This window comes from Myotis myotis, unplaced genomic scaffold (assembly GCF_014108235.1).
Source record: "Myotis myotis isolate mMyoMyo1 unplaced genomic scaffold, mMyoMyo1.p scaffold_m19_p_10, whole genome shotgun sequence".
Lineage (NCBI taxonomy): Eukaryota > Metazoa > Chordata > Mammalia > Chiroptera > Vespertilionidae > Myotis > Myotis myotis.
The window spans coordinates 62930843-63219200 of record NW_023416314.1 but is presented as its reverse complement, the minus strand read 5'-3'; the positions used below and the strand labels follow the sequence as shown (position 1 = coordinate 63219200).

Sequence of the window (288358 nt, the reverse complement as noted above, 5' to 3'; positions counted from 1 at the left end):
TTGAATGTTTGGACACTATTTAAAGACAGTGGGGAATCTCCTAAGTCATATCATTAGATTTGAAAGATTGCTGTGACTGAAGTACAGGAAATGGGGTAAAGGGGCAAGAAAGGAATAATGAGATGTTGGAGTAAAGAAGATCAAACTACAGACTTTTGCAATAATCCAAGCAAAAGAATGAACCCCACGTCAACTCAGCTACTGATCTCTTAGCTTTTTTGCTCATTTCTAGCTCTGCACCTCTGCACCTACTCCTCAACATAGTCACAGATTTCATTTTTGACTTCTGTATATTTTGGTTGGTTGGTTGGTTGGTTGGTTGGTTGGTTGAGTGGTCAAGCTAGGTTGGCTTTGAGGAAAGAAGGGTAAAGGGGAGAAGGTTGGAAGGAAGCAGTGAGCATATCCAATTTTAATGACGCATCTATCAGGTTTCTAGACACCATTTTAATTCCACTGAAAAACAGCAGTTTACATTGAAAATAGGGCAAAAGCCCAGTCCAGCAAATGGAGAGCTTACAGAAATTAAAGGAAAGCTGAAATACAGTGAGCATATGGGAACCCATGATGCTCACTTCTGGATATGAATCTTATGGCAGTGAGACTAATTTAAAAAGACATGGATAGATGTGACATCATTTAAAATGGCACAGTAGGGAACACCAAGCACGAATAACTGACAAAAACTGTCAGAATCAACTGTCTCCCAATTCTGGAAAATAATGGAAACTTACAAGAAGGGAATACTTAACCAAGAAAACACAACTGAATCTTGCTAAGCACCTTTTTTAGAATTTTAGCTTACCTTATTCCCATTCTCCATTCCCCAGCTTATCAATGGCCTTGAAAATAGTCTACATTCCTAGTACCAAATGCCATAGGAAGCAGAACAAATCTATCCTCAAAAAAGTTTGGCTATTTCTTTTACCTGTCTGGTGGTTTACTGGAGGATCTGCTCAAAGGACCCACCTTTGTCTCACCTAACTCAGAACTATCCCAGTGCTGGGATATCAAACCAAATCTAGGAATGCATTAAAAGGATTATACACCATGACCAAACAAGATTAATCCCACTAATGCAAAGGTGGCTGGATATATGAAAACCAGTCCATGTAATATACTGTATTAGGATAACGAAGGGGGGGAAACACACGATCATTTAAATTGATATTGATATGCAGAAAATGCATTTGTGAAAATCTAATAAGCCTTAAATGATAAAAATGTTCAACATACCAGGAATAGCAAGGGACTTTCTCAACCTGATAAATGATATGTATGGCAAACCACAACTAACATTATACTTAAAGGTGAGTGACTGAAAGTTTTCTTCCTAAGATCAGGAACAAGACAAGATGTCCACTCTCTTCACTTCTATTTAACATTTACTGGGAGTTCAATAATGCATTTACACAGAAAGTAAGAAGTAAAACTATCTTTAGTAGCATACGACATGATCTTATATAGAGAAAACCCTAAAGAATTCACACACACACACACACACACACACACACACACACACACACACAAGTTAATAAATAAATTCAAAAACTCTCCAGATGTGAGATCAATGCACAATAATCACTTGTATTGATATACACTGGTATTGAACAATCTAAAAACGACATTAAGAAAACAATTACATTTACATTAACAACCAAAAGGACAAAATACTTAGGAATAAATTTATTTAATAAAATTGGTGCAAGACTTGTACACTTAAAAAAGCAAAATTGTTGAAAGAAAGGAAGACTAGCATAAATTAAAACATTTACTGTGTTCAATGGATTGGAAAATTTAATATGGTTAGGATGCACTATTTCCAGATTGATCTACAGATTAAATGTAATCTCTATCAAAATCCCAACTGCTTTTTCTTGCAGAACTTGGCAAGAAAAATAATCCTAAAATTCATATGGATGGCAAGGGAGGCTGATTAACCAAAACAACATACCAAGTGAAGGACTCATACTTCCCAATTTTAAAACATACTACAAAGCTATCAAAATAGTGTAGTACTGCCATAAAGAAAGACATATAAGTCAATAGAACAGAATTGAGAGTTCAAAAATAAGTACAGGAGTCTATGGTCGTTTGATTTTAGATGAATGACAAGCTCATTTAATGAGGCAAAAAAATAGTGCTGAGAAAACTAGATATTCATATGCAAGAGAATTTATTTCAATTCATACTGCACCATTTGGATCAAAGACCTAAAAATGTAAGAGTTAAAAATATGAAATACCTAAAAGAAAACATAGGCATAAATCTTCATGACCTTGAATTAGACATAGGTTTCTTAAATATAACACCAAAAGCACAAGCAACAAAAGAAAAAAGACATATACTGGCCTTCATAAAAACAAAAAACTTGCCTGGCCCATTTGGCTCAGTGGATAGAGTGTTGGCCTGTGGACTCAAGGGTCCCAGGTTTGATTCTAGTCAAGGGCACATGCCTGGATTGCGGGCTTGATCCCCAGTAGTGTGCAGGAGGCAGCCAATCAATGATTCTCTCTCATCATTGATATTTCTATCTCTCACTTCCTCTCCTTTCTTCTCTGAAATCAATAAAAAATGTTAAAAAAAACCCAAAAAACTTTTCCCCAGCATTATTGAGATATAACTGATGAATACAATTATGTTTAAAATGTACAATATAATGATTTTATATAGGTTCACTTTGTGTAATGATTACCGCTATCAAGTAATGATATTTTAAGAACACTTAAGCTCTACTTTCTTAGCAAATTTCAAGTATATAATAGTTTTATTAATTACAATCACCATGCTGTACATTAGATCTAAAAGTGTATTCATCTTATAACTGAAAGTTGTAACTTTTGATGAACATCTATGCATTTCCCCTATCAATACAGCCCCTGGCAACCACCATTTTACATGGTTTCTATGAGTTTGACTTTTAAAAAAATGTGCTACATGTAAGTAATACAATATAACAGGGGTCCTCAAACTTTTTAAACAGGGGGCCAGTTCACTGTCCCTCAGACCGTTGGAGGGCCAGACTATAGTTTAAAAAAAAAACTATGAACAAATTCCTATGCACACTGCACATACCTTATTTTGAAGTAAAAAAACAAAAAGGGAACAAATACAATATTTGTATTTGCATGTGGTCGGCGGGCCGTAGTTTGAGGACCCCTGCCATATAGTATTTGTCTTTTTCTCTCTAGTTTATTTTATTTATCATAATGCACCTCCAGTTTCATCCATGTCACAAATGGCAAGATTTTCTTCTTTTTTATGGCAAGTTTGGGTCTACTCCATGTTCCTTTATTCTGCAATCCATACTAAAATATAGCAATTTTCTGGGAAGTAATATTCTCACAACAGAGGGGAATGAGTACGAAAATTGATAAAAACTTACAATATCTCATAAGGTTTTGGTTCAGACGTGGTATGTGTCATGTTCTCACATTGTATCAGTCAAAGCATGTTAGAAGGCCAAATCCACCCCTGGCCAGTTTTGCTCTGTGGTTAGAGCATCAGCCTACTGATCAAAGGGTCACAGGTTTGATTTCTAGTCAAGGGCAAGTACCTCGGTTGCAAGCTAATTGATCTCTCTCTCTCTCTCTCTCTCTCTCTCTCTCTCTCTCTCTCCACCCCCCCCCCCCCCGTCCCTCCCTCCCTTCCTTCCACTCTCCATAGAAATCAATGGTAAAAAATATCCTCCAGTGAGAATTATACCAGCACGGTAGAGAAATTATCCTTCCATGGAGTGGAAAGGGGACACTGCAAGTCACAAGGCAACATGTGAAGGTGTATAATTTCTAACAGGCAAAGGGGAAAGAATAATTAGGGACAGTAATTCAATTGACCATATCTACTTCCCTGAACCATCGCCTATCAATAAGCCCTTGGAGAAGGCCACTAGCCACAACCTCTGGAAATTTTATGAACTTAAGATGCAAAACACTGCCTTTTGTCCCAGGCTTTAAAACTCAGTCATTATTCTGGAACACTATGAAACCTCTCACTTTACGTACTTCCTCTTACATGAGTTCTAACAAAATAAAGGGGAATTTATTTTAAAGATGCAGTGTGTCTCATAGACAGGCCTAAAAAAGCAACTAGAGTCAGGGAAATGAAAACCACCAGAATTTTTAGGGAGTACTCTCCCCCCACCTCTTTACTCTGGGTGTTCCTCCACTCTTCTTTCCAAAAGGTGGAATGTGGCAATGCTATTACGTCTTGTTCAAGAGACAAGCCCAGATTGGGAATGTATTGTCTTAGTGCTAAATACAATGGGAAATATGATTGGTTCAGTTAATCAGATACCTATGCCTTCTCCAATCAACTATGACTAGATTGAGAGACATTCTTATGAAGATGGCAACCACACATGGCAACCAGGAAATCAAACATGGATGTCCCTGAGGATCTAGGGAAGCAAGTTAATTCCTAGATAAGGAGAAAATAATGGGAGTGGGGTACCTACATCAAAAATTCTCTACTCAATCTCATTTAATGACCATGATGGAAGCATAAAAATCGTGGAAGTAGCTCTTGGGTTTTGACAGGAAGTTAATAGCTATGTAGCAGAGGCTGTAATATTAAGTGCCTTATCTAAAAAATAATTAGTACTGCTTTTCTCTATATTTCTCTACAGAAAAGGAGTCCATTCATTCTTCATATTTTATGTATAATTTCCGAATTAAAATGCCAAGAATATACATCTTAAGAGAGGATGGCAGAGCAATGGGGGTAAGGAACTATGTATTAGTTGGGTTAATAAATGATGAGTGTTGCATCTTCCCAATATAAAAGGGAAGAGGCCACATCTACAAATGAGCTCTTAGGAAGGAAAGTTGATGAAAGTGTTCTGAGGGGATGCCAGTCAGGCTAGAGCAAACTGGACACAAATTATAAATCCACAAACCATAACTGAATAGTTCAGCATCATCACAACCTACCTAAGATTCTAGCAAATACACTCTGGGATTGCTTATGCATGGGAGATCCATTTTCTGCCTTTGTTTGTAAACAGTTTGAAACAAGCTTATAGATCATAAATGAGGTTGTCAGGCAGCGAATGGGCCCAAGACCAGGAGTGGTTGTAGACACAGAGGCTCTGTGGCCAATGGCCATTTGTAACATTGTGTTCTCAACAAGCTCTCCCATTATTTAGCTCAAGGAGATAATATTCAGCATCAGTGTTCTCCCTCTCACTTTTCCTCAACCTTAGAATGCTATCCCCTTTTGTATTAGCCACCACTATGTGTGGGACCTTGGCTCATATTTTTATCTAAACCAGAAAGATTAAAGCTTGTACTAGGAAAGTTCCCAACATTTCAAGTTTATGATTATCACCACTGCCAGAATGCAGGGCATACCTTAATGCAGTAAGGCCTCATATATAGCAAGGACAAGGGACTAGTGGTTTCTCTACCCCATCTCCTATTACCATGGTGTTTTAGGACTGGATTACTTGCTTTTTTAAAAAAATATATATTTTATTGATTTTTTACAGAGAGGAAGGGAGAGGGATAGAGAGTTAGAAACATCGATGAGAGAGAAGCATCAATCAGCTGCCTCCTGCACATCTCCTACTGGGGACGAGCCCACAACCAAGTTACATGCCCTTGACTGGAATCAAACCTGGGACCCTTCAGTCCCCAGGCTGACGCTCTATCCAGTGAGCCAAACCAGCCAGGGCACTTTTTATTTTCTTATCTGGCCTGGAGAGTGGTGATGTCAACGTGTGTAAAAAGGTATAGGCCTGTCCCTGGCCACCCACTGACCCAGTGTTTCTCAACCTTCTGGCCCTTTTCTTTTTTTTTTTTTTTAAATATATTTTATTGATTTTTTAAAGAGAGGAAGGGAGAGAGATAGAGAGTTAGAAACATCGATCAGCTGCCTCCTGCACATCTCCTACTGGGGATATGCCCGCAACCCAGGTACATGCCCTTGACCGGAATCGAACCTGGGACCTTTCAGTCCGCAGGCCGACGCTCCATCCACTGAGCCAAACCGGTTTCGGCATCCTTCTGGCCCTTTAAATACAGTTCCTCTTGTTGTGACCCAACCATAAAATTATTTTCGTTGCTACTTCATAACTGTAATGTTGCTACTGTTATGAATCATAATATAAATATCTGATGTGCAGGATGGTCTTAGGCGAACCCTGTGAAAGGGTCGTTCGACCGCCAAAGGGGTCGCGACCCACAGGTTGAGAACCACTGCATGACCTATCCAGTAAGATCTATCACCTAACAGAGGATGAAGGGTTTAAGGATCTTCTGTTAGTTTCTCCTACTAAAACCTTCCTGAGTCCTTCACTGAACTCAGAGTACGTTAGTGTATTCATGCCCTAAAAAGAAGCTGAAACTGAAGATCGGGCAAGTCCATCCAATCCCATCCCAAATTTTCATCTCCTATGTGCCAGATTGAGGCAGAAGTCACCAATAAATACATGGTTTTGTGCTGCTTCAAGGTCAGGATAATCTTCCAGGGAGAGGCGTAATTACCCAAAAGGCACTTCTTGACTTTCTGTGATGGTTAATTTTACGTCGACTTACCTGGGCCACGAGGTAAATTTGGTTACATTATTTTGGGTGTTTTTGGATGAGATTAGCATTTAAATCACTGAATCACAAGTAAGACAGATTGCCCTCCATAATGTGGAGGCCTGGCTAGAACAAAAGTCTGATCTCTGCCTGCTTCAGTGGTTGCTGGTACCCTTATCACTGGTGTGTTTATATGGCTCCTCTCCACCTGGAGAATGAAGCCCAGCTCCATGCGTAGCCTCTGAGAACACTTCACATGAGAGTTATAGAATGCCAGAGGTTATTGGAGAGCCTTCCTTGATGCTTTTTTTAACAAAACCTACGACTGTCGTCCAGACTGGATACAAAAGTCAGCACAGGGAGTGGGAATGGGCATAGAAAAGAGAACCAAAATCTAAGTGCCAGACGAGAGAGGGAGAGAAAAGGAAGGCAAGGTGAAAAAGTACCTAGTTTGCTTTGGTGGAGGAAATAAGAACTGAGTCACCAATTGGAGTTGGCCTCATAGAAACAACTGCAGGAAAGAGAGGGGTGTCCCGATCCCCAGATCCAGCAGCTCTCTTTTTAGTCATTTGTTCCCCTGAGCCAAACACTCAAATAGGCCTCTGCTTTTTCCTTAACTAGAACCAACTAGAAAATTAAATATGAATTATCTCTGAAGGTTACTGTGAAACAAAAACAAATACTCCCTGTTTAAATAAATGTGGAGACCCTGCCACCCTATTGCAGCCACCCTTTCATTATCCAACTTGGGTCCTCCCTGGCATGCAATTCTTGCATCACTGCTTCAGAAATACCATGGTAAACTGGACATCCCCGTGACCTTTCCATGATCTGTTATAGACTTGACTTGAGTGATAATGATGGTTTTCCCTTCTTACAGGCTGTGCAAATAATTATTGCCCTGATTCACTGTGCCCTGGGGGTTCTCTGGTTTCGTCTGTTTTTTGAAGAGAATATACTAGAAACTGGTTATGTCCCTGTACCTGTTACCCTCATTTACACATTTTCGACAGTGCCATTTGTGAGTAAACTGTGGTATTCTTGATTTCAATTCATTTATTTATTTTTTTCCTAATGTATTAAGTGGATTACTCAAGAGATCAAGCAAAGGCTGAAGACCCAATCTCTGACACTAAGGAACTCATTTTGCTGTGGAATCCACCTTTACAAAAGGAGGGGGTGAGAGGGTGAGAGTGTGTAAGAGATAGCTGTTATTGATCCCCATTTTACAAATGAGGAAACCAAGACTTAGGAAATGTTAGTAACTTTTACAGAGTGACTCAGCAACGAAGTGTCAGAATTTTAAAAAAACAGGCTAAAGTACTTCTGCTTCCATGACAGGATCTCGTTTTCCTGGACCAAAAGATTCTCAGTGTCCTTGAGATGAGTCATCTTTTGTTAGTGCTGTAGGCAGATTGAAGATATAAGATCTGGGGAAAACAATTACATTATTGACATACCAGAGACAACAATCCTTTCAACTGGTGATAACACTTAGGATATGTTGTTTGTGGAAGTCCTCCTGTCACCCTGCAGATCACATACTTTCTGAAACTGTTTTCTATTGATAAATTTCTTTTTCTACAAACGTATGGGGGGAAAGGTTTTGCAAGTGAGAGTCTCCCCACTAGCCACTAGGAATTACTTTCTAATAATTTAGGCCATGAGCTTAACAAATGATAATCAAAACAAGTGAAGTACCTATAGCGTGTTTCTCATAAAATCACTGTGAAATCCCTAAGTCCAATCACCAAAGGTTTCATTAAGGACTGGAGACTTTAACCTTTTTCATCTCCATGACAAAGAAATGGTGACTCCATTTCTTAGAGAGCCTACTAGTGGTTGCCAGAGAACTGAAATCATTAAAACCATTTTCTTCAGAGAATTCACTGATCCTTCAGATCTCAAGAACGCCACTGGCACTAGGAAAAGTACTTGTTTGGGGGACCATCAACAGGAATGGGTGTTTACAAATGCCTGTTTCTATCCACAGTTCATCAACTCGGGATCTACCAGCGTGGAAGCACAGAGGCACCCTACACGAGGTTTGGTATGGTGGACTGTTTGGAGCAATGCCAAAGATAAAAAGATTACTACACACAAACTGAGCAGAAGAAATTATTGCTTCTTAGCTCACTTTTTTTTGGGGGGGAGGGGTGGGGAGGAACTTTTCTAAATGTTGTGGTTGGTTAAAAAAATCATTTAATTTTTATAAGGATGCACTCCAGTGTATTCTTTGTAAATGGGTATTGAGGACGCAGTGTGAGGAATAGATTTTATAAAGTGTCAGATGTGAAGGTTTTGATGGAATAAGTCATTTCAAGCTATCTAAAGGGGTATATATAACTACACAAAAACCTGACCTGGAGTCAAAGCAATGGAAAGGGAATTAGGTAGGGTAAGCGTAGAATATCAGTGTTTAGCTGGGGAAGGGGATAATTCAAAATAATATTTGAAAAGAGAATTGTCTTCAGCACCCAGGTCTAGAGAATATCATTAAAATACAAGTCATATATCATTAAAATACATCCAACAAAGGACAGTCACTTTCTCTTTTAGAACTTCTCCCCTTATGGTTAGGATCACAGCTTTGGGTGTAGATTGCCTGGATTCAAATTCTGACTCCCCAACCTCTGGCTGTGTGAACATGGGCAAATTACTTTACTCCGTGCTTCACTCTTCTCATCTAAAAAAAAAAAAAAAAAAATGTGGTCAATAATAGTATGTACCTCAAGGGTTGTTGGATTAAATGAGTAAACAAGCACAAAGAATCCTCCCTGGCTCACAGTGAGTTCTGCTTAGCAAAACCTACTGAGAGAAACAAGGTACTTTCAGGAACTGGTAAAAGAAGAAACTGGAGAAATTTATTTTAATAATTCAGCAAAAGGTCCACCTTTTTATTTTTTCAAAAGGATGGGATCAAAGAGACACAAAAAGCTATTTCACTCAGCAGCAGCTTGCTGGCTATAATTAAGGGCATTCAGTTTATATATCTTTCTTTTTTTTTTCACTTCTACCATCACCTATGCAGCCACATTGACATCATTTTCTATTCTAGTCCTTTTCCTAAGCTTGTTTCTCCAACATATTTACAAACATAGGGTATATGTAACCCAGCTGCTACCTGGTGTTGCTTTTCCCCCAGAGATATAAATACAGTTGACCTTTAAGGTCATGAAGCCCCATTGTGATTTTGCCAATTTCTGGAACCAACAGTCTCATAGTTTGGTTTCCGTATTTGCACATACTGTCCCAATTTCCCTTCACAACTTCCAAGAAAACAGGTGTGAATAAGCTTGGCCCCTTTTCAAAAAGTGTTTGGTCTTATACTTGAGGAATGGTAGGAGAAGATGACAACTAATTTCCAAGTTCTGGCCGTGATCTTGCTCCACTTGTAATTCTCTCCACAAACTCCAACATCACTCTATTTTCTGCCCTCCTTTTCCCTTTTCTCATACCACCTCAAGAAGGAAAAATAAAGTCCTCTTCTTGTTTCACACAGAGCAATTCTATTTTCTTCTCTAGAAACACTTGACATCTTTCCTCACAGAAACACAGAGACTCATCTGTACCAAGGATGCTTGTCCAGAACATTTCCAAACCAATGTGGCTCAAGTCCACAAAATGAAAGCAATTATAATTATTTACCAAGTCATGAAAAATGCTTAAGAAAAATCATTCTAGTGGCAGCATAATATTCTGTTATACTTAGGTACCCTATTGTATCTGCTGTATCCAATGTACCTAAATTCCAGTAATTTCATTTAAAAAGTATTTTTTGAGTTTGAGGCATGTTCTGGGCACATAGGATACGTCAGTGAGCAAACAAAGATTTATTGCCGCTGTGGAGCATATATTCTAATAGGGGTATTAAGACAAGTAAAGATGATAATAAGGAAATGAAAGTGTGTCAGAAGATGATAGCTTCCATGGGGAAAAAAAGAAAAGAAAAGGGGGCTGCCATTTGTGGGCTATGTGTTGAACTAAAATTATCCAAATCAGTCTTTTTTTTTTTAATTCTTTATTGCTGAAAGTATTACATATGTCTCTTTTTCCCCCCATTCCACTGCCCGCCCACTCCAACCTCCAGCACAGGCCCTCACCCCCCTACTGTCTGTGTCCATTGGTTATGCTTATATGCATACATACAAGTCCTTTTGTTGATCTCTTAACCCCTCCTCCCTCCCTCCCCTAGCCTCCCTAAAGTTTGATGGTCTGTCTTATTGAACAAAGCTTGAGGGAGAAAGATAGCTCTGCAGATATCAGAGGGAACAGCATTCCAAGTAAAGGAATCAGCCATTTAAAAAGCCCTAAAGTGAGAACATGTCTGGCATGTTCTGGCAGGGAGGTCAGTGTGTCCATAGTAGAGTAGCTCAGGGAACAATAGTAGGACATGAAGTCCATGTGCTATGGGGACCAGATCATGTGTGGGCTTTTAGACCAGCTTTTGCTCTAAGGGAAGTAGGAGAATATTTTGAGGAGTGACATGATGAAGTGTGCATTTTAATAGGACCATTCTGACTGAAATTCTCTGATAATTGTAAGGGGGGCAAGGTTAAAAGCAGGGAGGCCAGTTACAGGGCCATTATAGTTAGGTAGGTAAAAGATGATGGTTTGGACCAGGGTAGATGCAGTGGAGGGAGTGATAAATGCTTGGTTTATGGATGTATTTGAAAGTAGTGCCAACAGGGCTTCTTAATGGGTGCAGGTTGTGAAAAAAAGAGGAGTCAGGGATTAAAATAAAGCGTTTGTTTTGAGCAACTGGAAGGACTGAATTGAGAATCTTAGACATGAAGGTGATATTTAAAGCAATGAGATTTGTCAATATCTTCAATGGAGGGGAAATAGGAAAGAAGAAAAGAGAAACAAAAATGAGGGCATACTAACATGCAGAATAGGAAGAAGAGGAGAAAATTATTTTAGTTGAAAAGTTTTTTGGCTTAACATTGTGTTGAGAGTACAGTGTCATTTATATTTTATGAATGTGTCTGTTTTCAAATTGAAGCAGAAAATAAATGTAAGGTGTATGGGATTTTTACACTAAATTAAAAAAAAAAAAACTTAACAATAATAAACATTAGTTGCCCCCTTATTTGGGTCAAAATATTTGAGTTCACCAGGTTTTATTTCCTGAAAACATACCTATTTATTTTCATGTTATACTGGGGAAATCTTTTGCCACCTAGGTAAAAATTTACTACCTTAATTCTGTTTATTTAAGTGTTCGATTCATTAATTTTTAGCATATTCACAGATATGTGCAAATATCACCATAGTTAATTTTAGAATATTTTCAGTAACTCAGGAAGCAACCCTGTACCATTTAGCTATCACACTTCATACTATAACTTCCCATTCTTCCCAGCTCAAGAAAACCACTAATCTATTTTCTATCACCAGAGATTTGCCCTTTCTGGACATTTCATAGAAAAGGAATTATATAATATGTAATTTTTCATAAATGGCTTCTTTTATTTAGCATAATTTTTTCAAGGTCCATCCATATTGTAACATATATCAGTACTCCATCCTTTCTATGGCTAAATAATATTCCATTGTACAGCTATACTGCATTTTGCTTATCCATTCATCAGCTGATGGATATTTGGGTTGATTCCAACTTTGGCTATTATAAATAACTAGTGGCCAAGTGCATGAAATTCATGCAAGGGGCGGGGGGCTTCTCTCAGCTCAGCCTGCACCCTCTCCAATCGGAGACCCCTTGGAGGATCGGGCCTAAACCGGCAGTCAGACATCCCTCTCACAATCTGGACCGCTAGCTCCTAACCACTCACCTGCCTGCCTGATCACCCCTAACTGCCTCTGCCTGCCTGATGGCTCCTAACTGCTCTCCCCTGCCAGCCTAATCTCGCCCCCAACTGCTCTCCCCTGCTGGCCTGATCTCCCCCCAACTGCCTCTGCTTCTCTGATCACCCCTAACTGCCCTCAAATGCCTTCCCCTGCTGGCCTAGTTGCCCCCAACTGCCCTCCCCTGCCGGCCTGATCTTGCCCAGTCTCTGTCTCTTTTTGTTTTTCTCAGCAGTCCTCTAGGCCTCCCTGCCTCCCTGTCTCCCTCTTCCTCTTTCCCAGCTGGGAGGGGGCGGGGCCAGTGGGGGCCAGTCCACCCTCTGCCTGCCCTTCCTTCCATCCAGGCCTCTTCAGGTCCAGTCTGTTTTGTTTACTCATTCTGAGAAAGACTCCGAGAGTGAGCTGGGAGGGAGGAAAAGAAAGGGAGAAAAGGCTGTGAGCTGGTGAGCACTGTGTGTGTCTATGCATGTGTGCAGTTGTGAGTGAGTGTGAGTGCCAGCCCCACCTTCCCTGTCCCCGTCTCTGCTACCACAAGTCCTCACCCACCTGAGCCTGCTGCGCATACAGCCTGGGCATTAGGTCGAGTCTCTGGTCATTGTGGATGTGACAGACCCAGGGTTTTTATATGTTAGGATGCTGCTATAAATATTTGTATACAATTTTTATTTGAATATGTTTTCAATTACTTGGGATATATAACTAGAGTTGAATTGCTGGGGAATGTGGTGACTGTTTAATTGTTAGAGAAAATGACAGACTATTTTTCCAAAGTGACTACAACATTTTATATTCCCACCAGCACTTATATGAGGTTTCCTATTTCTCCATATCCTCACAACATTTGTTATCATCTGAGCTTTGACTTTAGCCATCCTAGGAGGTTTAAAGTGGCATTTTATTGTGGTATGGGTGTGCATATCGCTGATGGCTAGTGATATGCAAGTACCTTTTAATATGCTTATTAGCCATTTCTATATCTTCTTTGGAGAAATGTTGATTCAAGTGCTTTGCCTACTTTTAATGGTTATTTGTTTTTTTATTATTCAGTTTTAAGAGTTTTTACATATTCTAGATACAAGTCTCTCAGATATATGATTTGCAAACATTTTTCTATTCTGTGTATTATATTGTCACTTTCTTTTTTAATTTAATTTTTTTCTTTATTGATTAAGGTATTACATATGTGTCTTTATTGCCCCATTGCTCCCCTCCCCCAATCCTGCCCTCACTCTCACCCCCTGTTGTCTGCATCCATTGCTTATGCTTATATGCATGTATACAAGTCCTTTGGTTGATCTCTCCCTCTTACCTCCACCCTCCCCTACCTTCTATGTGAGGTTTGATCCATGCTTCTCTGTCTCTGGATCTGTTTTGGTTCATCAGTTTATGTTGTTCATTGTATTCCATAAATGAGTGAGATCATATGATATTTATCTTTCTCTGACTGGCTTATTTCACTTAGCATAATGCTCTCCAGTTCCATCCATGCTGTTGCAAATGGTAAGAATTCCTTCTTTTTTACCTCAGCGTAGTATTCCATTGTGTAGATGTACCACAGTTTTTTAATCCACTGCTCTGCTGATGGGCACTTAGACTGATTCGAAATCTTAGCTATGGTGAATTGTGTTGCTATGAACATAGTGGTGCATATATCCTTTCTGATTGGTGTTTCTAGTTTCTTGGCATATATTCCTAGAAGTGGGATCACTGGGTCAAATGGGAGTTCTATTTTTAGTTTTTTGAGGAAACTCCATACTGTTTTCCACAATGGCTGTACCAGTCTGCATTCCCACCAGCAGTGCACAAGGGTTCCTTTTTCTCCGCGTCCTCGCCAGCACTTATCCTTTGTTGATTTGTTGATGATAGCCATTCTGACAGGTGTGAGATGGTACCGCATTGTCGTTTTGATGTGCATCTCTCGGATGATTAGTCACTTTGCACATGTTTTCATATGTCTCTTGGCCTTCCTTATATCTTCTTTCACAAAGTATCTATTTAGGTCCCTTGTCCCCTCTCTTAGCTGCACTCACTGGGATATAGCCTCAGCAACAGGTAGCTGGGAGCAAGATTAGAAATGCTAATTAGACAACCTTCCTCTCCAGGGAAGATAGCACTCTAAGCAGGATCAGAGGGGAAAGGGAGCCTTGTGTTCTTGGCTGCACCAACCTGACCGGCCTTGTTGAATTGACAGGGGGCTGGAGGGTCTACTAGTACATCTTGTTTCAGATACCTCAGACTCCCAACAGATTTTACTGAGTTTTGGTACATTACTTGAATAAATGTTTCTTCATTTCCTGTATACTCTTATGACTGTTTCCAGATATTTTAAATAATTGGGAATTTTTTTTTTTTTTTTTTTTTTGTAATTTGTACAAGTTTGGCTGGGGAGTTGGTCTACAGAGTGCTTATACTCTCATGCTGGAAGGAAAAACTTTCAAAAGTAATAATGTTGTATACAGGATGTCCCAGAAAAAATGTACACATACTCTGAATGATTATAAAGTCAGTGTTTATTAACATACAGTTCATTTTCAAAATTTAAAAGAATCTACAGAAATGAATAATTTTTTTTTTTTTTTTTTTTTTTTTTTTTGTCAATGCTTGTTTTCTAACTGATGACTGCTCTGGTCCACTCACTGCTGATGATTCAAAGCAAACATCAAGGAATCACAAACATCAAGAATCATTTTGTTTGATATTTGTGTGCCCTCAGTTCATCAACTGTTGCTGGTTTTGTACCATAAACTTTATCTTTTATGTATCCCCATAAAAAAAGTCTAATGGCACATTCGGATACATTTTCTTTGTTCAAAGCTTAGTCTGACTTCACCCATTATTTCACCCATTATTTCAAATCAGTTAAACTTGAAAAGAAGTGAAAATTATATAAGTTATCAGCTGTTAGTTAAAATGTGTATAGATTTTTGGGGACACCCTATATTAATTCTTGTTAGGATTTGGGGAAATGTAAATATCTTTATGATCCTGGTTCAAAAGCCTCTCTCACCTCATAAATGGACCTAGGGTAAGTGTGCAGAGGCATTTTATCAGTGTGCATGTTCTGTAACCTACCACAACCTCGCTTTGTATTGAGGAAGAGTCTTTCTAGCTGATGCTCCCAACAGCATAGATCTACATATTCATAAAGATAAAACTGAAATCCTTAGCACAGCATTCTAGATTCTTTATAATTTATCCCCTACCCACTTCTCTAGCCACATTCAATCCAACTCTCCTTCAGTGCTTCACATTTCAGCCCCACCAAATACCAGATATTTTCCTGAAGATGTGCTTTCCCGTGCTTCTGAGATCTTGTATACACTGTTCTCTCTTGAATAGTATACTTTGTCCATTTTGTCCATCATTATGAACTAAATCTGGATGTGTCAAGGATCTATTGGGAAGATGCTAGGCTCATAGTATCTACAAAAGGCGAAGGCCCAGGCTTAGGAAGTAAATAGGATTTGAGGAAATTCCAGCGAGCCAGAAACAGAAAGCAAAGAAGTACAATAGCTATAAGGAGAATATGGCCAGATTGTTACCATCACTAAACATCATAGCTTCCCTCTACCACCCAAGGCTCCCATTGCATAGCATCACAGCTGCCTCTGTTAGGACTAAATTTCACCTTGTTTAAGGTACTTGCTCAAGGTTCACAATCCTTAGAAGGAGAATTGACCTCTTTTACTGACCATGGCCTAGCCCTGGCTCTTAGTGATTCAAGAGAGGAAGGACTTCCCTCCTCTGTATTTATAGTAGAAGCTTGATAAACTTCTGTTATAAAAACTAGACCAGTGACAAGCAAAAATTAACATGTCCACATAAGTCCTTTCCTTTGGTTGACCACTATCAAATCATATCCTTCTTCCCACTACAAAAAAAAAAAATCTTTAAAATGTAACTATCCCCCACACATACATACAAAATACATGCTGCCTCTTCTCAAAGGGGCACAGCCTCCGTGTGCAACTTATGCAAGGCCCTCAGTACTCAGTGAGTACTCAGTGCCATTCAAGACTTTGGATGCTGTTTTCTGGGCAGTTGGAAATTATGGAAAAGTATTAATTAGTAAAGCGACATTACTGGAGTAAGAATGACACAAATCTTAGACTTGAAGCTTATCCATATAATATTTATTAAGTGCTATTAAATTAAATTTGTTATTTTTTCTCACATATTAGATTGCAGGATTCTGAGTAGGATGCTGAGCTTAATTCCTTGCACAATGTTTAGCATGTTGTAGGCACTGTATAATTATTTGTTAAATAAATACTTTATTTTCTAAAATATATTTTTATTTATTTCAGAGAGGAGGGAGAAGGAGAGGGAGACAGAAACACCAATGATGAGAGAGAATCATTGATTGACTGCCTCTTGCATGCCCCACAATGGGGATTGCGCCTACAACCCGGGCAGGTACCCTGATCAATGGTACCTGGTTCATATTTTGAGCTCAACCACTGAGCCATGCCAGCCCGGCAAATAAATAAACAAATACTTTATGTGAAAAAATGTTTTTATCCCATTGGGTGCTAGAGTTCAGGCAACATCCTGATATCAACCACAGTAAGTGTTAGGTGGCTCAGGAGGTGGTGCAGAGAATAAGGAGAACCAAGCTGGTCAGAGAATAGGAAAGGAGAAAGTTTTATTCTGCGTCCCAGGGCGAGACCCACCAGCCCAAAGGTGGGGCCAGTAAATTCCCGCCAACAGGGAGGGGGGCACTCTGTTTTATACTGCGGTTGAGTGAGGGGAGGGACATGAGCTGATTAAGCTCCCGCTGCAGGGGGTTGACAGGGTATTCAGGAAGGAGTCAGTATCTGTGTGGGGGTTGTTGTGGATACCAGGGAGGAGCTGGTATCTGTGTCTGGCAAGCTGATCTGTTAGAAATTCCAGGGAGGGTCCATTATCTCCTCACACATCTGCATGTATCTGATCCTGGGCTCTCTCCAACCTAACAGTAAGATTCTAGAAAATCAAATAAAAAATTTCAACTTGAATGTTCTATTCAACACAACAGACTGATTGCTTCACCAAAACTGTTTATGCTGCCCTGGCTGGTGTTGCTTAGTGGTTAGTGTCAGCCTGAACACCAAAGGGTCACAGGTTCGATTCCCCATCAAGGGCATGTACCTGGGTTGCAGGTTCCATCCCCCAGCCTCAGTTGGGGTGCAGGTATATGCCGTAGGCAACCAATCGATGTTTTTCTCTCACTTTGATGTTTCTCTCCCTCCCTCCCTTCCTCTCTTTTACTCTACCTAAAAATCAATGGAAAAATATCCTCAGGTGAGAATTAAAAAAAGAAAAAAAGTTTATGTTGCTTATGATTCGTTTTTTTTCTTTTTATGTCAATTACAGTTCGTTGCTGCCATTATTATGAACATCATAAGTTTCTGCTTTGCTGCAATTGGCACGGTTATATTAACTATTGCATGTTTAACTTACCAGTCAACAAGTAATGACTATGTTTGGTCACATGTAAGTACCAAGTTTAATAATAACTGGATCAAAAAATTTTAGATATAAATGAAAAAACTATGGTGAATGATGTATGTTGTAGTGAGCAAGATATGGAAAAGGCAACCAAACTTATAAACCATCTTTGGCATAGAAATATAAGAAGAAACTGAATTTCCTCCAAATATTTGCCATGGGGATATTTAAACTCAGTTTGCTTATCCCAAAAAGATATATTGATGTCCTACCCCATGGTGCCTCAAAAGGTGTCATTATTTAGGACTTGGATCTTTGAAGATGTAATTAGTTAAAATTAGGTCATATTGGGTAGGGTAGGCCATTAATCCTGTATAACTGGTGTTCCTATAAGAAGAGGGAAATTTGGACACAGACACAGAAGGAAGATTGCCATGTACACATAGAGGCAGAGATTGGAGTTCTTGCTTCTACAAGCCATAACTACCAGAAGTTGAAAGAGGCAAGGAAGACTTCTCCTCTAAAGGTTTTTGACTTTTACCCTCTAGAACTTTGATACAATAAATTTCAGTTGTGTTAAGTCACCCAGTTGTGACATTTTATTACAGCAGCCTTAGAATAGTATAGGAGGCCAATAACTAGCCATCCACTCTTCTCCCATGTTCAGAACTAACTGAGATAAAATACAAGAATCAAGCAGATGTAGATAAAACTATCTGCTTTATTGTTGATTATTATAGTTGGAGAACAAGTCTTAAATCTTTGGCCAAATGAGCTTGCTGGTACCTCCCCTCATGAATTAATCTCATCCACCTAGTTACAGATAGACCATCGGCCTCCCTATGCTAGGACCAGACAGTTATCAGATGTTAAGGAGAACTTGAGGTCATAAATACAAACCATTCTGGAAAAAAAGAGAACCCACAGGAATGGGTTCCTTCTCTCAAAATCACCAATTAGAAAAATCCCTGCTTCTCATCTGAGGATCTGTAAGTGAAGAGCTTTGGGAAGCACCAAAGCCATTCTTTTCTAAGAGAACAGAAACTCCTACTTTGGGCCATCGTAGAAATGTGCAAAGAGAGAGAGAATGGTTCCATCCATTACGTATAATAATGTTTATAACGCATAAGTTAAAAGAAAATAGAACCTGCAATCATCCTCTGATCAGCGAAAGAGAGAACAGAAAAACAAAACAAAAATAATGAACACTCAGTTCCATATCCTGAAGACTTCCAATAGCCCATGGTATAATAGGTTATTTCGGTACTTTTCAGTCTTGTCATGTGTAACATAGGAATAAAAGTATCCAATTTGTAGGGCGTTGCTAGAATTAAAGTGCTTAACATAATACGTGGTATATATGGAAATATTCAATAAATGTGGTTCTTGTATAATTTTTAAATGGTTAATTAATATGAGGAATATTTCTTTCCTTTTTGATTCAGATGGCTGGTAGTATGCTTTTACAATTTTTACTCTTCAGCGCCATCTCAGAAATGATCATTGCAGGCTTACTTATCAACTGGATTGTGAAAGCATTGCACCATACAGAATATTGTGACGAGAGTGAGTAATTTTGCTTCTGGTTTTAAGATCAGGATAAAACAGTTTCTGTTAAGAACCTTCTCGGAGGGACTAGAGTTTAGCTAGAATTGGGGAACAGAAGTATTACTTCTAAACTAAAATAACCTGAAAATGTATGGAAATGTTTTTTGCTTGATACTGTGTAAAACTGAAGTCAAAAAACCTAGGCAAAACTACAAGAAAGAATTATGTCTTTTAAACTTACATTTCCCAAGAGATTAATAGAGGAAATGTATAGACCAGTGATGGCGAACCTTTTGAGCTCGGCGTGCCAGCATTTTGAAAAACCCTAACTTAACTCTGGTGCTGTGTCACATATAGAAATTTTTTGATATTTGCAACCATAGTAAAACAAAGACTTATATTTTTGATATTTATTTTATATATTTAAATGCCATTTAACAGAGAAAAATCAACCAAAAAAATGAGTTCCCACGTCACCTTTGACATGTGTGTCATAGGTTCGCCATCACTGGTATAGACTGAGGAGTTTCACAGGTCATACCCGTAATATGGGGACAATGAATGCTAATTCAAATTTAGTTATGGAATGTTGGTTTCCAAAGTTTGAGATCTTCAGATGCCGTCAGAAAATAAAAGTTTTGGAGGGCCGTTAGGAGAGTACTCCTGGAATAGAAGAATAGAATCTCTAAAAATCCATTCCCTCATAAAGTAAATGAGGACACTGGCAAAAGTTGTCAAAATCAACTTTTTCAGGACTCTGGAAATTAATCAAAGGCTTGCAACAATCCAATGAGCACTTGAGAAAAAAGAATGGCTGATTCTTGATAAGAACAGTGAGCTTTTTTGTGTTGTAATTTTCTCCACTCCCATTCCCCTTTTCCCTTTAAATCAGTGGTTCTCAACCTTCCTAATGCCGCAACCCTTTAATACAGTTCCTCATGTTGTGGTGACCCCCAATTTCATTGTTACAAATTGAACATAATTAAAGCATAGTGATCAATCACAAAAACAATATGTAATTATATATGTGTTTTCCGATGGTCTTAGGCGACTCTTGTGAAAGGGTCGTTCGACCCCCAAAGGGGTCGCGACCCACAGGTTGAGAACCGCTGCTTTAAATGCATCAACAGTACCTGTGAAAAATACCAACCTAACAATCTCAAGAGGATTGGAAAGGGGATGAAATTGGAGTTGTGCCCCCACACCCCCTCCACTAAAAAAACAAACAAACAACAACAAAAAACTTATTCCAAGAGAATTGGTATTGATTTGTCTGGTAGTTCCCTGGAAATTCTTACTGGCAAGGCTCTTCTTAATTTGACCTCACTCAGAGCTCAGTTATTGTGAACAACTTTTCCCCTGGATGTCCGTAGGGAACTTTGAAACTATGACAATACCTAGAAATAAAAAGGTGATGTGCATATGCAAAGATGTTTGCATGCCCAATAAAAACCTGAGAATGCCCTCATCTGCCAATTCTGGCTGACCTGAGGCTATCTGGAAGCAGGGAGTGATGGCTAAGGCAGAGGTGTAAACTGTCTCCCAGAGCTTTAAAGATTTACCACACACACACAACTTCTCAGCAAAGACTGGGAAGCTTATTGGTTCAAAGCAGTTAAGGAAATTTATGTCCAATTATATAATGACAACCAAGCTAACACAGTAGAGACATCAATGCCCACACATGACAAACGTGAGGATTTTATACAATTAGTTCAGGAAAGCCACTAAACTGTATGACAAAAACAACAACAAAAAACAATCCCTGGGAGGATCTGATTTTCAACAGTGCCACATTATATTCTTTTAAATATGTTTAAATATGTAGTTTTTAACAAAAGAAATTATGAGATATGCAAAGAAACAGAAAATGATGGCCTAAACACAGGGGAAAAGCAACCAATACAATTTGTATCTGAGGAAGTCTAGATGTTGGACTTACTAAGAAAAAGTGATTTTAAATCAACTATTATAAGAGTGCTAAAAGAACTAAAAAAAAAAACCCATGTTTTTCAACATGGTTTTGTTCATCAGAAACTAGGGGACATTATTGAGAGAAATTTTTAAAGAAGATTTAAACAAATGGAAAAACATCCCATGTTTATGGATCAGAAGACTTCATGTCTGGTTGATAATATGCCCCAAAGTAACCTAAAATTCAGGACAAGCTCAACCAAATCTCGGCTGATGTTTTTATAAGCTTATCCTAGTATTTACACAAAAATGGAAAGGACACAAAATAGCCAAATTGGTCTTTAAAAAATAAAATGACTGTCATCCACGATTTGGAAAGGTCAAAATCTGGAACACTGACAACACCAAAAACTGGAGAGGATACAGAACAACAGGCACTCTCATTCACTGCTGGTGGGAACGAAAATGGTACAACCACGTTGGAAGACAATTTGATGGGTTTCTTACAGAACTAACCATACTCTTAACATACAATCTTGCAATTGTGCTCCTTGGTATTTATGCAAAAGAAATGAAAAATTATGTTTACACAAAACCCTGCACATGGATGTTTATAGCAGTTCATTCATAACTGCCAAAAACTTGGAAGCAACAAGATGTCCTTCAGTAGGTGAATGGATAAACAAATTGTGCTCCATCCAGACAATAGACTATTATTCAGTGCTAAAAATAAATCAGCTATCAGGCCATAAAAAGACAAGGAGGAACCTTAAATGCATATTACTAAGTGAAATAAACCAGTTGGAAAAGGACATACAGTATGATTCCGGTTACGTGATATCTGGTAAAGACAAAACTATGGAGATTTTTACTTTTTCTGGAATAAAACAATCAGTGGTTTCCCAGAGGATGGAGATATGAAGAGCCAGAGAACAGAAAAATTTTATGGCACTGAAAATACTCTTCGTGATACTATAATAATGAATATATGTCATTATACATTTGTCCAAACCCATAAAATGTACACCACCAAGAATGAACCCTAAGACTTTAGAGGATTATGATTATAATGGCTGATAATCTTATCTCTTTACCTATACAGTTTGTTTAAAGTATTTTAAAATTATTAATTGCCCCCCCCCCAAAAGGGTGAATATTGGTAAGTCAACTAAAACTAGGCCTGGAGCCAGAAGAATAGTATGTTTGGTGGAATTCCTATAGAATAGTATGTGGAGGAGGGTGATGGAAAATGAAGCTGGAGAAGCAAATTGAGGCCAAATCATACTGAGGCTCAATCACCTTACTAAAGAATTTGTAATTTAGTCTGGAAATGCCAGGAGTGCTGTTGAAGTGTTTTTTACAGCAATGTTGCTTGATCAGACTTTATGGTTATGTAGTTGTTTCCATTAGAATATTTTCTGCAGCAAATTACATAATCAAAATATGCCATCTCTTATAACAGCAAGTCTATAAGCAGGGGGTACTTCTGGCTCAACTGATTCAGAAGGTCACTGATGTTATAAATTCTTTCTGTTTTCCCCTGCTATTTTCAGCTTTATAAAGCTGTCTTACCTGGAGATCATAAAATGGCTAGGACAGCATACATCCTGGTTCACATCCAGCAGGAGAAACTAGCTTCTCTTTCTCAGAAGCCAAAAGAAAGCCTCTCTTTACCTCCCATTGGCCCAGTTGCCTCACACTAGCCCATCTCTGAACTGAATAATGGCAAAGGGGATAGGACTGCCATGAGGATTTAGATAAATGTGGAGTAGAGTAGTTTTGAAAGAGTCAATCATAGTGTCCCCAAGATTCAGCAAAATAGAGATAGAATTGGAGAAAAATAAGGCTAGAGATAGGGATAATTAGGTGTTTGCCCCAACAGGCCACATGACAGCCTAGTGCTGAGTACCTAAAACTTGAACAACAAAAAATAAAGAGAAGAGGATACATTTGAAAGATATTTAGGAAGTTTATTGATGTTTTATATATCAGTTTCACATTCAATGTTGCTAGATAACATAGGTCTTAGTTTCATTAAAATTAGTTTCATAAACTGCATCTCCTTTATTTCTAATCCCTATATTGCTATACATACACAATAACTATTGAGCTTAGGTTTAAATACTGATCTGTATTTCACTTAATTATAAAATTCTTCAAAATGTCTATGCACATTCAGGTTTGTGTGTGTGTGTGTGTGTGTGTGTGTGTGTGTGTGTGTGTGTGTCTGTCTGTCTGTGCTAACGCTCAGCTATGAACTTAAAAACAAAACACGAAAAGAAAAAACACAAGAGTTTTACTCAGGAAAAGAAAATGACACTGTTTCCATTAGCATGCCTTCTGCAATGACGCCCCAAAATCTTAAATGTGAGCCAGGTAGCTCTCCACTCCAATGGTTGTTCAGATATTTCTCCTTCTGACCTAGAACATGAAGTTAGAGAACCCAAGAGGAATTTTGGACTCACGAGAGTCCAGCAAAATGTAAAGTCATTTTATGTAGAGCAATATTTTAATTTAATATGGTTATTTTAATCTATCAAAACCGCTGCTTTCTGATGGGCTATAGATTTGATGGGCCTTTGACTCCCCCAGGACAGAGTAGGTGCGATCTTTTCATTATGGTTTCAACTGGTCACATTCTAAGTTTACATGTTTGTTTAATTGTTTGTTTGCTGCTGTTACTTTATCTTGTTTTGATTCAAAAGCTCAGGTCAAGGCTCTTATTTTCGAGTATAATAATGATCAATTTTCTATCACTTACCTCACTCCAGGTTTCTCACTGTCCGAATGCCACACCTCCACCACTTCATAATTTACAAAGAACCAGTGTGACTCCATTCAAGAACAAAAGATTAATTGTGAATTAGTGAAGAATTGTAATTTTTTTCAAGCTACCTCATGAGAAATGCATTCTAATGAAGTCCTTTCTGGTACTCCTTTTTCCTACTTCTTCAATAAAGAGTGCAATTTGACCACACATTGACTCTTTTATTTCAAAGCTATTCTGAGTTGACATGGATAAATATAGTCAGTTGGAGGAACACAGGACAATCACGTTGAATGCCCACTTTATTTCAAGTGAGAGGAGATTGGCCTGAGTGAAGGGGGTCCATCTGAAAGAAGGAAATACCCTGACTTTGGAAGCAGGCATAATGCCAATGTAGCAATAGCAAGATTATTGCTCTCCCTGTGCTTTTATTTCACCTACAAAACAGAAGTAATAGTCCTTAGCCCACAGAGTGGATGCAAGGATTAAATGACAATATTACATTTAAAGGACTTAGAACAGCACTTAGCTTATGGTAACCCCTTAATAAGTTATTATTATTTATCCCTTATTAACTCTGATCATTATATCTGTAGCATGATGCTATAGGAGGCCTGATGCACTGTTTCCTATTTTCTAAGAATTGCTGACGAGAGTCCACCTTTGAAAGCAGAAGATATGCCCAATATTCTAAGTTCAAAAAAAATCACTTGAGAGCTTTCTGCGGAGTGCTGTTATGGGTAGAACTGGGTCCCCTAAAAACGATATTTTAGAGTCCTATTCCCCAGTACCTCAGAATATGACCTTATTTGGACATGGAGTCTTTATAGAGGTAAAATTAGATCAACAGGTGGGCCTTATTCTAATGTGACTGGTGTCCTAATAAAGGGGAAATTTAGATACAGAGAGGGACATATACAGTGGGAAGATGGAGTAGAGACATGTAGGAAAAACATCACATGAAGATGGAGGACTGGAGTGATACAACTACTAGCCAAGAAATGCCAAAAATTGCGGGCAACTTTACAGAAGCTAGGAAGACAAAAGGAAGGCTTTTTCTCCTATAGATTTTAGAGGGAGCATGACCTCACCAGTATCTTCATTTAGGACTTCCAGCCTCTAGTACAGTGAGACATTGGTGTCTTTATAGGAATTGCATCAAATTTATAGATTGCTTTGGGTAGTATGGACATTTTAATGATGTTAATTCTTTCAATCCATGAACACGATATGTGTTTCCACTTATTTGGATTTTCTTCAATTTATTTCTTTGGTGTCTTATAATATTTTGAGTAGATAACTTTTACATCCTTGGTTAAATTTATTTCTAGGTTTTTATTCTTTTTTAATCAATTATGAATGGGAATGTTTTCTTCATTTCCCTTTCTGTCAGTTCACTATTGGTGTATAAAAATACATCTGATTTCTGTATATTTATTTTATATCCTGCTACTTTACTGAATTCATTTATCAGTTCTAGTAGTTGGATTCCTCAGGGTTCTCTAATAGAGTACTATGTTATCTCAAGTAAGGACAGTTTTACTCCTTCTAATCCAATTTGAATACCTTTTATTTTTTCTTCTTGTCTGATTGGAGAGAGACACATTCCTTAGTTTGTCAGGGAAGGAAAAAGCTGAGTTTCAGAAGCCCAGAAAGGAGAGTTCTTCTTTTGGTTCCAGTGAAAGATGCTTCTAGAACCTTTGGCTTATTTGGAGTCCTGGATCTCACTGGAATAAGACGGTGGTGAGTTCACTGGTTCTGAATTGGCCACTGGGTTTGTCACGTAGACAGTTTGGAAGACCACAGTGCCCTGAAAAAGACAGGCACAGGAGGTGCATTAGTGCAAACTATGTATGCACAAAGGCCTTTAGACATTCTGGGATTCCCTGTGCACCTGCGTGGGAAGGGGTAGCTAGATGACCTCATTAGTTCTCATACTCTTTGGGGCATCTTTCCACCCACTGAGGATCCTAAAAACTCACGTTGTTATGTGAATAGCGGACCAGTTTGCAGCCAAAGTGGGCAGACATGCAGGCAATGCAGAACCCCAGGAGGATAAAGATGAACAGCACGGCAGAAGTAGCTACTCCAGAGACCTGAAACCAGGAGGAACACAGATGTCATGAGGACTGCCCGGGAGTGTGAGGTCTGGCTCAAAGCATGGCTCTGCAATGGACGATGGTTAGGGCTTTAAGGAAGACCTCTAACCTCATCTCAGCCTCATGGAGAAATGATCTCACCAGGTTTTGTGAGGGTCAAGTGTGTCTGTAAAAGAGTTATTTTAACACTTACTGCCTGTGTTGTTCTAAGGAAAAGAATAGTCATTGTTTAGGGAAACGCGTTAATGATTTCTGTCAGGTACAGGGCACAAGAACTAAGGATGGGGTCTGGAGTAAGTAGTAAAAGAGTGAAACTGTTTCGTGTAGGAAGTGAATAGAAATTTGGGAGTATGGCCAGTCCTCAGAAAGAGCAAAGAAAGATGAATAGAGGAGAAAGATGGGACTTAGAAACATGAAGGGAAAGTGGAATCTGCAAAGAAAGGTATCTTATGAGAAATTAACACATTACAAAGCAGGGATGTCTAACCTCCAGGCATCAGTAGTTACCTCCACCATTCCTCTGAACCTTTAGAGAAAGTCAGTTACTAAAACAATCTTCCTGGCTTGTGACTGTGGCATTTTGAGGAGAGAAGCAATTGGGACTGTCTTTAACTTGGGTAAACAGTCAGTAAAAGGATCCTTAAATGGAACTAATTCCGCAGTAGTCAATTTCAGGTGAGCACCAGGAGACATTTAAGCCCTTCCTTTGCTGTTCTCCAACAATGCTCAGGAAAATGGGATCTCCCACTGTATCAGGGGTGAGTTTAGGTAGAATCCACCTTAATCAAGAAAGGAAATGAGATGAATGACCTCAATAACCATTTGGATTCCAACTACAGGAGAGAATAAATATGAAAGTGAGCCCTAACCGGTTTGGCTCAGTGGATAGAGCATAGGCCTGCGGACCAAGGGGTCCCAGGTTCGATTCTGGTCAAGGGTGTGTACCTTGGTTGCGGGCACATGCCCAGTGGGGAGTGTGCAGGAGGCAGCTGATTGATGTTTCTCTCTCATCAATGTGTCTAGCTCTCTATCCCTCTCCCTCCCTCTCTGTGAAAAAATCAATAAAATATATATTTAAAAAACATATATGATAGTGAAAGTGTATGGCACACTGTAGGCACAAAACAAATGTTTGTCAATTATGATTTTTAAAATGGCATTGGTGAGACGGAAGATGGTGGCGATATAGGCAGATGCATCCCAGGTCGTGTCCCGGAGCAAATGGAGTGAGCAGCTGAAACTAGTAACACCCACACCGAATTGGCGAAATTGCTCAGCTGGCGAGACGGTTTGCAGCCGGGAAGAGCAGAACTCCCCTGGAAAGCAGGTCCAAGCAACAGCAACCTCCTGAGCACCACACCCTCTGCTGAGGAACAGCAGCTGTACGTGAAACCTCGCCCCACCAGCCAGAAGAGCCACCACAGCTGTGAACAGCACCCACCAGAGGAGCTGCTGCCAACTGAAGAGCAGCTGCTACCGCAACCGCCCGAAGAGCAACCACAGACCAAGGAGTCACTGCCACCAAGGGAGCAACCACTGAACGACTCAACATCTAGATATGTCAGTGAGATCAAACATGGGTAGACAAAGAAACCCCCAAAGGAAAGAGAAGGAGGACTCTCCAGAAAAGCAGCTAAGTAATACAGAGGCATGCAACATGACAGAAAAAGAATTCAGAATAAGGGTCCTAGAGTGCATAAACCAGATGGAGGAAAAAATCGACAACCTCTGCAAGAAGCAAGAAGAAACAGATGTAAAAAATCGATAACATATGGAAGAAGCTAGAAGAAACAGATGAAAAAATCAACAACTTAAGTAAGACCCAAGAAGAAATGAAGAGTGATATAGCTGCAATGAAAAACTCCATTGAAAGTATCAACAGTAGACTAGGAGAAGCGGAGGACCGAATTAGTGAATTAGAAGACAAGGAAGCAAAACACACCCAAAATGTACTGCAATTGGAGAAAAAAATTAAAAGACAGGAGGAGAGCCTAAGGGAGCTTTGGGAAAACATGAAATGAAACAACATACGAATAATAGGGGTACCAGAACAACAGAAGGATGAACAAGGATTAGAAAACCTATTCGAAGAAATAATATCAGAATACTTCCCTGAGGTGGGGAAGAAAAAAGTCACACAAGCCCAGAGAGTCCCAAACAAGGTGAACCCGAAAAGACCCACACCAAGACACATCATAATTACCATGGCAAATGTTCAGGACAAAGAGAGAATCTTACAGGCTGCAAGAGAGAGACGGAAAGTTACATACAAGGGATCTCCCATTAAATTGTCAAATGATTTCTCAACAGAAACACATCAGGCCAGAAAAGAATGGACTGAAATTTATAAAGTGATGCAAAGCAAAGCACTGAATCCAAGAATACTCTATCCAGCAAGGCTATCATTCAAACTTGAAGGGGAAATAAGAAGCTTCACAGACAAAAAAAGGCTAAGGGAGTTTATCACCACCAAGCCAGCAATGCAAGAAATTCTAAAGGGACTGGTATAAAAATAAGAAATAAAAAGCTCAGAAAGAAAACAGCCACACAAAAAAAGAAATGGCTACAAACAAGTACCATTAAATAATAACTTTAAACGTAAACGGACTAAATGCTCCAAACAAAAGACATCGAGTGGCTGAATGGATAAAAAAACATGACCCACACATCTGCTGTCTACAAGAAACCCACCTCATTAGAAGGGACTCACACAGACTGAAAGTGAAAGGATGGAAAAATATCTTTCAGGCAAATGGAAAGGAAAAGAAAGCTGGGGTAGCAATACTTATATCAGACAAAATAGACCTCAAAGTGAAGGCCATAACAAGAGATAAGGAAGGCCACTTCATAATACTAAAGGGATCAATACAACAAGAAGATATAACCCTGGTAAACATATATGCACCCAATGCAGGAGCACCCAAATTCATAAAAAAACTCCTGGAAGATATCAAAGGAGAGATCGACAACAATACAATCATAGTAGGGGACTTTTATACACCACTGACAACACTGGATAAGCCCTCTAGACAAACAATCAGCAAAGATACAGCAATCCTAAATGACTCACAGGATCAGATGGACTTAATAGACATCTTCAGAACACTTCACCCCAAAGCCAGGGAATATACATTCTACTCAAATGCTCATAAGACATGTTCAAAAATAGACCATATATTGGGTCACAAGCAAAGTATCCCCAAATTCAAGAAGATTGAAATCATAAAAAGCGTCTTCGCAGACCACGATGGCATATTATTAGAAATAAACTACAATAAAAACAACCCAAAATACTCAAACACCTGGAAGCTGAATAGCATGCTATTAAATATTGATTGGGTTACCAATGAAATCAAAGAAGAAATTCGAAACATCCTGGAAACTAATGACAATGAAAACACAACAATCCAAAACCTATGGGGCACAATGAAAGCAGTCCTGAGAGGGAAGTTTATAGCTCTACAGGCCTATCTCAAAAAACAAGAAAAAATGGTAGTAAATCATCTAACTCTACAACTCAAAGAATTAGAAAGAGAGCAACAAGAAAACCCCAAAGTGAGCAGAAGGAAGGAGATAAAGATTAGAGCAGAAATAAATGACATAGAGACCAAAAAAACAATACAGAAAATCAATGAAACCAAGAGCTGGTTCTTTGAAAGGATAAACAAGATTGACAAACCTCTAGCCAGACTCACCAAGAAGCAAAGAGAGAGGACCCAAATAAACAAAATCAGAAATGATAGAGGCGAAATAACAACAGACCCCACAGAAATACAAATGATTGTTAAAAAATACTATGGACAGCTCTACACCAACAAACTAGACAAACTAGACAACCTGGAAGAAATGGACAAATTCCTAGAAAAATACAACATTGCAAAACTCAATCAGGAAGAATCTAAAAATCTCAACAGGCCAATAACTATGGAAGAAATTGAAGCAGTCATCAAAAAGCTTCCATCAAACAAAAGCCCAGGACCAGACGGCTTCACAGGGGAGTTTTACCAAACATTCAAGGAAGAACTAAAACCTATCCTCCTCAGACTACTACAAAAAATTCAAGAGGAAGGAACACTTCCAAGCTCATTCTATGAAGCCAGCATCACCCTAATACCAAAACCAGGTAAAGACAACACAATGAAAGAGAATTACAGGCCAATATCCCTCATGAACATAGATGCCAAAATCCTCAACAAAATCTTAGCAAATCAGATCCAGAAGTACATCAGAAAGATCATACACCATGACCAAGTAGGATTTATCCCAGGGATGCAAGGATGGTACAATATCCGCAAATCAATAAACATGATACATCACATAAACAAATTGAAAGAAAAAAACCACATGGTCATATCAATTGATGCAGAAAAAGCATTTGACAAAATTCAACACCCATTTTTGATAAAAGCTCTCAGCAAGGTGGGAATAGAAGGATCATACCTCAACATAATAAAAGCCATATATGACAGGCTCGCAGCCAACATCATACTCAATGGACAAAAACTAACACCATTTCCCCTAAGAACAGGAACTAGACAGGGATGCCCCCTCTCACCACTCCTGTTCAGCATAGTACTGGAAGTGTTAGTCATTGCAATTCAGCAAGAAGAAGAAATAAAAGGCATCCAAGTTGGAAAAGAGGAAGTAAAACTGTCCTTAGTTGCAGATGACATGATATTATACATACAAAACCCTAGAGACTCCATCAAAAAGCTACTAGACTTAATACATGAATTTGGCAATGTAGCAGGATACAAAATTAACCCCAAGAAATCTGAGGCATTTCTATACACCAATAGTGAACTTTCAGAAAGAGAGATTATAAAAACAATCCCGTTTACCATTGGACCAAAAAAATTAAGCTACCTAGGAATAAACTTAACTAAAGAGGTAAAAGACCTCTACTCAGAAAACTACAGGACGTTGAAAAAAGAGATAGAGGAAGACATAAACAGATGGAAGAACATACCGTGTTCATGGATTGGTAGAATCAACAACATCAAAATGTCCATACTACCCAAAGCAATCTATAAATTCAACGCACTTCCCATTAAAATATCAATGGCATACTTCAGAGATCTAGAACGAACTCTCCAAAAATTCATCTGGAATAAAAAAAGACCCCGAATAGCTGCAGCAATCCTGAAAAGGAACAAAGTAGGTGGGATCTCAATACCAGATATCAAGTTGTATTACAAAGCCACTGTTCTCAAAACTGCCTGGTACTGGCACAAGAATAGGCATATAGATCAATGGAATAGAATAGAGAGCCCAGAAATCGGCCCGAACCAATATGCTCAATTAATATTTGACAAAGGAGGCAAGAACATACAATGGAGCCAAGATAGTCTCTTCAATAAATGGTGTTGGGAAAATTGGACAGATATATGCAAGAAAATGAAACCAGATCACCAACTTACACCATACACAAAAATAAACTCAAAATGGATAAAGGACTTAAATGTAAGATGGGAAACCATAAAAATACTAGAGGAATCCAAAGGCAACAAAATCTCAGACATATGCTGAAGCAATTTCTTCACTGATACAGCTCCTAGGGCACTTGAAACTAAAGAGAAAATGAACAAATGGGACTACATCAAAATAAAAAGCTTCGGCACAGCAAAAGAAACCATCAACAAAACAATGAGAAAACCCACTGTGTGGGAAAACATATTTGCCAATGTCATATCTGATAAGGGCCTAATCTCCAAAATTTATAGGGAACTCATACAACTTAACAAAAGGAAGATAAACAATCCAGTCAAAAAATGGGCAAAGGACCTAAATAGACACCTTTCAAAAGAGGACATTCAGAAAGCCAAGAGACATATGAAAACATGCTCAAAGTCACTAATCATCCAAGAGATGCAAATCAAAACAACAATGAGGTACCATCTCACACCTGTCAGACTGGCTGTCATCAACAAATCAACAAACGACAAGTGCTGGAGAGGATGTGGAGAAAAAGGAACACTTGTGCACTGCTGGTGGGAATGCAGACTGGTGCAGCCACTATGGAAGACAGTATGGAGTTTCCTTAAAAAACTGAAAATGGAACTCCCATTTGACCCTGTGATCCCACTTCTAGGAATATATCCCAAGAAACCAGAAACACCAATCAGAAAGGATATATGCACCCCTATGTTCATAGCAGCACAATTCACCATAGCTAAGATCTGGAAACAGCCTAAGTGCCCATCAGTAGATGAATGGATTAGAAAACTGTGGTACATCTACACGATGGAATACTATGCTGCTCTAAAAAGGAAGGAACTCTTACCATTTGCAACGTCATGGATGGAACTGGAGAGCATTATGCTAAGTGAAATAAGCCAGTCAATAAAGGAAAAATACCACATGATCTCACTCATTCATGGATAATAGAGACCATTATAAACTTTTGAACAATAATAGATACAGAGGCAGAGCTGCCTCAAACAGATTGTCAAACTGCAGCGGGAAGGCCGGGGAGGGTTGGGGGGCAGGAGGTAGGGGGGTAATAGATCAACTAAAGGACTTGTATGCATGCATATAAGCATAACCAATGGACATAAGACACTGGGGGATAGGGGAGGCTAGGGTACTGTCTAGTGCGGGGGGATAAAATGGACACATATGTAATACCCTTTGTAATACTTTAAGCAATAAAAAAAATAAATAAATAAAAACATAAAATGGCATTGGTGATAGCTGCCTGCTCAGAGAATCCTCCCTCGTGGAGAGACCCCTCCTTAGCACTTTCCTTCTCTTCCCTCTCAATTTATCAAGCACTTATTAAACATCTGTTTGCTACGAAAGACTGAGAAAGCATCCCGAGAGGCAAAATCTGGTGAGGGAGGCAGATACAGATGGAGGTAGTCATAATTTAAATCAGACTTAGTAAGAGCTAGAAAAGAGCCAAAATAGTGCCTTGGGGCACGAGGAGACACTGATTCATTCTCAGTAGAAGATTCAATGATGTGGGGTTGGTGTCTAGGCAAAGGGAACGGCAGGATGGTGATGCCTTAGTCAAGGAATCACAGAAGCATGGGGAGGAGGAGCCTTTACAAATGATGCTGGTCCTTTTCAAATCTGTTTTTTAAACAAAAACAGTTTTATAAAGAAAGTTTCTAATAGGAGGAGGGCTGGGGGGATGGGTTAAAATGGTGAAGGTTATTAATAAGCACAAATAGGGAGTTATAAAAATAGTCACAGGGAGGTAAATTAAAGTACAATATATAGTATGTAGTCACCTCATAAGTTATATCTGTCTAATCCTTATGCTGTATACCTGAAACTAATATAGTATTGTATATCAACAGTAATTGAAAAATAAAATAAAAAACACCCTCCCACGAGGAAGAAGGGTTCCTCAAGCAGCTTAGTTACTATTTGGAGAGTATTATTAACGCTTGTTGAGATCTTAGAGCACCCTGTCCCTTGGGTCATCTTTTGCTAAGCTATGTTGAAGTCCAGCCCTCCTTCTTCTGGAGTGAGGCCAAAAGTGTGGGGGTGGCCAGAATGGAAGAGTTCCTATCAGAAATTGGCAGAACTGAGATTAGAAGTCAGGTGGTGGTGGCTCTAGCCCAGGGGTGGGCAAACTTTTTGACTCAAGGGCCACAATGGGTTCTTAAACTGGACCGGAGGGCCGGAACAAAAGCATGGATGGAGTGTTTGTGTGAACTAATATCAATTCAAAGTAAACATCATTACATAAAAGGGTACGGTCTTTTTTTTCAATAGTTTTATTCATTTCAAACGGGCCGGAAACATGGAAAGTGATACTAAGAAAAGTCACATGCTTAGAGTAATAGCAATAAAGCTACAGGTAAGGGACTTGAAACTGTTGTGATTCTGAGAACACCTCTGTTTTCTTTGGTGTTTGGTGAAGAAGCTTGGTGGGGTTTTCCAATGATTTCCAAAGGTGAAGCCCAAAGGAGCATTGGTCAAGAGGGATACTTACCATTTCACTGCAAGGATGGGAGCTGTTGTGGACATATAAGGAGTTGATAACCATATCTGCAATGAAGAGCATGATTCCAAGCACAGAGCAGACTGCACTGGCAATACTCAGGCCCATGCTACCTTTCAGCTGAAGAAGACACAGAGGGACAGTATGAGAGAGGGAAACAATTGCAGCTGAGATGAGCAGAGACTCAACAAGTGCTTCATAATGTGAATTCATAGAACTCTAGATGTGAGGCAAGTAAAGAGATATATTTTTCAAAATGGATTTGATGGAAAATTAACTTTGAAAACACCTGGGTTGAACAAAGTTAAATAGGTCTTTTGTGCAGGACTTCTCAGAGTCTTTAACAAGGATTAAGGATCACCTAGAGAGAAATCCCTCCCAAGTTTATCTAACCATCTTCATGAAGTATCTCATGGGATAAGTATCCCATGAATAATGTTTAGGAAACACTTGACTCATTTATCTCACAGGAAATGGCCTGAAAATTTAGCCCAAGTGTTTTAGGATGTGACAGGTTCTGATGCTCCATGATTCTGGCCCATGTGCAGAGAGGCATGCCCAGAATTGATCTTCCCTGTGGAGATTTTAAAATAGATCTCATCTGGTTTGGGACTGGTTCAGTTTGGGGCTCCTTGCCCCACATAACCTGCTCATAAGAGAAACAAAGGTACTTTTTTGGTCCAGTGCTTGAGGACCACAAAGCCTTGCCCATGTTAATTCACAGAACTTGTTTGGAAGGATTCCTTTGCCTGAGCCTCCCCTGGCTTCCCTGTAGAAATGTTGGAACTGGGCTCCATGTGCTGCAGACAGTCAGTGCCTGCTCTGCTGGAGGGGAGCCCTGCACCCCAGGTAGCTTTTTGCCTCCTCTTGTAAGATCCTCTTAGGAAAGTTATTCTCTCTGTCTCTCCACACCCTGATGCTGCACTTCCTTCCACCGAATCTTCTGGACTCTTTCCCATTTGTGGTTCTGTCCTGGTTCATGTGGTCTTGTAAGTGAGTATGAGTGAGCATGCGTGTCAGTGCCTGTGTCTGGTTATAAGTAGGTGCAAGGATGAAGGAGACATTGTGTGTGAGCTTCTTTCCCCTGCTGTGTGTCTCTCCTAAGAGTCCATGGTTCAGAGAGCCTGTCTCAGGATGTGACTTACCAGGCAAGAAGATCTTGGTAGCTGTTCTGATGCTACTGAGAGGGATCCTGAAATGATGAACTGGCACAGAAGAGAGGGAGTTTAGAAAGTGGTTACAGGTCAGGGCCCCACCTCCAGGCTTCCATGTTTTTGGTCTCACACATATTCTCTCATACATGCTAGGATCCTCTACTGGGACCTCCCACTCAACTTGTGGAAAATAAATCAATTCATTAATAAAGGAAGGAAGCGAAAAAGGAAGGAAAGAAGGGAGGAAGAGCTATTTTGCATCACTAGACAGGGCAGTGAATTGGGATAATATATCTTTTAGAATCCAGTATACCTGGTTTTAAACTCTAACTTGAAACTCATGTGATCTTAGGTAAGTTATTAATTTTTCTTAGTGTATATTTCCTCTTCAAAAAATGGGAGAAACTATATATCTTCCTAAGTGTTATTATCATGAGACTAGAGGCCCGGTGCATGAAAATTCATGCACTCGGGGGGATCTCTCATCCCAGCCTGCACGCTCTCACAATCTGGGACCCCTCAGGTAGGGTCCAGTCCCATCGCAGCATGGCTCTGATTTCCAGGGCCTGCGGGCCAGGGTGGGGAGGGACCAAGATTCCCGGATTGCAGCATGGCTCTGGTTCCCCAGAGCCTACGGGCACCAGAGGCCAGTCTGATGACAGCATGGCTCCATTCCCACAGCTCCCTCCCACCGCCATCCCACAGGCCACCAGGACCCAGGACTGACTCCCGCCACGCCGGCCAGGACCCTAGCCTGGTGTTCGGTTGTCCATCCAGATGTTTAGGTCATGACAGACCCTGGTTCTTTATGTATGAGGATAATTTGTCACTTGCCTCTAACATTTAGATCCTGTACATAGTAGATCCTGTACATCAAGCATGTCAAACTCACTGCCTGCGGGCTGCATTAGGCCCACAACAAATATTTTTGCAGCCCAGCCAATATAATGGTATGTAAGAAACATTTTAATAAAAGTGTTGTTACTTAATTTTTATAATATCCTGTTATACATAATTATTAATAACAAAGTACAATGTTCGATAATGACTGATTATCATAATCGTGTTGCATTCATTTCCCTTACTTGCCTTATGTGCAGGCTCACCATTTCTCTCCACTAATACTAGCAGCGAATATTTTAGCAGCCAATTGCCACGTCATTAGTCTTGGACTGATTTGTTTGGTGTGCACAACAGGAAATACTTCACTTTCGGAGAACAAGAAAATAGGTTTATTTGCGTTACATTTATTAATTTGTGTAGTTATTCAGTTTCTGGTAAGTTAATGTTTAAGAAAAAATATTAATTTTTATTAAAATGTTCTATTATTTTATGTTAATTATTACTCATTTATTTCAGCCCTTTGTATACAGCATGCCCCTATTGAAATAAACCTACATTTCTATGAAAATTGAAGCTTTTGTTTTTTTGCGACCCACATGAACTTAAACCTTGTTTATTTGGCCTGTGTTAGACTTTGAGTTTGACATGCTTGCTGTACATAGTAGATACTCAATACAATTACTTCTTTTATTGCCTTTTATTTTCCCACATGCATATCTTGTTGGCCTCCCAGAAGAAAAATGGCATTCCTCTTAGAAGGTACAGGTGGCTAGAGTAAGTTTTCATTGTGAACACCAATACTCAGGCACGGGGGCTCTGGAGGGAAGAAGGAAGGGGTTCTTGCATTTTCACTGCTTTGAGATACAAGCCCAAGGTCAGTCTTTGCCCATCTACAATTTGGTGAGTACCTTTTAGTCCTTTTAGTTACTCAGAAGAATGCTGCATCTCTATGGTGTGGAACAACTACGAGTGTAACAGGTAGATTGAGTGCATTTATTTCAACATTGGTGTTCTGCAAGCATAGTGGCTAATGGGATTCCCTGATATTAGTGAGGGTCAGGGAGGGCATCAGGTATGGTTTAATAAATGCTTTACTCAGCCCTATGTAAACTGCTGGTCCTTCTGAGGTACCTAAGGAGAGGGCCTTTGGTTTGAAGGAGGACGATATGATCTTTAGGAAATAGATAGTCCTGGAGTCAAAAGGCAACAAAGAGCCTAAGTGTCCTGCAGGAAGAAGGGAGTGTGTTGTCATGAGGGCTGATGAGACCTGAGCAGCCTGGTGGAAGGGGAGATGGCCACTAAGGCCTTTGAGATGCCTAAGAGAATCTAATATTCAATAGGAACTGTTTTGTGGCTGTGGTGTTAGTCTTCTCCATTTCCCCAACTTCACAGAAGTCTGGTATACACACAGGTGTCTGTGGTTGGCTGAGTTCCAAATTTGGGTCTGTGCAAAACAGTGAGAGGCCCTAGGCCTCAGAAGATGAGACACGAATGGGATCAAGAGAGAGCAGGTGCTCAGTTAAAAATACTCCCAAGAATCTAAATCCTACCATTTTGCAGATGCTGTGTGTGTGTGTGTGTGTGTGAGGGTGGTGGACAACTATAGGCTATTTTATTTAAATATCATGGTATATGGTGACTTGACTGATGTCCAGGTTACTCTGGAGTTTTATCATTTGTGAGAAAAGTTGCCTTGGGTTATAGATATGTGAGTTGAGAGAAAAACTTATAGCCGGTAGAAAAAGAGATGGTTGGTGAGAAAAGGATTGGATTGCATGGTGTGTGTGTGTGTGTGTGTGTGTGTGTGTGTGTGTGTGTGTGTGTAGGAGGGAAGACACTAAGGAAAATGGAAAAGAATCATAAAGGCAATATATTGGAGAAGAGAAAGGACCTGTTGTTCTTAACCTTTTAAGGGGTTCTAGATCACCCTGAGAATGTGATAAAAATGGTGGGCTTTTCCAGAAAAAACAAGCAAACAAAAATATCTAATATAACAAATATTTTGCAAAACGGTGGACTCTGAGCCCATCAGTGAACTCCAGATTGAGTCCCTACTGCTTCATGACTGTTCTGTGACTGGACAGACACTCTTAACCCTGGTGGAAATGTTCTTCTCCTGGAGCTCCAGCTGTGGGCCTGATTTGAACAACATGTGTGCACTGGGCTGATGAACTAGGAAAAGGTTTCCTTACCTCTGAGGTGGGCTAATTAGAAAGCTGCTCACTTGCAGGGCTGTCGCTTGTTATTACCTGTATTTTATCTCCTCATAATCCATCTTTTGAAGTCCAAACCCTGAGGACCTCCAAATGTGACTGTAGAGTTGTTTCCAGACTCACTATAGTTGGACTTCTATTTTTTTTTACTTTATAGTGGTGTGAAAACCTTATGCATTCAATACAAACTGTACTTTGGATTTTGAATTTTTATCGTTCCCAGGTGAGCAACATGTGGTAAGATACTCTCTGGTGATGCTGGACAGAAGCAGCCAGCCTGAGCTCCCTGTCAGCCATGAGATCATGATGGTAAACCACTATTCTCTGTAGTGTAGTATTTAATGCACTTTTCTTAAAAAATATTTTTATTACTGATTATAGAGAGGAAGGGAGAGGGAGAGAGAGATAGAAACATCAATGATGAGAGAGAAACATTGATTGGCTGCCTCCTGTGTGCCCCACCTTGGGAATCGAGGCCTCAACGCAGGCGCATGCCCTTGACCGGAATCGAACCCGAGACCTTTCAGTCAGTAGGCCGACACTCTATCCACTGAGCCAAACCAGCTAAGGAAGACTCAGGATATTTTCAATTTACGATGGGTTATTGAAATGTAACTCTATCATAAGTTGAAGAGGATCTAAATTTGAAGATAGGGACTTTAAAGAAGTGATTAAAGTTAAATGAGGTTATATGGGTGGGCCCTAATCCAGTATGACTGATGTTCTTATAAGAAGAGATATGAGGACACAAACACACACAAAGGGTAAACCAGGTGAAGGCACCGGAGGAAGATGACCATCTACATGTCAAGGAGAAAGGCCTTGGAAGAAACAACCCTTCCCACACCTTGGTCTTGGACTTCCAGCATCCGGAACTATGAGATAATAAATATCTGTTGTTTAGCCACCCAGTCTGTGGTTTCCAAGAGGACTAATATTCTTGGTGAACAAGGCCTGAGCTGGTTTCACAGCCCACATGCTCTATTGAGGTGGACTAATTAGAAAGCTATTGGCCGGAAATTTTCTGCAGCAAAATACACCACTTGCTAAGGTGGAACTGAGTATGTTGGCACTTTCTGGAACTCACTTGCAGGGCGACTGACATTACTTACCAAGATGCCTCCCCAGAAGGGATAGCCTCCATAGAATGAGACACTTACGAAGGTCCCAGGCAGCATGGTCCCCAGGATGATGCCCAGGCCAATGTGTATCAGGCCGATCAGGATCTGGATGGCCTGTCAGGGGAGCCAGAAGCTGACACCTTTGTTTTTCAGGCTGGATCTTAACCCTGTTCCCTTGTGCTTCCTTTTAATTTTAATAAATATTTTGTTCTCTTGGTCAATAAAGTCCTATTTAAAATGTATAATTGAAACAATACTTCCCATAATTTCACCCCACTCAAAGAAAACAACCACTTATATTTTGGTGTATAGCCTTCGATTATTTTTTTCAAATATATACACTGATAATACAAAATGACTGCATATTTAACTTAATATTTCATGATCAATATGTTCCCATGGTATTAAGTATTCTCTGAATATATGTTTTTTTAAGGATTGCCCAGATATATTAGGCAGGTATAATATGTTTCCATATTATAAACAACACTGCAATGAACATCATTTTGTAGATAAGTCTTTGTGCTCATCTTTTATTTCTTTGAAATATTGTTTTGGATTTGATTGGGTCTTCTCTCCCTCATATATATGGCTAAGCGACCATCCCACTGTCCAACTGGTAGCTATGACATGCGATGACTATCAGAGGGGCAGACACTCTCTGACTGGTAGCTATGATGCTCACTGACCCCCAGGTTGCAGACACTCAACACAAGAGCTGCTGATCTATGGTGACTTGGCAGCAGCGTTTCTCAGGTGACGCACCCTGGAGCTATAGGAGGGAGCCCAATTCTGGGGTGTGTCACCTGAGAACCACCCTTTTGCAATCCGGAACCCCTTGGGGGATATCAGAGGACCAGTTTTGGCCCAATCCTAGCAGGCCAGGCCGAGGGACCCCACCTGCTGGAGGTACCCTGCTCACTCCACAGACGCCCTTCAAGGTGTAGGACCACCCCAGGTGCAGCCAGCCGGGAAGGGACCATGGGAGGTTGGCTCCAGGGCATGTCCAGCCAGTCTCGCCCAGTCCTGCCCCGCCAGCCACCTTCTAATTAATTTCCTTTCAATGTGTATGAATCCATGCACCAGTGCACTGGCATATATATATATATATATTTAATCTTTTCATGAGGATATTTTTTGCATTGATATTTAAAGAGAGCAGAAGGGAGAGACTGTGGGAGATAGAGTGGCAGAGAGAGAGAAAGAGAGAGAGAGAGAGAGAGAGAGAGAGAGAGAGAGAGAGAGAGAGAGAGAGAGAGAGAGAGAGAGAGAGAGAGAGAGATACTGAAATACTGATGTGCGTGTGAGAGACACATCAATTGGCTGCCTCCCACAGGTATGTGCCCTTGACCAGTAATCAAACCTGTGACCCTTTGGTACACAGTCTGACATTCTAACAACTGAGCAACTCTGACCAGGGCTCAAATTAATATTTTGAAGTTCAAATCTCCAATGCCTCAGAATGGGATCTTATTTAGAAATATGGTTGCTATAAATGTAGTTAGATAATATGAAATATACTATCATAGCATGGTCCCTATATGACTGCTATCTTTTTAAAGGAATTCCATGTGAAGAGAAACGTGCACATAGGAGAATGCCAAATGGGAGTTATGCTGCCACAAGCCAAGGACCTACTGGAAGCTAGGAGACTGGCCTGGAACAGATCCACCCCTAGAACCTTAAGAGGGAGCTTGGCTGCATGGATATTATGATTACAAACTTATGAACTGAGACAGTAAATTCCTTGTGTTCTAAGCTACCCCATTGGTAGTACTTTATGACAGCTGTAGGAAACATATATATTCTTGCCCAAATGATACACACACACACACACACACACACACAAGCACACACACACACATATTTGTACATGTATATATATATTTGTATATGTGTACATAGCACAAACATGACAGAGAATACAAATACTGTATATTATTTCATTAAATTTTCACAAATGGTAGCAAATTATATGAAATGTCTGCCCCCAATCACTTTTCTCAATAATGATATAACTTGGAGGTATGTCCATATAATGACACAAGAAGCCAAGGAGTTTTGTTTTTATCTAAAAAAGATATTTTGTATTTAAAAATATGCTATCATTGATTTTAGAGAGAGAGGAAGAAGAGGGGGAGAGAGAAACATTGTTGAGAAAGAAACATTGATTGGATGTCTCTTGCACAACCCCTACTGGGGATGGCGTCTGCCAGTGGGCATGTGCCTTGGCTGGGAATAGAGCTGGCAACCTCTGAATACATGGTATGATGGTCAAACAACTGAGCCACACCAGCCAAGGCAAAGAGCTTCCTTTGTATAGCGCCATCACATTTCATTCTTTAGACATATAATATATAGGTTTAACTGATATTATATTGATGAATACTTTGGTTGTTTCCATTCTTTTCCTATTTTAACAGGGTATAGGGCAGTGATGGCGAACCTATGACACGAGTGTCAGAGGTGACACGCGAACTCATTTTTTTGGTTGATTTTTCTTTGTTAAATGGCATTTAAATATATAAAATAAATATAAAAAATATAAGTCTTTGTTTTAATATGATTGCAAATATCAAAAAATTTCTATATGTGACACGGCACCAGAGTTAAGTTAGGGTTTTTCAAAATGCTGACACACCGAGCTCAAAAGGTTTGACATCACTAGTATAGGGTATAAAAAACATTACATCTAATTGATTAATCAAAGATTAAAAGTAAGAATATACTAACAAAACTTACAGTCTAAAATATTAATAATTTCATATTTAAGCAGAAGCAATTCCAGTTCCCCTTTTCACTGGCCTCTACCATAAATGTGTAGTAGGTGCCGATGGCTTGCAAGGCCTGTAACATCCTGATGCCAGAAATAAAACCCACAGAGAGAGAGAAAAAAACAGGTGCTGATAGACATGAAAAAGATCATCAAACACCCATGAGAGCTGAAATGTGAAACTAATGTCATCAGAATGCCTTAATACCCTTTTTCCAAAATCCCTCTATAAAAGCCTTTTGTCTATCCTGAGGTGTTAAGATGGTTGCTAAGGCATGAGCCTGCCATCTTCTCAGGTAGTCAGCACCTAAATAAATCACTTTCCTTCCTTCCATCAGCAACGGTGTCGTATATTTGGCTTCACAGCAGCAGGCAAAAGACAATGAGGGTAGTTTGTGCCAGTTTCACTATAACAAACTGAGCTGCAATAAATAACTTCATACATATCATATTTCTTATGTGTACAAGCATGTCTGAAGGACAAGTCTCAGAAATTGAATTATTGTGTATTTTAAAATTTGGTAGATACAGATAGCCCTCCATACAGGTTGTATCCATTGACATTACTATGAGTTGTATATGGGGGTGAAGCTAGGATTTGAACCAAGGCAGTCTGAATCAGAATTCATACTAGCCTTACCCTTGCTGGTATGGCTCAGTTGATAGAGCATTGGCCTGTGGACCAAAGGATCCCGGGTTCCATTCTGGTCAACAGCACGTATCTTGGTTGCAGGCTCCTCCCCTGCCCAGGCCCAGGCCCTGATCCAGGTGCATTCAGGAGGCAACAAATCAATGTGTTTCTCTCACATCAATGTTTCTCTCTGTCTTTCTCTCTCTCTTTCCCTCTCTCTAAAAGACCAATGGATAAATATCCTCAGGTGAGGATTAACAACAACAACAACAACATCAACAACAACAACAGAGAATCCAAGTGTGTTTTCATTCACCCAAGCAATGAAATGGGCTTTCCCTTATCCCACCCAGCACATTGGGTTTAGAATCTTCCTTCTGGTTCACTGGACCCATCTTCTTCCAGAGGCCACATGGGTCAACATGGATACAGGCAACAGGACCAACATTTCAATTTACTGCTTCTTTGTTGCTTTTCTTTCTCTTTACTAAAATACCCAAGATAGATAGTACAAGGTCCCACACGGAGGCCCTGGTGATGCTGTATTGCTGAGCTTCTTAATAGACCTGAGTTTGGCAAGACTGGGTCAGTTCCAGCCCCACTTGCTGGATTTGGAGTTTCTATATTTCCAAATTTCCTCCCATCCCTGACTCCAGCCATGTGGCCAGTGAACACAATATGAAATCTCACTTACCCCTAAAACATTGGCCTCTTTTAAGGATCTCTGGGCAGGTTGCATAGGCACAGGCGGCTCCAAACCAGGTGGGTTCCCTGAAATTTGGTGGACTTGGGGTTGGTTGAGTGGATACACGGGCACCTGAGACATGCTTCCCTTCACAAACACAGGATTGGCTATGGGGCCTTCTGAAGTCATCAGATTCATGCTGTTAAGGTATAAAGGCAATAAAGTCATCCCTCATATGTGCACTAATGTTTACATTGAAAAAGGACTTCTGATGGAATCTTTAGGGTTTTTTATGTACAATATCATGTCATCTGAGAATAAGGACAGTTTTACTTCTTCTTTTCCAATTTGGATGCCTTTTATTTCTTCTTCTTGTCTAATTGCAATGGCTAATACTTCCAGTACTATGTCGAAGAGGAGTGGTGAGAGTGGGCATCCCTGTCTTGTGCCTGTTCTTAGGGGAAATGGTTTTACTTTTGTCCACTAAGTATGATGTTGGCTCTGGGTTTGTCATATATGGCTTTTATTATGTTGAGGTATGATCCTTCTATTCCCACCTTACTGAGAGTTTTTATCAAAAATGGGTGTTGGATTTTGTCAAATGCTTTTTCTGCATCAATTAATATGACTATGTGTTTTTTTCTCTCAATTTGTTAATGTGATGTATCACGTTTAATGATTTGCAGATATTGTACCATCCTTGCATCCCTGAGATAAATCCTACTTGGTCATTGTGTATGATCTTTCTGATGTACTGCTGAATCCGATTTGCTAAGATTTTGTTGAGGATTTTGGCATCTATGTTCATGAGGGATATTGGCCTGTAATTCTCTTTCATTGTGTTGTCTTTATCTGGTTTTGGTATTAGGATGATGCTGGCTTCATAGAATGAGCTTGGAAGTGTTCCTTCCTCTTGAATTTTTTGGAATAGTCTGAGGAGGATAGGTTTTAGTTCTTCCTTGAATGTTTGGTAAAACTCTGTGAAGCGGTCAGGTCCTGGGCTTTTGTTTGCTGGAAGCTTTTTGATGACTGCCTCAATTTCTTCCATAGTTATTTTTAGATTAATAAATGAATTCAGCAATGTAGCAGGATACAAAATTAACACCAAGAAATCTATGGCATTTCTATACACCAATAATGAACTTACAGAGAGATTTAAAAAGCAATCCCATTTACCATAGCACCAAAAAAATTAAGATACCTAGGAATAAACTTAACTAAAGAGGTAAAAGACCTCTACTCAGAAAACTACAGGATGTTGAAAAAAGAGATAGAGGAAGACATAAACAGATGGATGAACATACCATGTTCTTGGATTGGTAGAATCAACATCATTAAAATGTCCATACTACCCAAAGCAATCTATAAATTCAACGCATTTCCATAAAAATACCAATGACATATTTCACAGAACGAGAACGAACTCTCCAAAAATTCATCTGAAATAAAAAAAGACCCCGAATAGCTGCAGTGATCCGGAGAAAGAAGAACAAAGTATGTGGGATCTCAATACCAGGTATCAAACTGTATTACAAAGCCACTGTTCTCAAAACTGCCTGGTACTGGCACAAGAACAGACATATAGATCAATGGAATAGAATAGAGAGCCCAGAAATCGACCCAAATCACTATGCTCAATTAATATTTGACAAAGGAGGCAAGAACATACAATGGAGCCAAGATAGTCTCTTCAATAAATGGTTTTGGGAAAATTGGACAGATACATGCAAGAAAACGAAACCAGACCACCAACTTACACCATACACAAAAATAAACTCAAAATGGATAAAGGACTTAAATGTAAGATGGGAAACCATAAAAATACTAGAGGAATCCAAAGGCAACAAAATCTCAGACATATGCTGAAGCAATTTCTTCACTGATACAGCTCCTAGGGCATTGGAAACTAAAGATAAAATAAACAAGTGGGACTACATCAAAATAAAAAGCTTCTGCACAGCAAAAGAAACCATCAACAAAACAACAAGAAAGCTCACTGCATGGGAGAACATATTTGCCAATAGTATCACCGATAAGGGTTTAATCTCCAACATTTATAGGGATCTCATACAACTTAACAAAAGGAAGATAAACAATACAATCAAAAAATGGGCAAAGGACCTAAATAGACACTTTTCATAAGAGGACATTCAGAAAGCCAAGAGACATATGAAAACATGCTCAAAGTCACTAATCATCTGAGAGATGCAAATCAAAACAACAATGAGATATCATCTCACACCTGTCAGAATGGCTATCCTCAACAAATCAACAAACGACAAGTGCTGGAGAGGATGCGAAGAAAAGGGAATACTCGTGCTCTGCTGGTGGGAATGCTGACTTTTGCAGCCACTATGGAAGACAGTATGGAGTTTCCTCAAAAAGTTAAAAATGGAACTCCCATTTGACCCTGTGATCCCACTTCTAGGAATATATCCCAAGAAACCAGAAACACCAATCAGAAAGGATATATGCATCCTTATGTTCATAGCAGCATAATTCACCATAGCTAAGATCTGGAAACAGCCTAAGTGCCCATCAGCAGATGAATGGATTAGAAAACTGTGGTACATCTACACAATGGAATACTATGCTGCTGTAAAAAAGAAGGAATTCTTACCATTTGCAACAGCATGGATGGAACTGGAGAGCATTATGCTAAGTGAAATAAGCCAGTCATTGAAAGAAAAATACCACAGGATCTTACTCACTTATGGATAATAAAGACCATTAGAAACTGATGAACAAAAATAGATACAGAGGCAGAACAGCATTGAACAGACTGTCAAACTACAGTGGGAAGCCCGGGGAGGATTGGCGTGTGGGGGTGGGTAAGAGATCAACCAAAGGACTTGTATACATGCATATAAGCATAACCAATGGACACAAGACACTGGGCGGTGGGGGGTGGGGGGGGAACACCAGAGGAATGTCAAGGGCGCGGGGAAGGAGACATATGTAATACTCTTTGTACTACTTTAAGCAATAAAACAAAATTTTAAAAAATAAAATAAAATAGAAAAAAGAAAAAGGACTTCTGTTTTCATTAACTTGTTTGTCTAAGCCCCGTATAAGTTTATTGATAGCAGTTAGAAGGCACGTATGCAGTCAGTGCTTTACAAATACATCTCCTTAATTCCTCTCACCTGGCCAGTTTTCCAGGTGAGAAAAAATAAGGCCCAAAGTGGCCGAGAACTACAGAGGGCAGGGCTGTGTCCTTTTCACTTTAGTATCCCCCATTGTGCTTAGCAGGGTGCTTTGCACATAGTGGTACTTCAACATTGCAGGGCTGGCGACTCTCCTGAAGAATAGTGTGTCTAATTCTCTCAATTTCTGAAAAATGACACTGAGGCTGGGAGCATGGAAATGAATTCCCAGTCATATAAATATTCAATAAATAAAGATCTTTATCCTTCAAGGAAGCCCATTGCCAGAACTGATTATATTCACTGGGGGTTTCATGCTGCTCAATATTCTGGGTCACTTGTGAATTCTGGCTTCATTTCTTAAATTTCTTTCTTTCTTTCTTCTTTCTTTTTTAAGAGACACAAAGTAAGTTAAATTTATTTTGCTTATTCCTCTGTGCATTCATTTGAATTCAGAATGCTTATGCTTCATGCAGGAAATTTAGAGAAAAAGTTAAAGTGAATTGCAACAATATATAAGGAAGCAACTTTTAAATAAAACTTAGGTAAAGTTGATGACTCAAAGAATTCCATAAAGGTAGCATAACAAATACATTTGAAGACAAGATGGTACATCCTTAGAAATACTCAAGAAGTTGGCACCTCTGCTGATTGGCCATGTTGGTAGAGCTCTCAGCTACAGAACATTCTAGAATGACTTACCATGCAGACCTGAGTCTCCTTATAATCTATTTTCTTATGCATCAGACACTACTTCCTTTTTCTCCTCAATGCCATAAACTGATATACATATATTTACTTATATATTTTATCGCCATGCATGTCCCTTCTATAAGGTTCTAAATTTCTAAACAACAGGGACAATATTTACTAATCATAACAGCTACCCCTGATTATCTGGTAAGTAACTTGCTATCAGTCACTTTCACTATGGTTTGTTTCTAAGCTGCTCTCACAGATCTTTATACACATGGTCTCTAATTTTTATAACTCTGTGGGGGGAAGTAATATATTACTATTCTTGTTTTATAGAGATGGTAACTAAAGAGAAAAAACTTTCATATTTCCAATTTAAGGGCCAATGACACAGATTTTGAACAATCTCTCTGGCCTCAGTCTTCATGATTTCTTTTAAAGGAAAGCACTTTTTATTAGAAATTATAAATTTAGCAGCTTCAAACAGAATTCACTTATTAGCTCATGTCTGTGAAGGTCAGAAATCTGGCATGGCTGGGGTCCCTGATCAGGCTTTGACAAGGCTGAAAGCAAAGTGTCTAACCCAGCCTTGGGAAAACTACGGCCCGTGGGCCGGATCCGGCCCGTTTGAAATGAATAAAACTATTGAAAATAAAGACCGTACCCTTTTATGTAATGATGTTTACTTTGAATTTATATTAGTTCACACAAACACTCCATCTATGCTTTTGTTCCGGCCCTCCGGTCCAGTTTAAGAACCATGCCTGAGCTATCCATAGAATCCCTTAGATTAAGTATACTCACTTTGTTCTGCCAGTGGCTAAGTCTCCCTTGCTTCTCTTCCCTAGGGCTTGTTGTAGGCAACTTGTTTTTCTGGAAAGAATAAACGCACCAGGTTCAGTTACAAAACATATATAGAAAGATTAAAAACAAAGTTCTTCTCCTAGGGCAGTGGTCGGCAAACTGCGACTCGCGAGGCTCTTGCGGCTCTTTGGCCCCTTGAGTGTGGCTCTTCCACAAAATACCAACCGACCTCTGCGCATGGGCCACGAAGTTTCAATCACACTGTACATGTGCACCCGCACGTGGTATTTTGTGGAAGAGCCACACTCAAGGGGCCAAGAGCCGCAGCAGCTCACGAGCCCCGGTTTGCCAACCACGGTCCTAGGGGCAGGGCAGGTTACCAGCTGCCTAGAGCTCAGTTTCCCCACCCACACATACTTGCTGTAACTGACAAAGAACCAATCAAATGCTATTCAATCGGATAAGTGTTTAATGGTTTCTGTGTGGAGAAGAAAGGGTTGTTGTGCTTCAACTGGGTTCTCAGGGTTACTGCATACAGCTTCATCTAGGACAGAATAACAAATCCCTCAGGGGAGAAACAGGAACTCTCCATCAAGTAGTTTTGATAGTGGGGAAGGCATGTAATAAGAATAGAGCCACAATTGTCTAATAATTATTCACCTTACTTACTAAATAGGAAGTTTCCTTACAGACTCTGGGAAACTGGAGTATGAAACAAGGCTGTAAAAAGATAAGATGCCTCAATGAGTCCATTACTCAGAAAGGAAATAAATTTTGAAAACAGACCAAGGACAGGACACACTTTGATTTGGTTGCTGTGCTGGAACCCTGACCCGCTCAGGGAATTTTTTTTCTGAATACTGACCATTCTCTGGTCCCAGGAACGGGCTGAACTGTTTGTAACATCATAGATTAGCCACCTGGTTATCCAACTTTGAACTCCTGAAGGCCAGACTGCAGACCCTCCCCTCCCCTTTCCATGTTATATTTGCAGCTCACAGCTGCACGTACCTATCTTCTCACTCCTGTATGTATATAATCAGCCAACTGGTGAGGGGGGGTCAGACCAGAATTCCTAGGGTGACTAACTGCAGGCTCTATTGGAATAAATGCTCATTTATGATTCAACCCTGTCTCTGCTTAAATAGGCTCAAGTGCTGACACGCGGCCTCGGACCATTGTGTCCAGTTTCAGTTTTATTGCTGCACCTGCAGTTTCATTGCTGGCGTCCGGGAAAGGGAACAGGATGTTCAGGCAGCATTTCTGCTAGTCACTTGCTCAAATTCTTATAGTCAGGCATATTGCTTATGTGGACACTGTATGTGAGTTTCTTTAGCAGGTTTTTAGTACATTTTATTCTAATTCCAATTCATGCTTAGTCATGTCTGTCATTTCCTAAGGACACTGAATTCTAGAAAACCCACTTGAGGCCTTGGAAACTCAGACTGGCTGATGGGCAGCCAAAGACTCCCTGGTCAGAGAAGATACCGGTGCAGAAAGAGACAGAACTCTGAACATCAAGCCATTGAGAGGAAACTTCTTAGGTAAAGTCACAGCCTAAAAATATTTACAAGAGTAAAAACATGTCTGTACTTAATAATATAAAAAGAGAAAGTCATTGCTAGGCTGTGCAGCAAAGGAAAACTGGATGGCACCTGGATTTAGAGATTATTTCCATAATCTGCTGGCACATAACCTTTAGGGAACCAATTGGCCATCATGGGTAACAATATTTAAATTGAAGGTGTACAAATCTAGAAGTTATAGCTATTTCTCTTTGAATTAGTTCCTATCCTTTGGTAAATAAAAGATATAGCCTCGTAACTTTGTAAAATATCTTAAGACAATATTTGTTCTTGAGTACTATTGCATCGATGGCAACAGCATTTAAAAAGCCTAATAATTTTAGAGGATGAACTCCTTCCAAAGGTCTTCTCAAAATTCTAGTTTATTGCACTAAAACAACTTAGAAACCACACTCTCAAAACTGTGATACTGTGGGGACCCTGTTCAGAGTACGCTGGATGTTCAAGGCCAATCTGAGCGTGGGAACCCTAATCAGGATGTTCAAAGCCAATCTGCGCAAGGACACAGCAATCTTTTTTTTTTTTTTAATTAAATCTTTATTGTTCAGATTATTACATTTGTTCCTCTTTTTTTTCCCCCATAACTCCCCTCCTCCCAGCTCCCGCCCCACCCTCCGCCCTCACTCCCCACCCACTGTCCTCTTCCATAGGTGCACGATTTTTGTCCAGTCTCTTCCCGCATCTCCCACACCCCTTTCCCCCCCAAGAATAGTCAGTCCATTCCCTTTCTATGTCCCTGATTCTATTATGATCACCAGATTATTTATTCACTTGATTTTTAGATTCACTTGTTGATAGATGCATATTTGTTGTTCATAATTTGTATCTTTAGCTTTTTTTTTCTTCTTCCTCTTCTTAAAGGATACCTTTCAGCATTTCATATAATACTGGTTTGGTGGTGATGAACTCCTTTAGCTTTTCCTTATCTGTGAAGCTCTTTATCTGACCTTCCGTTCTGAATGATAGCTTTGCTGGATAAAGTAATCTTGGTTGTAGGTTCTTGGTATTCATCACTTTGAATATTTCTTGCCATTCCCTTCTGGCCTGCAAAGTTTCTGTTGAGAAATCAGCTGACAGTCGTATGGGTATTCCCTTGTAGGTAACTGGGTTTCTTTCTCTTGCTGCTTTTAAGATTCTCTCTTTGTCTTTTGCTCTTGGCATTTTAATTATGATGTGTCTTGGTGTGGTCCTCTTTGGATTCCTTTTGTTTGGGGTTCTCTGCGCTTCCTGGACCTGTAGGTCTATTTCTTTCACCAGGTGGGGGAAGTTTTCTGTCATTATTTCTTTAAATAGGTTTTCAATATCTTGCTCTCTCTCATCCTCTGGCACCCCTATAATTCTGATGTTGGTGCGCTTGAAGCTGTCCCAGAGGCTCCTTACACTATCTTCATATTTTCGGATTCTTTTTTCATTTTGCTTTTCCAGTTGGGTGTTTTTTGCTTCTTCGCATTTCGAATCTTTGACTTGATTCTTGCGCTCCTCTGGTCTGCTGTTGGGTGTCTGTATAATATTCTTTATTTCAGTCAGTGTATGCTTAATTTCTAGTTGGTTCTTTATCACAACATCGAGGGTCTCATTAGATTTCTTGAGGATCTCACTACATTTATCGGCGGTCTCACCAGTCTTTTCGAGGGCCTTACTAAGTTTATCGGCAGCTTCTAGACAGTTCTTAAGAGACCTTAAAAGTGTGGTTCTGAACTCAATATCCTCCATTGACAGTTTTGTCCTGTTTCTTTGTCTCCGCATTTTTTATGCTTTCTTGGTGCACCCCCTAGTGGTCTTTGTCCGCAGTCTTGTTGCCTTTAAGCCTTGATTGATGTCGGCAATACCGGGGTGATTTGACCTCCAGGCTAACTGGCTATGAGAGTCTGCTGTGTCTGTAGTGGGAGGGCTTCTGTGCTGGATCTCTAGGGCGGTGCTAATCTAGCGTTTGCCTGAGGCTATCCGGCAAATGGCGCTGCGCAGGGCTTGGGCGGGGCGGGTCCCCGGGGATCTACAGGGCGGGCGGAACAAGCAGTTATGGTGACTCTCAGTTCCTTCCCCAGGGGCTCTGCCTCTCAGAGCCCCAGCAATGGCTGCAAACCTCAGAGTTCCGACCGAAGCCAGACAGTCCCGTTTCTCCCGTTTGAGTCTCGGTCCCCAGAGACTCGCCCGGATCTGGAGCTCAGAGTCTGAAACTCCCTCCCGATTGAAAACAACAACCGCGCCCTCCGCCGCCAGCCCGCTCCGCGCGCACACTCTGCACCTGAGTATTTCACTTCATCACTGCGCCTCCTCTGAGTCTGGGTATGATATTCTCTTTCCTCCTAGTTGTAGAATTTCCACTCAGCCAGCCTTCCTGTGGTTCTGGGTGATGTCCGTTCTGTCCTTTAGTTATATCTCTGAAGTGGTTGTTTGAGGCAGCGATCTCCGGCGTTAACCTATGCCGCCATCTTGTTTTTTTTTTAGGACACAGCAATCTTACTGTGTACACTTTGCAGGCATGCCTGTATAGCCCAAGTATTGAGGTCACTATTTGGCAAGTAGCCACTTTTGTCTAAGTTAGTATAAAGTTTGTTACTGACCAGCCAGTGAGAGGCTGCCTGGTCAGACTACTTTGTGTGATAGCTCCTATGTTACTAAGGCTACTTTTATGTATGGGGCTACTTGTCTACAAGGGCTGCCTTGTGCGGCTACTTGGTCAGGCTACTTTGTTAGCAATGGCTCCTGTGTTTACTACTCTACTAGCAAGGGCCACTTTGTGTTTACTATTGTTTTAGCAAGAACTACTTTGTGGACAGCCTTGTTGGCAACAGCTACTTAGTCTACAATAAAGACTCTCTTATATGCCTATGATTGCTCATATTGTCTTCTCTGTCTAATACCCAGCACCCATGAAGGTCCAGTTCCTGGCAGGGGAACTGAGACCCCACAGTTAGCATAGTGAAGCAGAACCAAGGAAGAACTTACTCCAGCAATTGGTGCAGCGAGCAGGATTAAGTACTTCCAACAGGTACTTTACACAATGGAATACTATCTATACTAATAATAGCCTAGGTAGTATCATGCCCTCATGTTGTCACAAAATGGCTGCCATAAGATGGCTGCATGCACAGTGGAGAAAGGGCCTGGCAGCAGCTCCACACAATGAGGCCTGTGGGCAGGGCCCAGCGGAGGAGGCGGGTCGCAGCAGGGGAGGGCAGTTAGGGGCAATCAGGCCCTGGCAGGGGAGGGAAGTTGGGGGCAATCAGGCCTTGGCAGGGGAGGGAAGTTAGGAGCCATCAGGCCAGCAGGGGAGGGCAGTTGGGGGCCATCAGGCTGGCAGGGGAGGGTAGTTGTGGGTGATCAGGCCAGCAGAGGAGGGCAATTGGAGGTGATCAGGCCCCAGCAGGGGAGGGCAGTTGGGGGCCATCAGGTCCTCAAGGAAAAAAAGTTGGGGGCCATCAGGTTGGCAGGGGAGGGCCGTTGGGGGCCATCAAGCCAGCAGGGGAGCAGTTAGGCATCAATCAGGCTAGCAGGGGAGCGATTAGGGGGTGATCAGGCTGGCAGGCATAAGCGATTAGGGGCAATCAGACAGGCAGGTGAGCAGTTAGGAGCCAGCGGTCCCAGATTGTGACATCCCCTGAGGGGTGCCAGATTAGAGACGGAGCAGGCTGGGCTGAGGGTCACGCCCTTCTTGCATGAATTTCATTCACTGGGTCTCTAGTGTGGCAATATAAAAGAAAGAACTCTTAACACTTATAACAGCCTGGATAGCCTGGAGAGTATTGGCTAAGCAAAGTAAGCCATTCATAGAAACATAAGTATCACCTGATCTCACACATATGTGGAATCTAATGATCCAAATAAACTGATGAACAAAAATAGATCCAGAGTCATAGAAGCATGTTGAACCTTAGAGGGAAGGCAGGAGAGAGTGGGTGGTAAGAGATCAACCCTGACCTTGTATGCATGTATGCATAACCCATGGACACAGACAATGGGGTGATGAGAGCCTGGGGTGGGGGACAGAAGTGGGCTGAAGGGAGTTAATGGGAGAAAAAGAGGAACATATGCAATACTTTCAACAATAAAGATTTTTTAAAAAACCCAAAAACAACACTCTCTCCTTTGATACCCCCAACAAATGCTGCTTCTTCAACCATGATTGTTCTCTGCTTCACCCATCACTGCCAGAATAAATCATTTTCATCTCTGATCTCTCTCTGTACACACCCCTAAATTCTATCGTGTGTTATAGAAATCTGCTTGCATGTTCTTCTTCTCTTGTGAGGCAGAAGTTCCTTGAAGTCAAAGACTTTGCAAGTTCACCATGTCCACCCTCATCCTGACATTAATAGAGCTTTAAACATATCAAATGCTCAGTGCACTTTTATTCAGTGAGTGAATGATTGGGAGAATGAAGCTGGGGTTGTCTAGACACTTGTTCCATTAGTTCATGAGCTCACACAGGTAAACACATGAATATCTACACTAGACATCCCACAGGTGGATGTCCTAGGGAGGACCTCTTTGCTAAAATTCACTTTAAAGTCCTGTCTCCTTTTAAATGGAGGAACAGCATGATTAACCAAGCTGAAGTGAATGAAGTCCAAGGTGCCAGCAGTTGGAGAGACACATTCCTTAGTTTGTCAAGGAAGGAAAAAGCTGAGTTTCAGAAGCCCAGAAAGCAGAGTTCTTCTTTTGGTTCCAGTGAAAGATGCTTCTAGAACCTTTGGCTTATTTGGAGTCCTGGATCTCACTGGAATAAGACGGTGGAGAGTTCACTGGTTCTGGATTGGCCACTGGGTTTGTCACATAGACAGTTTGAAAGACCACAGTTCTCTGAAAAAGACAGGTACATGGAGGTGCGTTAGTGAGAACCACAATTGCACAAAGGCTGTAGATATTCCGGGACTCCCCATGTGCCTGGAGAGGAAACAAAAGCCTAACAACCTTTCTAGTGCCCACACTCTTTAGGGCATCTTTCCACCCACTAAGGGTCCTACAAACTCACGTTGTTGTGTGAATAGCGGAATAGTTTGCAACCAAAGTGGGCAGATGTGCAGGCAATGCAAAACTCCAAGAGGCTAAAGATGAACAGCACAGCAGAAGTAGTCACTCCAGAGACCTGGAACCAGAAAGATAATGGAGGTCATGAGTGGTGCCCTGGGAGTGTGAGGTCTGGCTCAAAGCATGGCTCTGCAATAGACCATAGCTAGGGCTTTGAGGAAGTCCTCTAACCTCATCTCAGCCTCATGTAGAAAATATCTCCCCAGGTTTTGTGAGGGTCGAATATGTTTGTAAAAGAATTATTTTAACACATATTACCTGTGTTGTTCTAAGGAAAAGAATAGTCATTGTTTAGGAAAACACCTTGATGACTTGTTTTGGGTACAGGGCACGAAACCTAAGGATGGGGTCTGGAGTGAGACAGTGAAACAGTGAAACTGTTCTGTGTAGGAAGCGAAGTGAAATTTGAGAGTTTGGACAGTCCTCAGAGAGAGCAAAGAAAGATGGATAGAGGAGAAAGACGGGACTGAGCAACATGAAGGGATGGTAGAGCCTACAGATAAAAAGGCATCTTGTAAGAAATTAACACATTACAAAGCAGGGATGTCTAACCTCCAGGCATCAGTAGTTACCTCCACCATCCCTCTGAACCTTCAGAGAAAGTCAGCTACTAAAACAATCTTCTTGGCTTCTGACCGTGGCATTTTGTGGAGAGAACTAATTGGGACTGCCTTTAACTTAAGAAAACGGTCAGTAAAAGCATCCCCAAATGGAACTAATTCAGCAGTAGTCAATTTCATGTTAGCACCAGGACACATCTAAGCCCTTTCCTTGCTGTTCTCCAACAATGCTCAGGAAAATGGGATCTCCCACTGTATCTGGGGAGAGAGTTTGGGTAGAATCCACTTTATCATAAAAGGACAAGAGATGAGTGACCCTAATAACATTGGGATTCCAATTACAGGAGAGAATAAATATGAAAATGAAAGTGCGTGGCACATAGTAGGTATCAAACAAATGTTGGTACAGTTATGATTTTTAAAATGGCTTTGGTGATAGCTGGCTGCTCAGAAAATTCTCTCTCCTGGAGAGACCCCTCCTTAGCACTTTCCTTCTCTTCCCTCTTGATTTAGCAAGCATTTATTAAACATCTGTTTGCTATGAAAGACTAGGAAAGCATCCCGAGAAGCACAATCTAGTGAGGGAGGCAGATACAAATGCAGATAGTTATAATTTAAGTCAGACATGGTAAGGGCTATAAAAGTCCCAATAGTAGTGCCTCAGGGCACTGAGGAGAGAAAGTTTCATTCTCAGTAGAAGATTCAGTGATGTGGGTTTGAACATCTGTCCAGGCAAGGGGAACAGTAGTATAATGATGTCTTAAACAAGGAATCACAGAAGATTAGGGAGAAGGGGCCTTTAAAAATGATGCTTGTCCTCTTCAAATATTTTTAACAACAACATTCTTTTATAAAGAAAGCTTTCTAATGGGAGGAGGGCTGGGAAGATGGGTGAAAATGTGAAGGGTATTAAGAAATCCAAATAGGGAGTTGTAAAAACAGTCACAGGCAGGTAAATTAACGTGCAGTATAGGAATGTAGTCATCTCATAAGTTATATGTGTCTAATCATTACACCATATACTTGAAACTAATATAGTATTGTTTGTCAACTGTATTTGAAAAATTAAAACACCCTTCCATGAGGGAGAAGGGTTCCTCCAGCAGTTTAGATAGTTATTATTTGGTGAGTATTAATTCATGCTTGTTGAGACCTTGGGGCACCCCATGCCTTGGTTCATCTTTTGCTAAACTATGTTGAAGTCCAGCCCTCCTTCTTCTGGACTGAAGCCAGAGGTGTGTGGGTGCATGGGATGGAAGAGAGCTTTTTCCAAGATCAGACATTGGCAGAACTGAGATTAGAAGTCAGGGGTGGTGGCTCCAGCCAGTATGGTGACTGAGAAACTGGTGAAAATGGCTGGATTCTGGATGCATTTTAAAGGTGAAATCAACAGGATTCCCTGAGGAGTTGGCCCAGAGGTGTGGGAGACAGAATGGGTCAATCAATGATTTCAACAGAGTTTTTTCTGAGTGACTTGAAGGATGCAGTGCCATCAACCTGGAAAAGGCAACCTGTGAGAAGGTTTGGCAAATAAAAACTGGAGATGAGATTTGGACATGTTAATATCCAAATATAAGATGGAGAGTGGACAACTGGATACTAGACACGAGTTTGTGAGAGATGTTTTGCCAGAACATAGACATTTGGAGTCATTGTCATAGGAAAGTGTTTCAAGTCACCAGACTGGATGGGATTGCTAAGGCAGAGAGTAGAGAGAGAAACAGAAGAAAATTGAGGACTGAGTGTGAGAAATTGGGGGAAAGACAAGAACCATCAAAAGAAAAGAGAGCAACCAATGTAGGTGCAGGAACACCAGCTGCAGGGCCTGAAAGCCAACGGGAAGTCCACCAAAGAGGAGGAATGATTGGGCGCTTGAATAGAGGAGTTTTTTGGAGAACCGAGGCTGAAAGTATGGCTAGCGTGGGTTAAAGAGAGATTATGTGAGGAGAGAATTGGAGACAGTGAGGCAGACAACTCTTTTAAGGAATTTTCTGCAGAGAGAGCCAGAGAAATGGAGTGGTAGCTGAAATAACCAAGAAAAGGTTAGTGTGTTATCGAAGATGAAAGATACAAAGGTGTGTTCAGATGTTGATGGAAAAGCTGTAGCAAATGGCAGATAGTGATATAGAAGAGAGGTGGGGCCAGGGAGAGGGGAGAAGCACGTGGAGTGATATAACTTGAGTGAGCAGAGAGGGCAGGGCTACTGTGTAGAGGGAGACATTGAGTTTACATGGGACTCATCTATAGCTGAATTTTTAAATGTTAGCCAAGTGTCCCCTGAGGTCTTGAGATGTGTTGTAAAGGCAAAATACACACTGGATTTCTAAGATGTGACACCCAAAATGCCAAATATTGATATAATAATTTTTTATACAGGCTATAGATTGAAATGATGTTTTATATTTATGGGGTAAAATAAATGTATTATGGAAATTAATTTCAGTTTTTTTCACTCTATAATATGGAGACTAGAAAATGTAAAGTCACACACGTGGCTTACATTAGATTTCTATTTGATAACATGGGTCTATAACATGGGATAGCTCATTTGCCTATGCATTTCTATGGCTGCTTTCACACTGGATTGAGCACTGCAACAGAGACCAGATGGCCTGCAAAACCTTAAATGTTCACTCTCTGTCCCTTTCTGAACACCTTTGATGATCTCTTTATCTATGAAAATTGGCAGGAAGGTGAACATGTGGGTAGATATACAGGTTGGTGGGTACCGGTGCATTATCTCTATAACTGCATTTAATTCTCCCAACAATGTCAAAAGATAGGTCCTCTTTTATAAAGATAGGAATTAAGACTAAAAAAAGTCACATGCTTGGAGCAGCAGCAATAACCTACAGGTCAGGGACTTGAAACTGTTCTGAGAGCATCTGTTTCCTTTGGTGCTTGGTGAAGCAGCTTGGTGGGACCAGGCCCTTTCCAATGACTTCCTAAAGATAGCTACATTGGAAACCAGAGGAGAATTGGTCAAGAGAGATACTTACCATACCACTGCAGGGATAGGAGCTGAAGGAGCTATGCAGGTTGTTGATAGCCATATCTGTGATGAGGAGCATGATTCCGACCAGAGAGCAGATTGCACTGGCGATACTCAAGCCCATGCTACCCTTCAACTGAAGAAGATACAGAGAGAGGGTCAGTATGAGAAAGGAAAACAATTGTAGCTGAGTTGAGCAGAGACACAACAAGTGCTTCATAATGTGAATTCCTGGAACCCTAGATGTGAGGCAAGTAAAGAGATGTCTTGTGCAAAATAGGTTTGGTGGTAAATTAACTTTGAAAACACCTGGGTTGCACAAAGTTAGATCTTTTGTGCAGGACTTCTCAAAGTCTTTAACATGGATTATGGATCCCCTGTAGAGGAGACTACTAAAAAGAAATCCCTCCCAAGTTATCTAACTATCTTCATAAAGTATATCATGAGACAAGTATCACCAAGAATAATGTTTAGGAATCACTGGACTCATTTATCCCACAGGACATGCGCAGGAGACTCAGCCCACGTGTTCTGGGATGTGACAGGCTCTGATGCTCCATGATTCTGGTCCATGTGAAGGAAGGCATGCCCAGAACTGATCTTCCCTGTGGATTTTTTTTTTATTTCTTTTTTTTTATTTATTTTATTTTTTTTAATATATTTTTATTGATTAAGATATTACATATGTGTCCTTGTCCCCACGTTACCCTCTACCCCACCCCCGCTCATGCCCTCACCCCCCCCCCCCCCCCGTTGTCCGTGTCCATTGGTTAGGACTATATGCCTGCATGTAAGTCCTTTGGTTGATCTTTCCCCCTTACCCCCACCCTCCCCTACCCTCCCTCCAAAGCCCGACAGTCCAATCAATGCCTCTCCGTCTCTGGATCAGTCCTTGTTCATCAGTTTATGTTGTTCATTATATTCCACAAATGAGTGAGATCATGTGGTATTTATCCGCTCTCCAGTTCCATCCATGCTGTGGCAAATGGTAAGAGTTCCTTTTTCTTCTTTTTCCTCTTCTTAAAGAATACCTTTCAGCATTTCATATAATGCTGGTTTGGTGGTGATGAACTCCTTTAGCTTTTTCTTATCCGTGAAGCTCTTTCTCTAACCTTCTATTCTGAATGATAGCTTTGCTGGATAAAGTAATCTTGGTTGCAGGTTCATGCTATTCATCAATTTGAATATTTCTTGCCATTCCCTTCTGGCCTGCATGGTTTCTGTTGAGAAATCAGCTGACAGTCGTATGGGTACTCCCTTGTAGGTAACTGACTGTCTTTCTCTTGTTGCTTTTAAGATTCTCTCTTTGTCTTTTGCTCTTGGCATTTTAATTATGATGTGTCTTGGTGTGGTCCTCTTTGGATTCCTTTTGTTTGGGGTTCTCTGCGCTTCCTGGACTTGGAAGTCTATTTCTTTCACCAGGTGGGGGAAGTTTTCTGTCATTATTTCTTCAAATAGGTTTTCAATATCTTGCCCTCTCTCTTCTTCTGGTACCCCTATAATTCTGATGTTGGTACGCTTGAAGTTGTCCCAGAGGCTCCTTACACTATCTTCATATTTTTGGAATCTCTTTTCTTTTTTCTTTTTCAGTTGGGTATTTTTTGTTTCTTTGTATTTCAAATCTTTGACTTGATTTTTGGGATCCTCTTGTCTGCTGTTGGATCTCCGTAGATTATTCTTTATTTCAGTCAGTGTATGCTTAATTTCTAGTTGGTCCTTTTTCATGTCCTCCATGGTCTCACTATACTTATTGAGGGATTCATTAAATTTATCGGCGGTTTCCATAAAATTCTTGAAAAACCTTATAAACGTGGCCTTGAACTCTATATCCAGTCGTTTGCTTTCCTCCATTTCTGCCATTTGTGACCTGTTTCTTTGTCTCTGCATTTTGGCTGCTTCGCTGTGTTGATAGAGTGGCTTTGTGTGCTAGGTGTCCTGTAGGGCCCAGTGGCTCAGCCTCCCCAGTTACCTGAGGTGGACACTCTTGGTGCACCCCCTCGTGGGCTTTGTGCACAGTCTTGTTGTAGCTATGCCTTGGTTGTTGTAGGATCACTGGGAGGAATTGACCTCCAGGGCAATTGGCAGCGAGAATCAGCTGTGTCTGCAGTGGGAGAACTTCTGTGCTGGAGACACCCTTCTGGGGCAAGACTTGCTTCAGTGGGGCTTTGGTGCTCACTGAGACTGCACCCTGAGTGTGTCCCTTATGGATCTGAGGAGCTGTGATCTGGGTGGTTCCCCTCTGACCACTGGGTAAGTGGCTCTTGGATCTAAGGAGGTGCTAATTTAGCCTCTGCCTGAGGTTACACAGCAGGAACTACGAAGAGAACTGCAGATTCCCCTTCGTTTTTTTTGGAGTTTGGAAGTGCCCTGATGATGCTCAGCTGTGTAGCAATGCAAGCCACTGTGGGGCCTTGGGCCTTCTCTTGGAAGCTCTGGGTCTATCTGGCCCGGCTGCGGTTAGGTAATTACAGGTTGCAAATGGCCGGGGCATTCATATGCAAAAGCTTCTGCCGCAGCCTGGGCGGGGCGGGGTCTCAAGAAATCAAAGGGCGGAGAAAGAAGCTATGGCAGAGCCTCAGCCCCGCCCTAAGGAGTCTCGAGTCCCAGTGTCCCGGCAATGGCTGCAAGCACCTCTGAGGGAAAGCCGCTCTCAAGCTCGCCCGCTGCCAGACAGTCCAGTATCTCCCCGTATGAGTCCTGGGTCCCCAGAGACTTCCCGGAACCGGATTTCAGAGCCATCGGGAGCTTGTGTCTCCCTCCGGATTCAAAAAGACAGCCGCGTCCTCAGGTGCCAGCCCCTTTCCGCGCGCGCGAGCCCCCGTACCTCTGCACTCCACCTCCGCAGCTCCTCCCGCTCGCAGTGTGCTTTTCTTTCCTTCTAGTTGTAGAATTTACACTCAGCCAGCCCTCCTGTAGTTCTGGATGATGTCCACCTTGTGTTTTTGATGCATTTATCGATTGTTTTGGGAAGCAGCAATTTCCCGGTGTTTATCTATGCCGCCATCTTAGTTTCTCCCCCTGTGGATTTTTTAAATAGATCTCATCTGGTGTAGGACCAGGTCATCCTGGGGAAACAAAAGTACTTTCTCAGTCCAATATTTGGGGCCACCAATCCTGGCCCATGTTAATTCACAGAACTAGTTTGGAAGGATTCCTTTTGGAAGCTGCTTCCTGAGCCTCCCCTGGCTTCCCTGTAGAAATGTCTGGCACTGGGCTGTGTGTGCTGCAGGCAGTTGGTGCCTGCTCTGCTGGAGGGCAGCCTAGCACCCCTGGTTGTTTTTTGCCTCCTCTTGTAAGATCCTCTTAGGAAAGTTATTCTCTCTGTCTCTCCACACCCTGAAGCTGCCCTTCCTTCCACCAAATCTTGACTCTTTCCCATTTGTGACTCTGTCCAGGTTCATGTGGTCTTGTAAGTGAGTATGAGTGACCATGTCAATGCCCTGTGTCTGGTTATAAGTAGGTTCAAGGATGAGGGAGGCATTGTGTATGAACTTGTTTCCCTCTATGTGTGTGTCCCTTAAATGTCCACAGCTGGAAGAGCCTGTCTCAGGGTGGGACTTACCAGGCAAGAAGATCTTGGTAGCTGTTCTGATGTCACTGAGAGGGATCCTGAAATGATGAACTGGCACAGAAGAGAGGGAGTTTAGAAAGAGCCCAGAGAACCCTAGCCGGTTTGGCTCAGTGGATAACATGTTGTCCTGCAGACTAAAGGGTCCCAGGTTTGATTCCAGTCAACGGCACATGCCTGGGTTGGTTGATCCCCAATGGGGGGCACGCAGGAGCCAGCCAATCAATGATTCTCTCTCATCACTGATATTTCTATGTCTCTCTCCCTCTCCTTTTCTCTCTGAAATCAATAAAAGTATATTTTTCAAAAAGAAAGAGTCCAGAGGTCAGGGCCCCACTTTCAGGCTTCTGTGTTTCTGATCACACACATGTGCTCTCATACATGCTAGGATCATCTGCTGGGACCTCCTACTCAACTCAAGGGAGGGGGAAAAAGGGAAGGAAAGGGAAGGAAGGAGAAGGGGAAAGGAAAGGGAAAGAAGAGAAGAGAAGAGAGATAAGAGGAAAGGAAAGGAAAGGAAAAAGAAGGAGGGAGGGAGGGAGGGAGGGAGGGAGGGAGGGAGGGAGGGAGGGAGGAAAAAATAAAAAAAGAGCTATTTGTCACCACTAGACAGGGCAATAACTTGGGATAAATATGTATTTTAGAATCCACTACACCTGGTTTTAAACTCTAACTTGAAACGCATGTGATCTTGGGTAAGTTATTAATTTTTCTAAGCGTATATTTCCTCTTCAGAAAAAATGGGGAAAACTATATGTCTTCTTAAGTGTTATTATCATGAGATAATTTGTCCCTTGCATCTAGCATTTGGTATATCTTGCCCATGGTAGATCCTGTACATGGTAGATACTCAATAAAATCACTTCTTTTCTTGTCATTGACTTTCTCACAGGCACTTCTTGTTGGCCTCCCAAAACAATTCACTCAGGCATAGGGGCTCTGGAGGGAAGAAGGAAGGGGACCCCGTATTTTCACTGCTTTGAGATAAAAGCCCAGTATCAGTCATTTCCTGTATACAATTTGGTACCTTTTAGTACCAAATTTCAGAAGAATGTTGCCTCTCTGCAATGATGAACATCAACTATGAGGGCGGCAGGATAGATTGTGTGCATCTATTTCAACACTGATGTTCTGCAGGCATAGTGGCTGATGGGATTCCCTGCTGTCAGTGACAGTCTGAAAGGTCATCAGCTATGGTTTAATGGAAGCTTTGCTCAGCCCTACATGAAGTGCTTTTTAACTTTGCCTTACTTAACTCCATGATGGCCCACCAAGCACCATTATTATTCCCAGTTTAAGGAGGTGTGGACTGAGGCTTAAAAATTTTAAAAGACACACCCAAGACCATCCAGCAAATAGCATATCTGGAAATCAAATCCAGGTAATTGACTCCAGATCTCATGTTCTTAACCCTCATCCTGCACTCATTCCACCTCAGAGTAGATGCCTGTGCCTTGGAATGGAAATGGGTAATCACAATGAAAACTTACTCTAACCACCAATGCCTTGTAAGAGGAATGCCATTTTTCCTATAAATGGGAAAATGAGTCTCAATTTTATGTTTTTACAGACTTTGTAGGAAAGGCAGGAAACAGAAGACTGGAATTCTGGTGTCCCTGCTGATCTTTTTAAGGTTCCTAAGGAAAGGGTCTTTGGTTTGGAGGAGGACCATATGATCTTTAGAAATAGATAGTCCTAAAAAAAAAAAAAAGAAAAAGAAAAAGAAAGAAAATAGATAGTCCTAGAGTCAGTAAGGCAACAAAGAACAAAAGTGCCCTGCAGGAAAAAGGGAGGGTAGTGTCATAAGGGTTGAATGGACCTGAGCAGCCTAATGGGAGGGGAAATGGCCACCAAGGCCTTTGTGATGCCTTAAGAGAATCTAACACTCCATAGGAACTGTCTTGTGGCTGTGGTATTAGTCTTGTCCATTTCCCCAAACTCCACAGAAGTCTGCTATACACACAGGTGTCTGTGGTTGGCTGAGTTCCAAGTCTGGGTCTGTGCTGAACAGAGAGAAGACCTCAGCCTCAGAAAATGAGACTTTTATGGGAACAAGAGAGAGCAGGTGCTCAGACAAAAATGCTCCCAAGAATATAAGTCCTGCAATTTTGCAGATGCTGTGTGTGTGTGTGTGTGTGTGTGTGTGTGTGTGTGTGTGTGTGTGTGGTGGTGGTGGTGGACAACTCCAGGATGTTTTATTTAAATCTCATGGTATATGGTGACTTTGCTGATGTCCACACTACTCTGGAGTTTTGTTATTTTTGAGAAAACTCCCTTGGGTCACAGATATGTGATTTGAGAGAAAAATTGTGTTGTAGTGGGTAGAAAAGGACATTTTTGATAGGAGAGGGATTGGATTGCGTATGTGTGCCTGTGGAGGAGGGAAAACACTAAGGAGAATGGAAAAGAATCATAAAGGCAATATATTGGAGAAAAGAAAGTATCTGTGGTTCTTAACCTTTTGAAGGATTATAGATCACCCTGAAAATGTGATCAATACTATGGGCTCTTCCATAAAAACAAAGACATCTATGTACCAAATATTTTGTAACAAGGTGGACTCTGAGCCCATCAGAGGACTCCAGGTTGAGTACCCACTGCTTAATGACTGTTCTGTGGCTGCGCAGACACACAATTACTGGTGAAATGTTTTCTCCTGGAGCTCCAGTTGTGGGCTTTTGTCCGACAGCACTTGAGCACTGGGGTGATGAACTAGGAAAAGGTTTCCTAACCTCTAAGGTGGACTAATTAGAAAAGGTGACCTAATTGGGGTGATGGTGCCTTATAGGGCTGGGACTTGGTATTATGAGCTGAAGTTTGTCTCCTCATAATCCATTTTTTGAAGTCTAAACCCCCAGGATCTCCAAATGTGACTGTATAGATATTACCATACTCACTATAGTTGGAATTATGGCTTTTTTTTTTTTTGACTTTACAATGGTGTGAAAGCCATACACATTCAGTAGAAACTGTTCTTTGGATTTTGGATTTTGACATTTCCTGGGTGAGTGATATGTGGTAACATACTCTCTGGTGATGCTGGACAGAAGCAGCCAGCCTCAGCTCCCTGTCAGCCATGCAATCACAAGCCTAAACAACCCATTCTCTACAGTGTAGTATTTAATGCATTTTTGACTCAGGATATTTTCAATTTATAATGGGTTTTTGGGGCTGTAGCCCCATCATAAGTTGAAGAGCATCTATATTTGAAGATAGGGCCTTTAACAAAGTGGTTAAGGTTGAATGATGTCATGTGGACGGGCCCTAATCCTATATAATAAAGAGGGAATATGAAATTGACCGTCACACCCTCGCACATGATGGCCATCCCCATGTGGTCACAAGATGGCCACCACAAGATGGCCGGCAGGGGATGGCAGTTGTGGGTGATCAGGCCAGCATGGGAGGGCAGTTAGGGGGTGACAAGGCCGGCAGGAGAGGGCAGTTGGGGCGACCAGGCCAGCAGGGGAGGGATGGCAATTGGGGGGGCCAGGCCTGCAGGGGATGGCAGTTAGGGGCAACCAGCCTGGAAGGGGAGGGCAGTTAGAGTGACCTGGACTGCAGGGGAGGGCAGTTAGGGGTGACCAGGCCAGCAGGGGAGGGCAGTTGGGGGGGACCAGGCCTGCAGGGGAGGGCAGTTGGGGGTTATTGGGCCCTGCAGGGGAACAGTTAGACGTTGATCAGGCTGGCTGGAGAGTGGTTAGGAGCAATCAGGCAGGTAGGCAGGCGAGCAGTTGGGAGCCAGCAGTTCCACAGGGATCGGGCCTAACCCAGCAGTTGGACATCCCCCGAGGGCTCCCAGATTGGAGAGGATGCAGGCTGGGCTGAGGGATACCCTCCCCCAGTGCACAAATTTCGTGCACCAGGCCTCTAGTAAACTATAAGTGGTGTTCTAATTAGAAGAGCTATGAGGACAGAGACACACACAAAGGAAGATCATGTGAAGACACAGGGAAGAAGATAGCCATCCACAAGCCAAGGAGAGAGGTCTCAGGAGAAACAACCCTGGCCATGCCTTGATCTTGGGCTTCATCCAGAACTATCTTATATAATAAAAGCCTAATATGCTAAGTGTCCAGTCAATATGCTAATGATATGCTAAGGCTGCTCAACCACTTGCTATGACATGCACTGACCACCCGGACGCTCAACCGGTAGGTTAGCTTGCTGCTGGGGTCCAGCCGATTGGGACTGAGCCAGATGGGCCGGACATGCCCTGGAGCCCTCTCACGGTCCCTCCTCAGCTGGCCAACCTCCCATATCCCTCCCCAGACCTGATGGTGCACCGGTGGGGTCCCTCGGCCTGGCCTGTGCCCTCTCGCAATCCAGGACCCCTCAGGGGATGTCAGAGAGCTGGTTTTAGCCCAGCAGCGGAACGACTGGTCATTATGACACACACTGATCACCAGGGGGCAGACGCTCAATGCAGGAGCTGCCTCCTGGTGGTCAGTGTGCTCCCACAGGGGCACACTGCTCAGCCAAAGCTGGGCTCATGGCTGGCAAGCAACAGCGGTGGCGGGAGGTTCTCACACCTTTGCAGGAGCACTAAGGATGTCCGACTGCCAGCTTAGGCTTGCTTCCCCCAGGGAGTGGGCCTAAGCCAGCAGTAAGACATCCCCCAAGGGCTCCCAGACTGTGAGAGGGTGCAGGCCTGGCTGAGGGACCTGCACTTGGGGTTGTATTGCCAAGGTGAGCCTGAGTGTGTTGGCACTTTCTGGAACTCACTTTCAGGGCAACTTATGTTACTTACCAAGATGCCTCCCCAGAAGGGATAGCCTCCATAGAATGAGACAGCAGTGTAGTACCAGAGAACGATGGTGCCTATGACACTGCCAAGGCCAATGTGTATCAGGCCGATCAGGATCTGGATGGCCTGTTAGAGGAACCAAAAGCTGAGACCTTTGTCTCTAAGGACGAATCTTAACCCCTGCACCCTTGGGACTCCTTCTTATTTTAAAATATATTTTGTTTCCTTGGTCAATAAAGTCATATTTAAAATGTACTAATGAAATAATACTTCCCATAATTTCCCCCCACTCAAAGAAAATAACCACTTGTATTTTGGTGTATAAACTTCCATTATTTTTTTCAAATATATACACTGATTATACAAAAGGGCTCTGCATATTTAACTTAATATTTCATTATGAAAACATCCCCATGGTCTTAAGTATTCTTTAAATATATGCTTTATAAGGTTGCCCATATCCCATTATGTGGATGATCTGTGGAAGAGTTGGAACAAAGATATTGGGCAGGTGTAATATGTTTCCATATTATAAACAACACTGCAGTGAACATCATTTTGTAGATAAGTCTTTGTGCTCACTTTTTATTTCTTTGGAATATTATTTTGTATTGAATTGTGTCTTCTTTCACTCATCAAATTTATATATCTCTATTTTTTAATCTTCATGTGAGGATTTTTTTATTGATTTTGAGAGAGAATGGAAGAGAGAGATGATAGGAGAGAGAGAGAGAGAGAGAGAGAGAGAGAGAGAGAGAGAGAGAGAGAGAGAGAGAGACTGGCTTTCAAGAGACACATCAATTGGCTGCCTCCTCTCATATGTGACGGGACTGGGGCTGGGTATTGAACCTGCAACCCAGGTACATGTCCTTGACTAGTAATCAAACCTGCCACCCTTCAGTGCACAACAATTGAGCAATTCTGGCCAGGGTTCAAATTAACATTTTGAAGTTCAAACCTCCAGTGACTCAGAATGGAATCTCATTTGTAAATAGGGTTGCTGCAGATGCAATTAGATAATATGAAGTATAATGGAATAGGGTAGCCCCTATATGACTGCTATCCTTTCAAAGGAATGCCATGTGAAGAGAAACATGTGCACCTAGGAGAATGCCAAGATGGGAGTTATGGTGCCACAAGCCAAGGACCTACTGGAAGCTGGGAGACTGGCCTGGAACAGATCCATCCCCAGAGCCTTCAGAGGGAGCATGGCCCCATGGATACTATGATTACAAACTTATGAACTGAGATAATAAGTTTATTGTGTTCTAAGCCACCCAATTGGTAGTACTTTTTTATGGCAACTCTAGGAAACTAATATATATTCATGCTCAAAATATATAGAGAATACAAATATGTTAATCCATTAAACTTGCACAAATGGTAGAAAATTATACAAAATATCTGCCCCAAATTCTTTTTCTCAATGATATAGCTTGGGAGTATGTCCTTATAATTACATAAGGAGCTAAGGAGTTTTATTTTTATTTTAAAAACATTTTGTATTAAAAAAATAAGTTATCATTGACTTTAGAGAGAGGAAGGGAGAAGGGAGAGAGAACTACTGATGAGAAAGAAACATTGATCGGTTGCCTCCTACTGGATATGGAGTCTGCCGTCGGGCATGTGCCCTGACTGGGAATAGAGCTGGTGACCACTGAGTACATGGCATGAAGGTCAACCAACTGAGCCACACTGGCCAGGGCTAAGAGTGTCTTTTTCATAGCTCCATCACATTTCATTCTTTAGACATACTATATTGACTTAACCAGTATTATACTGATGAATATTTTTGTTTTTCCCATTCTTTAGCTATTGTAACAGGGTATAGGGTTTAAAAAAACTTTACATCTAATTAACTAACTAATCAAAGATTAAAAGTAAGAATATACTAATAAAACTTACAGTCTTAAATATTAATAATTTCATATTTAAGCATGTTAAGGCAGAAGCAGTTCCAGTTGCCCTTTTCACTGGCCTCTACCATAAATGTGTAGTAGATACCGATGGCTAGACAGGCCTATAACATCCTGATGCCAGAAATAAAACCCACAGAGAGAGAAAAAATCACCAGGTGCTGACAGACATGAAAGAGGTCATTAAACCCACGTGAGAACCCAAATGTAAAACTAATGTCAGCATTCCTTAATGCCCTTCTTTCCATAATACCTCTATAAAAGTATTTTGCCTACCCTGAGACATTAAGATGGTTGCTAAGTCATGAGTCTACCATCTTCTCAGGTAGTCAGCACCTAAATAAATCACTTTTCTTACATCAGCAATGGTGTCATGAAGTTGGCTTCACAGCAGCAGGCAAAAGACTCTGAGGGTCATTTGGGCCAGTTTCACTATCACACACCATGCTGCAATAAATAACCTCATACATGTCATATTTCTTATGTGTACAAGCATATCTGCAGGACAAGTCTCAGAAATGGAATTATTGTGTATTTTAAAATTTGGCAGATACAGAAAGCCCTTCATACAGGTTGTATCAATTGACTACTATGAGCAGTATATGGGTTGGGGGAGGAGTTAGGATTTGAACCCAGGCAGCCTGAATCAGAATTCATGCGTTGTCTTGTCCTAGCTGGTTTGGCTCAGTGGATAGAGGGTGGTCCTGCAGACTGAAGGGTCCCAGGTTCTATTCTGGTCAAGGGCCCATACCTCAGTTACAGGCTCCTCCCTGTCCCAGGCCAAGGCTCTGATCTGGGCACATTCAGGAGGCAACCAATCAATGTGTTTCTCTCACATCGATGTTTCTCTCTCTCTCCCTCTCTCTCTTCCTCTCTCTAAAAGATCAATGGAGAAATATCCTCAGGTGAAAATTAACAACAACAACAAAAAGAGTCCATGAGTGTCTTCTTTCACCCAAGCAATGAGATGGGCTTTCCCTGGCCCCACCCTGGACAGCCTTTTGGGGGAAATCATCAAAAGTTTATATCTTATTCACATTGGAGAGAGATTCCATTCAAGCACATTGGGTTTAGAATCCACGTTCTGATTCACTGGACCCACCTTCTTCCAGAGGCCACATGGGTCAACATGGATTCTGGCAACAAGACCAACATTCCAATTTACTGCTTCTTTGTTGCTTTTCTTTCTCTTTACTAAAATGCCCAAGATAGATAATACAAGGTCCCACAGGGAGGCCCTGGTAATGCTGTAGAGCTGAGCTTCTTAATGGACCTGAGTTTGGCAAGGCTGGGTCAGCTCCAGCCCCACTTGCTGGCTTTGGAGTTTCTGTATTTCCAAACCTCCTCCCACCCCTGACTCCAGCCATGTGGCCAGTGAACACAGTGTGAAATTTCACTTACCCCTAAAACTTTGGCCTCTTTTAAGGATCTCCCGGTAGGTTCCAAACCAGGTTGGTTCCCAGAAATTTGGTGGACTTGTGGCTGGTTGAGTGGATACAGGGGCACCTGAGACATGCTTCCGGGGTTCATAGGATACCCATTGTGGGATGCCATCACAAACACAGAATTGGCCGTGGGGCCTTCTGAAGTCATCAGATTCATGCTGTTAAGGTATAAATGCAGTAGAGTCATCCCTTGCATGTACACTAATGTTTTCATTGAAACATAACTTTTGGCTTTCATTAAGTCATTTGAGCATCTAAATCTCCTATGAGTTTATTGTTTGAGATATTAGGCAGCAGTTAGAGAGCATAAATGCAGTCAGTGCTTTACAAATACATTTTCTTGATTCCTCACACCTTGCCAGTTTTCCAGGTGAGAAAACCGAGGCCCAAAGTGGATAAGAACTATGGAGGGCAGGGCTGTGTCCTTTTCACTTTTGTATCTCTCGTTGTGCTTAGCAGGACATTTTGCACAAAGTGGTGCTTCAACATTGCAGAGCTGGAGAGTCTCCAGGAGAACAGTGTGTCTAATTCTTTCAATTTCTGAAAAAGGAAACTGAGGCTGGGAGTGTGGACATGGATTCCCCTAGTTCACAGCCGTGTAAATATTCGTTAAATGGAGATCCTTATCCTCCAAGGAAGCCCATTGCCAGGGCTGAGTATATTCACTGGAGGGCTCATGGTATTCAGTGTTCCAGGTCACTTGTGAATTCTGGTTTTGGTTTTTTAAAATGTCTTTCTTTTTTTTAAAGAGATACATAGTAAGTTAAATTTATTTTGCTTCTTCCACTGTGCATTTCATTTGGATACAGAACTCTTATGTTTCATGCAGGAAATTTAGAGAAAAAGTTAAAGTGAATTGTAATAACATCAGGAAGCAACTTTTAAATAAACCTTAGGCAAAGGTAATGACTCACAGAATTCCATATAGGTAGCATAACAAATACATTTGAAAATAAAATGGTACAGTACATCTTCAGAAATACTCAAGAAGTTGGCACCTCTGATGATTGGTAAGTTCTCAGCTCTAGAATATTCTAAAATGACTTAACATGCAGACCTGAATCTCCCATCTGAAAGAGTGAATTCTTTGGAGCATTTTATCAGGTGGGATTTATAATCTATTTTCTTATTCTTCAGACACTACTTGCACTTTCTCCTCAATGCCATAAACCGATATACATATACTAGAGGCCCAGTGCACAAAATTTGTGCATGGGGGGTGGTGTGTCCCTCAGCCCGGCCTGAACCCTCTCCAATCTGGGACCCCTTGGGGGATGTTTGACTGCCGGTTTGGGCCCAATTCCTTTTGGTCCCAAATCGGCAGTTGGACATCCCTCTCACAATCCTGGACTGCTGGCTTCTAACCGCTCACCTTCCTACCTGCCTGATTGCCCCTAACAGATTCTGCCTGCCAGCCTGATTGCCCCCTAACTGTTCCCCTGCCAGCCTGATTGATGCCTTACTGCTCCCCTGCTGGTTTGATCGTCCCCAACTGCTCTCCCCTGCCAGCCTGGTCACCCCATGCAGCCTGTTGTTCAGTCATTTGGTGATCCCTCACTAACCCCCCTGCCGGCCTGGTCGCCCCAAGCAGCCTGCTCTTTGGTCATTACTGTTACTGTGACAGCATTTTGGACAATTTGCATATTCCTCTATTATTAGTATAGATTTACTTCAATACTTTACCCCCATGGATATCTCCTCTATAAAGTCCTAAGTTCCTAAACAACAGTGACAATATTTACTAGTTTTAATTGTAACAGCTACCCCTGAGTATCCGGTAAGTAACTTGCTATCATGTCACTTTCACTATGGTTTGTTTCTAAGCTGCTCTTACAGATCTTTATACACATGGTCTCTAATTTTTATAACTCGGTGAGAAGAAATAATATAATACTACTCTTGTTTTACAGAGACGGTAACTAAAGAGAAAAAGTTTCATTATCTCCAATTTAGGGTCCAATGAAACAGGTTTTGAACAATCTCTCTGGCTACAAAGTCTTCATGATTTTTTTAAAGGAAAGCACTTTTTACTAGAAATTATAAATTTAGCAGCTTCAAACAGAATTCATGTCTGTGAAGGTCAGAAGTCTGGCATGGCTGGGGTCCCTGATCACAGTATGATAAGGCTGAAAGCAAAGTGTCTAACCTGACTGAATTCTTTTCCTTCCTCTTTTTTTGGAGCACATCCTCAAAAGCTAGTACAATAAATCCTGCCATGGGCTCTTCCTCACACCTACAGTTATCATTTGGCAGAAAAACCTTATCAGCATGCCTGAGCTATCTATAAAAACCCTTAGATTAAGTATACTCACTTTGTTCTGCCAGTGGCTAAGTCTCCTTTGCTTCTCTTCCCCAGGGTTGGTTGTAGGCAACTTGTTTTTCCGGAAAGAACCAGGTTCAGTTACAAAATATATTTAGAAAGATTAAAAGCAAAGTCCTTCTGCTAGGGCAGTGATGGCGAAACTATGACACGCGTGTCAGAGGTGACACGTGAACTCATTCTTTTGGTTGATTTTTCTTTGTTAAATGGCACTTAAATATATAAAATAAATATCAAAAATGTAAGTCTTTGTTTTACTATGGTTGCAAATATCAAAAAATTTCTATATGTGACAGAGCACCAGAGTTAAGTTAGGGTTTTTCAAAATGCTGACACGCTGAGCTCAAAAGGTTCTCCTTCACTGTCCTAGGGGCAGGGTAGGTTACCAGCTGCCTAGCGCTCACCCCCCCCCACCCCACATATTCTTCCTGTAATTGAAAAGGAACCAATTAAATGCAGTTCAATTGGATAAGTGTTTAATGGTATCTGTGTGGAAAAGAAAGTGTTGCTTGAACTGGGCGCTGAGGCTACTGCATATAGCTGCCAGTAAGACAGAATGACAAATCCCTCAGGGGAGAAACAGGAAGCCTTCATCACGTAGTTTCATTGCTCCACCTGCAGTTTCACTGCTGGCTTCCCAGAAAAGGAAGAGGATGTTCAGGCAGCATTTCTGCTGGTCATTTGCCCAAATTCTTACAGTCAGGCAGGGAGGAACTGCAACTGCAATTAGCTTATAAGGACACTGTATGTGAGTTCTTTTATCACCTTTTAGTGCATTTTATTCTAATTCTGTTTAATAGTTAGAATAGTAAATTTTTTTTTTATTTTCTGTTACAATATCGGGATTTTTGTACCCCCTGCCCACATTTGTTTTTAGAGACACAAGATAAGTTAATTTTACTTTGCTTATTCCACTGTGCATTTCATTTGAATTCAGAACTCTTCTTTTGGATTCAAAGCCCACATTTTGGAGGAAAATCCTGTATTAAATGGCCCTAAAATTATCCTGTTTTGCAGTCTTACTGATACCATTATAATTTACCCAGTTATTATTTATTTACTTATTTATTTACAGAAAAGGAGTAAAAGAAAGGCCAGATAATATAGGCATGCCATTTGTACAGCTCTGTCAGGAATCTGCCACTTAACATTCTCCAGGTCTATTCCCCGCACACCACTGGGGGAAGGGACTAGATAATAAAAATATGCCCAGTAAGGTCTAAATGAGGTAAGGAAGGTAGTTATCTGTCAGACACCTGGGTTCAGGGCATTGGCCAGAATAGACAGGCCACCACAAGGGCAGATTTGAGATTGATAAGCTCCTGATCAAAGGACTTTTCTCTTGGCCCTCTTGTGCTCCTAGCTCTCCTGTTACAGGGGTGTGTGCTCCCCATGTGACTCACAGCCCTATACAATAGACTGATGGACTGTGACTAGACTGATGCTGTGCCCAACTCAACTCCTTCATGGGATGGAAATTTTGGACACTGGCTTTGCTTCTAGCTCTGCTGAAGCCCCAGCTGCACATTTTCCAGGACTGGTTTAAGAGAAATGGGACTTTGCAACCCCAGGGATATAATTTCACTCGAATAAACCTTTCTACCACATTTCATTCTCCTATGTGAGTCTTAGGAAATTCTTTTTCTCAAGATATCGTAAGAATCCCACTCCCACTAGCAACAGAAAAATTCCACCTGTGCATTTCTCTGATAACATAACAAGTTACCTAACTGCTCTAACAGCAGAAAATGGATCTGGATGGGCAAGTGGGGACTGGTTTGCCTCCTTGGTCTCCCCTAACGTCGGATCTGAGCCCCTCTGCCAGGGACTGGACCTTCTTGGATGCCAGGTATTTGATGGAGAAACCCTGAGAAGTTGTGGGTATATAAGAGAGTTTTTATTGTAGCCCAAATAGCCATTGTGCGACATGAGCTATTAGACAAAGCAGTTCTTCAAAGTACAGTCCCCAGTAGCCGTACACCGGCTAGGTAACAATAAATCTTTCCTACAAAGTAACAGTAGACTCAACATAGGAGCTATACAGGAGCTATCCTTAGAGCTACAGCCTCACTAAGCAGCCACCTCTGAGCCGCTACCTGCTGGTTAGCAACATACTTTAATACTAACTTAGACAAAGAGGCTGCTTTCCAAATAGTGACCTCACTATTTTTGGGTTATAGAAGGGCACCCTTTTGCAGTATGCAGACAGTAAGATAGCTGTGTCCTTGCTTCTTGCACCTGCTTATAGCAACTTAGCCTTGAACACCCTGATTAGGATTCCCATGCTCAGAGTGGCCTTGAACATCCAATGCACTCTCGATAGGGTCCTCACACCCACACTGTCCCAAATGAAGGCAAACATGACATCTATGACTATTTTTATTTAAAGGAAGAACTTGGAATCCTAATCATGCAAGTTAACACAGGGCTCCCAATAAATATATAGCAACTTGTCCTCCCCTGGAGTAGGCCTGGCTCATAGAAAGCTCAGGGCAATGGTGATTTTTTGTTGCTCAGGGCAACGTGATTTCTTTCCTGTTAATTGGACACATTTTTTTCTACTTTCTCTGTGGCTAAAAGGCAGTGCTTATAATCTCCAACTCATCTTATAATTAAAATTTTTTCATTGTTAGAGCAAGTTCTTTTCCCTCTTGTGAAAGTACTTGTGAACTGAGAGCTGATTGTTAAGACTCCATGAGGCTGCTAGGATGTCAGTAGGGACTGTGATCTTTGTGATTCTAAGTATTATATCTGCAGGACCTGCATATTTTGCAAGAAAACATGAAAACAAACCAAGGTGTACAGAGGTAAATCTGTTAATGTCCTAGAATTCTCAAATTTAAAAGCCTAGTTTCTTCTGGCCCAAAATTAATGAAAATGTTTCTAATTCTAATTTCTAAGCTGGATTTATGAAGGATGGAGAAGGAAATGTTTTCTTCAGAAAGTTTCCTTTGAATTGGATAATGAAAAATTGGGTTGATAGTTCATCCTCGGAGGGTGTGAAAGAATAAAGTTTGTAAAGTCTCTCAGAGCAGTGCAGCCCCATTTTGATGGGTTTCAAGAAACTATTTAGCCTTTGTATGGAAATATAACATTAAGGCTTTCCATAACTCCTAAGAAAAAATAAATAAAAATTATATAATAAAATGTCTTCATAATGTTTATATCATAAAATGAAATCATAAACTCTGTAGTCACTGTTTACAAAGACAGCCAAATAGTGAGTTACACTCTGTAATTTGTACAAATATAACAAATAGGTTAAAAAATTGGTTGTCATAATCTTGTAATGATTTTCTACTTGGAAAAAATATGTGCCAAGTGAAAAACTAAATAATAAAGTTGTGATTTAAAAGTGAGGATTACACTTGGAAATTGTAAAATGAAATAATGTGTAAATACTGTATGGAATAAAAGTTTAAACGGGGTGTAGTTTTTATTTTATTTACTTATTTTTAAATACATTTTTATTGATTTCAGAAAGGAAGGTAGAGGGAAACATCAATGATGAGAGAGAATCATTAATGGGCTGCCTCCTGATCAATGCAAGGCCCCCTACTGGGGGTAGAACTTGCAACCCCGGGCATGTGCCCTTGACCGGAATCCAACCTGGGACCTTTCAATCTGCAGGCTGATGTTCTATCCACTGAGACAACCCAGCTAGGGCCAGGGTCTAGTTTTTAAAAGCATAAAACTTTTTATTGCCTAACAATTTTTAAAAACTTTAAATTTTTCTTTGCTTAATCCTCACCTGAGGATATTTTTTCCATTGATTATTAGAGAGAGTGGAAGGCAGTGAGGGAGGGAAGGGGAAAGAGAGAGAGGAAGAAAGAGAGAGACACAGAGAGAGATGGAAAAACATTGATGTGAGAAAGACACGTTGATTGGTTGCCTCCTGCATGTGCCCCCACTGGGGCCAGGGATCAAACTGTAGCTCACACATGAACTGTTGAACAGGAATTGACCTGTGAACCTTCAGTGCATGGGTTGACTATCTACTAAGCGACACTGGCCAAGGCAAAACGATTTCGTTTAATGAAGCAAAAATACAATTTTACATTGTAATGGTTCTAGGAGGTTCTCTGGTTAGTTATAACATAAGAACAAAAGCCTGCAAATTGACACACAAGTTAACAATTAGTAGTTATAAAGATGAGATTTGAAAACATATACAGGTGACTGCAGCATGTTCTTGTTTTTGTTATTGAATGTAATTTTTTACATAAAACTAAATTTCAAATACTGGGTTATATAGATAATTCAATTTTTTATATTCTTGTAAACAAGGGTGGGCTTTCTCTTACCCTGTTACTTCTCAAAGATGTACTCAATTTAGAATGTTTCTTTCCTGTAGATTTAGAATGTTCTTAGTTCATTATATTTCTTCCTTACTTTGTATTTATGCACAGGAAGCTCCTACTGTTAAATGCTCAGTGACTTCAGGAGAATCCAGATGCTCCTGTGGCTTCTAACAACTCAGTCTATATTTATTGAATTCTTTAAAAACATTCATTTTGTGATAGTAGTTGGCATACAATATTATATTAGTTTCAGGGGTACAACATCATGATTAGACATTTATATACTATACTAGAGGCCCAATGCATGAAATTTGTGCAAGGGTAGGCCTGCCCAGTCCCGGCTGCCAGGGCCCTCACAGCCCCTGCTGCCTCAAGGCCCTGCAGGCCCCCCACCCGCACCTTGGTCTGGTGCTGCCCGCGTCTACCACCGCACACCCCCAGTTCCCTGGTTCCCTGGAGCCCCTTCCATTAATTACCCCCCGGCCAGTGGCCTGGGCCTCCCTCTGCGGGGCAATCACTCGTGGAGCCCCCTACCCCATCGATTGCTCCTCAGAGGGTGGCCTGGACTTCCCTCTTTGGGACGATAGCGGAGCCTCCTGATTGATTGCCGCTGGCCGATGGCCTGTGCCTCCCTCTGCAGGGTGATCATGGGGCAATGGCGGGCCTCCGACCGATCACATTGCACCCACCTCGCTGGGCTGGTGCAGTGCGTGTCATAGTGTGGTCTTCCGGAAGGTCGTCTGGACAGTCATTCTGCTGTTCGATCGTTTGGTCAATTTGCATATTATGCTTTTATTATTATAAATGAAGTGACCACCATGATATGTGGAGTACCCAACTGGCTCTAGAAATAGTTATTACAATATTACTGACTATCCCCTATTCTGTATTTTAAATCTTTGTGACTATTTTTTTAAATTTATCTTTATTGTTGAAAGTATTACAGATGTCCCCTTCCCTCCCTCCCCCCACAGTGACCCTTCCATCCCAACTGCTCCCCCATCCCTGCCAGGCCTTCACCACCCTATCGTCTGTGTCCATGGGTTATGCATATATGCATATAAATTAGTTGGTTTATCTCTTCCCGACTCCCCTCCCCACTTCACTCTGAGATTTGTCAGTCTGTTCCATGCTTCTGTGTCTCTGTATCTATTTTGTTCATCAGTTTCTGTGATTACCTTTTACAACTGGCAATCTATGCTTAATCACTTATCCAATTCTTCACAAACTGACATTTCTGGAATGATTCACTCATAACTGGGAAACTGTGTTGACATTATGGAGGGGAAATGTCTGTCTAACTAATGTGAGGAACAGTTCTTCTTTGAAAGTGAAGGATTGCCCATCAGTACTTAGACAAGGACCCAGAAGATAAAGCACTGTACATACAACTTAAAAAAAAAATCATCCCTAAAAAGTCAAAAGAATACCTTGAACTTTGAAAGTAGAGTCCATTATGCATTGTGTGATTTTATGCTAAAATTTTGAGTTATACTGAAGGCCTGGGGAGAGGACAGGAGTGGAGAGGAAGAGGGGGTCAATGGGGAAAAATAGGGGGACATTAATAACGATAATTTAAAAAAAATTTTTTGAGTGATATATTTGGAAGAAAAACCAGAAATCATTTGATCCATGACTCTCACTTTGCACATGATGTACCTGCCATGCGGAGAAGGGCAGTGGCTTTCTTGCCACCTCCAGCTTGTTAGTGGCAGAACAAGGACTGTCCCACTATCTTCCAGCCTAGAGTAATGCCTTCACTGTCAAAAAGTAGTATATAAATACATATACATAATATATAATTAGACATATATTTTATTGTGTAAGATTTCAGGACTAAATAGTGTAGAAGATGTAACAGTTAGATGTCTGTATACATATATAGTAAGTTTGGACTTAAGGGAAGAAAATGAGAAGCCATCTGTGCAAAAAAAAAAAAAAGAGCAGAGGTAATAGTAAGAATTACTATTATCTATATATATAAAAGGTTAAGTGTCCATCTTACTGGTAGCTATGACGTACACTGACCACCAAGGGGCAGGTGCTCAACACAGGAGCTGCCATGATGCACACTGGCCATTTAAAAATAAACGGCACCATGGACCTGGTGCCGACAAACCAACACCCGGCTTCCCCCAAGTGGAACACAGGCCCCGCCACCACCTTAGAGCGACACCCCAACAAATCACAGTCAACACTGCCAAGATCCCATGGCACAAAATGCGGCCCACAGCCTGGCCCATCCAGGAAACAGTAACTGTGGGTGCCAGGTAATGACATCACATAGCAACGCCTGGCTTCCTCTCCCTAGCGACTTTGTCTTCTTGGAGTTCCTTCAGCCCAGGAACCTGGCTTGCTGTATAGCCAGGTGCAAACATTTTACACTTTAACCAAATGTCTGTGAAGCGTTTTCACATGTCTCATCTCATTTGATCCTCACAGAAGTCCTGGAGTAGGTAGATAGGAGACTTGGTAGAATCCTATTTTCTTTTCATGAGGCAGAAAACAGAGATTTAGAAAGTTTAGAAACTTGAGCCAACTGAAAAGAAGAAATGATGAAACTTGAAAATGATTTCAGGTTTTCTCACTGCGCAGAATATAGTAAAACACTGCTACATTTAAATATTTTGCCCTTTGTTCTCCCTGTGTGATCTACAATAATAATATACTTTGTGTTGATATTTACTGCTGTGTTGCTGACAATTGCCTGAAAGAGAAGTTGGGGTACTTCACTGGGCTGGAAAAACCTTAGCTAAATTAGAAAGCAGGTCTAATTAAGCAAGTGTATTCTATATATATAAAAGGCGAAGTTGACTCATGCATGCACGATACATATACTAGTAAAGCTCTCACTGGTGCCAATCACATGCGTGTGTTTTGATCTGTCATTGTTGATTGTTAATTTGGTTAACACTTCTATTATAGAGAAAGGTCAAATAGAGAAATATTAAAATATTTCTTCTAATTAATTTCCTTTCAATATGCACGAATCCATGCACTGGGACACTAGTAAGTAACAAATAACAAAATAAAGTTATAAAGGAGTAGACTTATTAGTGTAATATAAGAGAAAGAAGAATAAAATATTAATCTGTGTAGGCACAGTACAGAAGTGAAGTAGAGAATATGAGTATTTTCATAATTAACCAAGGCAAATATAATATCAATCCCCTTTGTTATGACATAGGAAGGGGAAGTGAAAAATATTCCAGAAAATGTATGCACCAAGAGAGATCCTGCCATAGGTTGAGACATATGTTCACGTGATGATCTTAATATAATTTTGGGTACCATCACCTTCAAAAAGCAATGGGGTATCAGAATGTACTGCAAAAAGAAATGGTCATAAAAGAGGCTTGCTAATCTTGGGAATATTTTTGTCCTCCACGGATGGAAACTGTGCATTTCCATCGATCCATAGGTCTCCAAAGTCTCTTCCACCTTTTATGTGTCATTGATCTGAAGAAAATGGGAGTGAATGGAGGTGTTCAGACAGATGGATTGTGGGACAGTGCAGGGCAAGTACGCAATTTTATTACCTGCTGGAGGCAGTGAGCTGTCACTCCAGGTTGAGGAAGGAACCCTCTGGATGATGGGCCTAGCACACAAAACTAATAGAGTAGGTAGTAGGATAAGAAAGAAACTCTTTTCAAACTAGCCCCATGGTGATTTCAGCAGCACAGGTGGGAGGCATCCCTCTCTGGAGAAGCACCAGGTGTGTTAGAAGATGCTTTCCATGTGAGGTGATGCACATGTAGGAGGTGAGACATATCTGGAGTGTTTATGTTAACTCAGAGGTCAGATAAGTCAGGAAGGAGGTGTTATGCCCAGAGTTCAGGGTCCCCAATAATCCACCACCAGGGAGCCTCCTCCGATGCAAAAGCAACGAGTCTTTAATGATCAATTCTAGAATTGGCTCCCAGCCTCTATCCGGCGCAGCGGTGAGGCGAGAGAGCATGTCCCAGGAGAACAAAGGTTATATAGGGCTAGCTATTTGGGGTGGGCTTTAGGGGTGACGTGAGTTACAGAGATTGGTCAGGGTTTTACAGCATAAGGGTCAGGAAGTGACCATCACATTCTGAAGGTTGGAGCCGTCCTCCACTATAGCCTTATTAGGACCTTAGCTACATTTCTGGAGCTTCATTGGTCCACTCAAGTGGGTGGTTGGGAGAGTCAGGACAATACCAGCATTCTTGTGGTCACTCTCGGGGGAGGGGGGGGGGCCGGCTTGGGCTGAGGGCCCAGCCTTGCAAGACAAGATAGAGGAGAGGGAGAAGAGTATGTCTCTGCTTCGTCCTTGAAGAGGGAGGAGGGTGTATTTCTGCTTAGTTCTTTCAAGTTCCGTTCTGTCCCTTCAGAGGCTCTGAGAAGAGAGTGTAGGATCAACTCGGAGGACTGGAGATCTGTGGAGTGAGAAGATGTCAAATCCGATGGGGCAATGAGAGGCAACAACAAAGAAGAAGGAGAGAGGACCAGACTTACTCTGACCATCCAGCCTTCTAAAACTGGTCCAAACAAGTCAGCCCATGATGGGGAGCTCAGTGTACTAACATTGGGCTCAGCTTACAAAACAAAGAAGTGGAGGGCTGGTCTAAATCAGAATAGAACATGCTCCAACTGACATTTTTTTGTTGTCTGTCATTTCCCAAGATCCGCTAAGTTCTAGAAAACACACTGTAGGCTTTGGAATCTCAGTTATTCCTGACTGGCTGGTGGGCATCCAAAGGTCAGAGAAGATACAGGTGCTGAGACAGAACTCTGAACATCAAGCCATTGAGAGGAAACTTCTTAGGTAAAATTAGAGCCTAAAAATATTTACAAGAGTAAAAACATGTCTGTATTTAATAATAATAATAATAAAAAGTCATTGCCAGGCTGTGCAGCAAAGGAAAACTTGATGGCACCTGGAATTTACAGATTATTTCTATAATCTGCTGGCACATAAACTTTACGGAGCCAAATAGCCATCATGGGTAACAATATTTAAATTGAAAGTGCATACATCTAGAAGTTATAGACAGCTATTTCTCTTTGAATGAGTTTTGATCCTTTGGTAAATAAAGATATAATAGCCTCAAAACTTTGGAAGATATCCTAAGGCAACGTTTGTTCTTGAGTACTATTGCATCGGTGGCAACAGCATATAAAAAGCATAATAATTTCAGTGGATGATTCTCTCTGAGTCTTCTCAAAATAATGGTATAATATTGCACTTAAAAACCAAAATAAAAACCACCTACTCTCCTTTAATGCCCCCAACAAATGCTGCTTCCTCAACCAGGCTTGTTCTCTGCTTTTCCAATCATTGCCAGAATAAATAATTTCCCTCTCTGATCTCTCTCTACACATCCCCACATTCTGCCTTATGTTAGAGAAAACTGCTTGCATGTTGTTCTTCTCTTGTGAAGCAGAAGTTCCTTGAAGTCAAGGGCTTTGCATGTTCCATGTTCACCCTCTTTCTGCCATGAATAGAGTTTTGAACATATCAAATGCTCAGTGCACTTTTATTCAGTGAGTGAATGATTGGGAGAATGAAGCTGGGGTTGTCTAGACATTTGTTTCACTAGCTCATAAGCTCACACAGGTAAGCACATGAATATGTGCACTGGATGTGCCACAGGTGGATGTCCTAGGGAGGACCTCTTGCTCAAATCCACTTTAAAGTCCTGCCTCCTTTTAAATGGCAGAACAGCATGAATAACCAAGCTGAAGTGAATGAAGTACAGGGTGCCAACAGCTGGAAAGACATTTTCCTTAGTTTGTCAGGGGGGAAGAAGCTGAGTTTCAGAAGCCCAGAAAGGGAGTTCTTTTGGTTCCAGTGAAAGATGCTTCTAGAACCTTTGGCTTATTTGGAGTCCTGGATCTCACTGGAATAAGATGGTGGAGCGTTCACTGGTTCTGGATTGGCCACTGGGTTTGTCACATAGAAGGTTTGATAGACCACAGTTCTCTGAAAAAGACAGGTAAATGGAAGTGCGTTAGTCAGAACCACAATTGCGCAAAGGCCTTTAGACATTCTGGGATTCCCCATGTGCCTGGGCAAGAAGGGGAAGCCTGAAAACTTCTCTAGTCCCCACACGCGTTAGAGCATCTTTCCACCAACTGAGGATCATACACACTCACGTTGTTATCTAAATAGCTGAGCAGTTTGCAGTCAAAATGGGAAGATGTGCAGGCAATGCAGAATTCCAGGAGGCTAAAGATGAACATCACGGCAGAAGAAGCTACTCCAGAGGCCTGAAACCAGGAGGAACACAGATGTCATGAGGGCTGCCTGGGAGTGTGAGGTCTGGTTCAGAGAGCATGGCTTTGCAATGGACCATGGCTAGGGCTTTGAGAAAGACCTCTAACCTCATCTCAGCCTCATGGAGAAATGATCTCACCAGGTTTTTTGAGGGTCAAGTGTGTTTGTAAAAGAGTTATTTTAACACTTACTACCTGTTTTGTTCTAAGGAAAAGAGCAGTCATTGTTTAGGGAAACACCTTGATGACTTGTTTTGGGTACAGGGCACGTAACCTAAGGATGGTATTTGGAGTTAAGACAGTGAAACTGTTCTGTGTAGGAAGCAAAGAGAAATTTGGGAGCATGGACAGTCCTCAGAGAGCAAAGAGAGATGGATAGAGGAGAAAGACTGGACTGAGCAACATGAAGGGATGGTAGGGCCTACAGAAAAAAAGGCATCTTGTGAGAAATTAACACATTACAAAGCAGGGATGTCTAACCTCCAGGCATCAGTAGTTACCTCCACCATCCCTCCAAAGCTTTAGAGAAAGTCAGCTACTAAAACAATCTTCCTGGCTTGTGACCATGGTATTTTGTGGAGAGAACTAATTGGGACTGTCTTTAACTTAAGAAAACAGTCAATAAAAGGATCCCCAAATAGAACTAATTCAGCAGTAGTGGATTTCACGTGAGCACCAGGACACATCTAAGCCCTTCCCTTGTTCACCAACAATGCTCAAGAAAATGAGGTCTCTTACTGTATCTGGGGAGACAGTTTGGGTAGAATCCAAGGACAAGAGATGAATGATCCCAATAACATCTGGATTCCAATTACAAGAGGAAATACATATGGAAGTGAATGTGCATGGCACATGGTAGGTATCAAACAAATGTTTGTCAATTATGATTTTAAAATTAGCATTGGTGATAGCTGGCTGCTCAGAGAATCCTCTCTCATGGAGAGACCCCTCTTTAGCACTTTTCTCCTCTTCCCTCTTGATTTAGCAAGCACTTATTAAACATATGTTTGCTATGAAAGGCTAAGAAAGCATCCTGAGAGGCATAATCTAGTGATGGAGGAATATACAGATATAGGTAGTTATAATTTAAATCAGACACGTTAAGAGCTATAAAAGAGCCAATAGTAGTGCCTCAGGGCACTGAGGAGAGACAGTTTCATTCTCAGTAGAAGATCCAGTGATGTGGGTTTGGACATGTGTTCAGGCAGGGGGAACAGCAGGATGGTGATGTCTGAGTAATGGAATCACAGAAGCTTAGGGTGGAGGGGCCTTTACAAATGATGCTGGTCCTTTTCAAATTTTTTTTTAACAACATCCTATATAATAATAGAGTAATATGCTAAGTGTCCAACCAATCGGTTGACCACTCGATGAGTCACTATGACCCTGGTTGGAGCACTGACCACCGGGGGCAGACACTCCAACCAGTAGGTTAGCTTGCTGCTGGGATCCAGCCAGTTGGGACTGGGCGAGAGGGCCAGATACTCCCTGGATCCCTCCCACAGTCCCTCCCCATCCAGCTGGCCCCCATCAACCCCAAACAGGACAGGGTGAAATGGCCCCAATCAGCCCGATCGCTGGCCAGGCCAATGGACCCCACCTGTGCACGAATTCATGCACTGGGGCCTCTAGTTCTTTTATAAAGAAAGCTTTCTAATGGGAGGAGAGTTGGGAGGATTGGTGAAAAAGGTGAAAAGTATTAAGAATAACAAATAGGGAGGTATAAAAACAGTCACAGAGAGGTAAATTAGAGTACAGTATAGGGAATGTAGTTACCTCATCAGATATGTGTCTAATCATTACACTGTATACCTGAAACTAATATGGTATTGTTTTTCAACTGTAATTGAAAAATAAATTTAAAAAAACACCTTTCTATGAGGGAGAAGGGTTCCTCCAGCAGTTTAGATAGTTATCATTTGATGAGTATTAATTCATGCTTGTTGAGACCTTGGAGCACCCCACACCTTGGTTCATCTTTTGCTAAGCTATGTTGAAGTCCAGCCCTCCTTCTTCTGGACTGAAGCCAGAGGTGTGTGGGTGTACGAGATGGAAGAGATCTCTTTCCAAGACCAGGCATTGGCAGAACTGAGATTAGAAGTTAGGGGTATCCGGTTTGGCTCAGTGGATGAAGTGTCAGCCTACGGACTGAAGGGTCTCAGGTTCGATTCCGATCAAGGGCATGTACCTTGGTTGCAGGCACATCCCCAGTTGGGGGTGGGCAGGAGGCAGCTGATCAATGTTTCTCTCTCATCGATGTTTCTAACTCTCTATCCCTCTCCCTTCCTCTCTTTAAAAAAACCAATAAAATATATTAAAAAAAAAAAAAAAAGAAGAAGAAGAAGTCGGGGGTGGTGGCTCCAGCCACTGTGGTGCCCGAGAAACTGGTGAAAATGGCTGGATTCTGGATGCACTTTAAAGGTGAAATCAGCAGGTTTCCCTGTGGAGTTGGCTCAGAGGTGCTGGAGGCAGAGTCAGAGTGAGTTAATGATTTCACTAAGGTTAGTCCTGAGTGACTGGAAGGATGCAGTTGCCATCAACCTGGAAAAGGCAACCTGAGAGAAAGTTTGGGAAGTAAAATATGGATAGGAGATTTGGATATGTTAAAATCCAAATATTAGATGGTGAGCGAACAAATGGATACTAGAGACTGGGGTTTGTGAGAGATGATTTGTGGGAACCTAGGCATTTGGAGTCATTGTCATAGAGAAAGTGTTTCAGGTCACCAGACTGGATGAAACTGCCAAGGCAGGGAGTAGAGAGGGAAACAGAAGAAGATTGAGGACTGAGTGTGAGAAGTTGGGTGAAAGATCAGAACCAGCAAAAGGGACAGAGAAGAGAGCAACCAGTAAGGGTGCAGGCACACCAGCTGCAGTGCCTGGAAGCCAACGGGAAGTCCACCAAAGAGGAGGAATGATTGGGCCCTTGAATAGAGGAAATTTTTGGAGAATTAAGGCTGAAAGTATGGCTAGTGCAGGTTAAAGAGAGATTATGAGAGGAGAGAACTGAAGACTGCAAAGTAAACAATTCTTAAGGAATTTTTTGCAGAGAGAGTCAGAGAAATGGAGTGGTACCTGAAGTAACCAAGAGAAGGTTAGTTTGGGTTTAAAGATGAAAGAAACAAAAGTGTGTTCGATGCTGATGGAAAAGTTGTAGCAAATCAGACAGTGATGTGGAAGAGAGGTGGGAGCCAGAGAGAGGGGAGAAGCACATGGAGTGATAACTTTAATGGGAGGAGAGGACAGGGCTGCTGTGCAGAGAGAGACATTGAGTTTACATGGGGCTCATCTATAGCTGCGCTTTCCCATCTGTTAGCAAAGTGTCCCCTGAGGACTTGAGATGTGTTGTAAATGCAAAATAGACACTAAATACACACTAGATTTCTAAGATGTGGCACCCAAAATGCAAAATATTGAATGAATAATTTTTTACACAGATTAAATATTGAAATTATGTTTTGTATTTTTTGGGTTAACTAAATGTAGTATTGAATTTAATTTTACATTTTTTTCCTCTCTTTAATTTGGAGACTCGAAAATGTAAAATCACTCACATGGCTTACATTAGATTTCTATTTGACAGCATGGGTCTATATATGGGATGGCTCATTCGCCTATGCATTTCTATGGCTGCTTTCACATTGGGTTGAGTACTTGCAACAGAGATCAGATGGCCTGAAAAACCTTAAATGTTCACACTATATCCTTTTTTCTGAACACCTTTGCTGACCCTTTTGTCCACAGTAATGGGCAGGAAGATGAGCAGGTTGGTGGGTACTGATGTATTTTCTGTATAACTGCATTTAATTCTCCCAACAATGGCAAAAGGTAGGTACTGTTTTATAAAGATGGAAACAAGATTAAGAAAAGTCACATGCTTAGAGTAACAGCAATAAAGCTATAGGTCAAGGACTTATAAAAGCCCTAAAGAAAGCTACATTGGAACCCAGAGGAGCATTGATCAAGAGGGATACTTACCACTGCACTGCAATCAGAGGCGCTCGTGCTCCGACATTTGGAGTTGATAACCATATCTGTGATGAGGAGCATGATTCCAACCATAGAGAAGATTGCACTGACGATACTCATGCCCAAGCTACCTTTCAGCTAAAGAAGATACAGAGGGTTAGTATGAGAGAGGAAAACAATTATAGCTGAGATGAGCAGAGATTCAGCAAATGCTTCATAATGTGAATTCCTGGAACCCTAGATGTGAGGCAAGTAAAGAGATATCTTGTGCAAAATAGGTTTGGTGGTAAAGTAACTTTGAAAACACCTGGGTTGCCCTAACCGGTTTGGCTCAGTGGATAGAGCATTGGCCTGCAGACTGAAGGGTCCCAAGTTAGATTCCGGTCAAGGGCATGTACCTTGGTTGCGGGCACATCCCCAGTAGCAGTTGTGCAGGAGGCAGCTAGTCGATGTTTCTCTCTCATTGATGTTTCTAGCTCTCTATCCCTCTCCCTTCCTCTCTGTAAAAAAAAAAAAAATCAATAAAATATATTTAAAAAACAAAAATCACCTGAGTTGCACAAAGTTAGGTCTTTTCTGTTGCAGGACTTCTCACAGCCTTTAACAAGGAATATGGATCCACTGGAGAGTAGACTACTAAATAGAGATCCCTCCCAAGTTATCTAACCATTTCATAAAGTATATTGTGGGACAAGTATCCCCAAGAATAATGTTTAGGAATCACTGGACTCATTTATCCCACAAGACATGGCTTAAAGACTCAACCAAAGTGTTTTGGTATGTGACCAGCTCTGAAGCTCCATGATTTTGGTCCATGTGCAGAATGACATGCCCAGAATTGATCTTTCCTGTGGAGTTTTTAAATAGATTTCATCTGTTGTGGGACCAGGCCATGCTGGGGTCTTTCTCTAGATAACCAGCTTGTGAGAGAAACAAAGGTACTCTCTTGGTCCAATACTGGGGCCAGCAAGCTTTGCCCATGTTAATTGACAGAACTTGTTAGGAAGGATTCCTTTGGGAAGCTGCTTCCTGAGCCTCCCCTGGCTTCCCTGTAGTAATGTCTGGCACTGGGCTGTGTGTGCTGCAGGCAGTCAGTGCCTGCTCTGCTGGAGGGCAGCCTAGCACCCCTGGTTGTTTTTTGCCTCCTCTTGTAAGATCCTCTTAGGAAAGTTATTCTCTCTGTCTCTCCATACCCTGAAGCTTCCCTTCCTTCCACCAACTCTTCTGGACTTTTTCCCCTTTGTGACTCTGTCCAGGTTCATGTGGTCTTGTGAGTATGAGTGAGCATGCATGTCAGTGCCCTGTGTCTGGTTATAAGTAGGTGCAAGGATGAAGGAGACATTGTGTGTGAACTTCTTTCCCCTGTTGTGTGTCTCTCCTAAGGGTCCATGGTTCAGAAAGCCTGTCTCAGAATGGGACTTACCAGGCAAGAAGATCTTGGTTGCTGTTCTGATGCCACTGAGAGGGATCCTGAAATGATGAACTGATGCAGAAGAGAGGGAGTTTAGAAAGAAGTCAGTGGTCAGAGACCCACCTTCAGGCTCCATGCTTCTGGTCACACATATATTCTCTCACACATGCTAGGATCCTCTGCTGGGATCTCCTACTCAACTTGGGGAAAATAAATGAAGGAAGGAAGAAGGGAAGGAAGGAAGGAAGGAAGGAAGGAAGGAAGGAAGGAAGGAAGGAAGGAAGGAAGGAAGGAAGGGAGGGCAGTGACTAGGGATAAATATATATTTTAGAATCCAGTATACCAGTTTTTAAACTCTAACTTGAAACTCATGTGATCTTGTGTAAGTTAATAAATTTTTCTTAGTGTATATTTCCTCTTCAAAAAATGAGGAAGACTATATGTCTTCCTAAGTGTTATTATCATGAGATAATTTGTCCCTTGCTTCTAGCATTTGGCGTATCTTGCCCATGGTAGATTCTGTACATAGTAGATACTCAATACAATTACTTCTTTTCTTGCCTTTTATTTTCCCACAGGCACATATTGTTAGCCTCCTAAAATGATTCACTCAGGCATGGGCACTCTGGAAGGAAGAAGGAAGGGGTTCCCACATTTTCACTGCTTTGAGATATCAACCCAATGTATCTTTTAGTTCAGGGGTCCTCAAACTTTTTAAACAGGGGGCCAGTTCACTGTCCCTCAGACCGTTGGAGGGCCAGACTATAGTTTAAAAAAAAAACTACGAACAAATTCCTATGCACACTGCACATATCTTATTTTGAAGTAAAAAAACAAAACGGGAACAAATACAATATTTGTATTTGCATGTGGCCCATGGGCCGTAGTTTGAGGACCCCTGTTAGTTACTCCAAAGAATGTTGCATCTCTGCAATGTAGTACATCAACTATGAGGGCTACAGGGTGCAAGGATGTTTGTATTTATTTCAACACTGATGTTCTGCAGGCATAGTGGCTGATGGGATTCTCTGCTGTCAGTGAGGGTTTGAGAGGGTATCAGCTATGATTTAATGGAAGCTTTGCTCAGCCCTACATGAAATGCTTTTAACTTTGCATTACTTAACTGCATAATGCCCCATCAAGCACCATTATTATTCCTGTTTTATAGAGGGGTGGACTGAGGCTTAGAGATTTTGAATAACTCGCCCAAGAGCATTCAGCAAATAGTATATCTGGGAATCAAATTCAAGTATTTGACCCCAGATCTCATGTTCTTAACCCTCATCCTGCACTCATTCCACCTCAGGGTAGATGCATGTGGCTTAGAATGGAAATGGATATTCACAATGAAAACTTACTCTAGCCACCTGTGCCTTCTAAGAGGAATGCCATTTTTCCTATAAGTGGGAAAATGAGTCTTAATTTTATGTGCTTCTATTTCTACAGACTTTGTAGGAAAGGAAGGAAACAGAAGACTGGACTTCTGGTGTCCATGCTGGTCCTCTTAAGGTGCCTAAAGAGAGGGCCTTTGGTTTGGAGGAGGACCATACGGTCTTTAGGAAATAGATAGTCCTAGAGTCAGTAAGGCAACACAGAGTAAAAGTGCCCTGCAGGAAGAAGGGAGTGTGGTGTCATGAGGGCTGATGAGACCTGAACAACCTGGTGAAAGGGAAGATGGCCACCGAGGCCTTTGAGATGCCTTAAGAGAATCTAACACTCAACAGGAGAATCTAACACCCAACAGGAACTGTTTTGTGGCTGTGGTGTTAGTCTTCTCCATTTCCCCAAACTCCACAGAAGTCTGTTATACACACAGGTGTCTGTGGTTGGCTGAGTTCCAAGTCTGGGTCTGTGCTGAACAGAGGGAAGACCTCAGCCTCAGAAGATGAGAACAAGACAGAGCAGGTGCTCAGATAAGAATGCTCCCAAGAACCTAAACCCTGCCATTTGTAGGTGTGTGTGTGTGTGTGTGTGAGTGTGTGTGTGTGTGTGTGTGTGTGTGTGGTGGATGACTCTGGGCTATTTTTATTTAAATCTCATGGTGCATGGTGACTTGGCTGATGTCCAGGAGTTTTGCTATTTAGAAAAAAGTTGCCTTGGGTCACAGATATGTGATTTGAGAGAAAAATTGTGTTTTGGCAGGTAGAGACAGACAGGGTTGGTGGGAGAGAGACTGAATTGCGTGTGTGTGCGTGTGTGTGTGTGTGTGTGTGTGTGTGTGTGCGCAGTGCGCCTGTGGAAGAGGGAAGACACTAAGAAGAGTGGAAAACAATCATAAAGGCAATACATTGGAAAGAGAAAGGATTTTTGGTTCTTCACTTTAAAGAGGTTCCAGATCACCCTGAAAATGTAATAAAAACTGTGGACTTTTCCAGAAAAAGGAAAATAAATGACATCTAATATACCAAATATTTTGCAACAAGGTGGACTCTGAGCCCATCAGAGAACTCCAGGTTGAGTTCCCACTGCTTACTGTCTGTTCTGTGGCTAGGCAGCCACTCTTAACCTTTGATGGAAACATTTTTCTCCTGGAGCACCAGCTCTGAGCCTGAGTCCAATAGCATTTGAGAGCTTGGCTAATGAACTAGGAAAAGGTTTCCTAACCTCTGAGGTGGGCTAATTAGGAAGCTGCCTGCTCTGGGGCAATGGCACCTTGCAGGACTGTCACTTGATATATGAACTGAATTTTGTCTCCTCATAATCCATCTTTTGAAGTCCAAACCACTAGCACCTCCAAATGTGACTATATAGACGTTTCCAGACTCACTATACTTTGCTTTATGATTTTTTTGACTTTACAGTGGTGTGAAATGATATGCATTCAATAAAAACTGTTCTTTGGATTTTGAAGGATTTTGAATTTTGATCTTTTACTGGATGAGTGCTATGTGCTAAGATACTCTCTGGTGATGCTGGACAGAAGCAGCCAGCCTCAGCTCCCTGTCAGCCACACAATCACGAGCCTAAACAACCCATTCTCTACAGTGTAGTACTTAATTTATTTTGACTCGGGATATTTTCAATTTATGATGGGCTTTTGGGGATGTAGCCCCATTGTAAGTTAAAGAGCATCTGTATTTGAACATAGGACCTTTAAGAAGGTGATTAGTACTCAGCCATAAGAAAGGATGAAATAGAGTCATTTACAAGAACATGGATGGACCTTGAGAACATTATGCTAAGTAAAATAAGTCAGACATAAAAAGCTAAAAACCATATTATTTCACTCATATGTGGAATATAAAATTGAAACTTATGAACAAAGACAGCAGTGTCATGGTTGCCAGAGGAAGGGGAGTTGGGGGGGAAGGGGGTCTTAATATGAGGTGACAGGAGAAGATTTGCCTTTGGGTGGTGGGCACATGGGGCTATATACAGATTTTATAACTTAGAAATTCACACATGAAACCTATATGTTCATGTTGACCAATGTCACCCCAATAAAATTTCATTTAAAAAAATAAAGAAAGATGATTAAGGTTAAATGAATTCATATGGGTGGGCCCTAAAACAATTTGAGTGGTATTCTAGTAAGTAGAGATATGAACACAGACACACACGGAGGGAAAACCATGTGAAGACACAGGGAAGAAGACGGCCATCTACACTCCAAAGAGAGAGGCCTCAGGAGAAACAACCCTGCCCACACCTTGATCTTGGACTTCCAACATCCAGAGCTATGAGATAATAAATGCCTGTTGTTTAGCCACCGAGTCTGTGGTATTTGTTCTGGTTTTCCACATGAACTAAAGTGCTTGGTGAACAAGGCCTGAGCTGAGTTCACAGCCCGCGTGCTCTCTTGGCTGAAAAACACATGCGGCAAAGTACACAACTGGCCAGTGTGTTAGCGATTTCTGGAACTCACTTGCAGGGCCACTGACATTACTTACCAAGATGCCTCCCCAGAAGGGATAGCCTCCGTAGAATGAGACTGCGATGTAGTACCAGAGAACCATGGGGCCTAAGACACCGCCGAGGCCAATGTGTATCAGGCCGATCAGGATCTGGATGGCCTGTCAGGGGAGCCAAAAGCAGAGGCCTTAGTTTCTGAGGCCAGATCTTAACCCGTGCACTCTTGGGCCTCCTTTTTATTTTAATAAATATTTTGTTCTCTTGGTCAATAAAGTCATATTTAAAATGTACTAATGAAACAATGCTTCCCATAATTGCCCCCCAACTTAAAGAAAACAATCACTTACATTTTGGTGCATAACCTTCCATTATTTTCTTAAATATACACACTGATAATACAAAAAGGCTCTGCATATTTAACTTAATATTTCATTATGAAAATGTCCCTATGGCATTAAGTATTCTTTAAATATATGTTTTTTAAGGGCTGCCCACATTCCATTATGTGGATGATCTGTGGATGATTAAGACCAAAGATATTGGGCAGGTATAATATGTTTTCATATTATAAACAACACTGCAATAAACACCTTTGTAAATAAGTCTTTGTGCTCATCTTTTATTTCTTTGGGATATTGCTTTAGATTGAATTGTGTCTTCTTTCTCTCATCAAATTTATATGTATTTATTAATCTTCATCTGAGGATATTTTTTTCATTGATTTTTAGAGAGAATGAACTGAAGGGATGATGGAAGACAGAGATAAAGAGTAAGAGAGAAACACTGATATGAGAGAGACATCAATTGCCTGCCTCCCATTTGTGACTGACTGGGGCTGGGTACTGAACCTGCAACCCAGGTACCTGACCTTGACTGTGAGACAAACCTGCAACCCTTTGGTGCACATGCCTACACTCTAACCACTGAACAACTCTGGCCAGGGCTCATATTAATATATTGAAGTTCAAACCTCCAGTGACTTTGAATGGGATCTCATTTGGAAATAGGATTGCTGCAGATGCAATTAGATAATATGAGATATACTGGAATAGGGTGGCCCCTATGACTGCTATCTTTTCAAAGGGATGCCATATGAAGAAAAACATGTGCACCCAGGAGAATGCCAAGATGGGAGTTATGCTGCCAGCTAAGGACCTACTGGAAGCTGGGAAACTGGCCTGGAACAGATCCACCCCTAGAGCCTTCAGAAGGAGCATGGCCCCATGGATACCCTGATTACAAATTTATGAACTGAGACAATAAATTTCTTATGTTCTAAGCCCCCTGATTATTAGTACTTTGTTATAGCAGCTCTAGGAAACTATTATAGATTCTTGCCCAAATGATAAATATGTGTATATAGTACGAACATAACGGAAAATACAAGTATATTATTTCATTATATTTGCACAAATGTTAGAAAATAATACAAAATGTCTGCCCCAATTTCTTTTTCTCATTAATGATATAGCTTGGAGGTATGTCCATATCATTACTCAAAGAACTAAAGAGCTTTATTTTTATTAAATTATATATATATATATTGTATTTAAAATATGTTATCATTGATTTCCGAGAGAGAGGAAGGGAGAGGGAGTAATTGAGAGAGAACTACTGATGAGAAAGAAACATTGATCAGTTGCCTCCTACTGGAGATAGAGTCTGCCACAAGGCATGTACCTTGATTGGGCATAGAGCTGGCGACCACTGAGTACATGGCATGATGATCAACCAACGAGCCACACTGGAAGGGTAAAAAGCATCCTTTTTATAGCTCCATTACATTTCATTCTTTAGACATATAACATATTGATTTAACCAGTATTATATAAATAAATATTTTGGTTATCCCCATTCTTTTCCTATTATAACAGGGTATAGGATATTAAAAAAAAAAAACCTCACTTCTAATTGACTAACTAATCAAAGATTAAAAGAATATACTAATAAAACTTATAGTCTAAAATATTAATAATTTCATATTTAAGCATGTCACAGGCAAAAGCAGTTCCACTTCCCCTTTTCACTGGCCTCTACCATATTGTGTAATAGATGCCGATGTCTGGCCAGCCCTGCAATAGCCTGTCCCCAGAAATAAAGCTCAGAGAGAAAAAATACCAGATGCTGACAGACATGAAAGAGAGCATTGAACCCATGTGAGAGCTCAAATGTAAAACTAATGTCATCAGCATTCCTTAATGCCCCTTTTTCCATGATCCCCCTAAAAAAAGCCTTTTGCCTACCCTGAGACATTAAGATGGTTGCTAAGGCATGAGCCTGCCATCTTCTCAGTTAGTCAGCACCTAAATAAATCACTTTCCTTCCTTCAGCAATGGTGTCATTTATTTGGCTTCACAGCAGCAGGCAAAAAGACCCTGAGGGTCATTTGGGCCAGTTTCACTATCACAAACCGTGCTGCAATAAATAACCTCACACTTGTCATATTTCTTTTTTTCTTTTTTTTAATTGATTTTTTACAGAGAGGAAGGGAGAGGGATAGAGTTAGAAACATCGATGAGAGAGAAACATCGATCAGCTGCCTCCTACACACCCCCTCCTGGGGATGTGCCTGCAACCAAGGTACATGCCCTTGACCGGAATCGAACCTGGTACTTTTCAGTCCACAGGCCGACGCTCTATCCACTGAGCCAAACCAGTTAGGGCTCTTGTCATATTTCTTATATGTACAGACATATCAATAAAACAAGTCTCAGAAATGGAATTATTGTGTATTTTATAATTTGGCAGATACAGAAAGCCTTCCATACAGGTAGTATTGATTGACATTGATATGAGCAGTATATGGGGGTAAAGCTAGGATTTGAACCTGGACAGCCTGAATCAGAATGGATGCATGTATTCATTTACCCATGTAATGAAGTAGGCTTTCCCTTGTCCCACCCAGGACAGCCTTTGCGGGGGGAAAATCATTGTGAGCTCTTACTTTGTTCCCATTGGAGAAAGACTCCATTCAAGCACATTGGGTTTAGAATCCACCTTCTAGCTCTCTGGACTTTCTTCCAGAGGCCACATGAGTCAAGATGGATTCTGGCAACAGGACCAACATTCCAATTTACTGCTTCTTTGTTGCTTTTCTCTTTCCTAAAATACCCAAGATAGATAGTACAAGGTCCCACACGGAGGCCCTGGTGATGCTATAGAGCTGAGCTTCTTAATAGACCTGAATTTGGCAAGGCTGGGTCAGCTCCAGCCCCACTTGCTGGATTTGGAGTTTCTGTATTTCCAAACCTCCTCCCACCCCTGACTCCAGCCAAGTGGCCAGTGAACACAGTGTTAAACTCACTTACCCCTAAAACTTTGCCCTCTTTTAAGGATCTCTGGGCAGGTTGCATAGACACAGGCGGCTCCAAACCAGGTGGGTTCCCAGGAATTTGGTGGACTTGGGGTTGGTTGAGTGGATATTGGGGCACCTGAGACATGTTTCCGGGGTTCACAGGATACCCGTGGTGGGGTGCCATCGTAATCACAGAATTGGCTGTGGAGCCTGCTGAAGTCATCAAATTCATGATATCTATAATAATAAAAGTGTAATATGCTCATTAGACTGGATGTCCTTCCAGACATCCTTGCTGCTGGAGGCTAAGTACAGTAGTTAGCATAATAAATGCTAGAAGTTCATCAGAAGGCTGATGGACAACTTCAGCAGGGCTGAAGATCTGCATATTATTTCCTGCTGCCCAACAGCTGAGGGCATTTCCCCTAACCTGATAATCTTTTCCTGTTTGCCAAGCTGTACTTTTGATATGTATATGTGCTTTGCTAAAGGCAAAATGTGTGAATAAAAAGCCATGGGTCCAGACATTCAGGGAGCACACTTCACTAGAGGGTGCGGCCTCCATCTGGCTCCCCCAAAATGCCTTCCAAATTTATATTTCTTGTCTAGTCTCTATTCATTTATGCGCAGCCCTCCTCCAGATTCCTGAACCCTTGCTGTGACCTTCCAGACAAAGCCGGGGCTACAAGGGAAGCCCAGGTCCCGGGTGCCTGACAGTGGCCAGAGGGATGCCAGGTCCCAGGTGCCAGGGGGAAGCCAGTGCTGGCAGCCGGGGGAAGGAAAGCCTGCTCTTGCACTAATTTCGTGCATCGGGCTTCTAGTTAAAATATAAATGCAGTAAAATCATCCCTCACATATGCACTAATGTTTACATTGAAAAAGGACTTTTGCTTCCATTAACTCATTTGAGTATCGAGACTTCCTATGAGTTTATTGTTTTAGAGATATTAGGTAGCAGTTAGAGGGCACATACACAGCCACTGCTTTACAAATACATCCTGAATCCTCTCTGGCCAGTTTTCCAGGTGAGAAAACTGACGCCCAAAGTGGATAAGAACTACAGAGGGCAGGGCTGTGTCCTTTTCACTTTTGTATCTCTCATCATACCTAGTGGGGCGTTTTGAACATAGTGGTACTTCAACATTGCAGAGCTGGAGAGTCTCCTGGAGAACAGTGTGTCTAAATCTCTCAATTACTGAAAAAGGAAACTGAGGCTAGGAGAGTGGACACGAGTTCCCCTAGTTCCCAGTCACACAAATATTCATTAAATGGAGATCCTTATCCTCCAAGGAAGCCCATTGCCAGGGCTGAGTATATTCACTGGAGGGTTCATGCTGCTCAATGTTCTAGGTCACTTGTGAATTTTAGTTTCCTTTTAAAAATTTCTTTCTTTCTTTTATTTTTTTAGAGACACAAAGGAATTTAAATTTATTTTGCTTATTCCATGGTACATTTGACTTGGATTTAGAACTCTTAGGTTTCATGCGGGAAATTTAGAGAAAAAGTTAAAGTGAGTGAGTTGTAATAACATATCGAAAAGCAACTTCTAAATAAACCTTCGATAAAGGTAATGACTCACAGAATTCCATAAGGGTAGCATAACAAATACATTTGAAGACAGGATGATACATCCTCAGAAATACTCAAGAAGTTGGCACCTCTGATGACTGGCCATGTTGGTAGGACTCTCAGCTGTAGAACATTCTAAAATGCCTTACCATGCAGACCTGAGTCTCCCATCTGAGAGAGTGCATTCTTTGAGGCATTTTATCAGGTTGGATTTTTAATCTATTTTACTATTCTTCAGACTCTACTTGTCCTTTCTCCTCAATGCCATAAACCAATATACATATATTTATTAAAATACTTTACCCCCATGGATGTCTCTCTATAAGGTTTTAAGTTCCTAAACAACAGTGACAGTATTTATAAGTTATAATTGGAACAGCTACCCCTGAGTATCTGGTAAGTAACTTGGTATCATGTCCCCTTCACTGTAGTTTGTTTCTAAGCTGCTCTCACAGATCTTTATACACATGGTCTCTAATTTTTATAATAACTCTGTGGGGGAGATAATAAATACAGTACTACTCTTGTTTTATAGAGAAGGTAACTAAAGATAGAGAAGTTTCATTATTTCTAATTTAGGGTCCTATGAAGCAGAGACTTTGAACAATCTCGCTGGCTGCAAAGTCTTCATGATTTTTCTTAAAGGAAAGCACTTTGTATTAGAAATTATAAATTTAGCAGCTTCAAACAGAATCCATTTTTTAGCTCATGTCTGTGTAGGTCAGAAGTCTGACATGGCTGGGGTCCCTGATCAGCATCTGACAAGACTGAAAGCAAAGTGTCTAACCAGACTGAATTGTTTTTCTTTCTCTTTTTTTTTGGCGCAAACCCTCAAAAGCTAGTACAATAAACCCTGCCATGGGCTCATCCTCACACCCACAGTTATTCTAAGTCTCATTTGGCAGGAAAGCCTTATCAGCATGCCTGAGCTACCCGTAGAAACATTAGATAAAGGATACTCACTTTGTTCTGCCAGTGGCTAAATCTCGCTTGTTCCTCTTTCCCAGAGCTTGTTGTAGGCGACCTATTATTCCCGGAAAGAAAAAACACTTAGTTCAAAGTTTCCAAAAGAGCTATCACACTGGGTTCAGTTGGGAAATATGTTTAGCAAGATCTAAAACAAAGTCCTTCTAGGGGCAGGGCGTGTCACTAGCACCCTAGAGCTCAGTTTTCTCACCCACATTTACTTCCTATGAATGACAAGTGACCAATTAAATGCAGTACAATTGGATAAGTGTTTAATGGTATTGGTGTGGAGAATAAAGGATTGTGCTTGGTGGACAGGGAGACACAGAAATGAACTGGGCACTCAGGGGTACTGTATATGGCTGCAGGTAAGAGAGAATAACAAAGCCCTCAGGGGAGAAACATGACCCCTTCATCATGTAGTTTCTGTTAGGACTGCTGGACAATGCAATCCTTAGTGTAAGCTTCCTGCCACAGGAGAACAAAAGACCAAGAAAAGCTTGCTGGACACCAAGAGTCAGTCCATATAAGGAATTGAAACTGTCCTGAAGATACCTGGTCACACACCTACATTCCATCCACATTCCAAGCTCACCTTAGCACCCAAACCCACTGAAGACAAAAGTTTCCTGCCCACCCTAACCAGTTGCTCAGTGGGTAGAGCGTCGGCCTGCAGACTGAAAGGTCCCACATTCGATTCCGGTCAAGGGCGTGTACCTTGGTTGCTGGCACATCTGCAGTTGGGGAGTGTGCAGGAGGCAGCTGGTCGATGTTCCTCTCTCATCGATGTTTCTAGCTCTCTATCCCTCTCCCTCTTGTTGTGGACCAACATTCGCGAGAATAAGACCACCGACTCCAATTAGGTCTTAAGCAGCAAGTGAGGATTTATTGAACTGGCCAGTGACTGCAATAGGTGCCTCCCCTCAGGGAGCCCCACCCTGCTACAGCCCCAAACCTTTCTCTCGGAGCCTATTTAAGGGTGTTAACCACAATCTATTCTTTAACAAGCTCAATGGAAACCAGTGTGGTGTCACACCTGGCTGGAGGGTGTCCGGGCTTCCAAGAAGTACAGATACATAGGGTACAAAGTTAATTAAAAGAAAAACACACTCTGGTTACAAAAATTTTCCTATGCTATACAGAGATTACATATCTATTTCTATTCCCAAACATGGTGCTAAGCAAGCCTGCCCATCACATTCCCTACTGGTCTTTAGGATGAATCAGACTCTGGATTCATCGCTAGTATCTACTAGCTGCGAGTATTGCCTGTGCAAAACCATAAACTTGACCTCCTGGATGCGGTCCAGAATAAAATTGAGCAGGCAACGCAGCAAACAGGGCCCAAATATTAATCCTACTATAAGCAAAAGTAAGGGTCTGGCCACCGCTGACAGGAGGGTCGTCAGCCAGGGAGACCAGGAGAAAAGGTTCTCATATCAGTTCCCTGCTGCCTTGCAAGCCTTCGCTCTGTCAGCCAATCTCTTTCTTAGTTGGCTTAAACTTTTTCAGATCACTCCCGAGTGGTTGGTGTAAAAACAGCAAGCTTCTCACAGGGCTAGGCAGAGTCCCCCTTGCTTCAGGAATAATAAATCTAAGCCCCTCCTGTTCCATAAAACCACTTCAGCCAGTGACCCTACTGATTCCTCTAGTTGCCCTATGGACTTTTCCAAGGTGCTCAGGTCCTGGTTGATCTGGCAGCCCAGTTCTTGGTAGTTCTGGTCCCTTGGGCTCCTCCTGCTGTTCAGTCTCTCGGTGAGCCTCCTTCACAATCCTTTGGGCTGTTGTAGAAGCTTGCTGGAGTGCCTTCAAAGACTTAAGCAAATTACAGGTAGAGAGACGGACGACCTCCTCCTCCCCCAACTTGGGCACCAATGGTGGCAGTCGCCCAAACATTATTTTAAAGGGGTCAATCCTTGTAGGAGAGCAAAAGGAAGGAGACTTACCCAGTTTTCACCAGTCTCTAATTTTAACTTAGTTAATGTTTCCTTTAAGGTCTGATTCATCCTCTCTACCTGTCCAGAACTTTGTGGTCTATAAACATAATGCAATTTCCAGGTAACCCTCAGGGCCTTAACTATGGATTGTGTAACTTTGGCGATAAATGCGGGGCCATTGTAAGACCCCATGTATAGTGGTAGGCCAAACTGGAGGACAATTTCAATGAGGAGTTTCCTAACTACTACCTGTGCTGTCTCTACCTTGGTTGGGTATGCCTCAGGTCAGTCAGAGAAGGTATCAATGAAAACCAGCAGGTACTTATACCCTCCTTGTCCTCCTGGTATCTCGGTGAAGTCCACTTCCCAGTGTTCTTCGGGGTTCTGACCTCGGAATCGCTGCCCCGGCGCGGCCACAACAGGGGCCCTTGATTTACCTGGGCACACACTTGGCACCTTCTAGCCAAGTCTTGGGATATTTTCTGGAGCCCTAGGATGTAAAATTCTCTTCCTAGTAGTTCTGATAGCTTCATTCCCCCCAGGTGGGTACTCTAGTGGGTCTGGGAAGTGATGGTCCGCCCCAGGGCTTCTGGCACTATAGGCCTCCCATCTGGCAGAATTAGCCATCCAGCCTCTCCTTCCTGGGTCCTTAGTTTCTCAGCTAGCCTCTGCTCCTCCGGCAGATGAGTAGGTTTCTCTGGGAGCCTTCGCTCTGGCAGGGCTACAAGAACTTCTAGGGGCCCTACTGGTCTTTTAGCCACTTCCCTGGCCCCTATATGGCTGCCAGGAGGTTAAGTATCTCAGGAGCATTTTTAATGTCCTTGCCTCCTGAGGTTAGGAGTCCTCTTTAAGGTGGCTCCCGTGTCCTCCTGTAAGGGCAGTGTGAGGAGATATATCCCTGCAGTCCCTGGGTAGGTCTGGCAGGGTGAGTGCCGGGGCGCTCACCAGGGCTTCTTTCTAATCCTGGCGGATTGTAGATTTCTCTTGGCTCCTCATGTCACTACTGCCGCCCCCGCATACCGGGTACCTTCCTCTATGAAGCTGCTCCCGTCCGTGTAGAGGGTCTAATCTGAATTCTGCAGGGGCTGGTCCTGGTCCACAAGGTTCTCACGGAGGGAAGTGAGGGTAGTCAGTGTCTCCTCACAGTCATGCAAAGGAGCCTCTGCCTCCTCGTCAGGGAGGAGTGTGGTCGGGTTCAAGGCAGCTGTTTTCAGGAAGCTGAAATGTTCACTCTTTTTTCCTTTCCCATTAGAGGGCCTGAGTGAGTGCTATGAAGTCCACCTTTTGGCCCCCCCACTGTCAGGGTTATCCTGGGCTCTCAGGGACTAGCTGAGCCCTGACAACCCTAATCCACCTCCTCTACCAACACAGGAGTCAGTTCCCCCACACGTTCAGGGCACTCCCTTTTTCCAGTGTCCTTCCTTTCTGCAAAATGCACACTGATTTTCCCCAAGCCGGGGTCGGACTCCTTTTCTCCTGCGAGGCTTTTCTTTGCCCTTGTTGTCTCTCTGGCCCCTTGGGCCTTTTTCCTCACTCATGGCCAGGAGGACCTTTGCCATGCGGGTGTTTAAACCTGCCGTCGGGTCCTCCCTGATTGTTAAAAACCTTCTGGGCCACCTCAACCAACTCAGAGACTGATTTCCCCTTAAAGCCCTCTACCTTCTGCAATTTTTTTTTAACATCTGGGGTCAACTGGGAAACAAATGCAACATTGACAGCCCTCCGATTTTCCGGGGCATTAGGGTTAGGCCCCTGGACTGTCTCTGTCACCTTAGAGATGTTTGTGGGTCTCCAAGCAGCAGCTCGGATGCCCCCCAGTAGAGTCTGGCGATACCGATCGAGAGCCTCCTTTCCCCTGTTACTATAGGGGTTCCAGTCGGGTCGCCTGGAGGGAAACACAGCCTCTAATCTGTCTTGGTCAGATGTAGGCTGTCCATCCGGACCTAGAACAAGTTTCCTCCCTTCCACCCTGACCCTCTCTCTCTTTGTCTCCATACTCTGTCCCTTGCCTAGTGTGAGAAGGGCAGAATGGAGCCAGGTCCTGGACTGGTGTTTTCGGAGGAAAGGAAACCAGCTGTGGAGGAGGCAGGGGTTCGGGTCAGGGTCTTTAGCCACCATCAGAGCAGAGGGTGGGGGAGTATACAGGGGAGACCTGACCCCGGGGAGTGCCTCCTCACTTGGACCTTGTAGAACAGGGGGAGTTTTGCCCTTCTGGGCTGGAGCCAAGAGGACTGTCTGTCTCTGTCCCAATTTCTTTTCCTTATTTTGACAACTTTTAACCACCTTGGTTCTTCAGTCAAAATATCGACCCACACTTGAATATAGGGAATTTGGTAGGGGTGACCCGGCCAGCTGTAGACAATATGGTGAACCTGAAAAGTGGTGGTTAAATCACAAGTCCCTACATCTGGCTATCCCACCTGGAAAGTGGGCCACTCCCATTCACAGAATTTCTGCAGATCAAAAGCATTAACATCATAACCTTCAAATCTACCCCAGAACTTTAATTTAATACAGTAAATTTACAACCTAGGTAAGAGCAACTGATAGACAGAAAATTTTTTTTTTTTTAAATATATTTTATTGATTTTTTACAGAGAGAAAGGGAGAGAGATAGAGAGTTAGAAACATCGATCAGCTGCCTCCTGCACATCTCCCACCGGGGATATGCCCGCAACCCAGGCACATGCCCCCGACTGGAATCGAACCTGGGACCCTTCAGTCCGCAGGCCGACGCTCTATCCGCCGAGCCAAACCGGTTTCGGCGATAGACAGAAATTTTTATTAGCTAAGTGGGCTGATTCCGCTTTAATAGTGAGCAAAAGACTCTGAGAAAAATAATTCTCGCAGCTGCCAAGAGACTTTTGCAGACCATTATGGGCCCAGCCCAAACGTTCAGCCAAGCGTATCAATAGAAAAGCAGAATAAATCAAAGTAGCTTTCACTTCACACAGACCAGTTAATGAGCAGCCAAGGCAGTTACTTTGTCCCGACCCCATGATGATCAGTGGTGAGAGACAGACAAGGGAGGGGGTGACCTGTTTTCACAGATCCTCATGCAGATGCCTGCCTGGCCGCGTCCCTTGGGAGCTTAGATTCATCTTAGCTAAGGTGCACCCGTACAAACCCCGGGCCTGGTCACCTCCACGTGTGGGTGAGTCACCATTATGCCATATGATGAATCGTGGAACCACAGGTTGGGGCCCACTCGGACTCCGTAACCGAAGTCGTGGAGCCACATAAAGGAGAGGAGAGGGCAGGCCCCCTCCCTCCACACTCACACACTTTCACCAGACATTCACTCAGAGTTTAAACAATCCACCCAATTCCTAACTAATTCCCAATTCCTGAGGGAGCTCTATGGCTTCCCCGGGAGGTGATCAAGCTCCCCTTCCACTCACTCAGAGTGGGCCTGACTGATAGGGGGTCGACGAAGATGACTGACCCTAACCCATTTTGACAAAGACAAAGACAACAAAGAACAAAGACAAAACATACCAGACAAATGCAACCTAAGGTTGCCCGGAACCTGCAGCTTGCTCCTTGAAGTCCGGAAATTTTTTCAAAAACCATTGCAGCGGGGTGCACACAGAAACAGACAACCCTTGTCCCATCCTGACAAACACCAACACAACAAAGACTAGACAAACCAACCCCGTGCAACCTAGAGTTGCACTAACCAGGTGCCGCGGACACCGTCATGTCCGTTGGCTGGAGTTGGGAGATTGTGCTGCATCCAGCTCTTCTTCTGACTCCCCTTTTTGAGATCTCACCCCCTAAGGCACCTTTTCCTTACCTCCCGCAGGTCTTTCAATAGATCCTTACTGCCTTCCCGGCATAAACAGGTAGGAGAGCCTCCTGCCCCTTAGGGGGGTACCTCTCACCACCGCCAGGTATCTCACTGGGACCTCCAGATGCTGTGGACCAACATTTGCGAGAATAAGACCACCGACTCCAATTAGGTCTTAACACATTGCGTACTGCATAGAAATCTCTAAGACATACGCCAGGGACCACACGTTTTTGGGCAAACTGCACGTTATTTAAATCATCATAACTACAGATCATAATGCACTTTAGGTGTTGTTTTTCAATAATTATAACATTTTTATTTACAAAAACAATTAAACAATTAAAGTTCCTAGTACTTTTTTAACGTATGGTACTGCGTAAAACATTTTCCTCTATGAAGAGGGACCAAACAAAATTTACGTAAGTATCTAGATTCGCTCCTTTTTCCATGGGTGTCACAAACTCTGCAGGCTCTCGTAGGAAATTTTTTCTTTCCACTCGCTGGAATACACGAAGGTTCATGCTGCTTCATATCACCTGACAACCTTTTGAGTGTACAAAGGCACGTAGGGCCACATGTTCGGACCATAGGTTCAAGCTTACAACCACAGCCATTGGCTATGATTGTGCTGGGAGGGCCCTGCCCTCCAGGTGGGACTTGCATGTGGCAGTGAGAGGACCCTGTCCTTTCATTAGTCCGAGGCTTTAACCTGGCCAAAACACTGTAACCGCGACCCACAGTGGACAAGACAGTGTGTTGACATCTAAGGTCCATAACAGATGGCGCGTGAAAAACGAGAACACTCGTGAGCGGTACGCAATGTGTTAAGCAGCAAGCGAGGATTTATTGAACTGGCCAGTGACTGCAATAGGTGCCTCCCCTCAGGGAGCCCCACCCTGCTACAGCCCCGAACCTTTCTCTCGGAGCCTATTTAAGGGTGTTAACCACAATCTATTCTTTAACAAGCTCAATGGAAACCAATGTGGTGTCACACCTGGCTGGAGGGTGTCCAGGCCTCCAAGAAGTACAGATTAACATCAAGTTCCTGATACATAGGGTACAAAGTTAATTAAAAGAAAAACACACTCTGGTTACAAAAATTTTCCTATGCTATACAGAGATTACATATCTATTTCTATTCCCAAACATGGTGCTAAGCAAGCCTGCCCATCACACTCTCTGAAAAAAAAAAAAAAATCAATAAGATATTATATATATTTTTTAAAAGGGCCACATGCTAACCTCACAAGCTCAGAGAAGGCCTTCATGGTGGTCTTGAAAAATCAGAGACCTAGAGTAACCACAAAGGATGGTCTGATATTAAACTTTAACTAAAAACAGGTTATAGTGGGTAGTCATGTCCTAGGCCAGTATTTTCCCTGACAAAGATCAACTTAGATCTTTACTGAGCCCATTTGTCTTTTTGCCTCAAAGATAACATATCTGTGAAATGTCTGGGTAACTTGTAACTTCCCTTTTTTTCCGGACCCCTCAGGGCACAATAAATGGCACTAGGACATTCCCTCACTGTTCTGTTAATCATGTTAAACTGTCCTGTATCCATCTATGTAAAAGAAACACATGTCCATCATTTCACTTTTTATCCCATCCCAGAGGTTTCCCCACTTTGCTTTATTCCACCTCCTTAATCTATCACCAATGGATTTCATGTTAACCCACTTAGGTATTTTCCTTTTGATGGTAATTTATAAAAACAAGATATGAACTCCCCATTCTCTGGAGCATCAGCTCAATTCGTTGAGGTTCTGCTTCCCAGCATATGTCGACAGTTTGGCTCAAATAAACTCACAAAAATTCTTTACAGGTTTCAATGATTTTTTACATTAACACTGCATATGAGGATGAAATTCCAGCTCCTGGGTGCTGCCATCATCTACACAATGTCCGCTTGGCATGGTGCTATGCAGTCCTTCCTTTGGATATATCCGTCCCTTAAATAAATTTAATTTTTTAAATCAATGTCTGAGATGGCTATTTAGCTTGCCTATGCACCACCATGCTAACCAGACATGTTCACCTTTCATTTTGATGGCCCGATAAGTGAAAAATTATAGAACTCTGAAGAATGACTAAAAACATAAAATATTGGCAAGTAATCAGGACAAAAGATTAGTTCTTTGGAAATCTTTGTGTATTCCAGATATAACGAAGCTTATTTGTATTTCCCTAGGACAATTTGGTAAATTATGCCTTTCATAAACAAAATGGAAGCTTTTATATTTTTCTCTTTCCTTGATCCCTCCTGAATCTAGCAGTTTTTAATAAGTGAGTCATGGCAATACATTTCTTTGCATGTGTTCAATGAGACCAGTTTCCAATTGTGGTTTTACTAACCAAGACTTTGACTGGAATGTCATGTCTGAAAATGATGTGCCTGGACTCTGAGCACCACCAGAAAGTATTCTCAAAACTGTTTGAAGCCAATCAAAAGCCACTTGCAAGAAAAAGCCTGGTATTTTGCTTAATCACATGGTTCATGGCAGTTTTTACAGGTTAGGAACAAAGGTTGCTTTCCTGGAAGATGGAAAGGAGAGAACCTCAAGACATCATTGGGGACCTCAAGAATTTAAGAAATTCACCCAAGTCTATAGCAATTGCAGGAAAACCTCATATCAACTAGGTGGCTCAGTTCTTTGCTCTGAGAAGCTAATTAAAGTTCAATCAATCATGAGGTTCCAGCAAATCAGGTTTTTAAAAGCCTGCATAATCAATTGGTATTCTTATTGTGTTCATGCAAATAATCAGGCCAAATTGTAACTAGACAATACAGTAAATGAATTTCTCTTAGTTTGGCTCTTTAATAAAAATGAGGGTGACTTTAGGGGGAAAATTATATTTCAATAGGCTCCATATATACAGTTGTAAATGTGAGACTCCAGTTCATGATCTTCAAAGTTTATTTTTCACACGAGCTAAATTAAACTAAATCCTGAAGTGGTTTTTTATGTTTTTTCCTTAAATATTTGGCTATAACCCTCCAAACTAATGTTTCATTTTTCTCTCATTCTTTGACTTGGAATTAGCAACCAGAGCTTTTTCTTTCCACCATACCATTTATTACTATTCTTGTCATTCTAGCTTTTGTCCCACAGTTTCTCTCCACCAGGTTATAAGTCCTACTTGTGATACAGGAACTGGAGAGCAGACATTTTCCCTGGGGTCTTGTCTCACAGAATCAAAGAATAAAGTCATAAACCACAGGTGTTCAAATAAGGCAGGAATTTATTGCAAACAAACACAGGGTGCTCCCTTGGGAGGGAGATTCAAATGGGTTGTTGTAGAAACATTCTGTTCTTCCCCTTATATCTGCTAAAGGCCTGCTCTATGTCTATCTGTCTGCTCTCTGATTGGTTCCTGGCCTTCCTGCAACATTGTTCTCTTTTACTTCTACGAAAAACATCCTATTTCCTGCAAAATACATTCTTTGTAAGTTTCAGCTAGCTCCACCATTCCTCCTTCTTCCATCCCTTACTCTAACTACCTAATTCTGCATTAACTCATTTCACTTATACTCAGGAAATACCACCCTAGACACCATCACAACATCTTTCTGTGCCCAGGTTGCATAGTCCCTCTTACAGAGAGCAAGGATTTTTAGCTCTGAAGGGAAACACCATTCCTTTTCAGCAGAAAGCAGTTATAGAAGAGATATGACACCGCTTCTTCTCTGAAAAAAAATTCAGTGCCAAAAATCCTTGGTGGGAGGGGGATGTAAACCCTGAGACCCCCCAGAACAATGAGGATGGGCCAGGTACTGAAACTCACCAGGACAGAAAGCTCCAGATGCCTAGCTGTGCCGAGCCAGCTCAGCCAAGGGTTCGAAGGCCTGAGTGAGGGCGGCGAATGGATGAAGAAAAGACAGACAAAGAGAATAAGCTGGGTCTAGGTTAGATGGATCTTCCTGTGCCTGGCTGAGGCCACAGAGAGAGATCCAGAGGCAAGCGGAGCCTTTATTTTATAGCCAGAGGTAAACAAGGTAGTGGTCACCATAGTTACAATGTTCTTGTGAGTTTCACTTGTTTTGGCAGCACTTGCTGCACCTTCCACAGCCCATTAGCTACCCAGATAAGATCTAGGGAGCATCATAAGGTAAACCCTACTTATGCTAAGGGGACTATGCCCTCTAAGCTGGGACTTGTTTGTGGCTTTGCCAACAGGTCAGTCCCAGGCTTAAAACCCTATAGTCGCGCCCTACACCTAGCAAAGAACAAAACTGAATTTCACCCCCAGGTTAACCTTTCCTACCCTAGCATATCACTTGTCATTTGGCCTGGACTCTGGATCTTTCATGTCACTGATCAGGTAGTTTAAACCCCCTGACCCTTTCCTCCCTAAAGGTACCATCTAGGCCTCAGTTGTATTTCAGCTTCAGGCCCAGAAAAGCAGCAAAATGAGATAAATGACACCATGGCTGTGTCAAGGTCAGCTTTTACCTACCTAATCACTCAACAGGTTTCCTCAGCCTTGGGTATACTTTTGTCTTTCAGGAGGAACCTATGTAGAACAGACCTTTACATCTTGCCTAGTAGGAGTTGGAACATCTACTACTAATATACATATTTATACTCATTCTATTCATTTTGGGGTTAAAGTCACATCTAAGGATTTTTATGTTTTAGAACCCACTGTTCAGGAGAAGATGCAGAGATATTTTCTCTGGCTGCTGCAATAGCTTCCTGTGGTGAATGTCTGACTTTTACCAGGTGTTCTAGCTATTCTTTCAGTATCTAATAATCTATATACTAGTACATAAAAGGCTAATATGCAAAGTGTCCCCTTGGGAGTTCGACTGGGAGACCGGGAGTTTGATCACTCATTACGACGTATACTGATCATCAGGGGGTGGTGCGGAATGAAGGAAGGCCCCAGCTGGCAGCCGGCCGGCAGCTGGGGAAGGGAGGCCCCAGCTGGCATCTGGAAGGCCTCGATAGGTCTTCCTGATTGCTGGCCAGGCATAGGGACCCTACCCATGCAGGAATTTCATGCACTGGGCCTCTAGTTACAATATAAACTATTCTGATCATTTCACCCTCCCTTAGAGTAATGGACATACTAAGCTGTCAGCTGCTAAGTTTCTAATACGTGAGGTAACTGTTTATTTATATATCCCTGCCAACAGCACTGGGATGCTTTGTTATTAGGACAACTGACAGAGATAGACACATTTGTCCCCATCCTATATAATAAAGAGGTAATATGCAAATTGACCCTCATGCCCTCTCAAGATAGTTGCCTACAACCAGGCTGGCAGGGGAGTTAGTGAGGGATGACCAAAAGACTGAACAAGCAGGCTGCGTGGGGCAACCAGGGTGGGGGGCAGTTGGGGCGATCAGGCTGGCAGTGGGGGCAGTTAGGGGTGACCAGTCAGGCAGGCCGGTGAGCGATTAGGAGCCAGCAGTCTGAGATCAGGCCTAAACCGGCAGTTGGACATTCCCCAAGAGGTCCCAGATTGAAGAGGGTGCAGGCTGGACTGAGGGAACCCCCTCCACCCCCATGAACAAATTTTGTGCACTGGGCCTCTAATCTATACATATAAAAGGCTAAGCGACCAGCCGGTAGGTATGGTGCCTACTGACCACCAGGGGACAGATGCTCAACTCAGAAGTTGCCCAGCTACAGCAACTCTCACACTCTGGGACCAGTTTCAGCTCGATCCCTGCAGGCCAAGCCGAAAGACCCCACCTGCCAGAGGGACCCCACTCACTTCCCAGATGCCCTTCAAGCTTCAGCGCCGCCCCAAGTGCAGCTGTCCAGGGAGGAACCATGGGAGGTTGGCTTCAGGGTGTGTCTGGCCCATCTCTCACCCAGTCCCACCTCACCATCCACCTTCTAATTAATTTCCTTTCACTGTGCAGGAATCTGTGCACTGGGCCACTAGTTAAGAATAATTATTAACAAATAGAAAGAGGAGGGAAATGTTAGGACTGTACCGCAACAATCCTTAACGGCTACTTGTAAGCTTCCCACCACAGAACAAAAGACCAGGGAAACCTTGCTGGACACCAGGAATTGAAACTATCCTGAAGATATCTGATTGCTCACTTACATTCCATCCACATTCCGAGCTCACCTCAGTCCCCAAAACCACTGAAGACAAAAGCTTCCTGCCAGTGATTGCATCTAAGGATGAAATTCCAGCTCCTGGGTCCTGCCATCATTGGCCCAATGTCCCCTTGGCATGGTGCTGTGCAGCCTTTCCCCTTGGATATCTCATCCCCCATCCTGTTCCCTTAAATAAATTTAATATTTTTAATCACTGTCTGAGATGGCTATTTAGCCTGCCTGCTCATCACATGCTAATCAGCCATGTTCACCTTTCAGTTTCATTGCTCCATCTGCAGTTTTACTGCTGGTGTCTGGTAAAAGGACATTCAGGCAAGATTTCTGGCAGCGATTTTGCTGGTCACTTGCCCAAATTCCTGTGGTCAGGGTTGTTCCTTGGTCAGGCATGAACTGAATGCAACAGCAATATGCTTATAAGGAAACTATCAGTATGTGAGTTCTTTTACTAGTTTTTTAGTAAATTTCATTCTAATTCAGTCTCACGGTTCGTCAGAATATATAAGGTTTTTATTCTCTGCTACAGTATTATCCTATCATTTGGGATTTCTCTACACCCTGCCCATAATTTGGAGGAAGCTCCTGTATGAAATGTCCCTCCAATTATCCCATTTGAATGTTCCACTGCAGTCTTACCAGTTACCTAACTGTTCTAACAGCAGAAAATGGATCTGGATGAGCAAGTGGGGACTTTTTTTCCTCCTTGGTCTTCCCCACACCCCTTCTCCCCCGCCCCAGATAAAGAAAAACATGATATCTATGGCTATTTTTTATTTAAAGGAAGAACTTGGAGGCCAATGAAGGGCAATGAAAAGCTAGGAACATTCCAAGAAAGTTAAAACAAGTCCAAATAGTATGGTCAATTTGCAGCCACCTTATAAATAATAAGCCATTATCTCCCCAAACTAAGCATGCTTGAGAGCTAATGGTTGTATGACTTTCCACCTAGAAAATAGAGGAAATGGGGAGAGAAGAGGGAAACTTTTGTCAACCACTAATCAGCCACTTTGGGTAAGGGAAAAGGAAAAAAGGGAAGTATTTAGTTTTTATTTTTATCCCCTAGAAAAGCCAGCAACCTCAAAGTTTGGCAAGATAAAATTGCCAGGTGCTTCTCGTAAATTATGGGAAGGCCACAACAAAGTAAAAAGGGACCTTGAGAATTAATCTGTACCAAAATATTCAGCAGAAAAATTTTGTAACCTATAGACAGGAGGATATATAATGTCTCAAACCCCCACCCAATTGGTGCTTAAAATTAGCTGAGAGCTTATCTGCACTTCATAACACAAATGTATTTCTTGCCTTGCTTCTTTAAATAAATGTGCATGCTTTAATTTTTCAAATAAGAATTTATTTATTTATTATTTTTAAAAAATATATTTTTTCATTGGTTTCAGAGAGGAAAGGAGAGGGAGAGAGAGATAGAGACATCAATGATGAGAGAGAATCACTGATCATCTGCCTCCTGCACAGCCCCTATTGGGGATTGAGCCTGAAATCTGGACATGTGCCCTGACCAGGAAATGAACTGTGACCTCCTAATTAATGAGTCGATGCTCAACCACTGAGCCACACCAGCTGAGCCATGCTTTACTTTTTTAATAAATTGGCTTTATCACAATGCAATCAGGGTCTCTCATTTGCATTCATTTTGTTATATTGTAAATCAGCAAGCTGACATAAGACACCTTAATAAGCCAAATTAAGTAGTAATTAGGAGTCTTCATTATGCTAGCAGTCTCAAAGGAGAAATATCCCAAATCTGAGCAAGACAGCATGGAGGAAGTTTTACCTTTATATCTCTCACAGTCCCCTTGTCTCCCAAATAAGGGTTTTTTCCAGACCTTTTGCAGACTTTACAAAGAGCTCTAAGTAGGTTATTTTTGCAGACAGCTTGTAACCTTGAGCACAGTACATTTCAGATAATTAATAAATACCTGGCATGGGAGTATCTAGAAGCGGCAACAGAGTGGCTTGCAAGGTCAAATAGTTGAACTTATTTTCCCTATTATTCAAGCAAGCAAACATTTACAGAAGCCAAAATAGCAGGGTTAAAATCTCAAACAGCAGATTTTTTACAGAATAGAGATTACAGTAGCAAGATGGAGTGCCTATGCTTCAATTTATACAAGAAAGACAAGAATCAAGGTGGGACAGTCCACTCCCTCTGACTCAGGGGACTGTTTGATGACACCTTTTTTGGGGTCTCTGGGCTGCCTGTAACATTTGGTGCTGTGACTTGAATTGAATTGCTACCATGGTTGGAATTCAATGGTTGTCTTGGCTGCATGGTTGTCCTTGATTCCTTTCAACTGATCACAGTAAATTCAGTCCCTTTGGGAATTTCTTTTTCAATTTTGCCACCAGGGTTTAGGGGTTGCAGCATAACAAAAATTAGAAAGACACATTAGGCCTGTGCTCGAGGGTAGAAAACTGAAGCAAACCAAATGAGTATTTGATTTGGCAAATTCCTCCCTCCACTTTGGCATGACAAGAATAACATGTAGTATAGGTGGGTACAGCCCACTCCCTCTGACTCAGGGATCTGTCTGATAACACTTCTCTGGTGTCTGTGAGAGATGCCTGTAACATACTTATGCAAATAAACACAGGGCTCCCAATAAATACATGACAACTTGTCCTCCCCTGGAGAAGACGTGGCTCATAGAAAGCTCAGGGCAATGGTGTGACTATGACTTCTTTTCTATTGAATGAGTATATTTATATACTTTCTCTATGGATTAAAAGTAGTGCATATAATCTCCAAATTGCCTTATAATTAATGTTTTCAGTGTTAGAGAATTATTTTCCCTCTTGTGAATTGAGAGCTGGACGTGGGGAATTCATGACGATTCTAGGATGTCAGTAGGGACTGCAATCTTTTTTTATTCAAAGCGCTGTTTCTGTAGGACCTGCATATTTTCCAAGAAAAGAACATTTAAGGGAACCAAGATTTATAGAGGTAAATCTATTAATGTTCTAGAATTCTCAAATTTGAAAGCCTAGTTTCTTCTGGCCTTTGAGACCCCTTGAGTAGCCTGGGCCCTGTATGAAGGGCCATTATCGCTCTAGAGAGAGTGTGGTAATCCAAAGCAGGGAATAATTTCTGAAGTTAGAGTTCTGACTACCTCTTGTGCCTTCTTAGTCTTACAGGGGAAGGCCTCTACCCAGTTAGTGAAGGTGTCTATCCACACGATGAGGCACAGAAACTCTTTATCTTTAGGCATGTGGGTAAAGTTTATCTGCCAGTTTTCCCCTGGGGACCCTCCAGTTCCTTGAAGACCAAGTAATACTAATTCTTGGTTGGTAGGATTGTTCCTTTGGCAGACCTCACAAGACCTGACTACTTGTTGGGTAGTCTTCAGGAGACCCTTTCCTGTAAATAATTGCTGAATTATTTGATAAGTCTTTTCATCCCCTAGATGAAATGCCTGGTGTAACTTTCCACTGATTGGCTTTAGGAAGGAGGAGCTTATCCCCCTCTATCTGTATCCATCCAGTGGAAAGGGGAGTATATCCTCGGGAGTCAGCCCATTCCTTTTCCTTCGGTGTATATTAGGGCTTAATGTCCCACAGGGAGTCTTCCTAGACTAGAAGGGCTTCTGTAGATTTCCAAGGCTCTCAGGTAGCAGCCTTGGTTGCAATATCTGCTCGATGACTTCCCTCTGTTATTTCATCTGTTCCATTTTGATGCCCCTTGCAATGTATGACTACAACCTCTGTGGGCTGAAAGATGACCAATAGGAGGCAGTCAATTTCCTTATGATATTTAATTAGGGACCCATTAGCAGTTAAGTAACTCCTCTCCTTCCAGATGGCTGTATGGGCATGTAAAACTAGGAAGGCATATTTGGAATCAGTATAGATGTTAACTCGTTTTCCCTGGCTTAGCTCCAAAGCTCTGGTGAGAGCAGTTAATTCTGCCAGTTGTGCACTAGTTCCCGGAGAAAGTGGCTGGCTCTCAATAGTGTCATTTAAAGAAACAACTGCAGCTCTAACCGGTTTGGCTCAGTGGCTAGAGCATCAGCCTGCAGACTTGAGGGTCCCAGGTTCGATTCTGATCAAGGGCATGTACCTTGGTTGTGGGCACATCCCCAGTGTGGGGTGTGCAGAAGGCAGCTGATCGATGTTTCTCTTTCATCGATGTTTCTAACTCTCTATCCCTCTCCCTTCCTCTCTGTAAAAAATCAATAAAATATATTTTTAAAAAAGAAAAGAAACAACTGCATAACCTTCTTTTGTGGCTCCTTGCTCAACATAAGAGCTGCCATCAGTGCAGAGAACCAGTAAATCCTGAACTAACCTCCATTCACCATTAGGTTTTCACACTCCTAATATGGGAGTATTTCAAGGGCTGTTACATGTTGTTAGATTGTCTATTATAACCATGAATCCTTCTTGAGTCTCAAGCTTGAGAAGATATTGCCTCTGATGTGGGTATGAGGCTGAATCCTTGAGATGGACCTGGACTGGGGTGGCGGTATGGATTGTCCTATCTTACCCTGCGTGGCCCAAACGTCAGGGTTAATTTCAGTCTCCACTAGGGAGAGGCATAGGACCTGCTCTGGAACAGTAGCTCCCAGATGAACTAGGATATCTCTTCCTAAGAGAGGAGTAGGAATACCCACCAAGGCTATCATTTAAAATTGAAGCTGAACTGGACACAAAACAGGTCTCTACAAGTCAAGAAGATTTAAATCATATCAAGCATCTTCTCAGGTCACAGAATGAAATTATAAATTTCAGTAAAACTACATTAAAAACACTCAAAAACATTCAAACACCTGGAGGCTAAATATCATGTTATTAAACAATAAATGGGTTACCAATGAGATCCAGAAAAAAAATTAAAAATGTTCTGGAAACAAATGAAAATGAACACACAACCACCAAAAATCTTTGGGACACAGTGAAAGCATCCTGAGAGGGAAGTTCATAGCACTACAGGCCTACCTCAAAAAGCAAGAAAAATTAATAATAAACTACTTAACCTTAGAACTTAAAGAGTTAGAAAAAGAACAACAAGAAAAGCCCAAAGTAAGTAGAAGGAAGAAAATAATAAAGATTAAAGCAAAAATAAATGACATAGAGGCTAAAAATAAAAATAAAAAAAGAAAGAAAGGAAAAATTAATGAAACCAAGAGCTGGTTCCTTGAAAAGATAAACAAGATTGATGAACCATTAGCCATAGTCATCAAGAAATCATGAAGGAGCATCCCGGGTGGGCAGGAGGTGCACCAGCGGCAGTAGTGGTGGTAAATCCTCCTGGCCGCGTCCCCAGCTCGGCCTCAGACCATGGCGCCCCTCCTGCCCCTCGCCCTGGCCCCCTCCTGGCCCCAACAGGCAGGCGGGCTGCCCTGAGGAGGCGGGGAGGGGAGCGCCGGGCAGCCTGCAGGCGGGCAACAATGCCAAACTTCTGTGGGGCCCCCAACTGCACGCGGAAGAGCACGCAGTTGGATCTGGCCTTCTTCAGGTTCCCAAGGGATCTGGCCAGAAGTGTCAACCAAATTCACAATCGACAATGACAGATGTGCGACAATGACAGATGGAAACACACATGCAATTGGCAACAGTGAGAGCTTTATATATACAATGCCATAAGTGGGTGGAAAATTGTAGGAGAGCAGACTTAGAAGATAAAACACCTGATCAACTAAATAAACATTATCGATTATGTGCCAAACACTTTGAGACCTCTCTGATCTGTAGAACTATACATTTTGCAGAGGCACCAGAAAACTAAAGAATGATTGGGTTATTTATTTCTCAAAATTATTTGAAGCAGATACTTGTGAAGTCATTGGGAGAGTCCTTATAGGACAGTTCTTCGAGATAATGCAATACCAACAATATTTGATCTTACCAGTCATTTGAACAATCCACATAGTAGACACAGAAAACGAATAAAAGAATTGAGTGAAGATGAAATCAGGACACTGAAACAGAAAAAAATTGACGAAACTTCTGAACAGGAACAAAAACATAAAGAGATCAACAACACCAATGCTCAGAACTCCAATACAGAAGAGGGTGAAGAACAGGATGAAGACATTTCACCTTTAACCCTTGAGGAGAAGGAAAACAAAGAATACTTAAAATCTTTATTTGAAATTTTGATTCTTATGGGAAAACAAAACATACCTCTAGATGGACATGAAGCTGATGAAATCCCAGAAAGTCTCTTTACTTCTGATAACTTTCAGGCACTGTTGGAGTGCTGGATAAATTCTGGTGAAGAGGTTCTGAGAAAGCGCTTTGAGACAACAGCAGTCAATACACTGTTCTGTTCAAAAGCACAGCAGAAACAGATGCTGGAGATCTGTGAGAGCTGCATTCGGGAAGAAACGCTCAGGGAAGTGAGAGACTCTCACTTCTTTTCGATTATCACTGATGACGTAGTGGACATAGCAGGGGAAGAGCACCTGCCCATGTGGTGAAGTTTGTTGACGAAGCTCATAACCTGCGAGAGGAATTTGTGGGTTTCCTGCCTTATGAAGCTGATGCCGAAATTTTGGCTATGAAATTTCACAGTACGATAACTGAGAAGTGGGGATTAAACATGGAATATTGTCGTGGCCAGGCTTACATTGTGTCCAGTGTATTTTCTTCCAAAATGAAAGTTGTTGCTTCTAGACTTTTGGAGAAATATCCCCAAGCTGTCTACACACTCTGCTCTTCCTGTGCCTTAAATATGTGGTTGGCAAAATCGGTGCCTGTTATGAAAGTGTCGGTTGCATTAGGAACAATTGAGGAAGTCTGTTCTTTTTTCCATTAATCACCACAACCGCTTTTAGAGCTTGACAATGTAATTTCTGTCCTCTTTCAGAACAATGAAGAAAGGGGTAAAGAACTGAAGGAAATTTGCCATTCTCAGTGGACAGGCAGGCATGATGCTTTTGAAATTTTAGTGGACTTCCTACAAGCACTTGTTTTATGTTTAGATGGTATAAATAATGATACAAATATTAGATGGAATAACTGTATAGCGGGCCCAGCATTTGTACTCTGTAGTGCAGTAACAGATTTTGATTTCGTCGTTACCATTGTCATTCTTAAAAATGTTCTATCTTTTACAAGAGCCTTTGGGAAAAATCTCCAGGGTCAGACCTCTGATGTCTTCTTTGCAGCCAGTAGCTTGACTGCGGTGCTGCATTCGCTAAATGAAGTGATGGAAAATATTGAAGCTTATCATGAATTTTGGTTTGAGGAAGCCACCAATTTGGCAACCAAACTTGATATTCATATGAAGCTCCATGGGAAATTCCGCAGAGCTCAGCAAGGGAACCTGGAATCTCAGCTGACCTCTGAGAGTTACTATAAAGAAGTTCTAAGTGTTCCAACAGTGGAACACATTATTCAGGAACTGAAAGATATATTCTCAGAACAGCACCTCAAAGCTCTTAAATGCTTATCTCTGGTCCCCTCTGTCATGGGACAGCTCAAATTCAATACATCGGAGGAGCACCATGCTGACATGTACAGAAGCGACTTACCCAATCCTGATACACTCTCAGCTGAGCTGCATTGTTGGAGAATCAAGTGGAAACACAGAGGAAAAGATATAGCGCTTCCATCCACCATTTATGAAGCCCTCCACCTGCCAGACATCAAGTTTTTTCCTAATGTTTATGCATTGTTGAAGGTCCTATGTATTCTTCCTGTGATGGAGGTTGAGAATGAATGCTATGAAAATGGGCGAAAGCATCTCAAAGCATACCTGAGGAACACTTTGACAGACCAAAGGTCAAGTAACTTAGCTTTGCTTAATATAAATTTTGATATAAAACATGATTTGGATTTAATGGTGGACACATATATCAAACTCTATACAACTAAGTCAGAGCTTCCTACAGATAATTCCGAAACTATCGAAAATACCTGAGAGACTTTTAAAATGGGTTTTCTCTTATATTTGATATTGAAAAAAATCTTAAGAAATTTGAAAATATAGAAAAGCTATAAGATATATGTAGGCCACTTAATCACTGAATATCTTGAGTACATTAGCCATTGATAATCTGACTGGTTAAATGGCCCATTTGAACTCTCATGCTTTGGAGAACTAACTGTTCTTCCAGAGGGTAGCATTGAAAGTGCCACGCTGCACTTCTGCGTGGTCTCTGCTAATGGCACTTTGGAATTGTTTTAGTTAAGTCAAGTTAGACATAACATTTATTATCACTTTGGACCCTGTTGTTGGGTATTGAGTTCCAGTTCTTTGAAGAAATAAATTTTGAGAAGGCATGAGAGGAATATGTTTCATAAAATTTTACAATGAAGTTCATGACTAACTTTTCAATAGCAGGAGTTTTAAGTTTACTATTAAAAATCTTTAATGAACAGTTAAATTACCAGATAGTGGAAGAAACGTGAGCTTGCCAAACAAGGATTTCAGTGTAGATTTTGTCTTTATTCGATAATCTTAAACAAGTTGCTGTTAAACATTGAAGGAAGAACCTGCCATTGTTCCACATCTGGGTGTTGCTGTTTACATTCCTTTGTTGAGCCTATATCTTCATAAGCTTTCTAGCAAGTACATGTCGAACACTTCTGTTTCATGGTCAAGACAGGATCAGAGGCTATGGATACTGACAACAGATTGGTCTGTTTTATTCTGTCTTTTTCCATGATAATATCTACTGCCTCGTCTTGATTTATAAGCAAAACCTAGACAACTTACAAAAATGTGTTTTGTAGTTTATCTAGGGATAATACAGAAAATATTGCTGTTATTTTTGGTGAAGAAAGTCAATTTTGTACAGTTTATTTCGACGTAAATAAAATGTGAATTTGTTTAAAAAAAAAAAAAAAGAAATCATGAAGAAATAGAGTGGACCAAAATAAGTAAAATCAGAAATGACAGTGGTTCAGTAACAACTGACACCACAGAAATTCAAAGGATTAAAAGAAAATATGAACAACGATATGCCAACAAGCTGGACAATGTGGAGGAAATGGACAAATTCCTAAAAAAATACAATCTTCCAAAACTGAATCAGGAAGAATCAGAAAACATGAATAGGCCAATAGCAACTGATGAAATACATGCAGAAATAAAACCAAAACTCCCATAAAACAAAAGCCCTGGTGTGGATGGCCTCACAGGGGACTTTTACCAAACCTTCAAAAAACAACTAACACTTATCCTCTTCAAACTATTCCAAAAAATACAAGATAAAGGAATACTTCCACGCTCTTTTTATGAGGCCAGCATTATCCAAATTCCAAAAACAGATAAAGACACTACAAAGAAAGAGAACTACAGGCCAATATCCCTGATGAACATAGATGTTAAAATCCTCAAAAAAAAATATTAGCAAATGGTTTCCAGCAATATATGGAAAAGATCTGACACCATAACCAAGTGGGATTTATTCTAGGGATGCAAGGCTCATACAATATTCACAAATCAATAAGTATGATACATCATATAAATTAAAAGACAAAAATCAAACAATCACATCAACAGATGCAAAAAAAAAAGCATTTGACAAAATCCAACATCCTTTTTTTTTTTAATAAAAACTCTCAGCAAAGTGAGAATAGAGGGATCATATCTCAACATGGTAAAGGCTATATATGACAAACTTACAGCAAACATCACACTCAAGGGCAAAAAACTAAAACCATCTCCCCTTAGAATAGGGACAAGACAGGGATGTCCACTTTCACCACTCTTATTCAACATAGAACTGGAAGTGCTAGCCATAGAAATCAGAGAAGAAGAAGAAATAAAAGTCATCGAAATTGGAAAGGAAGAAATAAAACTATAATTATTCACAGATGACATGATATTGTACATAGAAAACCCTAAAGACTCCACCAAAAAAACTACTAGATTTAATAAAGGAATTCAGCAATGTAGCTGGATACAAAATTAACATCCACAAATCAATGGCATTTTTATATGCCAATAATGAATTCTCAGAAGGAGAAACTAAACAAACAATCCTATTTACCATTGCAACAAAAAATAAGATACTTAGGAATAAATTTAACTAGGGATGTAAAAGACTTGTACTCAAAAAACTACAGGACATTGGAAAGAGATAGAGGAAGATATAAACAAGTGGAAGACTACCAACTTACACAATACATAAGCATAAACTCAAAAAGGATAAAATACTTAAATGTAAATTGTGAAACCATAGGCAGAAAAATCTCAGACATCTCTTGTAGCAATATGTTTATGGATACATATCCAAGGGCAAAGGAAACTAAGAAGAAAATAAACAAATGGGACTATATAAAAATAAAAACCTTCTGCAGAGCAAAGGAAGACATCAACAAAATGAAAAGGGAGTCCACTCTAAGGGAGAATATATTTGGCAATGATACATCTGATAAAGGTTTAAAATCCAAAATATATAAATAACTCATACAACTTAAAGAAAGAAGGTAAACAATCCAATTAAAAAATGGGCAAAGAACCAAAATAGACACTTCTTCAAAGTGAACATATAGATGGTCAAGAGACACATGAAAAAATGCTCCAATTCACTGATTATCAGGGAGATTCAAATTAAAATGAAAATGAGGCATCACCTCACACCTGTCAGAATGGCTACCATCAACAAATCAACATATAACAAAGGCTGGAGAGGATGTGGAAAAAAGAGAACCCTAGTAGGCTGCTGGTGGGAATGCAGACCGGTGCAGCCATTATGGAAAACAGTATGAGTTTCCTCAAAAAATTAAATATGGAACTTCCATTTGACCCAGTGATCCCACTTCTAAGAATATATTCTAAGAAATCTGAAACACCAATCAGAAAGAATGTACGCAACCCTATGTTCATAGCAACACAATTTACAATAGCTAAGATCTGGAAAAAGCCCAAGTGCCCATCAGTAAATGAGTAGATAAAATGTTGTAGTACATTTATACCATGGAATACTATGCAGCAGTAAAAAAGGAAGGATCTCTTGCCCTTTGAGAAAGCATGGAGGAATCTGGAAAGTATTAAGCTAAGCAAAATAAGCCAGTCAGAAAAAGACAAGTATCATGTGATCTCACTCACATGTGGAATCTAATGAATAAAATAAACTGATGAACAAAATAGATCCAGAGATATAGAAGCATGGAACAGATTGTGGAATTTCAGAGGGAAGGTGGAGGTAGGGGGTGGGTAGGAAGAAATTAACAAAAAAATCTGAATGCATATATGCATAACCCATGGACACAGACAACAGGATGGTGAAGGCCTAGGGCGGGGGATGGGGGTGAGCAAGAAGAGATCAATAGGAGTAAAGGGGGACATATGTAATACTTTCTACAATAAAGATTTAATTTTTTTTTAAAAAAAAATTGAGGGTGAAATAAAGACATTCCCAGACGAAAAAAAATAAAAGCTACTTGGTAAAGGAGTTCATTACCACCAAACTAGTATTGCAAGAAATGTTGAAGGTACTGCTTTGAGAAGGAGAGAGGAACATAGGTATAACGAAAAAAAAAAAAGTAATAAATAAGTAGTTACGAATAATCGCCATAAATGTAAATGAATTAAATGCTTCAATCAAAAGATATAGGACAGCTGAATGTATAAAAAAACATGACTCATATATGTGTTGTCCACAAGAGACATAGCTCAGAACAAAAGATACACACAGGCTGAAAGTGAAGGTAAAGAAAATAATATCCCATGAAAAAAGCTAGGGTAGCAATACTTAGACAAAATTGACTTCAAAACAAAGGCTATAAAAGACAAAGAAGGTCATACATAATACTAAAGGGATCAATCAAACAAGAGTATATAACCCTTGTAAACATATATGCACCCAATATAGGAGTCTCTAAATATATAAATAAAGTCTTGATGGACTGTAATGGAGATATTGACAGCAATACAGTCATAGTAGAGCATTTTAACACTCCACTATCATCAATGGATAATCTTCCAGACAAAAAATAAAAAAGGCAACAGCCACCTTAAATGACATATTCAATTGGATGGATTTAAATGATATTTAAAGAAAATTCATTCGAAAGCAGCAGACTATATATTCTTCTCAAGTGCACCTGGAACATTCTCAAAGATAGACCACATTTTAGTACACAAAAATAAGTCTTAACAAATTCATGAAACTAGAATTTAACTACAATAAAAAAAAACTGGAAAACATTCAAACACATGGAAGCTTAATAGCATGTTATGAACAATGAATTGGTTAACAATGAGATCAAGGAATAAATAAAAAATTACCTGGAAACAAATGAAAATATACACAGACCAACCCAAAAATCTATGGGGCACCACAAAAGGAGTCCTGAGAGGTAAGTTCATAGCATTACAAGCCTACCTCAAGAAGCAAGAAAAAATCTCAAACAATATAACTCTACACCTAAAAGGCAATGCCACTTATGTTTAAGTCAGAAAAAGAAGGCATCTATGAAAAAAAGAGCAGAGGTATGAATAATAATTACTACTGTAATGAACAAATAACTGAATAAAGTTATAAAGGAGTAGACTTATTAGTCTAATATAGAAGAAAGAAGACTAAAATATTAACCTGTGTAGGCACATCAAGGTCAATTACAGAATGTGGAAGTAGAGAAAATGAATATTTTCATAATTAACCAAGGCAAATATAATATCAATACCTTTGTTATGATATAGGAAGGGGAAGTGAAAATATTCTAGAAAATGTGTGCACCATGAGAGATCTCACCATTTGTTGAGACATATGTTCACATGATGATCTTAACGTAATCTTGGGTACCATTACCTTCAAAAAACAATGGGGTATCAGAATGTGCTGGAAGAAGAAATGGTTATAAAAGAGGCTTTGCCAAAGTTGTATGGTAGAACCCTGGAGATACCCTCAGAGTAAGACTGAAAAACAACTGGGAAACCCAAATATATAATTTCAATAGGTAATATTCACAATAGAGATTTTTTTATTATTGTGTTTAAAATATTAAAATGTATGTACAGGGGTCTTCAAAGCAACAACATATTATATATAGATATAGATAGATTAGATATAGATATAGATATAGATATAGATATAGATATAGATATAGATATAGATATAGATATAGATATATAGATATATAGATAGATATAGATATATAGAGATATATAGATATATAGATATATATCCTATCTAATAAAAGAGTAATATGCAAATTGACCATCACTCCAATACACAAGATGGCCACCCCCATGTGGACAAAAGATGGCCGCCACAAGATGGCCAGCAGGGGAGGGTAGTTGGGGAAGATCAGGCCTACAGAGGAGGGCACTTGGGGGGGACCAGGCCAGCAGGGAGAGGGCAGTTGGGGGCGACCAGGCCAGCAGGGGAGGGCAGTTGGGGGTGACCAGGCCAGCAGGGGGAGAGCAGTTGGGGGGTACCAGGCCAGCAGGGGGAGGGCAGTTGGGGTGACCAGGCCAGCTGGGGGAGAGCAGTTGGGGGGTACCAGGCCAGCAGGGGGAGGGCAGTTGGGGTGACCAGGCCAGCTGGGGGAGAGCAGTTGGGGGGTACCAGGCCAGCAGGGAAGGGCAGTTGGGGGTACCAGGCCAGCAGGGGAGGGCAGTTGGGGGGACCAGGCCAGCAGCATGAGGGCAGTTGGGGGTGACCAGGCCGGCAGGGGAGGGAAGTTGGGAGGGACCAGGCCAGCAGCATGAGGGCAGTTGGGGGTGACCAGGCCAGCAGGGGAGGGCAGTTGGGAGGGACCAGGCAAGCAGGGGAGGGCAGTTGGGGGGGACCAGGCTGCAGGAGAGGGCAGTTGGGGGCAACCGGGCCAGCAGGGGAGGGCAATGGGGGTGATCAGGCCAGCAGGGGAGAAGTTAGGCATCAATCAGGCTGACAGGGGAGTGGTTAGGGAGTGATCAGGCTGGCAGGTAGAATCAGTTAGGGGCAATCAGGCAGGCAGACAGGCAAGCAGTTGAGAGCCAGCAGTCCTGGATCGTGAGAGGGATATCTAACTGCTGGTTTAGACCCGATACCACAGGGATTGGGCCTAAACCAGCAGTCGGACATCCCCTGAGGGGTCCCCGATTGGAGAGGGTATAGGTTGGACTGAGGGACACCCTCCCCAGTGCATGAATTTCGTGCATAGGGCCTCTAGTATTTATATAAAAGAGATTTATTATAAGGTGTTGGCTCACCTGACAGTTGAGGTTAAGAAGTCCCACAGTCTGGTCTCTGCATGCTGCAGACTCACAAAATAGGAAAGCTGCTGGTATAATTTGAAAACATGAAAGCCATAGAATTGTTCGTGTAAATTCCAGTCTGAGTCTGAAAGCTTGAGAGCCAGTAGTGCAGAGGGCAGAAGGACAATGTTCCAGCTCAAGCAGTCAGACAGAGAGAACATTCAACCTGCCTCTGCCTTTTTGTTTTATTCAAGCCTTCAGTGGATTGGATGAGGTTCATCCACATTAGGGAGGGCCATCTGCTTTACTAAGTTCTCCAATTCAAATGGTTATCACTCTTGGAAACATCCTCAGGTAAATACCTAGCTATTATGTTTAACCAGCTATCTGGGCGCCCTGTGGCCCAGTCAATTGACACATAAGATTAAGGAACATAGGTGGCAATAATATGAAGCATTTTTTAAAACATCTTTGTTATTGCTTTTTAAAGTTCAGTAAAAGTAAATGAACTCCTGTATTTCACATGTTCATTCCAATTTCATAATTGATTTTATGTCAAAAGTGCCTGAGCTCTGTTCTGTTACCAGTTTGCATGAGATAGTTACAAATAGAGACTGATATGGTTATGCTGTATTGGTGTCTGTATTAAACATAAGTGTCATTGCCTTTTCTCCTATTATTTTACATGGTGAATCACTCTTGGGACTTGAAGTCTCCAATAGAGCCAAATATGTGGCAGCTACATTGCTGTAAACTTTTTTTCTTTTTTTTTAATATATTTTTTATTGATTAAGATATTACATATGTGTCCTTGTCCCCAAGTTACCCTCTACCCCCCCCCCCCCCCGCTCATGCCCTCACTCCCCCCCGTTGTCCGTGTCCATTGGTTAGGCCTATATGCTTGCATATAAGTCCTTTGGTTGATCTTTCCCCCTTACCCCTCCCCTCCCCTACCTTCCCTCCAAGGCCCGACAGTCCAATCAATGCCTCTCCATCTCTGGATCAGTCCTTGTTCATCAGTTTATGTTGTTCATTATATTCCACAAATGAGTGAGATCCTGTGGTATTTATCCACTCTCCAGTTCCATCCATGCTGTGGCAAATGGTAAGAGTTCCTTTTTCTTCTTCCTCTTCTTAAAGAATACCTTTCAGCATTTCATATAATGCTGGTTTGGTGGTGATGAACTCCTTTAGCTTTTTCTTATCCGTGAAGCTCTTTCTCTGACCTTCTATTCTGAATGATAGCTTTGCTGGATAAAGTAATCTTGGTTGCAGGCTCTTGCTATTCATCACTTTGAATATTTCTTGCCACTCTCTTCTGGCCTGCATGGTTTCTGTTGAGAAATCAGCTGGCAGTCGTATGGGTACTCCCTTGTAGGTAACTGACTGTCTTTCTCTTGTTGCTTTTAAGATTCTCTCTTTATCTTTTGCTCTTGGCATTTTAATTATGATGTGTCTTGGTGTGGTCCTCTTTGGATTCCTTTTGTTTGGGGTTCTCTGCGCTTCCTGGACTTGTAAGTCCATTTCTTTCACCAGGTAGGGGAAGTTTTCTGTCATTATTTCTTCAAAAAGGTTTTCAATATCTTGCCCTCTCTCTCCTTCTGGTACCCCTATAATTCTGATGTTGGTACGCTTGAAGTTGTCCCAGAGGTTCCTTACACTATCTTCATATTTTTGGAATCTCTTTTCTTTTTTCTTTTTCGGTTGGTTATATTTTGTTTCTTTGTATTTCAAATCTTTGACTTGATTCTTGGGATCCTCTTGTCTGCTGTTGGATCTCTGTAAATTATTCTTTATTTCAGTCAGTGTATGCTTAATTTCTAGTTGGTCCTTTTTCATGTCCTCCATGGTCTCACTATACTTATTGAGGGATTCATTAAATTTATCGGCGGTTTCCATAAAATTCTTGAAAAACCTTATAAACGTGGCCTTGAACTCTATATCCAGTCGTTTGCTTTCCTCCATTTCTGCCATTTGTGACCTGTTTCTTTGTCTCCACATTTTGGCTGCTTCCCTGTGTTGATAGAGTGGCCCTGCATGCCAGGTGTCCTGTAGGGCCCAGTGGCTCAGCCTCCCAGTTACCTGGGGTGAACACTCTTGGTGCACTCTTGGTGCCTTGGTTGTTGTAGGATCACTGGGAGGAATTGACCTCCAGGCCAATTGGCTGTGAGAATCAGCTGTGTCTAAAGTGGGAGAACTTCTGTGCTGAAGACACCCTTCTGGGGCAAGACTTGCTTCAATGGGGCTTTGGTGCTCACGAGTCTGCTCCCTGAGTGTGTCCCTTATGGATCTGAGGAGTTGCAATCTGGATGGTCCCCCTCTGACCACTGGGTACAGTGGCTCCTGGATCTAAGGAGGTGCTAATTCAGCCTCTGCCTGAGGCCACACAGCAGGAGCCACGAAGACGCTCAGCTGTGAAGCAATGCAAGCCGCTTCGGGGCCTTGGGCCTTCTCTTGGAAGTTCCGGGTCTGCCTGGCTCCGCTGCAGTTAGGTACATTCACATGCAAAAGCCTCTGCCGCAGCCTGGGTGAGGCGGGGTCTCAGGGAATCAAAGGGCGGAGCAAGCAGCTATGACTGATTCTCCGCCCAGCCCTAAGGAGTCACGCGTCTCAGTGACCCGATAATTGCTGCAAGCACCTCTGAGGGAAAGCCGCCCTCAAGTTCGCCCGCTGCCCGACAGTCCAGCTTCTCCCTGTATGAGTCCTGGGTCCCCAGAGACTTCCCGGAACCGGAGTTCAGAGCAGTCGGGAGCTTGTGATTCAAAAAGACAGCCGCGTCCTCAGGTGCCACCCCCTTTCCACACGTGCGTGCGACCTGCTGTACCTCTGCACTTCACCTCCGCAGCTCCTCTGGCTCTCAGTGTGCTTTTCTTTCCTTCTAGTTGTAGAATTTACACTCAGCCAGCCTTCCTGTTGTTCTGGATGATGTCCGCTCTGTCCTTTGCGGTATTTTTCAATTGTTGTGGGAGGTGGCAATTTCCCGGTGTTTATCTATGCCGCCATCTTAGTTTCTCACTGTAAACTTTGATATAGGACAAGGCCATGAAAATTATTCATTAAGCTCTGGGCTCAGACCATTATAAGTAGGTTTATCTTCTTAGGAGTTTTGGAAAGCCTTGACATTATATTTGCATAAAAGGGCTAAATAGTTTCTTGAAACCCATCAAAATAAAGCTGCACTGCTCTGAGAGACTTTACAAGCTTTATTCTTTCACTAGAGGCCTGGTGCATGAAATTCATGCACGGGTAGAGTCCCTAGGCATGGCTGGCAATCAGGGCCGATCTGTGGGATGACCGGGGGCCCCTGTGGCACCTGCCTTGGTTGGCCTGGGGACAGCTCCTGCATTGAGCATCTGCCCCCTGGTGGTCAGTGCACATCATAGCAATCAGTCACTCTGCCATTCAGTCAATTTGCATATTAGGCTTTTATTATATAGGATAGGATACCCTCCAAGGATGGAATATCAACCCCATGTTTAAATATCCAATTCAAAGGAAGCCTTCTGAAGAAAATGTTTCCTTCTCCATCCTTCACAAGTCTGGCTTAGAAATAGACATTAGAATTAGAAATGTTTGCATTTATTTGGGGGCCAGAAGAAACTAGGCTTTCAAATTTGAGAATTCCAGAACATTAACAGATTTACCTCTATACATTTTGGTTCCCTTCAATGTGCTTTTCTTGGAAAATATGCAGGTCCTACAGATATAATCTATAATAATAAAAACATAATATGCTAATTAGACCAGACGTCCTTCCAGATGACCTTATGGACAAAGCTGGGGCTGCGAGGGAAGCCTGGGTCCTGGGTGCCAGAGGGAAGCTGGTGCCAGCAGTCGGGGGAAGGAAGGCCTACACTTGCACGAATTTCATGCATCGGAACTCTAGTGCTCTAAATAAAAAAGATTGTAGTCCCTACTGACATCCTAATATCCTATTGAAGTCCCAACAACCAGCTCGCAATTCACAAGGATTTTCACAGAGGGAAAATAACTTGCTCTAACAATGATAAAAATTTAATTATAAGGTGAGTTGGAGATTATATGCACTGCTTTTTATCCACAAAGTAGAAAACTGTATCCATTCAACAGGAAAAAAGTCATACACCATTGCCCTGAGCTTTCTATGAGCCAGTCTTCTCCAGGGGAGGACAAGTAATCAGGTATTTATTAGGAGCCCTGTGTTAATTTGCATGAGGAGGGCTCCAAGTTTTCCCTTTAAATAAAAAATAGCCATACATATCATATTTGCCTCCATTTGGGGCAGTGTGGGGGAGACCAAGGAAGCAAACAAGTCCCGATTTGCCCATCCAGATCCATTTTCTGCTGTTAGAGCAGTCAGGTAACTGATAAGACTGCAATGGAACATTCAAATGGGGTACCTGGAGGGGCATTTTATACAGGCTTCCTCCGAATGTGGGCAGGATGTAGAGAAATCCCAAGTGATGGAATAATATCCCAAAGTTGTTAAGAGCAGAAGCAAATTATAATCCTCTAAGCCTGAAGAGTTAAGTGAAAAGACTGGTTCCCTGCACCTCAGAAGGAGGAAGTCACATGGAGAGGATCGCTAACATGAGTGGCGACCTTTGGTCAAGGGACCTTGACAACACTACAAGGAGGAAACTAAGAAAATAAATTATAGGCCCTTTCTCTCCTCCAGTCCTCTAATAGGGTGTCCTATTATTTGAAATCACTTGGAAGCCATAGGGCAAGAGTTCCCGTTGATGAAACCCATATAAATATTAGTCCCCAGGGACACAAGAGCATGGAGAAGGATGGAGGGGAGATCAGGTAAGGCAGGCAAAACATAGCCAGTACCGCCCTTCCCTACCCTGCTCTGTACCCTGTACTCTGTACCTTCTGTGAACAGACTCACCTACACACCTTTGTTTGATCCTTCTGGTGGTTTAGCCAATGAAATTGGACTTCAGGAGGAGAAAGAAGTCAGAGTTCACCCTTCGTTTTCTGGTCACAGTAGCTGAGGTCCTCTGTCTAAAGACCTCAGCTCTTATTGTTATAGGCACCCCTCACCCACACCAGACAGGTGTTACCAGATGGGACAGCCCCCTGAGCCTGTGGGAGAGGACTGTCCCCAACCTGGATCCTTGTCTTCTCATATAAATGAATTTATATGAGAGACCTTGACTGCGTTGTGAAAAGCCAATTTACTAAAGCAATTAAAGTATGCATCTTTATTGAAAAAAGCAACAGCAAGGCAAGCAAACCTACAAATCTGGCTTATGAAGTGTAGATGGGCTCTCAGCTAATCTGAAGAGCAAGTTGGATCTGAGGTGTTATATACCCTTCTGTCTACAGGCTTCAAAATTCCTCTGCTGAATATTTTGGTACAGATTAAATCTCAAGGTCCCCTTTTTTACCTTGTTGTGGCCTTCCCAGAATTCATGCAAAGCACCTGACAACTTTATCTTGCCCAGCCTTGAAACTGCTGGCGTCTCTGGTTAGGGAGTAAAATGGCCTTTTTTCCTTTCCCCTTTCTCCCTCCTTTTCTGCATTCTCTCATTAGGGAGGTTTTTTTGGGGTCTTGTTTGTTTGTTTGTTTTTAACCATTTTCTCTGTTTCCTTGGGTGGGGAAGATCATGGCTTACTAGTTACAAGCTGGCTGCAAATTGCCCACACTGTTTGGCCTGATTTTAACCTTCCTGTTTCAGTTTCCCTATTCCTCCTGCCCTGGAATCTTGTAACACTATTAGGCAGCTCACATCCTTGACTACAGCTCTTGCTGCTATAGTAACATGGTCCGTGCTCCTTGTCCCTTAAGTCTTAGGGAAACGGCTTCCTTCTATTATTGGTTCCCAAGTGTGTCAACAGACCTTTTGGTCCCCATGAACCTGCTGAGATTTCTGTAAATAGGTCCTTCACTAATCTTTCTTCAATTAAGCATGTTAACACTGCCTTCTATTTTCTTCCGGGATCTTAAGTAATACAAGAATGCACAAAAGTATGCTTACCCAGGGCATACTTTTGGGTGGGATCAGTGTAAAGAGACAATCTTACAGGGATACTCAGTTCTCTCTAGGTGAAGAGGGACGATAATCCACTCACAGTACTACCTTTCTCTAACAAGAGAACTTTGAGTTCTCACTCTTGAAAGTGTTCAGAACTGACAGGGGTGCCATAGAAGGGACATGAACAGCATTTGATGTGTGAGAAGGGTTAAACTAGACACACAGCCGCCATATCTATTTCAGCCTTTAGTCTCATCTTCTCTTATTCCTGGCAGTTCTTTCTAAAACCAAGACAGTGGGTGTCTTATTTTGGTTCCCCAAAAAAGAGACCTGATCAATTCCTGTGTGTTTCTCCCAAGGCACCAAGCAAATCTTTTCTTCTCCACTTACCCAATTGAACTGTGGTTAATTGGTTTCTTGTCAATTACAGGAAGTAAATGTGGGTGGGGAAGCTGAGTTCTAGGCAGCTGCACCTAGGAGAAGGACTTTGGATCTTTCTAAACATACCAACCACCTGAGGCCAGTGCGTTTGTTCTTTCCAGGGAAAAACAAGTTGCCCACAACAAGCCAGGGGGAAAAGAAGCAAGAGAGACAGCCACTGGCAGAACAAAGTGAGTATACCTCATCTAAAGGTTTCTATCTGTAGCTCAGGGATGCTGATAAGGTTTTCCTGCCATATGATACTTACGATAACTCTGGATGTGGGTAAGAGCCCATTGCAGGGTTTATTGTACTAGCTTTTGGGGATCTGTTCCCAAAAAAGAGAAAGGAAAATTCAGTCTGGTTAGACACTTTGCTCTCAGCCTTGTCAAATCCTGATCAGGAACCCCAGCCATGCCATGCCAGAATTCTGACCGACACAGACATGAGCTAATAAATGAATTCTGTTTGAAGCTGCTAAATTTATAATTTCTAATACAAAGTGCTATCCTTTAAGAAAAATCAGGAAGACTTTGTGGCCAGAGAAATTGTTCAAATTCTCTGCTTCATAGGACCCTAAATTGGAAATTTAGTTGCTTCCTGGTATGTTACTACAATTCACTTTAACTTTTTCTCTAAAGTTCCTGTGTGAAACAAGAGTTCTTTATCTTTAGTTGCCTTCTCTATAAAACAAGAGTAGTCTATATTATCTCCCCCACAGAGCTATTATAAAAATTAAGGTCTACGTGTATAAAGATCTGTGAGAGCAGCTTAGAAACAAACTATAGTGAAAGTGATATGATATGAAATTACTTATCAGTTAGCTGTTATCTATAAAATAAAAGCGTAATATGCTAATTAGACCAGACATCCTTCTGGACATCTTTCCATCCAGACAAATCTGTGCTGGGCGGGGGTTGGGGCCAAGGCACTTGCACGAATTTCATGTATCAGGCCTCTAGTAACTAATAAATGTTGTCACTGTTGTTTAGGATCTTAGACTCTTATAGAGAGGGTAAAGTATGTTAGTAAATATATGTATATTGGTTCATGGTACTGAGGAGAAAGTGCAAGCAGTGTCTGAAGAATGGGAAAATCCTATATAATAAAAGCCTAATGTGCTAAGTGTCTGCTCATCCATTCAACCAATCAAAGCATAATATGCTAATGATATGCTAAGGCTGCTCAACCACTCGCTATGACATGAACTGACCACCACGGGACAGTCGGCTAGTCACTATGACATGTACTGACCACCAGAGGGAAGATGCCCCAAATGATAGGTTAACTTGCTGCTGGGGTCCAGCCGATCGGGACTGAGCAAGACGGGCTGGACATGCCCTGGACCCTCCCGTGGTCCCTCCCCAGATGGCCAACCTCCCGCGTCCTTCCCCAGCCCTGATCGTGCACTGGTGGGGAACCTTGGCCTGGTCTGCACCCTCTCATAATCCAGGACCACTCAGGAGATGTTAGAGAGCTGGTTTTGGCCTGATCTCGCAGGCCAGGCTGAGGGACCCCACTGGTGCACAAATTCGTGCACCGGGCCTCTAGTAGACTATAAATCTCACCTGATAAAACGAATGCACTCTCTCAGATAGGAGACTCAATTCTGTGTGATATCATTTTAGAATATTCTACAACTGAGAGCCCTATCAACATGGCTAATCAGCAGAGGTGCCAACTTGAGTATTTCTAAGGATATATTATACCATCCTGTCTTCAAATCTATTTCTGTTATGCTGCATATATGGGATTCTGTGAGTCATTACCTCTACCTAAGGTTTATTTAAAAGTTGCTTCCGGGTATGTTACTTTTTCTCTAAATTTCCTGCATGAAACAAGAGTTCTGAATTCAAATGAAATGCACAGTGGAATAAGCAAAGTAAATTTTACTTACTTTGTATCTCTTAAAAAAAAAAGAAGAAATGAGAAAGAAATTTTTAAAACCAGACCAGAATTCACAAGTGACCTAGAACATTGAGCAGCATGAACCCCCCAGTGAATATAATCAGCCCTGGCAATGGGCTTCCTTGGAGGATAAGGATCTCCATTTAACGAATATTTACATGGCTGGGACCTAGGGGAATTCATGTCCACACTCCCAGCCTCGGTTTACTTTTTTCAGAAATTGAGAGAATTTGACTCACTGTTTTCCAGGAGACTCTAGCTCTGCAATGTTCAAGTACCACTATGTGCAAAGCACCCTGCTAGGAATGATGAGAGATACAAAAATGCCGTCTGTAGTACTTATCCACTTTGGGCTTTAGTTTTCTCACATGTAAAACTGGGTGGATGCGAGGGTTCAGGATGTACTTGTTTTGTTTATTTATTAATTAAAATTTTTATCCAGTTAATTGGGGTGACATTGGTTAATAAAATTATACAGGTTTCAGGTATACATTTTTACAATACATCATCTGTATATTGCATTGTATGTTTACCACTCAAGTCAACTCTCCTTCCATCACCATTTATCCCCCTTTTATCCTCTTCTACCTCCCTCCACCCCACTCCCTCTGGCAGTCTCCATACTATGTCTGTGCTCAGGAGTCTTTTTTTTTTCTCTTTCCTTAATCCCTTCACCAATCTCATTCAGCCTGGTTGTGTGGTTTGATATCATGATTCCTCTAACTGTTCTTCTTTCTCAAGATTGCTGTGGCGTATTTGGGGTCTTTTGTGGTTCCATTTAAATTTTTGGAGTGTTTGTTCTAGGTCTGTGAAATATGCCGTTGGTGTTTTAATAGAAATTGCATTGAATCTGTAGGTTACTTTGGGTAGTATGGACATTTTAACGGTGTTGATTCTACCAATCCATAAAGTGGTATATTTTTCCACTTGTTTATATCTTCCTCTACCTCTTTTCTTAACATCCTGTAGTTTTCAGAGTACAGGTCTTTTAGCTCCTTGGTTAAGTTTATTCTTAAGTATATCGATATTTTTGTTGCAATGGTAAATGGGTCTTTTTTTTTAGTTTCTCTTTCTGAGAGTTCATTATCCTACATAATAAAAGCCTACTATGCTAAGTGTCTGGTCATCCAGTTGGCTGTTCAACCAATCAAAGCATAATATGCTAGTGATATGCTAAGGCCACTCAACCACTCACTATGATGTGCACTGGCCACCAGGGGGAAGATGCTCTGACCAGTAGGTGAACTTGCTGCTGGGGTCTGGCCCATTGGGACTGAGCAAGATGGGCCGGACATGCCCTGGAGCACTCCTGCAATCCCTGTCTGGCCCCGATTGTGTACCCTCAGCCTGTCCTGCACCCTCTCACAATCTGGTACCACTCAGGGGATGTCAGAGATTGGTTTTGACCCAATCCCACAGGCCAGGCTGAGGGACTGCACTGGTGCACGAATTCGTACACCGGGCCTTTAGTTGGTGTATAAAAATGCCATGCATTTTGGGGTGTTAATTTTGTATCCTGCTATGTTTCTAAATTCATTTATTAAATCTAGTTTTTTGGTGGTCTTTAGGTTTTTCTTATGTACAGTATCATGCCATCTGGAAATAATGAGAGTTTTACTTCTTCCTTTCCAATTTGGATGCCTTTTATTTCTTCTTCTTTTCTGATCACTGTGGCTAGCACTTCCAGTGCTGTGTTGAATAAGCATGGTGAAAGCAGATATCCCTGTGTTCCTGATTTGAGGGAAAACTCTTTTAGTTTTTGCCCATTGAGTATGATGTTGGCTATGGGTTTGTCATATATGGTCTGTATTATGTTGAGATATGTTGCCTCTATTCTCACTTTGCTGAGAGTTTTTATCATAAATTGGTACTGGATTTTATCAAATGCTTTTTGTGCATTTATTAATATGATCATATTGTTTATGTGGTATACCACACTTATTTATTTGTGGATATTGTACTTACTTTGCACCCCTGGAATAAATCGCACTTGAGCATGGTGTATGATCTTTTTAATGTATTGCTGGATCTGATTTGCTAATACTTTACTGAGAATTTTAGCATCTATGCTCATCAGGGATATTTACCTATAATTTTCTTTCTTTTTAGTGTCTTTATATGATTTTGGAATTAAGATAATGCTGGCCTTGTAAAATGAGCTTAGGAGTCTTACCTTCTCTTGAATTTTTTGGCATAGTTTCAGAAAGCTAGGTGTCAGTTCTTTGAATGTTTGGTAAAATTCACCTGTGAAGCCCAGCAGGTTCAGGACTTTGGTTTGTTGAGATTTTTTTTATTACTCCCTCAGTTTCACTGGTTGTGATCTGTCTATTCAGATTATCCGATTCTTCCTGAATCTGTTTTTGGAAAATTATACGTGTCTGGGAGATTGTCCAATGTGTTGGCATATAGTTGTTCATAATATGTTCTTACAATTCTTTGTGTTTCTTTTGTGTCCATTGTTGCTTCTCCTCTTTCATGTCTGATTTTATTTATTTGGGTTCTCTCTCTCTCTCTCTCTCTCTCTCTCTCTCTCTCTCTCTCGCTCTCTCTCACTTTAATATATTTTTATTGATTTCAGAGAGGAAGGTAGAGGGAGAAAGAGACAGAAACATCAATGATGAGAGAGAATAATTGATTGGCTGCCTCCTGCATGGCCCCTACTGGGGACTGGGCCTGCAACCCAGGCATGTGCCCCTGACTGGAATTGAACCCGGAACCTTTCAGTCCATAGGCAGGACCTCTAACCACTGAGACAAACCAGCTAGGGCCTCTCTCTTTTTTTCTTTAAGAGTCTACTTATAGATTTGTTGATCTTTATATTTTCACAGAACCTGCTCTTGGTTTCACTGATCTTTTGTATTTTTTTTCCAACTCTATTTATTTCACCTCTGGTTTTTATTATTTCCATCCTGTCCTTCTACTCACTTTGGGATTTGCTTGTTCTTTTTTCCGTATCTTAAGTATAAAGTTAGATTGTTTATTTGAGATTTTTCTTGTTTCTTGAGGTAGGCCTATAATGCTATGAATTTTGCTCCTAGGACTGCTTTCCCTGTGTCCCATAGATTTTTGGTTGTTGTGTTCTCATTTTCATTTTTTTCAATGTATCTTTTTATTTTTTTCTTGATCTCATTGTTAACCCATTCATTGTTTAGTAACACAATATTTAGCCTACATATCTTTGTGTATTTTTCACTTGTTTTCTTGTGATTGATTTTTGAAAGTGCTCTCTACCTCCTATCTAATATCTCTAAAAAAGAATTAACAAACTCATAGGGTGTTGAGATGCTCATCTTTTCAATGTAAATATTAGTGCACATGTGAGAGATGACTCTATTGCATTTATTTTTTAGCAGCATGGATTCAATGACTTCAGCAGGCCCCCAGGCCAATACTGTGTTTGTGATGGCACCCCACAATGGGTATCCTGTGATCCCAGGAAGCATGTCTCAGGTGCCCCAATATCCACTCAACCAGCCCCAAGTCCACACAATTTCTGGGAATCTACATGGTTTGGAGCCGCCTGTATATACGCAACCTGACCAGAGATCCTTTAAAGAGGGCAAGGTTTTAGGGGTAAGTGAGATTTCGCACTGTGTGCACTGGCCACATGGCTGGAATCAGTGCAGGAAAGGAGGTTTAGAAACACAGAAACTCCAAATTCAGCAAGTGGGGCTGGAGTTGACCCAGCCTTGCCAAACTCAGGTGTATTAAAAAACTCAGCTGTGTAGCATCATCAGCTATCCATCTATCTATCTTGGGCATTTTAGGAAAGAGAAGGAAAAGCAACAAAGAAGCAGTAAATTGGAATGTTGGTCCTGTTGCCAGAATCCATGTTGACCCATGTGGCCTCTGGAAGAAGGTGGGCCCAGCCAGACAAAAGGTGGATTCTAGACCCAATTTGTTTGAATGGAATCTTTCTCCAATGGGAACAAGATAAGAGCTCACACTGATGTTCCCCCAAAATGGCTGTCCTGTGTGGGAAAAGGGGAAGCCCATTTCATTGCATGGTTGAATGATGACCATGGATTCTGATCCAGGATGCTCAGGTTGAAATCCTAGCTCCACCCCCATATACTACTCATAGTAATGTCAAATGATATAAAAATACCCAATAATCGCATTTATGAGACTTTGTCCTGCAGCCATGCCGGGACACAGGGGAAATATGACATGTATGAGGTTTTTTATTGCAGCATGTCTTGTGATAGAAAAAGAACAGAAATAACCAAAATACCCATCAATGTAATACTGGTTATATATCAATGTATTGTACATCCAAAGAAAGAAATGTGGAGCTAAAAAAAGAAACCTCCTTGTACAATGATATGGACATACCCACAAGCTGTATAATTAATGGGGGGGGGGGGGTGCGGATAGGAGGGTTAAGAGAAGACATGGCATGTAATTTGCTACCATTTGTGCAAGTTTAAGGAAATAATGTACTTGTATTCACTGCCATTTTTGTAGTATGTACACATATACATATACATATACATATACATATACATATACATATACATGTGTATATACCATTTGGCTAAGAATATGTATTAGTTTCCTGGAGCTGCCATAATACAGTACTGCAAATGAGGTGGCTGAAAACACTCAGCAATGTACTGTCTCACCATTCCAGAGGCCAGAAGTTTGTGATCATAGTATCCATGGGGCCATGCTCCCTCTGAAGGCTCTAGGGGTGGATCTGTTCCAGGCCATTTTCCCAGCTTCCAGTAGGTCCTTGGCTTGTGGCAGCATTACTCCCATCTTGGCATTCTCCTGTGTGCCCCTGTGACTCTTCACATGGTGTTCCTTTAAAAGGATAGCAGTCATGTTGGGGCCACCCTATTCCAGTGCACTTCATATTACCTAATTACATCAGCAGCAACCCTATTTCCAAATGATATTTCATTCTGAGGCCCTGGGGGCTTGAACTTCAAGATATTCATTGATGGGGGAGATGCAGATAAATTTCTATCCTAAACAATATCACCAAAATAACAGATGAGCACAAAGACTTATCTACAAAGATGTTTATCGCAATGTTGTTTATCATATGAAAACAGAAACAATCTTACCTGCCCAATATCTCTGTTCCAACTACTTCACAGATCATCCATGCAATGGAATGTGGGAAATCCTTAAAAAGCAAATGTTTAAAGAATACTTAATACCATAGGGATGTGTTCGGGATGGAATATTATTAAGTTAAATATGCAGGGCCTTTTTGAATACACTATATATATTTTTGAAACACACACACACACACACACACACACACACACACAAAACAATGGAGGGTTATACACCAAAATGTAAGTGATTGTAATTCTTTGAGTTGGGGAAAATTATGGCACGTTTTATTTTTATATTATTCATATAACTTTTTAGACCAAGAAAAGGAAATATTTTTTAAAATAAAAAGGAGGCCGAGCAGTGTGAGGGGTGGTGGGCTGTGGGTAGGCTCCAGCCTCAGAAACAAAGGTCTCAACTTTTGGCTCCCTTGACAGGCCATCCAAATCCTGATCGGCCTGATACACATTAGCCTGGGCATCATCCTGGGGACCATCATCCCTGGGCACTACACAGCTATCTCATTCTACGGAGGCTATCCCTTCTGGGGAGGCATCTTGGTAAGTAATGTCAGTCGCCCTGCAAGTGAGTTCCAGAAAGTGCCAACACACTGGCAAGCTGTGTACTTTGCTACAGAAGTTTTCCAGCCAAGAGAGCACGTGGGCTGTGCACCCAGCTCAGGCTTTATTCACCAGGAACATTCGTCTGCTTGGGCAGCCAGAACAAATAGCACAGACTCAGTGGCTAAACAACAGACATTCATTATCTCATAGTTCTGGATGCTGGAAGTCCAAGATCAAGGTGTGGGCAGGGTTGTTTCTCCTGAGGCCTCACTCCTCGGCGTGTAGGTGACTGTCTTCCTTCCTGTGTCTTCACATGGTCTTCCCTTTCTGTGTGTCTCTGTCCTCATATCTCTTCTTATAAGAACATCAGTCATATTGGATTAGAACCCACCGATAGGACCTCATTTAACCTTAATCACCTCTTTAAAGGCCCTATCTTCAAATACAATGCTCCTCAACTGATGATGAGGTTACACCTCAATCATCCATCGTAAATGGAAAATATCCTGCGTCAAAAGTGCATTAAATACTACACTGTAGAGAATGGGTTGTTCACCCTCATGATGACATGGCTGACAGGGAGCTGAGGCTGACTACTGCTGTCCAGCATCACCAGGGAGTATCTTAGCACATATAACTCATCCGGGAAAAGATCAAAATTCAAAATCCAAAGAACAATTTCTATTGAATGCATATCATTTTCACACCATTGTAAAGTAAAAATAAATAAAATAAAATAAGGCCAACTATAGTGAGTCTGGAAACAACTACACAGTCACATTTGGAGGTCCTGGGTGTTCAGACTTCAAAAGATGGATTACGAGGAGACAAAATTCAGATCATATACCAAGTGACAGCCCTGTAAGGTGCCATTGCCCCACAGCGGGCACCTTTGCTAATGAGCCCAACTCAAAGGTCAGGAAACCTTTTCCTACCCATCAGCCAAGCGCTCATATGTTCTTCAATGCAAGCCCAAGGCCAGAGCTCAAGAAGAAAAATGTTTCCACCAGGAGTTAAGAGTGGCTGCTCAGACACAGAACAGTCATTAAAATTAAACAGTAGGGACTCAACCTGGAATCCACAGATTAATATTTTGTAGTAACATATTAGATTTTTTTCTAAAAAGCCCATAGTTTTTATCACATTCTCAGGGTGATCTGGAACCTCTTAGAAGGTTAAGAACCACAGGTCCTTTCTCTTCTCCAATGTATTGCCTTTATGGTCCTTTTACATTCTTCCTAGTGCCCTTTCTGTTCAGCACAGACCCAAACTTGGAACTCAGTCAACCACAGACACCTGTGTGTATAACAGACTTCTGTGGAGTTTGGGAAAATGGAAAAAACTAACACTACAGCCACAGAACAGTTCCTATTGAGTGTTAGATTCTCTTAAGGCATTTCACAGGCCTTGGTGGCCATCTCCCCTTCCACCAGGCTGCTCAGGTCCCATCAGCCCTCATGACACCACCCTCCCTTTTCCCTGCAGGGCACCTTTGCTGTTCATTGCCTTCTTGTCTACAGGACTATCTATTTTCTAAATATCAGATGGTCCCCCTCCAAACCAAAGGCCCTCTTTTTAGGCACCTTAAAAGGACCAGCAGGGACACCAGAGATCTAGCCTTCTGTTTCCTTCCTTTCCTACAAAGTCTACAGAAAACATAAAATTGAGACTAATTTTCCCACTTATAGGAAAAATGGCATTCTTCTTACAAGGCACAGGTGGTTAGAGTAAGTTTTCATTGTGAATACTCATTTCCATTCCAAGACACAGGCATCTACTCTGAGGTGGAATGAGTGCAGGATGAGGGTTTAGAACATGAGATCTGGAGTCAATTACCTGGATTTGATTCCCAGATATGCTATTTGCTGGATGGTCTTGGGTGTGTTCTTTAAAATTTCTAAGCCTCAGTCCACACCTCCTTAAACTGGGAATAATAATGGTGCTTGGTGGGCCATCATGGAGTTAAGTAAGGCAAAGTTAAAAGCACTTCATGTAGGGCTGAGCAAAGCTTCCATTAAACCATAGCTGATGTCCTTTCAGACTCTCACTGACAGCAGGGAATCCCATCAGCCACTATGCCTGCAGAACATCAGTGTTGAAATAAATGTACACAAGCTACCCTGTAGTCCTCATAGTTTATCTTTGCCATCACAGAAATGCAACATTTTTCTGATTAACTAAAGACACTCACCAAATTGTAGACAGGTAAGGACTAATGTTGGGCTTATATCCAAAAGCAGTGAAAATACGGAACCCTTTCCTTCTTTCCTCAAGAGGCCCCATGCCTGAGTGAATCCTTTTAGAAGGCCAACAAGATGTGCATGTGGGAAAATAAAAGGCAAGAAAAGGAGTAATTTTATTGGGTATCTACCATGTACAGGATCTACCATGGGCAAAATATACAAATGCTATATGCAAGGGACTGATTACCTCAATAATGATTAGGAAGATAAATAGTTTTTCCAATTTTTTGAAGAGGAAATATACACTTAGAGAAATTAATAACTTATCCAAGATCACATGAGTTTCAAGTTAGAGTTTAAAACCAGGTAAAGTGGGTTCTAAAATATATATTTTCCCAATTCACTGCCCTGTCAGGGGTGCAAAATAGTCTTTCCTTCTTTCCTCCCTTCCTCCCTCCCTCCTTCCTTCCCTCCCTCCATAAATCCCTCCTCCCTCCCTCCCTCTCCTCCTTCCTTTCCTCCTTCTTTTCTTCTCTCTCTCTCTCTCTCTCTCTCTCTCTCTCTCTCTCTCTCTCTCTCTTTCTCTCTCTCTCTCCCCTCGGTTGAGTGGGAGGTCCCAGCAGAGGATCCTAGCGTTTATGAGAGAATATATGTGTGATAAGAAACACAGAAGCCTGAAGGTGGGGCCCTGACCCAACCTCTTTCTAAACGCCCTCTCTTCTGTGCCAGTTCATCATTTCAGGATCCCTCTCAGTGGCATCAGAACACCTACCGAGATCTTCTTGCCTGGTAAGTCCCATCTTCAGACAGGCTCTCCCAGCTGTGGACCCTTAGGAGAGACACACCACAGGGGAAAGAAGCTCACACACAATGCCTCCCTCATCCTTGAACCTGCTTATAACCAGACACAGGGCACTGACATGCATGCTCATTTACAGGACCACATGAACCTGACCAGAGTCACAACTGGGGAAAGAGTTCAGAAGACTCGGGGAAAGGAAGGGCAATACAACCAACTTCATTTAGGCATCAGGGTGGGGAGAGACAGAGAATAACTTTCCTAAGAGGATCTTACAAGAGGAGGCAAAAAGCTACCTGGGGTGCAGGGCTCCCCTCCAGCAGAGCAGGCACTGACTGCCTGGAGCACACAGAGCCCAGTGCCAACATTTCTACAGGGAAGCCAGGGGAGGCTCAGACAGCAGCTTCCCTAAGGAATCCTGCCAAATAAGCTCTGTGAATCAACGTGAGCAAGGCTTGGTGGTCCCCAAGGACTGGATTAAGAAAGTACCTTTGCTTCTCTCACAAGCAGGTTATCTGGGGCACGGGGCCCCAAACTGAACCAGTCCCAAACCAGATGAGATCTATTTTAAAATCTCCACAGGGAAGGTCAATTCTGGGCATGTCTTTCTGCACATTTACCAGAATTTTGGAGCATCAGAACCTGTCACATCCCAAGACACTTGGGTTAAGTTTCCTACCCATCTCCTGGGGGATAAATGGGTCAAGTGTTTCCCAAAGATTATTCTTGGGGATACTTGTCCCACAAGATACTTTATGGTTAGATAAACTTGGGGGAGGAATTGGGAATATCTATTTAGTAGTCCCCTCTCTGGAAGATCCATAATCCATGTTAAAGGCTCTGAGAAGTCCTGCACAAAATACCTGTTTAACATTTTTCAGCCCAGGTGTTTTCAAAGCTAATTCACCACCATTTTACTTTTTTGCATAGTACACCTCTTGCTCCAGGACTAGGATTCTAGGAATGCACATTAAGAATCACAAGTTTAACCTATGCTCAACTCAACTACAATCATTTTTCTCTCATATCCTGACCCTCTGTGTCTTCTTCAGCTGAATGGCAGCTTGGGCTTGAACATCATCAGTGCAGTCTGTTCTATGGTTGGAATCTCGCTGCTCATCACAGATCTGATTATCAACCCCCTACATTATTACTATCCCAACTACCATCTTTACTGGGGTGTGGTGAGTATTCCTCTTGGCCAATGCTCCTCTGGGTTCCAGCTTAGCTATGTTTAGGAAATCATGGAAAGGGCCTGACCACCAAGCCTCTTCACCAAGCACCAAAGAAAACAGAGATTTTGTCAGAATCAAAACAGAGTTTCAAGTGTGTAGCTTTATTGCTGTTACTCTAAGCATGTGACTTCTTAGTCTTGGTTTCTATCTTTATAAAACAATACCACCGGTAGATGAGTGGATAAAAAAGTTGTGGTACATTTACACCATGGACTACCATGCAGCAGTAAAAAGGATCTCTTAGCCTTTGAGACAGCATGGAGGAACTGGAGAATATTATGCTAAGCAAAATAAGCCAGTCAGAGAAAGACAGGTATTACATGATCTCACTCATATGTGGAATCTAATGAACAAAATAGATCTAGAGACATAAAAGCATGGAACAGACTGTTGAATCTCAAAGGGAAGGCAAAGGTCGGTGGGTGGGTGGGTGGGAAGAGATCAACCAAAGAACTTGTTTGTATATATGTATAACCCATGGACACAAACAATAGTGGGGTGGGGGCAGGCTCTAAGAAGCCAAAGGAAGAAAAAAGGGGCATATGTAATACTTTTAACAATGAAGATTTTTTTAAAAAAGAAAAGAAAAATACAGTTCCTACCTTATGACATTGTTGGAAGAATTAGATGCAGTTATACAGATAATGCACCGTACCTACCAAGCTGCACCTCTACTCACATGCTTGCCTTCTTGCCCATTACTATGGACAAAGGGCTCAGTAAAAGTGTGCGGAGAAGGGATGGAGAGTGAATATTTAAGGCTTTGCAGGCCATCTGGTCTCTGTTGCAAGTACTTAACCTATTGTGAAAGCAGCCATAGAATATGCATAAACAAAGCCGATTCTCATTTGCTATATATAGACCCATGCTATCCAAGAGAAATCTAATGTAAGCCTCATATGTGACTTAACATCTTCTAGTTGCCACATTTAAAAATTAAAAAAAGCAACAGGTGAAACTAATTTAATAATACATTTTATTTAACCCAATTGATCTAAAATGTCATTTCAATATGTAATTTGGGTTAAAAAATTATTAACTTAATATTTTGCATATTTGGTACCACATCTTTGAAATCCAGTGTTGTTTTTGCATTTACACCACATCTCAAGTCCTCTGGGCACTGGTCCTAACAGATCTGAAAGTGCAGCTATGGATGAGTTCCATGTAAATTCAATGTCTCCCTCTGCCCAGCAGCCCTGTCCTCTCTGCCCACTCAAGGTTATCACTCCATGTACTTCTCCTCTCTCCCTTGCCCCCACCTCTCTTCTACATCACTTTCCCCCTCTTGCTACAGATTTTCTCTAAGCATCTGAACACACTTTTGTTTTTTCATCTTAAGAAACAAACCAACCTTCCTTGGTTACTTCAGCTACCACCCCATTTCTCTGGCCCTCTCTGCAGATAATTCCTTAAAAGAATTGTCTACCTCACAGTCTCCAATTCATTCCTCTCATAATCTCTTGAGCCCACTCTAGCCATATTTCCAGCCTCATTTCTCCAAAAGCCTCCTCTGCTCAAGGTCCCCCATCATTCCTCCTCTTTGGTGGACTTCCCGTGGCTCCCAGGCCCTGCAGCTGGTGTTCCTGTACCTCTGCTGGTTGCTCTCTTCTCTGTCCATTTTGCTGGTTCTTATTTTTTCCCCAACTTCTCATGCTCAGTCCTCAGTTTTCTTCTGTTTCTCTCTCTACGCCCTGCCTTGGCAGTGTCATCCAGTCTGGTGACTTGCAACACTTTCTCTATGACAATGACTCCAGTTGCACAGCTTCCCGCAAAATATCTCTCGAAACTCCGGTCTCTTGTATCCAGTTGTCCACTCACTATCTTGAAGTTAACATATTCAAATCTCATCTCTAGATTTTACTTCCCAAACCTTCTCTCAGGTTGCCTTTTGCCGGTTGATGGCAACTGCATCCTTGCAGTCACTGAGGACAAAAACGTAGTGAAATCATTGACCTGCTCTCTGTTTCCCACACCTCTCAGCAAACTCCTCAGCAAAATCCTGCTGGTTTCATCTTTAAAACGAATCCAGAATCCAGCCATTTTCACCATTTTCTCAGTCATCACACTGGCTGGAGACACTACCACCTGACTTCTAATCTCATTTCTGCCCATGTCTGACCTTGGAAAGAGAATTCTTCCCTTCTGGCCACCCACCCTCCTCCTGCCTCAGTCCTGAACAAGGAGAGCTGGACTTCATAGCTTAGCAAAAGATGAGCCAGCCAAGGATGGGTTACTGCAAGGGCTCAATAAACATGAATTAATGCTCACCAAATAATAACTATCTAAGCTGTTTGAGGATCCCTTCTCCCTCATGGAAGGGTGTTTGTTTTTTTCCAAATACAGTTGACATACAATACTATATTATTTTCAGGTGTACAGCATAATAATTAATTAGACACATATAATTAATGAGGTGATCACCCCAATAAAGACTTTATCCACATGACATCGTACATAGTCATTACAATGTATAATTGACTACATTCCCCATGCTATACTTTAACTTACTTCCCTGTGACTATTTTAGAACTGATTTGTACTTCTTAATCCATTCACCTTTTTCACCCAGCCTCTAGCTCCCCTCCCATTAGAAAGTTTTATTTATGAAAGAATGTTGTTGTTAAAAATACATTTGAAAAGGACCAGCTTCATTTGCAAAGGGCCCTTCTCCCTAAGCTTCTGTGATATCTTGACTAAGACATCGTCATCCTGTTATCCCCTTTGCCTGGACACATGTTCAAACCCACATCACTGAATCTTCTACTGAGAAACTATCTCTCCTTAATGCCTTGAGACACTATTTTTAACTCATTTATACCTGTTACCATGTCTGATTTGAATTATAATGATCTACATCTTTATCTGCCATTCTCACTAGATTGTGCCTCTCAGGATGCTTTCTTAACCAATCGTAGCAAGCAGATGTTTAATAAATGCTTACTAAATAGGGAGGGAAGAAAAGGAAAGTGAAGAGGAATGATCTTTCCATGAGAGAGGATTCTCTGAGCAGCCAGCTATCACCAATGCCATTTTAAAAATCATAATTGACAAATATTTGTTTGGTACCTACCATGTGCCATGCACTTTGACTTTCATATTTATTTTCTCCTGTAATTGAAACCCAAGTGGTTATTGGGGTCATTCATCTCTTGTCCTCTTACGATAAAGTGGATTCTACCCAAACTCTCTCCCCAGACACAGTGGGAGACCCCATTTTCCTGAGCATTGTTGGAGAACAGCAAGGGATGGGCTTAGAATTCAGGGGTAGGGAAACTTTTTTCTACCAAGGCCCATTTGAATATTTATAACATCACTTGCAGGCCATACAAAATTACAAACTTAAAAATTAACCTGTTATATTTGGTCAAACATTTAATTAACTTACCTCTAATGCTTTGGCACAGCGGTTCTCAACCTGTGGGTCATGACCTCTTTGGCAGTCGAACGACCCTTTCACAGGGGTCGCCTAAGACCATTCTGCATATCAGATATTTACATTACGATTCATAACAGTAGCAACACTACAGTTATGAAGTAGCAACGAAAATAATTTTATGGTTGGGTCACAACATGAGGAACTGTATTGAAGGGGCCAGAAGGTTGAGAACCACTGCTATGGCAGGTCCAGACCAAATGATTTCTTGGGCCTGGCCAGACATTCCCCACCCCTGGCTTAGATGTCTCCTGGTGCTCACGTGAAATCTACTGCTGAATTAGTTCCATTTGGGGATCCTTTTACTGATTGTTTTCCCAAGCTATAAAGACAGTCCCAATGATTTCTCTTCACAAAATGCCATGGTCGCAAACCAGGAAGGTTGCTTTAGAAGCTGACTCTCTCTAAAGGTTTGGAGGGAATGGTGGAGGTAACTACTGATGCCTGGAGGTTAGACATTCCTGTTTTGTAATGTCTTAATTTCTCACAAGATGCCTTCTCCTGCAGACTCCACCTTCTGGTCCCGTCATTTCCTTCTCCTCTCTGTGGCCTGTCCTTACTCCCAAATTTCTATTCACTCCCTACACAGAACAGTTTCACTCTTTCACTGTCTCACTCCACACCCCATCCTTAGGTCTCGTGCCCTATACCTGAAACAAGTCATCAAGGTGTTTCCCTAAACAATGTTTCCCTTAGAAGAACACAGGTAGTAAGTGTTAAAATAATTCTTTTACAAATGCACTTGACCCTCACAAAACCTGGTGAGATATTTTCTCCACGAGGCTGAGATGAGGTTAGAGGACTTCCTCAAAGCCCTCGCCATGATCCATAGCACAGCTATGCTTTCGGCCAAACTTCACACTCCCAGGGCAGTACTCATGACTTTGTGTTCCTTCTGATTCTAGTCCCCTGGAGTAGTTACTTCTGCCATGCTGCTCATCTTTAGCCTCCTGGAGTTCTGCATTGCCTGCATGTCTACCCACGTTGGCAACCAACTACTCCGCCATTCACACAACCGCGTGAGTTTGTAGGACCTTCAGAGGGTGCAAACATTCCCCAAAGAGTGTGGGGACCAGATGGGCCTACAGGCTCCCTTTCCTGCCCAGAATGTCTAAAGGCCTTTTTGCATACACGGTTCTCACTAATGTACCTCCTGTGCCTATCTTTTCCAGGGGCCGGTGGTCTTCCAAACCATCTACACCAATCCAGAACCATTGAACTTGCCACCAGGTTTCAATGTGGTTCAGGGCTCCCGATAAGCCAAAAGTTCTAGAAGCATCTTTCACTGGGACCAAAAGAAGAACTCCCCTTTCTAGGCTTCTGTAATTCAGCTTCTTCCTTCCCTGACAAACTAAGGAATGTGTTTCCCCAACTGTTGGCACCCTTGACTTCATTCTCTTCAGCCTGTAAATCATGCTGTTCCTCTATTTAAAAAGGAGACAGGACTTTGAAGTGGATTTTAGCAAAGAGGTCCTCCCTAAGACATCAACTTGTGGGACATCCAGTGCACATATTTATTTACTTACCTGTGTGAGCTTATGAGTTAGAGGATCAAATCATTCTCCCAATCATTCACTCACTGAATAAAAGTGCAATGAGCATTTGATATGTTCAAGACTCTCTATTCATGACAAGAGGAGGGTGAACATGAGTGAACACACAAAGTACTGGAATGTGTAAACCATTTGCTCTTAATTGTCCTTGTTTAGGGAAGATAAAACCTTGTGATTCATTAGCTGGCTGTAAATTACTCAAATTATTTGGCTTTAATTATTTTGTCTCAGTTTCCCTTATTCCACCTATCAAAGAATTTCTCTATTCTTGCTTCCTACTATCCTGCCTCAATATTTCCCAAGTTATTCTGCTCAATGCTGTTTGACTTGCATTATCTCATTTCATAGCCAAACATTACGGAGTGACATTATCTATGTCTTAAGAACAAGAAATATGAAAAATCTGGGACTCAGAAAGGCTAGGTAATTTTCCCAAGTCCATACCACTAGTAATTGTGGAAGCTGGATTTGAATCGTGTTCTCTGCCTCCATATTCCATGCTATTGACCACCTCATCTTGTCATGTCCCAAGTGCTGGTCCCAGGACAGAAAGAAAGCATGCCAATGATGGCAATGATGATCAAGTCCTATGGGTCCTGGAATCATAATATTCTGAGCTACTCACTCAGTGGGAATGGGTTGGCTATGATCCACCCACTCTTGCCCTGATAATCAGAGATTCCCCTGCTGGGAACAGCTATAAGCACATGACCATGATTAAGGGAAGGGGTCTGTTCATACAAATAGAACTTTACAGGCAATAAAAAGGATAGAATAAATAAATCTCAAAAGTGGTACACCCACCAATATCTAATGGGACTGAGTTACAGGTTTCAGAAAATACTACTCAACAAAACACAAGCCAGCCAGGAAGTAACACAGAGGGTAAAGAAATAACCAGGAAAAAAAAAAGCATTTCCTACTATAACCATCAGCTCCACACAAAGAAGGACAAACACCAATAGGGCAAAGGAAGGTAGGGAAAAGGAGAACAGAAATACACCTGTGAGCATCACCTTCTCTGACCTCCTTTCCTCTTCCTCAGTGATCCCTGCTTTCATACCACCTCAATCACTCCCTTAGGCATACCTTAACCCGGTCCTTTCCACAACTGCACCCCCTCCATAACATCAGTTTCAATGTCCCTTTCTTCAGCCTCTACCTCCTATCTTTCCAACTCACTGCCCCAAGTCCTATAGTTCTCAACTCCAACAGGACCTACAGCCCATCCATCTCTCATCACTCATATTAGACTCCCATGGCTCATCACTAAAATCATTTCCAACTCCCTTGCCCCCATCTCACCTCAGTGTACTGTCTGAAAAAAAAATCCCAACCCTGGGGGTACAACCAAGATGGTGGCATAAGTAACTGAACTTGCTGCCATGCACAACCACATTAAAACTACAACTAAAAGACAAAACGAATATAATCCAGAACCACAGGGAGGCTGGCTGAGTGGAAATTCTACAACTAGAAGGAAAGAGAAAAGCACATTGAGTCCGGTAGGAGGTGCAGGGGTGTGGAAATGTGGAGGTACGGAGGCACGCAAGAAAGGAGCTGGCAACTGGATATGCTGTTGTCTTTTTCAACCAGAAGGGAGATACAAGCTCTCGAGTTCTCTGAACTCCAGTTCCAGGTGAGAATTTGGGGACCCAGACTCATACGGGGAGAAACTGGACTGTCTGGCATCGGGCCGGAACGTGAGGTTGGCTTTCTCACAGAGGTGCTTGCAGCATTCATTGTTCCTGCATGGGCCGTGGGACACAGAGACCCAGGAACCTATCCGGGGGAGGGCCAATGGCCAACCATTGTTGTTTGATTCCCTGAGACCACACCCCACCCAATTTACAACCCCACCCAAGCTGTGCTCAGAGGCTTTTGCATACTAATAGCCTGGCCTTTCTCTGCCTAAAAACCTGTCAAACTGCAGCTGGGTCAGAGAACCCCAGAACTTCCAAAAGAAGACCTAAGGCTCATCAACAGCCTGCATTACTTCACAGCTTCACCTCATCTGGGCACCTCCAAACCCCAAACAAAGAGGAGGAATCTGCAGATCTCTCTGTAGCTCCTGCTGGGTGGCCTCAGGCAGTGGCTGACTTTGCACCTCCTTGGAGATCCAAGAGCCAGTCTACCCAGTGGTCAGAGTGAGACCATCCAGATTACAACTCTTCACATCCATAAGAGACACTCTCAGGGGGCAGACTCAGTGAGCACCAAAGCCTCACTGAAGCAAGTCCTGCCCCATAAGGGTGTCTCCAGCACAGAAGTTCTCCCATTGTAGACACAACTGGCTCTCACAGTCAATTGACCTGGAGGTCAATTCCAACCAGTGATACCAAAAGCAATGAAGGCTTAACTACAACAAGACTGTGCATACAGCCCACTAAGGGGTGCACCAAGAGTGTCCACTAGTGGTAATTGGGGAGGCTGAGCCACTGGGCCCTAGAGGACACCTAGCACACAAAGCCACTCGATCAATAATGGTACACAGGGAAGTAGCCAAAATGCAGAGACAAAGAAACAGGTCACAAATGAAAGAAATGGAGGAAAGCAAACTACTGGATATAGAGTTCAAAACCACAGTTATAAGGCTGTTCAAGAATCTTCTAGAAACCTCCAAGAAATATAGTGAGACCCTCAAGGATATGAAAAAGGACCAATTAGAAATTAAGCATACACTGACTGAAATAAAGAATAATATACAGAGATCCAACAGCAGACTAAAGGATCCCAAGAATCAAGTCAAAGATTTGAAATACAAAGAAGCAAAAAAACACCCAACCGGAAAGCAAAAGGTAAAAAGAATACAAAAATATGAAGATAGTGCAAGGAGCCTCTGGGACAACTTTAGGCATACCAAATTATAGGGGTGCCAGAAGAAGAGAGAGGGCAAGATATTGAAAACCTATTTGAAGAAATAATGACAGAAAACTTCCCCTACCTGGTGAAAGAAATAGACTTACAAGTCCAGGAAGCACAGAGAACCCCAAACAAAAGGAATCCAAAGAGGACCACACCAAGATACATCATAATTATGTATGTATGTATGTATGTAAAAATGCCAAGAGCAAAAGACAAAGAGAGAATCTTAAAAGCAGCAAGAGAAAAACAGTTAGTTACCTACAAGGGAGTACCCATATGACTGTCAGCGGATTTCTCAACAGAAACTATGCAGGCCAGAAGGGAGTGGCAAGAAATATTTAAAGTGATGAAGAGCAAGAACCTACAACCAAGATTACTCTACCCAGCAAAGTTATCATTTAGAATTGAAGGTCAGATAAAGAGCTTCACAGATAAGAAAAGGCTAAAGGAGCTCATCACTGCCAAACCAGTATTATATGAAATGCTGAAGGGTATTCTTTAAGAAGAGGAATAAGAAGAAAAAGGTAAAGATAAAAATTATGAACAACAAAGGACAACAAATACATACAAATACATATCTATCAACAAGTGAATCTAAAAATCAAGAGAATAAAAAAATCTGATGAACAGAATAAACTGGTGAATAGAATAGAATCAGGGGCATAGAAAGGGAGTAGACTGTTAATTCTCGGGGGGAAGGGAGTGTGGGGGGTGCGGGAAGAAACTGGACAAAAATCGTACACCTATGGAAGAGGACAGTGGGGGGGCAGTTAAGGTAGGGGGTGGGGTGGGAACCGGGTGGAGGGGAGCTATAGGGGGAGAAAGAGGAACAACTGTAAAAATCTGAACAATAAAGATTTATTTTTTAAAAAAATCCCAACCCTGGTTTAACCCACTGACTACCTACTGAGTGCCAGAAAATTGTTCTAATCATTATGCTTCATATCCCTACTCTATACTCTTTTGAAACCTCTAGACAAAATATTTCATACCTTATCCCCTTTTCTGAAAATCTCAATACCTCTTCTGCAATTCTCATCTCTCTTAATGAACCTGCTTCCTATTTCCCCCAGGAAATTGGATACATCAGAAGACTAGATCTTTCTGTGTCCATTGCCTATCTTCCCACCAGTTACTACAGAGGAAGTTTTTGGGCTCCTTCTACCTGGCACCAGATTCCACCAGATTCCACCCATCTCATCTACTCACTCTTTCCTACATCATAATTCAATTTCCTCATGAACTAAATGGAATGAATAATAGCACGTACCTCCGAAGGTTGTTAACAGCAGCAGAAACTAAAAAGCATTGAATGCCTCCTGCACGCCAGGCACTGTGCTAGACACTAGACGAGCATCTCTCTTTTAACACTCATAGCGATTATGTGAGAGTGGAAGTGAGGCAGTCACGTGGCTTTTCTGGCTGCTCTCAGGCGAGGCAGACAGCCGAATTTAGTCATCAGAGTGTTCAGTCTTATGTTACATCGTAACATGAATTAGGGCACGTGGATCCTCAGCCCTGCACAAGTCAGGTAAGAAGGGGCCTTGGTGGGCTCCCACTCACTTTCCACCATCTTTTCCTCCTCCCGGCCCCCTACCTTACCTGGCTAACTGTGTTTCCACCCTCTTCAGGGCTGGAGAATGGAAGGAAGAGGTTGAGGGGTTAGGGAAACATAAGCTTACTTATTACTCTTGTTAGCTGGCATCACCCTCCCTGAGACTGGCGGTGTTTAAGCTGACTGCTCTGCAGAGGTGGTGGACAGGGCCTACAGAGACACCCCCATCACTCAGGGTCTCTCCTGTGCACCTCCTCCAGCAACTCTTCCCCTAAATGCAGGGCATGGGTAGCAATTTCTCCAAATCTTAAAGCCAGCCTCTCCCTTTGGTCTGAGGGTAAACAGGATGCAGCCCCTCCCCTACACACAGTGCTCACATTTCTCTACAGTTCTTTTCCTCTCCCAGCCCGAGGGGAGGGTGGGGTGAGAGTGTCAAGTCTAGCAGGCCCTCTGCCACCTGCCTTTTGCAAGTCCCTCTCGGCCTTCTGTGCCCAGCTCACTCCAGGATCTGGTCTCAACTGAAACTTCTGTTTTAACATCTCTAACACATACCCCCGACCTCAAGGCCTGCAGCACCTCCTGCCCACCATACTGCGATTTCTGATCCTCAGTTTACTGGTCTGCAAAGTGGCCAGAACAACACCTCCCTCAAAGGGTAAGGATCTGTGGTCTCATACAGCTGCCAATGCTCTCCAAACTGTAAAAGGTAGTGCATATGAGTCTCCCACTGCATATCCAGCCCACAGTGGATGTTTTCTGTGACTCTGTTTCTCCTGGTGGGCCAGGCAATTCCAAGCAAGAAAGTCACATAATTCCTGAGACTCGCAATTTCCTCTCTCTACTCCCCCCACCTCCTGCCTCCAGCCACCACCAGCATCTCTGCACCCTCAGGCCACGGACCACTTCTGTGTATTTCAGAGGCCACCTGGCCCATACTCCCAGCTATGTGCCACCAGAAAGAGAACTTGTTTTTCCTTAGGAACCAATCAGCCAAGGCAACCTTAAACACTGATCCATGTATGCAGAGACAGGCAGGTGGGAAAGAGGGAAACTCCTGGCCCACCAGGGGAAACAGAGACACAGAAGTCACCCAGACATCCATAGTGGGCTGGATATGCGGTGGGAGCCTCATATGTACTACTTTTTACAGTTTGGAGAGCATTGTGGAAGGCTCTGGTGCCTTCTGCGGGCATCGGGAAGTTAATGGAGGCTTTGGATGCAGATTAGGGCCATTCTCCTGAGGTCCTGGGGAAAGATAGTAGGAAAGGAGAGGGGTCAGCAAGAACTGGAGTCAATAGCCTCTACCCCCAACCATGGGAGGGCTGGGTATAGGAGGCTTGGGCTTCTTGACCTCTCTTTTTCTCCTCACCTATTCCCTCTCTCCTTTCCCTACTGTCTCTTCCTCATGCAGGTGAGCAGCAGCCTAAGGATGAACATTCTCAGGGCCATGGCGGCCTTTGCTGGGTCGGCCATTCTGCTCATGGATTTTGGTGTCACTAACTGGGTGTGCTTTCAGATGCCCCAGCAGTGGGAAAACATGGAGAATGGAAGGGTCATATCCAGGACAGGGGGAAGGCAGAAGTTTACAGCACCAGGAGGCCAAGGCCCTGAGCTTTAGCAGGGTCTGCCAGTCCCATTAGACCCCATGAACATATTGACCCCATGACCTTGGCCCAAGCATGTGGTTGGGGGGAACGGAGAGACAGCCTGGTAGAGTGAGGAGAGGGCACAGGATGTGTGGCTCCAGCTCCAGCTCTGCCACCAACTGGCTGTGTGACATGGGCAAGTTATTCTCACTCTGGACCGCCTTCCCTCCTTGATTCTAGAATCTTCGCTTGCCTTAACTGTGATTTTTGGTCCCCAGGATATGGGCAGGGGCTATCTGGCTGTGCTTACCATCTTTACCATCCTGGAGTTCTTCATTGCAGTCATTGCCACCGATTTTGGGCGCCAAGCCACCCTAGCCCAAGCCAATGTAGTGAGTACTTCCACCCCAGCCTGGGCCGCTGAAGAAGGGTGTTCACTGGGAAGGCTCTCTGCTTCCAGACCCTCCTTGCTTCCCCCTGAGGAGCAACCCAGCAGCACTGGGCTTTGATGTGTTCCACTCTTACAAATGGAGGGGACCCAAGGAAGTCCTTGCTGGAAGATGGGACTATTTTTCTCGTGGCCACAGGGGGCACCAGTACCAATGAGCCTGCTGCTCTGTGAGCCTTGGAGAGCAGTGGAAGGACCTGGGTGCAGGGTGTGAGTTGGAGTGTTACACAGAGATGAGTAGGACCCTCCAGAGGTTCACTGGGCCATGAGGGAGATAGGAGGCATCAGAAAGGACAGCATGACTCACTGGAAACTGATCTTAGGTTCCCAAACACTGGCACACCATGAAGCCAGAAAAGAGAGGAGAGCATTCATGGCAGGGGAACCAGTTCAAGTAAAGGCTGCCTCTGGCAGAAAAATGTAGACCATGGGAGGTGAGGCTATTAAAAGCCTTTGAGCACAGACAGATATGCTCAAAGGGGAGGGTGAGTAGAGCAGGGCCCAGGGAAATCAATCAAGAGCATTGTCCAACATAAGACACTGGGGGGCAGGGGAGGCCAAGGGATTGTCAAGGGCAGGGGGAAAAAAAGGACACATATGTAATACCCTTTGTAATACTTTAAGCAATAAAACAATAAAAAAAAAAGAGCATTGTCCAATTCAGGGGGTAGAAAGGGCAGAGAGAGATGTAGGGGCTGCAGGCTGGCAAGCCACAAGGAGGCTAGTTCTATGTATGGAAGACTTGAACCAATGCAGGACCAGCCAGAGAGGAAAAACTTTAGTTTCTAGAGAAGTGGGACTTTTGTTTGTTTTGTTCACTGATGTATTCCCAATTCTGGGTCATAGTTGGCCCCAGTATATAATTTTTGGTATATTACCTGTAGGAATGACAGTTGAGTTGTCCCATTCAGACTCACAGAATTCATTACTAGACTGCTATACTCAGAATATCCACCGGGGGGCACTAGTGCAACACCTGCCTTCAAGGGAGAGAGCCCTCCAGGACTGTCAATTGGGTTTTCTTTTTAGACTCCTAGAATTCAACACTAGGGTGCTGTTCTCAGAATACACACAAGGGGATTCTATTGGGCCTAATCCCTTACTAGGGAGCTGTTTCAGAATGCTCACAAGAGGCCAGTATTGCGACAAATCTATTACTAGGGTGCTGTTCTCAGAATGTCCACAAGAGGGGAGATTAAAAAATGGCAGCAGATTAAGTGGATACTACTCAGACATGCTCCCAGGACCAAACTGGAATTACAACTAAAACACACACACACACACACACACACACACACACACACGCAAAACAAACACAACCCCCCCCCCCCCCCACACACACACACACACACACAAAACCCACCATCCTGAATAATCAACTGAAGACTAGCTGGAGATAACCTTGATAACCAAGGGTGGAAAGTGGAGATTGCATAGAGACTGGTAGGAAGGGTGGAGGTGCGAAAGGTCTGGCCAGGCTCCCACAGGCAGCAGCTGAAGTTCCGGAGAGATATCTCACTGAGACTCTGGGGTCTAATCCCCAACCTGGGCCCCCCAGCAAAGAGCACCAGAAGTGAGAAAGGTGCCCCCATAACATCTAGTTGTGAAAAGCAGCAGGGTTTCTGTCTGCTAGGGAGAGATGGCTGGAAATGCAGGCACCCTCTTAAAGGGCCAACACACAGAATTTCATGTCCAGCCATTCACCTTGTGCTCTGGCAGAGAGCAATATTGCAACACTTCCTTGCAGGTGAGAGCCCTCTAGGTCTATCAATAGGGTGCTCTTCTCAGAATGTCCATAAGAAGGCACTATTGGAACACTTCCCTGCAGTGGGAGACCCTCTAGGTCTATCAATTGGGTTTTCTTTTCAAACTGGCAGAATTCCTTATTAGGATGCTGTTCTCAGAATGTCCACAAGAGGGCACCATTACAACATCTCCCTGCAGGGAGAGAACCCTCTAGGTCAGTGGTTGGCAAACTGGGGCTCTAGAGCCACATGCGGCTCTTTGGCCCCTTGAGTGTGGCTCTTCCTAAGCCTTAGGAGTACCCTAATTAAGTTAATAACAATGTACCTACCTATATAGTTTAAGTTTAAAAAATTGGCTCTCAAAAGAAATTTCAATAGTTGTACTGTTGATATTTGGCTCTGTTGACTAATGAGTTTGCCGACCACTGCTCTAGGTCAGTGGTTCTCAACCTTCCTAATGCCGCGACCCTTTAATACAGTTCCTCATGTTGTGGTGACCCCAATTTCATTGTTACAAATTGAACATAATTAAAGCATAGTGATTAATCACAAAAACAATATGTAATTATATATGTGTTTTCCGATGGTCTTAGGCAACCCCTGTGAAAGGGTCGTTCGACCCCCAAAGGGGTCGCGACCCACAGGTTGAGAACCACTGCTCTAGGTCTATCAATAGGGTGCTGTTCACCCTAGCCGGTTTGGCTCAGTGGATAGACTGTTGGCCTGCAGACTGAAGGGTCCCGGGTTTGATTCTGGTCAAGGGCATACGTCCAGGTTATGGGCTCTATCCCCAGTAGGGGACATGCATGAAGCAGCTGATCAATGACTCCCATCATTGATGTTTCTTTCTCTCTCTCCCTCTCCTTTCCTCTCTAAAATCAAAATATATTTTTAAAAATAGGGTGCTGTTCTCTGAATGTCCACAAGAGGGACCTATTGCAACATCTCCCTGCAGTGGAAGAGCCCTCTAGTACTATCAATTGGATTTTCTTTTCAAACTGGCAGGATTCCTTACTGAGGTGCTGTTCTCAGAATGTCCACAAGAGGGCACTGTTGCAACACTTCCCTGCAGTGGGAGAGTCTTCTAGGTCTATCAATAGGGTGCTGTTCTACGAATGTCCACAAGAGGGTACTATTGCAATACTTCCCTGCAGTGGGAAAGCCCTTTAGGTCTATCAATTGGCTTTTCTTTTCAAACTGGCAGCATTCCTTACTAGGGTGCTGTTCTCAGAATGTCCACAGGAGGGCACTATTACAACACTTCCCTTCAGGGGGAGAGCCCTCTAGATTTCTCAATAGGGTTTTCTTTTCAGACTCACATATTTTGTCATTTTCCACATATCCAACCACTTTAGGATGATTCTTTTAAATTTTTCTTTACTATAAATAGCACTGCTATAAACACCTTTGTACAAATTGTTGTTTTCCCTCCTGTCCCCTTCAGATTTTTCCTCTTGGAATGCTGTCTCTAAAGTGGATTTATGGGGTCAAAGGATCTGTTTAATTTCATTGTTCTTGTTAACATAATGATGAAGTTATTGTAATGAACTAAAATCTTATTTTATTTTCAGTTGAAACCAAGGTGCTTTCCACTGAACTGCAAATATCTGTATTGAACATATTAAAAAAGGAGAAATAGCATAAAAATTCTAGAAATTATTTCAAATAACTCTTCTAGGAATAAGATATTTTATATTACCAATCATTGGGAAATTTGCATAGAATTAGAAGGGTATCAGAGGTTATTAAGTTCAACTCAACCTCTCTACACCTTAGTTTCCTAGTGTGCAAAAAGTATATAATAATAGAGTTGTTTTGAGACTAAAACAAGAAAATATATGTAAAACACTTAGCTCATTGTCTGACACAAATAAATTATCAGTAAATATTAGTCATTATTACAGTATAACTATTGTAGTTAGCATATACCAAATTGAAAGGTCATATTCCATCCATTCATTTATTTGGCATTTAAATGCCAGGCATTGGCTAGAATTTGGTATGCAAAAGTGAAAAAAAAATTTTGTCTCCGTCTTCACAGAGCTTATGTTCTATGATACAGACAATAAACCAATATATCATGTTAGATGGTGCTTGTGTTATGGAGAATAAAGCAAAATCTGGAAAGTAGAGTATGTATGTTGGTATTACTATTGTATATATGGTAGTCAGGGAAGGTGTCCTGAATTTAGTGATATTTGGTAAAGACCTGAAAAATCACAGGGAGTCAAAGGAGAGTTCCAGACAGACTTTTACTGAGAAATATGGCCAAAATTTTTGTTGTTGTTGTTAATCCTCACCAAGGGTATTTTTTTCCCATTGAATTCCAGAGAGTGGAAGGGAAGGGGAGAGATAGAGAGAGAAGCATCAGTTGGTTGCTTCCTGCATGCTCCCCAACCGGCACTGAGGATTGAGCCTGCAACCAAGGTACGTCCCCTCCGATCAGAACTGAACCCAAGACCCTTCAGTCCAGGCCAACATTCTAATCACTGAGCAAAACGGGCCAGGCTGGTTCCACTTCTGAGTACAGGAACTTTCAGGTTTGGTAGCACAGCCCAAACTATCTTATCTAGGAGACCCGAAATACATCAGGTGCTGGAATAGGTGTGGTCATCAGTATGATTATAGCTACAGTCTTCTCTTTATTATTTCACTTAAAAATCAAAATTTAGCCCTAACTGGTTTGGCTCAGTGGATAGAGCATCAGCCTGTGGACTCAAGGGTCCCAGGTTCGATTCCGGTCAAGGGCATGTACCTGGGTTGCGGGCACATCCCCAGTAGGGAGTGTGCGGGAGGCAACTGATCGATGTTTCTCTCTCATCGATGTTTCTAACTCTTTATCCCTCTCCCTTCCTCTCTGTAAAAAAATCAGTAACATATATTTTTTTAAAAATCAACATTTAATTTTTGCATGGATAACACGGTCACATGATTCCAACACAAAAAAGTATGAATAGTCTGTCCTGTCCTCATCTACACAGTTTGCATTGCTCCCAACAAACAGGTAACACATTAGCTTTTTAAAAATCTTTCCACAGATTGTACAATTTTTATTACTTTTTATTGATTGATTTTAGAGAGAAAGAAGTAGAGGGAGAGAGAGAGAAACATAGATTTGCTGTTCTACTTATTGATATATTCATTGGCTGAATCTTGTGTGTGCCCTGACCAGGATGGAACCTGCAACCGTGGCCTCCGGGGAGGACTTCTGACCAACTGAACTACCCATCCAGGGCCCACACATTTAACAACGAACAGGCATGGACGTGTAAGCAGTAACTGCTTGCTTAGACAAAGAGAACCAGCCAACATCCGGAGACAGCTTTCCGGGAGCCTGTACCTTTAAAATAGTCAATGACATTTCGCCCCAGCTGCCCAGGATTCCCCACCCACGGGCATCTTCAGGCCCGGAAACCGGAAACGCCCTGTGGAGGGTACCGGTGACCCGGAAGTCCTTCCTGGGGAGCGCTAGAGGCGCTTGGCTGAGGTGCCTGAGGGCGGGCTGTTGAGAAACAGCCCTGATCTTTTCGTCCAGGGTTCACTGAGGGTTTGACCTGCACCTGTGGCTGCCTGAGCGTCCCCTCCTCGCGCCGGCCGCGGGTCTCGCTGCCCGGTGCCCGGACGCTCCTGCCCGTGGCGGCCGGGGGTGTCCGGGACCTTCGGCCCCCGGAGCCGGAGCCGGAGCCGGAGCCGGAGCCGGAGCCGGAGCCGGAGCCGGAGCCGGAGCCGGAGCGAGAAGCATCGCCCGCAGGCCTCAGTCCGCTCGGGCTTCTCGGGTTTTCGAGGCTCCCGGTTAGAAAGGTGGGTCTTGTCTGTTCATATAGAAAAGTGCAGCTGTTGTCTTTACTTGGTGTTTTCTTTAAGGTTTTGTTTGTTTTACCTTGAAACCTCACGTTTTGTTATGGATACAAGGCAACGATGCTGGCCATTGTGAGACATGTCAGACGGGCCGGCGATCCCCGTTTGCACCGTTTTGAACGGCGGGGCGAGCGGTGGGCCTGGCCTTGGCGATGCGGGGGTCCTCGTGGGGCGGCGCGGGTGGGGAGTGGGCGCCTCCCGGGGAAACTCCGGTGTCCTTCGCCGATGTAGTTTCACGCCTTTTGGAGCTTTTGGAGCCTGGCTCAGGCCTGGAATGGGATTTCCCGCCGATGCTGGGAACCTGAATCGTAGGTTTAATTATTCCTGCCATTGTTTTCACCTCCCACTTCGCTTTTGGAAACAGTCAGAGCTCAAGGCATTTATGGGAGCCTTTCAGGGTGGGGAACCTATTTTCATTTGCGGGCCGGGCACAATTATCGCCTTAAAATGAGCCTGCTGTGTATGGTCACACATTTAGTTAAGTCGCCCCCTAAGGCGTGGCAGGGCCAGGCCAAATGACTTCGCAGGCCTAATGGGGTCGTCCCCCACCCCTGCAGACTGCCCCGGAGATGGGGGGTGTGGTGCCGGACCCCTGCCCCCACCTCTGCAGACTGCCCCGGAGATGGGGGGGCGGGGGTGCCGGACCCCTGCAGTAAAGCGAGTGGTCATCTTTCCGCAAGTGGAGGGTCTGGCCTTCAATTGATAAAAACTGCAACATCTGTGAAGTATAACAAAACAGGCCAGTCAACCCATGTGTGCCGGTAATGGGTAGACTCCATTTAGGACAGTGGTTCTCAACCTTGGCTGCACATTAGAATCACCTGGGAATCTTTTTAAAATCCTGATTTCTGGGCCTCATCCTCCGGAAATTCTGTTTCTTTGTTATGGGGTGAGGCCACAACATTAGTAACAAAGAAACAGAATTTCCGGAGGATGAGGCCCAGAAATCAGGATTTTAAAAAGATTCCCAGGTGATTCTAATGTGCAGCCAAGGTTGAGAACCACTGATTTTTAGGAAGAAAATGTGAAGATTCCAGTATGAAATCCTTTAACTTTTGATTATGTGCTGTTTTGCCTTAGATGTGATAAATGCTATGGCTGTGTTTGTGTTGTACTTTTAAGAAAAAACCCTGACTGAAACAGCAGTCCAGCCTCTGTGAGGGGAATTTTTCTGCAGCCCTTCACAGTTTCCTTCTCTGCCCATTTCTGTAGTCACTTATAGTGTTTATGATAACCCTTCCTGGTTTCAGGGTTGAATTAAAGTATTATTGAATTTTTAAACATTATATTCCCCACTCTGATGATGTGTAAATTGTGCTAATGAAACTTGAGAGAAGTTTTTTGTGTTTATTCTGCTTCGTAGTAATAACAGGAAGGAACCTGCTGTCTTAGTGCATCACAGTGCCCACTGGGTGGCAGCATAGTGTTTTTAGTTTCTTTAGCTTTGACTGGATTTCAGAATTACTGTTATAATAGTGTTCTTCTGATAGTGGTTGATATCTCTCATATGTGAATACTTATTACATGCCAGGTGCTGGACCAACTCCTTTATGTGTATTTTCACATTTAATCCTAAATAAGTCCCAAAACCTGTGACTTAACTATTCCTATTAGTCTTTTTTATACCATACTAGAGGCCCAGTGCATGAAATTCGTGCATGGGAGGATTCCCTCAGCCCAGCCTGCACCCTCTCCAATCTGGGGCTATGCAGGGGATGTTTGACCAACCCGCAGTCGGACATCCCTCTTGCAATCTGGGATTGCTGGCTCCTAACTGCTCACCTGCCTGCCTGCCTGATTGCTCCTAACCACTCTGCCTCCCTGCCTGCCTGATTACCCCTAACCCCTCTGCCTGCCTGCCTGATCACCCCTAACTGCTCCTATGCCTGCCTAATCGCCCCCAACTGCCCTCCCCTGCTGGCCTGGTCAACCCCAACAGCCATCTCACCCAGCCTAGTTTTCCCCAGTGGCCCTCCCCTGCTGGCCTGGTCGCCCCCAATGGCCCTCCCCTGCAGGCCTGATCTCACCCCCAACTGCCCTCCCCTGACAGCCTGGTCGCCCCCAGCTGCCCTCCCCTGCTGGCCTGATCACCTCTAACTGCTTCTGCCACCATGGCTTTGTCTGGAAGGAAGTCGGATGTTAGGAAGATGGCTGGTCGACCCAGACTAATTAGCATATTATCCTTTCATTAGTATAGAAGAGGAAGCTGTGGGAAAGAGAATAAATAATAATGGAAGACCGATAAGCCAATAAGTGATAGAGCCAAACTGAAACACAGGCACTAACTACTTTGTGCTAATCAAATTAAAACATTATCAATTTGAGGAACCAGCAGTTAATATGAGAAATCTGTGGATATTCTGAAAGAGGAAAAAATTGAATATTGGTTTTATATTATGTGCCTCAGAACAGTTGGGTATGCATGGTTTCCAAAAGCCAGTATTTCTTAAATTGTATTCCAAGAAATACTAGACCTGCAAAATGCTTCAATTAAAAAAGGTTCCTGTGGTCACAAATGCTCTTGAAGATTCATTAAAGGCTCTAAAAAGTCCTGCAGTAAAGGAGTCTGTTTAACCCAACTTTTTTTGAACTCATAGCATTAAGTTTTATCTTAATCCTCACCCATGGATATGTTTATTGATTTTAGAAAGAGAGGATGAAGGATGGCAAGAGAAGTGGGGCGTGGGGAGGGAGTGAAGGAGGGAGAGAGAGAGAGAGAGAAAGAGAGAGAGAGAGAGAAAGAGAATTTTTAATTGGTTGTCTCCTGTACCTGCCCCCAGCAGGAATCAAATCAGGAGCCTTTTGGTGTATGGAGCCAATGCTCTAACCAACTGAGCCACCCAGCCAGGGTGCATTCTTAAGTTTTTATGATTACAACCCACGTTAAGAAATGCATTTTACATGCAGACCAGTATAAATATATGTATACTAGAGGCCTGATGCACAAAAATTTTTGCACTCAGGGGGGTCCCTCAGCCCGGCCTGTGCCCTCTTGCAGTCTAGGACCCCTCGGAGGATGTCCACCTGCTGGCAGTCAGACATCCCTCTGGTAGCTCGGCAGCCCTTGGGGGATGTCCACTTGCCAGCGGGGAACAGGCCTAAGCTGCAGTTGGACATCCTCAGCGCTGCTGAGAAGGCGGGAGAGGCTCCCACCACCACTGCTGTATTGGCAGCCATCAGCCTGGCTTGTGGCTGAGCAGAGCTCCCCCTGTGGGAGCACACTGACGACCAGGGGGCAGCTCCTGCATTGAGTGTCTGCCCCCTGGTGGTCAGTGTGTGTCATAGTGACCAGTCATTCCCCATCGTTTGCTGTTAGGGTCAGTTTGCATATTACCCTTTTATTATATGTGATACAGGCCTGGTGCACGGGTGGGGGCCGGCTGGTTTGCCCTGAAGGGTGTCCCGGATCAGGGTGGGGGTCCTGCTGGGGTGCCTGGCCAGCCTGGATGAGGGGCTGATGGCTGTTTGCAGCTGGTCACACCCCTTCAGGGTGGAGGTCCCCACTGGGGTGCCTGGCCAGCCTGGGTGAGGGGCTAATGGCTGTTTTCAGGCTGGTCAAGCTCCCCCCAGTGGGGACCCTCACCCCATGGAGGTTTGGCCAGCCTGGGTGAGGGGCTGAGGGCTGTTTTCAGGCTGGCCACACCCCATTTGGGGGGGGGGGGTCCACTGGGGTTCCTGGCCAGTCTGGGTGAGGGGCTGAGGGCCGTTTTCAGGCTGGCCAAGCCCCCTGGCAACGGACGCTCCCAACCTCTCCTTTTTTTCTTTCTTTTTTTTATTCTGTGATTTATTTACCTTCTATAATTGAAACTTTGTATCTTTGAGAGGAGCTCAGAGCTGGCCAGGGCGGATGGGAGGGAAGCCTCCTGCTCGCTCCAGCTCTGTGGCCACGGCCAGCTGAAAGCAGGTATCTGGGGTTTATTTACCTTCTATAATTGAAACTTTGTTGCTTTGAGTGGAGCTCAGAGCCGCCGTGGCAGTTGGGAAGCTTGGCTTCCTCCATCATTGGGGCAACCAAGCCTCCTGCTCGCTCCAGCTCTGTAGCTGCCGGCCTCCATCTTGGTTGGGTTAATTTGCATATAGTCGCTCTGATTGGCTGATGGGAGTGGCTTAAGGCATAGTGAAGGTATGGTCAATTTGCATGTTTGCCTTTTATTAGTGTAGATACAACTGAAATAAAATACACATGAGGCAGTACTTACCTTTGTACTACTCATGTTTTCTACTAGAGGCCCAATGCATGAAATTCGTTTAAGGGGCTTGGCCCTCGCAGCCCAAGCCGGCCCTCGCAGCCCCGGCTTCATCCTGAAGGTTGTCTGGATGGCCATTCAGCTGTTTGGTCTAATTAGCATATTAGCTCTTCATTATATAGGATTTTATGTTTTTCTAGCCTAGCCTTCATTTCATTTTTCTGTTGAGTTTAGAAATAGAGAAAAAAACATTGATTTGTTCCATTCATACATGCATTCATTGGTTGCTTCTTTAAAAAAAATTGATTTTAGAGAGGAAAGGAGAAGAAGAGAGAGATAGTAACTTCAGTGATAAGAGAGAATCGTTGATTGGCTGCCTCCTGCACACCCCCAACTGGGAATCAAGCCTGCAACCTCAGCATGTGTCCCAGACCGGGAACGGAACTGTGACCTCCTGGTTCATAGGTTAATGCTCAACCACTGAGCCACACAGTCAGCCATTGGTTGCTTCTTTTATGTGCCCTGGCGAGAGATCAAACCAGGATGACACTCTAAGTGAGCTACTCAGCCAGGGCTAGCCTAGCTTTTCACTTATAAAGAGTCTTTTAAAAAAAGACCTTTTACATTGATTTCTTGAACCACAATCTATAGTTTTACTGGACTTGAACTTAGGTTCTATTTTTTATTTGAAGCACATATTACTGGAACACACCAAGGTAAACGTATAAGGCTGTGTGTGGTTGAAGGAAGTGATTGATGTAATGGTAAATATCGTTGATAAAGTTAATATTCTTTTATCAGTCCTGGTAATAGTTGAATGAAGATAATGTTTCTTTTTTTATTTTTATTTTTTATTTAAGAGAGGAAGGAAGAGAGAGAGAGAGTTAGAAACATCAGTGATGATAGAGAACCATTGATTGGCTGCCTCCTGCAAGCCCCCCACTGGGGATCGTGCCCGCAATCCGGGCATGTGCCCTTGACCGGAATCGAACCTGGGACCCTTTAGTCCACAGGCCGAAGCTCTATCCACCAAGCCAAACCAGCTAGGTCAGAGATAATGTTTCTTACTGGGAAATTATTTTTCCTAAATCAGAACACTAGCAAATTGAGAACATAGAACAATTTCACAGATTAGAATTTCCAGATTTCATTCTTTGGGACACATGCTCCTGAGAATATTAGTTTGCATTATGAATTTTTTTTAAAAAGTGTTCCATGGTCAAGATAAACTTGGGAAATTTGGGTTAAAGTTAAACAGCTTCTAACTATGTGATGGTACTGTTAATCTCTAAGATGGGGAGTTAGTATGCAGCATTTTCCAGACTTGTTTGACCAGGGAACCTGTTTTTACAGATGTATTTTATGGACCGTGTGCCCTTTAGAATACACTTTGGGAAATGATTATGTAGATAATTAAGGTAAAAATTTTTGTGTTGTAATATGACTATCTTAGGTGAAAATTTTTATTGTGGCTAAGGGAGTTTATCACCACCAAGCCAGCAATGCAAGGAATGCTAAAGGGACTGGTATAAAAATAAGAAATAAAAAGCTCAGAAAGAAAACAGCCACACAAAAAAAGAAATGGCTACAAACAAGTACCTTTCAATAATAACTTTAAACGTAAACGGACTAAATGCTCCAAACAAAAGACATCGAGTGGCTGAATGGATAAAAAAACATGACCCATACATCTGCTGTCTACAAGAAACCCACCTCATTAGAAGGGACTCACACAGACTGAAAGTGAAAGGATGGAAAAATATCTTTCAGGCAAATGGAAAGGAAAAGAAAGCTGGGGTAGCAATACTTATATCGGACAAAATAGACCTCAAAGTGAAGGCCATAACAAGAGATAAGGAAGGCCACTTCATAATACTAAAGGGATCAATACAACAAGAAGATATAACCCTGGTAAACATATATGCACCCAATGCAGGAGCACCCAAATTCATAAAAAAACTCCTGGAAGATATCAAAGGAGAGATCGACAACAATACAGTCATAGTAGGGGACTTTAATACACCACTGACAGCACTGGATAAGCCCTCTAGACAAACAATCAGCAAAGATACAGCAATCCTAAATGACTCACTAGATCAGATGGACTTAATAGACATCTTCAGAACACTCCACCCCAAAGCCAGGGAATCTACATTCTACTCAAATGCTCACAAGACATATTCAAAAATAGACCATATATTGGGTCACAAGCAAAGTATCTCCAAATTCAAGAAGATTGAAATCATAAAAAGCGTCTTCGCAGACCACGATGGCATATTATTAGAAATAAACTACAATAAAAACAACCCAAAATACTCAAACACCTGGAAGCTGAATAGCATGCTATTAAATACTGATTGGGTTACCAATGAAATCAAAGAAGAAATTCAAAACATCCTGGAAACTAATGACAATGAAAACACAACAATCCAAAACCTATGGGACACAGTGAAAGCAGTCCTGAGAGGGAAGTTTATAGCTCTACAGGCCTATCTCAAAAAACAAGAAAAAATGGTAGTAAATCATCTAACTCTACAACTCAAAGAATTAGAAAGAGAGCAACAAGAAAACCCCAGAGTGAGCAGAAGGAAGGAGATAATAAAGATTAGAGCAGAAATAGATGACATAGAGACCAAAAAAACAATACAGAAAATCAATGAAACCAAGAGCTGGTTCTTTGAAAGGATAAACAAGATTGACAAACCTCTAGCCAGACTCACCAAGAAGCAAAGAGAGAGGACCCAAATAAACAAAATCAGAAACGATAGAGGCGAAATAACAACAGACCCCACAGAAATACAAATGATTGTTAAAAAATACTATGGACAGCTCTACTCCAACAAACTAGACAACCTGGAGGAAATGGACAAATTCCTAGAAAAATACAACATTCCAAAACTCAATCAGGAAGAATCTAAAAATCTCAACAGGCCAATAACTATGGAAGAAATTGAAGCAGTCATCAAAAAGCTTCCATCAAACAAAAGCCCAGGACCAGACGGCTTCACAGGGGAGTTTTACCAAACATTCAAGGAAGAACTAAAACCTATCCTCCTGACTACTCCAAAAAATTCAAGAGGAAGGAACACTTCCAAGCTCATTCTATGAAGCCAGCATCACCCTAATACCAAAACCAGGTAAAGACAACACAATGAAAGAGAATTACAGGCCAATATTCCTCATGAACATAGATGCCAAAATCCTCAACAAAATCTTAGCAAATCGGATCCAGCAGTACATCAGAAAGATCATACACCATGACCAAGTAGGATTTATCCCAGGGATGCAAGGATGGTACAATATCCGCAAATCAATAAACGTGACACATCACATAAACAAATTGAGAGAAAAAAACCACATGGTCATATCAATTGATGCAGAAAAAGCATTTGACAAAATTCAACACCCATTTCTGATAAAAACTCTCAGCAAGGTGGGAGTAGAAGGATCATACCTCAACATAATAAAAGCCATATATGACAGGCCCACAGCCAACATCATACTCAATGGACAAAAACTAACACCATTTCCCCTAAGAACAGGAACAAGACAGGGATGCCCCCTCTCACCACTCCTGTTCAACATAGTACTGGAAGTGTTAGCCATTGCAATTCAGCAAGAAGAAGAAATAAAAGGCATCCAAATTGGAAAAGAGGAAGTAAAACTGTCCTTATTTGCAGACGACATGATATTATACATACAAAACCTAGAGACTCCATCAAAAAGCTACTAGACTTAATACATGAATTTGGCAATGTAGCAGGATAGAAAATTAACCCCAAGAAATCTGAGGCATTTCTATACACCAATAGTGAACTTTCAGAAAGAGAGATTATAAAAACAATCCCATTTACCATTGCACCAAAAAAATTAAGCTACCTAGGAATAAACTTAACTAAAGAGGTAAAAGACCTCTACTCAGAAAACTACAGGACGTTGAAAAAAGATATAGAGGAAGACATAAACAGATGGAAGAACATACCGTGTTCATGGATTGGTAGAATCAACATCATTAAAATGTCCATACTACCCAAAGCAATCTATAAATTCAACGCACTTCCCATTAAAATACCAACGGCATACTTCAGAGATCTAGAACGAACTCTCCAAAAATTCATCTGGAATAAAAAAAAGACCCCGAATAGCTGCAGCAATCCTGAAAAAGACCAAAGTAGGTGGGATCTCAATACCAGATATCAAGTTGTATTACAAAGCCACTGTTCTCAAAACTGCCTGGTACTGGCACAAGAATAGGCATATAGATCAATGGAATAGAATAGAGAGCCCAGAAATCGGCCCGAACCAATATGCTCAATTAATATTTGACAAAGGAGGCAAGAACATACAATGGAGCCAAGATAGTCTCTTCAATAAATGGTGTTGGGAAAATTGGACAGATATATGCAATAAAATGAAACTAGACCACCAACTTACACCATACACAAAAATAAACTCAAAATGGATAAAGGACTTAAATGTACGACAGGAAACCATAAAAATTCTAGAAGAATCCAAAGGCAACAAAATCTCAGACATATGCCGAAGCAGTTTCTTCACTGATACAGCTCCTAGGGCACTTGAAACTAAAGAGAAAATGAACAAATGGGACTACATCAAAATAAAAAGCTTCTGCACAGCAAAAGAAACCATCAACAAAACAATGAGAAAACTCACTGTGTGGGAAAACATATTTGCCAATGTCATATCTGATAAGGGCCTAATCTCCAAAATTTATAGGGAACTCATACAACTTAACAAAAGGAAGGTAAACAATCCAGTCAAAAAATGGGCAAAGGATCTAAATAGACACCTTTCAAAAGAGGACATTCAGAAAGCCAAGAGACATATGAAAACATGCTCAAAGTCACTAATCATCCGAGAGATGCAAATCAAAACAACAATGAGGTACCATCTCACACCTGTCAGACTGGCTATCATCAACAAATCAACAAACGACAAGTGCTGGAGAGGATGTGGAGAAAAAGGAACACTTGTGCACTGCTGGTGGGAATGCAGACTGGTGCAGCCACTATGGAAGACAGTATGGAGTTTCCTTAAAAAACTGAAAATGGAACTCCCGTTTGACCCTGTGATCCCACTTCTAGGAATATATCCCAAGAAACCAGAAACACCAATCAGAAAGGATATATGCACCCCTATGTTCATAGCAGCACAATTCACCATAGCTAAGATCTGGAAACAGCCTAAGTGCCCATCAGTAGATGAATGGATTAGAAAACTGTGGTACATCTACAGGATGGAATGCTATGCTGCTCTTAAAAGGAAGGAATTCTTACCATTTGCAACATCATGGATGGAACTGGAGAGCATTATGCTAAGTGAAATAAGCCAGTCAATAAAGGAAAAATACCACATGATCTCACTCATTCATGGATAATAGAGACCATTATAAACTTTTGAACAATAATAGATACAGAGGCAGAGCTGCCTCAAACAGATTGTCAAACTGCAGCGGGAAGGCCGGGGAGGGTTGGGGGGCAGGAGGTAGCGGGGTAAGAGATCAACTAAAGGACTTGTATGCATGCATATAAGCATAACCAATGGACATAAGACACTGGGGGATAGGGAAGGCTAGGGGACTGTCTAGGGCGGTGGGATAAAATGGACACATATGTAATACGCTTTGTAATACTTTAAGCAATAAATTTAAAAAAAAGAAAATTTTTATTTAAGTTATTCATGTAATTTTCATAATTCATTTATTTTACTTCCTAATATCAACATGATAGAGAATATCAGCAAGCCATTCAGCATTCTTAGTTTTCATATGACCAATGAAAACTTTGTTATTAAAAAAAAAAAGCCTTTATGAAATTCTCTGGCACCAATTAATTTCATATAAAACTAAAACTCTTAGTTTTAATTTAAGTTCAATGAGCAATAAATTTCCAGTTGTTTTAGAATCAGCCTGAAAAAAATTTGAAGTTTAGATTAAAGGTTATTAGTGTTTTAAGAAATACTTAAAGGATTTTCCTACATTTTATTTATAAGGTGGCCAAAATTAGTGTTTATGTACTTGTTCCAAAGATCTCTTTTGTATTGCATTAGATTAATTAAATTTAAAATGCCATTAATAGTTTATTTCATGTTTCATAATGATCCTCAAATTCTCAATGATCCACAATGATTTCCAATTCTCTCATTTCGTTTACATGTCTCAGACCATTCATTTTTAGAATTAAGTATTTCTAAATTTAAAAAAAAATCTTGTATATGGAATCCCTATCCCTTTTTTTAAAAACAAGGAGAAATTTGGCAAATATTTTATTGTGAATAGAGAATATTTTACTCATCTATAATAATAAAATTATAATATGCTGATTAGACCGGACAGCCAAATGGACATCATTACGGACGTCCTTCCAGACAAAGCCACAGCTGTGGGGGCCGAGGCAGATGCAGTTAGGGCCAATCAGGCAGACAGGCGAGCAGTTAGGGGTGATCAGGCAGGCCGGCGAGTGGTTAGCCGCAATCAGGCAGGAAGGCAAGTGGCCCCGAATTGCGAGAGGGTGTAGGCCAGGCTGAGGGACCCCCCTGCCTGCATGAATTTTGTGCACTGGGCCTCTAGTAATAGTATAAAATATCTTCTTTCAAGAAAATAGGTGTTTTAATTTTGCATAATTTATAATTAGTAAAATATTTACCAAGTGTTCCCAAAGCGTATTTTCCACTGCAACTTAATAACACGAAAAAGTAAATGAAAAAAATAACATAGTTAATGGCAGCACTCTAAATTGATGTAAAAAGTATAAAATTATATGTAGTAGACAATAAGAGAATGGGGCAATATACACATTAAAGAACTGATCATATGGTACAGGCAACAAGTACAGTCCAAAAAAGAAGAAATTGGTGTGAGCTGGATTCATAAGAAGAACTTCGTGGAAGGGATGGAATTTGATCTGATTTTTAAATATGTTTAAACAAAGATAGAGGAAGGCATTCTATATGAGAGAGCAAAATATATAGGTATTATTTTGTTCAGGTTCCTTAATGTGGCAATACAGACCCTCAAGACCTGCCTGCTTCTTGAGCCTCATTGTATCTTCTCCCAGCCTTTTATGTTAGAGTTTAATTTCAAGCTGCTTTTAGTTCTTCATTTAAGATGTTATTTCTTTACCCTAGCCAGTTTGGTGTAGTGGAAAGAGAGTTGGCCTTTGAACCAAAGGGTCCCAGGTTTGATTCCGGTCAAGGGCACATACCCAGATTGCCAGCTCCATCCCCAGTGTGGGGCATGCAGGAGGCAGCCAATCAATGATTCTCTCTCATCATTGATGTTTCTATCTCTCTCTCTGTTTCCTTTCTTCTCTGAAATCAATAAAAATATATTAAAGTAAATAAATAAAATGTTGTTTCTTCCACCTGTGCCTTTGCTTATGCTGTTTTTCTGTTCTAAAATAGAATTCTTCTCCATAGGTTAATTAGATCAGAATTACACTGCTGCCCTGATACCATTTACTCCAGTTTGCTGTTGCACTTATAACTATTTTGGTTAATGAGGTTATTTCCAAATTAATAAATAAAAATTTAAACTTAGTTTAGCATTCTTATTTTATAGGTAACATAAATGAGGCTCTGGCACTGTATACTTCGAACTCTCTAAACACTTAAAGCCCCCTTTTAATCTATGGTGCATTTTTTAAAAAATGTGTTTTTATTGATTTGAGAGAGAGAGAGAGAGAGAGAGAGAGAGAGAGAGAGAGAGAGAAGTGAGAGGGATATAGAAAGAGAAAAACATTGAGAAAACATCAATTGGTTACTTCCTACATGCCCTCTTTTGGGCATGTGCCCTTACTGGGAATAGAACCAGTGACCTCTCAGTACATGGGACAAAGCTCAACCAACTGAGCTACACCATTCAGGGCTATATATGGTGTGTTTTATATCATGCTTAGTGTTATCGTGTCTGGGGTTACACTTATATGAATGAATACTTTATTCACTTTTACTGACCTTGAAGGTAAACATTGACTCAAATATGTATCACCTGCAGTTTCTTGAACAGAGATTTATTGAATTATGTCACTGTTTTTTATTATCCTACTAGAGGCCAGGTGCATGAAATTCGTGCACGGATAGGGTCCCTAGGCCTAGCCAGCAATTGGGGCCCATAGGGGCCTTCCTTTGTTCCGCTCTGCCCCCTGGTGGTCAGCATACGTCATAGCAAGCAATCGAACTCCCAGTCTCCAGTCAAACTTCCAAGGGGACACTTTGCATATTAGCCTTTTATATAGATATATGTAGATATAGATATAGGTATAGATATAGATATAGATATAATAAAAGCCTAATATGCAAATTGACCAAACAGTGGAATGAGCGGTGGAATGACTGGTCACTATGATGCATACTGACCACCAGGGGGCAGATGCTTAATGCAGGAGCTGCCCACAGACCTCAGGCCAGCCAAGGCAGGTGTCAGCGGTGGGGGGCAACCCTGATCACCCCACTGGTCACCCACAGGGGGAGGCGACCGGCAGTGGCAGCGGTGGGGGGCAAGGCTGGCTGGTGAGCAGGCAGCGACAAAAAGTGGGGCCGGCTGGTGAGCGGGCCAGTGCCAGCCCCTGATCGCCCCACCGGTCACCAGTGCCCACAGTGGGGCAATTGAGGGGTGGGGCTGGCCAGTGAGCGGGTGTCACCCCCTGATTGCCCCACCAGTTGCCTCCAAGGCAGGTGCCAGTGGGGGCCCCCCGATTGCCCCACCAGTCACCCCACAGATTGGCCCTGATCGCCAGCCAGGCCTATGAACCCTACCCGTGCATAAATTTTGTGCACTGGTTCTCTAGCCCTATATAACAAAGAAGTAATATGCAAATTGACCATCACACTCTCACACAAGGTCGTCGGCAGGGGAGGGCAGTTGTGGGCAATCAGACCAACAGGGGAGGGCAGTTAGGGGTGACCAGGCCTGCAGGGGAGGGCAGTTAGGGGCGACCAGACCAGTAGGGGAGGGAAGTTGGGGGCAACCAGGTGTGAAGGGGAGGGCAGTTGAGGGGGACCAACCCTACAGGGGAGGGCAGTTGTGGGGGACCGGGCCTGTAGGGGAGAACAGTTGGGGGCGACCGAGCCTGTAGGGGAGGGCAGTTGGGGGCGACTGGGCTGGCAGGGGAGGGCAGTTGGGGGCGATCGGGCCGGCAGGGGAGTGGTCAGGGAGTGATCAAGCTGGGAGGCAGAAGCAGTTAAGGGCAATCAGGCAGGCAGGCAGGCAAGCAAGTGAGCGAGTGAGTAGTTTAGAACCAGCAGTCCCGATTGTGAGAGGGATGCCCAACATCCCCCAAGTAGTTCCAGATTGCAGAGGGTGCAGGCTGGGCTGAGGGACAACCCCCCCCCCCCCAGTGCACAAATTTCATGCACCGAGCCTCTAGTCCTATATAATAAAGAGCTAATATGCTAATTAGACGGAACAGCCATCTGGACGACCTTCTGGATGAAGCTGGGGCTGCAAGGGCAGGCCGGGGCAGCTGAGGCTCTGAGGGCCAGCCAGGGCTGTGAGGGCTAGCCGAGGCAGCCGGGACTGCGAGGGCCAAGCCCCTTGCACGAATTTTGTGCATTGGGCCTCTAGTCTGTAAAATCATTTAAAAAATTCATATGTGGATGCTTTTTCATTTTTCCTCATTATATAATTGTTCTTCTCTAGGCCTTTTCTAGTTTTGTGATACCTATCAAAGTTTATCACAGTTACAGAAAACACTCTGATTGCATATGTGACTTTATTTGACTCAGTTTCCCAGTATCCTACTCCCTACCTTTCCAAAGGACACAAGTGGTCTGTTAAATACAGTGCAACATGAAATACGAGAAACATTGAGTGCCTGACTTTTGTAAATTATTGTATTGGGCAGTGTGAGGATATAAAAGTAAATGAGATTTGACACTAATCAAGGAACTTACAATATAATGGTTAACACACTATTGCTTATACAAGATAGAATATGAGTCATGCTTTGGTAATTTTTTCTGTCTTTTAAAGAAATATACATACACTAGGTTGTGTACATATAATACTTTTAAAATATATTTACACACTGTCTCTTCAAATATGCACACTAGCTTTTATATGTACATTATATATAGAGAGAGAGAGTTTTCACACAAGGATTCACTTTTTGTGACAAATATCACCCATATTTCACATCTAAATTTTATAATTACTTATGAAGGAGATACGCTTATAAGACTGATTTAGCATTTATTTTAAGTATTAAGAGTATTCCTGAGAATAAAGGCAATATGATGATACCAACTTAGAGGCTATTAAAAAAAGGAAATTTGGAAGTTATAGCTCTTTAACAAAGAATTTTGGGGAAAAATATGTTACTGAAAAATCAATTTTTTGGTATTTTTAAAGCTATTGTTGATTTTGTTTACACTCTTTTAATGTTTTAGCTAATGTCAAAGCTACAGTCATTATTATGTGAAATGATAGTGTGAAATTGATGCTGTTATAGTATAACAATAAGGACGTGACTCATGTATTTTATGTACACATGCATTCAACTGTAGTGACAAACGGCTTCATGCTGTGTGATTAAATGCATATTAGCGTTTGCCCTAGGCATTTGATTATTACCATCTTTACTTCATTATATTACCACACTGTATGGTCATATAATTTATAAGATAATACACACATCACTTTGTTGCTGATAGGAATTATTCTGTTTTATGGATGGTGTCCTTTAATTTTGCCTTTCATGGATTATAAAATTGGTTAATATCTGCTGAAGTGAATCACTGGAGAAGCAAATAAAGATGCTGGCCTCAGGTCACAGTGTCATTTGTGATACTGGCAAAATCTTACAGGCTCATTTATCCCTGTACATGATTGATAACAGCATGGGTTAAATGGAGAAAGCTTTGCTTCTATTAAAGGATCATCATGAATGAAGACCTCCCACTTAATAGTCAGGCATGATGAGAAGACAAGAGACTGTCTACAGGTCAAATTAAATAACTTAAATAATTTAAGTAGAATGACAGTGTAATTTGTCCATTTTGTGTTATTACTCTGACCCCTATCAGGATTATAGACTAACTTACTTTCCACTATAGAGTATTTAAGATGTAATTTTTAAATAAATACTTTCAAAGATTTAAAAGCCTCTATGGCTTTTAATTGTGGTAAAATACAGATTTTTATTACGTGCTTAAAATAAAACTTTTTAAAAGAAAAATAGCAATACTGTAAAATATAGAGTCAGTAATATGGTGAATGCTGAGGTAATGTTTTAATCATTTTGTAATATATTTATAACGCTTTAAGCATTTTGTAATAAATATATTTTTCAAATGCATATTTTATAATGAAATATTATAAACAAGTGATTATAAATAGAATATATTATAACTATAATACTTGTTATAAATAATTGCATTATAAACAATAAATTTAGTATTATAAATTACTATAAAATAATTGAACTATTTACAAGAAGTTTTTTTTAGTAACAGTTAGAAGCCAAGTGTTAAAAATAAAGATACTCAGGATTTTTTTTTAAATATAGAAATCTTTTTCATATACTTACAAATTTTTTATTAATTGATTTTTTAAAGAGAGAGAGAGAAACATCGCATTGTTGTTCCACTTATTTATGCATTCATTGGTTACTTTTGAGTGCCATGACTGGGATCTAACCCCCAACCTTGGTGTATTGGAATGATGCTCTAACCAACTGAGCTACTCAGCCAGGGTAGTCATTATTTTGTAATGACTACTTTCCTATATGGAATCATTGTTCAACTATTCAAGTTGTGATTCAAAATATGGGAAGGCATATGCATTTTTGGAGATATTTATAATAATAGCGTTGAAATGTGAGAGTATTTTAATTTGTTCAGAGTAAAGTAAGTATGAAGCTTCAAATTAAATATTACATGTCTCTTTTAAATGATCAAAAAGGCACATTTTGTACATGTAATTATCCTCATTTTCTTTTTTATTTTGTTAATCTTCACTGGAGGATATTTTTTTTTCTATTGAATTTTTTGTTGTTAAGAGAGTGGAATGGGGGGAAGGGGAGAGAAAGAGAGGAAAGAGAAACATTGATGTGAGAGAGACACATCTATCGTGTTGCCTCTTGCACCTACCCTGACTGGGACCCGGAATCGAACCTGCAACCTATGACCAGAATCGAACCCAGAACCCTTTGATGCGCTGGCTGACACACTAACCACTGAGCCACGCCGACCAGGACTCATCCTCATTATTCACTGGCTATTGAACCTCTGTGATAAACCAGGACTTAAATACATTACCTCATTTAATTCTCACACACTGTGAAATAAGTGTTATTGCCCCTGTTATGCAGATGAGGAAACTGAAACTCTAAGGAAGTCATACAGCCAGTAAGAGGAGATAGAATTTGAATCCACATGTTTTGGATTCTGTTATAGGAATCTACAAACATGCATATGTCTTTTTCAGAAGCGCATAAAACTGTATTTACCACAAAACTAGTTCATTTCTGACTTTATCAAGCTTGCTTGTAATAGAGTTGTAAAAACTTTTTTGCACTGTGACCCATAGTAAGAAGTACATTTCACATTGTGATCCAGTATACATACATGTATTTACATTTACATATAATTAAAACAAAAGTTTTATGAAGTTTACTGCATGTGAATATTATTGATATATTCTAATCTGGTTTTTTCTCTTTCATGATAAGAAATGCTGCTTGCAACTAAACTGATTTCATATCTCTCTATGGGTTCTCAATTGAAATAATTCTGTACCAACTTAAAACATATGCAGTAAAGTGCTTTTCTTCATTATAGAACTTATATGTACTTTATAGAAAAGGAGAATGAAGGGGTAAACATCCCATGCGTTTGCTCACTGAAAGACAACTACAGTTAACAATGTAGTGTATTTCCTTTCGATATTTTTTCTGATGGTATTTATATTGTTATACTTTTAACCATGATGCTTATATAAATTTGAATCCTAATTTTTTTAGTTTAGGATTTTTTACATTTATGTACACACAATGTAAATAATTACAAATTTTTTTTACAAATTTTGTTTAGAAAAACAGTAAGATCCCCTGCAATTTACTTTTCTCCAGAGCAACTACCTTAAATTATTTTAGATGATTCTTTATACATTTGCTTCCATATCTCTAAATAATAATGTGCTTATCATTGCTACATCTTGATTTTCCAATTTTAGTCATTATGTAATGACTTTCCATAATGACATGAAGATTTAACTTTTCTTTCACCTTTGCTTTAATTCTTCCCCCTTCTCATACCATCCTCACCATATAGTTATTTCATAATCTTGATTTTATAAGTAATTTATGACTGCATAAATGCTATTCACAGCTGAACCTTTGGAGTATGCTATGATTATTTTTTCTTACCTATACAATACCCCCACCCATTTGTCTTTTTTCCCCTATTGATGACTTAATATATTCATTACTAACTCATCCTCATACTTTTCCCAGATATACGGACCTCTTATTACTAATTTAAAAACAGTTGGTAATCTGTTAATCTCATCCTATTGAGGAACTTGTTACCAGAGTGTACTAAACCACTTCCATTTGGACTGGTTGATCTCTGGGTTTGCTGCACCAGTATCATCTTTGTATCCCCCTTCACAGTTCTAGGATCCTTTTCCTCTCTTGTGTAGGATCCCTTGTATCCCATACTTTACTCTTTCTTGGAGAAATCTTTAAGTAGCTTCCTGAGAAAGGATGCATGGAAGATAAATTAGTTTGGACACTGCATGTCTGAAAATACCTTTTACCTTCACATTTTGCATGGCCAGCAAATTCCATTGGGTAATCTTTTCCCCTAATTTTGAAGGCTTAGCTTCTTTATTCTAGTTTTCATTGTATATGGGCTCCTAAAGCAAACCCTGATTTTTATTGTAGATATTGAAAACTCTAATGTAATTCTTAGTCCTTTGTATGGAAAAAATTTTTTTCCTTTCTTAAAGCTTATAGAATTCTTTCCATTGCCTCTAGTGCAGCGGTTCTCAACCTGTGGGTCCCGACCCCTTTGGGGAAAACACAGACCATCAGAAAACACATATATAATTACATATTGTTTTTGTGATTAATTACTATGCTTTAATTATGTTCAATTTGTAACAATGAAAATATATCCTGCATATCAGATATTTACATTACGATTCATAACAGTAGCAAAATTACAGTTATGAAGTAGCAACGAAAATAATTTTATGGTTGGGGGTCACCACAACATGAGGAACTGTATTAAAGGGTTGCGGCATTAGGAAAGTTGAGAACCACTGCTCTAGTGTTACATTATTTCACCATGATGTGTCTTGGTGCAGCCCTTAATGAGCTCTTTGCAAACCCATATTTTTTTGTAGTTCTGGGAAGATTGATTCTGAAAGCTTTTCATGATTTATTTTCCTCTAATTTCTTTCTGAGAGAGAAACATTGATTGGTTGCCTCTAGTAGTAGGCACAATGTTTATCTCAGCTTTGGTGTATAACAATTAGTGAAGGGCCAAACCTTGCCTGCTACATTAGGAACTCAGCCTTTAGAAGACGGGTAGGAGGGGCAGGAGATTTAGTCCAGGAGGTAACTAGAGTAACAGAAGAGATCAGCCGCAGAGAAAGGAAAGTCAATCATTGTTTTGCTAAGTGCTTTGTGTATGAAGATCAGAATAGGAGTAATGACAGAACTTATTCACTATTAGCCCTGGAGAATTATGGGATACCAGTTGTTATATTTTTATGGTAACTGTGCTTTTAATTGGAAACCTAGAAAAATGCTTCTTTTTCCATTATAGAAGATAAATGTCAACATGGAGAACGATTTTAAGATTGACTCATCATCTGCCTTTGCTCTTCAAAGTTCTTCAGAGACATTGTTTTCCATTCAGCTGTTAGATTTCAGAACTAGTTTACTGGAAGCATTAGAAGAATTACGTATGCGAAGGGTAAGTACCTTTTTAAAGTGCTATTTTAATAGAGAACTGGATTTGTCCAGTTTAATTTTTGGTTTAAGAAAAAAAGACCTAAAAAAATAACCTCTTATTTAGAAAGAAGAAATACAGTCCAAATAATGAAGCAAAAGAGAAAAGGATAAATTTAGTTGACATCAGGGAATGGGAAATAAGAATTTATAAACCAAAGCAAAAAATATAGTAGATTTTCAGATTGTTAAATACTTGATAAATCAGCTAATATTTGTTGAGTACCTTGGAATGCATAGATAGCACTATAGTTAGACACTATGGATGATTTTAAAAAACTATTCTTTAGATTACATTTTTGTTAAGGTTATGAGTTAGGTACCTATGAAATGATTAAATGATGAAACAAGATAACACATAATTGACAAAATAAATGTATATAGTAAGTATTCTGAGTTCAAAGAATAAAATATTCTTAGTTTTAAAGTGATAACCCTGAAAGTTTTAGGAAAGAGACATCTAGTCTAAAAATTTTAGCAGGAGATCGCTATTGTTCAAAGCTGTTCAATGTTTCTTGGGACTCCTTTTGTAGGAAAATTTTTAGCTGTGATCTTTTTGAGTGTTGCCTTCCCTTATTTCTTTTCTTCTATTACCTTGTTCTGGAACTCCCCTTAGGTAGCATATTGAATCATACCATTCTATCTTTTTTTTTAAATATAATTTATTGATTTTTTACAGAGAGGAAGAGAGAGGGAGAAAGAGTTAGAAACATCGATAAGAGAGAAACATCGATCAGCTGCCTCTTGCACACCTCCCACTGGGGATATGCCTGCAACCAACGTACATGCCCTTGACTGGAATCGAACCCGGGACCCTTCAGTCTGCAGGCCGACGCTCTATCCACTGAGCCATACTGGTCATGGCCCAGTCTATCTTTTATGACTCTTAACTCTTTTATAGTTTATATATTTTTTCATTTATTGCATGTATAATTCATTTTGTTGTTTCCTAATTGTCTTTTCAAATGTTTTTTTCCTGTTATCTAACCTTGATGAGTTTTTATTTTCCAGGATTATATTTTTCATTTCTAGAGGTTTCTTCAAAGGATCTGCTATGGTCTGAATGTTTGTGTCCCCCCAATATACATTTATTGAAACCTAATTTCCAGTATGATGGAATTAGGAGGTGGGGCTTTGGTAGGTAATTAGGTCATGAGGCCCAACAGAGCTCTAGCCCTTTTTGCTGCATGAAGTTATGAACAGGGAAGCTGCTCTCACCAGACACAGAACCTGACCATGTAGGCACCCTGATTTCATACTTCCAGTCTCCAGAACCATGAGAAATAAGTTTCTGTTGTTTATAAGTCACCTAGTCTATGGCATTTTGTTGTAGCAGCCTGAACAGACCAAGCTAGGACTCAAAAATTTAGTGCTATGCCAATAAAAATCCAGTGAGATGTTTTTTAGAATTTGGCAGAATGATTCTAAAGTTATATATATAAGAAAATATATTAATATATACACGTTATACACCTTAACTAATACAATGTTATATGTCATATGTCAGTAGCTAGAAAAAAATGCATGAGTATAGATAGAAAATAAAAAAAGAATTGCTACTTGCTCTGTCAGATATTAAAGGCTTCTCCAATCTATAATAATAAAAGCATAATATGCAAATTGGCTAAATGGCCAAACAGCAAAATGACCTTCAAGACAACCACGCTATGACATGTACTCTCGCCAGGCCAGCTAAAGCGTATGCGATGCGATTGGTCAGGAGTCCCCACCATCACCCCATGATCATCCTGCAGAGGGAGGCCCAGGCCACTGGCCAGCGGGGCAGTCAATCGGGGGGCTCTGCAATCACCCAAAGAGGGAGGCCCAGGCTACCAGGCAGCGCTGCAGTGGGTGGGTGGGGCCTCCCTCTGCTGGGTGAATGATTGCAGGGTTCCTGGACTGTGAGAGGGTGCAGGCCAGGCTGAGGGACACCTCCCCTTCCCCCCGACCCCCCCCCCTTCGCAGTGCACAAATTTCATGCACCGGGCCTCTAGTACTGTAATAATTAAAAATGTGATATTGTTGCAGGAACAAATAGATCAGTAAAAGAATAAATCCAGTGGGGAAAGGAAGGAAGTCAATATATGGCACTTGGACAATTCATACATACTTTACATTTACACTAATAAAAGAGAAACATCCACAAACCACGTCCACCAGCCAATCAGGAGCAAATTAACCCAACCAAGATGGCGGTGGCCATGGAGCTGGAGCGAGCAGGAGGCTTGGGTTGCCCCTGGCGATGGAGGAAGCCAAGCTTCCCGCCCACCCTGGCCTCTGCTCAAGGCTACAAAGTTTCAGTTTTAGAAGGTAAATAAATCCCAGAAACCTGCTTCCCTCCGCTCAGGGAGGTGCTAAAAAAAAAAAGAAAAAAAGGAGGGGCTGGGAACTTAGGTCGCTGGGGGCCGTGGCCAGTCTGCAAACAGCCATCAGCCCCTCACCCAGGCTGGCCAGCTACCCCAGCGGGGACCCCCACCCTGAAGGGGGTGTGGCCAACTTGAAAACAGCCCTCAGCCTCTCACCCAGGCTGGCCACACCCCACCAGTAGGGACCCTCACCCCATGGGGGCATGGCTGGCCTGCAAACCACCACAGGCCCCTCACCAACGCCACCCCACTTCCCAAGGGAACCCCCACCCTGCTCCAGGACACCCTTCAGGGCAAACCAGCCAGCCCCAACCCGTGCCCAGGCCTCTATACTAATAAAAGGGTAATATGAAAATTAGACTGGGATTACTTCCAGGAGACCTTCTGGACGTTCTTCTGGACAAATCCATGGTGGCGGGGCCGAGGTGGAGGCAGTTAGAGGCCAAGAGGGGAGGGCAGTTGTGGGTGATCAGGCTGCTGGGGGGCAGGGCCGTTGGGGGTAAGCAGACCGGGGGGGCCAGTTGGGGGCAAGCAGGCCATCAGTGGGGATCAGTTGGAGGTGATCAGGACAGCAGGGAGGGAAGTTTGGAGTTAGCAGGTCAGCAGGGGGGCAGTTGGGGGCGAGCAGGCCAGTGGAGAGGGAAGGTGGGGGCGAGCAGGCCAGCAGGGGGGCAGTTGGGGGTGAGCAGGCTGGCAGGGGAGGCAGTTGGGGGCAATCACACTGGCACCGGGGGCAGTTGGGGGCGAGCAGGCCGGTAGGCAGAATGGTTAGGGGCAGTCAGGCAGGCAGGCAGGCAGGTGAGCAGTTAGGAGCCAGCAGTCCCGGATTGCAAGAGGGATGTCCAACTGCTGGTTTAGGCCCGATCCCTATAAACCGGCAGTAGGACATCCTTCAAGGGGTCCCAGATTGGAGAGGGTGCAGGCCAGGCTAAGGAACACCCCCTCCCCCATGCACAAATTCTGTGCACCAGGCCACTAGTACAAATATCAAATGTAAAGAAAAAATATACAAATACTAGAAAATATAAGAAATAATTTTATAGTCTTTGGAATAGAGATTATCCTTCCTTAATGAAAAGATGGTGGTCAGGTATGATGATATACAGAGATTTTATGAATGAGTAGGAATTTTGGATCATTCTCTCTAAGGGTTTACCAATTGTGTTAGTATTTTCAAGAAATTAAATTTGGTTTTTCTGATTCTATTGTGTATTTATTTTATTGATTTCTTTTAGCTTTATTCTTTATTTTACTTAACTTTCTGTTCTTTTTGTTTTGAAGTTTTAATGATGGATATTTAGTTAATTTTAACTTTGTTTTTCTAACAAAGGATTTAAAGCTATAAACCTCTCTTAGCATGGTTTTAGCTGGTCACACAATTTTTACATATTTTCATTATCATTCAGTTCAAATTATTTTCTAATTTTCATTAGAATTTCTTTTTGAATCCATGAGTTATTTAGAAATGTATTACTGCTTTTACAAATACTTGAGAATGTTATTTTTGTTAACTTTAAAAAAATGATTTCTAGCATAATTCTACTGTATCAGATAATACGCTCTATATAATTTCAGTCAGTATTTGTGGAGCTTTGCTTTCTAGTCAAGCATATGATCAATTTTGGTAAATATTCCAACATTGATGAACTTGAAAATAATGGGTGTTCTCTATTTCTTTGGTGTAGTGTTCTATGAATATGAATTTGGCCAACTTTGTTAATCTTGTTCACATCTCCCATATCATTACTGATTTTTTGTCTATATTTTCCTTTTTCTGTTCATGTTTTAGTGTGGTTATTGTCTTCTGTCCTTTTAGTTCACTAATATTCTCTTCCACTTATTTAATCAGCTGACATACTCAAGCTATTGAGCTCTTAATTTTATTTCTTGTATTTTTCATTTCTAAATTTTGTTTGGTTCTTTTGTAATTTTCAATTCTCTGCTGAAATTCATTTTTTATATATTTTTGAGCATGTTATTTTATATATCTTAACGTCTATGGCTATAAACTCTGATATCTGGACTAGTAGATCCGTTTCTACTATCTGTTTTTTCTCTCACGATTTTTTGTTATTTGACCTTATTTTCTGAAATGTAGAGTGAATTTTGATTAAATGACTGTGTATGAAAAATTGCAAAGAAAATTGGAGGCTTTACATGCTATCTTCCTCTAGAGAGGTTTACTTTGCTTCTGGAAGTAAGGATGGCAGATCATCTTACCTATCAGAGATTGAGGTCACTGGAGGCTCAGTTACCATTTTTGTAAGGGTTAGTTTATTTCCACCCTCTAAGAGTGTAGCTCTTTGGACTTCCAACTAAAATCCTGGGATATTTTCCAAAATCCCTCGTCTTTGCGGGGTCCTGAACACTAAGTCAGTCCTCAGAAAACTGCTGGTAGAACTGCCTCACTTTCTTAGCCCCTAGTGAATGGGTGAATGGCAAGTGTCAGAATCATCTCTTTTTGCTTTCATTTTCTGTATGATCTTAGAGATGTATTCTAAATAATCAGTCTTTTTGCAGGATCATGAAATTTTAGAGGTGGAAGTGGCCTGAGATAGCGTCGAGTCCAGTGATGGCGAACCTATGACATGCGTGTCAGAGGTGAACGCAAACTCATTTTTTTGGTTGATTTTTCTTTGTTAAATGGCATTTAAATATATAAAATAAATATCAAAAATATAAATCTTTGTTTTACTATGGTTGCAAATATCAAAAAATTTCTATATGTGACACGGCACCAGAGTTAAGTTAGGGTTTTTCAAAATGCTGACACGCCGAGCTCAAAAGGTTCACCATCACTGTTAGTCCAACCTAAAATCCAGAGAATTTTAAGAGACTGATATTCTGATCTCTTTGCTCCTTGTCTAATGTTCTTCCATTAATATATATTTAATAAGTTAACTAGAATGAATAATGCAGTCAACATAAACTTGGTCAATATAGTAGAGGGTTAGATAGTAAAGTTTCTTCAAAGAAGTGAACACAATAGGTAATAAAGTCAAAAAAAGAGATTTATTACTCAATTGAACTACATTTTACTACTTACCTTTGCTGGAATTAGCAAAAGAGAAAGGGGACTTTACTCATTTTTTCCATTATGGATCTCATTTGGCAATTATAATATTTTATTGGGGGAAAAGAATTTTAAATTATAATTACCTACAGATAAACAATCTGAATCAACAAAAAAAGTTTATGTTGAATTCGTAATGTGCGCTTTTTAGAAGTTAGACAACATTTCTGGTAAATTCCTTTATCTGATAGACAGAATAATTGATGAGTAGGGATGAACAATAGCAGAAGGGTCACAAATTCAACTTCCATTGGATTCAGGTAGTGGCATATGATAGGAATAGGGTAGGAATTGTATTGAACTGGAGAACCTAGGTCTTCAGTTCAACCTATCTCTGATTCAGCTTCAGAAAATTGTTGCCATTATAGAAAACAATGGGCCCTGTACTGTTAGCTCTTCCAATTATTGAAGACTTTAATGTAGCCCCGCTGGCGTGGCTCAGTTGGTTGATCATTGACCTATGAACCAGGAGGTCATTGTTTGATTCCCAGTCAGGGCACATGCCCAGGTTGCAGGTTCAATCCCCAGGGTGGAGAGTGCAGGAGGCAGCCAATCAATGATTCTCATCATTGATGTTTCTCTCTCTCTCTCTCTCTCTCTCTCTCTCTCTCTCTCTCTCTCTTCTTCCTCTCTGAAATCAATAAAAATATATTTTTTATAAAGAGTTTAATGTAAAATCTATTAGATCCTAAATGTTGGTAGTGGATTGAAAGTTTATAAACCAGATTTTTAAGTATTTTTAAGCTAGATTATCTATACAGTGGGAATGAAAGACTTCTATCACAGAACTTTCAAACTTTAAAATATGCATTTATTTGATAACCTTTGTAAAAACTCTTCAGTCTTGCTCTAAAAGAGTTTAAATTTTAATAGTCAAAACATACCATACAAATAAATCACTATACTCTCACATAGTGTGTATTATGGATTATAAAGAAACCATTGTGGGAGTTCAGAGAAAGGACACTTTAAATTTATTAAATATCTAAACAGAAGTAAATATTGGAATTTTACATTTGCAATAAATAAAAGCCAATGGAAATTTGGGTATCTAGAATAGCAATGATTTGCTAAGGAAATCGTGAAAGAAAACTGGGCAATTAATGGTACAATATGTGGTAAAGCAGCACTTCAGTGTCCCTTAAAATTAGTTATGCTATGAGTGGAATCACAGCTCTGTGATTATAATGATTTGTAGAATGTATGTGTTTATACTACATGGAAAGCTGATACAATGGGTGTTATTCACGTTGTTGAAAGTAACATTATAATATTCTTCTATATTAGGATTTTAAATTTACTTCATGCTTTCTATTAAAAATTATTTACTTTTTTGGAACTTTTTATTTTCCATGCATTCTTTAAGCAGCTTTCAAAAGTTATTAATAAAAGTTCTTATTAAATTGTTAATGAATAAAAAAATATTAAATTTAGTGAGAAAATCCCATCTGTAACTTCAATAAAGTATCCAAGAATATCGAACCTTAAAAGTGTTTATTTTTTATTAGCTGCCTTAGGACTACAAGGATTTAAGTGTTTTATAAAAACAATAAAAGAGGAGTAATTTGATGGTTTATTTACTCTTTATAACCTTTAGAAAGTGTCATGCTTTTTAAAAAGTGCTTGCTTCAGGCTGTAGTTTTACAAGATGGGCTGTGTATTGGTCAGACCTCTTCAATTCTTGACCCTGAACAGATTTAGGGACATAGTATGTACAGCAGGCACATGTCCAAGCAGCCAAAACTGTAACGGGTACTTTATTTTCTTTTTCCAACTCATAATCCACCTCCTACGAAATTGCCCAATTCAGTTTCTCATGTTTTCTAATAAAATACTAATCACTCTTTCAGATAGTTTCTTGGTTTGATTAGCTACAAAGTATTCTAGATTAAATAATCTGATATATAGGGGAGAGCCTAGAAGTTCATATTTTTAAAAACCTCTTTCCTAAGTAGTATTTAAACTACTGTTTTCATATTAGCCAACTTAATCTATTACAGTGATTTCTAAAATAGAAAAATATTAATATTAAAACATATACAGCAATTCTTAAAATTCTGTTTTTCATTCAACAAATATTTCTAGTTTTTTGACATGTTCTAACAAACAATCAGAATATATTTACATGTTTAAAATAGTTAATATAATTTAGGGTGGTTTTCTAACTTTTGTGGAATATGAAGATTAAATTCTGAAGTTTTTGAAGGAAATATGTGATACATATATCATAATCCATATTGTTCTACAGAACCCACGGTCTTTTAAAGGTAATATAATGCGTGTTAAGGAGACTCTGGAGACAGATCATCTAGGTTTACCTAGTATGTGACTTTTGGCAAGTTACTTATCCTCTTGCTAACCCAGTTTCTTCATCTATAAAATGGTGATGATAAGAATACTCACCTCATAAAATTAAACTTAAGATTAAATTAATCAAAAAGTGCTGACCAGTGATTCTCATCATTGATGTCTCTATCTCTCTCTCCCTCTCCTTTCCTTTCTCTGAAATTAATAAAAATAATTTATAAAACATTCTACTTGATCATGGTGTATAATTTTTTAGACATTGTTGGATTTCATTTGCTAATATGGTATTGAGAATTTCTTTTTGTCAAAACTTCTCAGAGATATTGGTTTTAGTTTAATTTTTTTGTATTATCTATGTTTGGTTTTGGTGTCACAGTAAACAGGTCTTATAAAATGAGTTGCAGTGTGTTCCTGTTGTATTTTTCTGGAAGAGCCTGTGTGAACGTAGTGTTAATTTATCTATAATAATAAAATCATAATACGCTAATTAGGCCAGATGAGCTTCCGGGCAACCTTCCAGATGAAGCTGGGGCTGCGAGGGAAGCCCAGTCCCGGGTGCCACAGGGAAGCCTGTGCCGGAAGCCAGGGGAAGGAAGGCCCACTCTTGCATGAATTTCATGCATCATGCCTCTAGTCTTGAAATATTTGGTAGAGTTCTTCAGTGAAACCATTTGGCCTGGAAACTTCTTTATTTAGGAGCTATTAACTTAATGGTTGTAGAGCTATTTAGATTGTCTATATCACCTTGGTTGAGGTTTGGTAGTTTTATGGTTTTTGAAGAATTGGTGTACTTCTGTAACTTGTCAAATTTAAGAGCATGACCTTGTTCATAGCATGTCTTATGAACTTTTTAATGGCTGCAGTGTCTTTGTATATGGTTTCTTTTAGCTCTTGAGCATAGTTAAAATTATTCATTTAAAGTCTTTGTCTAGTAAGTTCATCATCTGTAATTGCTCAAGGACAGTTCCTCTTCATTTCTTTCCTGTGTATGGATCACACTTTCCTGTTGTTTTTTTTCTTCCATGCCTTGTAATATTTTGTTTAAAACTAGACATGACCCTTTTGAATACGTGGCAACCCTAGAAATCAGTTTTCTCTTTCTCACCAAGATTGCTGCTTGTCATTATTTGTTTTTGACATTTCTGAAATAATTTTGTAAAGGCTGCAGTTTTTGTAATATATGGCTATTGAAGTCATCATTGTGCTTTTTTAGCTTATCAGCTTTGCTTGACAGAGATTTCCCTAAATACATGGGGCCAAAGGGAAAAAGCACACACCTCCCAGTCTTTGCAGAAGGGCTCCCTGCGTGTGTGTGTGGCACACCTTCAGTAGTCAACCAGGCAGTTTTCAAGTCTGCCTGTTGAAGTTTTCAACGGAAGCTTTAGATTTCTCCAGTGATACCTTGTGTTATGGTGTGGACTAATTCTGGAGTATTACATTATTTTAAACAGAATCAGAGGGGGTTTCTACATAACTGCTTCCTGTCTGGCTTTGGGCCTTTTCCTTTCCTTTGTGCTGCTTCCCAGAGAGTCTGTCTTTGCAGCTCCTCTTCTTGTTAGTGGGGGTGGTCATAGTAGGTGGGAGAACAGGGCATTCTCTGATGTTCTTATTAAGGCTGATTATCAGGGTGGGGTCTTCACAAGAGTTTTGATCCCTCCCTCATATTTAATGCTGAATGAAGCCTGTATTCCTGCTCCTCCTAGAGCTGTTTTATTTTCCTAGCCTTCTTCTCTCCTACCTGCAGTGGGTTTCCACGGGTGCTCTCGTGCTGCAGTTTTTATTGCCCTTCCCTCTGTAGATTAGACTTTTGTTCCTTAGGGGAGATAAGGAAGGTAGAATTTTCAGTTGTGGCTGTTAGTTCCCTTCCCCTGGGTCAGTTCCACTAGTGTCCTTAGCTTTAGTGCTGTTGTTGTTTTGTGGGTTTGTTTTGTTTTGTTTTTTGTTCTTTCCCCAACAGATTAAGGTTTTTGGTATGGAGGGGAAATAGAGAAGGTGACTTATAATTGCTCTTCATCCCAGCCAGTACCACCAGAGAAAGCTTTCTCAGGATTTTCCCCATCCTTCACTGTAAGTATCTAGTGGGCTTCCTAGAAAAAAATAAAAATAAAAAAAGCCTGGTAGAAGGTATAAACTTCCTTACCTTGGGGCCCCTCAGGGGATTCACAATCTTACACTAGCCCACATTCTGTCTTCAGCAATTTATTAAGATCTTTTAGCTGAGGTTTCTTATCAGTACTCAGTAGTTTATGTCTCAGGTAAGCAAGTTTGCAATTTGTTCAGTTTTTGTCTTGTTGTAAGGGTTAGAACATGATCTTTTTATCTCTATAGAAAGAGCTAAAACTGGAAGATTTAAGGTCTTAATTTCCCTAACATCTTTCTTCTTTTTGATGTAGGAAGCAGAAATTCAATATGAAGAGCAGATTGGTAAAATTATTGTGGAGACACAAGAACTTAAATGGCAAAATGTGAGTATATTTTTTTCTCAGATTAGCATTCTTAGCAATTGTTTTTAAATGTATTCTAATCTTTGATTGCAAAGTTAATTTTTAAATTTTCTAAACATATTCAGAATATTAAAGTTCCCACTAAAACTGTTAACATTTGGGCTTCCAAAAAATTGAGAATAATTTTTATTCAGTCTTTCTGATAAAATAACTAAGAATAATACTGAGTATAATGCTGAAAACTGAACTATTTCACATCTGAGAAATATGTTGTATGTTTTAGAGGAGTCAAAATATTTTTTTAAGAAGTGAAACCTCAGAACTGTACATGTGTTCCTAGGTTGTTGTTATATACTGTAACCAAATATTTTTATAAAAAGAATATTAGATCTGATTTTCTCTCTAGCCTTATCTATATTAAAAGCATTTTTATAATGCTTCTTGTGCCTTTCCACCAACGTAATCTTAACCACTAAATAATGAAAGATTAATTATGATGGCCCTTCTCACTATTTGGCAATATTGAAATAGGAACAGGAGGTAACATAAAAGAATCAGAATTCAAGTGGCAAAGGATAATTATTAAAAATTAGCTATGAGAATTAAAATATTTTAATGCAATTGCTAACTTCTGGAGAAATAAAAGTTGTGTGAGAGTAGAAATGTAATTGTGATATGCTTATATCACTCTGCATTGAATAAAACTTACATAGAGTGTAAAAATACTATTAACTTAAGCCACAATTTTTATATAATTGTTGGAAGAATAGAGGGAGAAGATGTAGGTTAATGACTGTACAAGAAAGCTAAACTATCATAATAGGAGATCAATAGATAAACTTTTACGTTGTTTAATCAACATATATTAAGAGACATGGAGTCTAATAACAGAAATATTTGAAAGTGGTTGCTACTTTTAGGCCTAACAGTTTTAAATTAAGAGGATTGTTTGATAAAAATAGAAGAAAAAATATAATGTTATCCTGAATCTGAAGAACAGAACATAGAACTTCTACCAAAAAGGGTGGGGAGGGAAGGGAAAAAAGAAATGGAATCATATATGTGGATTTTTTTCAAAAATGCCCTGTGGTAGAGTAAAATCTCTGATATTTCTCTTAGCAATATTTTTTCTTCTATATCTCCTTGGGTAAGGGAAACAAAAGAAAAAAATAAACAAGTGGGACTGCATCAGACTAAAAGTTTTTGCACAGCAAAGGAAACCATCAACAATGAAAAGACAACCTACTGAATGGGAGAAGATATTTGCCATAGTACAGTAGATGAGGGGTTAATATCCAAAATATATAAAGAACTTATACAACTTGACACCATAAAAACAGTCCATTTAAGAAATGGGTAAAGGACCCAAACGGACACTTCTCCAAAGTGGGCAAACAGTTGGCCAAGATACATATGAAAAGATGCTCAATGTTACTAATCATCAGAAAAATGCAAACTAAAACCACAATGAGGTATCACCTCACACCTGTCAGAATGGCTATCCTCAGTAAATCAACAAACAAGTGTTGGTGAGGATGTGGAGAAAAGGGAACCCTCACGCACTGTTGTTGGGAATGCAGGTTGGTGCAGCCACTGTGGTAAGCAGTATGGAGGCTCCTCAAAACATTAAATGTGGAATTGCCTTATGATCCAGTGGTTTCACTCCTGAGTATGTATCCAAAGAAACCAAAAACACTAAGTTGAAAGAATACATGCACCCTTATGTTCATTGCAGCATTATTTATAATTGCCAGATTGTGGAAGCAGCCCAAGTGCCCATCAATAGACGAGTGGATAAAAAAGTGGTGGTACATATATACAATGGAATGTTATTTAGGTATAAAAAGAATAAAATCTTAACATTTGTGACAGCATGGATGGATCTAGAGAGTATTATGCTAAGTGAAATAAGCCAATCAGAGAAAGACAAATACAGTATGATTTCACTTAGTGGAATCTAAAGGACAGAATAAACAAACAAAATTGAAACAGACTCATAGATACAGAGAACAAACTAATGGTAGCCAGAGGTGAGGGGAGTTGGGGGGCTGGGAGAAAAAGGCAAAAGGATTAAAAAATACAAAATGGTCGTTACAAAATAGTCACAGGGATGTAAAGTACAACATAGGGAATATTGTTAATAATATTGTAATAACTATGTACAGTGTCAAATGGGTACTGGAAATAGTAAGGGGAACACTTTGTAAAATATATGATTGTCTAACCCAGCCGTGGGCAAACTATGGCCCGCGGGCCAGATCCGGCCCATTTGAAATGAATAAAACTAAAAAAAAAAAAAAAAAGACCGTACCCTTTTATGTAATGATGTTTACTTTGAATTTATATTAGTTCACACAAACACTCCATCCATGCTTTTGTTCCGGCCCATCGGACCAGTTTAAGAACCCATTGTGGCCCTCGAGTCAAAAAGTTTGCCCACCCCTGGTAACCACTAAGCTGTACAGCTGAAAGTAACACAAAATAGTATTGAATGTAAACTAACCAAAAAATAAAATTAAAAATTTTAAATGCCCTGTGATAGCTATGGTTTTGTAAAAACTTAGTAGAATTTCATTGCATTTAAAGAATCATATGTTGCTATATGAACATTTGTGCCTAGGTCATAAAATTGGTTTATTTGGAAATTCTAAGACTACAGTCTGCTTGTGTACAAGGAATGTTAATAACTTTTGATGAAAGATATTTTCTTGAAGAAAGCTTTGCAGCAAGCTATGTTTAGAGTTTAAATTTTAATAAAGTAATGTATCTATCTATATGAATAAAAGGGAAACATGCAAATTGGCATCACTCTGCTATGCCCGCCAGCCAATCAGGATGAGTATGCAAATTAACCCAACAAAGATGGCAGTTAATTTGCATATGTAGGCGTGGAGCGAAGACTGAAAGCTCCAGCCCAAACAAAGACTGAAGACGACTAAAGACTAAAGAGGCTTGGCTTCTCCGCTGCGGCCGGAGCGAAGGCCTGGGTCCCAGGTGCTGGAGGAAAATCGGTGCCAGCAGCCAGGGGAAGGAAGGCCTATTGCATGAATCTCTTTGTGCAACAGGCCTCTACTAGATATATAAAAGCCTAATGACCCTTGTGACCAGTTGCTATGACACACACTGATCACCAGGGAGCAGATGCTCAATTCAGGAGCTGCCCACTGGTGGTTAGTGCGCTCCCACAGCCAACCTCCCATGGCTAGCCAGCCCTGATTGGTCCCGATCACTGGCCAGGCCTTGGGACTTCACTCATGCACAAATTCATGCACCGGGTCTCTAGTTTTATCATAAAAAAGCAGCTGGAAGCAAAATAATTGTTTGATGATTCCACGACAGTAAAAACATAAAATTGGTTTAAAATTGCATTTCAAGAGCATGAAATTATATATGCAACAAATACACTTAACTTTTATTTACATAGTGAAGCCAATTAAAGTTTAAACTGAAAGAGTTGCTAGAATTTATGTCTTAACTTTTTATCATTTTTTAAAATAGGAAACTCTTCAGAATCAAAAGGAAACATTAACAAAGCAACACAAAGAAGCAATGGCAGTTTTTAAAAAGCAGGTAATTTCATATGGATAGACTAACACTATAGTATTAAATATAACATCTCCTCTTTATGAATATTATAAGCTGCTCTCCATACACCCTGAAGACACATACAAAAACATATTATTGGAAGCAGGAAATTAATAAGGTTATTTTGAATCATAACATAATAAAGAGTATAATGTGGTAGAATGAGTTAGTTATGGAGAGAAATTGGGAAAACTATTTTCTTGTAGATGTGTGTTCATCTGTTCTGAATAAATCAGGGTAATGATGTGGGTGTTCTTTTTCTCTCCCTTTTCCCCTTCCTCTGTTTAATTAGAGTATTCTAGGATCTTAACCCTTTCAACATTACTTCTTTACCCAAGCTAGAATTGTATCACTGATGAAAAGCAGAGCTGCAAATAGGGAGATGTAAAAGATGAGGGGATGTGATTATCATGCACTGAAGCCTCCATAAATATTAACCACCAGCAACTAAGTAAGACTAGTAGAGAAATAGAAAAAAAGGAAAAGAAAAATATTTTTAAAGAACCAAATAGCAACTCTTTTGTTATTTTGAATTCTATAGCTCTTCTTTACAACCTCAAATTTCTCTCTTCAGTCCCTAGTTAGAAAATATAAGTGTAAGAAATATGTTCCTGAAAAATATCCTCTGGAAGTGTTTTTTCTTATAGCCTTTCCAACATGACTTTAAAAAATTCATTCCCCCCCCTTTTTGTCTTCATCTCCATATAGGTGTGTTTAGAAAAACAAATGTATAAAAAGAAATAAACCTATACACTGTAAATCACTAGTGGGTTAAAGTCATTGGTAATTTATACTTTAGCATAGATTTATTTAGGCAAATGATAAACTTTTTTTTAGTCTGAGATTGGCCTCATCAAAATTATGGGAGTTTTAATTGAAGGGTAAGGAAGCAGAAGCCAAATGTATATAGCATAATCTTCTTTAGGAGAGAGAGCAAGTGTTTATTTCCGATATCACAAGGGACTTTGAGCTAGATAAGGATATCCAGGTATCTCAAGAATAGAGGAGAGAGTGCTTTGGGATTCTTTTTATTTATTTATTTATTTATTTATTTATTTTTAAGGATTCTAGAATGTAACAAGACATATAGGAAATTAGATGTAGAAATTCCAAAGAAAAATTTCATTTCTTTTTTTTAAATTCTTTACTGTTTAAAGGATTACATATAGTATTACATATGTCTCCTTTTCCCCCCTTACCTCTCCCCAGCCACCCCTTCCCTCCTCCCCAACACATTCTCTCACTTCCCTACTGTCTCTGTCCATTGGTTGTGCTTATATGCATGCATACAAGTCCTTTGGTTGATCTCTTACCCCTCCACACATACCCTCCCCTGCCTTCCCTCTGAAGTTTGACAGTCTGTTTGATGCTTCTCTGTCTCTATTTTTGTTCATCAGTTTATGTTCATTATATTCCACAAATGAGTGAGATCATGTGATATTTATCTTTCTCTAACTGACTTATTTCACTTAGCATAATACTCTCCATGCCCATCCATGTTGTTGCAAATGATAAGAGTTCTTTTATACAGCAGTGTAATATTCCATTGTGTAGAAGTACCACTGTTTTTTAATCCACTCGTCTGCTGATGGGCAATTAGGCTGTTTCCAAATTTTAGCTATTGTAAATTGTGCTGCCATGAACATAGGGATGTATATGACCTTTCTGACTGGTGTTTTGCCGGAGTCCAGCCCCAGCAGGTCCAGGGGTTCCCAAAGGCGTAGACGGAGTTGGCGAAGAAGGAATAACACAGAGACAGCATTCAGTTGATCAGCAGCCTAGCCAGGATCTCCAGCCAGGTTCTGGTCTGGATCTCCAGAGAGGTTCTGCTTTGGATCTCCAGCCAGGTTCTGTGTCCATGTTCTCTTGCTAGGTTCTCCAGGTTCTCCAGCCAGGTTCTGTAGCCATGTTCCCTCGCTAGGTTCTTCAGCCAGGTTCTGTCCAGGTTCTCCAGCCAGGTTCAGTCACCAGGTTCTAGTCAGGTTCTCTTGCCAATTTCTGTAGTCAGGTTCAGTCCAGGATCTTTTGCCATGTTCTCTCGCTAGGTTCTGTCTCTAGGTTCTGAGGCCAGTTTCTGTCCAGGATCTTTTGCCATGTTCTCTCCAGTGAAGTTCTTCTGTCTCTAGAGAACGTTCTGTGTAGGTTCTGTGCCTCCTGGTTCTGTCTTCTTCTTAGTTCTGTGTTCTAAGTTCTGTGTTCTAAGTTCTGTCTCTTGCTGTTCTTGTTGCATCTGTATTTATACCAGTTGATTCAATCCTATCAATCTCTATTACAAAGGTTAGGGCGTTTCTTATCTTCATTCCAGGGAGTAAAGATTATGTAGCTTAAGCACGATTGTTCGTAGTTAAAGTGATTAATTACCCGCCTGGCACTTAGTTAAGAGGTTTTATTCCCTCCCTAACTTCAGGGGAAAATCCCTACCTGGGGAAACAACCTTTCTCAGAGACCTTGGTTAAAACACATAGTGCCAAGAAGGTGAGCAAACATATTAAGAACAGTATGCCATATATGCCAGGTCCCTTGAAACAGCAAGCATGGACCGGCTCCCGGCAGTGTTTCTAGTTTCTTGGAATATATTCCTAGAAGTAGGATTACTGGGTCAAACTGGAGTTTCATTTTTAATTTTTTGAGGAAACTTCATACTGTTTTCCACACTGGTTGCACCAGTCTGCATTCCCACCAGCAGTGCATGAGGGTTCCTTTTTCTCCGCATCCTCGCCATCACTTGTCATTTGTTGATTTGTTGATGATAGCCATTCTGACAGATGTGAGATGATATCTCATTGTCGTTTTGATTTGCATCTCTCAGATGATTAGTGACTTTCAGCATGTTTTCATATGTCTCTTGGCCTTCTGTTGTTCACTTTCAAAAAGTGTCTAAGTCCTTTGCTCATATTTTGATTGGATTGTTTATCTTCTTTTTGTTAAGATGTATGAGTTCCCTATACATTTTGGAGGTTATGCCCTTATTAGATACTAGAGGCCCAGTGCACAAAAATTTGTGCACTCGGGGGGGTCCCTCAGCCCGGCCTATGCCCTCTTGCAGTCTGGGACCCCTCGGAGGATGTCCACCTGCTGGCTTAGGCCCGCTCCCTGGGGGATCGGGTCCAAGCTGGCAGTCAGACATCCCTCTGGCAGCCTGGCAGCCCTTGGGGGATGTCCACTTACCAGCAGGGAGTAGGCCTAAGCTGCAGTCAGACATCCTTAGTGCTGCTGAGGAGGCGGGAGAGGCTCCCGCCACCACCGCTGTGCTGGCAGCCATCAGTCTGGCTTGTGGCTGAACAGAGCTCCCCTGTGGGAGCGCCCTGACCACCAGGGGACAGCTCCTGCATTGAGCATCTGCCCTCTGGTGGTCAGTGTGTATCATAGTGATCAGTCATTCCTAGTCGTTCTGCTGTTAGGGTCAATTTGCATAATATCCTTTTATTATATAGGATAGAGGCCTAGTGCATGGGTGGGGGCTACCTGGTTTGCCCTGAAGGGTGTCCCGGATCAGGGTGGGGGTCCTGCTGGGGTGCCTGGCCAGCCTGGGTGAGGGGCTGATGGCTGTTTGCAGCTGGTTACAACCCCTTCAGGGTGGGGATCCCCACTGGGGTGCCTGACCAGCCTGGGTGAGGGGCTGATGGCTCTTCGCAGGCTGGTCAAGCCCCCCTCCCAGTGGGGATCCTCACCCCATGGAGGTTTGGCCAGCCTGGGTGAGGGGCTGAGGGCTGTTTTCAGGCTGGCCACACCCCCTTTAGGGTAAGGGGTCCCCACTGGGGTGCCTGGCCAGTCTGGGTGAGGGGCTGAGGGCTGTTTTCAGGCTGGCCAAGCTCCCAGGCGATGGAAGCTCCCAGCCTCTGCTTTATTTATTTATTTTTTTATTCTGGGATTTATCTCCTATAATTGAAACTTTGTTGCCTTGAGTGGAGCTCAGAGCCGGCCTCAGCTGGTGGGAAGCTTGGCTTCCTCCATCACTGGGGCAACCCAAGCCTCTTGCTCTCTCCAGCTCCATTGCCATGGCCATCTGAAAGCAGGTATCTGGGGTTTATTTACCTTCTATAATTGAACCTTTGTTGCCTTGAGTGGAGCTCAGAGCTGGCCGCAGCAGGCAGGAAGCTTGGCTTCCTTCATCACTGGGCCATCTAAGCCTCCTGTTTGCTCTAGCTCCATGGCTGCCGGCCGCCATCTTGGTTGGGTTAATTTGCATATAGTCGCTCTGATTGGCTGGTGGGCGTGGCTTAAGGCGTAGCGAAGGTACGATCAATTTGCATGTTTGTCTTTTATTAGTGTAGATAACATTGGCAAATATGTTCTCCCATGCAGTGGGCTTTCTTATTGTTTTATTGGTGGTTTCTTCAACTGCGCAGCAGCTTTTTATTTTGATACTAGAGGCCCGGTGCACAAAAATTTGTGCACTCGGGGGGGAGGGAGGGCCCCTCAGTCCGGCCTGTGCCCTCTCGCAGTCTGGGATCCGTCGGGAGATAACGACCTTCTGGCTTAGGCCTGCTCCCGAGTAGCAGAGGGCAGGCCCAATCCCTAGGTGCAGCCCCTGGTCGGGCTCAGAGCAAGGCCAATTGGGGAGTTGGGGCGCCACCCCCTGTCATGCACAGAGCAGGGCGGATCGGGAGGTTGTGATGCCACCCTCAGTCATGCTCAGGGTAGGGCCGACTGGGGGGTTGGGGCACCGCCCCCTGTCACACTCAAGGCAGGGTTGATGGGGAGGTTGCGGCGCCACCCCATGTCACGCACAGAGCAGGGCCAATCAGGCGGTTGGGGCGCTGCCCCCTGTCACTCACAGAGCAGGGCCCATCAGGGGGGTTGGGGCTCCGTACCCTGTCACGCACAGAGCAGGGCCCATCAGGGGATTGGGGAGCTCCCCCCGTCACGCACAGAGCAGGGCGGATCGGGAGGTTGTGATGCCACCCTCAGTCATGCTCAGGGTAGGGCCGACTGGGGGGTTGGGGCACCGCCCCCTGTCACACTCAAGGCAGGGTTGATGGGGAGGTTGCGGCGCCACCCCATGTCACGCACAGAGCAGGGCCAATCAGGCGGTTGGGGCGCTGCCCCCTGTCACTCACAGAGCAGGGCCCATCAGGGGGGTTGGGGCTCCGTACCCTGTCACGCACAGAGCAGGGCCCATCAGGGGATTGGGGAGCTCCCCCCGTCACGCACAGAGCAGGGCGGATCAGGGGGTTGGGGCGCCACCCTCTATCACCCACAGAGCAGGGCCGATCAGGGGGTTGGGGCGCCGCCACTCTCACACTCAGGGCAGGGCCGATGGGGAGGTTATGGCTCTACCCCGTCACACACAGAGCAGGGCCCGTGGGGAGGTGGGGGTTGGGGCGCCGCACCCTGTCACACACAGAGCTGCAGGGCTATCAGGGGTTGGGGAGCTCCCCCCTATCAGGCACAGAGTAGGGCTGATCAGGGGGTTGGGGCGCCTTCCCCTGTCACGAACAGAGCAGGGCAGATAGGGAGGTTGTGGCCCCGCCCCCTGTCACATACAGAGCTGCAGGGCAATCTGGGGGTTTGGGCGCTGCCCCCTGTCACACTGATCCCGGTGCCGGGAGGCCTCTCAGCTCCGCTGATCCCGGTGCTGGGAGGCCTCGCGGCTCCGCTGATCCCGGTGCTGGGAGGCATATTACCCCATTACTATATAAGATAGAGGCCTGGTGCACGGGTGGGGGCTGGCTGGTTTGCCCTGAAGGGTGTCCTGGATCAGGGTGGGGGTCCCCACTGGGGTGCCTGGCCAGCCTGGATGAGGGGATGATGGCTGTTTGCAGCTGGTCACACACCCTTCAGGGTGGGGGTCCCCACTGGTGTGCCTGGCCAGTCTGGGTGAGGGGCTGAGGGCTGTTTTCAGGCTGGCGGGTGACTGAAGCTCCCAACTGCTCCTTCTTTTCTTTTTTTTTTTTTTATTCTCGGCCAGCTTTAGCTCTGGCTCCAGCTCTGAGGCCTCTGCTGCTGAAAGCAGTTATCTGGTTTGTTTGGGTTCTATAATCGAAACTCTGTATCAACTCCAGCTCTGAGATCCCGGCAGGCTGAAAGCAGGTTTCTGGGGTTTTGTTTAGCTTCTATATTTGTAACAATGTTTCAAACTGCAAGCTCAGAAGCCGGCAAGGCAGGCGGGGAACGTTGGAGTCCTCCGTCACTGAAGCAAGCAAGCCTCATGTTAGTTTCAAGCTGCTTGGCTGCCGGCCGCCGTCTTGGCTGGCAGTTAATTTGCATATCTCGTTGATTAGCCAATGGGAAGAGTAGTGGATGTAAGCTAATTACCATGTTTCTCTTTTATTAGATAGGATAGTCTCATTTATTTATTTTCTCCTTAGTTTCCTTTGCCATAGGAGCTGTATCAGTGAAGATGTTGCTCAGACACAACTTTGCCTAATATCCTTGCAGTGCTTAGAATATTTAACTAGTTTTTTTTTTTTGGCAAGTTTACTTTAGTTTTCCTGTTTTAAAAAGTCATTGTTTATTATACTGTTACATGCATTTTTTAAATTTTTAGGATATATTGTCAATGCAAATACAAATGGTATTTATTTCATAACAGTGTGCCCTTAGAAAATGTTATGTTATTATTTATGAGTAGATAGCAAATTACTGAAATACTTAAGAAAAAACTTCTGGAGGGCAAAACTAAACTTTCAAGAATGATTGTTGTCTCTAATTCATTTCCTTTGTTGACTGGCTTTTTCCTTCCATTCATGTTTTATTATTTATTTTCTCATTCATTGTAAAAGCATATTCACATTTTATCAAGTTCAAACAATAATCATGTAAAATATATCTATAATCTCACTGTGTAAATCACTGTTAACAGTTTACTTACCTGTGTTTTAATCTTTATAATTGTTTGTAGTTGCAAATGAAGATGTGTGCCTTGGAAGAAGAAAAGGTATTAATTAATTTTTTAACAATTTAAAGCATGGTTAAATGTATTTAAGTAATTGTTGCCATAATGGAAAGGAGCATTAGTAATGCACTAATGGAAACTGTTAATTGCTGAAAATGTTAGACACAGAAAGGACCCAAGGGAATCGTGTTACTTGACCACTGTTATTTTGCAGTTGAGAACATTGAGACCTATCAAGACTTTCTGAAGTTTAGTATCCCATTTTGAAGTGGTAAAGTTGGGACTAGAACCCAGATCTCTTCAGCCCCCAAATTAATGCTATTTCCACTCTACTGCAATTAAGTGTAATATTTTTTAGTGCTTTTTAATGCAATTACCTTCTTTAAAAAACATTAAAATGATTGTCATCTGGGTGCCAACCAACTGGAAAAGAGGACACAACTCCAAACAGTCCTAGAAATTCATCTGGCATTAAACATTTTTCCTAGCTATCTAATAGTTAATACATGTTTTGAGTATGTCAGTGAACATATCACTTATAATATTAATAATTTATGGTTTGTTATTTTTAGCTAAAGACCTTCTTTTAAAAATTCTCCCATATCCTTAAATTTATAAGACAAGCATACCTGTATTTTGTTAATTAGAATATATTTATTCTAGCTATATGAATTAAGTACTTAATTATACAGTATTCACAAGTTCTCAAGAATGGTGTATTGATAAAATTAGTTGTTATAAGATTTTTCATTTCATGATATTTATAATCTCATAAATGACTTACTGTAATTTTACAATGTTTTGAAGTCTTTAGAAGTTTAAGTTGTAGTGTGGATACAAGTGTAAAGCCTGTGAAGTATTACGTTTGCAGTGGAGAGTTTGGTTCTTAAGCTCTTATATTTCCACATTAATAGTATTATTTACATAGGAAAATACTGAAATATAGTTTTTTACTTAAAGGGAAAATATCAACTTGCTACAGAAATAAAAGAAAAAGAAATAGAAGGATTGAAAGAAACATTAAAAGCATTACAGGTAAAGTAATAAGTATTGCTTAAAAAGTAATTTGGCATTTTAGCATTGTATCAGTAAAATATCATTAAACATGTAAGCTAGCAATGCAAAGCTAATAAAAAAAATCACCTATGATATATAATATATAATTTAGTACTTTTTATCTTAGAACCTTGAATTTCAAATTAGAAAGATTTTTGCTTCATTTTTTATTTTAAAAAGAAATATTAAAATAACTCATTATTTTTCATAGTAATATAATTAGATATATATTGTTTTTAATATTTTACAGATTAAAGTATTAAAGGAAAATAAGTCAGGAGTGTATACTATGACAGATTCACCCATGGTTCCTAAAATTTTAAATAACATTAATTGAGTCATTACTACTTGCTAAATAATTTGGTTATTTTCTGTAAATACAAAGATGAAGAAAACATCACATTTGCCTTTAAGTTGTTCACAGTCTCAGAGAATACAGAGGTGTACAACTAATGATGATTTTATATATATATGTATATATATATATATATGTATGTATATATGTGTGTATATATATATATAGTCTATGTGCCGAGCACTTTTCCAAGCAATGGGGATACAGCAGTGATTAAAAAGGACAAAATCTCTGCCCTGGTGCACTTACATTTTGATAGGGAATACAAACATTAAAATTAGATTAAAAAGTAAATTAAAGATTATTGGAGGGAAGATATTCACATGATTTCAAAATATCATCCTATAGATAACATTAACTACAGAGAGCAAAATACATTTTTACAGTGGAAGGATCCTGGAAGTCACTACCTTAATCAGGTAATTCACACCATAGTGTGAACTTGTTTAAGCAGATGACAAACTTTCTTCCTTTAGTCTGATTAAGGTAGTACAAGGGTTCTGTTTTTCTCCACATCCTCATTAACTTCATCTTTTTTATCACAGCCATTCTAATAAGAGTTAGGTGATACCTCATTGTGGGTTTGATTTACATTCCCCTGATGATGAGTGATGTCGAGCACATTTGCATATACCTGTTGGCCATGTATGTGTCTTCTTTTTTTAAAAAATTATTTTATTGATTTTTTTACATGGAGGAAGGGAGAGGGACAGAGAGTTAGAAACATCGATGCGAGAGAAACATCGATCAGTTGCCTCCTGCACACCCTGTACTGGGGATGTGCCCGCAATCAAAGTACATGTCCTTGACTGGAATCGAACCTGGGACCCTTCAGTCCGCAGGCTGATGCTCTATCCACTGAGCCAAACTGGTCAGGGCAATGTGTCTTATTTTGAGACATGTCTATTCAGGTCCTCAGTCCATTTTTGAATTAGATTATTTGTGTTTTGTTTTGCTAGTGAGTATATGAATTCCTGACATATTTTGGATATATTTGCAGATGTTTCTCTCATTCTATAGGTTGTGTTTTCACTCTGATGATTATTTCCTTTGCTGTGCAGAAGCTTTTTAGTTTTATACAATTCCACTTGCCTGTTTGTTTTTGCCCTTGTTGGCCTAGACCAGCGGTTCTCAACCTGTGGGTCACGACTCCTTTGGCGGTCGAACAACCCTTTCACAGGAGTCGCCTAAGACCATCCTGCATATCAGATATTTACATTACGATTCATAACAGTAGCAACATTACAGTTATGAAGTAGCAATGAAAATAATTTTATGATTGGGTCACAACATGAGGAACTGTATTTAAAGGGCCAGAAGGTTGAGAACCACTGGCCCTAGAGACTAATGTCAAGAAGCTCTTTTCCCATTTTTTTTCTTCTTCTAGTAGTTTTACTGTTTGAGATCCTATTTTTAAGCCTTTAATACATTTTTAGTTGATTTTTGTAATAATGCAAGATTTTGTGTATGGTGTGAGATAATGGTCCAATTTCAGTCTTCTGAATGTAACTATCCAACACCGTTTTTTGAAGACTGCCCTTTCCTCACTATGTATCTTGGCGCTCTTGTTGAAGATCCGTTGGAATAGATGCATGGATTTATTTCTGGAATCTCTATTCTGTTCCATTGGTCAAGATGTGTTTTTATGCCATTATCATACTGTTTTGATTACCACAATTTTGAAATATATTTTGAAGTCAGTTTTTTCATCTTGCTCAAAGTTGCTTTAGCCGTTCAGGGTGTTTAGTGGTGCAATATGAATCTTAGGATTGTTTTCTTCTATTTCTGTAGAGATTGACATTGAATCTGTAGATCACTTTGGGTAATAGGGACATTTTAACAATATATATTTTTTTAATCCTCACTAGGGGATATTTTTTCCATTGGTTTTTAGAGAGAGTGGAAGGGAAGGAGGAAGTGAGGAAGAAAGAGAGAGAGAGAAACATCGATGTGAGAGACACATTGATTGGTTGCCTGCAGCCAACCAGGGATGGGAATAAACAGAACAGGGGTACATGTTCTTTACTGGGAATCAAACCTGAGACCCTTTTTGGTCTGTGGGCTGATGTTCTAACCACTGAGAAACCAGCCAGGATTATTTTAACAATATTAATTCTTGCATCCATGTACACAGGATGTCTTTCCATCTATCCGTATCTTAAAATTTTCTTCATCTGTGTTTCATAATACTCAGTGATCAGTCTTTTACCACTTTCGTTAAATTTATTCCTAAGTATGTTATTTTTTTATTGCTATTGTGAATTCAATTTTTAAAATTTTATTTCCTTTACGGTTATTTTGTGTGTTTTTTGTAGATAGAAAAAAATGTGGCAGATTTTTGTATGTTGATGTTGTGACCTGAAGTTTTAATGAATTCATTTATTAGTTTTAACAGTGTATTTTTTGTTGTCTTTAGAATTTTCTACATATATGAACATGTTATCTTTAAATAGAGTATTTCTTTTCTTCTAATTTCGATGTTTGTTTTTTTCCTTGCCTAATTGCTCTGCCAAGGACTTCTAGTACTGTGCTGAATAGAAGTGATAAGAATGGGTACCCTTGACTTATACTGAATTGATTATGATTTTTACTGTGGGCTTTTTATAGATGGCCTTGTGTTTACATAAGTTCCTTGTATAACTGTTTTGTTGAGAGATTTTATTATGAATAGATAATGAATTTTGTCAAAGGCTTTTTCTGCATCTATTGAGATGAACATGATTATTTGTCATTCTGTTAATGTGATAAATACCACATCGTTTGATTTGCTATGTTGGACTATCTTTGTAGCACAGGGATAAGTTGCATTTGTCATGGTGTACTATCCTTTTAATATGCTGTTGAATTCAGTTTGTTAGAATTTTATTGAAAAATTTTGCATGTATGTTCATCATGGATATTGGTCAAAATTTTTTTGTCTTGTGGTATCTTTGTCTGGCTTTGGTATCAGAGTTTCAAAATATTTTTGAGCCACACAAGCCAGGGCTGCAGCTCCTTAATTGTACTCTATAGCTCCTCTAGGGCTATATTTTCAGTTGTAGGTAGTAGTTAAAGTGTGTGTGTATGTGTGTGTGTGTGTGTGTGTGTGTGTGTGTGTGTGTGTGTGTGTGTAAGTGCTGGGACCTCCTAGTCTTGCTATCACTCCTATGAATTCTTTACATTTCTCACAAATTAGCCCTTGCTGTCTGTGTTCTGAGCTTCAAATTGTTACTTTTTTCTTTCAATTTCAGAGAGAGGAAGGGAGAGGGAGAGAGGGATAGAAACATCAATGACGAGAGAGAATCATTGATCAGCTGCGTCCTGCACGCCCCCGACGGGATGGAGTCTGACCGGGAATGGAACCATGATCTCCTGGTTCTTAGGTCAGCACTCAACCGCTGAGCCATGCTGGGCTGGGCCAGATAGTTTCTTCAGTTTGTCATTTGTGTTTTGATTTTTGTTTAATTTTTGCTATTAATTATTTTTAATGACTTTTAGGCTTTGTAATGGTTAGAAAGGCTTTTACCACTACAAAGTTATAAAGGGATTTACCCAGATTTTCTTTTATTACTTCCTATGTACTAAAATTTTACATTTAATCTCTGATGACTAGAAGTTTATTTTTGTAGCAGAGTATGAGATATGAATCTAAGTCTGTATTTTTCTAGATTCTTATCCAGTTGTCTTAACATTGTTTAGATTCTCCCTATTTGAGATGTTAGGCAGTTTTTATTTTGGATTTCTTTGTTGCTTTGATGTAGCAAAGTGAATAAAAATTAAGTACAACAAAATGTCAATGAGTTCCAAGAAGAATGTTTTCAGTAAAAATAAGGGAATGGATTTCATGCCTCAGATTGGATGATATTAGTGATGTAGTAAAAAAATCCTTTGTCTTGCTTCAACAACAACACAAAAGTAGGAAGTGGTTAAAAACTCCAGGGAGAATAGATTACTGTATAATTAAGGCATAAAGCATATTAAAATTTGGGATGGTTTTGAGCAGATGATGGAATATAAGAAGAGAGAAGGTAGTTAGGTCCTGACACTAGTAAAATTATCCTTCATGTAGCATGTTGAATCTGTATGTAGAGAAGGAAATGTAGTATTAGCCCCTTATGGGGTTCTGCATTAAACAATGTTTATATTGATTGCCATAACATAAACACTGTTGGCTTATCTTTTGTATAATTAACCTTTAAATAAAGCATGGAAAACTTAATTATGGCTACAGAATAAAACTTAAATGTTACTAACCTTGTTGATTAAAAAGTGTGGTAAAGTGAAGTTGAATCCAATATACAGAAATATTTTTTAAAGTTGATGGAACAAGAAATACAGGATTAAGTCTCCTGTTTACAATTATCAGCTTGTTCAAGGCAGTGTGCTAAAAAATTTATTTCATAGGAAATATGAAGTAATTATTGTATTTTTTTAAATTAATAAATATGAGCAGGATTTAAGAAAATAAGCACTCATACATGGCTAATTGAGGTTTAACTTGGTTAACTACTCTGGAGGACTATGTAAAATTGTTAAAAGTCTATAAAAATGAACAAAACTTAGGGATTCAGCTCCTTGGAATTTATCCTGCTAAAATGAATAACTATACAGTTCTTGGTTCAAGCATGTTTATTTCAGAATAGTTTCATAAAGCTGTAAACTAGATAAACTAAACAAAAATGAGAGTGATGTGATAAACTATGATATAAATGTGGAATACTATGTAGCCATTAAAAAGTTATGTTGTAGGCTCACTTGTCACAAAAGGTGTTTGTTATATATTAGGTAAAAATAGGGTACAAAGTAGCACATATATTATTATTCCTCTCCCTTCTCTCTCTCTTTTAAAGTATAAATGCATAACAAGTATGTTAGAATAAAAATATCAATGATTGCAATTTCTGGGTTGTGAGATGATTTGTTTAAAACAAGTTTATCCTCTTCCTATTCCTAATCTATTTTTATCAAATTTTCCTATTCCCAATCGATTTTTATCAAATTTTCTTCAATGAAGAGCTAATAATAAATGACAAACTCACCTAGACTGCTCTTGCTATTCCTCTTGCCTTATTTTTCTTTATAGTAGTTGTCACTCTCTTAACTTCTGTACTTCTTACTTATATTTTGTCTGTCTATCACTATCCCCACTGGACATAAAGCTTATTAAGTAAAGGAAGTTTGTTTTGTTCACTGCTGTATCCAAGAAAAGTGCCTGGCATATAGTAGGTGCTCCATAATATGTGCTGAATAAATAAATGAATGTATTGCTTTGCTAAAAGGAAGAAAGTTATGGTAAATAACATTTTGGGGGGAAAAAGTCACTGGAAATAAATAGTGCATGGAAGGTAAATGGCACATTTCATAGCATTCAGTTTTATTATCAGGAGGAATTTGTAACTAGTTAATTTTTAAAAAAATTAATGAGATTTTCCACTTGTTTTCAAGGTTTCTAAATATTCTTTACAGAAGAAAGTGAGTGAAATGGTAAGGAAGTTACAAAATATACACCCTCCCCCAGACAGATACATAATGTGCATTGTACTTTTATCAATATAAATGTGACTCAAAAAAAGGTTGAAATTGGATATTAATATCTTCTTTAAATGACTGAATTACAAAAATAACTTAATCTATTTCACAAATTTATTTCCAGATTACATAGTGTTTACATATGATAAATAAGTTTAATACAGGTTCTGTAGTATTGGTAGAGGTTTTATATTAAAATAAAACAAAGAAATAAGAACAGGAAAACCTTTTAAACATATCTTTTCTAGGTGTTTATACAAACATGAAGTTATTAATTATAGCCTGAAAAATAACAATAACATGATGTAGCATTTGAATACAGCACTTGTGGTATGGTATCCATCCTTTATCATGCAACAAGTGTTTGTGTATTCCTCTTCTATAGCATATTAAAAGTCAATATTTTCACTTTTACAGCATAACATATTATGAAATACTTACTTTGATCTTCCCTTTTTATCCCGGTTTGATTCGAAGGATTTACTTTTGTATTTTTGAATAAGCAAAATTCTCCTATATCAACTTAAATCTTCAGAGGGCTTCTTTGGTGGGTTTACCCTATTTCAGTCTTCCTTCTTTGGAGCAGACCATAGGGCAAGGAATATTAATTGATGAGTAAAGTTTATATATTATATATAAATGAGAAGTAAGAAATGAAAGGTTATCCTTCAGACATTAAATACAAAACAAAGTATTTTCTCCTTGAAATTGTTTTGGTGTGTTAGAAAATAAAAGAGCTATAGAAAGATTGCTAAGCTTGATTAAATAAAAGATGTGAAAATTGTGTCACTGTTCAACTGGAAAGAATAAAGATAATATTGTCAGACTGTTTTAAACTATTATTTTAATTAAAAAGCTGAAAAACTAGATTCCAGTTTAGCCTTAAGTACCATGACATTTGTACTGAAAGTCATCTTCAACGCTACAGTGGTTTTACACAAAATATAGTGAAATTGAATAATGTGCCCTCTGACCTGAGAGATAAGGCTACAAGTTAAAGAGTAAAAGCAACATAAAATGTGTTTTATTTATTCCACTTTAAAATTTCATCAAACAGATATTCATAATCTTAAAAAACCATGGAAACATGCAGTATACTTATGGTTGGCTTTGGCCACTTCTGAGCATTTTGTTACTATGAATTACAGCCTCTAAAGAATCTACTAAAATGCTATTTGAGTTATAGTTATATTTTTTCTGACAGTTCAAAGCCTTCAGTCACTTTCCATTAAAAAACTTTATATAGAGAGATGTACATTTAATATTTATGCCCATTATGGCAGAATATTGTATGTTTTGAGATAATTGATCTTAAAGTTAAATATAGTCTTTTTTTCCCCTGAAGATTCGTACACTCTTCTTTTTACATTATTTTTATATAATTCAGATGAGATATTTTTTAATAAGGATATTTTGCCACTTTTATTTATTTTTATAGATTTTTAAAATTGATTTTAGAGAGGAAAGGAGAGAGAGAGAGAAACATCGATGTGAGAGAGAAACATCGATCAGTTGCCTCTTATACACGCACTGGGATTGAACTGGCGACCTTTCAGTGCACTGGACAACTGGCTCAACCAACTGAGCCACATCAGTCAGGGTCAGATGATCTTTTCATTATTTAAAGTGCTATACAATATTCAGTACTTCAGTTCATCTTATTTCATTTAAATTAGTACATTTATATTATTTGACTCTATGGGCAAGACAGGAAAAGGAAGCAAGGTGGTCACTGTGTCAATGTCGGACTTTGGGGAGTAATTAATAAAGTCGTGTGCTGAAAGAAATAATTTGAAAAATAGCATTAAGAAACTTTCAAAGAAGTTTATGATCTTCTTTTGGTGATCTTACTACTTAGTTTACTACTACTTAACTACTACTTAGTTACTTAACTACTACTAAGTTTCTGTTTTTTGTGGATTCAATAAGCTCGTTTTTGTGGAGTTTGTCTCTAAATTAACAGAGTTATGAATTGAGAGATGCATCTATTTCTAAAGGTACTCAAATCTTCTTTTGAACAAAGGATCACATTGATTATTACTAATAAAAAGAATGCAATAAAACATGATAAAAACAAACCAGAGAACATCTGAATAACTGTCATTGTGATTCGATCATTGAGGTGACTATGTTGAGTAGCTAATAGAGCTTAATGAATGAAGTAAACATTTATCCAACCATCTTTTAGTTATATTTTATTTATTTTTGTATATCCCTTTCCTCTAAAGAAAATACTTAGGAATTTATTTTTCTTTATTAAAATAAAGTTTCAATATTGAAGAATTTCACCCTGACCAGTTTGGTTCAGTGGTTAGAGCGTCATGGGTCACAGGTTCGATTCCAGGTCAAGGGCACATACCTTGGTTGCAGGTTCCCCAGCCTCCCTAGCCCTGCATGCAGGAGACAACCAATTGATATGCCTCTCTCACTCTCACGTCCATGTTTCTCTATATATATATATCACCCTTTCCTCCCTCCCTCCATCTCTCTCTAGAAATCAATGGAAAAAATATCCATGGGTGAGGATCTTAAAAAACAATATTGAAGGTTTTTATATGACTTAGAATTACCACATATTTTCTTTCAGAGTCGAATATTTTTAGACTGAAGACTTGTCTGGAAATAATCTTCATAATTATAATGATTATGTATATCAGTACACACATACAAAATATAAATTTCGATTCTTTAAGTAATATACATATCTTATTTTTGTGACTAAGAAAGTATCCTACAGCCCTCTCATCAGAGGGTTTTCAGAGCAACAGCTCCTTCTCTCACCTCCGCATGTAACAATAAAGCTGTGTGTATGTGTAGAGAGAAACTGAAAAATAAGACAGATGGTTCTTTCATTACCAGGTTGCTTTGGGTTAATTGAGCTGGACATGTTATTTTTTTCAAGGAGACGGAGCTGGATCCTATGGATAACCAGCCATGAACTACAGTAATGTAATAGGTGCTGCTGGGTGTGCTGTTGGATTTTTTTGTTTTGTTTTTGGCAATTTCATCATTCTGTCACGTATTTTGGGGACAGTGCTTACAAGTGAAGGAGCAGCACAACCTTTGTCTTGGATAATTTCTAGTGGCACAACGATTGGGCAGACAGCCTCCTGAAGCTCCGGCACCCTTACCACATTCTTCATCTTAAGGAACAGAGGGCCTTTGGAAATGGATTCCTTAAAAGTCCAGGAGAGCCAGCCATGAGAGGCTACCTCATGGCTATATTCCTGAGTGCTGTCTTCCTCTATTATGTGCTGCATTGTATATTATGGGGAATAAATGTCTATTGTGAAGCCGTGGTGTTGAGCATCTTTGGGATATAACTTTCTTCATATAATATTTCATCTCCTTGAACTGATGGAATGTTTCTTGGACTCAGAGATACTCGACCTTTCTAACTTAAAATGCTTGGATAAGAGATTGTTTGGTAAATGTAGGTACTACATATGTTTTCCTTTGTTTAAAAATATTTGATGAATGATGATATTTGTATATTTTAAAACAACTCTGAGTTAGAATGTCACATATAAAACTTAGAAGAGGTAAAAAACAAAACACAAACAAAAAAGAGAAAGTATCTTACATATGCCATATTTTTAAAAAGTGAGTTTTATAATCCCATTGCTATATTGGGTTTATATTGAAGAAATTGAAAGTAAGTTGCAAAATTAGAAATGAAGAATATATGAAGTTTTTGGTTTTTTATCTTTTTCTCTAAGATTTACTTATGTGTTAGGTGTCCCATGGGAAATTAATTTTATTTTGAAAGGTTTTCAAATCAGTCTTCATAAGGAAATGAGAAAAGGGAGAAATGAGCTGCTATACCATTTATTAGTAAATGTAGCTCTAAAAACTTGCATGTAGAAGTCAAGACAGTCTCTTCAATAAATGGTGTTGGGAAAATTGGACAGATACGTGCAAAAAAAGAAATGAAACTGGGCCACCAACTTACACCATACTCAAAAATAAACTCAAAATGGATAAAGGACTTAAACATAAGACGGGAAACCATAAAAATCTTAGAGGAATCCACAGGCAGCAAAATCTTACACATTATGTCGTAGCAATATCTTCACCAATACAGCTCCTAGGGCAATGGAAACTAAGGAGAAAATAAACAAATGGTCTACATCAAAATAAAAAGCTGCTGCACAGCAAAAGAAACCATCAACAAAACAAGAAAGCCCACTGCATGGGAGAACATATTTGCCAATGTTATCACCGATAAGGGTTTAATCTCCAACATTTACAGGGAACTCAGGGAACTTAACAAAAGGAAGATATGCAACCCAATCAAAAATGGGCAACGGACCTAAATAGGTACTTTTCGAAAGAGGACATACAGAAGGCCAAGAGACATATGAAAACATGCTCAAAGTCACTAATCATCTGAGAGATGCAAATCAAAACAATGAGATACCATCTCACACCTGTCAAAATGGCTATCAACAAATGACAAGTGATGGCGAGGATGTGGAGAAAAAGGAACCCTCGTGCACTGCTGGTGGGAATGCAGACTGGTGCAGCCACTGTGGAGAACTGTATGGAGTTTCCTCAGAAATCTGAAAATGGAACTCCCATTTGACCCAGTGATCCCACTTCTAGGAATATATTCCATGAAACTAGAAACACCAGTCAGAAAGGATATATGCACCCCTGTGTATATAGCAGCACAACTTACAATAGCTAAGATTTGGAAACAGCCTAAGTATCCAGCAGCAGATAAGTGGATTAAAAAACAGTGGTACATCTACACAATGAACTACTATGCTGCTGTAAAAAGGAAGGAACTCCTACCATTTGCAACAGCATGGATGGACCTGGAGAGCATTATGCTAAGCGAAATAAGTCAGAGAAAGATAAATATCACATGATCTCACTCATTTGTGGAATATAATCAACACCATAAACTTATGAACAAAAACAAATCCAGAGACAGAGAAGCATCAATCAGACCATCAAACCTCAGAGGGAAGGCAGGGAAAGGTTGGGGGGAGAGATCAATCAAAGGACTTGTATGCATGCATATAAGCATAACCAGTGGACACAGGCACTAGGGGGGGTGAGCGCACGATTGGGGGTAGGGAGGCAATGGGGGGATAAGGACACATGTAATGCCTTAATAAAAAGTTGTATGTAAATATTTTTAAATGATTCCTATTTTAAATGCCTTGAGGCTTTTAATTAATGTACACACACACACACACACACACACACGCCCCTACTCATTAATTATGCATGTTCTAGCTTTTCTTTCTTTAATCTTGATTTTCATAGATTAAGTTTATTTAAAATGAGGTACACATGTACTTGGAAAGCAATTAATCTTGGCATTATTTTCTTGTGGACAGATTCTTTGCATTTAGTAGTAAAATCATGTAAAAGAATAAATAGCTTGAACAAATTCACAAAGGTAAAAAGAACAATGTACTTAGCTATTTATGTACTTAGCTATTTTCTAATCATCTCAATAAAATAATTTTTATTATGGCATAATATGTGATTATTAAAGTTGGAATAACACAAATTTATTTGTATTTTTTAAAGTGTTCTTAGGTTTCTCAGGCAGGTGTTACCAATCTATTTTTTTGTTGTTATCTCCCAAAGAATTTACACTATTTGCTGACAGTCATGCAGTTAGTGGCAAACTTGACAACTGGCCTCTTCATCTCACTATCAAGACAGCCCATGAGATTCATGTATGAACAGTTCCATATAGGCCTGTATGGGCTAATAAGCTATAGGAGCTCATATGGTATTTAATGTGGCTATTAAATAGACCAGCGGTCGCCACTGGTGGTCCATGAGGTCCAAAAGGTTGGCGACTGCTGGTTTAAGGAAAACTTGAAGCAGCAGTCGCCAGCCCATGGTCCGCGGAGGTCCGAAAGGTTGGCGACCACTGGAATAGACTAATGTGTGAAAATAAGAATCATGTTATGCAAACAAATGAAACTGCATTTTAATTGAATTCAACTTTGGCCTCAAGGAAAGGATGTTGGAGTAGAGAATATCACAAATTATTGTGTGTATAAGAGCTCTGTATGTAGAGAATATGTATGAAATCACTTGATTTTTGCCGCATTTTTAGTTAATCGGGATTATTAACGTTTGTAGGCATTAACAGGCTATTTTATTCACCACTTTTTCACTGAAAGTTAAAGAAGTCTCCATCCATATGTAGGGGACAATATTCTCATAGAGGCTATGTATAAATTGATTTAAGTTGAAAAATTCCTTGCATTGGAAAAATGTCTTTAGACCGGTTTTTTAGTGGAATTGTCTGAGGTTTCTTCATATCTGCTGAAAGCAAATATAATTCTCTGGGTTAGAGAATTAAGTGGTATTTTAGAGGAATGAAATGTGGTTCATTATTGTTCATTGTTCAGTTATTGATAATAGTGACTACTCAGGCATAAGATCTCAGGAGGTAAGTACACTTGTCAGCTTGTTTGCTTTAATAACTGCTGCACAATTCACTCAAATGACTAAGTAGTAAATTTGAAAAGACCATGATGTGCATGAGAAACTTTCAACTGATCGTCATAATCATTATCATTGATATTATCACTTTTCTTAAAATCATTAAGAAGTGTCTTTGAAAAAGTTAAAATTATCAACAAATTTTCCAAGATAATTAGTCAGATACAACTTAAATTGTAATGTGTGTTCTCTTAATATTAGGGCTGTTCTTATTTCAAATAAAAATTAAAACTATAAAGATACTTTAATCAGTTAAGGAATAATAATAAAATACTGTGATGTACTTATGTGACAGTCCTGTTCTCGGTGCCTTATATGTATTATTTTATCCTCACAGCAACCCCTTGAGGGAGATACTACAATGATCTTCATTTTAAAGACAGGGTATATGAGTTTCCCAAGGTCATACAGCAACTGAATTACAGAAGTACTATTTAAACATAGGTAGATTATCTTTTGACCACTCTATACTGCCTGTCCTTGCTTTTTAGCAGAGATAGCTCTAGTTAACTTATGCAAATAGAGACTTAGTGGAGGCCCTCACAATAAATCAGAAAGTGAAGAATGGGCTTGAGAATGAACAGTGAGCAGGGTAATTCCCGAGTTTGTGAAGCAGGAGGTAGGAACCCAGAAGAGAAGTCTCACATCAGTCTGGATGGGATCGATCATCACTGAACTTCTTTAGTGTTATATTCTTTTTGCTCAAGATTTAAATTCCCAAAAGGTAGAAATCAATTGGTTTATTTTGGGTAATAAGGTAGGCCCTTCACTTGACTAGGGAAAAAGAGGAGCCCTAAATTTTAGCCCTACTAGATTGTAATGAGGAAAAATATATATATAAAAAAATACTTGAAGTTGTGTTATTGTTGAGTAAGGGAGACAGGTTGCCAGGCAAATTTAACAAATTTCCACTGTTGGAACTCTATGGGGTTCATTCAGAAAATAATTACTGAGTGCCAGTCAATTGGCCTACACTGTTCTCTATCACTGCTCATTATAGAAGCTGAAGCATGTGGCAAAAATGAATGAAAGTTGTGATGCAGTGAAACCAGTCAATGATTCTGTTAATGCTAAGTCCAGATCATGACCTTTAAAAATGTTATTGATTCTATTAAAATAACATTTTTCTTTAAAATGTAAAGTCATATTTCAAAAGTATGGTAAAAACAAACTCCTTTAGCTAAAAGCATGAAGGCCCATACTGTGTGTAGAGTCCAATTTTTACCAGTTATATCTCTCAGCTTAAGTAGACTTTTTACTATACTATGTTGCCTCCCTGTCACTAATAAATATTATCCTCATCATTTTAATTTTTAATGCAATGAGAAGGTGCTATATTCATTAAAACTAATCTCAGAAAAAATGCCTGAATTTTGATCATACACATCATAATTATGCCAGCAAATTTAGAGAAAAACATTCTTTCCTAAATTATCAAAATATCCTTATCTAATAAAGACAGGATATGCAAATTGACCATCACTTCATGACAAAGATGGCGGCGCCCACAGCCCATAAGGAGGGAATATGCAAATTGATGGTGGCGGACTGGCCAGGGCACTTGCATCGTCGCCATGGCAACGATGCAGGCATTCCACCCTGCCCCTGCTGCTCCAGGCCTCTGGGCAGTGCAAGAAGGCGGAAGGCAGCTCCGGGCTGGAGCGAAGGCGGAAGGCAGCTCTTGGCCGGAGTGAAGGAGGAAAGACGGCTCTGGCTGAAGCGAAGGCAGTTCCGGCAGCCAGGGGAAGGAAGGCCTATTGTTGCATGAATCTTTGTGCATCAGGCCTCTAGTTGCTTTAATATTGCCCCCACTTTGCTTAGTAGACTGCACTAACTTTTCAATAAATAAAACCAGTTGATTTTAAAAATATATTTTTTTATTGATGTCAGAGAGGAAGAGAGATAGAAACATCAGTGATGGGAAAGAATCATTGCTTGGCTGCCTCCTGCATGCCCCCTACTGGGCATCAAGCCTGCAGACTGACACTCTTATCTACTGAGCCAAACCAGCTAGGGCAACCAGTTGATTTTTGAAAAAGGAAACTGTAAACAAGAGAAATATAATCATAAGTCACTGTTTTGTTATGGGGAAAACATGCTTTAATTTTATATAGATTTAGAAATATCTGCTAATATTTCCTCCCTATGGTATACTCAATACTTTTTCATGGCACATTTATGTTAATGACAGGTATTAAAAACAATAACTTTATATGTTTAATATATATGTCTGCATATTTGTATGTGTGTGTTATGTATGTATAACATTTAAAACAACTCTTCAAAATAGGAACAAAAACTCCAGTTACAGCTTCTGGCTAAAGAAGATCATCAGAAGCAACTGAATGAAATTGAGAAATACTATGCCACAATAACAGGGCAGTTTGGATTGGTAAAAGAGAGTCATGGAAAGTTAGAACAAAATGGTAGGTGCTGTCTTATTTAAACATATATTTAATAGGAAATGTTTAAATGGACTTATTTATAATGAATAAATTGAAGTTAACTGAGATTAGTAATAGTGAATTTTATTTAAATTCAGTAATATTCATACACATTGCATTGAGGCTATTTTCCTTGTCCATGTTAATGATGTATTCTTTAAAATGTAAACTGAATATAATATTTTCCTAAATGTCTTTCATGTTGCAGTACAGGAAGCAATACAGTTAAACAAAAGACTTTCAGCTTTAAATAAAAAACAAGAATCTGAATTATGCAGTTTAAAAAAGGTATGGCTGATACAGTGTTGTAGTATTAAATAAAATTATAGTCAAATAGTTTATAAAATATTACTAGAAAATTTTTGATAGTTTTTTATAAATAAAATTTCGAATACAGGTTCATAAATTTTTAGTTATGATTCCAATAAATGTAATGAATAAGTTTATTCTAATCTATCTGAAATATTGTTTGACCTGTCACCAGTGGCATGCATTTTTCTGGAAACATGAATAGCCTATAAGCATTCACTCTATGTCATTTCATTCATTCAATCAATACTTGAGTGATTCATTATGCCAGGTATTATGTGGCACTGAGGATACAGTATGAGGAAAGCAAAACACATCCTGCTTTATTGAAGTTTATAATTTAGTGGAGGAGCTGGACATAAAACAAATCACATAGATTAAATAATTTTAAACTGTTATAAGGGATATGAAGAAAAAGTAAATGATATAGTGACCTTATAACAGGTGACATTATTACATTGGAGGTAAAGGGGTGAGGAAGGGAAGAGAATTAAGTTTCAGGCAAGAGAAGCAGCATATGCAAAAGCCTTGAGGCAGGAAAGAGTTTAGTTTATGTGAAGAACTAGGACAAGTGTGGTGTGGCTGGAGCATCACAAGGGAAAGAATGCATTGGATATTTATTGATTGCTGACTGAGCATCAATATCCCCTTACTTGACATCTGTACATCTTTAGTGAGGTGCCTATTCAGATCTTTTACTTGTTTTTAATTGGGTTGTTTATTTTCTTATTGCTGAATTTAAGAATTTTATCTATAGTTGGGTAACAGTCCTTTATCAGATGTGTCTTTTATAAATATTTTATCCCACTCTGTGGCTTGTTTCCTCCTCTTGACGTTGTCTTTTGCAAAGTAGAAGCTTTTAATTTTAATAAAGTCTATCTTATCAGTTATTTCTTTTGGTGCCTTTGGCATTTTACCTAAAAAGTCAGTTATATACAGGGTCCTCTATATTTTCTTCTATGTTCTAGGAGTTTTATAGCTTTGTATTTTACATCTAGGTCTATGATCCATTTGAGTTTTTGTGAAGGGTATATAGTTATCTAGATTCTTTTTTGCATGTGAATGTCCCATTGTTCCATCACCGTTTGTTGAAAAGATTATCTTTGCTCCATTGTATTTTCTTTGCTCCTTTATTAAATACTAGTTGATGGTATTTATGTGGGTCTATTCTGGGTTCTCATTTCTGTTCCACTGATTTAATTGTCTTTTAAAGTCTTGAAGCTGGGTAGTGTCAATCCTCTTACACTGTTGAATGAACTGTTCTGGTTTTGCCTCTCCATATAAACTTTAGAATTAGTTTGCTGATATCCACAAAATAATTTGCTGGGATTTTGATTGGAATTGTAATGAATCAATAGATCAAGTTGGGAAGAATTGACATCTTGAAAATATTGGGTCTTCCTATCCATAAGTATTTAGTCTTTCTTTGATATCTTTCATCAGAGTCTTGTAGTTTTTCTCATAGATATTTTATATTTTGTTACATTGATACTTATATATTTCATTTTGTAGGGTGCTAATGTTAATGGTAATGTGTTTCTATTTTCAAATTCAACTTGTTCACTGTTGGTATATAGAAAAGGGTGAGGTAATAGAAAATATATGTATTGGTCTCTGCCCACAGTTCCTGGCACAGAACTCTTAAAATCCTTGTAATGAATGTTCTAAGTGATAGGAGCATCTTTTGTTCTAATGAGGTGACTCTGGGTGGGCTCCTCAATGGGGGCTGATCAATAGAATGACGAAGCCATGATTAGAAACTTGAAAATTTCAGCCCTGTTCCTCCATACCACTCACTTCTCCAGAGAGGGGAGAGGGGCTAGAAAAGGAGTTAATAATTGATCATGCCTATGTGAGGAAGCCTTCATAAAAATCCAATAGTATGGGTTTTGGAGAGCTTCCAGGTTGAACACATCCATGTACTGGGAGGGTAACACACCCAAACTTCATAGAAACAGAAGCTCTGTGCTTGGGACCCTCCTAAATCTGGCCCTGCGTATCCTTCATCTGGCTGTTCATCTGTATCCTTACTATATTCTTTGATAAGCTGGTAAACCTAAGTGTTTTTCCTGAGTCTCTGAACAACTCTAATCAATTAATTGAACCCAAGGAGTGTGTCCTAGGAATCTGTTTGTAGCTTATCAGTCAGAAATGCTTAAACTTGTGATTGGCATCTGAACGTTTTCTTTTCGGTCACATCCTAGAATATTAAAAATGGCTCTTTTCCATATGAAGAGGAAAAGCTGCAATTTGAAAAATTTGTCTGTAGTCTCAAATCAAAAAACAGTTAAGACCACTAATTTTTGTCAGTATAAACTTCAAATGCTAAATACTCGCTGAGTAGTTGTGTTTTCAGTGATCGCTCTTTGGTTCATTTATTTTTGATTTAATATTTTTGATCAATAACTTAAGCTATTACATAATTAATTTTGATGACTATATTAAAATATTAATTCAGTTAGCTTTTGCATTATGAAAAGATTATGCCTCATAAATTTCCATACTAAATTATGTATTCTTTACTGGAGACAAATGTTTCTTTATAACATAATAAACTTATATTTCAAATGTATAGTTTAAGACTGACCTGTAGATGGAGACGAGGCTCATGTAAATCTAAGGAGAGATAGACGCCTTAGTGGATCTATGTAAAAGGATGAAAATTGTCTCTTTTTAGGCACAAGTGAAACTGTGTCTCAGAGCATGCTTGTCCTTTTTCCCCAGAGGAGCCTGGGCCAGGGCTACCAGATTGTACTGTGTATCATGCCCTGGTGGCCCCTGTCGCTCTAGAAAGCATTACAGTTAGTGACCATGTTGCCAAAAAAGTGAGAGAATTGTATTAACTTTGAGAGTTCCAAATCCAAGTAGTTGAAAGGATAATTTAAAAATATATACATTTAACAGACAATTTTTAATATTTCAAACAATCTATTTATAAACATTTTGTATTTTTAAAAGTAATCTTGATTTTTAACTTTAAGAAACATTCTTGTCTTTTTTTTATTTTCCTTTTCAGAAGCTAATTAAGTTTAGTAGCTTTGGTTATATCACTTATTTAAAACTTCTAACCATTAATTGCCCCAGAGATAATTTTATTTTTATTTTATACTGTTTTGTGATTTTGTCCAGAGCATTTAAATTATTGGTTTGTGATAAGATGGGATTCTATCTTTGTGCAGCAAAGTTAAACAGACGAAACTTAGTTGTTAGATTAAAGTAGGTATTCCAGGTCTGAATGCTGGGTTCACTATTATGGCCATCATGAAGAATTCCCGATACTATCTGTGAGCAGAATTCATAACCTCTGCTGTTTGTCTGAGTAAACGTCAGAGCACTCAAGGAGATAGTGATATTTAACAGACTACCCCATACCAGAAAAGGAGGGGAAAAGGAGAAAAGGGCACAATATTTATGACTCTAGGAACTATAGGTTGTAATTTAATGAGATCAAAGCATGTGCTGTTTATTTGCTGCACTTACAGTTTTAAATAAAATGGTTAGAAAACAGACAATACTAAAAGTTCAGGATATTTAAAAGCTATAAAGGCTATAAAATCACAAGCATATTTTCAGTGGAAAATCATTTCATGGAGGTCTCTTAATTTATTATGCTCTTAAGATTAAGTAATTAATATATGAGTAGAAGACATAAGCAGTTAGTTTTTACTTTTGACAGTCACATACTAGGTTTTCACCCCACCTCCTCCTTCCCACATCTCTGTTGTTTCATAACAATGATTGTAATAGGAATTGATGCACTTTAGAGAATCTCCTATGAAATGTGGCTGATAAAACAGCTCCATGTATTTAGTTGTTGAAAAATGTAGCCTTTTAAAAATTGAAGTATATTAGTCAAGTTTCTCAATTGTAAGATGATTTTGTCAGGAAAGGAATTTGGATGTTGGTCATCTTAGACTCAGAAACAGGGGAAGCTATGCAGTATCCAAGACCACACAGCATAAAACCAACTTCCACTACTGAATACTGTGCACTGCAGTTTGTATATCACTGTTGACCATAGTGGGAGCTGCTACCTGCTGCAATGGTATCAGTGTTTTCCATGGAAGCTTGAAGTTCCTAGCACGTACCTGCTGTCTACCAACAAATGGATTTGCAACACTTCTTGTTCTTTGTTATACTAGTTCCCAATACAGTATTCAAGACAGGTGCATCTGATCAGCAGAGCCTGGTCTCATGCTTATAAAGCTGACATTTCTGACTTCTCTGGTGGGCTCTTATATTGTAGAGCTCCTAAAATCCAAAGGGAGTTCAGATCCTGTGTAGTCAAAAATGTGAAAGTCAACCCTAGCTGGTTTGGCTCAGTGCATAGGGCGTCAGCTGGTGGACTGAAGAGTCCCAGGTTCGATTCCAGTCAAGGGCACGTACTTTGGTTCAGGTTCTCCGGCCCTGGTTGGGGTTTGTGCAGGAGGCAACCAATCAATGTTTCTCTCTGTCTCTCCCTTCCACTCTCTCTAAAACATCAATGGAAAAATATCCTCGGGTGAGGATTAACTAAAAATTAAAAACACTTAAAAGAATGTGAAAATCAGATCTTTGAGTATTTAACATAGGCAGCATACAGAGGACAGCAGTAGGGTAAGTACACAAGTAAGTACACAGGTATAGTAAGAGAAGTTTTTATTTCAGGATTTTATGTATTTGGATGGTATCTGTTAATCTCAGTGGGCATGTAAATTCACAAATTAAGGCTTCTTTTATATTCTCTTCAATTCTATCCTGTACTATGAGGCCAGAATTATTTTTCTAAAATGCAAATCTTTTTATGTTGTTCTATTCAAAATCCTTCAATGGTTAATTCTTCATTGCCTGTAGGATAAAATTAAAACTCTAGTTTGGCCTGCAAATCCCTTTCATTCAATATTTGGGTTCTGCCAAATTTCTAGCCACTGTTACCAATATTCTATTCTTCCCCCTTAGCTATAACATATGAGTTCTAGCCATATCATATTAATTTTGTTTCCCTGAAAAATCTTCCATGTTTCTGTACATTTTTGCATGTGGAATAGTTTTGCTTGGAATATCTAATCCTTTTTTGTCTTTGCAAATTTATCTTTTAAAGACTTAATTCAACTACTACTTTTCTATGTAATGCCTTCTTGATGCCCTCAGCCAACTATGTTCTTCATGCTTCTCTGCATTCCGAAATATAGCACTCATCACATTATATTGTAATTATTTCTTACACAAATTTTTTCTTATTAGATTCTAATGAACTTGGGAATTTAATCATCTCTTTATATCAGAAGATTTTTGTTGCATAATTAATGAAAGAAAATATTCTACTTATGGTTGGTTAGTGCATTTAGTTACCATGCTCCTTTTAAGAGCAAAGATCATGCTTTCTTCCCCTGTGTCATTGTGTTTGCATATTCCATAGTCACTAATAATGTTCTCACCTTGGCTAATTACCTTGCAATAGAAATAGGGGAAATACACCTTGTTGGACCTGGGAATAGTATCATCTTGATATATGAAATATTGTAAATTATACTGATAGGTTTAAAATTGGCTTTTAAACTGTCAGAAAAGTACCTTGCTCTGATGAAATATGCATAGTGAATTTTTTGTTTCATGTTACTTAAGGAACTAAAAAAAGTAACCTCAGACTTGATAAAGTCCAAAGTCACATGGCAACATAAGATGGGAGAAGAAAACATCAATTTAACAATTAAAGAACAAAAAATTCAGGAACTTCAAGAAAGACTCAACATGGTATTTAATTGATATATTCATGATTATAATACCAAAATGTTCCTTCTCTGTAAAGTTAATATACATAGAGAAAACAGTAGTATGAATCTTTTTAATTATTAGATTTTTGCCATTATCAGCAAGGCTTTAAGACAATAAAATTTGGTCATAGTAATTTTCTTTGCACTTTAACATGGTGTCAGATTATCTTAGGGCAGTGGTTGGCAAACTCATTAATCAACAGAACTCATTAGTCAACAGAGCCAAATATCAACAGTACAACGATTAAAATTTCTTTTGAGAGCCAAATTTTTTAAACTTAAACTATATAGGTAGGTACACTGTTATTAACTTAATTAGGGTACTCCTAAGGCTTAGGAAGAGCCACATTCAAGGGGCCAAAGAGCCGCATGTGGCTCGCGAGCTGCAGTTTGCCAACCACTGTCTTAGGGTATAGTGGTATCTCCTGAAAAGTTTTTGGAGATGAGAAATTCTGTTAATTGAACATGGGCATGTATAAGTCTGTGCCAGCCTATATTGGTTATATAATACCATCTTTAGTTCACTAGAGTCACTGCTTCAACAGCAGACAGACGTTGGCACTCATGAACACCGAAATTTGTTGAGCACTGAATTGAATGTAGAATTTGCTGAATTTTCTATCATAACATAAAATTGTTCAAATTTTTTAAGGAATTGGAATTAAATAAGAAGATAACAGAAGAAATTACTCATATTCAAGAAGAAAAACAGGCAAGCAATCATAAGATATTTTGGAAGTCAGTAAATATTTTTAAAACTAGATACAATGTGGGAAATAAATAACAGATGAAATCATGCCTAAGTCAGTTCCTAGCACATAGTGAGAGCCCTCAGTTAGTGAGTATTAAATGGAGACATTTGCACATTTTGAGTCAGGTCTCTTACATACTCCCATTAAATAATAAATTAGGTCCTGGATGGTTGTGCAGTGGTTAGCAGCCGTGGGCAAACTACGGCCCGTGGGCCGGATTCAGCCCGTTTGAAATGAATAAAACTAAAAAAAAAACAGACCGTACCCTTTTATGTAATGATGTTTACTTTGAATTTATATTAGTTCACACAAACACTCCATCCATGCTTTTGTTCCGGCCCTCCGGTCCAGTTTAAGAACCCATTGTGGCCCTCGAGTCAAAAAGTTTGCCCACCCCTGGTAGAGCATCAGCCCAAGGACCAAAAGACATATACCTCGGTTTCAGGTTTTTCCCTGCCTTGGCCTTGGTCGCATTGGATGTTTTCCTCTCTCTCTCCCTCCCTATTTTCCCACCTCCCTCCCTCCTACTCTTTAAAAGTCAATGGGGAAAATTATCCTCGGGTGAGGATTAAAATAAATAAATAAATAAATAAATAAATAAAATAAATAAATAAATAAATAAATAAATAAATAAGGGGATATGGGGAGATGTTCGTCAAAGGTTACAAACTTCTAGTTATAAGATGAGCAACTTCTGGGGATTTAATGTACAGCATGACTTTAGTTAACATATTGTATTATATACTTGAAACTTGCTAGGAGAGTAGATCACACATGTTCTCACCACACACACACAAAATGGTAATTATATGAGCTGAAAGAGATGTTAACCTTATTGTGGTAATAATTTCACAATATATACTGGTATCATATCATTACCTTGGACACCTTAAGCTTATACATTGTTTATGTCAATTATATCTCAGTAAAATTGGAAAAAATATTACATTTAAATATTTTTAAATAAATAAAGAATAAAATAAATCAATTTTTCCTTGATATTTTAGACCATGATACTCTGGCAGATAATTATTGAAATGTATGTATGCTTAGAACATATGTTTATGGGATAGTATACTCATTTAAACATTTATTTATAATAATCTATTTTTTTTTAAATGGTATATGAAAGAAAACTCCTGTTTTGTTTTGTTTTTCTATCTTTTGCTTTTCCTCCATTTGATTCTGAATGCATTCCATGGCATCCTAGGCCATTGGTCATATGACATTTTAGTAGGGATATGTTTACTAGTTTGGGGGCAAACCAACAAAAGTTTTTGTCTTGAATTCTTCACATTTTGCAATAGTGTCTCAGAATCCATGGTCCATTTCAAAGAACTTTAATTACTTTGAGGAACTCTTGGAAATGATACTTTGTAAAAAATTATGTAATATAGATTCATTCAGATATTAAATTAGTAAAATGTGTCATTAGCTTTTTTCAGTATATTCTTTATTATGGTGTTAAAATTAAACTATGAGGGGTGGTTAGAGAGAAACCAAAGGACTTGTATGCATGCATATTAGCATAACCAATGGACACAGACACTGGGGCAGTGGGGGCTTGCCTGGGGTGGGAATTGCTGGAGTGAGGGGGGGGAGGTTAATTGGGGTAAAAGAAGACATATGTAAAACTTTAGACAATAAAAAAAATTAAACTCTGAAGATAAGAAACTAAAACATATTTTTAAAAGAGAAACATCCCTATTAAAGTTTTAAAATTGATATGTTTATATATTTTTTAAAGGATATCATCATTTCTTTTCAACATATGCAGCAATTACTCCAGCAACAGACCCAAGCTAATACTGAATTGGAAGCAGAATTAAAGGTGCAAAGAGAAAATAATCAGGTTATATTTATATATTTTTAAAGTATATTTCCATCTAATGAGCTCTGCCTGTTTAATTGCAGTCATCTGTTTAACTTTATCTGAGATCATTTTAAATTTTAGGAACAAGATATGGCCTTATTCAACTTGCTAAGTAAGGAGCATACTTTTAAACATTGAAGTCACTAGGTAAATGTTCAATTGTATCAATATCTGATTTAATTTTGTAATACATTGAATGTGATTTTTTTTGTGTCTTAGAATTGTGGCCAAGATCACAACTGAAAATAAGGTGACAACAAGTACACCATATTCTAAGGGAGCAATCAGTGAGCTCCTAGGAATTGGGACAGATCCCTCTTTACAGAAATACTAGTATGATAGAACTGGCCCTGTCACCTCAACATTCACTCATCCTCTTTCCAGTATATGTAAGAAAGTGATTGAGGAGGGGACGAAGTTATGGTCACTGATGTTTGGGAGTGAGGGTTCAATAAGCAGCTTTTTTTTTTTTTTTGCATTCCTAGTGGAGGAGCACCCATTTCCCCTCACAAAGCTAAGTGAAGGAGTCTATAGGAAAATCACGTGTAAAGATTGTGGTACAAAAAAGGGGAAGGGCAGACTGCCCTCTTGTTTCTTAGATGGATAGAAACCTTAATGTTCACTGTGGTGCTGCCAGTAGAGTGAGATAAGTTGATGTGGAAGGACTTGACATGTTTCTTGAGGTTTGGAAGTGTATCAAGAACTTTCAGACTAACGCTCAGTTATGGTCTAGAAATTTCGAGGAAAGTCTTTGGAATAATCTGTGCCAAAGGGGCTTGAAGTGTATTATGCTTGTTCCAATACTGAACGTACCTGGAAGGATGCAGAAGAGAGAACTTTGATGGTGCCTTGAATCCACAGGAAGGATCACGGAGGTTAGTGGAAGGGTAGGAACTGCCCTGTTTGCTACTGAGCCCAGTAATGGGATGTACAGCTTAGGAGGAGCTGGGGACCTGTTCCACTGGGGTGGCCAGTAGAAGGATTTATGCCCCTCTAAAGGGATTCTTGGGAATCCAGGGTGATGCTGAACATTTCCTAAGAAAACTACAATCACCTCCTGTGTAAAGACCATCAGCAGAGACCAGGGCCAGCTTCGTGGGTATGTAACCAATGCAGTTGCATATGGACCCAGTCTCAGAAGGGCCTTGTGCTTCAGGTTTAGTGTTCTGTGGTTACTGTCTTCAAATCTTAATGAATTTTTATCTTTGAATGTATGTTTTGTAAATTAAGTCTGATGATGGCACTAGGAGCTTGAGCCTCAGCTCCCAGTCTCCCACTGCCTCCCAGGACCACCTCCTGGCTGCTGGCTCTTCTACCCTTCTGCGCCCTGGGCCCTGCCTGGCCTCATCTTCCCTGCTCCTGTCTCGAGACTTGCAACTAGTTCACATTGGTGGTGAGAGGCCTGTATTCTACTGTTGCCCTATACCCCTGCTGGAGGCCCAGATGCAGGAGGGAGGGTCTGAGTGGAGTGCATGTGCCCTGCAGCATCCTGTATCCTGGGTTGGTAATATCTTGGCATTTAGCATGTTAGATAGGTGACTTGGCAGGAAGTGAGTCTCCAGTTCAGGTACAGAGGTGCATCTCTGCCTGGCAGTTGCAATCCCTTGAGGGTTACCCATTTGCCATGGGTTGGGCAAAGGGCCCATGAGACAGGAGATTGGCCTCCCTCACCCACAGCCAGGACATAGTACATGGGTCCAGCCACTTGCCGTAGGTAGACTTCAGTAACTGGTAGCTTGTACTTATGCTGAGTCAAGTGGCAAGGCTTTAGGCATCTGTGAGGATCTGCATTTGTCCCTTCTGCTCAGGGACTATGGCATTAAATAGAAAATAAAAAGCCCCATGATAGGTTGATGGGGATAGAGAGGAAGGGAGGAGGGAAGGACCATGAAGAAAGAAAAAACTTTTGTAATATCTTTAATAGCACTTTTTCCCCTGCCTCCTTTTTTTTTTTTAATTTTTGCACCGCGCCTCACAAATTATGCTGAGTCCATTACCTTTGAATGGAACCAAACCTAACCTTAGCGGTGCAAGATTTATCTTATCATTGATGTTTTTTGACTAGTCATGCAAAGAAAGTTTTGCCTTCCTTATTTCTCTGGCCTCTGCAGGAATTAGACCTAGAAGAGGAAGAAGGAAGAGGTGTGCTTGAGTCAAACCTCTTCCTCCTCTTAACCTCTTCACCTACTCAAATAAAAGACAAGTAGAAATCATTTCTCTGAAAGTCCAGGTATAAGCAAGTATCCCCGATACCTTCTCCACCCACCCTACAGATGGATAATTTGGAACCATTTCTCTGATATGTTGAACCTCCTCCCAAGAAATATGTGATGTAGTTTATCCACATTCTTTATGAGTAGCAGTTATCATACTTGTCTTCTAATCCCTTAAAGGAGTGGAAACCTCAGTTTTTAGGATGAACAAAATATTAGAGATTAGCTAGTCTAATCATCATTTCATGATTAGCTAGAGATCCAGAAAGTATAAGCTTGTAGTTCAAAGTCTCATAATTAGTGGCAAAACCAGGATTAAATATTTGTCCTGACTCTATTCCAGCACTGTTTCTACATTACATTGTTAGTATTTTTCCTAGACCTGTGAGAGCTGCCACTTTTGTTAGATTCATTATATGAAAACCACAACTTTTAAATTGTTTTCCATGCATTCTAAATCCAATGTTTATGTATCATTGAATTCTACAGGGCCTAGAGTAGTTACAATTATATATATATATATATATATATATATATATATATATATATATAGAGAGAGAGAGAGAGAGAGAGAGAGAGAGAGAGAGAGAGAGAGAGAGAGAGAGAGAGAGAGAGTCATCTGTTTGAGTTCATGATGACTGTAACTATGGTTCCAGGATCTTTTAATGACACTACTAAAATCTTGGGTACTCCAAATGCCTCTCTCTTTAACTAGCACCATTATTACCTGCGCCTTTATTATATAGAGAGAAACTAGATTTCATATAGTAAAATTTCAGAGTATTGGCAAAAACAGAATTGTCAGCTTTTTATTTGAATAAGGACATTAAAAAATAACTAATACCATCTATCATCTTTTTCATTTTATGAAAGAGAACATTTTAACACTAAAAGTATAGTAAGAATATAAGCTCAGGTAAAAGGAGAGTCTGTTACAAGAAAAGACATGATGCCCTCCAATTGACATTTTTTTGCCATGGCTAGTGAAATTTTTGCCATGCTTGTTTGCAATCAGTGCTTGTTTGCAGACTGGTGCTGGAGAACCACTGCTATATAGCATAAGAAAATATTAATGTAGAACTGTTGCTGAGGATTATGCTGCATAGATATCTCAAGTGTTTTCTTGAACATTCTAAATCCACCTGTACTAAAAGGGATCATTACTCTTCATAATGGCCTACTGTGTTTCAGCACTGTGCGGTAATGCTGCCATCTGTCTTATATTTTTATTGTACAGTTTGGAGCATAGAGAAATAAATTCTCATGATGGAGAATATTTTATACTATGATTTAATTATAGTTTAGTCCAGATATAAGTATAGTTATACTGCCATAGGCATAGTGTTAATAAGAATAATTTACTTAGTTTGCTGCCGTAATCATAGTATTAACCAGGATAATTTACTCAGTTTGGGATATATTAAAATATTAACAGGTGTTTTTATTTTGACTTTCCACAATATCCATTTTTTCAGCTAGGGTTTTTGATTGTTAATCCAGATGCAAACAATCCTATGTAATAAAAGCGTAATAAGCAAATCGACCAAACAGCGGAACAACCAGTTGACAAGGGGCGGGGCCAACGAGCAGGTGGTGCCAGGCCAGCCAAGGCATGTGCCAGTGGGCAGAGGGAGGGGATGGTGATGGGGGGGTGGGGCCAGCCGCTTTCGGCCACAGCCGTCCCCTGATCACCACCTGGTTGCCTCCCGCAGAGGGAGGCCAGACTGTGGTTTAGGCCCACAGGGAGCAGGCTCCCGGCCTGTGAGAGGGCTCAGGTCGGGCTGAAGGATCCCTGCCTCCCTGAGTGCACTAATTTTCGTGCACTGGGTCTCTAGTACCAAATAATCTCTTGATAGAGTATAACTTCCAATAGAACAGTAAATTTTCACCTCTATAGCATAAGAGCATATAAGAGTATCTGTATCTGGCACATATTAGGAGCTCATTAAATGTTTAGTTCTTTATGAGCTAGAGGAGAATCTTTATGTTAAAATTGTAAAATTATGTTTCCATAATTTTGCCTGAAGATTGACATTTTAGATATAATTGAGAACTCTATATAGATGAAACACTGTGAAGCCTTTAAAATGAGATAGGTCTATATATAATGATATCGAAAGTAAGGAAGACATATTAATTTTTTCAAAACAGATGCAGAATAATATGGTATGTATAGTACTATATTCTTTATGCTTATATGACAATTTCTGGAAGGGTACACAAGAAACTGCCTGAGTGGTTACCTCTGAGGAGGGAATTGGAAAACCTTACCTTTTCTTTGTGTGGCTGGAAATGTTTACCCTGAATGTACATAGATAGCTTTAATAATGATCAACAAATGAACTTAAAAATTCCAGATATAGTAGGCATATAGGTAGAGTTCTTACTACTTGTCTTTTTACAGAGGTTCATTTGGATTATCAGCAGACATTAGAGAAACCTAATAATATTGGTGACACTGATACCAATAGCTTTAACACCCGTGTCTTAGAAAACAGTAGTGGTTTTAGTCTTTAAAGGTTTTCTTTGGGGGCGGGGAGAGAGGGTAGTGTGATGGTGTTTATATTATGTTATTTTATAAAGTAATTGATTAATAGAGTAAATATTAAAACTCTACTTAAAATGTGTTAATTTGAAATTAAAAATTAACATTGTATTTAAGGGCTCTCTAGCCAGTTACTTCCTAAAATAAACAGATATGGAAAAATGTTCTGTGGTAGTTAAAATTTTTTAGTAGTGTTATATGCTGGATTATGCTACATTTCATATTTTTCAATGCTGTAGTTTATATTACTTTTTCAGTACATTAAAACTTATGTGGTGAAACTGAATAATGGCAATGTTTTTATGTCCTTTTATAGTCATTTCTTTTTCATAACCTCCCCCTCTTTTCCTGTTAACTAAACTATAAGCACCTTTCTGTTAATTTATGAAAATTATTGTTGAGATAGCACATTATCACTGATCTGTATGGCACTTGCAGCATGTTAGAAGCAAAGGTCTAAGCAACATAAAACACATCAAAATTCATTAATGTGGTATTGATTATTTTTTGGATAATTAATTTTATTGCAGACCCTTGAAAGAGATAATGAGCTGCAAAGGGAGAAGTTAAAAGAAAATGAAGAAAAGTTCCTTAATCTTCAAAATGAGCATGAGAAAGCATTAAGAACTGGGGGAAAGCATGTAGGTTTATTAAATATTTAAATATTTTGAATAGTTGTAGACATTTAAAATAACTATTAAATGCAAAAGAAATATCGCAAAAATAATGTAGGAATAGTCAGACACATTTCCTTCTTGCACTTATATTTCTAAGAAGTGAATGCTTTTTAAAAAGCTAAATTTAATAAAATTCCCTGTATTGCTTTTATGCATGAAAAACCACACATGTGTGTGTGTGTAAATTGAATGACTTCCCATATGTAACAAAAATTAATTTACCTTTTCATAAAATCATTAATAATATTGTAGTAAATTATTAAAATAAGGAATTATATAAGATATTATTGTTGGCTGATCTATTTAGCTTTCCTCAGCAGTTTTGTTGAGATGTATTAAAGCCATGTTTAGAACATGTAGATAATAGTTGAGTTCTATAGTGTTAACATTTTATCATAAGACTTGATGTTATAAACATGGCTATTTTCTTAAACCACATGTTTGCTAATAAATGTTAATATTAGTGAAATAGATAATAAAAGTGTAAATTAGTAATATAAAGGTTCACTTTAAAAATTGGTGAACCCTAAAATTGATTTTTCTATTTTAATATCTATTTCATTGCCTTTCAATTCTTTTACAAGAATAACACAGAAGTTACTATTTATGAGTTTATGAAATCTGTATTTTGGGAAAGATTATATTTTAGACTATTATGCCAATTATACTATGTTATTCTAATACTATACTAATCTAGTTTTACTAATATACTTTATATTTAAATACCAACTTGATAAAATTCACTAAAGGTGACTTTGTTTAATATAAATTGTTATATATGTAACTCTTGATTTTTCAGTTTCTCACATACAGTGGGTTACCCCTTCAATTTGATGCTGGTTTCTTTTGCTGTGTAGCTTTTTATTTTGATGTAGTCCCATTTGTTTATTTTTTTCCTTAGTTCCTTTGCCCTAGATGTGTCTGTAAACATACTGCTATGAGAGATGTCTGAGATTTTGCTACCCATGGTTTCTTCCAGGAATTTTATGGTTTCATGACTTAATTTAAGTATTTTATCCATTTTGCATTTATTCTTGTGTATGGTATAAGTTGGTGATCTAGTTTCATTTTTTTGAATGTATCTGCCTAATTTTCCCAATACCATTTATTATTGAAGAGACAGTCTTGATTCCATTGTATGCTTTTGCCTCCTTTGTCAAATATTAATTGAGCATAATGGCTTGTGTCGATTTCTGGGGTCTCTGTTCTGTTCCATTGACCTATATGCCTGTTCTTGTGCCAGTACCAAGCTGTTTTGATTACAGTGGCTTTGTAGTATAACTTGATATCTGGTATTGTGATCCTCCAACTTTGTTCTTTCTCAAGATTGCTGCAGCTATTTGGGGTCTTTTTTTGTTCCATATAAATTTTTGGAGTATTTGTTCTAGATATGTGAAATATGCTGTTGGTATTTTGATAGGGTTTGCATTGAATCTATAGATTGCCTTGGTTAGTATGGACATTTTAATGATGCTAATTCTACAAATTCATGAACATAGTATATTCTTCCGCTTGTTATATCTTCCTCTATCACTTTTTTCAACATCCTGTAGTTTTCCAAGTACAAGTCTTTTACTTCATTGGATAAGTATCTCAATTTTTTTGCAACAAATAAAAGTATCTCAATTTTTTTTTGTTGCAAAGGGTAAATGGAATTGTTTGTTTTTGTTACTCTTTATGAGAGTTCATTATTGGTATATACAAAAAAAACCATCGTTTTTTTAGTGTTGATTTTGAATCCTGCTACATTGCCAAATTCATTTATTAAATAGTTTTTTGGTGGAGTCTTTAGGGTTTTCTATGTACGATATCTGATGTCATCTGTGAATGAGAATTTTATTTCCTCCTTTCCAATTGGAATGCCTTTTATTTCTTCTTCTTGTCTGCTGTCTGTGGGAACCCGGCCAGCCCTTTTGCACCACTGCTTATCAGGGTTCTCTCCAGCTAGTCTTCAGTTGATTATTTAGAATTTTTTGTATTTTAGTTGTAATCCTACTTTATCAGCACAATTTAAATGTTTTATACTTTTTTAAAACAAATTTATTTTGTTGAAAGTATTCAGATGTCCCCCATTTTCCCCTCTCCACTCATCCCCCCCCCCCATTGTTTTAAATTCTGTTTTTACATTAAAGGAACCTTTTCCATTTTACACTAGAATCTTCCAGAAGTAAATACTGAAAACAGTGATATGTCAATGGGAAAATTACAAAACACCACACAGAAATATAATTCTAGGCAAGAAATAAGGGAAGAAAATAAAGTGAATTTTTGTTTAGATACTGAATATAGAGAAAAGGAGAAAAAGAAAGAAGGACCACTTACAGAAGAAATCATTATAGAAGGTAACCTAAGATTATATTGATATTTTCTAATTTGTATATTGAGCTTTGTAGAGGAATTCAGTTATACCCTTTGCTTTGGGGACCTTGTAATGTAGTTGGAGAAATACATTATTTGTATATATCTTAACAAAACAGGGTCCCTTTGTGCTATTCTTTACAGCAGTGGTTCTCAACCTTCTGGCCCTTTAAATAGAGTTCCTCATGTTGTGACCCAATCATAAAATTATTCATTGCTACTTCATAACTGTAATGTTGCTACTGTTATGAATCGTAATGTAAATATCTGATATGCAGGATGGTCTTAGGCGACCCCTGTGAAAGGGTCGTTCGACCGCCAAAGGGGTCGCGACCCACAGGTTGAGAACCACTGCTTTACAGCCAATATTTTTTGGGGGAAAGTACATTTCTGCCTATTCATCACTTCTTTCCTTTTTGCATTCTGGTTTATGCCTTCACTGTTTTACTGAGAATGTCCAATGGACTTCCAATAACCTTCTGATGACCAGACCTAGAGCATGTTACATCAAATGGCCTTTCTAAAACTGTTCAAATAATTTACTAATTCATCCAGCTTGAAAAAAAGTTGTTTAAAGACAGTAACATTCCAAGTTTTGTCCTTGACTAATTAATTATTTGAAAGTGTTCAAAACTAGGCCGAACAACCACTTGGTGGAGATGTTGTAGAGAGAATGGTCAGACTAAAAAAGCCCTACAAGCTCTGAACTTTATATTCCAGATTATTGTGATTATACTGAATTTTTGAAATCTATGGTTGGAACCCAAATGAATAAAAATTAATGTCTTAAGTAGACATTTTATACACTTGGCCAAAAGTATTCCAAAAGCAAAATATATTTACAAGGTAGTAAATTTAAAAAGTGATAAGAGTATTGAAGAAGCCAGCTAGCAATTTCTGGATCTAAGTAGTAATAGAAATTAAGAGTATAAATTGTTAGGATAAATTGATTTTATCGAATCAGCTCTGTGTTTATATGGACTTGACTAGAGAAATAAAAACCATTTTTATAATACCCTCAACGTGTCTTGTTTTAAATCAAAAGTACATTTGTTGTAGTGTATAAAAATTTACTGTGTTCTCATCATGACAGATATACAGCATACTGAAAAAATCTCCAAGAATGAAATTGATCCTAGTGTACCTCAAGATGAGAAGCAAAGCGAAATCTCTATAAGCAAAACCCTCTGCATAGAAAAAGAATTAATTAGTCAAGGACAAACCTTGAATGTTACTGACTTTAGAAAAGCAGCTACTACAGAAATAAAAGACAAGATGGGCTTGGAAAGAGACAATGAATCCACAGAATTTAAATCACCAAATAATTCTTTTTTAGAGGCAGATATATCAATAGAAACAGACAGCATACACCTAGAAAGAACTGAAGGATTCGATGTTCACCGTCCAGATTTACATCTGGAGGTTGAAAGTAACAGAATATCATTTAACAGTGTCTTAAATGAGATGGCTCACAGTACAAATCATAAAAAAAATGTTTCTGAACAACAGTTTAGATTGCTTCCAGAGACTCAAGAAAATGCTACAAAGAAGACAATTACAAACAGTGACCAAGCTAAAATAGATTTGGATTCATCTCTGGATGTAAAAAAGAATCCTGTTCAGTGTCAAAGATACAATTTACATGACTCAAGTGATGTTATATTAGATGATAAACAGTGTAAAATAGAACAAATACAACTGGTAAATAATAAAAGTGAGTGCAGTACACTACCACTTAAACAAACTTCAGCTGTTCAGCAAATCTGTAAGGATACTTCAGAGAAGCCTGGACTAACTATTCCCTATGACACTGCAGTTGAATACCCCATTTCATCCGCAGTTTTCAGTGATAATCTTAAAGTATTTCTTAAGAATTCAGATACAAATGTTAATATGATGCCTATATTGGTGAAACCAAACTCAAGCCCTGGGAAAAGAGCTGTATGTAAAAATCTGAATGACTCACAAAGTTCATTTAAGGACTGTTTGGGAGATTTAGAAAACAGTATGAACATTTCTCTACTTCAAGTTAACAATGAGAATATACATACCTCACAAGCCAAAGATATGAAAACTGCTGTTCACATGAAAACTTCCACAGAAATGCAGTTTTCCAGTAAAGAGAGTCACATTGATGAGAATCAGTTAACTGAAGCTACAAAAAATGACCTTTTCCTGTTTGTGGATGTTAATGAAAGACAGCATACATTGTTAAATAATACTGAGAAAACAGAGTCATTAAATGACATCGTTTCAGGAAAAATTTACAGTGAAGGACAGCTGGAAGAATCATGTTCATTTCACATAAAGCCATCTGGAGATTTAGTAAACAGAAGTGGAAAGTCAGCCTTTGATCTTTCAACTTCAGATAAAAAAACTGAGAAAACTTCAGTATATGTGAATTTTTTAGACCCCAGTTCTTGGTCAAAAGTAAATCAAAATGAAAGTCAAACAGTGAGCACTTCAACTTCTGGCATTCCCTTGTTGCTGAACGAGAGACCAATAGGCCCATCAGAAAACGAAAAGATTGTTTCAATGACACTTTGTAAAAATGTCAGGAAGGATACTGGGCCAGGTAAGAAAACAAGCTTTATGTTTACTTTAAAAATTTATTATTTCTGTTTAGTATTCTTGGTAAAAATTCTCCAGATTATGTTCAAAATGAAAACATGTTAGTATTTATTTTTTTCCTAAACCTAAAATATTCCCTATATAGTAAAAGTAAAGGCTTTATTTAGATGAAAATGGATTTTTCACCTAAACATGAACCAGTTTTGTCAACATATACTGAGGCATACATAATTGCATTTTGGAAATTAAAAAAAAAAAAAACCAAGGAACTGAAAATAACAAAAACAACCACAGGTCCAGGCAACTAATTTTAAATTAGGAACTGCTACTTCATCTGAGGTCTTTACTTTCTAGAGCAAATGCAGAGAAGTTGATAAGGCTTCTTCCAGTGCCCATGTTTATCCCTTAGAGACACACACACACACACACACACACACACACACACCAGAAAAATCACCACCACCTCTCTCCCTCAGAACCACCTTTTGTCACTTTTTTCCCCGTTTTCTCCCTTTCCTTCATTTTTCTATTTTGTTTCTTCACCAGCACCACAAATCCAGCTTTTGTTTGACAATCTCAAGGTATAGCATGATTACATTTCATATCATTGCTATTTGTCATTGAAACACTTTAAATTGAACCCCTTAATATGATGTACCTATATTACTAATACACTAAAATGCTAAATATTTCAGACTATTATTTAAAACTACCACATGAAATAACATAATGTCCAAGTTTTGCTTTAAAAATACACAATAGAAAAATAGGGGGAAAGGTAATGGATGAAAGTCATATGACTTAATATTGATGGATATTGAAGCTGGGTAATGGGTACTTGAGATTCATACTCTGTACTTGGGAGTACTTGAAATTTTTCATATTAACATGTAGATGCTGTATAAACATAACTTGGAGATAATGTTTACGAAGTATTATCATGAGGAAAATGTTAACTTTGCCATTTGCAGTCTCACAATCAAAGTTTACATTGTTAAAGATTTAGATTTTAAGTGACTTCACCTGTTTAAGAATATGCAGTTAGACCCATTAAAGGAAATGCAGATTACAAGGGCAGCTTTGCCTGGCCCTGAGTTTAACATGCTTCTTTTAAAAGGAAAGAGAAAACTTGGGAGAAAAACTGGGAACTAAAAGCAAAATAAGTACTTCTTGCTTGCTAGCATGAATGGAGATATAGGGAAAAAATAGAAAACACCAAAGCACTGGAAAACCTTATTTCACAAAATCTAATTTTTCCTAGTAAAATGTACTAACTTCAGATTCTATTAATCTTATCTGTCAAATGCTGTGGTTAGTCAAATGCTATTAGTCAAGGATCTGGTCTAATGTTGACCATATTATCCCAGTTCCTTTCTTCTAAATTAAATTTCAGTGATATAAATTTAAGAATGGAAGGGGAGATGTCTGAAATTCTATAAAAATTCAACTTGTAAAGTCGTCAAACTCATAAAAGTTTAAGTATTTTTTAAACTTCGAAGTAGGCATGTTTCTCTACATTACTTTTATCTGTTTATTAAATACTAGACAGCCCTTTGTTGGGTATCTTATGGCCAGTTTCTTTTAATCTGAATTCGTAAGATGTTCACTATATAAATGTTTACATGTACAGGCAGTGTAGTAACTGGGGAATAAGGATAACATGTTGTTTTATAAGATGTTTATACCATTTCACTCATTTTAATGTGAAATCAGGTTTTAGAAATAACAATAATAAAACTTTATTTTCTGAAATGAGATGTTTAATGTAAAAGCAAAGTCTATGAAAACTATAAAAAGGTCAAAGTAAAAAGAAAATAGAAATTGTTACTTTTTAAATACAAAAGCATAGAATCAGAGTAAAACAAGTTCAGCCACTAAAATGAGTGCCTGGAGAATAAAATTCAGTTGTTGCCATTTCCTCTTTGTCAAGCAGATACTACTAGCATTAACAGAGTTGCTGACACTTTGAATAACTCCACTATCCATCCAGATCCCAAGGGAGAGCCCAGTGAAGAGAGGAATGCAACTGCAAAGACTTCTTGTGATTCTTCTTTTCCCACAGAACATGTAAGTCAATTAAAAATATTGCCAAGCAGACCTTAGTGAGCTAATTCTACAGATATGTGTAGAACTGTATGCATCTGGATGCTTTAAGACCTAACTGATCTCCAAAATAATATCAAGAGGGCAGCATGGCACCATTTTTCACAATTAAGGTTGATGGAAAACAGCAGGAAAAAGTCACAGTGTATAAATCAAATAGATATAATCCAGCCTGTTTGAGGAGGGAGAGTGTGAGGTAGTGTATTATGTACTTCTATATTTTAGTCACCTAAACTTAGGAATAGTGGAACTTGCACATTTATTTAAACTTAAAATACAACTGTTCACAATTTGAGCATTTAAAATTTTATTCTAATTAAAGTTGCCTTAAATAGTCAATGAATAAATTCAGCTATTTTTAGTAGGGCTTAATGTTACTTACATTTTGGGAAACTGTTGTGAAGGAATTTATTTTAAATTATTTCAGTTAGAACACAGAATATGAAAGGATCAAATGTCCATCAATATATATCAAGTATGAATGTAAATATTAAACAAAAGATTTGTAGAGATTATATGGCTCCAGGAGTCTGTCATATAAAAAGCAACTAACTACAGATGACAGGTTTTTTGGTAAAATTTGTAAGTTTCTTATTTTGGTTATAAAACTTTAGTGCAAAAAAGGCTATGTTCAAAGTCTACAAAAAACAATTATAGGTATAATTGCTAAAAGATAACCTATAAATGTTAGGAAAGGTTACTTATTTAAATAATTGCATAGTGAGATTTTAAAGCCACTATATTGTTTTAAATTTTATAGACACACATTAAGTAACTTTCTCTTCAGCACATCGAAGATGAAAATTACAGTATTGACACCTTAACATATAACAGGTTTTCACAATAAATTTTATTTTTCTTTTTAAGTATGAGAGACCCTCACTGAGATAGTATAAACTTTTCTTCTGGGAGGGTTTAAACTAAAATCAGGATTCATCTTTTCACCATTGTGTCAGCAGAAATCATTTCAGCTTTGATGTGTACAAATGTGTATCTTTGAAATATGGTAAATCTGGCATTGGGAAATCCTTGGCCAACTAGGTAAGTTAGTGAAATCAATGCAAAAAGGAAAAGCTAGATACCAATTTCAAATTCGGTTGAATACTTAACATCTATACTAATAATAGATATGCAAATTGTTCAGGACAGGGGTGGAGCCATGGTGGAGAGCTCTCAGTACACCTGTGCTGGGGGTCCGAAGGGCATGGAGAGGAAGGGAGGGCAGATAGGCAGTTAGGGCGATCAGGCCAGGAGGGGAGAGCAGATAGGCAGTTAGGGCAATCAGGCCAGGAGGGGAGAGCAGACAGGCAGTTAGGGCGATCAGGCAGGCAGGAGAACACTTAGGGGCATCAGGCAGGTGAGCGGTTAGGAGCCAGTGGTTACGGATTGTGAGAGGGATCCTGGATTGGAGAGGGTACAGGCCAGACTGAGGGACCCCCGCCTCCCATGCATGAATTTTGTGCACTGGACCTCTTATTGTAATTGTCATTTTTCAAAGGTATAATGGGAATTTCATGTCTCCCTTTAAAGCCCATTTTTATAATTAACCCAGTAGTTCCATTCTTTGTCTAATCCTAATGCTTTTCTTGCAATTAATGTTTTTAAGAATTTATAGAATTAAAGCTTTTTCAAAAAAATATTCCCACAACAGTCCTGTGAGGCACATCTATTTTACAAATGAGGAAGCAGTGACACAAATGTGAAATAATTCCAAAGCACTGAGAGACACTACCTGTGGCAGACTTAAAGTAGGTCTCTTGGCTCTTAGTCAAATATCTACTTTCTCAACTTTCATAGTAAAAAAAATGTTTCTTCTCAAAATACTAGTGCATGTAAAAAAAATAAAAATAAAACTCAGCTCACTGGCTAAAGAGATATTTTCTAAATTTTACTAGGTGTCAAGCACTATGCTAAGTACCATTGTCCCCCCTGAAGCTTGATTACCAATCAACAGCTAATGTGGGACACATTTAAAAGCAGACCTATTCTTTTGCCTAGACTGAAAATGCTGTTATTCTTGCATTAAACCAGGCAAATCTAGTCTCTTTATGAAGCCTGTTTACTTGCTCCTTAATATTTTACACTTTTTTAAATAGGGCTGTCAGGTGACAACTGGTGGGCCAAATGCAGCCCCCACCCCCTCATTTTAGTAAGTACAATTTTATTAGAGCACAGCCACACCCATTAACTATTGTCTATGGCTACTTTTGTGTTCAATGACAATTAGGCAGTTGAGAGGGAGGCCCCTTGGCCCACAAAGCCGTTTGCCTATTCTTGTTCTAAATGAAGACAAATTAATTTTATGAAGACTTATAGCCAGAAAGGGAATAAAAGTTATTCATATTTTTCAACGTATTTTTATGCACTCTAGCCACACCAATCCTGTAAAATTTTAGGTATATATTATGAGTTAATCCACCTTTTTTGTACTTCGGAGAGGGTTAGGTTAGTAGCCTGCTGCAATCTTGGTCATACCTAGGAATGAGGATGGGAAAGAGGGGCCAGCGTAAACAAAGAAAGCCATTCATTTTATACAATGAATTAGGTTCATTGAAGTTAAATTTTAAAATGCAACCCCAGGACTAGTATCAGAGCTTTGAGTCAGGCAGAAAGAGGAAGTATTTTTAAAAGGAGATAGGAAAGAGCAATGATATGTGGCTACATATAGAACTGGAATTACTCTAGGCTGCAAAACCCTAGTTAAGCTAAGTAAGACAAGTTTTGTCAAAATCTCTCTACAGGGAATCCCTGCTTCTGCCCCTCCCACTAAGTAGCTAGTTTAGGGAAGAAACTAAAGCAGATATGTGTAAATGTCTCTCCTTTCCATCATCTAGATAAAAAGTCAAAGAACCAGAATTTTGGAAAATGGGCTGATTTGCACTTGATGTCAAATGCAACAAAATGCATCAAGTATTTTGATGGCAAAACAGGACCATTAAATCACAAGGCATCAATCATTTAACTTCAAAATCAGCAGCAACCTAGATTTAGATTTGGTATCTTTCTATGTATCAGTATTGCATGGGTGACTGTACATTCATTTTGGCTCTGTAAGCTAAATGAAGTGTGGTGAACTTACTTATATGCGAGACATTATCAGAAATACACATTTACCCATTTTTTTCCGTTACCACTTACTCTTTTTTAAAGAATCCTTATTCAAGGACATACTTTGATTTTAGAGAGTGAAACATCAGTGTGCAAGTGACTGTCAATTAGTTGCCTATTGAACTAGCCCTGACCAGGAATCAAACCCATAACCTGAGTACCTGCTCTGACTGGGAATCAAACCCCGTGACCTTTTGGTGTATAGGACATTGCTCTGAGTCATACCAGCCAGGGCACCAGTTACTTTTTACAATAGCATTTTGTATCTAAAAGGAGCTGATGAGAAAACTAAGGCTCACAAAAGTTAAATAACTTGCTTATTGTCCTGGCAGTCCTTGACAATACTTTTGTTTTCATCTGTTATTTTATAAGAACATAGGCAATCATATGAATACAATATTGTAAGGATCAGAGGCTAGGACTTTGAGGGGACAGGTGGCTAACTAGAATTCTCAGGAGCCAAGAGCAGTCCTGAGGGAACTGAGATTAAATGTAAATAGTTAAGAGCCTATAAAAAATAATTACTATGGCCCTAACTGGTTTGGCTCAGTGGATACAGCGTCGGCCTGTGGACTGAAAGGTCCCAGGTTCGATTCCAGTCAAGGGCATGTACCTTGATTACAGGCAAATCCCCAGTAGGGGGTGTGCAGGAGGCAGCTGATCAATGTTTCTCGATGTTTCTAACTCTATCCCTCTCCCCTCCTCTCTATAAAAAACCAGTAAAATATATTTTTAAAAAATAATTATATAATCTCACTTGAAAATGACAATGTTTTGAATATGCCACTTTAATCAGTGCAATTGGAAAAGATTTTAATGTAAAGCAGTATTCAAAGATCATCAAAGATTTATGAGCAAATGGTATTCATCATAGCGTAATGTATAAAAATAAATTTTCAAAAACTTAAATGTTCAACAATATATTAAACTAGAGGCCTGGTGCACAAAATTCATTCATGGGGTGGGGGTGGGGGGAATCCCTCAGTCCAGCCTGCACCCTCTCCAATCCAGGAGCCCTAGGGGGATGTCTGACTGCCCATTTAGGCCCGATCCCATAGGCCCATAGGGATTGGGCCTAAAACGGCAGTCGGACATCCCTCTCGAAATCCGGGACCACTGGCTCCTAACTGCTCACCTTACCACCCGCCTGATCACCCTAACTGCTCTTCCCTGCTGGCCTGATCACCCCTAACTGCCTCTGCCTTGGCCCTGCCACCATGGCTTTGTCTGGAAGATGTCTGGTCTAATTAGCATTATTACCCTTTTATTAGTATAGATTATGGAACATGGAATAAAATGGATCCATGTTCTTAACAGACCTTAACACAGGGAAATGCTAAAAATGTTTTTAATACAGTGTAGAAAATGTGTGATTTAAATTTTCAAATAGTGTATTTATACGGAAGGGACCAGAATATTTACATCAAATTGTTTAGTGGTGGTTGGAATCTTGGGTAATTTTAATGTGGTTCTTATCCTATTTTCCCTATTCTAAATTATAACATTGCCTTTTAACAATAAGTTTTATCTGGTAATCTAAGACCATCAAAGGTTTTTTTTTCAAGAAATTAAATTTATTTGACAGGGATAAGTTGAAACAAATATTCAATTAAGAGATAAATTACAACACATGCATAAAAGGGAATTATTTTGCAGGCCCCTACAATAGTTTGAGAAATTGTAATGACCTAGGAAAGCAGCTCAGTGGGAAAAACAAAGATATAAAATTCTAGAAAGTTATTGATTATACTAAAAATAGAAAAAAAGTCTAGTGCAAATGGTACCAAAAAGTTGACAAGTCTCTGGATAGTGGTTTACTACTGATTTTTAGTTACTTTATACTTTTTTCTATTTTCCAAATTTCCGGTATTTTATTATCAGGGAAAAAAATAGAAATGAACATTTTTAGCACAATATTATAAGTATGACCCAATGTAGTGCTTTGGAAAACATGCCAACTTCCAAATACTGCATTGCTCTTTCCTGTGTCTCCAAAAATGGTGCTCTGAAGCATGAGAGGAAACATGAAGTAAAAAGCAGTTTTAAATGGTAGTTTACTTCTGTTAGCATTTTAAAATTTACCCTTGTTTTGATAGAAGATACAAAACATAGACATGTTTGGGAAAGGAAGGGAGTAGAAGACAAAACAGATTTTTATCTGCCTGTTTTAAATATCTTTTCTTTCAATGTAAGCTCAAGACCTTTTAGAAAATGTTTGTGGTATTCCTGGAATATATTAAGAGATCTTGAAAAGCTACTACATAAGCCTACAAATTCACATTTTATAGTTTTTTGATGCCAAAATGTAGTAGTTGGGGAAAAGCCAAGAAAATGGTGGCTTTATCATATGCTCATAATTGCAAAAGCTTAATGATATTCTTTAAACTTATTTGTTGATGAGTGTTTAGAAAATGAGTAATAACTCCAGTGGTAAAACAAGTTTGGTCTTTCCTAGGTGAAAACACAGTCTCTGAAATCAAATCTACAAAGCCATTCTCAGGCTCTCAAGATTAAAGATACTACTAATTTAACTATGTCTTCTTTTGGTGAAGGTGGCTGGCAGAGCCTGATAACAAATCAAATAAAAGAAAGTGAAAAGTTCCTAAGCTTAGAGAATGACAACCAATCTAAAAAAAGAAAAGCAGAAGAGTTGTTGACAAAAACAGATTAATACTTTCAGTGGTAAATTAGAGTACTGATGTAGTTTCAATTACAGCAAAATGACTTTTCCAGTTTCTTCTGATGTAATGAAGTTGTATTACTGCTATGTTTTTGCCCATAAAATGCTTCAGTTAAGATAGCTGAGTTAAGATTGCAAAGTTTGCTATTAGCATCTAATTCCCCTTAAATTGGTCTTTCCTCCATATACCTTTCATCAAAGCTCCTGCTGCACCTTCAAGACCCTTCCTTAATAGAACACAACTTACATATTATTCAAGATAGACACAGTGAGACCCTTCGTAATTTATTACATTGTATCCTCTGAAGATTGTAATTTCTTTTGAACTTGAGACAATAAATGTTCAGACTGTTGTCAAATTTCAGCTTAAAATGTTTTACTATCATTTAGATGTTTCCCCAAAAGAAAAATATTTATAGCATAAAAATTCAGGTATCAGAAAGACTCAAAAGGCTGTTTTTCACTTTGTTCAAGTTTTGTTTCCAGGCATTAAGTGTGTCATACAGTTGTTGCCATTGTTGTTTTCCAAATGTCCGATGTGTGCTATGACTGAAAAATTAAAAGTCATTAGTCAACCTTTTATTCTCTTGTATTCTTTTATAATACTACATACTTGAATCTAGTCAAAAGCAAGGTTAAATATACATAAAAGGCAATTTTAAATCGTAAGAGAATTAGCAGCTTATTTTTAAAAAAATTCTTTATCATATTGATCCTGAACCTTCTATTTTCCTGAACTACATAAAACAGACACAAAAGTCATTAGTATTCTAGCCAATGCTGAGCCATTAAATGAAATGTGCTGGAAAATAGTACTTTCATTAAATAAGCTAATCAATTCAGTCTGAACTTTAATAAAATTATGATAAATAGCAACTATTTAACTACAGTCAATTGATAAGAACATCACCTTAGTTCTCTAAACATTTAAGTGAAATAATCAGAACAAACTAAATTGTTCTACAAAATGCTGCAAAGTATTAAGTGTCTTACCTGACAACTACTTTTCGCTGGGTCTGATCAATTTTGCAGTAGACCATTTTTGTTTTCACGGCTGAAAAAAGACATTTTACATAACATGTTATATGGAAAATACCTAAGAAAAACAGCTTAAAGTATGAAACTATGACCAAGCAAGCCATAATAAAACTTGACAGTTTTCTAATATGATTTTATAAGCTGGCTCTTTGAATCTAATAAATAGCAATATGATGCAACTAAGAGGGAGATTATGCATTTATCCTATGGTTGCTGGGCTAATCCATACCAAATATCATATAGTGTTCTTTTTAATACATATATGTTTTATTGATTTTTAGAGAGGGAGGGAGAAAAACATCGATGTGAGAGCACAACACTGATCGGCTGCCTCCGGCATGCCTCCCCTCCCCCAGTTTTCATCAAGAATTCTAGATGTTCTCTACAATCACACCTTAGGTCAGGGGTCCTCAAACTACGGCCCGCGGGCCACATGCAAATACAAATATTGTATTTGTTCCCGTTTTGTTTTTTTACTTCAAAATAAGATATGTGCAGTGTGCATAGGAATTTGTTCATAGTTTTTTTTTAAACTATAGTCCGGCCCTCCAACAGTCTGAGGGACAGTGAGCTGGCCTCCTGTTTAAAAAGTTTGAGGACCCCTGCCTTAGGGGGTTGAAGGGGAAGATTTCCTAATTAGGTATTTCTTTATAAGTATGTTTAAGAATTAGAGCATTAGAAACTATGTGAATAGTTCTTTATTTTATTAATTGTATAATCCCCCAAACTTTCAAATTTAAAAGGCTCAGGAAGAAAAAAAAAAAAATTCTATTACTTTATAATACCAATATTGGGGAAGAAAGTCCTGTTTCTAGGCCAATCATAAAAAACTGATAATGGTTAACATCTGCAGGACATTTAATACATGCCAGGCACTGGGCTAAGTGCTTTACCTGCATTAATTCATTTAATCCTCAGAACTACAAATTACTCCTATATTCCTATTTCATAGAGGAAGACAGACCTGGTCTCAAATCCAGGTCTGATATAAAAATCTAGGCTCTTAACCACCCTATGGTATACCACCTAAAGGTTTTTGTTCTATATAAGTTTAAGGAATAGAACAAACACCAAAAACCACATAGCAATTTTTATTTCCACTGAATTTTCACTCTACAACAATTACAATCTGCTAATCTACTAAAATACACATTTGTTACAAAAGAATCTAGCTTTGTTAGCATATGGCTCAGCTTCAAGATAAAAAATCTTATACTGCATGGGAAAAAGACAAATAGAAAAAAAAAGTTCTAATTGCCTTACCATCAATAACAAACGCTTCAACATCATCAGCTCCAATCTGAAGTTCCTGTTGCATTGTATCAAAAGAAATTTCTTTATTTTCCACTGCCATTCCCATAAAAGTAAGTAGTCTCATTTTTGCCATATTCTGTTCATGTAATAGTCCTGAATAACAACAAAATAGTGAAGTTGAATAGGTATTAATGCTAATAGAAGACCAATTACAACTCTTGTGTCAAACTGTAGAGTCATTGTGTTTGAGCACTTTATATATAGAGTAATTTTGACAAAGCTTATATTTTCAAATCATAAACTGACCCCATAATTAAATTATGGAGTATTTAAAATTATTTTTCTAGAACTACATTTATTTATTACTATATGTAATAGACAAAGTTAATAAGACTGGGCTATAAAATGTTTTTAGGCCCTAAAGTTTTTTTACATCCTAACTTATACACTTAAGGAGATAAAATGTACAAAAGTCATTTCATAAGGAAAAATTTTATATAAATGAATTACTTATGCTTATTTTTACTAACAGGTCCCTTGTTAAAACGGAGGACTCCTTGTCTACTTATACCTTGTTCTGTGTTTTATTAGAAAACATGAAGTTTTAAAACATTTTCATACAGTCATGAAAACATTCCATTTCCTGTCTGGTCACTTTGGATTTAATATTTAAAAGTTAAAACTGTATATGCCCATCCACTGTGGCTCAGAGGTTGAGCATTGACCCATATAAACCAGGAGGTTACAGATTCCTGGTCAGGGCACATGCCCGGGTTGCAGGCTTGATGCCCAGTAGGTGGTATGCAGGAGATAGATGATTCCCTCTCCTCACTGATGTTTCTCTCTCCCTTCCTCTCGTAAATCAATAGAAATATATTTTTTTAAATGTAAAAGTGTGTTTATCGCCCAAACCGGTTTGGCTCAGTGGATAGAGCGTCGGCCTGCGGACGGAGGGGTCCCAGGTTCGATTCCGGTCAAGGGCATGTACCTGGGTTGCAGGCATATCCCCAGTGGGAGATGTGCAGGAGGCAGCTGATCGATGTTTCTCTCTCATCGATGTTTCTAACTCTCTATCTCTCTCCCTTCCTCTCTGTAAAAAATCAATAAAATATATTAAAAAAAAAAAAAAAGTGTGTTTATCACTTTACATTTACAGACTAAGATGATTAATACTAGAAAAAACTAAACAGTACCATTAACATACTTGTTCTTTACAAGGCCTAAATAGAAAACTGTATAGATAATTCAAATTTTTGCCTTGCAATTTCTAAACGAAACATACTGTTATAATTACTCATATCAAAAACAAACTCTTAGACCCTTTTAAAAGGAAACTTAACAAATTATCTGGCCCTGCTCCTTTCACTTTAAAAAAACAATAAAATTGAGGAGTAAAGGAGTGAAATGCTTTACTTACAGTCACAAAGTGGCCTCGAAAATAGGTTCATTTATAAAATAAATAACTAGAAATATAAATATTTACAAATCCTGAATATCCAAGTGTTTACCCGTCTCTACATGGAAACTAAATTATAACATATACACTTGATTTGATGCTAACTTCTCAATTATAAAAACAAGTTTCTAAAATTAATACAGAATTACACGCCCCTTTTCTCTGAGCTTTCAAATTTGGTAATCTCACCAAGATCATTACCCTTTTGTATTTAAGAGCCTCAAGTTTGTATTGTTTAAAAAGTTCCCTCTAAGCACTCCACAAATAAATTTGAAATATATAACATTTATTATTAGCAGGTGACTAGGAAAGCCCATTAATATAGCACATGTCTGTTAATTAACTATAATTATGATGCAGGCTTTCTATTTGGCACAGATTCAACAAAAACACGATCATCATAACTCAGATGAATGAGATACCCAAGTAAGTATTGCTAACCAGTTTAATGGAAATCTACAAGCATCAAAAAATCAATTAGTGCACATTAATCCTAATTAACAAATGAAAATTAGATGCTGATTAACTTTCTGAAGCAAGAAGGTAGCAACTGGATAACATCATATTACATGTGAACATGTTAGGGCAATTCAGATGACACAAGATAATTCTACTGTTGGCCCAAACTGCCAGTTAATAAATCCCGCCTGGTCACTTTGGATTTAATATTTAAAAGTCAAAACCGTATGCCCAGCCAGTGTGGCTCAGAGGTTGATAAACTGTTGCCATCTGTGGAATCTAGACATTTGTAACCAAACTTTAAGCTGTAATAAACGTCTAATATATCTAACTAAAACTATACATTCAAGATGTTTCCGCAAAGCATCTTTTACAAACAAATTTCTAATAAAAGACTGCTAATTTGTATGGATGTTAAAGAAACAAAAGGCAAAATAAAATTTGATTTACAGGAATACTATGTTTCTCCTGTTACAGAGAACAAACACTAAAGATCTTAAGAAAATTTCTTAGCATTCCCAGTTCTGTGGGCATACATAATCCCTTTTAATGTTAAAATAATAAAAACTCCTCAAATTTCTAAGGTATAATTTAAAATACTCTTAAAATAAAAATCTACTGCTATAGTTATAAGCTTACCATAAATGAAAAAACATATGAAAGGAATGAAAATTATTTCTAAAATAAATTATGTAAAACCATTATATGTCATACAAGGGGGAATCTATGTTTAAAAACATTTCAAATTGATGTTTAAAGTCACTACATCAAAAGAAATCACCAAACCTAAAGCCTTTAGGACTTTTGCTCTCAAAAACAAGCTATTAAGCCAGTGAAGTATGAGTTGAAGACTTGTTAGGAAGCTGTGCTTTATTTCATGAAAAGTAGAACATCACCTTCAAAGAAGTCATAGTGTTCTGTGTCATTTCTATTTTAGAGTTATAAAAAAAAAATCTAATTTTATGGAAACATTTATTCATTACTAATATGTCAAAACCTTAATGCAGTAATAAAAAAATGTGCATCACTGAGCAATTTCTGCATTGTCACTGACCCCTGCCTTAAAATGCTGCAATATAAAAAACGTAATTTTAATGCATTGCAATAGCTTATGAACCAGTGCTCCTTTGAAACAGTCAATTACACATCAATGGGGGAGTGTCAAAGTGTTAATTACTACTCCTTTTTCCTTGGTGAGTAAATAAAGAGGTTGCTGACATTAACATTCCATCACATAGCTTCATGCCACAAAACAAATTAACTGGGATAGAATGTGGTTTTCTGGGTCTAGTGCACCTGGCAAAGCATTCTACACAAACACACTCGCATCTACTTTATCTTGGTGTATTTCAAATGCCTTGTTATGTTCAGAATAATTCAGTCTTGCCCAATGCCGAAGTTTACAGGTGACAGGAATGAATGATTACTATATTGAGGACTAACAGTATAATCAAGCTAGATTATAAATGCATTCTTTACCTATGTCTCAACCAAGAAGACTAACAAATAAATTTTAGTATGAAAAATACATAATGTATTTTGATTATTACCTAGTAGGAAAACAAAGCACCTTAGTTTCATAGTTGACTTCATTCTCTTAGAACTTAAACTTGTTAAACTATAGATTTTCTAATTTTTCATTTTGTAATTTTAGTATGTTAAAGACATGCTCTAGTCTAGAAGGAAAATACTGAATCTATATGGAGCTTGCTCAATGAGGACAGTGAGAGTCAATTCAAGTTGGTGAACATTTACTGAGCTCTGATGCCCTAGAACAGCGGTTCTCAACTTGTGGGTAGCAACCCCTTTGGGGGTCAAATGACCCTTTCACAGGGGTTGCCTAAGACCATCGGAAAACACATATATAATTACATATTGTTTTTGTGATTAATCACTATGCTTTATGTTCAATTTGTAACAATGAAATTGGGGATCACAACATGAGGAACTGTATTAAAGGGCCGCAGCATTAGGAAGGTTGAGAACCATCGCCCTAGAAAGACAAAGGCAAAATCATAAAGCTAATACTTTGCTGTCTTCAACAAACTGTAGTTAGGAAAGTTTCTCCTATCATGTAAAATCACAAATCCATTTCTAATCCCATCTACAGCTTTACTTAGATATGCTTATCAATACCATATATTTCTATAATTTGTTAATTTGGGGTTAGGGTTTTGCACCAATATAAAAGTGTATCATAGAGAGAAAAATCTATTTGTTGCAATTACGCGAATCTGGCTTTTTTAACAAAAGCAACAAAAATATAAATCACCATGCATATGAATAAGGAGTAAGGTCCTTTACAAAGAAACAGTAGTTTCATGCTCTTTCCATCACAAATGCTTTTGGTTTCTGATTCCCAATTCATTCTAAGTAATATTTTAAACTGCCTATATACCACTGGTAGGCCACAATCATATTTGCTGGATCTCACAGTACAGAACAGTTTTAGAATAGTACATTCCCATCTCCCTATGCCCCTCCAAAGAACACACCCCAAAACTTACCAAGTGAATCTATGAAGTCTTTATTATTCTGATAAAACTTGACATATGATGCCAATTTAGCATTCACAAAAATGGTTAAAAGCTATAGAGACAAAAAAAATAAAGATACAATATTCAATACAGAATATTTATAGCTCAAAATACTTTTAAAGACACTAACTCCCAGTAATATATTTCTTTCAGTGCAGACATTTCAATTAAGTTTGATCAAATTACCATCTAAACCATCTATACTAATAAAAGGCCAGGCGTCACGACACAACCTGAACGACCAGAGACCAGGCCACCAGGGCCCCCCACCGGGCCGGCCCCACCCCCAAGCAAGCAGTTAGGGGCAATCAGGAAGGCAGGTAGAGTGATTAGGGGTGATCAGGTAGGCAGGCCGGCAGTTAGGGGCGATCAGGCAGGCAGAGTGATTAGGGGTGATCAGGTAGGCAGGCCGGCAGTTAGGGGCGATCAGGTAGGCAGACGGCCCCTTGCAGGGCTGGCCCTGGCCCCTAGCAAAGAAAGAGGGAGGCCCAGGCCAGCCAAGCCATTGCACCCCAGCCTGTCGCCTGCAGAGGGAGGCCACTGGTAGCAAGGGAGGGGGGGCAGCGCTGCACAGATGGCAAGCAGTGGCAGTAGGGGGGTGGGGCCAGTTGCCTGCAACTGGAGGAAGGAAAGCCCTGCTAGGCCCTGATCTCAGGCCAGGCCTAGGGACCCTACCCGAGGGGTCCTGGATTGTGAGAGGGTGCAGACCGGGCTGAGGGACCCTCCTGAGTGCACGAATTTTTGTGTACCGAGCCTCTAGTTTGTTTAATAAAAGACTCACTTAGCTAAATCAGTAAATACAGTGAGCTCTAAAGATGGTGGTAATGGCATAGTACAAATGGAAAATAACCCAAAACATATTTATACTTGTACTTGAAAAGGATATTAATGTGTTTTAAAATATTGGATTGATTTTATTAACTGGGCTAGCTGACACTATATAGTAAAAAGAAATTTCTATTATTTAGGTTCATAATGGCCAGGCAAGTGAGAAGATGAAGAAAAGGGAAAAAGAACAGAACTGTGTTCAGTAGTTAGAGAAAAGCTAATCCTAAATTTCAGTCTGTTCCTGATACAAAAAGAATAACTAGTTCTCTTTCCAGATCTATAGATATGTTCACGAATACAAAGTAAGAGAGTTCTTTTATACAAAGAAAGAGAGTTCTGCTTTAGTATGTTAAACTTAGGAAAATATAGTATTTTTCACATTAAGAATAAACTACTTACATCATGAATAAGCTCGCCTTCCAAAAACTTGACTGGTTTTAAAGTGAGAAGATGGTCAAAAAGAAATGCATTTGGATCTTTCAATGCTCGTACAATACACCTTAATTAGAAAACAAAAATCCAAGCTCAGTCTTGAAATTCAGGTATGTCTCACTGAGTTTGCAGGATGCAATACATTTAATTCAGTAAAATGTCCAAGAATTCAATATATAAAGCATAAGAAAAGCTGTAAGATTGGGGTTAAAACAGGCCAATAAATCTACACATCAAGTACATCTGTTTAACAAAAAAATAAATAGTTGGAGACAAAAACATAGCTGGAAAGTACCACAAAGTAATCAAAGAATAAATAAAACAGCTACAGCATCTTACCATATGCCAGACACTAAGGTAAAGATAATTCAATGAATCCTCATAATACCCTGAGACATATAGTCTTCACATGCCCATTTTATGAATGACAAAACAGGCTCAGAAAGAGCTCGCCCAGTAAGGGCTCATTACGTGTTGGAGCAGGCGGTCTAACCTCAAAGATATTTTCCACTAACTACCCTTTCAACCAACACATATCATGTATACAGGTCCTGTGTGAAGCCAATAACCCCGTAAGTTATCATAATTTGTTTCATAAATTTGAAAAGCTGATTTTGTTCTTATTGCTACTAAGCAGACTTACGACTATTTGAAACCATTATTATTATCGGGAATAGGCTAAGCTAATTTTTAGCAAGCCACCAACTTTTCCTCATTTACACACCTTCATAAGTTAAAATTGACCTATGATTAGATTCTATTTTTCAGGTTGATATTTTCAACCCCATATCAGCAATTTCCCAATATGAACTAGCATGTAGCTAGTTCATATACAATTTGTGGTTCTTCCAATATCAAATTTTCAACTTTAGTATCTCTATTATAATCACCACAGAGAACACAGTATCAAATGGCTTTGGATCATTGGCCAGTGTAAACATGATTTCAGTTATATGACTGAATACTGTAACTCATCTCTCAGCTGTTGATAGTCATCATCAGAACAATGTATTTTTAACATTACCTGTGGGCATCAACTCGAGCCTGGGAAGCATTGTCTTCTGTGTAACTTCCTAGCAATTCTACCATGACTTTTGAAGCGGCATCACTAAAAAGAAATATTGCTTTAAAGAATTTCACAGTATCTCTTTGCTATTCATTCATTAAAAAAATTTACTATGCCAAGTACTGTGTCAATGATACATACAATGGTGACCAAGAGCGACAAGGTACTGCCCTATGGGAAAAGTCATGGCACTTTCTAGTAGGAAAGGCAGACAATAAGCAAGCATGTGCCATGAAGGAAATAAACGGTGACTTAACAGAGTCAGCATCATGACAGAGTGAGATGACGCCTTTATTTCTCCCCTTAAAGTTATAAGTCAGGCAACCATAATTCAACAAAGAATCCCTTGCTCAACACACAAGCACATCTGAGATACATGCATTGAGACATTTGATGGTAGGCATGTAAGAAGGAGCAGGGGTGGTGGAACAGGGGGAAGGGCAGACACAGGTCACAGACAGTCTGGCACCTGCCCAGCCCCAGCTGATGTAGTGGTGAAGGAGTTGGGCTGCAGCCCCCACAGGGCAGCCCAGAGGGAAGGAGGGACAAAAGCAACATTCTGGCCTGAATATCCAGTGCCCATTGTGGCTAAACCTGGTGCTGGGGACAGAGATGGGGTACAGCAGTGTGGCAGCTGCAAAATGGTGGCCACCATTAGTAGCAAGAAGGCCAACTCACAGAATCACACCACCACCCCCGGCCACCCCTCACCGGTAGAACCTATAGAGGCAGCAGGAATGCCACCGACAGCACAAAGCAGCTGGTACCTTCGGGTTACAAGGAGGCAGCACTGGGAAGTTGCAGGCTTGAAGCCCCATTGCCCACCACAAGGGTAGTGCACTGAGAATGAAGGGACCTGGACAAAAAGGGGCATTTTCCAGAACTAAGGCAACACCCTCTCAACAAGATCCGAGAGGTAAGAGTAAACAAAAACTGGTGCTATCGCACTATCTACTGGAAAACAAATGAAAGACCACTACTTATCAATCCACTAGACCAGTGGTTCTCAACCTTCCAAATGCTGTGACCCTTTAATACAGTTTCTCATATTGTGGTGACCCCCAACCATAAAATTATTTTCGTTGCTACTTCATAACTGTAATTTTGCTACTGTTATGAATCGTAATGTAATTATCTGATATGCAGGATGTATTTTCATTGTTACAAATTGAACATAATTAAAGCACAGTGATTAATCACAAAAACAATATGTAATTATATGTGTTTTCCGATGGTCTTAGGTGACCCCGTGAAAGGGTTGTTCGACCCCCAAAGGGGTCATGACCCACAGGTTGAGAACCGCTGCACTAGAGCAAAACAATACTTAGAAGAGTTCACTACCTCAAATGCCCAGGCAGAGAAACAATCCATCAAGTACCATGAATAACCAAGGTAACAAGGTAGCTCATAAAGAAAATGAAGTCTCCAGAAACCAAACTCCCAAGACAAGGAAGACTGATTTAAATGACAGAGAATTCAAGATTGCAATTATGAAAAAAATAACAAAACAAAAAGACTCCAGAAGATGCAAGAAAACCCAAAAAGGCAGTTTAATGAAATCAGGAATAAAATCAATAGGAAAAAGGAACACTTCGCCAAAAAGGTTGAAACTATAAAAAAAAAATTCTGAAACTAAAAACCTCAATAAATGAGATGAAGAACATTGGAGAACACTGGAAACAGAGAAGACTAGATGGAAGAATTAGTGAGCTTGAAGACAGAAATCTAGAAATGACTCAGGTGGAAGAGAACTGAGAGTGTTAAAAAATGAAAGAACTCCACAAGAACTACCTGACTCCATTAGAAATAGCAACGTAAGAATAATGGGTATACCAGGAAGAGAAGAGAGGGAGAAGTAAACAGTGAGCCTATTCTAATAACTGAGAACTTCCCAAGCCTATGGGAAGAGCTGGACCCTCAAGTTAAAAAAGCTAAGAGAACAACTAATTAATATTAATTCAAAAAGACCTTTCCTAAGACACATTATATTAAAACTGTCAAAGAGCCAGTGGGTTTGATTCCCGGTTAGGGCATATGCCTGGGTTGTGGGCTTGATCCCCAGTAAGAGCATGCAGGAAGTTGCCAATCAGATCCTTGTCGCTCATCGATGTTTCTATCTCTTTATTCCTCTACCTTCCTTTCTCTCTAAAAATCAATAAAAATATTTAAAAACAAAACACTAAACTGAATACCGACTACTTACTGCATATGTAAAAGAATAAATATTTTGGAAATGAAGTTTGCTAGGTAGGCTGGATACAACCTTTAGGAACCCAAGATCTTGCAGAAACTCAATAGGTATTTTAAAATTTGCAGTTATCTTTAATAAGTAACATTTACAAAAACAGATTTATAGCAACTCCACAGAGAACAAAGGAGAGCAAATTCATTTACCTTTAAAAATCAGCCCTCAACTACTCATTTTGCCTGTAAGTTTTAAGACATTAACTGTGAATACCTTTTCTTACAATCCACAAGTGCCTCATAAAGTAGCCTTAAAAGGGTGTGTTTTTTCTCAGTGGTAAGGTTCCAGTCAGAAATCCATTTTCTAACCTATGATGAGATTGATAAAGGGAGAATTAGTGATATAGCTGAATATATTTTCACAATTTAAAATATAACATTTAGAAAACACATATTTGCTTTGATTATAATATAAAACTACACTTATAAGCAAAACAAGTATTCCACATAATAACTCACCTGATCCAGCTCAGTTGGAATATATTGGATGGCCCCACATGATGCTGCCACTTTAATGAGGCTACAATATACTGTATATCTTACAGGAGTATTCTTATCCATCCCATGGAAAAGGTTGCTTAGCCTGGTTAACAAACAAATAATAAAAAGTCTGAGATCAGTAACTACAGTGATTAAGTTGAGAGTATCTGCCCTCACAACAAATGTGAGAGAGACACTATTAGTAACTTCACATTAAAGGAGGGACCTGAGGCACAGAAAGGTTAAGTGACTTGTCTAAGGTCACACAACTTATAAAAGCCACAGCTGACAGTCAAGTTTCAGAATTCTTGCTTTTAACCATCAAATGACAATGACATGAAAAGAGCCCCTGGAAAAACCGAGCCTTTTTCAGTTTTTAACTTACAACTGCAGTCTCAGAGATGGGCGTTCACCTTCCCGAAATTTGACCAGCTTTTCACAGAGGTTTTCAATCAAAGCTTCTTGCTTTTCTGGCTCCAAGATCAACAGGAGGGATACCACGCTGTTCATCACACTTTCAACATCTATACATGACATGGCATAGATAATACAACAGTGATACTATGATACTTAATGTATCTGAATTTCCAGTATTCAAAGACCATTAAACATAAAACACTTGTATATTTGTTTAAAGAAATAAATTATTACCTAAGATTTGGTTTTCAATCAATAAAACAGAAGATTGATTTACGTGGCTACATATACGGTTTCAATTTTCATTGGCAAGATAGTCAATCGTGGAAGTAATTGGTTAGGTCTTAGGCTAAGATACTCTCCCAATTAAAGAAAACATACAAACAGAAAAGTTATTTAGAAATGAAAGGTATTTCTTTTCTGACTGGGTCACTAATTTTCAAGTATAAGCTTTTAGTCATTTACCAAGTTTAATCTGAAACCTTAACTAGAGATTTCAGAACTCCCCATTTTCAAAATGTCCCATTTCATGTCAAGAAATAGGCTGAGCCGGCGTGGCTCAGTGGTTAAGGGTCAACCTATGAAGGTCGAGGTTCAATTTCCAATCAGAGCACATGCTCAGGTTTCGGACTCGATCCCCACAGTTTGGGGCATGCAGGAGGCAGCCAATCAATGATTCTCTGGCATCACTGATGTTTCTTTCTCCCTCTCCTTCTCTGAAATCAATAAAAAATAAAAAAATAGGACATCAACCAAATAATTAAATAGCCTTTAGATTACTTGTTATATCCCATTTGATATTAATCTAAACCTTACAGAAAAGAAAGAAGTGCTTCATTTTTTTCTTCAATTCATTCTGAAATTATCAGTATTCAGTGTGTGCAGTAACAGACAAAAACATTCCTGATGTAAAAAAGATGTTTTCTCAAAATGAGCTTACTTCATAGGTATTAACAGAGTAGAAAAACCTGAAAGTATGTACAAAGATTAGAAACAGTGCTTCAAAGTTCTAAGGTCTGAAACAAAAATATAATTCACAAGAAAATTTTAAAAATAGGTTATTAGAAATATCACAAAAAATTAAAAAACAAACCTTTATCATCTTCCTTCAGACATACATCACAGGCTTCAATAATTTGAGCTAAATCTACATGAAGTCCACCTTCTGAGTTCTCTTCTGAAATTTCAGCTCCTTTAGATTTCAGATAAGCTCGAAGCTCAGCAGCCTGTGGAATCAAACAGTGTTGCTATATATCTGTAAAACTGACTGAATGACAAGATCTCAAGCCATTCTGTCCTATTTCTAAAAAAATGAAATCTAAATGCTGTATTTAACAATGACTTTACCTCATCCATCGTCACAACCCCCACAAGTTTTCCTCTACAACTCCCAGTGGGTACACAGACCCACTATGGCCCACATAGATCAACTTCAGAACTTCTCTCAGATCACCTATATATCCTGCTGGAATTATAGTATATAGCAAAAATCTTTCTAATATAACCCAAAGCCTTTTTGGGGTGTGGGATGAGATCTGACTTGGTAAATTCAATTTGTTTTAAAGAAATAAAATGTTATTGCTCTGAGGTGTGCATAGCACTACGAAAGCTTACAAGCATTACCTTGGTAAGAGAGTAATGACTGTTAATTAAATGTTTGAGAACCTATCTGAGATGAGCATTTGGGGAGCCAAAGATAAAAAGATGATGCCTTTGGCCCTGGCTGGTGTTGTTCAGTTGTTTGGAGCTTTGTCATATACACCAAAAGGTTGCAGGTTCAATCCCCAGTCAGGGCACATATCTGGGTTGCAGGTTCGATCCCAGTTGGGGCCTGGGAGGGCAACCCTTTGATGCTTCTCTCTCTCCAATCAATAAGCATGCCCTTGGGTGAGGATTAACAAACAAAAAAGGTGATGCCTTCGAATGCTTCCTTGAATAAAATACTTACATCAAATTGGATCTACTATAAAATTCTTTTGAAATGCAAAATGCATTATCTGGATCAGAAAGCACCTTTGCACCCATAAAAGTATAACTGCAAGACTGCATCCAGTATTTAGACATTTTTCTATTTTAATATGCACATATAATATTTAATAACTAGTTCTTTTTAGAGTTCGGTATGTATGGCAGCCAAACATGAATGCAGATGGTATTTAAGATAATAATATGAGGAACTGAAAAAGAGAGAGGTAAGAACACCATTAGTAAATGCCTGGGTATCACATTTTCTAAACCTACAGATATGTTTTGGCTACCTAAGAAAAGTATATTAAATCTGTAGACCTGATGATACTATCCTTTCAGATAAAAACTAGTCACTTCACATATGCACTGGCAGTAAAATAAGACTTCATAAAACAACTGTCACCCTGTGAGAGAGCACAAAAAATACCCCTGGAAAGCACACTTCGGTATGAAGAAAACACAACTTCACCAAAACAAAGGCACTTGATTCAGATTCCACTTTGTAAACATAAAAGTGAATTTTTCTAATAACTATTCAACCAACAGTTTATTGTTTTGTTTTTAAACTATCATCCTCACTGGTTACAAGTAGTGTTTGGCGAGTGGTACAAACCAAGGAAAAGAAACAAGGATTCTGAGCTCCATTTCCCAACTTTCATTAAACTGAGAATTTGATCAAAGTTAACCTCTTGAAAACAAAAGCACCTCCTTACCTGAAAGTAATGGCTAGAGTGAAATTAATATATTACAAGAACAGTCGCATAACCTCAGTAGAAATGACGCTCTAAGCCTAATACATACATATAAACCTCACCTGGGGATATTTTTTTCCACTGATTTTTAGAGAGAGTGAAAGGGAGCGAGGGAGGAGAGAAAGCAACATGGATGTGAGACAGACACATCCACTGACTGCCTCCTGCAGTGCTCTGACCAGGCCAGGACGAGCAGGTACCCGCCCTAACCAGGAACTAACCCCGCTAACCACTTAGAAACACCTGCCAGGGCGAAAACTGAAATAGAATCAGTAACACCAACTCGCTGCATTTACAAACCCTTTTCTGTATTTTTTTTTAAAAAAAATTTTTAATAACCTACTAGTCAACTGTTGATAACATGATTCCATTACCAACAAGGTATGTTTTTAAGAAAAAGACGTCGTTCACATCTTTTAACTGTGCTCAACTCCTTCCCACAACTTACTTTTATTTAAACATTTTCTTCCCATTTTCATTTCCACTTACTTTGCTCTTCAGGGCTGAGAGTCTGCATTTCTATAATGTGTGTGTGTGTGTGTGTGTGTGTGTCCACGAGCGCGCGCCACATCTACAATTCTGCAAGTATGTTAGAATAGTAATGACATCTTCTATGGAAATCAAAATGTCCAAGTTAGTGGAATAGCAGAAAAAATGGCAACACGATTTCACAAAATAGTTTCTGCAAAATTACCTTAAGAGATCATTTCATGTTTAGTTTCACTCCCACCAACTACAGTTTAACTTTTGTGATGGGGAAAGGTGCAAACCCCGAAAAAAACATTTAAAAACGTTAGGACGGCTCACCAGATGTATGCCTCAAATATGAAGGTGGAGCTGGCGTTTTATTTTCGGGTTAAGAGGCCTCTCACCCTTGCACATTAAGAATATAAAATATGGTCTATGTATAGAATAGGTCGCCGGTGCCTTTGTGACCCCATAACACCATTTTCGTCGTCAACGAAATTATGTTTCCTTAGACAATGGCTTACACCGTCGAAAAGTTTGCCACCTCCCACTCCGGATGTAACTGCCTTTGGGGGACTGAAGCCGACACCTTTCCCAATGAGCCGAAAAGTACTGTGTCGGCAGAAGCGACTCCGGGCTGAGAAAGCACAGGCGCCGACCCGGAAGTCGGGGGGGAGCGTCGGGCCAGCGCCGGGGCGCCGGCCGGCTGGCAGGCAGGTGCGACTCCCGGCCACGAACGCGCGCCCCGGCCTCCGGCGCCCTGTCTCGCGGCCTCTCCACTCTCACGTGTGGAGCGTGAGCTGCGGGTCTCAGCCCGAGACGGCTCCGTGGGGCGGCGTCCCTCCCACCCAGCCCCCACTCGGCCCTCACACCCCAAGGCTCCCCCAGCCCCGCCCTGGCGGCCCCGCGGCCCGGGAGCACACCTGGTCTTCCTCACTGATGTCGATGAAGGCCGGGACGCTCATGGTGAAGGCCCGGGCGCGGCGGCCGCTGCACTCGCAAACCACGCCAACCGGAAAAGGAGGCAGACGCGCTCCCCGACGCTTCCAACCGCTTCCGGGTCACCTCGCGCCGGGCTCCAGGGGCGGGGTCACTTGGTGGGCGGGGCCACGGGGTCCGATCCCGCCGCGGTGGCTGGAGGCGGGGCGGGCGTGCCCTCTGGGACCGCCTCCCTAGGTAGCAATTTAAAGGACTGTCCTGTACAGCCGCGCTTGCTCATCGCTGAGCCCCCTCTCCTTTGGAGTCTTAGGACTGTTGGGTGAAGGAATATTTCTTGTGATCAGTTGTTCCGTTCTAGCCTCGCCCCCTCTGCCAGTCCCTTAGGCCGCATCTCCTGACTCCGCCAACATTGCTCCCAGGAGCCCATCGGCCCTGCCTCGCTTTCCAGGCCACCTAATCTAACCCCCTCTTGGCGGGCCTGAAAGAGCCTTCGAGGTATGCATTTGTTGCTGACCCCGACCATTTTTTTTTTTCGAGTTATAATTTAACCCATTTTTCAGCCTTTTATTTAGGAACGACCTGGCAGGCAGTGCTCTCTGCACTGAGGATAACAGTCGCTTTTAAAAGATGCTCTCACATGCAGCCTACGTTCCAGTGGGAATATACAGGCCATAAACATTACAAAGTAATTAGAAAGGCAGTCCTAGATAGCATCGTGCTGTATAGCATGGATTCCAGAATTCCTTGGGATGGTATACCTGCTGCACCATTTGATGTAAGTGTGATTTGGGGAAATTGTTTAACCTGTCTTTCAGCTTCCTCTTCAGGGGTCGGCAAACTCATTAGCAGAGCCAAATATCAACAGTACAAGGATTGAAATTTCTTTTGAGAGCCAAGTTTTTTAAACTTAAACTATATAGGTAGGTACATTGTTATTAACTCTATTAGGGTACTCCTAAGGCTTAGGAAGAGCCACACTCAAGGGGCCAAAGAGCCGCATGTGCCGCAGTTTGCCGACCACGGCTCTAGGGCAGTGGTTCTCAACCTTGGATGCACATTAGAATCACCTGGGAATATTTTTAAAATCCTGATTTCTGGGCCTCATCCTCCAGAAATTCTGTTTCTTTGTTATGGGGTGAGGTCACAACCAAGGTTGAGAACCACTGCTCTAGGGAAAAGTAAATTAGTATACAAAGCACAGGGTGAGCACTGAATGTGTTAGCTATCTATATATATAAAAACCTAATATGCAAATAGACTGAACGGGGGCAGGGGGGTGAACAACTGATTACTATGATGTGCGCTGACCACCAGGGGCACGCGCAGAACATGGCGGGCTTCAGCAGCAGGGAACAGGGCGGGCATTGGCCACAGTGGGGTAGGAGAGCAGGTGAGCGGGGACGCCAGACCAAGGCGGGGCACTGGTCACTGTCATCAGGGTGAGCCTCTGGTGGTTACTGAAAGTTCTTTGCTCACACGCACTGCGGTCCCACCTGGTGCTCACACCCGCTGCTGGCGCCTGATGCTGGCCCTGATTGCTCAGCGTTGTCAGTGAGTGCAAGCAGCAACTGCCGGCCCTGATCACCCCTCAGGGTTTCTTCATCCCCCCCTGCTCCTGAGGGGTGATCGGGGCCAGCAGCTGCCTCTCGCCCCCACTGATGACATTGGCCCCGTTCACACCCGCAGCTGGCGCTGGGGTCGCTGCTCACACCCACTACCAGCACCGTAGCTGCTGCTTACACCCACTGCCAGCACTGTCCCCACTTGTACCCACAGCTGGTGCTGGAGCTGCCACTTGCACCTGTTGCAGGCACCTGGCGCCGGCCTCAATTGCTTGGCACCATCAGCGGGTGCAAGCGGCGGCTGCGGGCCCCAATTGCCCCGAGGGTTTCTCCAACTTACCCTGCTCCTGAGAGGCAATCGGGGCAGCAGCTGCCGCTCGCACCCGCTGCTAGTGCTGGCCCCAATTGCTCCACGCCATCAGCAGGTGCAAGCAGGGCCAGCACCATCAGCACATGGGAGCGGCGGCAGCAGGAGCAGGGCTGCCAGCAAACGGGACCGGGGGTCGAAACAGGAGGGGCCGGGTGGGGGCACTGAGCATGAGCTGAGACATGCCCCTATGCCCACTGCAGCTTTGCAGCCCACAGTTCCTTTTAAGGTGCATGAATTCGTGCACTAGGCCCCTCGTTATTAAATAATTAGTGGCCCAGTGCACAAATTTGGGCACATTAAAAGGAAATTAATTAGAAGAAATATTTTAATATCACTATTCACCCTTTCTCTGTAATAGAAGTGTCAACCAAATTCACAATAGATAATAACAGATTGAAACACACGCAGCGCAATTTGTGCCAGCAAGAGCTTTATATGTATCACGCATGTGTGAGTCAACTTAGCCTTTTACAGATATAGAGTAAACTTGCTTAATTAGACCTGCTTTCTGATTTAGCTAAACTTTTTCCAGCCTGGTGAAGCACCCCAACTTCTCTTTCAGGTAATTGTCAGCAACACAGCAGTAAATATCAACATGAAGCAGATTATTACTGTAGATCACCCAGGGAGAACAAAGGGTAAAATAATTAACTGCAGCACAGTTTGACTATATTCTGTGCAGTGAGAAAACCTGAAGTCATTTTCAAGGTCCACCATTTCTTTCTTCTTCAGCTGGGTCAAGTTTCTAAGCTTTCTAAATCTCTGTTTTTCTGGCTAATTAAAAGAAAATAGGATTCCACTGAGTCTCCTATCTACCTACTCCAGGACTTCTGTGAGGATCAAATGAGATGAGGCACGGGAAAACACTTCACAGACGTTTGGTTACAGTGTGAAATGTTTCCACCTGGCTATAAAGCAAATCGTGTTCCTGAGCTGAAGAAACTACAAGGAGGCTAGTTGCTGGGATGTTGTTACCCAGACAGTTGGACACTTAGCATATATATATTAGAGGCCCGGTGCATGAATTCGTGCACCAGTGGGATCCCTCGGCCTGGCTTGCGGGATCGGGCCGAAACCAGTTCTCTGACATCCCCTGAGGGGTCCCGGATTGCGAGAGGGTGCAGGCCAGGCTGAGGGACCCCACCGGTGCACAATTGGGGCCAGGAAGGGACGCGGAAGGTTGGCCAGCCAGGAAGGGACCACAGGAGGGCTCCAGGGCATGTCTGGCCCATCTCACTCAGTTCTGATAGGTCAGACCCCAGCAGCAAGCTAACCTACTGGTCGGAGAGTCTGCCCTCTGGTTGTCAGTACACGTCAGAGCAAGCAGTTGAGCAGCCTTAGCATATCATTAGCATATTACGCTTTGGTTGGTTGAATGGATGACCGGACACTTAGCATATTAGGCTTTTATTATATAGGATAGATTACCATATGTAATATGTTAACTAGCACTAAGAAGACAAGCTAAGAAAGAGGGTGGTGTATAAGAGTGTGTACATGCCTTTTTAGATAGAGTGATCAAAGAAAATGGCTCATACGATATTGAGAGTTGAAGAAAATGAGGAAAATACCAATGAGGAAAACTGCAATTAAGATTTTCATGCAAAACAGGAAAAAAAAGACCTGAGGAAGGTGTAAGGAGGCCTGTGGGTTAGATTTCAGTAAGAGAGAAGAGCAGCAGAAGATGACATAGCCATGTCCAAACCATGGTCTTGTAGGCCATAATAAGAATTTTGGCTTTGGCTCTGTGGATGAAAAGGGGGCCACATGCTAACTACTAACTCAGGAAAGGCCTACATGACGGCCTTGCAAACTCAAGAGACCTAAAGTAACCACAAAGGGCGGTCTGAAATTCAAAACCTTTAATTAAAAAGCAGTTTATAGTGGGTAGTCACGTCCTAGGCCAGTGTCTTCCCCGACAAAGGTCAACTTCAATCTTTACTGAGCCTATTGTCTTTTCACATCTAAATTAATGTACCTGTGAAATATCATTAATTGTTGCCTGTTAACTATCCTGTACCCACCTAAGTAAAAGAAGTATGTGTCTATCGTTTTACCTTTTATCCAATCCCAAAGGAAACCCCGCCCCCCTTTGCTTTCTCCCACCTCTCTAATCTATCACCAACCCACTTAAGTCTCCTCCTTTGGTTGTAAATGCATAAAACAAGGTGAAAAATTGCCATTCTTTGTAGCTTTATCCCAATATGTTGATATTCTGCTTCCCGGAAATTGTCGATAGTTTGGTTCAAATAAACTCACAAAAATTCTTTACAGGTTTGAATGTTTTTTTTACATTAACAACTCTTAATGAACTGTCAAGCCTCTGACAGTTTTTGAGAAGAAGAGTGAGGAGATCAAACATTAACTCTTTTTTTGGTAAAGGATCATTCTGACAAGTGTGCTGAAAATTGACCACTTCTGCATCTGGCTTCTTTTATCTAGCATAATGTTCTCAAGGTTGTATCATGGATTAGTTCTTTATTCCTTGTTATTGCTTATACATCAGTGGATGTATATTTGGGTTGTTCCCATTTTCTGGCTATTATGAATAATGCTTCTATGAACATTTGTGCACAAGATTTTGTGGGTTCTTATGTTTATATTTCTCCTGGGTATGTACCTAAGAGTGAAATCACTGGATTATATGGTAACTTTATGTTTAGCGTTTTGAGGCGCTATTTTCAAAAAAGGCAGCAGCTTTATTTTTAATAGCCAAAACAGGCAACAATCTAAATGTTCATCAACAGGTAAATTGTTATATAGCTATGTGATAGAATGCTACTCTGCAATAAAAAAGGAAAACTATTGATACATGCAACAATATGGATACATCTCAAAATAATTTTCTTGCATGAAAGAAACCAGATATATTGTATGATTCCATTTATATAAAACTCTAGAATATACAAACTGATCTAAAGTGGCAGCACTGTGGATTATTGTTGCCTGGATGAGGGGGGGTAGGCAAGAAGTAGGGAGAGAGGGTTACAAAGGGGTATGAGGAAATACTGGGGGGTTATGGATATATTCATTATCTTGATTGTGGCAATTGTGTCATGGTTGTGTACATATATAAGATTTATCAAGTTGTATTCTTAAAAAGGAGCAGTTTATTGATATCATGATTATAGCTCAATATAAAAAATGATAGCAAAACAAATAAAAGAGGATTAGGTAGGAGGTAGGACAGAAAACATCTGGATAGACTAAATTTAAAAAGATTAATTATTGCATGGAATACCCTTGATGATGGAGAAATACTGAACCTGAAGGCAGGGAACTTATGTGCACGTTTACACAGCATTCCTTGCACCTTCCTCAGTGCCCACCACCCAGCAAGCAGTCATTAGAGTAATCTCTGAGCTCCTCCCCCAAGACACTATTATTTGCAAACTTCTAGAAATACAGACTAAAAAATATATGTACAGTTTCACTGAACATTTCAAAGTCTTATTGCTTTTACTATTTTTCTTCATTCTATGATCTTTGTGAAGTAAAAAACATCCCTTCAGGAAATTCTTGAGAGGAAGATGGTGAAAGGATGTGGGCAAACTTATTTGAAACTTTAAACTTTCATTCATTTATTCATACTTTATTCATTATATATATCTGTTATGTGCCAGGTACAGTTCAGGCACTTGGGATATGAGAGTAAATAAAATTAAGGCATATATCTTGAATGGAGATAGGAATGCTTATATGTCCCAGCTTGAAATCCAGTTTTCTAAAGTTTTCTCCTTATTTTCAAAACACAGGAAATTGGATTCCATTCCTAATAGCTATGGGTAGGAGAACCACTCCCAAGTGGGCAACAGAGACCAACCTCATAGGAAAAGGTATATGTCCTATATTCCTATGCTTTATAATCATTTAAAAATTATATCTCAGGTCAAATTGATTTTTAAATGAATTTTTAAATTTTTTAGCTTTATTTTTATTAAAAGTAGTGTTCTGTGGGCTTTTTTTTTCTTTTGCACTTAAGTCTCCCTTAACTCAGACAAATGGTATAAGAAGTATTGTCTATTCTTCTACATATGGCATGTTCTATATGTTCCAAATGTTGCAGATAAAGAAATTTGGAGCCAGTTGAAACTGGAGCTGGCCAATTTGAACTTGATTTTGTGCTCAAAATAAAACAGGTCAGTGGTGTGTTAAAGGCAATAAAATAAGAATTGGCATTCATACCACCACAATAGCAATCTGTTATTGTACTGTATGCTTTAGAGTTTCTTATAAACATATCTAGGAACTTTCAAAAATGAATTACCAAGTAGTTGAACAAGGCCCCAATCTTCTTCAAGACAATATTTTCTTAGTTGATTTTTTACCTGAAAAATATAGCCAAATATTTATAGTTCTTCTTTATTGTTTAATTTGTCTGCTTTTCCTTTAGTGCTATCTTCTTGTTCTTTCTGATTAAAAATTCTGGAAAATCTGGATTTAGCTATATTTTTAATTATTTTATTTTCCAAAGCCACATTAATATTTTCACTTGAAATCTTATTATTGGACCAAAACTACAACGTATTTTGCAAGGAGAATGCTTTTCATTATATTAATGTTTAAAATTTGTCTTCAAGTCTATATCCAGTATCTCAAAACTATGAAACTATTTTTCTGATAAAGGAAAGTATATATATGTTTATATATATATACACACACACACACACTATATATATATATATTTTTAAAATATATTTTATTGATTTTTTACAGAGAGGAAGGGAGAGGAATAGAAAGTCAGAAACATCGATGAGAGAGAAACATCGATCAGTTGCCTCCTGCACACTCCCCACTGGAGACGTGCCCACAACCAAGGTACATGCCTTTGACTGGAATCGAACCCGAGACCCTTCAGTCTGCAGGCCGATGCTCTATCCACTGAGCCAAACCGGTTAGGCAAGGAAAGTATATTTTTTTGTTAAAATTGCACATGTAGTCAATTACCTAAATAATAATGCTACATTTTAGAGGGTAACCCTGCAAAATGGGCTTCCTTTATAATAATTAGTCATCATCCTTTAACTGAATCGCTGTACTGTGAGCTCTGAGAAGGTGGGGTGTGTTCTGCATTACATCCCTTCACCTATCAAAGGCCTGATATTAATAAGGTACAATAAATACTTTTATATTAGTAATAATTGCTTTTAATTTTTGAATGAAAAAATAGATGGATTGCAACAGTCTAGATAGATATGGGACAGAGTTTTTGTGTGTTTTTTAAAGTGTGGCAGAGACTGATAGTTGTCAACTCATTATCCACCCTCTTATTTCTTAGTAGCCAAACACTCCCTATAGTGTGGGTGTGGCAGTGCACCCTTCTATGCAATTAAATGTGACAGCCTTATTAAGGCTAGGGATAGCCAATGACATGGAAGTGGCAGTTTTGGGAGTAGCTCCTGGGAAAACTCTATAAAAGGAGCCAACTCAACTTGGAAGCTGACTCTTGCCCTTACCCCATTTCTCCTTTCTGCCTAAAACATGAACTTGGTGGTGGGAGTTGCAGCAACCAAACTAAAACCAAGACGTGGCCTTGGAGGTGGAAGCCATGGTGATGGAGAGGAAAGATGAAAGGAGCCCATATCCCTGACGGCATCTTGCAGATGTGTTGGCCATGACGCCTACAGATGGGCTTGTTTTACATAGAAAAATAAAGCTCCATCTAGTTTAATCCACCATAATATTGAATTTCTCTTATATATAGCTGAACCTAATTCTGATTAACACAGAGAAAAAACTTTGAAATCTAAAGTTATAATTTTGTAAGTAAAAAGTTTATTAAGTGCAAATTAACAAATTTTTGTAATGTGTTTTTAAAATGGTGAAACTCTTGGAATCTCTCAGTGCTGTTGTGATGCAACTCTGAAGCAACTATCATCTTAGGATCTCAGAGATTTATTGCTAATAATTAAATTTTATACAGTGATGCAACATATGATTATAGAAACTTTATAGGTGAAACAACTAGTGTTTAAACCACTTAATTGGTGGCTCACTGAAATATATTATACCTGAGCTATAGATTTAGCAGTAGAACTAATACAATGCCTTAAATCACAAACACTTTGACCATTAGAAAACAACAATCTTCCCATTAGTCTTTGTAGTAAGAGAAAATTCATAGGGTTAACTTCTTCACTTCACATGACATAGCTGATTATTGAAACATTCATAAATCTGTGAATGTTTCTAAACATTCACATAATGAATCCAAAGACACATTCATTATTTATGTTTCTTAAATGACTTCAGAAAAGAATGTCTATACCGGGGGAGAAAAACTTAATGCGCTAGTCAAGAGGCTTGTCAGTTGCAAGCAATATAAATGCAAGTATAGTTTATGAGTTAGTAATTTTTATATTTGGGGAAAAACATTATTTTGAGCTGGTATATGAACCACACTAATCCAAATCCTACTTTTATTTAAAGATGAAGCAAGAGAGGCTCAAACAAGTTAGGCAGCTTTGCCTCCAGGAGAGAATGGTGGACCTGAAATAAACACCACACATATTGATCAGAGAAATCCCTCAACTTCCTATTGGGCAGAGGGAGATAAAGATATGGAGTGACAGAAGTGTTAAAGTGGACACTTGGTAGAGCTTTCTTCACTTGGAAGGGGACATAAAGAATAGGGTTATCATCTAAAACTGATTTCCCCCAACTCCAAACAGCTCTACCACCCTTTGAACTTACACTGTTATTCAGACTTTCATCATTTCTTATCTGGACTATTGAAGTCCTCTCGTGTCTGTTCGTCTTACCTCCATGTTCATGTACCCAGAAAACCTGCAGAACTGATATAGCTCAAAGATATAGTTTATTTGTCCTATATAATATTTAAATTTGAAAAATTGCTGTGGCAGACACTGCTGGTAACTTATCCAATATACATTTTTCTCTTTTTACTTTCTTAGCACAATCCTGCTTTTGTTCAGGGTGGCATCATGCCCACCTAGAGAATTCTTCTCAAGACTCTTGCAGCTGGGTTGGGGATGTGACATCTTTTGCCTAAGATGAAAGGAAAGTTGCTGGGGGGAGGGAGGCACATTCTCAAAAGTTACTTAAATGGACGCATACTTCAATGGCAGGAGCCTTTATCCTTTCATCTTTCTTCATCCTGGTTCATTATGAAACCACCTATGAAGCCCTGGGGAGCTTACCTGTGGATTTCTAGTTTTGTAAGGAGTACTCACCCCTTATTTGTCCAAGCCACTATACGGTCAGTTTTGTTTTGTTACTTGGAGCCAACCTAACCGAACAGATTTGGTACCTGAAATGGAGTGTTTCAGGCCATAGAACCTAAAATATAGTACTGGGTAACTGAAAAAAGTAAGGCTTTGACAGTGAAGACACAGATTCTGCAGGCTAAGAAGAGCATGAATATTGCTATTTGATATCAAAACATCCTCCATGGAAAACTGTCTCCTTTTGTTTCTTATGATATAAACCGTGGTATCTTATGCTATTGTTACATTAGGGGTAAGAGTAGATCTAATTCATGTTCACCCATCCTGGTTACTTCTTGCCACTTTCAGCAAAGTTCCAAAGAATAGGGGTGAATTCAGACTATGTGTATGGGCCCCGTTATGTATCAGATGTTTGCATTACAGGAAAAGAACCCTGAGCTTTGGGAATCTAAATAGTTTACAGTGCACTGCAAGCATGTCTGCCCTTTGTTCTGGAGGGAAACACTATCTCCATCTTCCAAGGCTAGTTGCTATACAAATATCCTTGAGAACATAGTCTGAAACGAAGGGCCATCAGTGCCTCTGCATACAAGAAACCCAAGAAAAATTGTCTCACAACAGCATATTGCCAAAGAAACACCAGGCTTGTCTGACAATCTATATAAAACCCTAATATGCAAATCAATGGAACTGTGGAGCGACTGGTCACAATGATGCACACTGACCACCAGGAGGCAGACACTCAACGCAGGAGCTGCCCCCAGCCCACAGGCCCCGACCTGCAGCGGCGGCAGGGGGTGAGGTTGGCGAGTGGGCAGTGCAAGGCCAGCCAAGGTGGGTGCAAGCAGGGTCTCCCCATCACCCCACCGGTTGCCCTGCAGATCAGCCCTGGTCACTGGCAAGGCCTAGGGACTCTACCTGAGCAATTTCGTGCACCGGGCCTCTAGTAGTCTATAATTGTTCAACCCCTAAGGCTACCTCAGGTCCAAAACTCACACCTACTAGAAGTGAACTGGGAGGGCTCTGTGAGGCCCTCAAGAAAGGCATCCTTCCCAAAGCCCTTCTCATATGAGGCCATGGATAATAATGGTCTAGGAGGATTCCTCTGGAAGGCAGAACCAGAGGATATCAGATTTGCTAACCAAGGTCTTATATCACCAGCAAGGAGTCTTTAATCCAGATGCCAGAACACCCTGTGTTTCCCATTCTCCTTTTTCTTGAACTGGAGTTGTCACTGCATTCTTGTTCCTTGTCTATTGTATATTCAGTGTACTGGAGACAGTTACCTTTATCTTTTAATATTAAGGTCACTGGGGCCTGAGGAGACACATGTTATCCAGAGAGCTAAGATTCTGAGTTGGATGCAGTACTTGGATGATTATATATATATATATATATATATATATATATATACACACACACACACACACACACACACACACACACACACACACTAGGGGCCCGGTGCACGAAATTTGTGCGGGGGGGGGGGGGGGGAGTCCCCTCAGCCCAATGTGCACCCTCTGTCACGTTCCGGGACCCCGCACGGGCCTACAGGCTCGGGGTGGCCTGGTTCCTGAGGACGCCTGGTTCCCAGGGATACAGGCCTTTTGGCGCCGGTGCCCGCGCACACATTCCAGTGGGGCGAGAGCTTTCCCTGCTTCACCATGGCGATGTGGGGGAAGCTCCAGGCCCCGACCCTGGCTTCCATGTGTGCCACCCCACCCCTGGCTGCCTGGTGCCTGTGTATGCAAATTAACCTGTCATCTTTGTTGGGTTAATTTGCATACTCACTCCTCATTGGCTGGTGGATTTGGCTTGTGGACATTGCGGAGGGATGGTTAATTTGCATGTTTCTCTTTTATTAGTGTAGATATATATTTAGATTGTTTCCTTTTTGGACAGAGAGTGAGTGTTTTGTGAGTGTTTTCATTTGCATAAAGAATATTTGCATTATGTTCCATTCGAGAATTTTATCGTGATTGTTTGTATGCTGTTATTGAGTTTAAGTATTGAATATGGACATATTGACATTGAACAGCTAAGAAGTATGTTGTAGTGGGCTTTGTCATATTTTTTTGGCTACCTACCACTTTTTGGACACCCTTGTTATGATTTCCAACCTTCTGATTCCCATCTCCTTGAGAAGCAATCCAGAATACAAACTGCCCACAATTTGACCTAGGCATTAAAAGTCAGACCCACTTGAAAGAATATTTGGAAATGGGCAACTTGAAGAAGAAAGCTATGCACATAGCCTGCATGCGTGGCAAAGGTGGTGGTGGAGGACTCTGACTTTCAGCGACAACAATGCAAGCAGCAGAAATGGTTTTATGAAGCGAGGTGGACCATGTGGCCGGGGTGTTGTTTCAAGCCTGTTTGTCCAGGTCTCCCAACAATGCTGTGAGCTGCCCCACATAGTCTTTCTTCTTTTTACCTTGATATTGAAACATAATGTGCATACGGAAAAGCACATATATCCTGTGGCATACCAAGGGCAGGATGGTGGGAGGCGTTCACCCCACGGCACAAATAATAGGAGGTGCCCTGTCTGCAGATGATTTAAAAACAATAATAAAGCTGATTAATCTTTACTATTATCACCACCGTCCACAGTCACTTCTAAATAATGTCAGTGATAAAATAGTCCTCCCTGAAAAATTCTTTAGTGCAATTGCTACTGAATTAAATATTTATATATCACAATTGGAGAAACATATCAACTTTCTGCTGATACAGAAGCTCCATGAATGAGCAGGATTAATATTTCAAGATATGCACTCTAGGATTTTCTCCTAAAGTCACAGGAGATCAAGGTGAAATGCCCAGACTCCAACAGCTTTCCTCTCTAAGCTATTAACATCAGAATTAATCATTCCTGACTGTTTTTCATTTCAGAGAAAGGGTGCTCTGAAGCATACTTGTTTTGGAGGTAGAAACAATCTAATTACATTTTAATCTGAGGCCAAACATAGCTCTTTCTGCTCAGGGACTCTGTCTCCCTCTTCTGTACAGATGTCACTTCTCTGGACTACCTCCATATGCACCTTAGAGCAAGCTGAAAGAATTACTCGTAATTTCTCAAATGCAGAAATTCTCCCCACCTCCTCCTGAACTTGGTGAACTTGTGGATGGCTGTCAAGGCTCTCCTTATGTATCACCTTCTGGATGAAGCTAAGCCTCTCCAGTCTGCCGCTCTCACCTACACCCTGCCTGGCCCTGGCTGGCCTCATGGGATGCTCCTTCTCTGAGTTCTCATCTCAGCCAGCACACGCGACCATCACTGCATCATCACCCTGCGCATTGTAATGCTTTACTTCACTTTCTCCTAGCTCAGGGCTGTGTTTCATCAATGCCAGAACGGCAGATGCTTAAGTGACGCTCTCTGAATTTCTGTGCACTTGGTGTGTGACAGACACTGTCCTGGGCCCTTGAGATACACCAGGGAGCTAAACCAGCAAAGGTCCCTGCCCCTGTGGGGCTTACATTCTAGCAGAGGGAGACAGACAAGAAGACTTACTAAGCAAATCATAGAGTATGTTAAAAGGTAATCAATTCAGCAGAGAACAAATAAATAGCGCAGGGTGAGGGGAAACAGCAAAGTAGAAGCTGGTGGTTTTCAAATGGGTTCCCACCTTACCCAGACGAGAAGGAGCCAGAATCAAGACAGTAAAGGAGGTTTTGTTTGACTTACCTGTAGAGGATTGAGCAGGGTGGAAGGTGGTAGTGAGAGGTCTAAGCTCCATAGGGCATTCCAGGCAAGGGAAGCTGCATTTCCAAAGGCAGGCAGTCTTTTTGTTTTATTTTTTCATGTACAGTTTTCTCCCAATATTATTTAGTTTCAGGTGCACAGCATAGTGGTTAGACAATCATAAACTTTACAAAGTACCTCTCACCCGATATTCCCAATCCCCACCTGACACCATACCAAAGGCATGCAGTCTTGAGAGCTGATGAAGTGGGGGTGGGGATGGTGGGCGTTGTGTGTGTTTGGGCGTGGAGCGTGCAGGGAAGTAGAGGAAGTAGTGGAAGATGAAGCTGGTGAGGAGCATGGGGCCAGGATGTGAAAGGACTTGCATACCCTGCTAAGGAGTTTGCACTTTACCCTGTAGACAGCCGGAGTCCTGTTGATGATTTTATGCAGGGGAATGTCATGTTTATATTTATTTTTAGGAAGATAATTCTGGCAGATGTACTGGAGTGGTGAGAGACTGGGCAAGTCACTTAACCTCTCTCTTCCTCCGTTTTACCATCTATCAAATGAGATGAGCCATATCTGCTCTACTTACCTCATAGGATTTTGGTGAGAAACAAATGAGATAAGAGATGTGAAAACACTCTGAAAAGTATATGGTACTGTAAAAACGCAAGCTGGTGCTGTTGTTATTTCAGCTGTGTTGTGTTTGAGAATGTGGTTTTAGGGAAGCCAGAAGAATTAAGGAGTAAAGCAGAGGGACGGCCCCATTTTTGTCTCCCTAACATAATAAAACCCAATAATACTTTAATTTATTGAATGCCTATTTCAGCACTCTACAGTAGAAAGAGCCAAAGGGGCTTATAGAAAATAGAGAAAACCAACCCAGGAAAGCTTAGAGTCTGCCTGGAGAGATATAGTACCTCAGCAAAATGAAAACAAAACACATGAAAATATGATCCAATCCAATAGGAAAATCTGGAGGAGGGGGAGAGGGAAGGCGTTGAGAGAAATTCCCACAAGAGAAGTCATGTAATTTACTAATGAAGATGATGATTTGCTAATTAACATCACACCTCCGTCATTCCACTCCTTCTGATGAGGCAGAATGGACAGAGGAAACAGGAAAACATTTCCCCAGGCAGAAAATTTTATTTCATAATTGGTCACATCATGCAATCCATGCTTCCAAAAGCAATGCTTATAAACAAATAATAACATTTTGACATTTTCAGGATTCGAAGTTGCCTGGTAACAAACATTGGTAACCTCATGACAGAAATACCTTGTGTACGGCTATTGAGTGCTTTTCTTGTCTCAGGTATTTGTTGGTTAAAAACAGATCCTAGGCACAATTACATGATTTCTTTAGGCCCCTTGAATGCAAGTCTGAGTTGGCTTCACCTCCTTTGTATTATATCTCTTATCTCCTGCTAGCCTATGTAGTTCCATAAATATATAACATTTCAAATTTTATGTCCGTTTGTGTTTCCTTTTGCAGATTATGAAGATAAGGTGTTTTTCTTTGTGTGGGTGGCAGGCAGAACTTTCAGTGTTTGAGAAATATTAAGGGAAGATAATAAAAAGTTTAATAAGGGATATATTAGCTTTTCCCTGGCCTTTGTAAATACATTATTTCATTTATTAAACATCCTCTGAGTTAGTAAATTATTCTTTTATTCAAGGATTTTGGTTAGAAATCATATAACCTTTAAGATGCTATTTTGATAAAGCAAGTATTCAACTTAGTTTATGCTACAGTAAGTCCTTCATATGTGCTCAGCACATGGTCATCACCTCATTAAGCCCATAATCTGATTAAGGAGACGAGATTTATACATCAGAAAAAAATAGCAAAAATACATGATAGTATAAATTATGCTAAATTATGAGGCATAAGCTACCAGAGCTATGGGAGCAAATTAGCTTAGTTAGAAACGATTTTTTCAAAGCTAATATATCAATGTGTGCAACTGATAGTGAATATAAATATGATTAGTTCTCCTTGCCAAGGGCTATGGAAAGCCTATGGCTTTGGCATACAGCCTACCTGGGTCCTAATCCAGGCTCTGATACCTTCTAAATTGTATGACCTTGGGCAAAATCCATGAAACACAGCTGATAATAGTAGCTATCATGATTCTTGTAAGTAAATAATGGTGATTCCACCCTGGCTGGGTGACTCAGTTGGTTGGAGTGTTCTCCCGTACACCAAAAGGTGGTGGGTTCCATTCCTGGTCAGAGCACATACTTAGGTTGTGGGTGCCATCCCTGGTCGGGTGCATATGGGAGGCAACCAGTTGATGCTTCTCTCTCTCTCTCTCTCTCTCTCTCTCACACACACACACACACACACACACACACACTTCCTCTCTCTCTAAAATCAATTAAAAATGATCTTTGGGTGAGGATTAAAAAATATATAAATAAATGGTGATTTCTAGAAAGAAGATAAAAATGTCAGTACCTTCATGTTTAGTTTAGCCATTTAGGATACTTTCCTGAAAGGCCTTAGAAATAGGAAAAAGGCAGTCACTTTCCTGTTGAAATTTAAGATTATATCTTTGGGTGATGAGAGTGTGCAGTGGGAAATATGAGGAGAAAAACAATAGGAAGCCACTATTAGGTCTTAAGCAGGGAAGTGTCAAGATGAAAGTGATGGAATGTAGAGAAGGTGGGGGCAATGAAAAAAAAAACAGGTATACATTTTAAAATACCAAATGTCCTCTTATGGTAAGTATAACATGTATAATGTAGCAAGTTGGAAAGTATAAAAAACATAAAGAAAAAATAATAAACATTTGAGGGGAAGAATATTGAAATAAAAATAATTTAAGGCTATATGTCATCCCTCTGGGATTTCCATGCATGGTTTGTTCTCTCTGATAACAATATTTTATACATATATAGCAGGGGTAAAAAAATGTCAAACCACATGAAATAAATGCAATTAATGTAAGCTATTCTAGAGGTAATGGCAGAATTTTTTAAGGGAACATTGCTCTTCTATTTGTAAGAAAAACAACTTATAATGGGCCTTTGGAGTTATGCGAAGGTAAAAGCAAATGCTGCTTTGGGACAGAGCAGTTCAGGGCAGTTGTTAAATATTTTGTATAACAATGTAAAAACAGTTTTGCTTTGAGCAGGAAGTATTTCAGTAGAAATTATTATTTTACAGGGCTCTTACTTGCTGGACCAAAAGAGAGTTTTGGAGGTGCTTGACTTGGAGTGGCAGCTGAGGACAGGCTGTAGGGGACTCCCGTCTTGTGGTTTAACAGCTGATTATTGCAACCCAATAGCAGGTGGAGGGCTGAGCAGAGAAATGTTCTATAAGTGACTTTCTGGGAAGAGGCGACATCAGTGGACTCTAGGTGCTAGCAATGTCTGCATAAACACTACAGTATGTGTTAGGAGTGCTTTGTGGAATTAAAGGAAGCACTTATGACTGCTAGAAGTGCTGTAGACTGAAGGGAAGACAGCCTGAAGAAGTGGGTAAGACACTCAAGCATCTAAGGTCCTTATTACATCAGATACTGTTCTGAGGTCTCTACAGATGTTAACTCCTTTAATCCTAGCACTAACCTTATTATTCTCAGTTTATAGATAAAGAAATAGAGGAACAAGAAGTTAAATATTTCCAAGATATTTAGGAAGTAGTGGAGCCAGCACTCAAGTTCATGCAGTCTGGCACCTGAGCCTATAATCTTAACCACTGAACTCTAATGTCTCTCGGAAAGGGACTGTGCCATCTGCAGTCTCACAGGATGGTGGTTCAGACAATGCCCATGAGAACTGGAGGGAAAGACGACATACAAAAGCTAGAGAACTTCTTGGTGGGTGGGAGACTTCCCATCAGATCAATTGCCAGATATTTTCATTCATTTATCTCTCCCACCCACCAGGGCTTATTTCTTCAAGGACAGGAAGGAGCGTGTTGTATTGCCTCTGTATACTCAGTGCTAAGCACAGTGCCTGGCATGAAGCAACCACTCAAAAATATTTACCCAAAAGAGCACACAGGACACATCAATGATGACTCCAATGATGTAGTAATTTAGAGACACTTAGCTCTTTAGTGAGAAGATCCTTACAGACTAATAACCATGCTATTATTTTGAATATATTTTTAAATATTTTTCAGCCGTGTTTTCTTAAACAGTCTGCATTAGAAGATGGGCTGATTTTTGCTTGTATTTTCTCTCCAATGCCAAGGTACATAGGGCCTGAACCAATCTCAGATTTATAGTCTTGAATATTATCAAGATATTTGAGAACAGGTAATAAGAACAATCTATAAACTTGGTAGGATTTATAGCATGTTTAAATCTTGTGTCTAGCCCTAATATATAACAAAACATAGTGGGACATTCAAGTAAAATTCACATAGAATGCAAGGTGCATGGAATAGCTAACTAGTACCCCAATGCCTGAAGCTGGAACTTATGCTCCCTACTAACAAGTCCACAGAGAATTAATGAACCTCGGCTAATGACATTGACTGTCAACATAAAACAAAAATGCCCTGAATAAGCTGTGTTTAATATTATTACACTTATTGTTGTTAGGTTTAAGCCACAAGCAAAAGCTAGATTTTTACCTGAAAACCAAAGACAAATATGAAAAAAAATCAAACATATACAAAAGTGGAGAGAATAGTATAATGAATTCTTAGGTACCTATCATCCAGTTCCAACAGTTATTATTTTGTGGCCAATCTTATTTTATCCATTGGTTCTCACTTCACCTTAGGTTGTTTTCAAACAATGCAAACATCATATCACTTATCTGTAAATACTTCTGTATGTAGCACTAAATGACAAGAACTTTAAAAAAACCTACCTAAGAAATTAATCATAATTCCTTAACATCATCAAACATCTAGTCAAAGTTCAAGTTTCCCTGATTGTTTGGTTAGATTTTTGAAGTTTGCTTGAATAAGGCTACACCTAGATTCTAGATCTTTTCATTAATTGATATGTCAACCGAGTCTTCTAATTTATAGGTTCCCTCTCCATCTCTTTTTTCTTTTGATTTTGGTTCTATAGGGTACCTCAGATGAGGATTTTACAAGTTACATCTAACCTAGTGTTAGTTTTATTTCCTGTGAATTGTATTTCCTGTGAATTGGTTATTAGATCTAGAGTTTTTATTATGTTCATTTTGGCAGGCTGTTTTATAAGTAATGGTTTATAGACGTGCACTTCTATCAGCAGGCACATATACCTGATTGTTTTAGTTTTTGAGATATTCGCAGGCATGGACCAACATTACCTGAATCCATTAATTCATTAGGGGTTGCATAATTCACTAATTCATTAGGTATCACCTTGATTTTTCTAATTCTAGAATTCCTTCATTATTTATCAACTGAAAGAATTCTATAAAGAGGAATTTCCTCTCATTAACTATTTGATTACTCTAGGATATAGTTTATACTAGAGAAACAAGATAAATGCTTGATTCTTTCCATTTATTTACTAGATTTTAAAATAATAACCTGATTTCCTAGCATCATTCAAAGATGACAAGAAATATACTTTATAATATCAGTCTAAATTCATGGATTTATATACAGAGTTTCCAAAAAATGTATACACTACTAAAAGCTAATAACTCAATTGATGTTTCTTTCTTTTCAGTTTTAACCCATTGGAATGAATAATTATTCAAAGTATGTATACATTTTTAGGGGGCACCCTATGTATTTCAATCCATTGTGATTATTGGCCGATGGGAGCTTTTGTAAGTTGTCTCTTTTCTCCTTTTAAGGGGTCCCAGGAGTCTTTGAAGGCATTCTAATTTTCACAGGGAGATGTTTGAGGCTCATTTTGTATATTTCCAACCCTAGACCGGGAATCAGCTATTTATCCAAGAAGCTCTGGATTATTTTAGAGGGAAATTGTAGGAGAACTAAGGGAAATAGAACTTCTTTGAATAAAAAAATGCTTTTACTAGATCCAAATATCAAAATCTTTGTATATTTAGAGCACCACTCATTTAGAGTGGCTCTAAGATTCCTGACGATTTTTCCCTCAGAGAGTTATTACTTTGATAATGCACTGTGTTTTTTATAACATCCAGGTTTAAGAAGAAAACATACTACCTAGAAGAAAATAGTAACAATGTCATTAATTCACACTTGGGGCATATGGTAGGCTGAATGTGTGTGTCCCTGCCCCAAAGATGTCCATGTCCTAATCCCTAGGACCTGTGCATATTGCCTTATATGACAAAAAACAATAACAACGTTGTAGGTGTAAATAACTTAAAGATTTAATTTAGAAAGAGATAGTGAGATTATCCTGGATTATCCAGTTCAACCCTAAATGTAATCTCAAGCATTCTTATAAGAGGGAGACAAGAAGAAATTTGACTAAAGCGAAGGTGATAAGATAGCAAAAGCAAAAATGGAAGTGATGGGACCACAATCCAAAGTATGCCAGCAGCCACCAGAAGCCGGAAGAGGCAAGTAATAGATTTCCCTCTGGAACCTCCAGAAAGAACTGGCCCAGCCAACAGTCATTTCAGTCGCATGAGACTTATTTTAAACTTTTAGCTTCCAGAATTGTAAGAGAATAGATTTCTGGTTTTAAGTCATTAAATTTGTGATAACTTGTTACAGCAACCATAGGAAACTAAAACACAGAAGAAAGGGAGCAGGGCAATATATTTTGGAGTATAACACAAAATCAGAGATGTTTTGAGCCTTAGAAGGCCTCTGGGATCTGGTGAAGGGCTTTTGTTTAGATGGAAGAAAGTAAAAAGACTAGTTAACAAGGCCAATGTTAAGCTTCACCTCCACATCTGTTTTTATCAATGCTCTATCCAGCAGCTCTGGAGAGAACTTGTTTGGAGGCTCCCATGCAAGAGGTGTGATTGCAGGTAGCCACACCAGGTTTTAAGGAAGGTGTGAAACTCACAGGAGCAATTAGGTGCTAACGTGATGGGATTAGGAAAACCCAGGATGTTATGTGGGGCTGTCAGTAGCATTAGAGTGGGGACAGCAGAGGTTTCCAGACCCACTGTTTTTGGTAATAACAACGACTGTTAGTAAGTAGTAAAAGAGCTTTTCATCAACCATTAGAGTGGAATAATTTAAAACATTTTTGTGAGAGAGAAGAGGTAATAAGATTGGGCAATAATAGTAAGTAAGGAGCAGAAAATTTTGCATTTTGGGGGGGGGGGGAGGGTGTGATTCAGAGGCTGGTGCTGCAACCTCATGCACTGTGTGGTTTATATGAGAAAGTGGGAATCAGCCTGCCAAGCGAACGCTTCGTAAACTCTTCCCCCTGACTTATGGTTTCTGAGAGAGAGACAGTACACACTCGCTGCATTTTGCTTCATGCTTCAGAAGTTTAAATAAATAATCCTTCACTTCAATTCAGCAGCTATCTGGGAAAATGATATTGTTTTTACTCATCCCAGTGAGGGGAGGCACTTCTCTAGTGCCCACGCTTTCAAGCAGAAAGAGAGCATTTCTGCCAATGAAGCGTGTAGTGTGTTTCCAAGTCACCAGCCTAACTTTTTTTTTTTTTTTTATCATAAAGGGAAGATGAATGTCCCAATCTAAACTTTGGCTGCCTACTATTTTCCTGTATATGGTCAGTGGTTTCCATAGAAGCAAAGTATGAGAAAGACTTGGGATAATGATGTTTTCTTCTCTTGGCTAACTGAAAGTTTTTGATATTTAGGTGAAAAAGTCAGAATACTTTGTTAGATGGGTTGTGTAATTCATGAAAGAGCAGCAAATTCACACTAATGTTGAGTAGGCTCAAAGGGTCATGGCAATGTCATTGTACTTAGGAAGAAGGGAAATGGATGTCCTTTTAAAATTCCTCAAAGTCCCTTTCATAAAAGTTATCAATCCCCATTAAAAAACACAACTTGATGACTTTAACTTCCTTTGGCAAAATAACCATGAGAGTTTGCCCATGAATTGAACATCAAAGCACCAATGAATTTAATGAGCGGTTTTCAACACTGAAGGCTTCCTAGCTAGTAGGTTTCACTATTACTATGTCCTAGTTGAGAAAAAAAGGAATTGCAATTCCAACTGAGGACATGCCTCTCAAGCTTCAGTACAGAGAATGGGCCCAAGACCTAGCTTATGAATAGTAAAAGAGTGATGGCCATGAATATGCCTCATAGTGCCTACAATGTGGTCATTACGATCCATTGCTTTCAGTTAAAAACAGTGTCTTCTAGACTCTTCTCTGCAAATGCAAAGGATGCCATTGTTAAGTCACACATTGTCATTACTTTTCTCTGGGAAAACAGAAAGCAAGTTAAGAAGCCTTGGGAAATCCAATGGGTAAAGTGAGGCTGGAAGATGGGGAAAGGGTGCTGAAACGAGAGATGATGTAGGCTGGAAGGACAAGCTTTATCCTCTTCATGATCTTTCATAAGGTTGCCCTTTATTCCCAGTGTTGCAAACTCAGAAATCAATGGGGCATCTTAGGTTACAAGGTAACTTAAGTGGTTGGTAAAGACCATTGCAGCCCAGCTGGCATGGCTCAGTGGTTGGGTGTTGACCTATGAACCAGGAGATCATGGTTTGATTCCATGCAAGTTCAATCCCCAGTGAGAGACACCAGGAGGCAGTCAATTGATGATTCTCTCTCATCATTGATGTTTCTCTCTCCAGCTCCCTTCCTCTCTGAAATTAATAAAAATATTTTTTTTTTTAAAAAGAAGACCATGGCAAACTGGGTAACAGGTCTTGTCTAAAGAGCCAACATCTTCTTAGCTTCAGCTTATCATTGCCATGCTTCTGATTTTTAAAAAAGCTGGAAATCCATATGATCCATATAATTTATATGTACCGGTAACCCTCTAATTTTAAAATATAAGCAGCTAATTCCAGTATTCTTAAAACATGGTGCAGACTAAAAAAATATCTCTGCAGGCTGAATCAGCCACTTGAGCCACTATTTGAGAATCTTTGCATTAGCTTAGGAACAAATCTTGCCTTTCCAAGAATATGTAAGTTATTTAGGAGAAAAGGCCCGGATTCTCTTATGTCTTCCTTATGAATGTCCCAGGTAAGAATAAAGATGGGGGAAAATCATGTGAAGACCATTGAAAATGATACTTTTTCTTTTAAAAAACAGTTATTTGGGCCTTTAATCTTACAGACTACTCATTTCCAGTTACTTAGGTCTGCATCTTTTCCCTTCACTCCTTCAGCGAGGTTGTTTCATGTAATTGCAAAACAGTGATTATTTTGTCACATTTTCCAGGAGGATCCCCCTTCCTTCCATCCCACCACCACCACCAGCCTCCTAAAAGAGTTTTTGAAAAGTTGTGTTTACTTGTTTTCACTCTTTGTGCTGTGAAGTTTTATGGGTTTTGGCAACTGTATGGTGTCATTTATCCTCCATTATTATGTAACAGAGTAGCTTGTTTCACTGCCCTAAAAAATATGCCCTGTGCTCCATCGTTCAACTGACTTCTTGGTCTAGTCCCCATGAGCCAGACATCAGAGACAAGATGGAGCTCAATCTAAAATGATACTATTTTAAATATTAAAAATTTATTTTCAGTTGCAAATGTAAGCACAGGGTTGGATTGCAAGAAACAACTAACTTTCTATTTCAAGTAGAAAGGGATTTAATATGGGGTTCTAGGTTCAACTTCCAGAATAACTCCCAGAACAACCCCAAAGAACTAACCCTCCCGGGGAGCTGCCACCTCTGCCCCAGCTGAGAAAGGGAGAGGCTGGAGCTGTATTTTAGATACCAGGAAGCCACTGCTTAGCCCTGTAACTGCCTTCACAAAGTTAAAGGCGATCCGCCTGCTAACTTGCTGCAGGAAATCTCGATAACTGTGATCTTCATAACTGTGATTGCTAACAACTTCAGCCAAAAGAGTGGAAAAATGGCCCCCTCCTCACTTCTGCCTTCCAACTCCCACACACTGCATCTGACAGGCAGCCTCTAATTCATACCCAGAAACCCTGACATCGGGGGTTGAATGGTGGCTCCCCAAAGATTAGAGGATGTAACATTATTTGGAAAAAAGATCTTTGCAGAAGTAACTATGTTAAGAATCTTGGGATGAGAACATCCAGAAGTTAAATGTGAGGCACTGAATGCCGTACCGTGGAATAAACATTTTATTTAAAGCATGCAAGAATATGTCATGTGTCTGTCATCATCTATGGTTGGTTAGATGGAGTTTATAGTCTTATAAAGAAAAGAGTTATTTTCGCAGGTTGTCCTACCTAATTCTAATCTAAGTAAGCCATGATATAACAAATCATTATCTTGTGTAACAATTACTAGTGTTGAAGGTAAGATTTTTCCTGTGTGAATCTACACTTCTTTTTGTTTGTTTGTTTGTTGTTGTTGTTAATGCTCACCAGAGGATATTGCCCAGAATTGAACCCAGAACCCTTTGGTCCCCAGGCCAACGCTCTATCCACTAAGCCTTACTGGCCAGGGCTGAATCTATACCTCTGCTGGAACATGAGGCTAGTCCCTATAGCACTCTATGCTGGTAGAGTTTCTCATCTGAAATTAAGTGGTATGCATGCCAAAACTGGGAGAGGAAGCAGAGTTTCGAATTTCATAAAAATCCAAAGTTCAAAAAGCCAGAAGGGACTCGGTGGGTCTTCAGACAGAGAGGGAGTAGCACATACTGAGGTAAGGGTGTGGAACCAAGTCTCTGAGACCTTAAAGCAGCAGTTCTCAACCTGTGGGTCGTGACCCCTTTGGGGGTCGAATGACCCTTTCACAGGGGTCGCCTAAGACCATCGGAAAACACATATATAATTACATATTGTTTTTGTGATTAATCACTATGCTTTAATTATGTTCAGTTTGTAACAATGAAAATACATCCTGCATATCCGATATTTACATGACGATTCATAACAGTAGCAAAATTACAGTTATGAAATAGCAACGAAAATAGTTTTATGGCTGGGGGTCACCACAACATGAGGAGCTGTATTAAAGGGTCGCGGCGTTAGGAAGGTTGAGAACCACTGCCTTAAAGTAACAACACAGTGACAGAGAATCTGGGAGAAGGCCCTCCACCTGGCTTCTGCTGCTTGTGCTTCCTTTTCAGGAAGAGTGAGGGCGTGGTGCCTAGTGGGTTAGACAGTTTAAAGGGCCAGAGTAGGAGGGACTCCCTGGGACAATGAACAATCCCAGTGTAACAATAAGCCTTGGATAAACATGGAAACTCACTGAAGTGAAGTAATTCACATTTTCTCAGCCATATGAAGAGTACACATACAATAGTAAGCATTTTAGCATTAGAGATGCCAAGTTCAGTCTCTAACTACAAGCTAATGAATTCAGAAGCCTTACATGTTTGACAATATCACAGAGTAGATAGCAGTTATATGATGTGATAGATGGATAAATGGATGGTTGGATGGGAAACCTCCCTCTATTCCTCCCATTTATCATTCTACCATTACAGATTCATTCCTTGGGCCAAAGTGTCACCACAAATATCCTCTTTTAATATGCAAACAAACCACACTGAGTATTAATATATTGGTTATAATAAAGACCATTTGTATAGAAATGTGCAGTTTTCAAAGACCACCTTATAAATATTCCATATCACTTTTTCTAACATTTATGGGGCGAAATCAGTGAGGAAATCAGAGCTTTGGTGGAGAGCTATGGAAGGGCTAATTTGGGAGCAAAAGGCCTGGTCAGAGGTGACATCTTTAGTGGAGAGACATATCAGAGGGCTCCAGGCTTCACAAGGGCAGTGTGTGTGCATGGCGTGCAGGGGGCAGGGGGCCACCAGGGGCCTGAGAATGCCAGGAGAGGGAGCCTGCAAACGAGAGTGAACCCAGATGACCTCATTACTTCAATGTCTTGTGCCCCCCAACCCAGAGAGTGCCGTGCTTGCTGGTGCTTCTTGCTGCTCAGCTACATGACTTAAATCTACTCTCTTAGCAGCACATGGCCCCTGCTGTTTTCAGAGGCAAATCCATCATATATTGGTCCCCAGTGGCAAAACTTCTGGATCTATGTTTTTGTTATGGAAGAATATGGTAGGGGATATGGAATTATAGTTGCAGCCGTAGCATTAGGTGACTTAATTAAGAAACTTCTTCGCCGAAACCGGTTTGGCTCAGTGGATAGAGCGTCAGCCTGCGGACTGAGAGGTCCCAGGTTCGATTCCGGTCAAGGGCATGTACCTGGGTTGCGGGCACATCCCCAGTGGGAGATGTGCAGGAGGCAGCTGATCGATGATTCTCTCTCATCGATGTTTCTAACTCTCTATCTCTCTCCCTTCCTCTCTGTAAAAAAATCAATAAAATATATTTAAAAAAAAAAAAAAAGAAACTTCTTCTTCTTTTTTAATCAATTTAGGCCTGGAAAATAAAAGATATTTTGTGTGTATCATTTCAGTTCTTTAGTGTCAGTGCCATACTCCATTAGTATTAGCTACTGGCAGTCATTTTTGTTGCCTTTTTTGCAGTAAAGAGTCTAATAAAAACTATTTTAACATAACGTGAATCTTAATAATGGATAAATGATTCAGACGGAGAAAAGACCCCCCTCCCCCCCAAAAAAAAGAAGAAGAAGAAGAAGAAGAAGCTATCCATATTAACAAACAAACCCTAATAACCACAAGCAGCAATTTTTCAGTGTAGTGGGTGTTTCCGGTGCTGTGGCTTCAGATGAATTTCAAAGTAAACATTAGTTTGAATAGTTGATCAAACAGAGCGTGTGAGTTTACATATTGATTTGGTAGCACTGATAGTCTTGTTAGAGCCCAGCTGAAGAGGTTGGGTCACATTCTTTCCATGACATTTTAATGAGCAGTTTAGGGAGTGTGGCTGGTGTGGTGATAGTAAGTGGGGACAAGTGGCAAAGATTAACTCACTATTCATTTTGCCTGACTGCAGAATTTAATACCTCACTGTGGCTGGTACTGTCAACACAATGGTGGAAAATATAAATTAGATTGTGCTCTACAATCACTTCACTTGCTAAAGTATTTTTAAAGGTTTTCAGTTGTTCATAATATCCCTTTCCTCATTTTTCTATAAGGATCATGTATTATTACTAGTATATTTGTATTTTTTGTTGAGATATAACTCACATACCATAAAATTCACCCTTTAAAAATGTACAATTCAGTGGGATTTATTTTTCCCAGAAAGTGGTGCAGCCATCACCACTATTTAATTTTAGAATACTTTCATTGCCCCAAAAAGAACCACCCAATGTATTAAGAGTCACTCCCCAAGTGTATTTATATTTAATTGACCTACAAATAACATAGAAGAGGTCGTCCAGGAAAATATCATCCGTGAGAATAGGTGCTTAAGGGTGTGAGGATGGCGCTTTCTCCGATGAGCCAGCTTGTGCCAGACCCTTGGTTTCTGAGATTTTTGCCAACTTTTTAAAAACTGCATGTAAATCTCATTTGCTGCCAGATCAGAGAAGAACAATTTGGACAGTGAGCAACTAGAAGTGCAAGCTAATGAGTGGTTTACAAAGTTTTATATATCATCTGATGTCATTCCTTTGCCAAAAATAAATCCTCCCTGGATTTTAATTTGTTTTACCAGTTAAAAATAATAAAAATTTAATAAGCTACTTGCAAAGTGGTGGGCAGAAGTTTGGAAATTTTAAGTAAAAGATTAAAAACAACGTTAGGCACAAAGCCGCTATACACACTATGACTACAGTCACCAACAATAATTTTTTACTATTGCCCCATGTAATATTTAATTCATAGATATTAAATACGTTGTAAACTAATCATTATCAATTTTTCAGGGTTATTGAGTGAAATCCTAACAGAAAAAATACCTTATAATAAGTAAACAGTATATTGTTATTTGCAAGAGCTATAATTTATTGTCTTGTAGTTGTCTTGGATTTGCCAAATTGAGTAATAAAATTTTAGAGGATTAATTTCTACATCTCAATATACTATGATTAAGGAGATGCAGCTTTTACTTTAAATATTTCCTTTTATACGTACATTGATAATAAAAGGTACATTTGTTTGAGTTTGCATTCACCATGCTAGCCAGCAGTGAAATGATGACTACCATTTCTAACATTACTTCATGGGCTTGAGGGTGTGGCAGTTTTCAGAGATGGCCACAAATTCTTTGACACTGCTCCCTTCAAGAGACAAGGTCCGTGTTCCCTTCCTTTGAATATGGGCAGGTGTATGTATGACTGCTATGACCAAAAGAGTACAGGGAAGTGATGTGTGTGACTTCCAAAGCTGGATCACAAAAGGCCGTGCAGATTCCGCCTTGTTCACGGGACACTGGCTGGCCCCTCAAGCTGCCAGGCTGGAGAAGCTTCATGATGGCATTCTGATGCACAATCCCCGCTGAGCCTAGGTGTCCAGCCATCCTCTCCAGTCACCAGGCATGTGGGTGAGGGGGTCTTGAATCCTACAGATGAGCCCATCTACCAGCTGAATACCCACAGGAGACCTCTGTTGATACCACATGGAACAGCCAAGCCCTTCTCAAAATCCTGATACACAAAACTATGAGATATAATAAGGAGAGCTATTGTTTTAAACTCTAAGTTTCAGGATAGTTTGTTATACAGCAATAAATAACCAACTCAGGGTCACCTGCCTGCATCATCAGTTACACGGTTGACCCTTTGGATTGATTACACTGGCTGAGCTGATATTCCCTTTCTCCCTCACAGCTCTGAATGCTCTCTAAAGAAAAACCTTTTCAGAAAGAGACAGCTATTTCAGGTCTAGCCTGCTCTTCCCTCCCTGTCCCCTGCCCCATTCTCCATCTTTTGTTTGCTTGCTTTGTTGTTGTTGCTGAAGGTCTTTGAATTTATGTCAGACTTCAGTTGTTTTGGTCTCTGAATAGTTCAACCTAGTGATTATGGGGTGAAAATGCATTTGAAAATTTTACAAAAAGTAAGTTCTTGAAAATTTAAAAAATTCTTTCCACTTACATTTATCCAATGTAACCTGAGTATTCTTGAAGTCTTTTCGTTCATAAACTGGATATTCATCTACAAAGTGAAGTGTAAAATTCAGATTATCACCCTTGATCTATACTTTTTAAAAATACAGAAAATGGAAACAAAGAGATCAGAAAACAGATACCAGTTTTCCATCTTTCTAAATTAATATATCTCTTATTCCAAAAAGAAAAGAAGATAAATCCATGAAACCTAGCCCACAACAATAGATTCTAAGCTAGTCAATTGTTTTAAATTGGGGAAAATTTAATTCATATTTTGGCTAAAGGTTTAAGAAGAACTCATTTCTAGCTACCTATATGGTAAAAATGATATAGGAATGAGTTGGTACAGCAAAAATAGTCTCTTGGATTAGTGGCTAAAGCCTCACGGTATCTTGGGCACCTTTATGATGAGTTCTCATTTCCTCCTATTTTTCCTTGAGGACACAACCATGCGTTGAGTAAATTCATGTACATCTTACCAGAGGTATAGCTCAGCATCATTTGTTTCTTTTTTTTCCTCCTTTTTAACAGTAAACTATGAGTTTCTGGCTGATGTTGATGAATGAAAGCAAGTTATGTAAGCACAGGAGCTACCCAACTGAATGTGTGTGGGGGAGTACGGTCAAGGTTATTGGAACAAAAGAGAGAGAGAGGAAAAGAGTATGAAAATGAATAAAATAATTTTCTCTTGACCCAGACAAAGATATGTTCAACATCACCCTTGCTGCTGATCAGCTAACATTAGCTTTATTTTCATTCTCCTGGTAGCATTTGTTGAAGAAGGGCAGTCTATGTGGTTGTCAAAGCTTTTGAAATTTCTGATCAGAATTTTGGGTCATTTCCTAGTCTCTCCAGTGATTCCATAGGGACCCCACTAGAAACCCCAGGATATGGTGTTTAAAGTTGGAAGAGACCATTGATGTCATCTACTCCTTGCTGCTCCAAGGGCCAGCAGCACAGGCATCTTGTTAGAGATGCAGAATTTCTAACCCCACATGAGACCTACTAAGTCAGAACTACCTTGTTAACAGGACGCCCAAGGGATTTGTGTGTACATTCAAGTATGAGGGATATGTGTATACAGATGTCATTCATCTCCTACTCCACTTAGGAACCAAATGGAATGAGTGCTGGTATATCCTAAAGTGATAAAATTACTGTTATAGAGACAGGAAAAGTTCCATTTTTAAGTAGAAAAACTATGACATTATAAACCAAATCCAAACAAACAAAGCCTACAACAAAATGATGGAAAAATCAAGAAGATGAATGTGAAAACTTTAACGGGAAGAATTAAAGATAACATTAGATAACATTAATAAAAACCCAAACAGCTGGTGTGTGTGTGTCGGGGGGGGGGGGGCAGTGTCATGACATAGAAGAGATTGGGACCCACTAGTCCAAGAAGCAGGTGACCTGGGATTATTCTATACTTTTAGTAAACAGGGTACAGTTCTCTGAGGATGTTCAAACAAGTATGTCCTTGCGGATTTGTTTGTGGAAATTCCTAACCTGCCACAGACGAGGACGTCTACAAGGAAAGTTTTCAACAGTCCTAAAGTGTTTGTTTGTTTGTCTTAGAACAATTTTGTTTCAGCCAAGAAAGTCATGTTTTAGGGTTGTTGCAGCAGGTGTTTTTCTTAATCTTTCCCCTTTTTTTTTAAAGAACTGCTGAATTCAGAGGAAATGAACACTCTCTTATTTAAATTTCCTGAGATTAGAAGAACATATTGCCAAACAATGCCTCTTCACTTCAAAACCTCTCCTCATAAATTATTTGAGGATATCTTATTAAAAGTCTGTAAAATTTCCCATTAAGAACAGTTGATTGCAGTCCAGATCATTGTAGCTTTGGTGCTTTCCCTGAAATACCACAGCTGTCGGGAAGAAATATATTTTGAGACAAAAGGTTTTGTTTTCCCAGCAATAAATTATTTTTGTGATATCTCAAGATAGATAAAACTTTCACTTATGTTTGAGTGAAGGAAGATTCTACTGATAACTTGTTAAAAAATCTATAAAAAGAATTGAGAATGTAGATGTAGATAGCAAATTAAAATCAGACTTCCTTTAAGTTTAGCAAAGCAATTATTTGTAAAGCCAGTGAAGATTATTATTATGGATAATGAAATGATTTACTGGAAAATGTGGAAATGACATTCAATATGGCCACATCTCTGCACAACCTCAAATTGGTATTTTCAACTTTAACCTTGGAGCTTTTAAAAAAAAAACAACAACAAAAAACTACCTCTAGTAATATTTTATGTAAATTGCTAAACCAAAACCCTGCTGTAGTGATGTGGATTCTGGGTGAGGTAGAACGTGCCTCGGTTGTAGTGCTGATGTAATAATCCATTTATATCCTGGTAGATGAGCTCTTTAAAACAAAATTGCTCTCCCCAACCCTAATAGGGTAACTTCCTGGCTTCCCTTTATCCTTAAACAAGAAAGGTATTTTTTCCTCTAGTCATAGAACATTTATTTTATCAAACATATTCACTTTAAGTGTTGCAAATATCCTCTACCCACTGGAAGTAATGATGTATACTTACCAAGTTACTAACGACTTGTTTAAATGATTAATGTTCTTTTAACAACTGCAGGCTGCAGGAATTATTTTCAGGTTCATCCATGTTGAACAGATTTTCTTTCCTGTGAACATTTTCAGGGAACCCTGGTCTCACTAAACATTTTGTAGACCAGTAAAACTTCCTTTTTTTTCCCTTCTGTTTA

At 40.2% G+C, this 288358-nt stretch overlaps 6 protein-coding genes and 2 pseudogenes across 12 annotated transcripts; 4 read left to right on the top strand and 4 right to left on the bottom strand.

The window, feature by feature from the left end:
- The first annotated feature begins 1916 nt into the window (after positions 1-1916).
- LOC118663621 lies at positions 1917-24188 on the top strand (annotated as a pseudogene).
- Positions 24189-25380: 1192 nt separating this feature from the next.
- On the bottom strand, positions 25381-48274 carry LOC118663613 (membrane-spanning 4-domains subfamily A member 8-like). The gene is made up of 7 exons (XM_036323423.1): positions 48108-48274; positions 43471-43660; positions 39364-39486; positions 35187-35246; positions 34033-34161; positions 25971-26084; positions 25381-25798 (listed from the first exon to the last, which is right to left on the bottom strand). Exons 2-7 carry the CDS (start codon positions 43657-43659, stop codon positions 25694-25696), a joined length of 720 nt encoding a protein of 239 aa, XP_036179316.1. The 5' UTR covers position 43660; positions 48108-48274; the 3' UTR covers positions 25381-25693.
- Positions 48275-54027: 5753 nt separating this feature from the next.
- On the bottom strand, positions 54028-72426 carry MS4A8 (membrane spanning 4-domains A8). 3 transcript variants are annotated; one of them, XM_036325738.1, is made up of 7 exons: positions 72265-72425; positions 69909-70110; positions 66595-66717; positions 61839-61898; positions 58284-58412; positions 54669-54782; positions 54028-54496 (listed from the first exon to the last, which is right to left on the bottom strand). In XM_036325738.1, the coding sequence occupies exons 2-7, from the start codon at positions 70107-70109 to the stop codon at positions 54392-54394; spliced, it is 732 nt and encodes a 243-aa protein (XP_036181631.1). In that variant the 5' UTR covers position 70110; positions 72265-72425; the 3' UTR covers positions 54028-54391. The 3 variants fall into 3 exon arrangements, with proteins under 3 accessions (XP_036181631.1, XP_036181632.1, XP_036181633.1); XM_036325739.1 differs by lacking the exon at positions 61839-61898 and having other exon boundaries at positions 72265-72426; XM_036325740.1 differs by lacking the exon at positions 66595-66717.
- Positions 72427-80820: 8394 nt separating this feature from the next.
- LOC118664966 (membrane-spanning 4-domains subfamily A member 8-like) lies at positions 80821-115967 on the bottom strand. 4 transcript variants are annotated; one of them, XM_036325734.1, is made up of 8 exons: positions 97875-98580; positions 95356-95579; positions 92086-92208; positions 88208-88267; positions 86794-86922; positions 82697-82810; positions 82412-82523; positions 80821-80976 (listed from the first exon to the last, which is right to left on the bottom strand). In XM_036325734.1, exons 2-7 carry the CDS (start codon positions 95572-95574, stop codon positions 82419-82421), a joined length of 750 nt encoding a protein of 249 aa, XP_036181627.1. In that variant the 5' UTR covers positions 95575-95579; positions 97875-98580; the 3' UTR covers positions 80821-80976; positions 82412-82418. The 4 variants fall into 4 exon arrangements, with proteins under 4 accessions (XP_036181627.1, XP_036181629.1, XP_036181628.1 ...); XM_036325736.1 differs by lacking the exon at positions 80821-80976 and adding an exon at positions 115830-115967 and having other exon boundaries at positions 82064-82523; positions 97875-97935; XM_036325735.1 differs by lacking the exon at positions 80821-80976 and adding an exon at positions 98595-98812 and having other exon boundaries at positions 82064-82523; positions 97875-97935.
- LOC118664965 lies at positions 115485-117570 on the top strand (annotated as a pseudogene).
- Positions 117571-135355: 17785 nt separating this feature from the next.
- Positions 135356-146616, top strand: LOC118665440 (membrane-spanning 4-domains subfamily A member 8-like). The gene is made up of 6 exons (XM_036326895.1): positions 135356-135647; positions 137579-137701; positions 140617-140676; positions 141739-141870; positions 146263-146376; positions 146530-146616. The coding sequence occupies exons 1-6, from the start codon at positions 135399-135401 to the stop codon at positions 146614-146616; spliced, it is 765 nt and encodes a 254-aa protein (XP_036182788.1). The 5' UTR covers positions 135356-135398.
- A 12057-nt stretch (positions 146617-158673) lies between these two features.
- On the top strand, positions 158674-241654 carry CCDC73 (coiled-coil domain containing 73). The gene is made up of 17 exons (XM_036326894.1): positions 158674-158910; positions 177948-178097; positions 188272-188343; positions 191821-191892; positions 198752-198787; positions 199706-199780; positions 205581-205619; positions 214435-214570; positions 214797-214876; positions 220502-220630; positions 221303-221362; positions 223150-223254; positions 228564-228674; positions 230866-231052; positions 232162-233643; positions 235573-235706; positions 241306-241654. The coding sequence occupies exons 2-17, from the start codon at positions 177963-177965 to the stop codon at positions 241519-241521; spliced, it is 3069 nt and encodes a 1022-aa protein (XP_036182787.1). The 5' UTR covers positions 158674-158910; positions 177948-177962; the 3' UTR covers positions 241522-241654.
- A 230-nt stretch (positions 241655-241884) lies between these two features.
- EIF3M (eukaryotic translation initiation factor 3 subunit M) lies at positions 241885-257994 on the bottom strand. 2 transcript variants are annotated; one of them, XM_036325733.1, is made up of 12 exons: positions 257853-257964; positions 256951-257072; positions 254835-254967; positions 253710-253848; positions 253304-253427; positions 253059-253153; positions 250559-250642; positions 249502-249601; positions 248245-248326; positions 243832-243975; positions 242524-242584; positions 241885-242079 (listed from the first exon to the last, which is right to left on the bottom strand). In XM_036325733.1, exons 4-12 carry the CDS (start codon positions 253832-253834, stop codon positions 241959-241961), a joined length of 936 nt encoding a protein of 311 aa, XP_036181626.1. In that variant the 5' UTR covers positions 253835-253848; positions 254835-254967; positions 256951-257072; positions 257853-257964; the 3' UTR covers positions 241885-241958. The 2 variants fall into 2 exon arrangements, with proteins under 2 accessions (XP_036181626.1, XP_036181625.1); XM_036325732.1 differs by lacking the exon at positions 256951-257072 and having other exon boundaries at positions 257853-257994.
- Between the last annotated feature and the right edge of the window lie 30364 nt (positions 257995-288358).

What these genes read in the sequence shown, in the direction of transcription:
- LOC118663613 (XM_036323423.1), bottom strand. Translation starts at nt 43,659, where the DNA reads ATGAATCTGATGACTTCAGAAGGCCCCATAGCCAATCCTGTGTTTGTG. An exon ending in CCCATCCTTGCAGTGAAATG is followed by an intron (nt 26,085 to 34,032) that starts GTAAGTATCCCT and finishes TCCTGGTTTCAG; the next exon opens with GTCTCTGGAGTAGCTACTTC. An exon ending in TCCGCTATTCACATAACAAC is followed by an intron (nt 25,799 to 25,970) that starts GTGAGTTTTTAG and finishes TGTCTTTTTCAG; the next exon opens with GGCACTGTGGTCTTCCAAAC.
- MS4A8 (XM_036325738.1), bottom strand. Translation starts at nt 70,109, where the DNA reads ATGAATCTGATGACTTCAGAAGGCCCCACGGCCAATTCTGTGTTTGTG. An exon ending in AAGAGGCCAAAGTTTTAGGG is followed by an intron (nt 66,718 to 69,908) that starts GTAAGTGAAATT and finishes TTCCTCTAACAG; the next exon opens with GCCATCCAGATCCTGATCGG. An exon ending in TCCGCTATTCACACAACAAC is followed by an intron (nt 54,497 to 54,668) that starts GTGAGTTTGTAG and finishes TGTCTTTTTCAG; the next exon opens with AGAACTGTGGTCTTTCAAAC.
- LOC118664966 (XM_036325736.1), bottom strand. Translation starts at nt 95,574, where the DNA reads ATGAATTTGATGACTTCAGCAGGCTCCACAGCCAATTCTGTGATTACG. An exon ending in AACCAAGATCTTCTTGCCTG is followed by an intron (nt 86,923 to 88,207) that starts GTAAGTCCCATT and finishes TATCTTCTTTAG; the next exon opens with CTGAAAGGTAGCTTGGGCAT. An exon ending in CCTCTGATTGCAGTGCAGTG is followed by an intron (nt 82,811 to 86,793) that starts GTAAGTATCCCT and finishes TCCTGGTTTCAG; the next exon opens with GCCTCTGGAGTAGCTTCTTC.
- LOC118665440 (XM_036326895.1), top strand. Translation starts at nt 135,399, where the DNA reads ATGACTCTATTGCATTTATTTTTTAGCAGCATGGATTCAATGACTTCA. An exon ending in ACCATCTTTACTGGGGTGTG is followed by an intron (nt 141,871 to 146,262) that starts GTGAGTATTCCT and finishes TTCTGATTCTAG; the next exon opens with TCCCCTGGAGTAGTTACTTC. An exon ending in TCCGCCATTCACACAACCGC is followed by an intron (nt 146,377 to 146,529) that starts GTGAGTTTGTAG and finishes TATCTTTTCCAG; the next exon opens with GGGCCGGTGGTCTTCCAAAC.
- CCDC73 (XM_036326894.1), top strand. Translation starts at nt 177,963, where the DNA reads ATGGAGAACGATTTTAAGATTGACTCATCATCTGCCTTTGCTCTTCAA. An exon ending in AAGAACTTAAATGGCAAAAT is followed by an intron (nt 188,344 to 191,820) that starts GTGAGTATATTT and finishes TTTTTAAAATAG; the next exon opens with GAAACTCTTCAGAATCAAAA. An exon ending in CTTCTTTTCCCACAGAACAT is followed by an intron (nt 235,707 to 241,305) that starts GTAAGTCAATTA and finishes GGTCTTTCCTAG; the next exon opens with GTGAAAACACAGTCTCTGAA.
- EIF3M (XM_036325732.1), bottom strand. Translation starts at nt 257,894, where the DNA reads ATGAGCGTCCCGGCCTTCATCGACATCAGTGAGGAAGACCAG. An exon ending in TCTGAAGGAAGATGATAAAG is followed by an intron (nt 253,849 to 254,834) that starts GTTTGTTTTTTA and finishes TGTCATGTATAG; the next exon opens with ATGTTGAAAGTGTGATGAAC. An exon ending in AGACTTCATAGATTCACTTG is followed by an intron (nt 243,976 to 248,244) that starts GTAAGTTTTGGG and finishes GTTGTTATTCAG; the next exon opens with GACTATTACATGAACAGAAT.